The sequence below is a fragment of the Dama dama genome, chromosome 14, assembly GCF_033118175.1.
Source record: "Dama dama isolate Ldn47 chromosome 14, ASM3311817v1, whole genome shotgun sequence".
NCBI lineage: Eukaryota > Metazoa > Chordata > Mammalia > Artiodactyla > Cervidae > Dama > Dama dama.
Window position 1 is genome coordinate 73,256,929 of NC_083694.1, and position 288,358 is coordinate 73,545,286.

General features: G+C 41.7%; 1 protein-coding gene across 5 annotated transcripts; it reads left to right on the forward strand.

Moving 5' to 3' along the window:
- The first annotated feature begins 36,702 nt into the window (after positions 1 to 36,702).
- Positions 36,703 to 158,009, forward strand: PTPRC (protein tyrosine phosphatase receptor type C). 5 transcript variants are annotated; one of them, XM_061161090.1, is made up of 32 exons: positions 36,703 to 36,849; positions 36,931 to 37,046; positions 91,058 to 91,084; positions 94,336 to 94,506; positions 98,318 to 98,920; positions 99,702 to 99,773; positions 101,367 to 101,396; positions 103,520 to 103,726; positions 105,705 to 105,845; positions 106,925 to 107,068; positions 110,140 to 110,259; positions 112,359 to 112,520; positions 114,222 to 114,430; positions 119,231 to 119,291; positions 131,224 to 131,332; positions 131,940 to 131,974; positions 134,223 to 134,332; positions 134,882 to 134,972; positions 135,066 to 135,142; positions 137,356 to 137,392; positions 137,490 to 137,587; positions 138,444 to 138,569; positions 140,424 to 140,581; positions 141,136 to 141,271; positions 143,205 to 143,354; positions 146,574 to 146,664; positions 147,879 to 148,012; positions 149,712 to 149,846; positions 152,295 to 152,417; positions 152,640 to 152,818; positions 154,396 to 154,531; positions 156,879 to 158,009. In XM_061161090.1, exons 2-32 carry the CDS (start codon positions 36,974 to 36,976, stop codon positions 157,152 to 157,154), a joined length of 4,221 nt encoding a protein of 1,406 aa, XP_061017073.1. In that variant the 5' UTR covers positions 36,703 to 36,849; positions 36,931 to 36,973; the 3' UTR covers positions 157,155 to 158,009. The 5 variants fall into 5 exon arrangements, with proteins under 5 accessions (XP_061017073.1, XP_061017075.1, XP_061017074.1 ...); XM_061161092.1 differs by having other exon boundaries at positions 36,704 to 36,849; positions 98,318 to 98,446; XM_061161091.1 differs by lacking the exon at positions 94,336 to 94,506 and having other exon boundaries at positions 36,704 to 36,849.
- The last annotated feature ends 130,349 nt before the right edge of the window (positions 158,010 to 288,358 follow it).

Consider the following 288,358-nt stretch of genomic DNA (forward strand, 5'->3'; position numbering starts at 1 on the left):
TTGTTTTCTTGTTTGCTTTTTAAAAAAATTATCTGCCTGCATTTTCATATTGTAAGACTGAGCATAAAAAAGCAAAAATGTTGAAATGAAAATTACTTAGGAAGAGACATATTCTAAATCATTTCGTGTTAAGTTCTGTAAACTGTTTCTTGGGCCGAATTGAAGGTCTTGATCCTATGAAATGTTAAGCTTGGCCTCTGTGACTGCGTTCATGGTGAATTATTATGTAAGCGCCATATGTTGCTGTCACTGAGGTGGTCAGCATTAGCTATATGACACATTGTTCAAAATGTATATTTTGTATAATTCATCCCACTTTTGGCATTTTCTTACGTTTAAGTGTTTACGTTTTCTATTTGGAAGTGTGAAAGTAAATGAGGCACATTTGGGGGCCGCAGCTTCTTTTTCACCATATAAATAAAATCTTTGTGCTAATAGGAAATGTACTTGGGAGCTATCAGATTTCTACAGGTAGAAGCACATTACTCAATACAGTATTTAAAATCCTCGTACCTGTCAAATCAACGCCGGCCACATCATGTAAAATAGACAACATCACCTGTTGTGAGAACTGAAGAACCTTGTTCTTACGAACTGACTTGTTATTATAGCCTTTTAAGACACATTGTTCCAGTCAATGGATTTAGGAGCAGACTCAGTCTTGATAATCGGCTGACTGTTTTCATACACCAGATCAGCACCTCCACACCACGTGCTCTCATCCATGAAGAGACAAGGGCCGTTCCAACTGAGTCGGATTAGATGAAAAAGAGAATTCTAAACTCTTTGTTTCAGGTGGTTCCTGGAAATGGCGCTCCAGAAGTGTGATTCAACTTCTAGATCAGGTGATAGTTGTTGTAAAGTCACTACATCGTGTCCGACTCTTCGCGACCCCACGGACTGCAGCACTCCAGGCTTCCCTGTCCTTCACTGTCTCCTAGAGTTTGCTCAGATTCATGTCCACTGAGGTGGTGATGCCATCCAACCATTTCATTCTCTGCTACCCTCTTCTGCCTTCAATCTTTCCCAATATCAGGGTCTTTTCCAATGAGTCGGCTCTTCACATCAGATGGCCAAAGTGTTGGAGCTTCAGCTTCAGCGTCAGTCTTTCCAATTAATTTTCAGTGTTGATTTCCTTTAGGGTGAACTGGTTTGATCTCCTTGCAGTCCAAGGGACTCTCAAGAGTCTTCTTTAACACCACACTTCACAAGCACCAGCTCTTCGGCGCTCAGGTTTCTTTATAGTCCAACTCTCACATCCATACGTGACTACTGGTAAAACCATAGCTTTGACTAGACAGACCTTTGACGGTAAAATGATGCCTCTGCTTTTGAACATGCTGTCTAGGTTTGTCGTAGTTTTTATTCCAAGGAGGAAGTGCTTTTTAATTTCATGGCTTCAGTCACTGTCTGCAGTGATTTTGGATCCCAAGAAAATAAAATCCGTCTCTGTTAGCCCTCAGTCATGAGCTAGTGGAGGAGATCAGGCTAGGGCTCCTGTGGCCTCTGTGTATAATGAAAAGCGCTATCAACTCATCTCCTTACACATTCTCTTTAGAAAGTTTCATCCTTTGAAAATGAGCATTTGGAAGAATTATTTCAGATTTGGTGGAATTACTGCCCTTGTTTCTGTTGTTATATATCCACACACAGTTGATGTCTAGCAGATGATCACAAAACTTAAAACTCTTATAGTGGTTAGTTTAAGAAAATGTTAATATTTGAAGTTTTCAGAATCTGTTGTTTAGAACTTTCTCTCTATGTTTTGAATAAGAATTCTTACAGTTATTATTTTATAATATCATTAATTCATAGTGAATTACCTGGTATTATCAAACAGAGCACTGCTGCTTGGGAATCACTGGATGCTATTCCACGGTAACAAGAAAATAAAGACAAATAAACCCCAAATTAAAAAAAAGAGAGAGAGAGATCCTGAGGAGGTTTCAGCCTGGTTGAAGAGAGCCCCTGCTGAAACAAGTAGTGAAATTTGTTTAATCACCAAAGTTCTTTTATGAACAGAACAGCACGAAAAATCAAGCACGTGGTTTGCAGAGGCCTCGCTCATTACCCATCACACACCTCCCCACCACCCAGAGTCCCAAGAGGAACTGGCGGCTGGCCTGACTTTGGCCCCACCAGCTCCCTTGCATACCTCATGCCCAGATGCCACCCCTGCTCCAGGGGACCCAGCCCCCATCTTTATTTTGGACCACTGCCCATTTTCATCACTCATTGCAATTCAAGGTGGAAGACTGGGGTAGGCCCATGCTCTTTACCTACCAGAGCCTGAAAAATTGCAGGGTAAAGATAGCCTCCTTCTCCTGTGACCCTGGTTTTTCAGCTTCTGTGGCACGTATACTTTGTGCAGGCAAGAAAAATCTTGGAGGGAATTCCTATGAAGGACAGACGAGGTTAAGGTTCTAACCACCTTTGAACGTTGATTGGTGCAGCTGCTGTGGAGAACAGTATGGATGCTCCTCAAAAAATGAAAAAAAGAGCTACCATATGATCTAGCAATCCCACTCCTGTGCACGTATCTACATAAAATTATAATTGGAAAAGATACAAGTACCCCTATGTTCACAGCAACACAATGGTCACAGTAGCCAAGATGTGGAAGCGGCTTACCTGTCCATCAACAGATACATGGATAAAGAAGACGTGGTACATATAAACAGCAGAATATTGCTCAACCATAAAAAAGATGGAAACAATGCCACTTGCAGCAACATGGATGGACCTAGAGATGATCAACCAAGCAAAGTAAGTCAAAAAAGAAAGACAGGTACCATATGATAGCACTTACATATGGAATCTAAAAATATGACACAAATGAACTTATCTTTGACATAAAAACAGACACACAGGCATAGAGAATAGACTTGTGGTTGCCAAGAGGTGTTGGGGTCCTTTAATGGACTGGAACCTTGTGGTACGGAGTCAACGATAAGAAAGTAAAAGAAAGAAAGAGAGAGAGAGAGAGAGAGAGAGAGGAGAGACCCGGGGACCTAAGCTCTGATGGAGCAAAGGTGCTTTAATGATTTTCCTATGAGTATATATAGGCTGTGGTACAAGAAACTTCTTTCGGGAATGATAGAGATCAGAAAACCAAACGTACAGCAACCGTTACCAAGGGAACAAGGGGTAATGTTAGTCACAAGGTCAGGATGCAATCCATATCTCAAGAAAGGGGAACGAGACTAAGCAGTTTTGTCCTAAAGAGAATGTTTACTAAAGGAGACCCAAGCCTGCCTCACACAATGACCTCAGTCCCTGGGAGCAGCGTGTTGTTCCGCTTGAAGAGGGACAAAGGACTCATGAGAGACAGCACATAGGAATCCTCCCATCAAACATTCCCTGACAAAGGGGAGGGATGGATTGGAAGTTTGGAACTAGCAGATGTTGTTGTTGATGTTGTTGTTCGGTCGCTCAGTTGTATCTGACTCTTTGCGACCTCATGCAACCTTTGTACACCCCAAGCCTTCCCTGTCCTTCACCATCTCTTAGAGATTGCTCAAACCCATGTCCATTGAGTCAGTGATGCCATCCAGCCATCTCATCCTCTGCCACCCTCTTCTCCTCCTGCCCTCAGTCTTTCTCAACATCAGGGTCTTTTCCAATGAGTTGGCTCTTCACATCTGGTGGCCAAAGTATTGGAGCTTCAGTGCCAACATCAGTCCTTCCAATGAACATTCAGGACTGATTTCCTTTAGGATGGACTGGTTCGATCTCCTTGCTGTCCAAGGGACTCTCAAGAGTCTTCTCTAGCACTACAGTTCTATATTATATATAGAATAAATAAGCAACAAGGTTCTACTGGGAGTTATAGTCAATATCCTTAATAAAACATCATGAAAAAGAAAAAAAAAAAAAAACATATCCTAGTCACCTTCAGAAACCCCATGGGTTTTTCACAGTAAGTCTGCAAAGCTTAAGGCCTCCAGAGGGTGGGTGGGGGCCAAGTCACTGCTCTCCTTTCATCTCTGGGGCTCCCAAATCCATTCCTTTCTAGTCTCTGAGTCCAGATTCTGTTCACTCTTCCACCTTCAGTAAAGCCCCACCCAACACAGAGGAGGAGGCCGCGGGCTCAGGACCCTCTGGGATTCTGGCAGGTGCAGGACGTGCCTTTTCACAGGAGGCTGATGCTTGGACTGGCTGCTCTTTCTGTGTCTCTGCATCCCCCAGCCCACCTGGGGCTGTGCTCAGTGAACTTTCCTCTTATTTTGATTCAGAGTTTTTTAGAAACAAGGATGTTGGAGAAGGGTTTTCATTATCTTCTGCTGCATAGACTCACATTTTAATAGTAATATGAAAAAATGGCCCAGAAGTGGTGATTTTTGCAGTTTTGCTGGAATACTTTAAGTACACGGGAGAAAAAAATTTCACCTGCACTTTCATAATTTAAAGTCCTAAACTCCTAAAAACATTCTGTTTTCGAAAGAAAGTACGATTGTAATGATCACACTATTTTCTTTTCAGCTGGTGCTATTTAAAAATGTGAAATAAATTATGTGTAAGAAAAGCAGATGTATTGGAGAACTATTTTCTGACAGGCTTTCAGTTGGATGTCAAGAATTTAGGTCATTTGGGTAGCTGAATTTCCTATTACTTGGCAGGAATTTTTTTAAAAAATTATTTTTTCCTAAGAAAATGTGGTGGCTATTTTTGGAAAGTGCCTACTTTCTTTTGAAAACCCTGTCTTGGGAACATACATAAATTCACAATTACTCTTCCACCTTTTCCTGCTCCTGGTTTATTTCTCTGCTTTCTCTCACAGGAAGAGCTTACAGGATTTGGTGGGTCCTCTTTATCAAAAAGAATACAGAAACTTCTTACTTGTGCCAATTTTCTAAACATATATGACCATGTAAACACCTCCTGAGGTCCTTGCAAAGGGCCCATTAAACCAAAGGCCCTGAAACTCACACCCAGTAGCTTCAAGTTACCTTCACTTCTGCTTTCTTCCTTCCTTTCTTCCTTTTTTTAAGATTTTTTTTTTGATGAGGATCATTTTTAAAGTTTTTATTGAATTTGTCACAATAATGCTTCTGTTTTACGTTCTGGGTTTTTGGCCATGAAGCATGTGGGATCTATCTTCCCAACCAGGGATCGAACATGCACCCCTTACATTAGAAGGGAAAGTCTTAACCACTGGGCTCCCAAGGAAGTCCCAAGTATATTCACTTCTGCTTTCCTTCTTTCTGAACTCTGAATCACTGGACTTTAATACCTCCCTTTATTGCTTCTATGGCAATCCACTCCAGTATTCTTGCTTGGAAAAATCCCATGGACAGAGGAGCCTGGTAGGCTACAGTCCATGGAATCGCAAAGAGTCGGACATGACTGAGCCACTTCACTTCACTTTATTTCTTCTATGTGAGAGAGTGTTTACATGGAGGACACTTACCCAGCTCCAGAAAGTTACTGGGAGATAAACAAAATAATTCTCCTTCCCCCTCCTAGCACAATCCACGTCTAGACAGTGATTCAGTTGGCTGGGAGCAGACATCAGAGAAGTTTAGCTACAAAGATGAGGTACTTTATCTTGGAATATGCTTTAAAGTCTCAGGAGGATCAGTGCTAGATTCAACCCTACTATGCATTTGGCAAATATAAATAAGAACAAAATCATCTTTGAATTCAGAAACCCTCTCCGCAAAGTTCATAGAGAACAAAAGCACTTTTGTTCTTGAATAAGCCTTCATCCAGACCCATGCACCACAGGTAATCTGCTAAGAGACTGAAGAGACAAAAGAAAAAAAAGAACTCATTGATTGATATAGTCAGGTGGATACAATCCACTATATCAATATTTTCCAGACTTGAAATAAAGAATAACTAGCCTTCAAGTAAAAAAACTTGACAGTCACTCATAGTTCATCCAAACTTTACTTTGGAAACTGGCGTCACCATCGCTTATTGGCTTTATCCAGAGAAGAAACAAATGCTTAATGTTTTTATAAGGGAGTGGCTTAGACTATAAAGAATCCACCTGCAATGCAGGAGACCAGGGTTCAATCCCTGGGTTGGGAAGATCCCCTGGAGAAGGGAATGGCAACCTGCTCCAATGTTCTTGCCTAGAGAATCCCATGGACAGAGGAGCCTGATGGGCTACAGTCCATGTGGTCACAAAGAGTTGACAACTGAGAGACTTTTATTTTCAGTTTTCAATTTTGAACTTGGAGCAAGGTATCCACTGCAGTTGGATTTCTACCTTCCCATGGAAACAGAGATAGGCGTGCAGCCTCCCTTGAAGTTATATTTCAAGGAGGGCTCTCCCAAGTGCTTGGGAGCACAGTCCTGGTCACAAAGCTGACAAAAGGTTTTCTATCTTGCTTCCAAAAGGATGTGTGTACACATTTTAAAGAGAGGAGACAGTACTTAAAATTACAAATTTTCGAAGGTCAATGCTTTAAGAAAAATGAGGGGATAGTCTTTCTTCTCCTTACTTTCAACAGGGAGAATTAAACCTCTTATTTATAATTTTTTTGCTCCTATAAAGTCATGGATGAAAACCTCAGGGAAGGGATTTTTGTTACCACTGTCTTATGAACTGTCTTTGTGTGAGGACTTGTCAAGTTTGTCTTGACTGGATAAGATGTTGTTTATCTTGGATTTTTTTTTTTTAGTACAAACCCTTTACAGTACTTTTTTGATGTTGAAAACCAAGGTAATTATTATTATTTTTTGCCATTTGTGATGATCTTTCTTGATTGGTGCTATCTTGTGCCTGTAACTCTCTAGCTATGAAAAAGAGGACCCAGGAACCCAAGTGTTACTCAGGCTGACGAAGTCTGTGCTTTCTACCCTTGCTATAACCTTACTCCACTGTGTAAAGCTCTGCAAGATGTTCTTCTGCACAGAGTTCCCCGTCCACTGGAGAAAGGCATAAAACCCGTTTAATTTTAAAACTGTCGCCATTTGGCTCCCACCTTTAGAAATACAGGGCTTCCGTGTGGCTCAGATGGAAAGAATCTGCCTGCAGTGCACGAGACCTGAGTTTGATCCCTGGGTCAGAAAGATCCCCTGGAGAAGGGAATGGCTACCCACACCAGTGTTCTTGCCTGCAGAATTCCATGGACAGAGGAGCCTGGTGGGCTACAGTCCTTGGGCTTGCAAATAGTTGCATAGAACTGAGTGACTAACACTTCCGCTTTTAGAAGTACAGTGATTATGTGATTAAAAAGTGCATTGCCTATTTCCTATACTAGGCATTTTAAACCTCTCTATAACATTAAAACCTTTGATCATCATTTCCTCTTTGAATCTCTGCTCTTAGCATGGAAGGGAATGCTTAGTCCACGCTTCTTGCGTTCCACTTGAGGAAGCAATGGCCACAGAAGCGGAAAGACTCGCGCTTAGGGAGGATCTAGACTCAGCTGGTCTGATTCTCCCACTTCTCTGTCTCCTCCAGAAGCTGCTCCGCACTTTGCAGGAAGTGTGCCCCAGTCAAGCTTTCCTTTTGCTTTGCTACGTGCTCTTCTTTTCACCCAACGGCTTGTAGAATCAACCCGATATGAGAGGGAAGACCATGGATTTAAGGGTAATATAGCCTGGATTTGAATCTTTGCTCTTTTACTTCCTATCAACATATAAATATGTAACACTGATCTTAAACCATTTAAAGGATTTATGAACCCAAAATGCTGTTAGAGATGAAAAAGGTAATATAAATGAGTAAAGTTAGTGGTGGACAATAGTGGACATCAAAAATCAAAGATCTGGTCAAGGCTATGGTTTTTCCAGTGGTCATGTATGGATGTGAGAGTTGGACTGTGACGAAAGCTGAGCGCCGAAAAATTGATGCTTTTGAACTAAGGTGTTGGAGAAGACTCTTGAGAGTCCCTTGGACTGCAAGGAGATCCAACCAGTCCATCCTGAAGGAGATCAGTCCTGGGTGTTCATTGGAAGGACTGATGCTGAAACTGAAACTCCAGTACTTTGGCCACCTCATGTGAAGAGCTGACTCATTGGAAAAGACCCTGATGCTGGGAGGGATTGGGAGCAGGAGGAGAAGGGGACGACAGAGGCTGGATGGCATGACCGACTTGATGGGCGTGAGTTTGAGTAAACTCCGGGAGTTGGTGATGGACAGGGAGGCCTGGCATGCTGCGATTCAGGGGGTTGCAAACAGACTGCGTGACTGAACTGAACTGAACTGAACTGAAGCCTTCATCTCAAGAAACTAGAAATAAAGTAGCAAATCAAATCAAAGTAAGACACAAGAAAGGAGGAAATAAATATGAGCAAAGTCATCAATTAAATAAAAAACAAATATAAGTGAGAAAATCAACAAAACCTTCAAATTGGTTCTTTGAAAAGATTAGCATATATTTAGCAGAAATGATTAGGACAAAAGAGAAAAAAGATAAAATATTGACACCAGTAATTTTTAAAAATGGTATCACTACTGAACTTGTGAATATTAAAATTTGTTTCCAGTTTTATTGAGATATAATTGACATAGAGCACTGTATTAGTTTAAGGTGTACAACATAATGTTTTTATACACACACAGACACGCATATACAGACACAAACACATTTTCTTTATTCATTCACCTAGTGAGGGATACCTAGGGTTATACCTCTCAGCTATTGTAAATAAGCGAAGTAAATACTGCTTTTCAGTGGCTGCACCTGTTAGATCCTACAAACTTAAAAAAAAAATAGCAAAAGAACATTAAGAACAACTTTATATTAAGAAAGTTGTCAATTTAGACTAAATAAATGCATTTCTTGAGAATACTTATCCAAACTTCCTCGACAGGAATTAGCAAAGCTGCTTTCTTTTTTAACCTAAAAACTGATTCCATAATTAATGATTCCATTCCTTCTCCTCTCAACCTTCCAGACCCATATAGATTTCACAAGAAGCAACTCTAATCTTCTATTAACTCTCTCAAAGAATGAACAAAAAGGAAATATCTTCCATTTTATTTTAAGAGGGCAGCACAGTCCTGTTATTGAAAGTTTACACTGGCATTACAAGGAAAGTGCAAAAGAAAGCAAAAATGCTAAATAAAATATTAGCACATATAAAGAAATATAAAGAGAATAATATGCATCATGACATTACTCCAAGAATGCAAAGAAGATTTAATATTCAAAGAGCAATGTATTCTCCCATGTAATTGGGAGAGAAATAAACGGAGACAGAGAGAAAGAGAGAGACAGACAGTACTCCCGTAATTATCTCCTCAGATCCAAGAACAAAAGAAATAAATGGTGTCATAAAAAAACTCAGGGAACTGGGAAGAGAGAGCCACTTCCTTAATCTAAAAAAAGAACTTCTATTTAAAAAAACAGAACAAAACCCTGCAGCAGATACCATAGTTAATCGCATAATATTGAAGGCTTCCCCTGAGTTTGGGGTTGAGAAACTGTTTCTCAGCAGCATCATTGCTTTTCAGCCGGGTACTGGAGGGCCATCCTAGTACAAGAAGGCAGGGAAACGAATAAAGACAGAAAGCTAAGAGTGAAAGAAATACGGTCAAGTGTGTAGACGATCCAAATGAATCGACAAAGTACTAAAAATCGCAGGTGAATTTAATAACACTGAAACTACATTTGCTGGATATGAAGCCATTATGTAAAAACCAATTACATTTCTATGTATCAAGAGCAAAGAGAAAATGAAAGTAAAAACAGCGCAATTTACAGAATAGTATCAAATAACATCAAATTTTTAGAGATAAATCTCGTAAAATTTTGCAGGACACCTACAGTTAAGACAGCAGAACATTTCTGAGAAAAACTGATTATCTAAATAAATGGAGATTATATACCACATTCATGGTTCAGAAGACAAATAAGGTAAAGATATACATTTTCTCAAAATTGAAGTATACAACGTAATCTCAGTCAACATCTGAGAAAATATTTTCAGTAAACTGCCAAACTCTTTTTAAAATTTATGTGGACTGGCGAACTCTTTCACATATGATAATATACACGTAGATCTCGAGTCCAGGTTCGATGCATGAGGCAGGGTGCTCAGGGCCGGTGCACTGGGATGACCCTGAGGGATGGGGTGGGGAGGGAGGTGGGAGGGGGGTTCAGGATGGGGACACGTGTACACCCGTGGCTGATTCATGTCAATGTATGGGGAAAGCCACTACAGTATTGTAAAGTAATTAGCCTCCAACTAAAAAATAAAATAAAATAAAATTTATGTGGAAATGCAATGGACAAGCCTAGTCAAAGCAATCTCGGAGAGCAATGCTGAAGGGCTTACAGCGTTAGACATCATTTTTTGGTAAAGGCATGGTAAATAAGACAGGAGAAGGCAACGGCACCCCACTCCAGTCCTCGTGCCTGGAAAACCCCATGGACGGAGGAGCCTGCTGGGCTGCAGTCCATGGGGTGGTGAAGAGTCGGACAGGACTGAGCGACTTCACTTTCACTTTTCACTTTCATGCATTGGAGAAGGAAATGGCGACCCACTCCAGTGTTCTTGCCTGGAGAATCCCAGGGACGGCGGAGCCTGGTGGCTGCCGTCTATGGGGTCACACAGAGTCGGACACGACTGACGTGACTTAGCAGCAGCAGCTGCAGTATTGGTATAAGAATGAATTGCCCAAAGAGCTCAAAAGAGTCCAGAAAAAGTCCCAAACACTGATTGTGTAACAGTTTATGACAAAGCTGTCACTCTAGTCATGGGATCGGTTTTTTTTTTCAATAAATTTTGCTGGGTCAGTTGTATATCCATGCAGAAAAAAAATATCCTGACCCATACATCAACACCATGGACAAAGAACAACTTCAGATGGATTATAGATCTGAATGTCAGAAGTTAAATTATTAACAAATAGTCCACCAGAAAGCAGAAAAATATCTTCATGAACTTCAGAGAGGCAGCAATTTTGTAAACTGGACATGAAAATTTATAGAAGTAAAAATACGAAATGAATGTAAGGATGAGATGCATAAAAAATGAATGAAATTGGACCGCCCTGGTGGTGAAGTAGATAAGAATCCGCCTGCCAATCCAGGGGTCAAGGGTCCAGTCTCTGGTCTGGGAAGATTCTGCATACCTCGGAGGAACTAAACCCGGGCACCGCAACTGCTGGGCCCGTGTGCCTAGAGAACATGCTCTGCAGCAAGAGAGGCCACTGCAGTGAGAAGCCCGCTTGCCACAACTGGAGAAAGCCTGGGTGCAGCAATGAAGACCCAGTACGATTAAAAAAAATTTTTTTTGATGAATGGATGAAATGAAAAAATGGCAAATTGGATTACAGTAGAAAGGACAATTTTTGTTTGCAGTCGTGACTTTGTGACCCCCTGGACTGCAGCCCACCAGGCTCCTCTGTTCATGGGATGCTCCAGGCAAGGATACTGGAGTGGGTTACCACGCCTCCTCCAGGGGATCTTGCCAATCCAGGGATCAGACCCAGGTCTCCCATATTGCAGGCAGACGCTTTACCCTCTGAGCCACCAGGGAAGCCCCCCACCCAAAGGAAAATTCTTGCTCACTAAAAGACACTGTTAAGGAATAAAAATTAAGCTACATAGTAGGACAAAAGGATTTGTAATATATACATCTCACAAAGTTTTATATTGCGAACATATAAAGATTTTCTAATAATAAACTAAGAAGGGAAGGACAACTCAAAAAAGAATGGGTAAAGACTGACATGTACTTTACAAAAGAGAATTGTCAACAGATTTATGGAATGTACTCAATTTCATTCACCATCAGGGAAATACCAATTAAAAGCCGATGAGATACTCTTGTACTCATGTTGGAAGGAGGAAAATGGAAAGAAAAGGTAAAAGAGGGGAAGATGAGAATTGGGAGTAATCAGAGCACTCATACACTTCTGAGGAGAGTGTAAATTGGCATAGTCACTTTGGAAATATTTTTGACAATAACTTAAGCTGAACTTCCTACGTGGCTCAATGGTAAAGAATTCACCTGACAATTCAGGGCCCTCGGGAGACTCAAGTTCGATCCCTGGGTTGGTAAGATCCCCCGGCAGCGGAAATGGCAGCCCACTCCAGTACGCTTGCTGGGATAATCCCACGGACGGTGGAGCCTGACTGGCTCCAGTCCACGGGGTCGCAAAGAGTCAGACAAGGCTGAGTGACTGAGCACGCATGCTGGAATTAAGCCACGCAGACCATGTGACCCAGCAATTCTACTCTTTGGCTAATTCTCATAAGAAAAATGCAGCTATGTTCACCAGAAAATGTGCACCAGCATGTCACAGCAGCATTATTTGCAATAGTCGAAAACTAGAAAAAAAGCAGGATGTCTATCGATAAACAGTGGAATGGCTAAACAAAATTGATATATTTGTGAATGGAATTAGAATTCACAACCAGAATGAACAAGCTGCAGATCATCAGTACGATGTAAATGAGTCTCAAAAACACAGTGATGTGTGGTAGAAGGCACACACAAAATTAACTGTATATGATTCATGTAAAATTCAGAAACAATCAAAAATAACCTATGTGCTAGAGTCAAGGTAGTCATGACCTTGGGTTGGGGAGGTGGGGGAGAGCACAATGGTGAGAAAGTGTTGCTAATGATCTGTTTTTTGATGTAAGCACTTCATTGTGAAAATTAATTTCTTATTAATGTTGTGAAAATTTATCAAGTTAAACCGCTTGCCTTTTTCAAAAAATACATTCGTGGACACCTGATGCCTTGTTTAGAGCTGACATCCATGATTCAGTTTTATCGTGTTCAGTTCAGCTCAGTTCAGTTAAGTCGCTCAGTTGTGTCCGATTCTTTGCGACCCCATGAATCGCAGCACGCCAGGCCTCCCTGTCCATCACCAACTCCCGGAGTTTACTCAAACTCATGCCCATCGAGTCAGTGATGCCATCCAGCCATCTCATCCTCTGTCGTCCCCTTCTCCTCCTGCCCCCAATCCCTCCCAGCATCAGGGTCTTTTCCAATGAGTCAGCTCTTCGCATGAGGTGGCCAAAGTATTGGAGTTTCAGCTTCAGCGTCAGTCCTTCCAATGAACACCCAGGACTGATCTCCTTCAGGATGGACTGGTTGGATCTCCTTGCAGTCCAAGGGACTCTCAAGAGTCTTCTCCAGCACCACAGTTCAAAAGCATCAATTCTTCCGCGCTCGCGTTACTAGTATGTAAAACGTGACGCCCTAGTGTAGCACACAATCTTCTAGTTTCTCAAGAGAAATTTAAAAAGTGAGTGTGGAAGTAAATCCTTCTCATGTTTAAACGGTAACAGTTAATGCAGATTAAAACAACCACAGACACAATACGAACACCCCCTCAAAAAATAATCACCTCAAAGTTTTTAAGCTGGCTTTGAAATCCCCCTCCCAGCTGTGGAAGAGAGATGACACCTCTCTGCTCAATATTGGTATCAACAATTAAATAAAAGCTGTCCAAAAGTGCCCGGTGTGCAGCAAGTGACTGACAAACAGTGGCTCTTGATCTGTTGCTATGGTTTTATTTATTTGTTTCTGGTTGCCTGGGTCTTCGTTGTTGCTGCCGTGATTTCCCTAGTTGCAGCCAGCTGGGGGGCGCAGGCTTCCCACTGGTGGCTTCTCTTGTTTCAGCCTGTAGATGCACAGGCTTCTGCATTGCGGCTCCCGGGCACTGGAGCGCAAGCTCAGTAGTTGTGGTCCACCGGCTTGTTGCTCTGTGGCAAGTGGGATCTTCTGGGACCAGGGCTTGAACCCGTGTCTCCTGCATTGGCAGGCGGATCCTTTACCACTGAGCCTCCAGGGAAGAAGCCCCATCGTTATTGCTTTTATTATTGTTGTTTGGAATCATAACTTGTCTCTTAAAATGTATCTTATTCTTTATTTTGATGGCTATTTGACCTGAATCTCACACTTTTGCTATAATAGCATCACATCTAAGTAATACAGGGTGGGTGTTCAATGTGAATTTGTGGCTTAAATATATTTGATTGATTTGGTGGGTTAGTGATGACCTATGCATGTGTGCTCAGTTGCTTCAGGCGTGTCCAACTCTTTGCAACCCCACGGACAGTAGCACCCCAGGCTCCTCTGTCCCCGGGGTTTTCCCAGCAAGAATATTGGAGTGGGTTGCCTTGCCCTCCTCCAAGGGATCTTCCCGACCCAGGACCCAGGGATCAAACCTGCGTCTCCCGCATCTCCTGCAGAGCAGGCAGGTTATTCACCTGCTGAGTCATCGGGGAAGCCCAATAGTGACCTACATCTATGTACGTAAGAGCGTTTGACATATTATTCATAGCATGTACTATACCATGGAATATTGTATTAGTGTTAGGATTCTGGAAGTCATGGAAAATGTTGAGGCTAATTATAGATGATTTAGACCAGCCAGAGAGGATTTTCAGGCAGCTGGAGTCAAATAGTATGTTGTTAAAATAGATGTAAGATGTGTTTCCTAGGCAGATGGCAAGAGGAAGTTCACAATATTCTTCTGCCACTTGTGAACTCTGTCTGGCCTTTTCAGCATCGTCTGCGGGGCAGGAGAGGGTCGTCTCACATGTGCTGCCTCTGACCCATCCTCGGAGCCACCCTCGCCATCTTTGGTTCTCCTGCTTTCCAGCTCTGGGGCCACCCCTCCTTCTCCCGTCCTGGCTGAAAGGTGCTCCCGGTCCCTGCCCCTGCAGATGAAATCCGCAGGCACGCCCACCGAGTCAATGACGTGCCCTGCTGAGGATGTTTCTGTCCGAGTCAAGGGCATCTTATCACAGCAGAAACAATCACCACTGTATCCTCTGCTGGAGAAACAGCGATGCCCTGTTACCAAAGCCACTTTCAGATTTCAGCTGCACATTTACTTGTAATCCTCTTACCATTTACAGGAATCCTAGGGAGTTACACTGGAGCGAGGTCTAAGCATCAACCTGTGATGCTATTCAGACAAGGGGAAAGTGGTCAGGGGGAGATACGGGGAGAAAAAGACACAGGAGCCCCAGAGACAAAGAGGGATGGACAAGCCTCATTAGCTGCAAGGAGACGTGGCTTCAAAGGGGAGTTGATCTCACTGATGTGCTGATTTCAACCAGGCTACACACTGCATCTGACGCAAACAAGCACAGACAAGGGATCATTGAACGGAAACTCAGAGCTCTGCTGCTTAGACACTGGCATGGGGGAGGTCTGACAGTGTGAGGGAAACTGATGTATCCACCGGGGCCAGTGCAGCTCTAGAACCTGGCTGTGTTGACACGGTCCTTCTGCTTCCCCTTCCTCCCTTCAAGGGAGATCAGAGACAGTGTTTTCCAGATTTGAACATCATGCATTAGGACCTTAAAGACACCCAGTTCAAACCATTTGTTCTTCCAGTCACAAAATCGACACATCGGTTAAGTAATTTGTAGAAATCACTTAACTAGTTAATAGCAGGAATAAGACTAGATTATATTAATAGATCTTTGATGTTTTTCATTGAGGACTCCATCTACTACATCACTGTTAGGGAATTTTTCTGATCCTTACTTCAGAAAGGGTTTGCTCAGAAGGATGAATGAAGCAAACCAGAAAGAAGTATACTAGTAATTGTGTTGTGTTACAATTTTCTATTTTTGCATGAGCTACCCTGAGTACATCAGCGTGAACAGCAGTGATTATGTTTTAATCCACTAAAAGAAGAGGGTAAGAAAGTTATTCTTGTTCTGCTTGTTGCATGTTGCTAATTTTTAAGAATTTATTTTTTATATTAATTGGAGGATAATTACTTTACAATATTGTGAAGGCTTCTGCCATATATGTTTTTAGTTTTTGAAATATTTAAATTAACCACTTTATAAGCAGGGTCCACCTGCAGCCATAGTGAACATCCAATAAATATGGCTGAAGATGTTAAAAATTAAGAATAAATTTCATCATCGTAATAAACATGATGAGGAAAAGTATACACTATACAACAATGTATTTTGAGCTCATTCATAATTATGTATATCGATATGAAAACAAAGTGTGTGCAATCCATTTATAAGATATACCATGAGATAAGAAATCTAAAAGGCAGGTCTGTGGAAATGTACAGATCTGCCTTTATGACAATGCTTTAAGTGAGTAAAAAGAGACTCACTGAAAATGTAACAGTCAGTTTGACTTACTTTTCTTATGGTTTGGCCTGCCTACAGTACATGAATAATTCTTTCCTAAGGTACAGAGGAAAATACAGTGCTGAAGGGCGTTATTTATTTAGAATTTCTAATTCTTTGAAATACAAACCACAAACTCAAATGCTATCCTAAGTGGAAAAGAAAAAGAAATACGGGTTTAAGTACAAGGTGAAAAGAGTTCCACGCTTTTGCATGTTTCTTGAGAAAGTCAATTTCATGCCTGGGTACTATGTGTATAGAATATGTTTCTGGCTAACAAGAACAGATTAAATAGGACTAAATTAAAGACAAAATGACTACTTGTTTTCTTACGCTTTTGTGTTTAAGATGATATAACATTCATTGTAAAGAACCAAGCAAAATCAACACATACAAAGAAGAGAATAATGTCGCCTGATAATCCAGCACTCAGAGATAATCCTTGTTTGCCTCTTGGCAAATGGTCATCTCTCTATGATATGTGTGTACACACACACACACACACACACACACACACAGATCTTTACATCAGTGGAACCTTGCAAAATGTGATCTTCAGAATCGACTTTTATATTCATCAATAAATGCACCCCTTTTATAGGAAGATGGGTAAGTTCACCCATGAATGTGCACGTCTTTTAAAGTTTTTATTTTGTATTAGAGTATAGATGATTAAGAAAGCTGTGATAGTTTCAGGCGCACAGCAGAGGGACTCAGCAATACGGGCAGAGCATCCATTCTCCCTCCAAGCTCCCCTCCCACCCAGGCTTCCACAGAATATTGAATAACATTGAGCAGAGAGAGCTCCCTGTGCCCGTGAATGTGAATTTGTAGCATCCTTTTAAAACTGAGTTTCAGTTGTACATGCTTCCAGTGTAGTAGCAAAGTGAATACTACTGAGTAATATGATACTGAATGAAGATATTTTAGATGGTGAGTATCAAAGAGCTGTGACTAGATACTGTTAACTGGAAGGTAAATTTGCATGTTTGTTACATATATTCTTTTATAAGTTTGTATTATAAAAATTAAATAAAAATACTTGTACGGTGATCACCCACATACTACACCTAGACTCATCAATTTTTAACATGTGGCTGTATTTTCTTTGTCTGTCTGATATCTATCAATCTCTCAATTTAATCTCTTTGATATTTTATTTGGAAGCATTATAAAAACAACATGACACTTTGCTATTAAAGACTTCAGCCAGGGTATATAAAAATTATTAACATTCTCCCACACTCACATTTGTATCATCAGGCATCACTACCACATACCTAACACAATGACCATACAATCCTGAATATCATTTAATATTGAGAATTGACTTTTTCTAAAAGAAAGTCAATTTTCAAAAGCTAGTAGCAAAAAAATTCCCTTTTAATTACAGATGGACTCACAATTGTCTAGGAAAAAAATTCTCATTTAATTGCAAATGGACACACAACTGTGTGTAGACTGGCACAGTCTCCTTTGGATTCAGTTTGTTGTGGACGTCTGGTATCTACAACGTGTCAGTGTTTGTGAGCTTCAGCTGTTTCTACCGTTTGTGCAGAAGCCAGGCCTGTTTGTGGGATTCAGCTCTTTATTCAGAAACCCGAGATTCATGTACACCCTTTTGCACTACCCCAGAACATCAGGCAGAGCATCGCTGTATTCAAACACAGTACAATACGGACCTGGTTCCTGTGTTTCAAAAACACAAAAGTCAAAATAAACATCGAAGAAAAGCTGGCTTATTCATTCGGATCTTATTCATTTGGAACTGTGAGCATCAGGAGAATAAACCCTACAGAATGAATTGGGCTCCTTCAGCGGTCTTTAATCAGGTGACTAGGATTAGGATATATACTTTCCTTCATCATATGCTTTAGACAATAAGTCATTTTGCCACTGGCATTGACCTGTTCAATCTCCCAGCCCCCTTTTTCTTTGCGATCATCACTTTTCATGGAGGGGACACTGGGCGCCATGGTAACAGGTCAGCGGCTCGCTCCGCACTTGTATGTTTCTAGGCGTAGCAGACATTTTCAGGCCACTCGAGGAGCCCTCAAAGCATAGCTTCTTATTTAAAGGGGGAAGGATCCCTTCCAGAAGCAGGCTGTGTGTGTGTCAGCTGGGGGCAGGGATGGGTGTGAGCCCCAGGGGTGTGTCAGGGGGCTGCCGGTGGGGCCTGCCCAGCCCCGCTCCCCTCCACGCGCCACTGGAGCGCACCCCCAGGGGGGCAGGGCCAGCGGCTTGGGGTCCAGGCCCCCGGAGAGGCCGGGCTGCAGGCGGCCCTGTGGACAGGGAACCCGAGCATCTCATCTGCTCTTCATTGCAGGGCAAGTGCTCGCAGGGCCTGGAGGGGCTGCTCCAAGGAGCTCTGAGCTGTGGGTGGGCAAGGCCTCCTGCAGGGAGACCCAGGGCCACCTTCCCATTGTTCACACGCCCCCCCGGGCCTCCGCTTCTCTCTTCTACCTCAGTGGCAAGGTCACGCTCTGTGGCCCCAGTGTTCACAGCACATGCTTTGCAGCTGCACCCGGCGGAGGGGAGGGGGAGGGGGAGGGAGGAAGGGGGAGGGGAAGCAGGGGAGCATTGCAGACTGAGCTCACTTCCGCCCACATCAGAGGCAGCGCGGAGGTTGTGGGGACCTGCACTTGAGCCCTCCATTAGCTGTTTCACATCTTCTAGACCGAAATGCCACTTCCTACGCCATGTGCTGTGGGGGCCACGAGGATGCGGTGCAGAGGGACCGGCCCTGAAAGTGCTCAGTCGGTGGGGAGCCGTCCTTGCTCGCCCGGCCTTCTCAGGGACCTTCTGCGGCGAATGAACTCAGGTCCTCCATCCCTCGGGGATGTCATGGCCCTGGACCTGTTCCATGGGCTTGGAGGAAAAACAGTAAAGGAAAGACCAGGAAATAAGAGAGAGAAAAGAGAGAGACGGAGAGCATATATCAACTGAAGGCTTGTTAGGAAGGCGATGACATAAGGAACATAAAAATCAAACAATACAAAAAAGGGAAGTTACCAAATTGTACATACTGAGGGAAAATGGAAATGAGTTGGTAGCAGAGAGGAAGAAAAAAGGAAGCATGTATAAGACAAAACAGAAGCTGGGATTGAAGGCCAATGGGGAGAGGCTTTCAGTTACCCACATGTGCCCCATGGCCTGCCCGTCTGGCTGGTGCAAGCCTGGGAGTCGCCTGGGAATTTTCCATGTCACCCCCTCCTGTTGACAGTCTCTACTGCATTGAGGAAGCATCCTGAGAAGCTCTGGCTGCTGGTTCCCACCCTCAGCCTGGCGGCCTTGCCTTGGTCCAGGCTCTCATCCTGGTGACCTGAGGCTAGTCCCCCAGCCTAAGTATTGACAGATGGGTTTACCAAAAGGAAATGTTAGAAGGCTCTGAGGATCTGTCACTGCCCACGGACTGAACTCCAAACCACGGGTGTCACATCCAAGGCCTTTCGTTAGCGGAGAAGGGCCCATCTCTCCAAACCCCTCCCCTGCACACAGCGGCTCTGTGACCTGGAAACCTCTGCAGGTCTTCAAACAAGGAGTTTTGCTGAGAACTGGGGGCAGGGCGGGGGTTCCTGCCGCCGCGCCCCCGCCAGCTCCCTCTCTGCTCAGGGCACCTTCTGCTGCCAACTTAGGCACAGTTATCACTTCCTCCTTCGGGCCGCCGTCTTGTTCCCTTGCTATCATACTGCGTTTGAGTTATTTGTTATTTCGTCTGTTTTTACTACTAGACGGTGAGACCTGGTGGTGGGGACTTTGCGCCTGCCCGGTTTTGTGTTCCTGTGGCCTGTCACCGATGCCTGGAATATCCTTGATGTAATTCTGAAAGTATTGCGTAAAGAGTAAAGAAATGAACATTCCACTGCCAGAAAGGCTTTTCCCATGTTGTAGTTGCTCTACGGCACGTGAAATCTTCCCGGCTCAGGGGTCGAACCGTGTCTCCTGCATTGGCAGGCGGATTCTTTACCCCTGAGCCACCAGGGAAGCCCCTGCATAGCTTTCAATGTGATGTTTAAATGGGAACTGCTCGTTTTGATAACGGAGTTGTATCTCCAGCACCAAGAAAAGGACTTACTTTGATCAATACAATCAAAATCATTGACTCACAGGGCCCAAGGGAAAGGGGTATCTGTGAAGACTGGCTGCTGAGATGGTCTCCAAGTTTTCGAAAATATTCAACGTCACTTTTCATTGCTGTCATCCCGGTTATCTGTTACTGACTAAGCAACGATTCCCAAAATTAGGGCTTAAAATGATTTATTACTATCATATCTCATGCTCTAGGAACCAAGAACTTGGCAAGCCACAGCCAGCTGACCCATCTTGCCCTGCTAACTGGGGCCTCATCTGGGATAACACATGCGTCGAGGACTGGAGCAGCCGAGGGCTGGGTGAGCGTCTTTTCCTCTCTCCCGTGCAGCCTTGCAGCCTGTGTGTCATGAACTAAGAATGGCCATGAGCTAAGCGAGGTTTTAAAATGTATTAATGTTTTAAAAGGAATCTGAAGAAGAATAAAGCCCCATGAGGTCTGAAAGTTATATGAGATTCAAATTTGTAGCCATAAATAAAGCTTCATTCACACAGCAACACACACTTGTTTAAATGTGGTCTACTCTGTGCAACACTATATCCTGAAAAACAGTTATCACTTTGCCGTTTATGGGAAAATTTGCTGCCCTTTAGGGTGAATGGCCTCCACGTGTGGCTAACATGGGCTCAAAGCTTCAAGGGTGAGCATTCAAGAGACAGGGCGTGGAAGCTGCCATTTTCCCAAAGTGTCTCCTCTTGTTCAAATCTTGCCAAGGATAGTGTGACCTCCTTCATCTCTCTCACTTGGCCTACAGCCTTTCCCGAAAGAGGAGCTTTCTGGAAGGTAGAGGACGTTTGTTGAATTATTTTTCCCTAAGTCAGTGAACATGTGCGCATTTGCATTCCAGTTTTTACATTGATGACATCTCTTTGCCTCCATATCAAGCTTGAGGGGGAAAGAGCTCATTCCATCTTGCTTCATCTTCAGTTTGGAAATGAGGATCCAGTGGAGAAGTGGAGACTTTAGAGTTCCAATTGCTCTCGGCGTTTGGACCCCCTTCTAACAAACGAGAGCTTTGTGTTTCTGGCTTACCATGGGGCACATTCACCAGCCACCCAGTTATTCCCAGCAAGGGTGACTGGCTTCTCTTTAATGGAGAAGCCACTGATGATTACGCGAGTCCCCTCGACTCCTGCTGTGTGCCACATCACGGAGAGATGGGGTTGCGGTTTTATTACCTGGTTACCCTTTTGTGTGTTCAGAGTGGAGGATGGAGTCTCAGTGTGGTTCTGGAAAGTGCGAAGGTGACTTCCTTGGTCAGTTTTCCCAAAACACAATACTTCTCCCCAAAGAAGCAAAGGTTGAAACCCCGCAACTGTCTGTCTATCTGAGCCGACTGATTAGATATGAAAGCGAAGTCCATTGACACAAACACGGGTGGCCCCTGCAGGCCTGGTGGCAGATTCCTTCAGGTTAGGGATTCTCAAACACTTGAACTGGGTAATAAAATTGTTAGTAACAGATTAGAAAAGACATGCTTGCAGATTTTTGAAACTCATGTTTACACAGTTACAGCTTATTTTGGAAATTGGACTAAAATCTCATTTGGAAAAAGTTAGCGTTTTCATTTTTGCCCCTCTTGCCACTATTGTGGGTGTTAGTTGCTCAGTCGTGTCCACTCTTTGTGACCCCATGGACTGTAGCCCGCCAGGCTCCTCTGCATGGGATTCTCCAGGCAGAGATACTATAGTGGGTTGCCAGATCCAGGGGATCGTCCCAACCCAGGGACCAAACCCGAGTCTCCCACATTACAGGCAGATTCTTTACCATCTGAGCCACCAGGGAAACCCTTGTGACTACTAAGGTTCATTAAAAACTGCATTAAACTTTTCTCAAATGGCACAATGCTTGATTTAAGCCTCTAAATTAGAACTAAAAGCAATTTGTTATTATGTTATCACATTATCTATGGAAGCTAACATGTAACAGATAATATTATAGGTAGAAAATGATGGAGTATTGCCCTTAAGTAAAAAGTAAAAGAGTGGTTGACTGAGAGCAAGTAAGTGGGAAGCTCAAGGACAGAAACAAGTTCTCTGACCCGGGGATCAATGTCCATATCCCAGGCTGTGTTGTCCAAGGAATTCACATTTCACACACAAGACATGGGGCTAGATGCTCAACATTCATTTCATTTAGTTCATGTTCCAATTCAGTAAAGTCGTGTTTACCATTTTATACCAAGAAAGCTGTGCTAAGAAAAAGCACTATTACATGTAGATAGCAAAGTAACTTTTATACAAAGATCTCAAAACTTGGTGGCAGCTATTGCATTTTTAGGAAAGAAAGCGTACTCCAAAGTGTAAGCTGCCAATATATCATGCTGTGTCTCTAATAAAATTATATATGTTAAAGTTTCCTCACATGGGAAAAATAAACACACATCTTCCACTTACTCATTTAATCCTCTTCTTGTTCATGTATACTGCCACGCTCTCCTTCACTGACGGGAACTGGGTGCTTTCCAGAAGACAGGCACTGGACTTCCCTGGAGGGCCAGTGGCGATTCTGCACTTCCAGTGCAGGAGATGCCGGTTCGATCCCTGGATCTGGGGTCCCTCATGCCATGTGGTGAGGCCAGAAAAAAAGAATAGGTGCTGTGCCTGGCACCACTGATTCAATGGTGGGCAAGGTGAGCAGACCACCGCCCTTATGGAGTTTAGATCCAAGTGGGGAACATGGATGAAAGTCTAGGAAATAAGTGGACAAATCAAAATATCCTAATTACGGAAAGACGTTACAAAGGGAAAGACGCTGTGGCTGAAATAGAGGAGAGAATCAGAGTTGGGGTCTTCTTTAGGAAGGATGGTTTGGGAAAGCCTTTCTGATGGTCAAGCCATGATGTGAAAAGGAGTGTCGTGGCCTATGCACAGGTTGGAAAAGAAGTTCTGGACGTGGGGAAGAATGAGAAAAGAGAGTTTATTAGGGTGGGAGACACTGTTGGGACAGCAGCAGGCGCAAGGGAGAGCCGAGCCCTTTAGCAGGCTAGTAGCCAGTTCTTACAGTCTCAAGACACAGAAGAATTGATGTTTTTGAACTATGTTGGTGTTGGAGAAGACTCTTCAGAATCCCTTGGACAGCAAGGAGATCAAACCAGTCAACCCTAAAAGAAATCAGTCCTGAATATTCTTTGGAAAGACTGATGTTGAAACTGAAGCTCCAATACTTTGGCCACCTGATGCAAAGAGCTGACTCATTGGAAAAGACCCTGATGCTGGGAAAGATTGAGGGCAGGAGGAGAAGGGGACGATAGAAGATGAGATGGTTGGATGGCATCACCGACTTGACGGACATAAGTCTGAGCAAGCTCTGGAACTGGCGATGGACAGGGAGGCCTGGCGTGCTGCAGTCCGTGGGGTTGCGAAGAGTCAGATGCGACTGAGCGACTGAACTGACTGACTAACCAAGAAGACAGAAAATTCTTACTGGAAGGGTGGCGTTAGGTGATTGATTGGGATGCCATAGGGTGGGTAATAGGTGGATATTTTACCTAATATGGGGTCAGAGAACTGACCAGTTTAAATCCTGAGGCTCATGGAAACAGGGGCTTGGTCAGTTCCAGAGGTGTTTTATTTTTTTGGTCCTCTGACCTTGGTACAGGGTTCCACAAGAAAGACTTGGTGATGGGAAGTAGGCTGCAAGGAGTGTAGTTCGAGTTAAGCGCCTATGTCATGGCCAGCGTAAGGGGAGGACAAACATGGAAGTGTGGACCAAACAGTCCACGGGGTCAAGTGTGAGACCCAGGCTGGATTTACAGGACTTTGTGGGCTCTGCTAAGGGGTTTGGATTTTATTTGAATTGCAAACAGGGCCTTTAAGCAGATTGTATGCAAGGACCTATCACGGGCCTATTTACATTTTAAGAGATTCTCTTGCTGCCGTTGTGGAGGATGGGTTTGAGCAGGGCAGGAGTGGAAAGCTGAGAGCTGGGTTAGGAGCCCTTGCTGGTTCTCCAGGAGAGAACAGGTGTCGCACCGACAGGGCAATGGTGCCTGTGGGAAGAAGGACATGAGAGGGATGCACATTTTAGACCCAGGATTGAGAAAACTTACTTCTGGATTGGACTTGGCCGTTTGAGATGAGGATGGAAAGTGAGGATGAATTCTGGTACCTGGCCTGAGTAACTGGGTGGGTCACGGTGCCCTTCACTGGGGCAGGGGTGTACATGGGGCAGGAGGGTGGAATGTGGGGGGGGCGTGGAGAGTTCAGGGTCCACGTGTTTGTTGGTAGGGCCCAATCCTTTCATATTAGGCAAGAGGAAATGGATACAGAGGTAATGGGTACAGACCTGCCTCTTGAGAAACCTGTATGCAGGTCAGGAAGCAACAGTTAGAACTGGACATGGAACAACAGACTGGTTCCAAATAGGAAAAGGAGTGTGTCAAGACTGTATATTGTCACCCTGCTTATTTAACTTATATGCAGAGTACATCATGAGAAACGCTGGGCTGGAAGAAGCACAAGCTGGAATCAAGATTGCCGGGAGAAATATCAATGACCTCAGATATGCAGATGACACCACCCTTATGGCAGAAAGTGAAGAGGAACTAAAAAGCCTCTTGTTGAAAGTGAAAGAGGAGAGTGAAAAAGTTGGCTTAAAGCTCAGCATTCAGAAAACTAAGATCATGGCATCTGGTCCCATCATGGGAAATAGATGGGAAGACAGTGGAAACAGTGTCAGACTTGATTTTTTTGGGCTCCAAAATCACTGCAGATGGTGATTGCAGCCATGAAATTAAAAGACGCTTACTCCTTGGAAGGAAAGTTATGACCAACCTAGATAGCACATTAAAAAGCAGAGACATTACTTGGCCAACAAAGATCCATCTGGTGAAGGCTATCGTTTTTCCAGTGGTCATGTATGGATGTGAGAGTTGGGCTGTGAAGAAAGCTAAGTGCCGAAGAAATGATGAATTTGAACTGTGGTGTTGGAGAAGACTCTTGAGAGTCCCTTGGACTGCAAGGAGATCCAACCAGTCCATCCTAAAGGAGATCAGTCCTGGGTGTTCATTGGAAGGACTGATGCTGAAGCTGAAACTCCAATACTTTGGCCACCTCATACGAAGAGTTGACTCATTGGAAAAGACCCTGATGTTGGGAGGGATTGGGGGCAGGAGGAGAAGGGGACGACAGAGGATGACATGGCTGGATGGCATCACCGACTCGATGGGCATGAGTTTTGAGTAAACTCCAGGAATTGGTGATGGACAGGGAGGCCTGGCGTGCTGCAATTCATGGGGTTGCAAAGAGTCGGACACGACTGAGGACTGAACTGAACTGAACAGAGGTAAAGTTTGGACCTCAGGTAGAAAATACGGATGAAGACTTAAATCAGTGGAAGTCCACAGCATTTTAATTCACAGGAGTCAATCAGAGTGTCTTGGGAGAAAGTCTGGAGGAGGAACAGGACTATGATCAGCAATGTTTAGAAGGTGGATAGAAGAGATTGGACATCAAACCCGTGAAAAATTGCTTTCTATAAGTGCACTGTTTATTACTTCTGAGAGACACAAAGGTAGGTTTGATTGGAGACATTTCCTGATTCTGTGCTTTTTCCATTTGAATTGCATAGAATTATATGAACTTGCAAATAAAATTCTTTAGTGTAGAATTTTGGAAGGTTGGGTTGGGTTCAAGTGCTTACACTCAGGACTTGGGTTCAAATTTAAGTTCTGTCTCTTATAGTGTTAATAAACTATGGGAAGTTTCTTTACTAATCTGAGCCTGAAAACGTGGTGACATATAATACTACCTGCCTCCTACTGGTGCCCTGACCCTGTGAGAAAATTCATGTTAATGTGGGAACACCTTTTGATGAATATGTTACAACTGCTGCTGCTATTACTGCTACCAGTAGCGCTTGAGAAAACGTAACTCATTAAAGATGATTCTCCCCTCTTGGCTCTTTAAACATAATCTTGCTCCATAAAATTGTTCAGGCTCATGGTATTTTCCCATTTTCACTCCAGTTCATTCCCTACCGTGCTGCCTTTCTTATCGTGCTTAATTTAGAATAATTTTTTTTTTTCTGTGAAAATTTCCTACCTTTCAGAGTAAAGTGAAGGTCACTCAGTTGTGTCCAACTCTTTGGGACCCAATGGGCTGTAGCCTGCCAGGCTCCTCTGTCCATGGAACTCTAGGCAAGAATACTAGAGTGGGTTATCATTCTCTTCTTCAAGGGATCTTCCCAGCCCAGGAATCAAACCCAAGTATCCCACATTGTAGGCAGATTCTTTACCAACTGAGCCACCGGGGAAGTCCAAGAATATTGGAGTGGGTAGCCTATTCCTTCTCCAGGGGATCTTCCTGACCCAGGAGTCAACTCAGGGTCTCCTGCATCACAGGCAAATTCTTAACCAGATGAGCCACAAGGGAAGCCTCCTACATAGTAAATATACCCTCAATTCATGAAAAAAAATATCGTGTTGAGGTTACTTGACAGGTGATAAGGGGTTACAAATGCTATGCTTCTCCTATAAGACAAGTGACATTTAAAAAAAATGCATCATTGCTTTACAGTGCTGTGTTAGATTCTGCTGTACTGCAAAGTGAATCAGCTATAACTATACATATATCACCTAGTTTTTGAATTTCCTTCCTTTTTAGGACATCACAGAGCACTGGGTGGAGTTCTGTGCTATATAGTGGGTTCTCACTAGTTACCTAATAAATAGCTTTTTACAGAGGATATACCTTTGGCATGCACAAATCCCAGTGCTTGACAATCATCTGAAGAAAATAAAGGTAATTCTTAAGATCTAAGCATGTCCTGAAGATTTGAAAAGTCCTAACTTCAGCAAAAGAAAACCTGAACGCACAGACGCTTGTTCACGCGCGTGTCATGCAGCAGCTCCCGTGGCAGTTAGCTGTGACTTTGTCACTCGTCTCTGGCTCGAACTCCTGTAGTGCTTAGCTTGGGAGCGTGCCCGTTGCTCGGTCGTGTCCGACTCTTCAGGACCCCATGAGCTGCAGCCCGCCAGGCTCCTCTGTCCATGGGATTCTCCAGGAAAGAATGCTGGAGTGGGTTGCCATTCCCTTCTCCAGGGGATCTTCCTGACCCAGGGACTGAACCTGGGTCTCCTTCATTGCAGGCAGATTCTTTACCATCTGAGCCGCCAGGGAAGCCCGATCTCCTATAGGGCATGGATAACATCCTACTCACTTTTATTGGCACTGTACTCTGCACATAGTAGTAGTTTTTTTTTTTTTCCCCAACACTCTCTTGTTTCTACTTCCAAGTTCTCCTGGACACTTTTTTTCCTTATCTAAACCAAGGTATTTTTGGAAAAACTCTAGCTGTCCTCCCAAGCTTATATGTACTCCCTTTTCCATAGTATATTGTAGCCTACAGTTGGAGACTTCATTTTCCCATTGCCCTTCCCCCACCATATCTGACAACATCACAAATCATGGTCAGTGGAGTGGGTGGCAAAGTGTCACACCCAGGCCAAGGCCTCAAAGTGCTGTGTACACCGTATCCATGCTGTCTTTACCCTTCTGCCACTGAACGCCGGCAACTCCAAGGCCAGGGACGTGTGAAGCACAAGACAGAAGGGACCCAGTCCCTGAATCCCGGTGTGGGGACAATCAACTTCCAACCTGGGGACACTAGACTTGAACCATCTTGTGAGGCAAAAATAAGCTTTCACCGTGTTTGAGAAAGCCTTTATACATTTGAGGGTCTCTTTGATTCAGCAGGAAGAATTAACCCTAAATAATGGAGTGCTTATTACTGTTAAAAGGACTTCCGTCAAAACACAGTTACAGCTTCTGGAAGATGAGTTTGGTTTTACATGCTCTTTTGTTTCTTCCTGGATACGGAGCATAAAATGAACTTGTCTTGGTAAACAGGAAGAATAAGGGTGCCCTACTCAGCAAGCACAGATCTTCCTCCACTTGTGATGGGGTTACGTCCTGATAAGCTCACTGTAAGTTGAAAATTTCACAAGTCAAAATGCATTTCGTACATCAAACCTACTGAACATCGTAGCTTGCACTAGCCTGTGTCCTTTGTGCTCAGAACACTTGCATTCTAGCCTGCAGTGGGACAAGGTTATCTAACGCAAAACCTGGTTTATAGTGAGGTGCTGAGCATCTCATGTAATGGATTGAATACTGTTCTGAAAGGGAAAAGCAGAATGGTTGTGAGTGTACAGCTTGTTCACCTTCATGATCTCATGGCTTAATTGGAGCTGAGGTTCCCACAGCCCAGCCTTCGGAGAGAGTATTGTATAGTGTATTGTTGGCCCAGGAAAAGATCAAAATTCAATATCTGAAGTATGATTTCTAATGAATGCATATCATTTTTGCACCATCATAAGGTAAAAAAATGGTCACGTCAAACCATCATAAGTTGGGGACTGTCTGTACAGCAGATCTGATTCTGTGACCTTAATTCAGGTATCCTCAGGTTGGCACACTTGTTTATTTTCTGTAGCTCAAATCTAACCTGCTACCCACTTTATACCAGGAAGGGTGGAAACTCAAATCCTCAGCTCAGGGCTGCACTAAAGTCCTGAGAGTCTCAGGCCATCCAGAAACATCAGGAAAGACTTGTGTGTTTATTCATTCATTTAACAGCTAACGAGAGTTTACCTCTGCCCACGCGCTGGAGGTGCAGACCTCATGGTACATTTGGTTTGGTGGTAGGGGAAGAAATTAGTCAAACAATGGGTAACAATGTTACCCAAACAATGTGACTGTGAAGATGAAATAAACTCTGGGAGGGTAATGGTAGGTTATTCGGTCTAATCAGAGAAGTAAAGGAATGCCCCCCAAGATAGGGGTGCTTGCTCCTACCTGTAGGATTGAGAGTGTTGACAGGTGGAGAAGAGGACATTATACGTAAAACCTCTTATCTGGGTGAAACTATGGTAAACAGGACGGTGTGGGCCAATGTCTGTACCACGGGGGTGAAGGGGTGGTGAAAAATTGGGTTGTAGAAGGAGCAGAAATTTGGGTCATGCAAAGCCACTGAAGGTCCTCTTAAGCATTTTTCTTTTAACTCTGAATTCTGTGAACAATGCTGACAGGATGGAGGGCAGGTGCCTAAGATATACTTTCATTTCGAAAAGACCTCACTGATTACAGAGTGGAGAATGATTTGAGGAGTAGGAAGTGTTGTTAGAGCAGGTACAGGCAGAGCCGGGAAGAGGTCATCTTAATTGCGTCTTCATGAGGTGGTGGCCCCCTGGCTGGTGAGGTTGATGGAGAGACATGGAAGATACACTTAGGAGGTCCCATGGAGAGAAGTTAGTGATGGACTGGAGGAAGTGAGTTTCGAGAATGACACCGAGGTTTCTATTTTCACCACAGGATGGTTGGGAGTACCATAAGCCAAGGTAGGAAGCTCTAGAACATAAACGCGTTTGGGGGGGAGAACGGTTCTGAGTTTAACTCTCATCTTCTGTGTCCTGCAGATGACCCCCGACAACCCGCTCGGTCCGTTTTCTGAGCCTGTCAGGCGCCTTGCTGTACTGTCTGGCCGTCCTGCCAGAGTTGTCTTTACTCTGCTAGGATCTCTCGATGGCATCTTGGGACACAGCCCTGTTCCGATGACATGGCTGAGGGTAAAGCAGACCGAAGTCAGAGGAAGAGATCAACCAAGGCCAGCCCGCAGGGAAAGCTGGGCTGGGTCTCTTACACACCGGCTCACAAAGTCACACCGCCCACCCTTGTGTCTCTCCTTCGTCCCCAGAGAATGCTGGCTTCTCAGAAATCACGTTTGCACTAGGAAGTACTCTGCACAACTCAGTGACCTAAAGGTTTTCTCACCCTTCTAATTTTCAGAAGCGGCACCTGCAAGGCTTCGAGTTAGGTAGAGGTGCATCTACCGCAGCTTTCAGCTCATCAGTTTGCAAGAAACACGTGGGACTTGGGTATCCACAGCGCTGCCCTGGTTCCCTCTGAGCAACGTGCCCCAGAGGACACTTGGTGTGAAGCAGCCCATGGGCGTAGGTGTTCCATGAGCGTGCAGGGCTGCAGGGCTGTGGGGAGAGAGCTGGACCAGAGGGCTCGGAGTGGGAGGCGGCCTCAGGCGTCTCCACCACTAGGCCTTATTCGAGCAAATAAAATGTTTTATGAAAAACTATGTTTTCCAAATTAAAAAAAAATCATACAGGAGTTCATCACCCTCAAAACAGTGTGTGATGAGATGTGCCTGGCTATCCAGTGGTTAAGACTCTGTGCTTCTACTGCAGGGGGCACAGGTTCAGTTCCTGGTTATGAAGCTAAGATCCCTAGTGCTGGACAACTTGGCCAAAAAAAAAAAACATGTTATATCTCACATTATCAACCTAAGGACATCTTCGAAATCATGTCCAATTGAAACCAGAACAATCAAAGCTTGCATGTTAAATTTATTTATTTATTTTTTGTGTGTTAACTTTAAACAAATCAGAATGGAGAATGAATCTTTTTTGATTAATTTTTATTAGAGTATAGCTGATATACAATGTCGTGTTCATTTCAGGTACACAGCAAAGTGATTCAAGTATACATATACGTGTGTGTGTGTGCACGTGTGTGCGTGCGTGCTTAGTTATGTCCAACTGTTTGTGCCCCTGTGGATTGTAGCCTGCTAGGCTCCTCTATCCGTGGGATTTCCCAGGCAAGAATACCAGAGTGGTTGCTATTCCCTTCTCCAGCAGATCTTCTTGACCCAAGGATCAAACCCCTATCTTTTGTGTATCCTACATTGGCAGGCAGATTCTTTACCACTGCGCAACCTGGGAAGACTATACATATACAACTAGATATACATTCTTTATCAGATTCTTTTCCCCTATGCTGCTGTTGCTGCTGCTAAGTCACTTCAGTCGTGTCTGACTCTGTGCGACCCCATAGACTGCAGTCCACCAGGCTCCCCCATCCCTGGGATTCTCCAGGCAAGGACTCTGGAGTGGGTTGCCATTTCCTTCTCCAATGCATGGAAGTGAAAAGTGAAAGTGAAGTCGCTCAGTTGTGTCTGACTCTTTGAGACCCCATGGACTGCAGCCCACCAGGCTCCTCCATCCGTGGGATTTTTTCCAGGCAAGAGTACTGGAGTGGGTCTTTTCCCCTATAGGTTATTACAATATACTGAATACAGTTTCCTGTGGTATTCCTTGTTGTTTTGTTCTATAATGTGTTTTACAAGTTGGCCAAAGTGATATGCAATGGCTTTATGATGCCAAGAGCATGTTAAAGTTGAGACTTCCAGGATACTGAAGTTCTAGGAGCACATTACATCAAATGTGCACTTTCTCTCACCTTCTTGGCCCTGGTTCTATGTAATTTAGGTTCATGGGGTCCAATCCATCGCCACTCTAACACTATTTCCCTTGTGATTCTGTGTGACAAGCTTGGAACATTGGCATGTCCATATTTTTGACATTTTGAAATTTACTGTGAACTTTTTGACAGAACTTTTTTTTTTTTTTTTAATCATTGATTATTCATGTGGACTGATTTCATGCTAAATTCAGAAACGTTAACTTGAAACTTGTATTTTTGCAACATTTATAGCATCTACTGATTTATTTTTTGATATTATCCTACTGCTCCACAGGGCTGCCAAATCACTTTGTGATTAAAATATGGACTTTTAAAAAAAACTTCCATCTTGTGTTGGAGTATAGTTGATTAATAATGCTGTGTTAATTTCAAGTGATTCAGTTAATTTCATGTTAATTCAGTTAATTCAAGTTAATTTCAGTAATTTCAGGTGATTCATACAAGTATCCATTCTTTTTCAAATTCTTTTCCCCTTTAAGTATTACAGAATATTGAGTCAAATTTCTTGTGCTATACTGTAGGTATTTGCTAGTAATTTATTTTAAATACAGCATGAACTTCTAGAAATTTTTTTGTGAAAATGTAAGTAAAATGCCGATGACTATTTAACAATATTTTCAAACTGTAAGAGCTACTAGGCTATTAAGCTGATGAGGAGTTTGAGCATGGTCCAAGGCATGACCATGGAGGCCCCATGGGTGTTGGCAGGCAGGACCCCTGCTGTGTGGACACCGTATGAGGGGCCGTCAGTGACAGCTCAGAGCCAAGCGTGCAGCACCTTTTGGTTTTTTATTTTCTATCTTGTTGAAAAAGTCACGACAATGTGAAAACTGTGTGTTAGTCACTCAGTTGTGTCTGACCCTTTATGACCCCTCCAGGCTCCTCTGTCCATGGGCTCCTCCAGGCAAGAATACTGGAGTGGAGCCATTTCCTTCTCGTGGGGATCTTCCTGACCCAGGGATTGAACCCCAGTCTCCTGCTTTGCAGGCAGACTCTTTACTGTCTGAGACTCCAGAAAACTAAATCAATCGAGTGAGCATTCAGTACATGGCTTAGAGTGAACATGTTAGGTTACAGTTAAGACATATACAATAGAGTGTACAGAGTCCTCTCTTTTACACCATCATGATTTCCAACATATCTTCCTCATAGCATTTGGAAGCCAATTCATCTCCTGGAAGAGCCCAGAAAAGGAAGTCATCCATTGCCATGAGCCGGCGCAGTAAGAGATGGAGAGAGAGACAGACAGCCACACAGAAAGGGAGAAATAGCGTCCTGAAGGCTTGAAAGGAACCAACCGTGTTAAACGTGACTTGTCATCCGTCATCTGACTGAAGCAGAGCGCTCATACCCAGGCTCAGACCTTACAGAATACGGACAAAGTGGGATCCATAGACCACCTGGCCAGAGTGGAATATTCTCTGAATTTGTGAAAAGCTACAAGACTTTCTTATTGAGGCAGATTTGGAAACCTGTCAGAACTCACTGCCTGGATCATATATATGTATATGTTAATACATTACTGGTTTACTAAACAGTCTGAGCTCATTAAAATAATTGTATACCCCTCCCATGGGTCATCTTTTTCAAAGCATTTCATTGACTCTGAGACACATATATTATAAAGCACTTTGACCTGGCTGAAATCAGAATGCATCCGTCTTGCTATCTGCAGTGTCTTTAAACCACTTAAAGAAAGCATATTGAATCTTCATTTCCATCTCTTAACATGATATAGGGAAGGTACCCCAACTGCCTAGCTACAGTGGGGTAAAGAACAGGTCCATCCAGCTGAGGGAACGATTCGACCTCAGTCAGCGTAGCTCTTTCACCTCCTCTCCTTCTGTGTCCACAGACGTTGCCGGGAGGAGGTGTAGAAGGCTCTGGAGAGGTGAGGTCCTCGGGGTGTTCCCCCTCCATCCTCTGGGGCTCTCCTCGTTTGGTTGGGGCTGGAAGGAGGGACAGGATGCATGCTCTATTGTGTATGCTTTTAAGTGTAGCCTCGTGTGTTCACACCATTATCGGAATGCTTGTTTCATTAATTCAGTTTTCACAGCAACACTGAGGTAGAATTACTAGCTCCATATTAAGGAGATCAAGTCGTCACTTGAACTAGGAGTTTACCCTGTTTCTTGGCCACTAGGCAGAATCTTTTCTTTTGCACATCAGTGTTGAATCTTTTGCATCAGTTGGCAGTGACGTTTGTGGATCCATGGGCCAGGTTACCGAGAATCGCCAGGAGAGCTAGGGTTCCACTGTCTAGGAAGAGTGAAGGGGTCTTCCTAGACCTGAGCTTGTCCTCTGTCGGGGCAGGAAGGACCTCTCATGACAGCTGCTACAGATGAGCCAGTGAGGGTCAGGGGAAATTAGAGAATGGTGTTTCGGAAGCTGCCCGGAGACAAGGGTTGGCGGAGAGGCCAACGGTGCCTGACGCTGCTAAGTCCCGTGAGAGGAGGACAGGGAAGTGAGTGCGGGGATCAGATCCTGGATGTAGGTCCCATCAGCAAGAAGACTCGGGAGCAGTTCTTCACACACGCCAGCAGCTCCTGTGACTCTAAGGAGAAAGCGATAAGTGGCTTAGAACCTACGAGGTTTGGCAGGGTTTGGCTATCACCTCCTTCTGAGCCAGATCTTTCTTCCTTCTTCACGTCTGGCTTAAAAAAAATTTTTTTTAATTAATATTTAAAAATAAAACTTTTGGCACAGCATGTGGGATCTTAGTTCCCTGATGAGGTACTGAACTTGTGTCCCCGGCGATGAAAGGCAGAGTCTTAACCACTAGACCACCAGGCAAGTCACTAAGAACACTTGAATTGTATACTATTTACCTAGTGCTGTCTTTCTATATGAGGCCCTATTTCTTTATACCTTTCTAGCATCCCTTATACATTCTGCTGCCCCAAAGTCTACTGTTTCTTGTTGGCACTAAAGTCAATTTTAACACATTAAAATAAAAACATCATCTAACTCATTTGTTACTAATAAACCTCAGTGTTCCTTGGGTGGACTCTCTTCCCACTTGCCTGCAATGAAATTAAATCTCCTGATTTCTTGCTATTCCTTCAAAGTTGTGATCTGCAAAGCCCTTTTAAAAATGTCTCTTAAAGGCGTCTAATCCCCTCTCTTCAGCTTATTCAAAGTATATTGCCTTGACTTAACTCCCTTTTAAAAGATGGCACGTCACCAGTTTTTTCCTGGCTTCTAGTTTACCAAATATCCTAGTATAAGAGTGAGCTAACAGAGCACAGATATTTGCTTAAAGATATTCACAGCTAATCTCCAGATAGATTTTCATTGCAAATGTGTTTTAAGAAACAGGTTGAGGTGAGAAGAACTAAAATGCGTGACCTCTGACATAGAACAATGCCTTTCTTTAGGCCTAACTCCTAAAGGGTAGTGCTGGTGTGCCCAGACGCTTAATTTAAAAACACACTTGTAAAAAGAGACTGTATCCTTTGTATGCCATCAAGTTCTATCTTTCTGAGATTAAAAACTAGAAAATTACAAAGTAAAAAAGATTGGGGAAGGAGATGAGAAAAATGAAAAAAAAAAAAAAGAATAGTAAAGCAAATAAGGAAAGTAAGATGAAACTTGAGGTTGGGTTCAAAACGTAGCTTGCTTACTTCCCAGCTGTGAGACTTCAGACAAATCACCTAACCTCTCTGAACTTTACAGATAAGATGAAGAATTATGTATCTCTTTATCTCCAAGTTTGTTGTACAAATTGCTTTGTGTGATTAAAGGGCTAAGCGTTTTCCTGGATGTGGTAAGAGTGCAGTAGTGCTAGCTACTATAACGACCATCGTTTAAAATAATAATTAGAAGAATCTCATTAGAATGTTACTATTCAGAAATTAAGGGGTGGAATTATTTTCATCTGTACCAAGGGTGTGTGTGTTGGGTTGCGGGGGGTGGGGGGGGGGGGGGAGGTGGGTGCTGCAAATTGGGCTCTGTAGTTCCTAGCAGCCAAGGTAAGAGAAAAACAAACAAGCATGCAAACATCAAAAGGTTTATACAATTCTTTTTTTTTTTTTTCCATTTATTTTTATTAGTTGGAGGCTAATTACTTTACAATATTGTAGTGGTTTTTGCCACACATTGACATGAATCAGCCATGGATCTACATGTGTTCCCCAGCCTGAACACACTTCATAGGAATCCTGCTCCAGCGCTTCCTAGCCAGGTGATTGCAAGGGCTCTGTCTCCAAGTCCCTTCCGCCTGATCTGTAGTTCAGAGCACAATGACTTGTGTGCAGAAGGGTTTTTATTAATGCATTCCTGCAGTCACTGTGATGATGAGACCAGTTCACTTCACTGTACTGCTGACTTTTTGAAAAATGTTTGCTACTTATTGGTTTATTTGACTCTGCCGGGTCCTGGTTGAGGCACATGGGCTCTTTTGTTGCAGAGTGCAGGATGGTTTAGTTGCAGCACGTGGGGTTTAGTTCCCTGACCAGGGATTGAACACGGGTGCCCTGTGTTGGGAGCTTGGAGTCTTGGCCGCTGGACCACCAGGGCAGTCCTGTACTGCTCATATCATAGAGGCTTCCTTCTCGCATGCATTTTCCTAATTAATGGACTTACTGAGAACACCATCAAAATCACAAAGGATGTTGTGCATTTATTTGCTGTCATTTAATCAGAAAGGTTGAGACAGTATGGCTGAGGCGGGGGATAAAAGGTTAACTTTTGTGACAAACAGCTCTTGATTGAATGTCTCTTCTTTCCCTCATCAGCAACACCAAAAATATCTCAGGTCACAGAGGCAGTCCTTTATTGAAGCATGATTTGCTGCAGGAGAAGTGAGTTTCTGATTCCATTCCTGGCCCCACGAGAATATCTGTGGCAGGTTTGGGGCAAGCCTGTTAAGCTTTCTGAGAGTGCCTTGAGTAGGAAGTGGCTGCAAACTCGAACTCGTATTGCTGGGTTCTGAATGCCCTAATGGTACAAGATTCTGGCTGTCGAAAATAACCAGAGAGGTAGTTGCTTTTTCATTCATTTGGTCATTTTAAGACAAACACAGTTGTTTTTTCCATCATTAATTCAAGTAGCATATCATCTTGCCAGTCCTCATTTTTGTTATACCCGTGCTGACTGTTTTATCATTGTTTAGGTAAGAATGTTATAGATTTTTTGGGGTGGGGCATGCCATTTTCTAGTTATCATGAATACTGCACGGGAGTATTATTTGGATATGAAAAATGCATCTTTCTTGAGGGAAAATCTTTTGAGAGGCCTAGTAACTCAGTCTAGTTACTTTAATTAAGGAAGTAAAAGGCCTTGGCAGTGACTTTGAACAACTTTCTTGACTTCCTGCAAAGAGGACCCTTTGCAGCCCTTTTGGAGAAGTTAGTAAAACTGAATCTGACATCACTGCCTCACAGCAAGTGGTTTGTTCTCAGGGCAGCAGGAGGAAATCGCCCCTGTCTGATAAGACACCAGTTGAAGAGTACGCATTCACTTCTCTCCTTCTTGATTCGGCCTTACAGAGAAACATTGGTTCGGAGATAACCATTATTTTGCCTTTCAGAAGGACGCATGCTGTCTCTCGGGAGTTTGGCTGATTTCCAGATATGACCATGTATCTGTGGCTTAAACTTCTGGCATTTGGCTTTGCCTTCCTGGACACCGCAGTGTTTGTGGCAGGTAAGCACAAGGAAATTCATATTTCCTTAGTTACTTGTGTGTGTGTGTGTGTGTGTGTAAGGACATTGGTTTGAAATAGACATAAAAGCAAGTGAAGTATTGGTGACTAGAGATGAGGAAGCCCGCTGTAAAATGGTCAAGGTCATTGTCCCTGGGAGACACATGGCTCCTTGGGTGACAGAATACATTGTTTCTGTTTAAAAAGGCATACATGTTTGGCCCCAAAAATCACGATTCCGAAGGCAAACGTTGTCTATCTGTATCTTGGTTTACAAACTGTTCAAGGATATTACAACAGCAGTGCTGAAAGTCTGAAGATATCTGAATGACCAAAAAACTAAATTTTGGTCTTTTTAACAAAAACTGCATTTGTGAAAAATCATAATATGGCTTTGCTTGCACACAAACCACTCCTTCTTTTCGGACCGGGGGTTTGCTTCCTCAAATTTTGATTATGGCCAATATTCAATATTTTATTGAATACTTTATTGTATGGTACTTTAACAAATTTGGATATTGAAATAAAGACTAACTTTTTGCAAAATTTTTATCACAAAATGTATTTTAAATCAAGATTTTTGTTCCTTACAACCCTTTGAATGATTATTTCCTCTGAATAGTCTTACGGGGCCGCCGCCCTTCCTGGGTGCTGGGTAAATCTTACAGCCTTGATAAGATAAAAATACTTAAACTCCTAAGAATCTTGCAAACATTCATTCTATAGGAAAGTGTAACTGACTGGGGCTCCTGTCTCTCTTCAGCTCTCAGATCTGTGCACACTTCTGGTCCACTTAGTGGACATTTCTCGAACGGTTTCAGTTTGGGTCATGAGTGCATTTTGGTTGATATTTAGTATGACTTCTTATGGTGGAGGATCGAAAGCTTTTTTTTTTAATTATCGAAAGGATATTTGAAATGGTATTTTTGCAGATTTCTAAATAAGTTAAAAATGGGAAACATATTTTAAAAAATCTTGCTTATTGTAATTCACTTTGAAATGCCTTTTTAAAAAATTTTCCACCACTCTCCTTTTCTCTAAAAGTCAGGACAGAAGTTCTCTTCTGAACATGCTACATTGTTAATTTACATTCTGTGAAACTAAAGACAGTAGAAAGCAGTGTGTATATTTTTTTTTATTTAACTGCAAAAATAGATTAAATATTTTTTATGTAGGTATAGCATTTTGCCTTAGTACAGAAAATGTTTATTAAGTTACCATTCTTATGAAGCTGGTTATCACAATTAAAGGATTATAAGGAATAATCATTTTTATAAGGTAATATGTATATTATCGTGTCAGAGTAAATTTCCATTAAAATTCTCACTCAGAAGCTGTTGCAAAACTTTCTAAATGAGGTATTTTGTAGGCCATAGAGCAAACTACCATAAAAATTTCAACTTCACCTATTAAGGCTTTTTACTATAAGAAACATCTTTGAATTTGTATTCAAAATGAGAGCATTAAATGATCTAGAAACCTTTATTTTGCTGAATAGTTTGTACCATAGATAAATGGATAGGTATACAAAAATTTATTTTGAAAGACCAAGTTTTAACTTGAACTGCTCAGAGAAACACTGAGGGCAAACATTTTTCTAGTCTTCCTGTAACATATATTCATTTTTGGGAAAAAAAATTAGATATAATTATTTAGGTATGCAAATCTTGTTTACCATACTTTGAAGTCCCAAGATAGATTTTGTGATTCACTGCATAACTTTGGAAATTATTAATTCTTTAAATGATATATTTTCTTTTATTCGCAAGCTGTGAGCTGGAGTATATGTTTTATTTGAACGTGTTAAATTGAGTTTAATGTTTATAAGCAATATTAGACATCAAATTTATATTGTGCATTCTAAACACATAAAGAAATAGAGCTAGATGGAGAGAAACATCAATGGATAAATTGATGCACAACTTGGATATGTTATTTAATCTCTAAAATATAAATGTTGGCAAAGTTCAACTTTCCCAGAGCAGTAACAATGCTAGGTTGAGTTTTACATAAAAGTCAGTAATCACTTTGCTCTGTGCCTCTTTGCTGAGATAACAAGAAACCAACATTTTGTTTAAATTTTCTGAATAATTCGCGGGGAGAGAGATGGTTTCAAGAATGCAGGTAGAGATGAGTGGTCTCTGGCTTGAACAAAGTACGGCCAGGTTACAGCTTCATACCATCACAGCCATGAATGCAGGAGTTACGTGAGTTATGAATCATAACGGTTAAGAGTCGTTTCCTGGACATGATTTTTCATTTTTCCATCGACAGAAAATAAATAGCTCATGTTACAAATGTGTACTTTGCCCTGCACACTTGTGGGAGTTCAGTCTAATTGTGAATGGAATTGGATCAGTAATCCTATTAAGGTCTAAATACAATGTAGAGAGTTGAGGGTGTGGGGATGAAGATGTACTGATTTTTTGAAAAGTATTTTTCCCAATACACATTCGCCTGGGATCCTTGTTATTGCTAGAATTTGAAGCACGTTTGGTGAGGGAGAAGGTCAGGTGAGGTTAGGGGTCTGCTTTCCTTTTCCCCCCTTGCTCCAGGAGACTCAGCCCAGAGTCAGAGCACTCAGCACTGAGCTAGGTCTTTGCTGTGTTCTGGGTTACTTGGTGTCCTTTTACCAGTGACAGTTAACCTCTGTAAGAATATAGATGCTTCTACATGTTCATACCCACACACACACACACGAACAGGCTAGTTATACATGTGTGGGCTATATATGCAATATGTGTTAGTTACTTCATTATACATACAAACATATATGCGAGTATATATTGGTTTCTCATCTGTCTACTGGTTCTCCGTATTTGTCCACTTTTAAACATTGTGGTTCTACAGGCCTCAATCTTTGGCCAGTTTTATTCTCATTTCTAAACTCAGAGTTCCTTATCATCACTTGCTGTGTACTGATGGTCCTCATTCTCCATCTCCAGATTCACCCTTTACACGGGTGAACCTACCTCCTTTCCTAAATGAAATCTTGTTTCATCGCCTTGCGTTTTTGCAAAAGAGAAAGTCTGAAATATATATATTTAAATGGTCCCCAAGTCCTATCATTTTACTTTATAAAGATTTCCAAAATCTTTCCCCTCTTCGTCTCCATTGCCATCCTTTTAATTCATGTCTTTATCACTTTTCACATGCAGTGTTGTAACAATTTCCTCATCTGTCCATTTCTTTTCACACCCTACAGCTTTAAAAATATAAAATGAAAGAGGAAAAAACCCTCCGACATCTTCTCATCGCCTTGGTTTACATTCTAAACTAACTGCCAGGGCACCTGACTCCTCAGGGAGATAGGAGCTGGGCAGGGATACTTTTTCATTTTATGATGGACTAAAATAGAGCAAGCAGGAGGCAGTTTCAACACCCTGCTTCTCTACACTTGCTCCAGAACTTTAAGCTACTGTGTAAATCCTATTTCCCCTCTAAACTCTCTGTCGTCACTCTTGCCACAAAATATCTCCACCACGATTCTATACATTTTATCATCCTTCCTAGTATGAAAAATGAAACCGTGTTTCACATACTGTTTCAACTTGTTGTTGTTGGCATTACTATTTACCAATCAGAGCATGCTTGCTCCTGTAACTTACATGGAAGCAGGAACCATCTTTTTTGTATCATCTGTGCTTGATTTCTTCCCAGGTGCTGAGAAAGTAATGAGTGGTTTTTTTTTTTGGACATATCTGCAGATTATAATAATAGGGAAATGAGGGGAGGAGATGAGAAAAAAGTAAAGACAGAAAGAGGAGAAATATAAGGTGAAGAAACTAGTGGAAGGATGGAGGCTGTTTGATAAAATGAATAATAAAATAATTTCAGATCTAAATCTTAACAGGCGTTGCCTACTCCCCTCTGCCCCCCCCCCAATTTCCTTCTTTCATATCATTTTACTTTTTATGTAGAAAGAGCCTCTGATTTCTTAAAAATCCAGTGTTCAAGATTTTTCTTGATGCTCTTTTGGACATTCTTGTTAGAGCCATTTCATTTGATGGATCAGTTTTTTTTCAAATCCAGATGTCCTTGGGGCAAAAAGTAGGAACTAGGAAAGGAGGGACTCATGTGGCAGTCATACAAGACACCTGGGGTCTTGTCCAGCCTTTACACGCACGGCATGGGCGGCCCTTGACCTAGAGCCCTGGGGCTGTTTCCAAGGGCAGGTAGAAGACTGCTTACCCTGTCAGCTTCACCGTGGGTGCACAGAAAGCCTGAAGGAGTCTGACCATCACTTATTCCTAGACAATCTGACACTGAATTTCAGTCTGAGCTGCTTAAGAGCAGAGATTTGTAGTCAGGTTGATTAAATTTGTTACTGAAAGTCCAGCGTGAATATTGCAAGGTTTTGTTTTCAGACCCTGTGTATGTAAGGCAATGGTGCAGAGAAAGAAATTTGTCTTCAGGGCAGTTCTCTGGTCATTTTCAGTCATCTTCTAAGTTTATGGGAATTGTTAGGAGAGAAGACAATGGAAATTTAACTTAACCTCAGTTTAAACTTAATTTTAATCTTGTCTAAATAGTTTTTTTCATTATAAGACACCCAACCACATCAAAGCTGCCTATCACTAAAGAATTAATGCTATGACATTTACAAGCATAAAGATATTAGTAGTAGTCTTATAAGCAATGAGGATTTACTATATAGCATAGGGTGCTACATTCAATATCTTGTAATAACTTATAATGGAAAATTATCTGAAAAAAAAAATCACCGAATCACTTTGCTGTATGCCTGAAACTAAAACAATATTATAAATCAATTGTACTTCAATTGAAAAAAAAAAACAAGATAGTAGTCTTATGGAAGGATAAAGAAAAAAAATATGGCAGGCTATTCACTTAAAATACCATGTGATATCTCTTTCTACATAGTTCTGAAACACATGGAAGTAAATATTATAGAAATTATTAGATTTTTTGTACACAGCTAACCCAGCCAATGTTTAGATTAGACAATATTTAAGTATTTCCTAAAATCTTTAATATGCATTCCTTTAACCTTTAAATATATACATCAATATATTACTTAAATTTCAGTCTGTCAAGAGTTTGGGGAATGGCTCTTGTAAGCAAAATATTATGTGTTAAGATTTAACAACAGAAACAAGAAAAAATAAAGAAATGAAAATCTTCCTACTCTTTCAGCTGGGACAAACATAAGTAAACAGAAAGTCAGTGTTAGTGAAATACTCAAGAATCATTCATGTCCAATCACTGTATCTTCCATTGATTCATTTTTGAAAAGATAAGCAGGAAGATTATCAATGCTTTTATTAGATTCTTTACTGATGACCCAAACTGAAGCAAACTTTAACATCTTTTATGGTGCATAGTTATACAGTGTTGAAAGAGTAAACATTCATTTCCTGTTAAAAATGAGACGCATGTTAACTGAAGTGAAAAAAGTTTGCTTTACTAAAACTTCAGTTTCTCCTGTAAGTCTATTGCAGGTGTGATAAAGTTGTAACTACATGTCATGATATCTAAATGAAAATAATTGTCATTTATATATTAAAAAAATTACTTTCAAACAAAATGTGGTTGACTAGTGGAAATTCATCAACCCTCTGAAAAAGTGATCTTCTGGAGCAGAGTCTAAGGGCTGAGGGCATCTCAACGTTCTGCTCTGATGTGTTAGGAAATGAACAGCTGGCCAAGTGTACTTAGCAAAAATCCCTGATGGATAAGAAGAATCTCTGTGTTGTCAATTAAAAAAAATGTCCCGACAGTCATGAAAAGGGATTAGAGACATGTATAAGTAATGGTGTTAAGAGACATTATCGAAGGGACAGTATCAAGAGAATAAAGTGTGGTCACTGTATTTTAAATATATCTACTTAAAGAAAAAAAAAGCAATCCTTTGTTTACTGATAAAAGAGAAATAGTAAGCATCATAGGAAGTGAGTCAGGACCCATTCCAAGTTGGAGAAGACCACGGCAGGTGGAATGAGAAATACATTGGAAATCAAAGTCTATGAATTGTATCATCTGGGTCCAATCATTTTCCACTTCTGATCCACAGTTTCCTCATCTATAAACTGTCATCAGCGTGAAAAGTGATAATACTTGTCAAAATGCTTTGAAAATGATGAGATCCTCCGCAAAGTTGGAAGTTTCATTTATAATCCCAGGCACACTCAGCTCTTCCCACGGAAACATGGGTCCAAGTCACACCTCTTCCGCTGAGAGTCTGAGAAGGTGACGTTGGAGTCTGTGTGGCAGGGGAATAAACCCTTAGGAATCTTTGAATGTTTTAAATTTCGTATGCCCTGTTTTAGAGGTTTGCAAACTCCTCTGGATTCTACTTCTTAAGTGGTTTACAGATCCATTCTGTATCACCACTCTGCTCCAGATTCTTATTTCTTACTGTAACCATAGTCTGGAAACTTGCTTCTCCTCAGACCCCACTAGGGCTATCTTTGTAAAAGGCAAAGCTCACCTTTGCTCATCCCTTCTTCAGTGCCTCCAAGTGGGATAGAGAACATATTGATCCCGTGATTTTGATCTCAGGGGTGTTTTGACTCAACATTTATGAATATAAACATTTAATTAGTTAACAATTAATATAAACATTATACCAACATTTTTGAGTTTTCCTTGAAAACAGATTTCACACAAAAATCTCCCTCCATTAAGCCAATTTAATTCTGTGAGTATTTTTTATATAACTTAATTGAATCATTACCAGTTTTTCCATTTTTATTTTACTTCAACAGCATCAGTTTTCATGTAGCTTTTACAATTGTTATTAAATTCATGAATTGATTTTTATTCACATCACATTTACTGATTATAGTTTATGCCTGTGGGAATTTTTTCTTTATGGCTATTGTTTTTCTAGGTGTAATTTTTCTTGTCAAGCAATATATGTGCTTAGTTGCTCAGCTGTGTCTGACTCTTTGTGACCCCATGGACTGTGGCCCGCCAGGCTCCTCTGTCCATGGGATTCTCCAGGCAAGAATACTGGAGTGGGTTGCCATGCCCTCTCCAGGGGATATCCCTAACCCAGGGATCAAACCCAGGTCTACTGCATTGCAGGAGGATTCTCTACCAGCTGAGCCACCAGAGAAGCCCTATTATTTTTCTAAGTGTAATTTTTCTTGTCAAACAATGCAAATGTAAATTCCCCCAAAAGGGTTTAATTTTTCTTCGTAGCCAGAAACAACATTTCCTGTGTGCAGTTTTAGACACTGTTGATTTCTTTCTTTCTTTTTTTCACATTTCAAAGTCACGTAGAATGTAATTTATGTGATATAATTTTTCACTTTTGTCAAATTTTAGTTTGGGCAGTACTAGCCATCATCAGATCTATTTTGTGTTGATACTTCTATTAGTAACACCCATTTTGTGATTGAGAGCTCTTTCAGCAAGTTTCCTTTGAGATTTTGAGTTTTCATTATTTCTCAGCTAGCCAATGGAAACTTTAGAAACACATATTAGACTGTTGGACAGTCTAGCATTATTATATTTAAATTCTCGTTTGTTTGTGCCAACTTCTTTCTAGCTGGTGGGGCAAAAGATAAATAGAACAATCAATGGAAGATTAGAATAATCAATAGAAGTTTAAAATGTTCTCAAGACCCAATGGCAAGTGAAGTAAAAGAATAAAGTGTCTAATGGGCTTTCCTGGTGGCTCAGATGGTAAAGTATCTGCCTGCAACATGGGAGACCAGGGATTGATCCCTGAGTCCGGAAGATCCCCTGGAGAAGGAACTGGCAACCCACTCCAGTATTCTTGCTTGGAGAATCCCATGGACAGAGGAACCTGGCAGGCTGTAGTCCACGGGCTCACAAAGAGTTGGACATGCCTGGCAACTAACATAAATCACCCTCCTCTGTTCTCTGTGCGTTTAGGGAAAATGAAAGCAGTTGGCACAGCAGTTCTAGGGAAATCCCTCTAGATTCCTCCAGCTTTATCTGGAGCCACTTTGTGACATGTACTGTATACTCTTGTCACTTCCCCTTTCCTAAAATACAGTGTTTTCCCGCTTGCAAGCTGTTGCAACTCTCCCGCACTGTGTTTTCTTCCCACCATAATGTTTTTAAATTGGGCAAAGTATAATTGTCCTTCAAAATTCAGTTCAAAGGTCACCTCCTCCAGGCAGCCCTCCTGTACTTCCTCTGGTCTTCTTCCCCTTTCACACGTGGATAGGTCCTCTTCTGACTTGGAGGTCTGTTCTCTGGCTGTTTCTCACCACTGCTGGTGAGCTCCGGCAGGTTTTCAGCAGGTCTTTGCTTATTTCCCAGAGAGTTGAATGGTCCAACCCAACTCTGTCTTTGGAAAGTACTTAACTCATAGAATCCTTTTGTTGTTGTTGTTCCTTAAGTGAATTATTCATAGTAACACTTCTATGTGATAGAAAATTTCAAGAAATAGACAAAAGAAAAAAATTATTAAAATCCTTGCTCATATTTCTTTCTTTCTTTTTTTCCTGCTGTTTCTCTCTTTTCAGTTACATGCTGTGTATAAAATTGCATGTCCTGTTTTTTCTGCAACTCAACCATGATTATTCTAGACAACTTGAGAAATGCAGAAATCAATACATAAGGAAATAAAAATCTGTTACCAATACCCATCACCTAAACACTTTATGAGTATTTCATTTTACCAGACTAGCAAAACCTATTTATTTATTCATGCATTCATTAATCAATATTTTGTGAGTGTTTTCCCCATACTGTGAGTTGGGAATACCATATTCCATGGCTTTCCTCATGTGCTGTGTGATCTCAAACTGGCAGCGCAGCTTAGAGATAAGGTTTTAAACCTTTCACATTCTTTTTGTTTGTTTGTTTTGGTTCTACCTTGTGGCATTCGGGATCCTATTTCCTGGACTAGGGATTGAACCCAAGCCACCTGTGGTGGAAGCATGGAGTCCTAACCACTGGACCACCAAGGAAGTCCCTAAATCTTCCACATTCTTCAAAGGCTGTCTCCTTAAAGTAACAGTATACCTCGCAACCGATAATTATTTATGTTCTCAATCTTTTACAAATTATAAATTATTCCTTTAAAATCTACGTATAGTACATTATTTAAATAAAAACTCTGTTCTTGCCAGGCTACATTTAGGCCCCCATTCCAACCAGATTTTTTTCAGCAGGTTTTTGTTTATAGAAATTTTGGCATTGCCACTGAGTTGTATACATTGTTATTAGATATTTAATCAATCAAAGTGGTAGATGTATGGAGGAGCTAGTCAACAGTATCAATTTGTTTGGGTTTGTTTATGATTTAAACTGAAAATAAAATATTTACTTGGAGAGGAATTTTAAACATGCACATACACACACACACACACACACACACACCACATGAACAAATCCTCCACTGTTTTTGGTGATCTTTCACAGTAATTTTCTAAGGTCACCCCCTCAAAAGGAGTGGGAGTTGGTGGGGGTGGGGGGGTGTAAGTGTTGCGACTTCTTGTTTTAAATCTTTATTATTTTTTTAGCCATGCCACGTGGCCTGTGGGGCTCTTCTTTCCCTGACCAGGTATTGAACCTGTGCCCACTGCATTGAGAGCATGGAGTCTTCCCATTGAACCACCAGGGGAGACCAGGGTTGTGATTTCAGCCTGAGTCTATCTGATTCTAGGGTTATTTTTTTTCAGCCTTCCTAACGGTCAGCTTAAAAAGCAGGGAAATTGCCTGGTGATGGGCAAATTGCACCAAGACTGAGGGGTCGGTAGTTTCTTGGAGGTGATTTGTGTGAAATATGCATTAATCCACACCCACCTGATTTAGCCACATGAGTGAGCCATTGTACTCCGAACGACTTCCGTGTCTTTAGCGAGATCTAAGACTGTCTCTTATGAAAAGCAAAAAGACATCTTTGATTAAGTGGTCTTTACTATGAATATTGATGCCATGTTAACAATGCAAAAGTGATGTATTACCATTGTCTTGAAAAGGTGGCTAGGAAAAGCATAGCACCAGTTCTGACTTGAGCTGAGTGATAGAATGGAAATACTGGATTTTCCCCATACCTATTTTGTTTTTGATATTATATAAAGTGAAAGCTATTGAATAATTTACCGAAGTATCTAGATTTTTCTTTTTCTTTTTTTTTTGCTTTTGAAGTTTGAAGCAAGGGAAGTAACTTGACCTTTGCTAAGCGCTTTGATCATGGAAAACATATGAAGTTCTCATCTCATTCCAGGAAGTGTAGACACCGGATTATCTTTTCATAGTCATCCCAGAGGCATAGTAAATGAATCAGGTAGAGCATTCTTACAGTTTGCTACTCCAGGAATAAGTTGATGATAACTTAAAGGAAAGTAAAGGAAAAAATACATCTATTGTTTGGTTGCCATGATGAATGTGGGCTGCCAACCAGATAATTCAGGCCAAATATTGTACTCTGACTCCTCAGACTTTGGTTTCTAACCCCCTTTTGTGTTACTAAACTAAGACTTTAACTTTTCCCTAATAAACCCTGTCTTTCTGCTTTTCGGTGGTCCATGTTTTTATTTTCTTAATTTGTTTATTGATTCTTCAGGTGTGATCAAGATATATACTCACTAAAAAAGCATAAAGAAAGTGGAAGACACCAGTTCAGAGTTTTGACTGAGAGGAAGTAATGATATGAAGGAGGTAGATGAGGACAAGAGAAGTGTCAAGAAGTTGACAGAAGTAATTTAAAGAGATAATCCTAGACATTATCAATACATGCTTAAAAATGTGTGAGTTCTCAAACTCCCTCCTTGTCAGCCCTCTGCATTTCACTCTTTTACATTTCTGCCAAGTTTATAGGGGCAACACCCCCCACCCCCATTTTCCTTTCTTTTAATATTTACTTTTCTTGTTCACCAGTAAATTTCATCTTTACTAGTAACTAGCAGTTAAACTTCATCTTTGAAGGCCATTTATATTTGCCCATATACATTGCCATTGCCACCTTTTCTCCTGTTGAGTTTGAAGAACTCCTTGAATATTGCAGATAGATAAACATGTTTATTACTAGTTAAAAAAGAGATGATACTAAAGATGTTGGATTCAGGCAAGTTCTATTTTTAAAGTGCTGAAGAAATTAACCTTTGACATGTTGCCTAGACTTCATTCTGAGCTTTCCAACTATGAAACGTGAGGAAAATCACCTCTTAAATTCTCAGCTTCATTATCTGTACAATGGGAATCTTGGCTGTAGTTCTTAAATGAGACAGTTTACTCATTGGTTTAATTGTTTTTAGAGTCCCTATTATGTTCCAGGAACTATTCCAAGTGCCGACATAGAGGTAAATGCACCAGGAATAAAAATAGTGGTAAATACAACTTTCATGAAGCCTACATCTTAGCAAGAAAGATAACAGAAAACCAAATACATAATTGAGAACATTCAGATGTTGATGAGTGTTGGAAAGTGAAGCAGTGTGTTATGACAGAGACCCATCAGATGGGGGTGAATGGACCTTCAGACAGGGTGATCAAGGAAGGCTTCTTTGAGGAAGTGTCGTTAAGCTCCTTGTCAGCTGCCAAGAATATAAAGATTCATGTGAAGAGCAACTGGCAGGTGCAAAGACCCTTTGGAAAAAGCAAATGATTGATGGGTTGAAGGCCCAGAAAGGAGGTCAGAAGCTTGCAGTATGGCAGGTACAGACGGCGTGTTCAGGAGTGCTGAAGAGGGAGAGAAACAGAAGGGGCAGGCTCCCTGGACCTCTTGGGGGTTGGAAGTGTGGACTCACCCTAAGTGCAATGAGAAGAAGCCATTTGGAATTTTCATGCAGAGAATGACCTAGCCTCTCTTCCATCTTCAGAAACCCTCCTGGCTGCTGTGAGGAGAGCAGGCTGGAGGTGAGACAAGCCCGGGGACTAGTTAGCGCCAGGCGAGAGGGCAGCAGGGAGAATCTGGATGGAGTGTTGACAGTAACAGAAAGGACAGATGCACACAGGGTCTGGAGAAGCTGCGGTGTGGGAAGGAAGCAGGGCGTTGTGCAGAATGACTCATTTTTTCCCCCATGAGCAACTAAGACAGGGCACATCCCAGGAGGAGGCAGACAATCCAGGTCTATTTTGTCCATGCTTGAATTCTCATTAGACATCCATCTAGAGATGTGGAGAAATCAGCTGGAGTTAAATTGAACGTGAGGGGTCTCCCTATTTAATGGGATTGACTAATGAGATTGACATATGCACCCTATTGATACTACATATAACTAATGAGAACCTACTGTAAAACGCGGGGACTCTGTCACTGCTCTGCGGGGACCTAAATGGGGAGGAAATACAAAAAAGAGGGGGCATACATCCTGGGGCTTCCCTGGTGGCTCAGATGGTAAAGAACCAGCCTGCGATGCAGGAGGCCCAGGTTTGGTCCCTGAGTTGGGAAGAGCCCTTGGAGAAGGGAATGACTACCCACTCCAGGATTCTTGTCTGGAGAATCCATGGACAGAGGCACCTGGTGGGCTACAGTCCTTGGGGTCACAAAGAATTGGACATGACTGAGTAACTAACACACACGTGTTACTCAGTCACATAATGTGTGTGTTAGCTACTCAGTCATATAATGTGTGTGTTAGTTACTCAGTCATATAATATATATATATATATACTCTCACACACACACACACACACACACACACACATATATATCTGATTCACTTTGCTGTATCACAGAAACTAACATAATATTATAAAGCAACTATACTCCAATAAATTTTTTTTAAAGGGTGGGGGCTCATTAGGTCTCGATCAGAGCTGTAACTTTGTGATTCACTGTGTGCAGGCTAATTCAGAGCTGAGGGACTGACTCTGAGACACTTGGAAGAATGTTCAGATGGAGAAGGCTCGAGGACTCGAGTCTGAGCCCTGGTGTGCCATGTTTAGGGGGGTTGGCAGAAGGGTTTAAGAGAAGAATGTGAGAAGGGGTAGCTAGTGGGAAAATGGACAATGTTTTCCTTTGGATGTTGAAAAAAAGAAGTGATGATCGTGAAAGGCTTAACATGTTTGCTGGCACATAATGAGAATCCAGTAAATCCCATTAAAAATCCCAATTCATGTCTCCTCTTGAAAGGTTATTGGTCAGAGATTGTGAATGTACTAATTATTGTCAAATAACCCCATTTGACTTGAATATTATCACAAAAATAAGTATGAGTGAAGTTATAATAATATTTAGAAGCATCAAATATATATGCTATATCAAATATCACATATATGTGTTATATGTGATATATATATCAAATATCAAATATCTTACATATCATATGTATAGCTTGCTGGCTTAGCTATTAAAAAAGAAAGGTACAATAGTTTTTTAAATAAAAAGTACATAAAATATATTGAGAACTTAATGAATTAGGAATTTAACTCAAAAAACAATGCTTTGTTGAGTCTATTGTGGGGACCTTGCTTTGATGCTTACTGATAAAAAAAGTTTTACATACTATTTAAGGCAATACTTGGACAGGTTGCGGCAGGTTGTTGAGAGTGAATTTGTTACATTGAAGTCATTTCTTTTTTTGAAAGATACTTGATTTATATTATTGTGTTTCAGGTGTATAGTAAAGTGATCCAGCTATATATATTTTATTTTCCACTATAGATTATTATAAGATATTGCATATTATTCCCTGAGTTATACCATAAATCCTTGTTGCTTATCTATTTTATTTATAGTATGTGTATCTGTTAATCCTATACTTGAATTTATCCTTCCTCCTTCCCTTTTCCTTTTGGTAAGCATAAGTATATTTTCTATGTCTATGAGTCTATTTCTGTTTTGTACATAGATTCATTTGTATTATTTTGTTATATTCCACATGGAGGTGACATCATATAGCATTTGTCTTCCTCTGTAGGAGGCTTACTTCTAAATCAAATTTTAAATCTTTCATTTCCTTGAGAGAAGGGAAAACAATTGGTTATCCCATAGGCTTGTGCTAGGTGGAACCCAACAGCCTTGATAACTGTGCAGCATACACACTGGGATTTGTCCTTTTGAGACTATACACAAATAAGATCTTAATTTCAGGCTTAGAGGTTGTCTTAAAGGCAAACTTTTAAAGGAGCTTATTTTTGTACTCATTGGTAGTTAACTAGCAGGAAGAGTAGTGCTGACCAAATGCTACTCTCAACATTTTATAAATGTGATCTCATGTAACTTAGGTACACAACCATTATCAAGTCTGGCTGACACTTGTGTTTGCTCATTTGTTTCCCGATATTTATCATAAAAGCTACTGATTACCCTGTGCTAAGAGGGAATAGGTAAATCTGCCCTTCCCTGTTGTTCTGGTTTTTGCTACAAAGGCTGAGAAGGAAGGAGCCGAGGCCCCTCCCGTGTGCCTGGCCCTCGGCAGGATAAGCCACCTGCTCCATGCTGATATCATCTCTTTCTACATTGTCTGTATTCAGAATTCCTCAGAGTCTCAAACAAAGGCTCTGACAATCCTCGGTCTCTAGTCTAAATAGAGGACAGCAGAATTATTAGTAGTATTAAACGCAAAGAGTAGGTAATATAGATATTATCACATTTAGTTTTGTAGGATGGCATTTCACTTAAGTTGAAAGACAGGCACGTCGAATGTTTGTGATCCCAGTAATGAAATCATATCGAAAAGGCTCAGCACAGAAGATAGTTGTAGAGCCTTCTCTTCCGGCCCTGCTGTATCTTTGTCCGGGTATAAAGCATAGTTTAGGCACAACTGCTTCATCACACGTGCAAGCAAGGTTGGAGTTGGGGGACAGGGAGTGAGAGAAAGAGGGCCAATGTACTGTAAGCAGTCTCTTACTGCAGGGGAAATAGATAATTCTGCTTGTGACTTTAGCATCAGTGAATCAGAAAGCCTAGCTGCTGTAGGACCATCCACCTGTGTGTAAGGAGTAGGGAGAGAAAGCCCTGATGCCACCAAGTCATCCATTTTCAGAGATGTTAGCTCAGTGATGGAGCAAGCTTGACTTTATTTACCCATTGTTTCAAGGATAAAAGTTTGAATGAAGGGAATGACTATCCATCTAAATAAAAGAGAACTCGAAACAGCTTTCCATGTGAGCAGCTGTAAAGCTGGTTTGCTCACTGGTAACTTGAGAACAAATGGGACCCACAGGTCTACAGGTTTGAGAGAGAGAGAGGTTCTTACAGAGAGGAAGACCATTTTCAGGGTGACCTACAACACAAACTCACCAAAGCCTTTGCAATACAAGATGATCCCTGTTCTAAGAATAGAAGGCGATGCCACATTGAGGGCATCTAGAAGGTGCTCACAAAAGAACCACTGGGAATGGCCAGTGCAAGATCAAAGGCACATAGAACCTCAGCGTTCTGGACGTGGAACAAGTCAGGTGCAGTATAAGCAGAACTTCAAAGCTGAGGAAATAAGAATCACAAAAATACCTTTAGTTGTCAAATGTAAAATTTGTGCCAGTTTTGTCACATTCTATTTTTCAGGAGTGCTGTAAAACTAAAGATATTGTCTATTAACATCAATTTAATTTTACATGTTTTTCCCATCTAGCTTAGTCAATTTTCAAAATGAAAAAGTGCATTATGCTCAAGGAATCCAAATGACTTTTGTGATCCTCAACAGAACGCCTTCTCTTAAACTAAATGTCAAAATGTACTTTCTAAGTATGGGGTGGTTACAGAAAATGAACGAGAAAGCACTTCATAAAGTGTAATGAAATGAAGTCATATAAGGAATTCTTTAAGAATTTGGAAAACCATGAGGGAGTACGAAGTTCTGTTATTACTATAATCACTAGCTCTTTTTTGGTTTTTCACTTTATGAATTGGAATAAAAGTTGAAATCTTGATTTAAAAAACAAGAAATGTTCTCATATTAATCTATAAGTCAAATGGAAATATGGAATATTCAGCCACTGTCAATGTGTACTCTTATTTTGTGATCAAACTATTCTACAAACATCTGTATTTCCTAAAGACTAATGGACTGAAGGAAAGAAAAAAATCATTGCAACCCACAAAGCCTTGGTTTTGTGGATTATTTGCTCTGATATCTCTTTTATCAGTTTTTGAAAGAAAATTCTTATCATGGATCTACCTTTTTTTTCTCTTTTGCTAAAAGAGTAATCTTTCTATTTTAAACTAAAGTATTTATATAATGTTATTTCTGAAAAAAAATTCCTATGTCTTTTAATTCATTCTTTATTCCATTCCATATTGAATGTAGAAAATATTGCTACAATTCTTTTAAAACTAAAGCTTAATTCATTTAAAAATCTAATTTGGCATTCCTTGTCCATGAATTTTATCAGAAGTAACACTTCTTAAGGGTATCAGATACCATAGCCCACCTCTCTTTCTAGGCTTCCATTTTATGGGCTGAACATCTGGATTTGATGGGCAGGAAAATATTTCCTTCCGCTGACTTTTTAAATAATCCTTTCTTACAGATGCACATGCCTCATGTTTGTTAATAAAATGGACATGACTTTCATATCTACTGCTTTAACACATAGTGAATTATGGAATTTTCAATGACTTCTTTAAAACTGAATACATTTTAAATTCCTTATAAAAACAGTATTAAGAGCCACTCTAAAAAGAATTAGGACCACAGATGTTTTCCTTTAGAGTGCTAATTGATTTAAGATTCATCAAAATGTTGTTAAAACATCCAGAGGTCAACAATAATGGTAGCACATGGGTCAGATTAAAATTCTTTTTGTACAAAAAAAAAAAAAAGCTAGAGAGAGAGAAATGGTAGCTCATTTTATTCTGATTAAAAAATTAACTAGTGGGAAAATTAACAGCAGTCTGACATCTAAAAATGCCATTTGCTTTTTTTTTTAAATAAAGAAAGAGGATTTAAAATTAAGACTTAGAAGTTACATGGTAACCCTCCCCCCCAAAAAAAAAATTATGTATACAGGTTACAGGTGATAGTTTTGTTTTTCGTGAACAGAGGAGAACTATACATTTGTTTTTTAAATCCCTTGTCCTCTTTTACCCAATTGTAGCAATTAAGCTACTGAATGTTTTAGTCTTCAAAATAGAGCAGGTAACAAACAATGCTAATCCCACTTTTGCTCTAAATGCCTGAGTATGGAACTGAAAGCACTGATTAATTTTTCTTATCTATACTATCAAAGTTACTGAGAATTAAGATCAGTGAAGGTTTTGGGGGACTTTTATCTCAGGAAATACATCATGGATTTTATCTGTCAAGCAAATTCCATTAATTGGGTAGCAACATCTTGCTGAGTACGTGACTGATTTTCTTGTGTCTTCCTAGTATTTATATTGTATCTCTATGGTCAAAATAAGTTAATATGTACATAGGATATGAAAGGACCAGCAAAACTTGTTTTCCTACTAAAATCATAGACAATGAGGATGCCTTTATTCCTTTCATTTTATTTTTAGATAACATATTTGAATCTTATTGCACTCTTCACTTGGAGAAGGAAATGGCAACCCACTCTAATATTCTTGCCTGAGAAATCCCACTGGCTACAGTCTGTGGGGTCCCAAGAGTCAGACACGACTTAACGACTAAACCATGACCACCATGCTCTTCACTCTTTACTGAGAGTCAAGTATTGCTTAGGCGCTGTTTTCTTTTGTTTAAATTAGCAGCAATATTTTCTGCTTCTTTTGGGGTTAGGATTCCTAGAGATGTTTAAAAAGAAAGATGAAGGGAATTTGGAGACAATGATAATGTAAGGCATCGCTATTTATATAATTATAGAATTTTAGAGTAAAGAAATCCTTAAAAGGACATTAGAAATCATCTATTTTAGCTCATCTACTTTACGAGTGAAAAAGACTGACACTCAAAATTGTTTAAGACTTGCCCTGTGTTATATACCCTAAAATGAGGAACCCTATTCCAGAAATCCTCTTGTACACCCCAAGATTCTTAGCAATTTGCCGGACAAAATGAAGTGAGTATCAGATTAGACGTTTACGGACAAGCTTTGAACCTTGACCCTGTCACCAGTTCCTGTTGCTTTGACTCTCTCAGACTCTACTGGGTGGTGTTGGGTCAGTCACTTGATGTCCTCGGAGCTCAGTTCCCTAAAGTGAAACGAATGCATTCTGAGTGTGATTGACGTTTGGGGCTGGATAACTGGGCTGTCTCGTGTGTTGTACCACGTTCAGCAGCATCCCTGCTCTTTACAAATTAGACGTAGCCTCCCTTGCCCCCTTCTCCCCTCCACCACAGTCAAGACCACCACCCAAAAAGCCTTTAGTCGTTGCCGGTGGTCTGAGGGCAAAATCTCAGACGCTCATCACCTTCCTTGGGAACTAGTGGTTTAGCTGAAATCACTTCTTTAGGACTCCCCCAGCAGTACCATTGTGCAATTTGGGAAGGACATAACCCTTGATGCTTCCAGGAAGAACATACAAAGCATTGTTCACCAGGGAGTTTGATGCGTTGCTGTTTGCTGCTGTTTAAAGTGACCAAAGGGGACATTGATTTTTTTTTTTTTTTTAGAAACTTAAAAGAAAAAAAAAAGAGAAACTTAAAAGATCAGAAATATCCACAAATTTTAGAATTTTACTATAGCCACAAGACAGTAAATAGTAAAAAGATTTAAGAAGGCTTAACAGAACAATATGAAAATGTCTTTGTTGTAACGGCATGATTTTTTTTTTTTCCATGTAAGAATGATCTGTGTATTTACCAGTTGTCCCAAAGGTAAAACAGCAATTCAGTCCTTATTTCATAGGTTGATGGAGACTCACTTCTAATCATAGGGGTCCAGAGTGCGTATCCCTCTCTAAAACCAGCTCAACTGTGTCAGGCAGCTGTTTCTGATAAGATGTGCTAGAACCAACAATAAGCATTTCATGGTGAAAAGGGTCACAGATGTGTTTCCATCGTCTGAACAGGGAAGAAAGAGATATCTATCATCCTCAGGTTTTAAACTAAAAGATACTGTTGCTTTTCTTCCTTTCTCTTCTCCAGCCTCAATATTTCCCCCCATTGAATCCAGACACCTGCCAGTAGAATAGGAGAGGCTAATTCAGAACAGGGTGTGCTCAGGATCTGCAAAAGGGACCTCAGAAACTTGCTGGCAACTGATGCAGCTCGGCTGGGCGCCATGGTTTACGTTGCTTGTCATGCATTGCTGCGAGTTCCCCGAACAAGTGTACTGACTTAAGGTTTTATAGGAAATAAGAGTCATGGAGATGGTGGGGGGCCGGGAACCCAAGGAACATTTAGTTGCTATAAAGTCGGAGCTGAGAGCTCAAACAGGTTGGTTATGTTCTGCCAGATGGAGATAAAAATTGAGGCAGCCACATCCTGTGACTTGAGATTGTGAAAGCAGACAGAGGCAGCCTTCTAGCAGGGAGTCAGCAAAGTGCACTAGACAGGGAGATGCAGTTAGAGAGGAAAACCAATTTTGTTTCAACTAGAAGATGTGTTTCTTGGGTTTATAGAACATTTAAAATGCAGCATAGCATGGAATTAGATCATTTTATACTGGTAGGTGTAAATAGTAAATAATAGTATAAAAATACAATAGTTTACATGTATATGAATATCTAGACTAAAGACTGATTTATCTTTTTCCTAAAGTAAAGCAAAGTTTGGGATGATATTAAAAAACATGGTTATTAGAGCAGAAAAGTTACCTATGTGTTTCCTCTAATCATAGTGTCGATAATTAACTGTTTCAGAAAACTAAGTTTTTCCAAGTTTACTAATGGAGAAAAGAAGCTTTTCTGATCCTGAATACTCACCAGTATGGTGCTTTACTGTTTTTTTTTTCATTAAAGAAATCCAAATTTTGTAACTCATTTCATTTTCTGTGTTTATTGAAGTCAAACAGTGAAGACTGTATTTCTCCCCAAGCTAAGGTAGAGAATGTCAAGTATAAACGTTCCTTTTTAAATACAAGTCGATTCATTAGGGATATTTGCCTGTAATCCCATCATATCTGAATGAGGTAGACTGAGTTTTGTGGGTAAAAATCAGTTGTCATTTCAAAAAAATAAACAGTGTTTTCATTTTTGTCTATCTTGCTTCTTCCGGGTTTCTGAATGAGTCCGGAAGCAGAAGTTGCAAAGCACTGTGAGAAAGCCCTAGCTCTATTTTTTTCAATCTCCACCCGGATGGGGATGCCAGAGTCTGGGAGGAAAGTCCATTCTTGCTAAACATACTTTCAGGGCTGCATCTCCACCGCGGCGCTTGGGCACCCTCTACCCATTCAAAATTTCTGCTCATGTGCTAACACCCCTGCTCTCATCTTGAACAAGTTCTTATAGGTTTCTTGTTGCCACAGGCTTCCTCCAGGCCCCCTAAAAATTGGTACGCACTGGTAGCATCTCTTCCATAGAGACTAGTCTAATTATGTTTAGATATTGAACTGTACAGCCTGGTAACCAGCTCCATGGCCTAGCCCAGTTTTTTTTTTTTTTTTTTCCTTTTTTCACATTTTTAGGGAAGAGCTTGATGTGCCTGTAGGTTGCAGCCTTCCACATCCCCAGGGACGTCTTCTGACCTGTCTCATGGGAATGCTCTTCCCTTGACATTTAGTTTCTCTCTGAAATATTGCAGGGCTTCTCAGGGGGCGCTAGTGGTAAAGAACCCACCTGCCAATGCAGGAGACACAAGAGATGCTGGTTCGATCCCTGGGTTGGGAAGATTCCCTGGAGGAAGGCACAGCAACCCACTCCAGTGTTCCTGCCTGGAGAATCCCGTGGACAGAAGAGCCTGGAGGGCTACAGCCCACGGGGTTGCAAAGAGTCAGACACGACTGAGAGACTCAGTAGCACAGCACATCATCCTTTCTGTGAGTCCCTGCAAGGATCGACTTTTCCCCGTTTGCTTTTAGATCCTCAGGTGCAAATGCTTTTGCATTAGAGAGCAGTCTTTCAACACATCTTTGCTGGATTCACAAGAAATGAATGAATGAACCCTTAAAACTCTAAGGTTCCTTGTGAACATGGGAATATTTTAGACTGTTCTGTATAGAAACACTGATGCTGATGGCTGCTATTCTGAGAGAAGAGTGGCAAACCACTGGGTCTGAGTAGGATGGTATTCTGTTACTTCCTTATATCAGGGGGGCATAGAACAAAACAGCAAGCACCATGAGTAAATGATCTAGTGAAGGAAACATGGAACCTAAGTGCTTTACGTCCTGCAGACAGAAAGACACGGAGAGGCTGGGATGGTCCCCATGACTGGCCAGTCTCTAGTGCATGAGAAAAACATTTCCTCCACGTGAAGTGGTTTGGGTCGTAGAGCCTTTTTACTTGGTCTTTTACAGACTAAGGTAAGAGTTTTCTGTGCCTCCTCCTCCCTTTCCTGTCCCTCTCACCCCCAAAAAGCTGGTTAACACTTCAGCATTTGTGACCTGGGAATAGTAAATGAAGCACATCTGTCACACAACATGCACACACAAATGCACGTATGACAAAGTGATGAAATGGCTCTTTTGTTCTGATGCCAGTTTCTGGAAAAGCCTACTCATCTGGTCCCCCACAATGACCGTAGAGAACACGGCACAGTTGTCAGAAGCTTTTCACAATAATCAGAAGACATCTTCCCTTGGGAGTAAGTCTCCAGAAGAAACGATATTTGTTAATGAGACTTGAGAAAGTCAAGTTGAAAAAGCAACATGGTCCTACCTCATGGCAGCTGCTAGCAAGCGTCTCCCCTGGCAGGCAGCGCTCTGCCTCTGCAGTGGTGAACGAGAAAGGCCATTTTCTACCCGGGCATGGTTTTGCTGACATTTTTTTTTTTTTCCGAAGTCTTAATAGTGAGCTTAAAATTAGGGACCAAGTGATCTCAAGTAAAATAAACACATTCAGAGAAGTGAGATTCTGTTTCCCTAAGACTGGAAACCCCGCAGGGATCAGCAGAGGTGGGCGGTCCTACGGGGGTGTCCACACGAGCCCCGGATCAGGTACCACATCCTCACACTTTGGTCTCCATCTTGTGCTCTTGCCTGTGGTCACTGGACACATACAGTGTCAGCAATTACTTGCTTATTTCCTATAAGGACTCAACAGATGTACGCATGACTCTGAGCCAAGGGACAGGAGACACCGCACTGTGGGAGGCGTCTGGCCCCTCCCTCCATGGAACCTCCTGTGTGATCCCCCCTGGAGACGTGGAGGGGACCGAAGCTTATTCTCAGGCGACAGCAGGTGGGGGCTGTCTCAAGAATCGGGCAGTGCGTGTTTGATGACCAAGCCAATTTGGTCCTGAAGGTTAAGTGGAACTAGTTCTTTAGTTTGTTGTCAAAGAAGAATGCTTTGGCAGTTTCTCTTTAAAATGCATGTCATTATGCAGAAACCCTTGACCGTTGATATGTGACTATTTTAGACAGAGTCCCCAACCTGGAATTTCTATGTCAAAGACCAGGAACAGTTTAAGTCTCTCCATGCATAAGCACAAAGTGCTTTTCAGAAGGATTTTCTTGATGAGGTTCTTTCTGGGAAGGTATGCAAGTCTCTTGTGTACATTTGCCAGGGTTTACTTCCATCATTTTCAAATGTGTTAATTTTATAGGGGCAACTGGTACTCCTTAAAGTGCCTATTTTGCATTTAATTTGATACTTACTGTGGTTTTTTTTTTTTTTTCATTTGCTTATCATCTTTTGCATTTCCTCTGTGGACTGCATTCTCCTAGTTTGCACATTTATCTTTGGTGCAGCTGTGTTTAAATTTTAATATAAAACTGAGTGGAAGAGAAGAGAAACTTATATGTATATAACTCAGGGAGATAGTGAAGGACAGGGAAGTCTAATGTGCTGCAGTTCATGGGGTTGCAAAGAGTCAGACATGACTTAGCGCCTGGACAACAACAAATATGTGTAAATATTAGATACAAATGTTGATACAAGCATTAGAACCAGAGCAATGAGTCTACTGAGTCAAGACTTCCAAGTTATTGGATGTGACATAGTCTAGAGGAGGAATCATATGTGCTCTGACCAATTCTCCCCTTCAAATGACTCTTAACCATTAGTTTCTGGAATGTTCAGGGGAGACTTGTGAGGCCATTAGGAAAACCAGCCTTTATCCTCCCAGTTCAGTTCAGTTCAGTCACTCAGTCATGTCCAACTCTGCGACCCCATGGACTGCAGCATGCCAGACCTCCCTGTCCATCACCAACTCCCGAAATTTACTCAGACTCATTTCCATTGAGTCAGTGATGCCATCCAACCATCTCATCCTCTGTCGTCCCCTTCTTCTCCCGCCTTCAATCTTTCCCAGCATCAGGGTCTTTTCCAATGAGTCGGTTCTTCACATCAGGTGGCCAAACTATTGGAGTTTCAGCTTCAGCATCAGTCCTTCCAATGAACACCCAGGACTGATCTCCTTTAGGATGGACTGGTTGGATCTCCTTGCAGTCCAAGGGACTCTCAAGGGTCTTCTCCAACACCACAGTTCAAAAGCATCAATTCTTTGGTGCTCAGCTTTCTTTATAGTCCAACTCTCACATCCATACATGACTACTGGGAAAACCATAGCTTTGACTAGACGGAGGTCCTTAAGAAATGTAGGTGACTTGGGCTGTGAACCCAGAGCCTCTTCTCAGAGAACCTACCTCAGGCACAGAGGTCAGAGTGCACGTCCCTTGTCTGGGGAGAATGCTTCACTTTCTGCTTCACCCCAAACTTGCCCCCATAACCACATGCCAGTCTGCCCCCTCCTCCAGCAGCCTCATGAGAACAGCATCTCAGCTGACTCTCTTTCATTTCCTTTCTCAAGGGAATTGCACAATCTGAATTGAAACACATTTTAGAGGCCATTAATACCAACCTATCCATTTACCACATACCCTTCCTGTAGGGGGGATTTCCCTGGTGGCTCAAGTGGTAAAGAACCCACCTTCCCCTGTAAGGGATGTGGGTTCAGTCACCAGGTTGGGAAGACCCCCTGGAGAAGGAAACAGCAACCCACTCAAGTATTCTTGCCTGGAGAATCCCATGGAGGAAGGGGCCTGGCAGGCTGCAATCCATGCAGTCACAAAGAGTCGGACACAACGAAGCAACTTAACAACAACTATAAAAGGAAAGTCTACTTTGGTGGTGAACAGCTCAAATTATTTGAAATTGGTTTCAAAGCCTCTCCATTATGATTGGAACTTTGGACCTCAAGCATTTCAGTTCCAGTGTACCTTCTTGAACATTCTTCAAAGTAAAGTCCATTCTTCAGCATGATTATGAACCTTGAAGAGTTTTCTTTATGTGCGTCATATCTCTACTGACCATAATGAAAGAGAAAACTGAGATTGTATAGTGTTTATTTACTATTAATTTAATAATAAAAACAAACCCCATAGGTGTGAATATAAATAGTATTTATAATAATATTTATTTAAAATAATAAATATTTATTATTTATTTATAACCACATATTACCAAACAAGAATTTAGTAAGGCTAGTGGCAATGTTTTATATTTTTATAGATCTCTTTAATGCCTGTCTTAGAAATACTTGGATTCTCATATCTGCTTTTACTTTTTTTTTTTTTGCTGCACCACATGGCTTGTGCAATTTTAGTTCCCTGACCAGGGATTGAACCCAGGCCCTTGGCAGTGAGAGGGCTGAGCCCTAACCCCTGGACAGCCAGGGGAGTCCCTGCTTTTGCATTTTGACTGTTGTTGTATCATATGCCACGTAGCCTCTGGGAATAGCTATCTTCTACTAATGAGTGAAAAAAAAGGAAAATAAATAGGCATTGCTGTGAAAATAGGTTAGGCCTTGAAGATACCTTGACAGATTCTTGGGGACCCTGTGAGTCTCCAGAACACACTTGGAGACCTACTGACTTAAACCAACTTGGTAAATTTCTTTCACAAATTCATATTGCCATAAAATAGGATGATACCTCCTTCCATATAATAATATTTCAAGTATTTGGATGTATTTCTTATATCCTCAGCAACACTATTTTATCTTAGAAAAAAATATTCTACATTTTCTTAAATTTCTGTGCTTGGCATGCTGTATTTCATCCTCCACTCCCCACACGATTGGGTTAGCCTCTTCTGAATACTCCAGGATTTCAATTCCATTCTCAGTGCGGTATCTGGGGCTGGATCTGGCTCTTCAGACACCTAGGATCTTGACTCAACAAATATGTATGTTTCTAAGGATGACTACCGAGAAGTGACCATGTCCAACTAACAAGCTAACTTTTCACATTAAACCCTGGTGATCTCGGAGCCCACATAACTGGGTTCCCGTGACATATTTCTTCCATGCTATATTGGCTTCTAAGTAATAACATCAACAGGAATAATCATTAAAATGACTGACACTATTCAGCACTTGAAATGTGCTATGTTGAATGCAATATTCATTCGCTCACCTAATTCTTACAACAATCCTATGGTGTACATACATTTGTCGTCCCTATTTGATAGATAAAGAATGGGAGATGTTGGGAAATTGGGTAAGTTGTTTGAAGTGACATGGCTCATAGGAAGCAAAGTGAAGATGTGATCTGAAGCCTTTCGACTCTGGTTCATTTCGACTAGGAATGTTCTGGGAGCTATGTGTTTAGATAAATATATAACAATACAGTATAAGCCTGTATTACTGTAAACATAAATATCAATGCATATTTTATTTTTTTGATTTTTTAAAATTTTGACTGTGCTGGGTCTTTGTTGGAGCACCCCGGCTTCTCTAGTTGGGACACTCGGGCTTACTTGCCTCTAGGCATGTGGGATCTTAGTTCCCTGATCAGGGATCGAACCTACATTGGAAGGTGGATTCTTAACCACTGGACCATCAGGGAAGTCCCTCAGTATATATTTTAGACCGGAGCATCACAGGTAGGAGTAGTTTATTTGGTAGCAATGAAAGGAATAAAGTAGGATGATGAGAGAGAGAGAGAGAGAAGAAATGAAAAAGTATTTAGGAAGACTGAAAAAAATCTCAAGATTTGTCCTCCCCTTATGCCAGAGACTCCTGCTTTAAATCTACCCAGTGACCTTCCACACACAGACCAGGGTTACTCGCCGCTTTTCCAGGACAGCCTGACAGATGCTACAGACAGTCGGCTCCGGGACAGTGATGTTTCTGTTCTTTGAACTTGCCTGCCGGAGTTTTCATGGGAATTGTGAAAAGGATGATTTCTCCTCTAGCTCTGAGGTCTTCATTTCAAGCCCTTGTTCTTTTTTATTTTCTCTTAAGGGGCCTGATAATTGTTTGGTTTAACAGGGATTTAATTGCCAAGCGTCAATGAGGAAAACAAACGCTGGGCGTGATTTAGGGTGGAGGGTAGGGGCGAGGTGACAGCAGCAGGAGAGGTCACTCTACGGGGAGAAGGAGGCAACCTGGCGAAATAAACACGGCATTTCTTAATGTAAACTGCAGACTGTAAAACTCCACCTGCGACATTAGGGTAAAAAGGCAAATATTGAATATGTTTGTGAACAGACCAAAGGGTGATGTGGGTTTTAAACAATGCAGCTGAGGATGTGAGCATGAGTAATTTTTTTTGTTTTGTTTTCTATTATTTCAATATTATCTGATATGAAGTATTAAAAAAGAAGGGAAAGAAACTATGTATTAAAGATCAAGACACTGGGAGGCCAGATATACCACAAGTAGAGCAAATAAGATACAGTTCACTATTTTGTGGAAATTACGAACTACGTATATCTTTTATGTGTGTGTGTGCGCCCAGTCACTCAGTCGTGTCCAACTCTTTTGCTACCCCATGGGCCGTGGCCCATCCTCTGTCCATGGGATTTTTCAGACAAAAACACTGACGTGGATTGCCATTTTCAGGGGATCTTCTCCCCCCAGGGATCGAACCCACATCCCCTGCACTGGCAGGAGGTCCTTCACCACTGTGCCACCTGGGAAGCCCGTATCTTTTCGAGCAGTCTTTAAGTGATGGTCAGGCAAGCTCTCGTTCTGACTAACCCATCCATTTGTGCAGTTGTGGCAACAATGCCGCGTGTCCCAGTGTGGGGGGAGGGGCTGAACTGCCATGGTCCCCAGCCAAGGCACAGGCCGCCTGCCACAGGAGAAGGGAAGCATCTGTGTCCTACTTCCTGGGGACCACTGCAGCCTCCCGAGTCCGTGACCACGCTCCTGGGGAGCAGAGACACTCTTCCCGCACAATTACCCTGCAGGCAGGATGCCCCGGATCACGACTCTGCTATGTAATTCTGAATTCCGCAGACCTGAGCCCTGCTGGGTACACCTGCTCCCCTCGACACCTTGCTGAATTTTATTCTTTTCAGTCCATTTATGGAGCCGAGCCAAGCTGGGAGTGTTCACAATCTGAATAATAATGGTCTTGAACTTTTTATCTTTCTTTAAAAAACAGCATTCTGAAGAGTGCTTGAAGCTATACGGTTCCTTTATCTAATTAAATAAGCCCCAACCTCTTGTGAAGTGTAGAGGGGCTCAGGTGGGTTTGTGGAAATAGAAGGAAAAAAATCCTGAGTCTGGATAGATGGAGGCACTGGCAAGCTTCTGGAAGCATGGATAGAGGCTTCAGTTCTAAGGGGATCCCGTGCGCCATACCCTGATAAGGTCACTGCAGATCTGTGGCCTTCACTGCACCTAGAGCGGACCTGGCGGCCTGAAGACACACTCTCAGTTATCGGGTAGTCTTTCCATTGGTTAAGACTGGGAGCTTGAATAACTAGACTTCCTGGATTTAAATCACAGCCCCTCCATGCACTGAATTTCTTTGGGAAAGTTGCTTAACCTCCCTGTGTCTCCATTTCTTCATCTGTAAATGGTGAGATTCTGAGCATCTACCTCCCAAGTGCTAAAGAATAAACGATTAGCCTAGAGAAAGCATTCAATATACGTGAGCATATCTTAGTTAGTATTTATTATTATCATGGGCTTCCCGGGTGGCCCTAACGGTAAAGAACCTGTCTGTCAATGCAGGAGGCTCAGGAGACCTGGGTTCGTTCGACCCCTGAGTCGGCAAGATCTGCTGGAGTAGAAAGGGGCAACCCACTCCAGTACCGTTGCCTGGAGAACTGCACGGACAGAGGAGCCTGGCGGGCTACAGCGTGTGGGGCCTCAAAGGGACAGACACGACGGGAGCAACTGAACTTGCACATTGTCACGGCTGTACTGTTATTTGTGTTGTTATTTCTTTATGCCTGACGTCACCTTACCGGCCTTTGAGCAGAGTAGAACGCAAACAAAAGAGCTTTTCTCTGTTAACAACAGCAACAGGGGCTTCCCTGGCAGCCCAGTTGGATAAGACTTTGAGTTTCCAATGCAGGGGGCTCAGGTTTGATCCCTGGCCGGGGAACTAAGATCCTACACGTTGTGCAGTGTGGCCAAAAATTAAAAAAAAAAAAATTTAAAAATAGCAGCAAGCACTTTCAGTGCTTCAGAACTGTAGTTCTTTCTCCCATGTGCCCATAAGTCATCTAGGAACCAGTACATCACATAGCAAGACTGTATGGAGGAGAGGGGAGGAAGGGAAATTATACTATTTGGGGCAGCGAAGCTCTGACGTTTATACATCCATATAAGCCTGTGTATTCTCAGAAAACTGACCTGTGGATAACTGAGGTGTGAGTTTGGGTGTTCATTCTGCTTCCTTCAGCCTCTGTGGCTGGTTGTGAGAAATAAGGAACAGCCCATCTTCCCACATTTGAAAGGTTCACAAAAACGGGAAAGTATTTGCTCCAAATGGCTGATTTGAATTCTGCTGCAACTGTGAAGGGTGTTAACGGTAAAATGAACTATTTGGTTGGTGAGAAGAGATTTAAAGACGCTTTGTGTATAAGAACACCAAGTGCCCACCTGTCTTCCCGAGAAGAAGTTGCAGAGGGCGTGGTGTTTTTCAGACCCTTAGGACCATCTCCTTGGGGCCCTGACTAGAAACTGCTTCCCTGTAGAAAGCTGGGCTTTCTAGTCAACTCATAATTTTTTTTAGGAAAAACACGGAAGCCTTTATTCTGTTCTTCCTGTTTTTATTTATTTATTGGGCTGTGCCAGGTCTTTGTTGTGACATGTGGGATCTAGATCCCTGACCAGGGATCGATCCCAGACCCCTGCATTGGGAGCGAGGAGTCTTAGCCACTGGACCATCAAGGAAGTCCCCATAATTTTCCCTAGTCATGTTACTTGATAACAAGGTCAAGTTGAGGGACTCTTAATGGTATTTAATGAATGCTTTTTGGAAATTTGGAAAATTCCAGCTTCCAGATGCCAAGACCTGCTCTGATGTTTATGGCTCATGAGTGTGAAACTCTAACTGAGAAAGAAGACAAGAATCTCCTCCTTGAGGCTACTTAGGACCCCAAGAAGCACTGGGTTGCAAGTTAAGGACTAGTTTTCCCACTGGGCCTCCTCCTTTTAACTCCTATAAATTCTAACACCTGAAGCAGCGACAGGACAGCTACTTTCTTTTGACTTTGTGATACTCACATATCAACAGTAGTCAACGCTATCTTTAGCCCTTTAAGGCTGACATTCTGGGAGCCTATGAAGAAAAAGTCAGGTCTTCCAATTCAGAGAGGGCCTTGAATCTGAGTGGGTTTGGGTTTAGCACAAGGGGAGTGATTTTGGATGGTTTCCACAGCCTTTTATAACAGTTCAATAGATCATTTGGATATCCTATTTTGTAGGGGAATACATTTTGCTACTTATTATAATTTTGATGGATGTGTTTTGACATCAAAATTGCCAGAGAAATCAAGTTAGGCACCAGGGCAGTGAAGCAGGCTGGAGGCAAAGCCAGTGAAGCAGCAGAAAGGTCAGCCCCCAGAGCACCTGACATTCTCATTCTGAGTTCTTGACACATTTGTGTGTCTCCAAGAACAAACATCAGGCTTCCCTGAAAGCTCAGTTGGTAAAGAAACCTCCTGCAATGCAGGAGACCCTAGTTTGATTCTTTGGTGGGGAAGATCCACTGGAGAAGGGACAGGCTGCCCACTCCAGTATTCTTGGGCTTCCCTGGAGGCTCAGCTGGGAAAGAATCCACCTGCAATGTTGGAGACCTGGGTTTGATTCCTGTGTTGGGAAGATCCCCTGGAGAAGGGAAAGGCTACCCACTCCAGTATTCTGCCCTGGAGAATTCCATGGACTGTATAGTCCATGGGGTCGCACAGTGGGACATGACTGAGCGGCTTTCACTCCACTTCAAGAACAGACAACTCTGAACTCGGTACAGGGTCCTCTTGGTTCCCTACCATCTGACTGGTAAACACAACACAGACATTCAAGCGTGTCCCACAGGGTGCATGGCAAGAGAGACCAAATGAAGAGTCTCTTTGGCCAACTGTTGAAGTGTAGGCAGATAAATTCTGATTGGCACATTCAGGATAAAAAGAGAATATGGAGAAATTTGAGTGAATCTCTTCCTGATCCTGGAAAGACAACTCATGCATGATCCATGTTGTCATTCATGTATCATGACCTACAAAGGGAGCTCACTGTCTTTTAATGGACTCACATCTTCACATTTAAAGATGCAGGTAGAGTTGTGGACATCGACTTATAGAGGTTTGAATGGTGGAAATGGCAAACTTATGTGTCTGGAAAAGTGTGTTTTTTCACTTAGAGAAGAAGGAAAGGCAGAAAAGGGTGAGACTCCCTTGGTGATCGTAGATTTAATAGATGTAGTGCTCTCTGGATTTAATAGATTTTTTTTATAGGCCAAACACTTTTAGAAACAATTGTTGAGGTGAAGTTGCTCTATCTTAGAAGGAAAAGGCAATGATGAAAGCATTTGCTAACCATGTCTAGATGCTGAAGTAAATGTAAAACTGAAAGGTCTAATAATCTATTAACTGAGTTGAACAGGACTCAGAGGAGTCTTTAAGATCTACAGGGCCAGAGCAGAGATGGCATGAACAGATTTTATCCAGCCTTGGTCAGAAGAGACACAGAATTCATGGGCATACAATACTCCATGAGCAAAGAGACCTTCTTAAGAAAACAATATTTTCAAGGTAGACTATGAGTACTTCCATCATAAACATAGTAGATTTATTTTTAATTAATTTAATTTATTTATTTAAATAATTTTTATTTTAAATAATATTCATTTAAATAATTTAATTTGTTTAAACTACTTTTAAACATAGTAGATTTATTTCCATTTGTCTTTAAAAGTAAAATCTAACCTCCCTTGAGTGTAGATAACTAAAGGAACTTCAACAATGATCCTGCAGCTTACTGTATCAGTCAGCTTGGTATTCAGCTAGCAAAGAAAGTAAAATAGTTCAAACAAATGAAAACTATACAATTAGAGATCTAGAGGAATTTAATCCATGCCCAGCACAGAGGTATCAGAATGGCTAAAGTGACTCTCCTCTTTTCATGTGTCTGGTCTAATTCTATTAAGGTTTTATAGGCTTTTGTCCTCAGGCGGGCCACCTCGCATCTCTTAAAGGCTGCTGTACATCCATACGTTTCATCTGCATCCCAAGAAGGAAGAAAGGGAAGGGCAAAGTAGCAGGAGATTTTTTTTTTCTAGTGAGCTTTTGCTTTTTGTTTAAGAGATGGAAACCTTCCCCAGAGGCTTTGTCTACACTTATTGACCAGAAAAATCATCATGGGGGACCCACTGCAATTCGGGATAGGGAGGAGGCATGGAGAAAGAAAACATTTTCACCTTCCAGCCTCTGAGGTACACTTGGACAAGGAAGGAGAGAGTTAGGAAGAGCTTTTGAGTACTTATGGGGTCTGCCCGTTGCCAGAGCTGGTGCTCATTTCCCATGATTAAATCTGTGTTAGGCCATTTTATCTGACAAGCTTCCCAGTGTGCAAAGATCAAGGAAAAATAGTGAGCTGACCTCAGATGGGACTGATTCTATCATACAGTTAGTGGTGATGTAAGAGGCCAGCCTCTTTGGCCAAATGAGTCTGGGAAGAGAAGGTTTTGGCTTAGTTCCTTTACTGACAGGCAACCAAGAGCAGGGGACTTCATTCACCCAGGTGCTGGGTCCCTGGAGTCATTCTAGTATCTAATATCTGGTATCTAGTATCTGATATCTAATCCTTATTATCTGGAGGGCAATGTGCTCAACACTGGGCAGAACACAGAGAGGAAAAAGTCGTGACTGTTGCCTCAGAAACATGTTTCCTCTCCTTGCAGACATGCACACCCGTGTCTGCAGACCGGCAATTCACAAGGCGCCGTAGAAATATGCTGAACAGGTAACAACACATTGGATGTCTAGAGAAATATTCAAGTGGTTGATAGAATTTAAATCCTAAGATTTGGATACATCGTGGCTGTGTCACAGATGTCCTGGGCAGCACACAGCACAGAGAAAACATAGTCATAAGAATAAACAGCGGCAGGGACTTTCCTGACGGCCCGGAGGTTAAGACTTGGCCTTCCAGGGCAGGGGGTGTGGGTTTGGTCCCTGGTCAGGGAGCTCAGATCCCACAAGCCTCACGGCCGGAAAACCAAAACTTAAAACAGAAAAAAAGCAGTGTAATAACTTCAATAAAGACTTTAAAAAGTGGCCTCCATAAGAAAAAAAAAAAATCTAAACAACAACAACACAGGCAGAGTGAGGGAGTGTTAGAATATTACTCAGGGATTCGGCGTGTAGCTGACCCTGAAAGCAGAAGTCAGAGTTAAAATGTGCTCTCATACCAGTGAAATAGGGACTGTTACAGGGGTCAGGGCAGTCTCAGAAAGTGACTTCAGAGGAAGAGCAGAAATGGTGAGGATTACCACATACCTACGTGGGAGAAGAGGGTTCCACATGCTCAGGTCAGAAGATGCAGTGAAGATACAGCCTTTTATATAAGCATAGACAGAGAGCGACATGGTAGCAAAAAGTACTATCAGCTAAGGTGGGGTTTTAAAGATTGTATAGGAGTTGGGGAGGTGCAGCATACAAAGACACATTCGGAATCTGGGGTACGAACCTGCCTCCCAAGAGAGGGCTTTAATTTCTCCAAGCATCTCCCGTACTGCCACTGAGGACGGACAGTATGCAGGAGAGTGAAATAAGTGGAGCCTTTCTTGCATTTGGCAGGTAAATGCCAAGTGAGCGTAATCATTCCAGTTGCATGGTTTGGAGGAAAAACCACTGGGCGGGGTAAGGTGAGAATGGGGGGTAAGTCATGAGTCGCTTCTCTATCAAGAAAGATGGTTTGAAAGGAAGCGGGGAATACGGCGGCAGCTGACGTGTTTTCCAGGAACAAGCAAAGATTTCTTTCAGATTAGGTGAGACAGGTACGTGACCGCAAAGGTGAAGGAACAGAGAAGGCTAAGAGTGTACATTCTAGAGGAGATAAACACAGTCCCAGAGATTTCAGACTCTGAACGGCGTGGCCGGGTGCTTCAGCCTTTCAGATTGGGGACATCCATTGCTACCTGTGGAAGAACTGGAGTCCTTTGGTGAACAGATACATATTTAAGGGAGATTAAGGTTGTTTAACAGAGACCTGCCATCCACCCACATAGCAAGACCACCGAGGCAGTGATAGATTTAGCTAGAAGCTATTTGCACGTGTAGAGTAGGTGACATGGGAGAGACAGGAGGAAACACAGGCACTGTTGGCTCTCAGAAGGAACCATTTTCTGGGATCCAGCTTAATGGCAGTCATTTCAGAGGAGTGACTTTTGTGCAAATAATATGGTTGAAACGGTGCCCACAGCTAACACTGGGTCAGAATTTACAAAGAAGCAGCTCCCTGGTTGCATCGTAACCGCAAGAAATGAACCCATTTGCAGAATTCACATTGTGGTGGTCGATGTGAGTGTGTTTGAAAATGACTAACTCTCAGTGTCATTTCCTCTGCTGCCAGACTCTTGCACAGGGCCCCAGTTCTGCCTCTCTGACTGGCCGCGCTCCTCTGGTTCTCTGCCCGCATTGCCGGGGCTCACACACTCCCAGCTGCTCACCCAGCATTCCCCTGCGACGCCCTGTGTGCCGTCCCTCCCGCTTCGTCCACAAAATGAGATCTGGTTTTGTTTATTCTGCTAGGTCTGTCTGATCTTGTGGGATCTTAGTTCCCCAACCGGGGATCGAACCCACGCCCTCGGCAGTGAAAGCCCCAAGTCCTAACCACTGGATTGCCAAGGAAATCCTGCAAGATTTTTTTAAACCTTGAGAATTGTCATTCTTTACCTCCACTGGTCTTTAATATTACCTTTAACCAATTGTTAATGAACCACTGTGTTTAGCAGATGCGGATTTTGTGTGCCTGTGGGTTTATGTGTGTTTATAGTGAAAAGGACAGCATATTTGTAACTGACTTTAACTAGAGCTATTCTAGGGTTAGGGGGAAAAAAAATTAACTACTTTATTTCACTAAGAAATCATTTGATGACTTAGAAAGTATACCAGTAGGCGTCATTTGTACATGGGGTTAATTGATTTGTTTGATCAAGAGTTTTTCAAGTTATAAAGGCTGAGACGTAGATTGACTTACTTCTTCAGAGATGATACAATTAGATTTAAAAGTTAAATATTTCTTTTAAAATATTTTCCTTTGTTTCAAGTTTTCACATTATTTGCTATTTCCTTAGCACTTTTAAGGAAAGAGACAAGCCTAAAATTCCTGGTAACTGTGTTAGATATTGAAAAACACTGGAAGCCAAAATTCATGATAGCTGATTAATGTTATACAGCCCTATTAAGCATAAAAATTGTATTTAACTTCCTAAATATGAAACCTAATCAGTTTGAGGCTTAAAGATTGGTAATGTAAGGAAAAACTTGAAGAAACACACAGAAAAATGAACACAAGGTCGCTTTGGACACATTCATTACTTAAGTTTAAAAACAAAGGTTTAAAAGCTTAAAATTTTTCCTGATGGATTTAGCACATAATACATCCCAGAGATAATTACATTTTTTAAAGCTTTCTGCCATAAAGCCTCCAGAACAATTCGTAAATGTGATCATCAAAACACAATTTTGGGAGAAGTAGTTGCAATGGAAGTGTAATTAACAAATAAGAAGTCTCCTCTCTCCCCTCTGTCTCTGCAAGTCTTTCTTCTTTAGCTCTTTGGTCTCCTTCACAGACTTTGTAAAGATTTTTTCCAGCCTCACCTTTAACACCCTCACTTCCCATTCATCAGCCCGCCTACTACTTTCTCACTCCTTTCCCTCTGACACCTACTCACACTCGAACGTGACATCACCGTCCCCCACCCCATCTTCCAGTTTCTAAGAAATTAAATCCCATGGACCAAGCTTGAGCACTGATTTTACTCCACCTCTCCCAGATGTTTGGCCTTCTTCATTTTGAAACTCTTTCCTCTCCTAGTTTCCAGGAAACATGAAACCACCTTCTCCAGGCTTTCTCCCTTATCTCAGGCCTCTGGCTCCTCTTTCTCTGCTGGCTCCTTAATTGCTGCTCTTGGTATCTTTCTGGGAGCACTCACTCACTCCCATTGCCCCGTTTGTCTTCAGGAAGCTGGCAGTTCCTAGGTCTGTGTCTCCAGTTTTGCTGTCTCCTCTGTTTTAAAGACCCACGTTGTCCAACTATACACCAGACATCTAGAACCCTAGGCCAGGCATCTCAGAACAGCCTTCCCGAAACTCAACTCAAAACCTTCTTCCGTTAGCCTACTCTGCTCTTATAGTCCCCGAACCAGGGAATTCTATCAGTTTTCACTCAGTCAGTTTGGAAGGCAGAAACTTAGAACCTGTTCTGAATGTCTCCATTCCCTTTACTCAGCCTTCAGTTATAAAATATTCCCAAGTCGACAGTCTTTATATCTCTTGAAATAGTCACTGCTGTCCGCTTCGGTTGCCCTAGCTCTGATTGCAGCCCACCTGGCTTCCGACAGTAGAACCATCTGAGACCACCCAATGTCATGGGGCAGCCTGGGTGGGAGGGGAGTCTGGGGCAGAATGGATACACATATATGTGTGAGTCCCTTAGCTGTTCCCCCGCACTTATCACAACACTGTTAATCAGCTATGCGTGTGTGCATGCTGTCTCTTCAGTAGTGTCTGACTGTCCTGCGACACCATCGGGCTCATCTGTCCATGGATTTCCCCAGGCAAGCATGCTGGACTGGGCAGCCATGCCTTCCTCCAGGGGATCTTCCAACCCAGGGACCGAACCCATGTCTCATGTCTCCTGCATCGGCAGGCGGGTTGTTTACTAACTAGCCCCACCTGGGAAGCACATTAATGGGTTATACCCCAATACAAAATAGAAGTTTTATTTTTTTTTTTAAGAGAAACATCTGAGTTTGTAACCCCCACACCTCTGTTTTTCTTGCTAATGAGAACTTTTTAGAAACAGAAATTGGCTTTGTATTCTTTTATTTATTCAACTATTGATGCCTTTCCATACAATAAAGTTGAGTTAGACCTGGCCGCTTCCGGGCGTCGACACCTGCTGGGTCAGAGTAACTTGTGATGCACATTCTCCCTTTAACAGGGGTGGGATTTAGATCGATGAGACCTCAAGTGGGCTTGGGGAGACTTTGTCCTCAGGTTAAAAAGAAGCAAAGGGACGGCGAGGCGCCCTTCCTGTCTCTGGTCTGTATTTTATGAGACGGTGGCACCTAGTCATTTTGAGACCTCGAGGGCAGTGAGGTCAACACCCTGTGAATGCCGAGGTTTACGGAAGGAACCTGGGCTCTGATACCGTTGCGGACCCACTGAATTAACCCTTTGGGGGAAACAAAGAGTGTTTATTCCTTGCTGTTTATTCTGTTTGAGGGTTTCTTTTTTCCCCTCTGCTAGTTGCAGCGGGAGGTATTTTAACAGCATTTTCAGAGCATCTGGCAGGCTCCCACCCCGTGTGCCCCGCCTGAACTTCGCTCTGAACCCACACACGGGTCACCCACCTGCTGAGAGCGCCCCCGCGGGTCTGGTTGCCGAGGAGGAGAGTGTGTAGTAGGAGGTCCTTCCACCAGCGGAGCAGTTTCGCTTCCAGGTTCCAGCCCTTTCTACCTCTCCCCTTGCTTTCACTTTCTGAAATGTTCTAGGTTCTCCACTCGGGGCCTCACAGTTCTTTTTCTCTGAAAGACTCATCTTTCCTCCCTGGCCAGCTCCAGCCCGTCCTTCTCAGCTTAGATACTGCTTTATCCAGGGCATCTTCCATTATTCCCCCAGGATCGGGCTAGGCGTGGTCCGTCTGTTGCCATGGTCAGCTGTGCGTGGCCCCACTAAGGCACTTAGCGTGTTGCGGTGCGGTTACAGCCCAGTGACAAGAGAGCTGACTTTGAGCCCTGCTGCCTGCACTCAACTCCCATCTCTGCTGCTCACGAGCTGAATGGGCCTGGACAAATTATTCATGGTGCCTTATTGTGCCTTCTCCACCTCTAAAGTTGGGGTGGTAATTATACACACGCCACGCGATTGCAATGAACGAGACACATTCACACAGACACTGGAGATGGTGTATGAGAGTGCTGGGTATGTGATAAGGGCTATGTGCATGTGCCAGTGTTATTAGGACCACATATCGACGAGGCTGTTAGTCACCCGACACCAAAGACTGTGTTTCCCTGGCGTCACAGACACAGCGTCTTGTATACAAGAGGATTTGATAATATGTATTGAGTGAATTAGCAGTGAGACTTTGGATTTTATTAAACAAGAAGACCCTGTTTGGGCTGTTTCTTCTATAGGGGCAAAGCCCCAGTCTCGCGGTTTGTTATATAGAAAATGAAAGAGTTCATGTTTTTCGTTCTTCCAGTGATAGTAAGGAATACAGTCTCTTATTGAAACTTAACAAAGTATGATGAAAGACTGCAGAAGAATATGCTCTCAGAGTGAAACAGAATTTCTCCACAAATAAATCTTTTGGTTTGTGATGTCTATATAAGGTTGCCTAGTGTCTCAGACAGTAAAGAATCCTCCTGCAAAGTGGGAGACCCGGATTCGATCCCTGGGTCAGGAAGATCCCATGAAGGAGGAAATGGCAACCCACTCCACTATTCTTGCCTGGAGAATCCCAAGGACAGAGAAGCCTGGAGGGCTACAGTCCATGGGGTCGCAAAGAGTCAGACACGAGTGAGCAACCAACACTTCACTTCACTTCATATATGTGTTTACTTTGCTGATATTTTTTAAAAAGCAAACCCAAATTTAAGAAATTTACAGTTGGGAGATGTTCATAATATATTTCTCTCCAAACTTTGCTTTAATTAAATGACTTTCATGCTATGGTGAATTGTGTAAACATATAGGGGCTAAAAACCTTAAAAAATAAGTAGGGTTATTTAAAAGTTCTATCGGTAGACTCATATTCATTTGGTATACCATAAAGTAGCAATCAAAAACCACTTTGAAAAAAATTATATTTACACCTTTTCAACAGAATCCAGATTTATCTTCTTAATCCAAAGGCTTTATTTCCCCGAATTTGCTTATTCTTTACCTATAGTAGAAATGACACTGACTCTTTGACCTAAAGACCATGTCCTCTTTTTATGGGAACCTGGAGCAATTATGTCAAACTCTTCTTCTGTTAGGTGATGGATGCTGTGTCTACATCTATAAAAAGCTGTGAGTATGTTTTCTATAAAGACGTTTAAGAATGAACTCACACATAGGGTGCAGGGATTTTCTAAAGCCGTTTCATGTTAAGTAGATGATTAAGTAAGCTTTATTGTATCTTTCAATCCTGAAATTTTATGACTCCTAAAGCAGGGCACAGTATCCAATGTGGCCTTTTTCCTAGTGGCTATTTACAGCATCTGCATTGCAATTCCATGAAGACAGAGCCACAGTGGCAAACATTTAGCAGATGTGCTATGAAGGTGCCTCTGAATCTCAAAAGCAATTCTATGTAAGAGTGCAAGAAAATCTTTATGTTTCTCAGAAGCATAAAAATAAAACTTTTAAAAATAGCCTTTAATTGGGGAATCATTTTAGATTTACAGAAAAGTTGCAAAGAGAGTTCCCATCTGCTTTTCACTCAGCTTCCTCAAATTTTAACCTTTTACACAACCACAGTTCATTTGTTAAAACTGAGAAATAGACGTTGAGATTTCACCAGTTCTAATGCCGATGTCCCTCTTCTGCTGCAGTATCCAGTCCGGAGCGCCACACTAGTGGTTCACCAGGCCTCTCCAGTCTCCTCGGACCTGTGACTGTTCTTAATGCCTTCCCTTGTTTTTTGTGATCTTGAAACTTTTGACGAGTTACTGCTCAGGTGTCTTGTAGAATGGATTTGAACTGGGGTGTGTCTGATGGACCAACTGAACTGTGATGCTCTCTCTTGAACATAGACACTAATGATAAGTGCTTTTCAAGAGGATTTTATTATTAAACTAACTTCCTTTAGGGCTGAGTAACTCACAGCACTATCACTCCCAGTGTGCTCTTTGCTTCTCACAGTGATGCCGGAGCCCGGGGTCCTGTGGGGCTCACTGGGGTCCTGTGGGGCTCACTGGGGTTCTGTGACTCCCAACGGCATATGTGTCCCTCTGCAGCTAGGCTGTTACCACAGTGACTTGTCCTCGTCATCGTGGCGTTGACCTCCCCTCTGAAACTGAGGCAGCACCCCCATCACAGACACCCTCACACAAGTCTCAGTGGGCACAGATTTCCACGTGGAAACTTCCGCCGGGTCTTTGCTGTGATCTCCCTGTAGCCGGCCCTTTCCTGCTTCTCATTTGCACCCCTGGCAATGACAGCAGCTGCCTGGGGCTTGGACAGCTTACTCCGCCTCTGAGTCTTTACGGAACCCTCATCTTCACCACACCACGGCCAGACGGGTCTTATCCACCCAGTATTCAGATAAGAAGGCAAATCTTACTCTCGGGACCTAAATCCATGGGTGGAAGGCAGAGCCTCTGAGCCCCCCGCCCTCTTAGCCTGGACCACGGGGCCATGCACGTTGTGTCCAGGGTAATTCTATGATGCCGCCTAGCACCCCATGGGACGTATATTAAAGAAATAATGGTCTTGAAGATCTAGTGGCTTTGGTGTTGTCTGGGGGAGCAGCGAGGGAGGGAGGTTGTCGATATTAGTCAGGACTGATAGAGGCCCGGGATGCCCCAGGAGGGAGGACTCTGTGTAGGCTCCCCAGTGTCACACTAGCAGCTCTTGTTTACTTGCTAGGTTGTGTCCGACTCTTCGCAACCCCACAGACTGTAGCCTGCCAGGCTCCTCTGTCCATGGGATTTCCCAGGCAAGAATACTGGAGTGAGTAGCCATTCCCTTGTCCAGGGAATCTTCCTAACTCAGAGATCAAACTCGTGTCTCCTACATTGGCAGGTGTATTCTTTACCACTGAACCACCGGGGAAGTCCATCATACTAGCAGAGCAAGGGCTTAATCAACATTGACTAGTATTGTCATCTTCATAATCATTATTATTGCTGTTATTTCTACATTTAGAGGGATGCTCCAAGCCATTTCAAATATTTTCCCATTTTTCTAATTCTATTTTATATTCTCCATTTTCAAAAGATGTGGCTACATGTTCTAAGATTCACAGTGGGTCCATTGTTCTGATTTATTATAATGGTCAGAGCAGTTTTTAAGAATCCACAAGTTGAGGATATTGTATAACGTGACCCTTAACTTCTAAAAGTATACGTATGTTCTGTTTCATAGTCTTTCAGTCATTGTCTCAAAATCAATTAGAAAAAAAATATAGAGATTAAATGTAGCTTTAAATGAACTTCTTTAGCACACAGTCAATATTAATTTTGTAATTACAAATATAATATATTCACAATAACAGTGTAGACACAGAAATATGCAAATGAATGGACAATAAGGTAAGCAGTTAATAATATTTATAAATTAATATAATGATGCATACACCTCTAGATTCTCTTCCCCATGCATATACCAAAGTGACTCTATTTAATACCAAAAACTTTAATCATACCATATGATGCAAAACCACTCTACCAGAATTCCCACTTCATTTTTACAGACTGCAGTGCCCCGACTAGTTTGAATAATTCTTTAAAATAATCTATTAGCAGTTATATAGCATGTGAATTTCACTTAACTATTTCTGTAATCTGAAAGCCTGATTTCAATTATAACAAATTTTTTCCAGTCATCCTTGGAAAACTTTAAATATTTCTCAGTTCTACTCACTGTAAGATTGTAGTAACTGTAGTTTTTTGATGTGTAATTCATTTTTGTGAGAAAGTGAAAGTGAGTGAAAGTCACTCAGTCGTGTCCGACTCATTGCTACCCCATGGGCTATATACAGTCCATGGAATTCTCTAGGCAAGAATACTGGAGTGGGGAGCCTTTCCCTTCTCCAGGGGGTCTTCCCAACCCAGGGATCAAACCCAGGTCTCCAACACTGCAGGTGGATTATTTACCAGCTGGGCCACCAAGGAAGCCCAAGAATACTGGAGTGGGTAGCCTATCCCTTCTCCAGCAGATCTTCCTGACCCAGGAATAGAACCAGGGTCTCCTGCATTACAGGCAGATTCTTTACCAACTGAGCTATCAGGGACAAAATCTAAATTAAAAAAAAATGTAATTTTGTTGAGATAGGTGGAAGACTATGAAATAAGAACTTAAAATCCAAAAAAAACAACCCAGAGCTCTCTCAGTAAATGTGCTCAAATCTACCTTTATCTCATTCACATGAAGCTTTTATTCTTTAAAAAAACATGTAACATTGAAAATATCTCATTAACAGTAGGAATTTACTTAATTTTGGCCTCACTTTCCCCCTCGATAGGGCCAGCTGGAGTAGATTCTCATAAAGAGACAAATGATGTGAAAAAAATTAATCTACGAGATTCTCAGGAGATTTCCATAAGAATTATCTCAGCCCAAGTATACTTTTTGTTCTATGACATGAAATGACATACTGGGCCAGGAACCAGATTTCCTTTATTATAGATCAAGCATAAAAATGATTTTTCTATCTCTGTAAATTAGGCATAAGTTATGCAAATATATTAATGAACTGATAATTCAAACCCATGTGGTTTGTTTTTCTTGGGTCATTTTATCACTTATAAAAGGAAGGAAGGTATCTCTATCCATTTTATTTTATTACACACACACACACATGCACACATTTTTGGGTAACACCTCACAGCTTGCAGGATTCTAGTTCCCTGGCCAGGGATTGAACCCAGGCCTTATGAAGTGGTGTGCAGAGTCTTAGCCACTGGACCACCAGAGTCTCTCAGGCTTCCCTACCCTGATGCCCCCTTTATCTGACCAGTGGCTCTGTTCCTGGAGCTGAAATGGGTGGGCTAATTTCTGTTGTCAGTGCTGACTTCACTTCAAAGGATGACCAAAGCCTGTGAAAAGCACCATTCCAGAGCTCTGCCCGCCCAGAGTTCGCGCCTGCCTCAGGATTGAGGACCACACCTCACACTCAAGGGTATGCGTGCTCTGTGAGATGAAGATGGCACGTTAGTGGGAAAAGTGAGTAAAGATGTAGTTGCAGTGAGTAATAGACCCATGATGAGGCATTTTACTTAGGCCACCGCACATCCACTCTGCAGTGTTGTAATGCTGTTGTGTTTTTTAACAACTGGATTCAGTCAAACCAGTTTCAACTCAATACACCGAGGGTTGACGTGCTGCCTGGGTCCCCAAGCTGGCACCTGGACACTCGAGGACTCAGGTCCAAGGAAGTCATGTCTGGAGGTTTTAAAAGAGTGACAACCTTAGCATAGCTTGCACAAAAGCCTCCGGTATTCTTTTGACTTTGGGCAATGCCTCGGCCAGTTGGTAAGGAGGACAGTGAACTGGACATGAGGCTGACAAGAAGCCACACTTGTCTCCATCCAGCAGACTGCTATTATTAACTTTTGGTGTGCATACAATTTATTTACAGCTTTGCTATATTAGCTCTACAAAGGACAGAGATACACAGACAGAAGCTTGAGCTGTATAGTACTCTTGTAGTTCTTTAGGACAACTTAGTATTTCAATATTGCATTAGCCTCTGAAATCCTATAAATGTAAGTTAGAGGCAATAAGAAAAGTCTTTCGTGGGCTATCACTACTGTTAAACTTAAGATCTGTGTCAGTGGCTGAGGGGTTCTGGGGTAATATTCTGGCTGATGGCCAGAAGGCTGGGTCCCAAATGGCATGGTGCTGGTGTCTGAGCACCTTTGGAAAGAGAGCCCTGGGCCTCAGCACCCACCAGCCCCAGCCATTTCCACTGCTTGCCCGAGATAGAAATCACAGCTGATGGGTCATTAGGAAACCACATGTTTTTGAGGGCTGGTATCTTTATTCTCACTCATAAGCCCTTCTTTGATAACATGTCTTCAAAGCCCTCCAGGGGATGTTGTTATTCAGTTGCTAAGTCAAGTCCAATTCTTTGTGGCCCCATGGAGTACAGCCCGCCAGGCTCCTCTGTCCTCTGCTATCGCCTGGAGTGTGTGCAGACTCATGTGCATTGAGTTGGTATGTCATCCAACCATCTCATCCTCTGCCGATCCTTCTCCTTTTGCCTTCAAGCTTTCCCAGCATCAGGATCTTTTCCAATGAGTTGTTTCTTTGCATCAGGTGGCCAAAGGATTGGAGTTTCAGCAACAGTCCTTCATCCCAGGGATGGGGAGCATGCAAAAGAAATATAGAAGACATAGCACTGGATATGAAAAGCACATCCATGCTAAGGGCACATGACATATTCTGGGTGGAACTCAGAGTCTTTCCTTTCTTTCCCAGCACAAGTTGCATTAACTACACAAAAGATCTGCAAAAATTGAGAATTCAAGATGGTAAGCGCATATAGATTCTTACCCAAGTCATAATGAAAAATAAAATGAGATTTTGAGTGCCAATGGAATGAATAGCTGATTCAGGCCTGAGAGGCTCTTAAAATGATAGTTTTTAACTACCCCTGGATTTCTGACTCTTTTTTGAAAATTAGAACTACTGAGGGTCACCAAGTGAAAAAAGCAGAGTGATGGGTGGGTGCTACTGTGATGAACATTGATTTAACACCACTTGTGTGCCTGCTGTCCATTTTGTGAACCCTCCACAAATATTACTCAATCTAATCCTCCTTTGTACCTACACGTACGTGAGGTGTGGTGATTCTGTCTCTACACACAAGGAGAATGAAGCTCACAAATATTATTCAAACTGCTCAGGGTCCTAAGTGGCTGGCTAGGACTCAACACCAGGTCATCATGAATACAGTGCAAAGCTCAGGTTGCTGTGGGTATAGTTTTGCATTTTGTTCTTCATTGCAGGGCATAAATAGAGATGTGCATGAAAATTTGAAAGTTCATGAACATGACAAGAGGAACCACAATACTGTCTTATGAAATGAGAGATTACACATCCCATATCTTACAATGAGTTTCAAAATCATATTGCTCAATGTTGTGTTAACATGTGCGAACCGTATGAAGACTAAAACCAAATCTATTTACTATTTACCTTTCATAAAGAGTCACTGTGTAAAATGCGAGGGCTGACGATTCACCAGCAACTTTAAGAAACACAGTTAGAGTTAACAAATCAAATGCCCAAACGTGATAATCATGGTATCCATGAGAAAAACAGTGGTCATTATCTATTTAAGTCCCTAAGTGAGGAAGGGCTCAGGGATTACTTAGGGGCTAAGTGCACTCATTAAGCGCTTCACATTGTCTTACCTAACAGACATAGAGCCCTATGAGTAGATATTATAGATTAGCTGGAGAACTGATGTTCAGAGAGGGTATGTCACTTTTCCAAGGTCACACAGCTGGAGAGTGGAGATAGAGAGATTCAAGCTATCCTGTGTTGTTCCAAACAGCTATGACCTTAACTGGAACATCCCATGTAAAGAGATCACTAAATAGATAAGTTTATTCATGATATGTATGCCCATGAATGCCATACATCGTTTTTATTCTAAACATTGGAAGACCTTGGTAACCTGAGGGGACCAGGAAAATTGTCATGAGGTTGGATTTTGAATCAAGTCTTGGATGGTCATGACTCGGGGGCATTAAAAGAAGGAAAGATATTCCAGGTTAGGGTAAAATAAAACTGAAAGGGAAGTGGGGACGTATGCTGAAACCCTAATTGGTTGTGATAAATTGCACTTAAACTGAATTTCAAGTTAAATAAGTAATTTCATTTAAGCATACTGATAATGTCATTGGAAAGGCAATTTGGAAATAGATTGGGAAGGGCTTTCAGTAATAACAGTAAAGATTCTAGAATCTTCTACTAAGTTATTTTAATAAGAATAAAGCATATCAGTACATTGTAAAAGTGGACTCCTCGTGGCTGTATCTAAAATGCATGGGGAAGTGGGGGCGGGGCGGTCGCAGTTTAGGACCGAGTGTAAAGGTTGGTGAAATAGGACGTGGTCAGAGTCAGACTAGGGGAAAGGCTGGGGAAAGAAGCTCAGAGCCCAGGTATTAGATATTCACGGAGTATGAACCAAAGTTCAAGAGTAATGTGAAATGGGTGCTCTGAATCTTGCGGTGCCAGGGGGTGGCCTTGTATGGTTGATAAAAAATGCCGGCTCTTTGCTGTCTGCTAGAGGTGGGGCTGAGATTGTGCGCTAACTTACTCACTGTGTATTCACTTAATTCAATTTATTCAAACTGTCAGCATCCTTGTTTTCTCATTTATGAAGCAAGAGTTCTAACACCCCACAGAGATATTCCAAAGAGAGTAGGTATTCCAAAAATGTTCTTTTCTACTTAAGAGAGAGGAACATTTCCTGACACACAAAGGCCCAACAAACTGACCCAATATGAATCTTCCTGAAAACATTCAATCAAAATGATCTCATGACCTTTTCCAGAATTGGTAATTTATGGGTGTTCATATACTATTTTAATATTTTATATATCATTAACTATCTCGAGCTAAGACCTAAAGCAGTTGGAAAGACTGAAGGCAGAAAGAGAAGGGGGCAGCAGAGGATGAGATGGTTGGATGGCATCACGGATGCAAAGGACATGAGCTTGAGCATGCTCCGGGAGACACTGGAAGACGGGGAAGCCTGGCGCGCTGGAGCCCAAGGGGTCTCAAAGAGTTGGACACAACTTGGCAACTGAACAACATCAGGGCAGTTGGTAGAAATGCTCAGCATGGAAAATGGTTGCCCGCCAGAGCTGATAATTTATGGATGTTCCTATATTCTTTTAACATTTTCTACATCAGGAACTGACTGTCTTTAGCTAAGACCTAAGGCAGTTGGTAGAAACACTCGGCATGGAAAATGGTTACTAGCCGGGGCTGAAGCCGGTTGGTAATGTGGCTAAGGTACCAAAACGCACCTATACGTTATTGTGCTCTCAGGCGTGACCTTTCAGGAGACTTCAAGTGTGATATTAAGGAAGTTGCTGAACATATTTAGCTCAGAACATTTGCTTGCAAAGGGTGTGATGTGGTATGTCGTACGTAGCAGGAGAGTAACATTCGTAGGTGATGATAAAGAACTCTGCACTTGGTGAAATATCTTCACCTCGGCTCTGTTTGGTCATTTCATAATCTTAAGGTTAAAGAAGTGTGAATTCTATTTACAAATAAGCACGTCTGTCTTACTTTTCTCTTTGGAACCTGTTTTCTCTCAGCTGCATAATGTAACTAATGAATCCATTTTTCACTGCGGGCCCAAGAGAGGGTGCCTTTTTACTTTATTGAAGAGGAGCTTGGATTTAACTTTTTTTTTTTCCTCATTAAAATATGATCTGCAAACGCCTTTCCAAACGGAGTGCTTCCAAGAGGGACAAACCACCCTCCTAATTCTCAACCTTCTCTTTGAAACACCTTTTCACTGAAACAAAAACAAAGAGCTCTGAAACTCAGGGCTGCAGCAGGAGCTCATTGTCTGATCGGCCTGCTTCGCCAGCAGCTAGAGAAGTTGTGGTTTAACCCGGGGCTGGGGCCGCTGCCGCCGCTGCCATGACAACGCGCTGCACCATTTGCAAAGGCTTGCGCGCTTAACCGCACGGCTACACCTCTTCCTTTCCTATAAAGACTCAGAATCAGAAAAACAGAAGTACTCTGGAGGAGAAGAAACCACAAGAGCAGAAAAGCCACGAAGGCTGCTCTTCGCTGTGCAAACAGCCTTCTGATGAGAAGAGCGTGTTGAGAACCTCTTCTGTTTGAAAGGGGAGCTTGTCCCATTAGGCCCGGTTCCTTTAATGATTTTGAAAGTCAATCAAGTGTTTCTCTTCGGAGTTTTCAGCAAGGGGAAATGAGAAGTTAGTAGCGCGTGTTATCAGACTCAGCTTTTATTTCCCTTCCCTTCCGGGCAGCCTCGGCAGACCTAGGGATCCTGTTTGCCAGAGGGGAGACAGGTTGGTCAAGCCGACTCGCTGCAACCTAGCGTCCTTCTCTTTATTTCTTATTGTCTAATGTTTAGTTCACTAGAAGATAGTATTGGGTTGGCCAAAAAGTTCATTTGGGTTTTTCCATAACCTCTTGGCCAACCCGCTATAATTTAGATTTCACTCTTGGTTCCTTTTTTAAAAAACGTCTGTGGATGCTAAGTCATGGACCTTGACCCAGAACTGGATCAGTGGCCCCAGGAAGCCTACCCACCACCCTCTCTCCCCGACATCCCAGTTATTTTAGGAGATGTAGGTTTGATCACAGACTTTTTTGCTTGTTTGTTTAGTTTTAAAGCATGCACATAATAAGAGTAAACCATTTTCAGGAATGTTTTATTTTTCCTTCCTTGAAGATTTGGGTACAAATACTGAAGAGTAAGGGATTCCCTGGTGGTTCAGTGGTAAAGAATCTGCTTTCAATGCAGGAGACACAGGAGACATGGGTCCGATCTCTGGGTCAGGAAGGTCCCCTGGAGAAGGAAGTGGCAACCCACTCGACTGTTCTTGCCTAGGAAATCCTACAGACAGAGGAGCCCGGCGGGCCACAGTCCACAGGGGCACAAAGGTCAGACACCATGAGTACACACACAGATACACACTGAAGGACAAGGTCTCAGCTTGGTTTTTTTCATTTGTTTTTATACTAAAGATTGCATTTTTCATGTGAACCATTTTTAAAGCCTTTAACGGATTTTATAATGTGGCTTCTGTTGTACGTTTTGGTTGACTGTGAGGCATGTGGGATCTTTAACTCCCTGACCAGGGAAGGAGCCCGCAGGCCCTGGAAGGTGAGGTCATGACCACTGGACCAGCAGGGATGTCTCTCTGCTTGGTTTTAGTTCTGTTGGTTCATCACAGTTCTGATCACACCCTTCCTTGCCTTCCATGTGCCCCCATCATTTTTTTTGTTTCTAATAAGAAGCTACCTCCTTTATAGCCATCATTCAGCAATTTGTGCTTTTAAAAAATAAATTTCAATGTGTGACTTACTCTGAATCCCGCTTTGATGGTTCACACATGGTATTTTACTCACCGCGCGTCTCTTTAGAGTAACTACTGGATCGAGCATTAAATATGTTTCCCTTATGGCAGTGTGTAGTTGAATAAGCCTGGGACATTTTAGAAGCATGCTGCTGCTGCTGCTAAGTCACTCCAGGCGTGTCCAACTCTGTGCGACCCCATAGATGGCAGCCCACCAGGCTCCCCCGTCCCTGGGATTCTCCAGGCAAGAACACTGGAGTGGGTTGCCATTTCCTTCTCCAATGCAGGAAAGTGAAAGGTGAAAGTGAAGCTGCTCAGTCGTGTCCGACTCTTTGATACCCCATGGACTGCAACCTACCAGGCTCCTCTGTCCATGGGATTTTCCAGGCAGGAGTACTGGAGTGGGGTGCCATTGCCTTCTCTGTTTCAAATCCTATCTGCATTTAAAACCAAACTCCTTCTGCTAGGAGCTCTTTAGCCTTGCAGGTATTTATTTATTGAGACCTCCTCTGGTAAAAGAGGACAATGCCACCTAGTCTCTGGGGTTTCTGATGAGATGTGGCTGTGAGATCTATGTAAGACCAGGCCACGGCCCTCCACCTGTTAGTTAGCATCCTCCAGCTTTCCAGAAGAAAACACAAACATGGAGCTATTTGATCATCTTTAACAGGTATTTTCTGTTGTCCGGCTGTTTGTTTTTCCTGAAGATGTTAGCCAGTATCTCTTGACCTCCTTTCTTGTTCTTGAAATGTTGCTGTTTAGTGCCCCTTCTTCTGTTCGTGGGTACAATACTGTCTCATTTCTGAGAAGAAGAATTATAGTTTTCAGGCGTCTGTCTGCTCCTTGCGTGTTCTTGTTTCTCCCAGGTCTTTCTTCTGTTTCTTTTGGTCTCTGTCCTTCCTAAAGATTTCAGTCTGTGTTTCTTGGAAGCCCGTTGTATCTAAGAATAAGTCTTCCCAAAAGGGATGTTGAAATTCTGTGGTAATTGATGGAGCTTAGAAATCATGTTGTTGTTCAGTTGCTAAGTCATGTCTTATTCTTTCCTGACTCCATGGACTGTAGTCCGCCAGACTCCTCTGTCCAGGGGAGTAAGAATACTGGAGCGGGTTGCCATTTCCTTCTCCATGGATCTTCCCGACCCAGGGATCGAACCCAAGTCTCCTACACTGGCAGATGGATTCTTTACCACTGAGTCACCAATAAATCTCCGAGTCTTTCTAAATTGCATGAAGTCAGAAAGGCATTTCAACTCACTGAGCCTGAGTTTCCTTATCTGTCAAAAGAACTCCATGTCAATAGATATTAAAATCCTATGTTCCTTTACCAGTTGAAATATCTAAAATGATTTTCTGGTGGTAAGCAGCAACTGTTTTATACATGGGACTTTAGACACTTAAAAAATGTAAGCAATGTTTTAATACAAATTCTGCGTAAAAAAATAGAACTAGTATCAGACAGCCTTCTTCACGTCTACCACTTGCTCGGTGTGCAACTGAATAATTTACTAAGCTCCTGTAAGTGTCAGTTTCATTCCCTATAAAATAGGAAAAATAATTGCTGACTCATTGACTTGCTGGGATGCTTAAGGGCAAAAACATGTAAAGAGGCTTGCATAGTGTCTATTACACAGCTTTTTGGCAAGTTGTTGCTCTAATTATCATATTTACTGAAGGAGAGAAGGAGAGACTACTTCCTACAATTTTCTGAAATCTAGTTAATGCTTTGTCACTTGCATGAAGACTTATTCCATAGATATGTAGTAATTGGATATATTTGTTGGATTTGTTTGTTGATCATACATTTAAAGAATAAGTTAAGGTAGAAACCTTTTATATTTATTATTCTGTTTATTATTATTATCATGCCTTAGTAAGCAAGGAAAACCATACATATCTGCTTTACTTGACCTATATTTTTTTTTGTCTTGATTTGCCTTTTCCATTTTTATATTGCTTTCATGTTTATAGAGGTCAGCTGTGCATTTTTAACCTTCAAAACATGCAACCGTTCATTGGAGGCTGGATCCTGAAAATCAGCATTTATTTCATCTCTTCTGTTTCACCCCTCTGTCCTTGTACCTTTCTTAGATTTGCCAAACGAGACAGATTTAGATCCCTTTGGAAATGGCGTTCCATTCCTTTTGAGGGAGTAGGGGGTTGGGGCAGTGGTGGTGATAGGAATAGTTGGTATTTAAAGCTCAAGTATGTCTTTTGAAATGTCATTTTCACTCAATTGATTCCTAGTTTTTGCTGAAATCTCTGGTGGGGGACTTAAGGGTGTGACTTCAAGGTAACTTTGATTTGCAATCAGTTAAACATTTTGAGTTGTAAAAGAAACATATTGGGAAAGGTAAATTCAGTAACAAGACATGTGTTAGAATAACACAGCTTTGAAGATCAAGTGGCCTGTTATCTCCATTTTCATCTGTTTAATGTACCTAGTCAGTTCCATGGGTGATTCACAGCCACGGGATGGGGATGCTAGGAAATGATTTGCAGATTTTTGGTGCTCTTGTGCCACCTACTGGAATACTTCTAAATAGTCCTTTGTCTAAACGGTGAAAACTGGTTCTTACCATTTTTTTTCCCCATTTATTCTTATTAGTTGGAGGCTAATTACTTTACAATATTGTAGTGGGTTTTGTCATACATTGACATGAATCAGCCATGGAAGGGTAGAAATTGTTATTCACAGAAGAGAAAAAGTCAAATTATAATATACAGAAACACTTGATATGTAATGGTGCTCTATTTTATTATATTTATTGGATATGATGTGTGTGTGGAACCCAAGAAACCATTCAATGCAAAAAAAAAATTAAAATAGAAAAATCTTGATACCTTTTCTTGACTGTCACATCCCAGGCATGTACCCTCATAATTCCTATGGCTATTTCACACATTTCTCTTCACCCGTTTTCAAAACCTTCCCCGTATTGTTCATGTAAGTTTGACACCTATTGTAATGCTGTTTGTATTACTACAACCTCCTAATATTAAATAGCTTTCTAGGGAGCTCAGTGGTAAAGAATCTCCTGCCAATTCAGAAGATGCAAGAGATGCAGCATCTATCCCTGGGTGGGGAAGATCCCCCAGAGGAGGAAATGGCAACTCTCTCCAGTATTATTGCCTGGAGAATCCCATGGACAGTGGAGCCTGGTGGGCTACAGTCCATGAGGCCACAAAGAGTTGGACCCAACTGAATGACTGGGCACATATTATACAGTATTAAATAGGTACCTGTCATACGTAAGTTATTAAGTGCTTTAGGCAGATATTTTATTTGCTTTTCCAGGTCTGTTTGATTCCACTAACAGTAGGTGGTTGCTTCCTAGTCATACATGAACTTGGGTATAAAGAGAGCTGCCTGCCTATATCACACAACACAGGCAACCACACTAGCTTCGTTGGCCGATCAGACCCCTCAGTGACCAAACGCATTGACCAGACGGCTAAATGGTGACATAGTTAAATATCTCACACAACCCTTCTCATCAGGTCTTCTTGTTTAGTGAAAAGGATTCAGCAGAGTCCCTTTGGCTTGTAATTTTGCTAGCGTTCTGATGCATGAAATGCAACAGACACTTGCAATCACTGCTTATGTAATTTTGGAAGAATTGCCAATTATGATGGGACGTCAACAAACTATACAGACATTTGGTAGTTTAGTCTGCTTTCAATATTGACATAATTTCAACCTTCCTCTACTTTATCATGGTTTTGTTTGTTGGTTTTTTTTTTTTTTTGGCTACACCTCGGGGCTTACAGGATCTTAGTTCCCCCAAACCAGGGATTGAGCCCTCGGCAGTGAAACTGTGGAGTCCTAACCGCTGGACCACCAGGGAATTCCCATCCTCTCTTTATCTCACATGGGGAGATTACCTCCCAGAAGTATCTGTTGTGTACATTTATGAAACAGTCATCAGAGGACTTTTGAGCATGGATATGTCCTTTAGAGGGGCTTCCCTGGTGGTTCCGTGGTAAAAAATCCACTTGCAATGCAGGAGACCTGGGTTTGATCCTTGTGTCTGGAAGATTCCCTGGAGGAGGAAATGGCAACCCACTCCAATATTCTTGCCTGGAGAATCACATGGACAGAGGAGCCTGGGGGATTCCTGTCCATGTGGTCACAAATAGTCAGACACAACTGAGTGACTAACACACTTTACATACACACATGCCCTATACATATTCCTTAGATTTTTGACTAGTCTACTTCATGTAGATTGTCTTTATATGTGTTCCTACTTTGCAAATTGTAGCTAAATTCTAAAAGCTAATTGAAACATTTAAAAAATATATGTAGTCTAGCAGATATGGCTTATGGAAATGAAAGTGTCTTTTCCAGTTACATTGCTGCAGTGCCTGAATATTTTCTTAGATATTTCTATATAATGAATATTATATATATGAAAATGAAAAGTCTTTGCTTCTCAATTGTGTTAGACTTTTTGCGACTCCACAGACTATAACCCACCAGGCTCCTCTGTCCATGGGATTTTTCAGGCAAGAATACTGGAGTGGGTTGCCATTGCCTCCTTCAGGGATCTTCCCAATCCAGGGATTGAACCTGGGTCTCCTGCATTGCAGGCAGATTCTTTACCATCTGAGTCACCAGGGAAGCTCATATTATATAAATAATGTATAGTATATGTGTGTGTGTGTGTCTATCTATAAAATCAGTTCTGTTCAGTCGCTCAGTCATGCCCGACTCTTTGCAATCCCATGGACTGCAGCACACCAGGCTTCCCTGTCTATCACCATCAACCGGAGCTTGCTTAAACTCATGTCCATTGAGTCAGTGATGCCATCCAACCATCTCATCTTCTACTGCCCCCTTATCCTCCTGCCTTCAATCTTTCCCAGCATCAGGGTCTTTTCCAATGAGTCAGTTCTTCACATTAGGTGGCCAAAGTATTGGAGCTTCAGCATCCGTCCTTCCAAGGAATATTCAGGACTGATTTCCTTTAGGATGGACTGGTTTGATCCTCTAATACAAGAATGTTTTATTTTGAAGAGCAAACCAGGGAACATAATTAAAGGACCCTCCTCGCTGATACACCTCTGATGGTGTTTCTGAGGGGAGAGGGTTTTTTCAGATCTGTTTGTTCTCAGAAAATAAAATCTCGAAGCAGGAAGTAGTTTAAATACCGGCCCATCCATTATGCTACCCTCTCACAAGCTCAGCTGCCTGTCTTTTGGGGGAGAACCGACAGGATCTTTTTATTCAGTAGTTGATTACTGAGATGGTGGACGGATACATGCCTTGATCCACCGGCTGGAATCCAGTTCTCATCACGCCGGTTCGGTAGCTGACCACAATCCCTGAGCTCACGGGCTAAATGTACCAAGAAACGCTCTCCAGCACCTCCTCCACCCGCCAGCCACCCACACTGGGAGCCTGCATTAGGTTGATCCTCATGTTCTTTTCTGTATCATATTTCCTTTTGTCTGTCATCACACTGTATGGCTTTTTTTTTCCTTTTTTCTTTCTTTTCTTTTTTGTCTACCTCTCACATTGGACTAAGTTCATCGAGGGCTGAGAATTTCTTTATCTTGATCTTATTTTATCCTAGAATGCGGCATAATGTACAAAACATAGTAAGCAATCAATACTTATTGTCTCAATAAAGGAATTCGTTTGGGAAAAACTTTCCAGAAGTCCTTTAAAATTTTTTTTGCAGACTTGAAATTAATTCCAGCAGTTCTCCTTTAGCCTATTATTTTTCTTTTACCCGAGAATTCAAAAACTAATATTAATAGTGTAATTTCAACATACTTGGGCTTTATAAACATGGCATTAACAGAATAGCTATGGTTTCACCGGGAGAAAAGTACTCAAAATTGTGACTGTGTGAATGTGAATTAACATAGAGATGTTATATATGTGTATATATATATATTTACATATGTATGTGTGAAATTTGAAACTTTCTAAGAGATGTTTATTTTCCTTTTTTCAGGAAACTCTACCCGTCCTAACACTCCAGGTATTTACATTTTATTTTTCTTTTTGTTGCTACCTTTGTATATTTAATGTTGACAAAATTTTCTATGATATTCTAGTGAAATCGTTTTGTACAGACAAGCCTTATAATCATGAATGGCCCTTGACATTCTCTTGTCCTTAATATTCCTACTTGTAAGATATAAAGTTTGATAACTACCTGAACATATTATTTGTAGATGAATTATTGTGTATAAATTATAGCTTTTGTTACACCTGACAGCAAACCATATGGCAAGTTTTCAATCTCTTTTTAAATTTTATCACTGTAAAGAAATCAATTTATTTTGGTCAGATTACAGACCTTCATAGTTAGGGAACTACATGATAAATTAGAATTCTAAACATAATTTTATATATATATATATATATATACATAAATTCCTGCAACAGAAAAGTTTTGACAGTACTGAGATATTTTAAATTATCATTATCAAATTCTATTGTCACACTCGAATTGTTTTAACAAGTGTCCTAATCCTGAGGTAAATTAAATTTAAGCAATGAAGATGCTGACAATTCATATATTTCACATATCAAAGGAGAGAGAAAAAATAGGTTACATCTGGTTAAAAATAAATTACAGTGCTTAAATGTTACTGTTATTGAAAACATGTTATAGGTACCCTGATTAATCATATGGTTGACATTATGCTTTAACAAGATAGGTAATACCCCTAAGACAACCCTGGTTTAACAATTACAGAGCACAGCTCTAATGAGGCACATTTGAAATCTCCTCAGAATTGTTTGTTATTTTTAAAAAAATGATTTTAATTTGGAGGATAATTACTTTACAATATTGTGATGATTTTTTGCCATCCATCAACATGAGTCGGCCCTAGATATACACATGTCCGTTCCCTAAAGAAACTACTTTAGCCCACAGCAGTGAGGTCTTATAAATACATGAAAGTCACCGAAGCATAGCAGATTGTGATCAGTTTATTCCACCTGCTGACATACCCACCCGTTACAGAAGAGTAACTTCCTCTCAACCCCAGAAACTGGTTACTTTTGCTGGAGGGGATGGGAAGGGGGTGGAAAGGAGAGGGAACATTTAAAACAGTAGGTGACCCTCACCTTACTGAGAGAGTTTCCACGCTCTCTGCATGGACCCATCACAACAAGCCTCCACACGGTGAGACGGGGTAGCTGAAAATAGAGGCCCCCCGAGGCAAGCCGGAATATCCTCTCCCAAGTATGGGAACACGATCGGTGGGGACCAGTCTTTGTTCCTCAAAGCAGAAGGGCTCGTTGGAACCTTGCCGACACCAATGTTTAGTTTAACCTAAAAACAAGACGCAGATGGCTGGCTGAGTCTATACTGATGGGTGTGGATGACTGCTGTTGGGCAGAATCTTAAGCTCCTCCCTGCCTTCCGTCTTCTCTCCCTCCCTCGACATTTGGCAATGAGAGACCCCGAAATTTAGGTTTAGCACTTGACGTCAAAGACGGGAAGGTGCCACTTGCTTATTACTCGGTGGGATGTGTTGGCGTGTCACTGTGGATGAAAGTTTGTTGATTAAAATACTTACTTGTGACTTACCGGGTCATGAAATTTTAGGGCTTGGGGTCTTTCTTTGGCAAACAACACATGTAGCAGCTGCACGTCTCTTTCTGTAATCACAGACTAGTTCTGTGATCGTTCGTGCGCTCTGGCCCCGGGCCAATTCCATGTGACTCAGGCAGATTTCATGGATATTTAGTGAAAAACGGATTTCACATCACCTTCAACATTGGTGAATGAAGCTGCGAATTCCTCCCATCCTTGCTGTTTCTGTTTTCTTAACCCTCTACTCGGGGATCTTCCGTTTCTGTTCTCAGTTCTGTCCTTCTGGTCTCTGTCCCCCGCCCCACCCTGCCCCACCTCTCTCCTATTTCCATATTTTTGTGCTATTCTCACTTGTCTGATTCTGTTGAACTGAATGAATTGAAATGCTTGTGTGATAGAACTCAACTTTTCGTGAATTAGATATTGCATACCATGAGATTTGCTATTCATAGAAGTAAACACAGGTTAAACAGAAAATTCAGAAAAAAGTGGATCTCTATAATCCCAACAGTCAGAGATCACAGTGTTGTTTTATTTATTTCTTTTTTTAAACAATGGGCACACGTGCCCTTCCTCTGAGATGAAGAAACCTGCTTGCCGAGGAAGCGTGCACACGTGCCCAGGCCTTTGGCACACAGCGCTCGTTCGCCCTGCCCGCAGCCCCTTACACTGCACGCTCGTCTCAGCGGTGCACCATTCCACTCCACCGCCCCCTTGCCGCATTTTCTCTTTTTTCTGAAGTGAACTTTTTCTTTTTTCTTTTTCCCCCAGTCAAACTGGGGGAAATGTAACATCAGCATCTCAGATTGTTGTTTCATTTGTTATCATGAAAAAAAATTTTTTTGTAGACTTAGGTCATTCGTATATTTGTGAACTTTGTTTTCCAGTCTTTTACTCACTCTTTGCTTTGTTTGAATTTCTTTTTTCCATTTTTATTATTATTATTTTTAAACATTTTGTTTTGTATTGGAGTATGACTGGTTAGAAATGCTGGGAGAGTTTTCAGGGGACCGGAAAGGACTCAGCCACACATACACATGTATCCAGTCTCCCCCAAATTCTTCCCATCCAGCCTGCCACGTGACATTGTGCTTTGCTTGAATCTGATTGACTAAAAAAATCAGTGCATGCATCTCGAACGTTTCTCTTTCATTTTTTCATCTCCTGGTACCCTAACCCTCCTAATAAAACCCTTCTGACTTTATCTTTATCCTTTTCCTTGATTAATTTTCTATAGTCTCTTTCAATCATCTTCACATTTTGTGTTTCATCCTTCTGAGCCTGAGTGCCTCAGACAGGTGAGAAACCACCAGTGAAGTAAGAGGCGGGGAGGGAATTACTGCTTTTGATTCCACTCCCCTATTTTCACCTTTAGCCCCCATTCTATAGCTTGCTTTACATATGTCTACTTGTTCCATCTATACCTCTGCATGCATCTTTACTTGTATACATGTGTGTGCACATATGTGTGCACACACACACACCCCATATACACATATATGCCGGGGCTCCTGGCAGTGTGGTGTGTGTATGTGTTTACGTATATGCCTGTATGTTTAGGTACCCACAGTAACGGGCGGGGGAGTCGGCAGGCTCAGATGCTGTGATTTGGGGTGTGACTCACGTGTTTCTTTTCTCCTTCCCGCACCTCCTGTGACCATGACGGAACACAACCGAAGAGCCCTCTGCTCCAAGTGGCCCCTTGCCTGCCCTCACCACTGCACTCTCACCCGCAAGCATCTCTGAACGAGGCAGTGACTCCTTGGGGACCTCGCCTCCCGCGAGTCCAGACAGTCTCACCGCGAGCGCACCCCTGACCTCTTGGGAAAGTGCTAGTTCTGCTGTGACAGGTTGGCAGAGGTCTTACCTGACACAGGGTTAGAGACACTCGTCTCTCTCTCTTTTTCATTTTAAACTTATCAGAACAGTTTGCCTTTAAATTCTGTGTTCAATGTCTGTGTATGTGACTCCGCTGAAGTGTGTAGAGTGTAGAACATCTAGGTTTGGTGGCATGTGGGCGGACTGAAGCACGAAGGCTGTTGTTGGGGGGCAGGGGGGCACGGAAGCCCCCCTAGGTAATATCGGGGTGTTCACGGATGTGGGGGCGGGTCCTGAGTGTCCTCTGGCTCACATACAGCCTCATTTTCCTGGATCCTGCTCACTTAGGCTTTCTGTAGCCCTCCAAGAGTCAGAACGTCCCCTTCAGGTCTTTGTCAGTCTTACCCTTCCTGGCTTTTACCCCAAAGTAGAGCTTTCCTTGGTTCAATCCCAGGTTCTCAATATCAGAAAAATCACTGGAGACAGACCTTTGATTTTTTTTTTTAAATCACACTGAGGGTTAATAATACAGCTTTGTTCTTGGATTTCTTCCAGGGATTCTTGCATCTTTCTTTTTAAATTATTTAATCAGGGTCATGAGTCCCAACAGTAGAATTTAAGATAACTCGACCATGTTGGTAGCAAAGTGACAGAATGTGTGGGAGGTGTTTCTGCTGAGAAAAATCTCTGAGGCTCCTAGAATCCAGGGACACCAATGAGCCGCTGGTTCTCTGTTTAATGTTAGGTTTGCAAGTGTATCTGTCATGTAAACCGGCCATCCTGAGGATTGTTCCTGCCTTTTGCCTTAATAATGTGCTGGGTGCCACTTTCTGAGGCAAACTGTTTAATAGACCTGCTCTGATTAAAGAGACGAAGAAATTTATTTGTTCAGTTAGCTCATCAGCCTTAGCTTGAAACAGAAGCATGTGTAGCACCATCACAGACCTGTGGTCCACGGTACCCACAGAGTTTTGAGTACCATCCCAGTGAAGTTTATTGGTTGTGGTAAGCAGTTATATCAATTGCAGTAATTTATATTTAATCTTTATCCCATTTTCCCCTGCAACCACAGGGCAGGCATGGTGGCTGGGACTACCGAAACACGGCAAGCGTTCAAATTCCCTTTAACAAAAGGAATGTGAGGAGGAGGGAGCTGATGTCTAGTTTCGTGCTTAACTTTTTTAATGACTGAGGAACAGCTCAGCGCACAAACTTTTCTATTTCAGAGATTCCCTACTTTATCTCTCTCTCTCACACACACACAACATTACTACTTTTTATTTCCACAATTTCCCCCCAAAACCATTAAAGCCAGAGATTTACATATGAAGCAAAGCTTGGTTAAAAAAAAAAAGAGGCTTAAAAGGAAATGCATTGGACATAAGGATGAATTCTTTAAAAATACAAACTTGCTCTGGCACAATAATACTAATGGGGAAATTAGCATGGAAATCTTCATGTGCTTTCAAACAAAACACATTTTCTTTTCTGAAAGATAATCTTAGCGATTATCAAATTATTATTTTGAACTATTAAAACGGCTCCTTTGGGATAAAAATCATGACAGGCAATCCACGAGCTTTGAACAGCCACCCCATTTCACTGACTCCAGCAGCCATGGAAACTTCCAGGCAAGGGTGGGTTGCCATTTCCTTCTCCAGGGAATCTTCCCGACCCAGGGATGGAACCCAGGCATCTTGCATCTCCTGCCTTGCCAGGATTCACTACCACTGAGCCACCTTTTGTTGCTCAGACGCTAAGCTGTGTCTGACTCTTTGTGACCCCATGGAGCCACCTGAAAAGCCCTAAAAAGATCTGGAGATTTAGCAAATCCACAGATTCAAAAGTTGTGGATGGAAGGACTTTTTCTGAGATGCTTCCCATCCATGAATGAGGACAGGGGTGATTGTCACAGACACAGACTCAGACCCATCTGCTTTGTCCCATCAGGGACTTCTGTCCCAGTGGCTAAGTCCACTAATGAAAAATCTATCAGGATCAATTAACCTCATTAAAATTGTGATTGCCACTCCTACGCCATCTCTGAGATCACTCCACTGGGAAGAGTAGGGTCCCTTGAAGAGGGAAGGCCAATGTCCGGACCGGGAAGAGTGAGTGCTCTCAGGACGCCCTGAGGACTAGGGACCCTCAGGAGGGATGGAGAGAATAAGCTAGTGAGTGGAGGAGTAGAAAACGAGGTGCGGGAGGCCTGAAGTCAAGTCTGACTGATTTCAGAAGGGCCAGTCGTGTGCCAGCCAGTTTTTTGAAGGCTTAAAAAAAAAAAAAAAGTTTCTACTCTTCTCCTGGTTCTGTGGGAAGCTGCTTCTGAGGATCCGGAACTAAAGAACGGATGCTTAAGTTCTCCATTCTGTAGCGGCTTTAGTTAAATCTGGGGGTTAAGTGGCTTCTGGAGACTGAGCAGACCCAGAATCAGACCCAGAATCTGGGAAAGATGCGCGTTCAGTTCTGGCGGGCATGGATGTGCGCGATGGGAGGGAGCCTGCGTGCTCACGTCTGAGCCGTCGGGGGACGTGCACGTGCGTGTCACTGACACACCCAGCATCTAACTGCAGAAGCGGCCAGCCTCATACCCTTGAGCCAGTGAACTCAGGGGTCAGGACGGTGAAGCGACCACACAAGCTCAACCAGGAGCTAGCCCGTATTTTTTTTCTGCCAGGACAACGGGGCATCTAGTCGGCACCGGGTGAATACACGTTGCTCCCCTGTGCTGTGATTCTGGGTGAACTGTGTGTGTGTGTGTCTGGGGATGCGGGAATTGTTACACGCGGTGGGTGCTTTGAACCTTGACAATGAGACGTCTTAAGGAAATACACGGTGGGCTTTCATCAGCGACCATCCTTGATCCTACACCCATGAGCTCATCTGTGATTGGAAACCAAGGGGGCTGCTGTCGGCGCAGCGTGACATTCTTGGGCTCTGAATCAGTCCACTCTTCCTGGCAAGGGCAGCCGCCATCCTGAAGGGAACATCGTGACCTTCAGCTGGAAGAAAAACAATAGCCAGTTCCGCAAAGGTGCAGGCGAGATCCCCTGCAGCTCTGTTTTCAGAAAATCAGGAGGGAGCACCCACACCGCGGGCTTCCTCCGCCCTGAGGCTCGGGGCGGGGCTGGGCGCAGGTCCTCCGTGGGGACCTCACCGCAGCCTTCTACCCTCGGAGCTCACTCCCACCTCTGCGGCCCCTGCCCCGCCAGCAGCACCCCCTCTGCGCATTTCCAGTGTCACCCACCCCCGCCAGGAAGCGAGGCCTCCCTGGGTGGGAGGGCGGGCCCAGACTTTCTCTCCAGGTCCCAGAGACTTCATTTATTCCTGCTGCTGAGTCTTTGCTGCTGCACGCGGGCTTTGTCCAGCTGTGGAGAGCCCAGGGCTCCTCTCTAGATGGGGACTTCTCCTTGCGGTGGCTTCTCTTGTTGCAGACCAAGGTCTCTAGGGCGCGGGGCCTTCCGTAGTTGCAACTCCGGGCGCTAGAGCGCAGGCTCAGTAGTTGCGGGGCGTGGGCTTGGTTGCTCCTTGGCGCGTGGGGTGTTTGCAGAGCAGGGATGGAACCCAGTGGCTCCTGCAATGGAAGGAGTCACTACCGCTGAGCCACCAGAGCAGGCCCCCCGGTACTTTTACCATGTGCGCTGTGATGCCAAGGCCCTCAAGTCCTCTCTCCCACGTGCCGTGCTCGTTTTCATCCGGGTTTGCAGACGGGTAGGTGGTGATGCTGCAGGAGTGCTTGAGTGTTTGCTGCCCGGCCTTAGCTTGATCAGTAGGCAATGCCTCCGTGGGCCGCGTGGCCCTGGGCTTGCCAGGCAGGAATGCTGATGGCCTTTGTGATTGCAGGTGCCCCAGGAGAAGGGACCACGACCACCTTGCCTGCAGGCCCCGCTGCCCCACCAGCCACCTCCCACAGCCCTGCAGCCAGCGGCGCTGCTGCCTCACCTCCACCCATCTCCAACACGGCCACCCAGGGTAACGCCTCACCTCCACTCACCTCCAACCCGACCACCCAGGGCAACGCCTCACCTCCACTCACCTCCAACCCGACCACCCAGGATAACGCCTCACCTCCACTCACCTCCAACTCGACCACCCAGGATAACGCCTCACCTCCACTCACCTCCAACTCGACCACCCGAGATAAAGCCTCACCACCACTCACCTCCAACTCGACCACCCAGAATAACGCCTCACCTCCACTCACCTCCAACCCGACCACCCAGGATAACGCCTCACCTCCACTCACCTCCAACTCGACCACCCAGGATAACGCCTCACCACCACTCACCTCCAACTCGACCACCCAGGATAACGCCTCACCTCCACTCACCTCCAACTCGACCACCCAAGATAAAGCCTCACCTCCACTCACCTTCAACCCGACCACCCAGGATAATGCCTCACCTCCACTCACCTCCAACCCGACCACCCAGGATAACACCTCAGGTTTGACTGTGATGCCTTAGGCATGTTAGATGCTGGATGGTGAAATGGAAACTTGAGACCTGATTCAGGCAGCTCTTTTATTTCACACCCAACAGGGCTCGTGGGTTTCCTGTTTTACAAATTTTCGCACATTGATTCTAAATTAGGCAACAAAACCTTACCAGTAAGCTTCCTCTGGGCATGTTTTATTTTATTATTTATTTTATAAAAGTTAATGGCAAAGAAGAAAGATAACAAGCTTTCAGTCCCATAGGCCTGAGATCAAATCCAGCCTCTTGGACTTTCTAGTTGACTTCAGGAAAGTTGCTCCTACTTTCTGTAGTGTCTGTTTTCCACTTCTTGTTAAAAGGGGTGTAATAATACTCACTTCAGAGGATTGATATGAGGGTGGGATATGTAAAAAGCCTGGTATGCGATGAATAGTACAAAAGGGTAACCGGGATCCTCGTTAGTGTAATAATTAGAATAAAAAGAGTTGTAACAGAACGAGGAGCAATTGGAGGAAGACTGCACACGTCAGAATTATACCAAGGAAGGGTTTCTTCTCAGCGTATACAGTGTCTGATTCCAATGGTACAAACTCTTGGTTATCTTAAAGGGCCACGTGTAGATAAATATTTGACTCACTTTCTTATTTTAGAAACAAGCGAGTGTCCATTCAAATGAGGAGGAAGCCTCTAGCAAAGATTCCTTTAAGAAATGATCTTTGCTGAGGCGTTTTCCCCTCGCCCTTCGATAGGACAAGCTCATTAACTGTGACCCTCTGTTCATTTCCTTGCAGATGAGCAGACCACGGCCCCTGCACTGACCACTGCATCCATCGCTAGCACTGCAACTGCTCCCTCAACCATAGGTGACAACCTGACCCCCAGTCATGCAGTCACCCCACCACCATGCACTTGGGACACGCTCACTGATGCCACTGCGTTGGCCCCATCGACCCCGGGCTCTTTCTTCAAGATGTTCCCTTGAGTGTTCTAATCCTGGGGCGTGGAGGGGCAGTTAGTCCAAAGCACTGATCCAGGTCTGCAGTGCGAGAGCCGCGGAGATCCGGGCCGGTGTCACTGTGATGACCTATTGCCTCCTGGTCATAGCATTCCCCTCGGGTGTGAACTTGATGAAAATGCGTAGAGATGACCAGCTACACCAGGACCTTTACTAGTGGGTTTCGGTATTGGTGGTCTTCCCTGGTGACTCAGAGGGTAAAGCGTCTGCCTGCAATGCAGGAGACCTGGGTTCGATCCCTGGGTCAGGAAGATCCCCTGGAGAAGGAAATGGCAATCCACTCCGGTAGTCTTGCCTGGGAAATTCCATGGACGGAGGACCCTGGTAGGCTACAGTCCATGGGGTCACAAAGAGTCAGACACGACTGAGTGACTTCACTTCCCTTTGGGTATTGTTATGAAACAGAACAGTTCTCTCAGTGGGAGGCTCCGTGTCAAGAAGTCAGTGGCAGGGGAGCCTCAGCATTCGGGGCTGGGGGTATGGAGACAGAGGTGAGGGGGCCTCCATCCGGGAGTGAACGCCCAGGAGTTGGCGGAGTCTGCGATGGGTCAGCCAATCAGAGCCTTCCCCGGGCGCTGTTCCTGCCTCAGTTTCTCCATCATGAAGACCAGACTAGCTGGGATCTCGTAGCTTCCACAAGTCACATTTCCGTCTTGTTCGTCAGTTAAATATATACGCTCAACAAGACTTGTCTCAGTGGATGGACAGATTTTTTACCCTGAGTCTAGTATATGGGTAAAGAGCTTACAAAAGTGAAACCGGAGCATGGAGTAGCCCTTACCTATTTTCCGATATTCTTTGCAAATAAAGTGAGATCGCTCAGTCATGTCCAACTCTTTGCGACCCCATGGGCTGTAGCCCACCAGGCTCCTCCATCCATGGAATTTTCCAGGCCAGAGTACTGGAGTGGGTTGCCATTTCCTTCTCCCGGGGATCGTCCTGACCCAGTGATCGAACCTGGGTCTCCTGCATTGCAGGCAGACGCTTTACCATCTGAGCCACCAGGGAAGACATTCTTTGCAAACAGAGATGCAAACTGAACTTTCTAGGGGTTATAATTATATAAACCTCTTTTGAGATTAATCAAGGGGATAAAGACTTTAAAATTGCCTCTGGCTGCTTGAATAGTCAGCCACATCACCATTCCATAATCAGATGTGTGTCAAAAAGTCTTAATATTGTATTACCACGATTGGGCTTATTAGGTAAATTCATGAAAATGTTTTATGGGGCTAGCTCCTTGGTTTACAACCTTTGAAGTTTTGAGATCCAAACATAAGACTAGGCACCGCAGACTCTGGCTTATCTGTTAAACCTAACTCGGCAGATTCTACAGTTTATGGAGATGAGACACTGTAAACCACCCTTCCCCAAAATGACTAAGGGCAGAGATATCCTAAAAGCTGATTTTAATCATCTGCATTCTCTTTTTTTCTTTCAGCTCCTACTAATGCATCTAAGCCATCATGTGGTAAGTTTGTCTACCTAGAGGCAACATATATCACTTTAATGATTTCATTCTTTATTTCAAGTTTCTAAGACCCTTGCTCCCCCACTCCAGCAAAAGAAACTCAGTGGCTCTAATTTCTAACCAACGATTAGCTCCAGCTCTTAAGATCCAGAGTCCTTCAGGGTGAGAAGTTTGATGTCATGTTCAGACCTGGATTTGAGGACCAGGATCAATCATTACTAGCTAAACAGCTCTGGTGGAGCTACTTACCCTTACTTTGGGTGTTTAAAGTGGGGTGATAGCAAGCTTGTTTGGGGCTGGGGGAAGATTCTGTGTAATGATAAATGTGGAATGTGAGTTGCACCTTCAAGGCTGATCAAGAAGGAAAAGTCTCCTCTATCTTGCTGGGGTTCCCCTCAGAGCAGACGCTTGTAAACAGTTTGTATCTGTCCTTCTCCGGTCTTCTTCCTCCGTTCTCAGTTAAAGCAGAGTCCTTCTTCACGACCAGGGCTCCACACGCCACGTGTTTCTAAATCTCACAGCTGGAGTCCCTGCTTTCAAGTAGCTCTTCATATATTCAGTGCAAACACCAGCCTTCGTATGTTTGCTTAATAATATGATCCTTCATGTTCAGATTCCTCTTGCATTATTGCTTTTTTACTCTTTTCACTTAAGTAATACAGAAATACGTATTGTTGTATTTCTTAACCTTTTATTTTGTTTTAGAGTACAGCTGATTGTGGTAGTTTCAGGTGGATGGCAAAGGGGCTCAGCCATCCCTATACATGTATCCATTCTCTCCCAACTCTCCCCCATCCCGGCTGCCACATAACATTGAGCAGCGTTCCCTGCGCTGTATAGTAGGTCCTCGCTGGTTATCGGTTTTGAATATAGCAGTGTGTCCCTGTCCATCCCAAACTCCCTAACTATCCCTTCCCCCCATCCTTCCCCCTGTAAGTTTGTTCTCTAGAGGTTGAGCTAGGGATTGTCTTACGGAGTGAAGTAAGTTAGACAGAGAAAGGGAGATACCATATGGTATCCCTTATATTTGGAATCTGAAAAGAAGTGATACAGATGAATTTATTTACAAAATAGAAACAGACTCGCAGACTTAGAGAGCTGCCTCTAGGCTTCTGAGCACAAGTTTCTTTCTGCCTCTGTGCTCACCCAGATTCTTTCCTACACCTGGAATTCCGTGCCATCCTCACCCGCCTCCCCCTCCCCCATCACTTTTTCTATGTCTTGCTCCTATTTTAAAATGCAGACTGAGTCACATGCCCTAGAGAGCCTCTCCGGGTCCTCGAACCACAGCAGGTTCCTCTGCTTCTTTATTCCCGTGTTGTTTTGTGCATCATCTTGTTTTGGTGTTTTTCCTATCTTCTCTAGACCATTCCTGTGCCCATCTCCACGTTAGAGACCCCAAAGTGCAACATGTGTATTCCTGTTGCTTGGGACAGTGTTTTAAAATAAGTGCATCATAGTTTTTGTTGCACTAAAAAATGAGTGAATAAATCAATGTGTACTGAGAAGGTATTTTTTTTGAGTCAATGGAATCTGTTCAAATGAAGGGGAGAGTGTGAAATGACACTCGAGAAAGTGTGAGGAGGAGCTATTGTCCATTACTTTACACAAGCAAAGGAATGGGGAGGCTTCTGCTCTCTACATAATTAATGTTCTCCGTATCAGGAGAAAGAGACAATCAAGTACTGCAGTTTAGAAAGCAAGGAAAATGATAGAGCTGGAATAAGAAATTTGTCAGGTGTGTCGCTCTTTTTTGCATAATTCAACCACTTTTGAGACCCTACTAATGACAGGTTTTACACAAGGATCTGAATTTATGGTGATGATCAAAATAGATTTTGCTGTTATGGAATTTACAGTCCAGTTGGGAAGACACATGAATCCAGTCATCATCCAAATACAGACTCATGAGCTGGGGTCTTTGATGGGACAGCGATGTAAAGACAATCACGAAGGAATAACACGGAGGCACTGATGTGTTCCTTCTGCATTTTATGTTCCTGGGGATATTTTTGTTGATGTTTGGATATTTTTTAAAATATATGTTAAGGGGTTGGTGTTTAATGTAGGTTTGTTTGTTCAGAAAAATCAAAGATAATCCTGGCTGTCTTATTTTCTTTCAGAGGACAAATACAGAGGTGTGTCTGTGAAGTACATTTTTAACAAGGACAATGACACATTTACTGCAACACTGGATGTTAAGGAAGAATGTGATCCTCCTAAATGCGAAAAGCAGCACCCTGGCCTGGATGCCTGTGTAAATAAGACCATCAACATGTCACACACTTCATGTGAGCCTCCATTTGAATATCTCTTAGAGGTACCACCAGGTAAACGCCAGTTGCTTTCTATTTGTGTGTTGACAACAGCAGTGTGGTTTTGTGTGTGGCGTGTCGGGGGGCGGGGCGAGGGGAAGCTGCTGGTGGGGGCGGGGCATGTCGGGGGGGCGGGGTGAGGGGAAGCTGCTGGTGGGGGCGGGGCATGTCAGGGGGCGGGGCAAGGGGAAGCTGCTGGTGGGGGCGGGGCATGTCGGGGGGCGGGGCGAGGGGAAGCTGCTGGTGGGGGCGGGGCATGTCGGGGGGCGGAGCGAGGGGAAGCTGCTGGTGGGGGTGTGGCATGTCGGGGGGCGGGGCGAGGGGAAGCTGCTGGTGGGGGTGTGGCATGTCGGGGGGCGGGGCGAGGGGAAGCTGCTGGTGGGGGCGGGGGAGGGCATGCTGCTCTCCTGACCCAGTGAAAGTGGTGACCTCGGAGGAACCTTCTGTCTTCATCCCTTACTCACCTCCCTGCACCTCTTTTACCACGCGGTTTGTGTTGATCAGATATAATGTACTCCTCTGAGCGATTATTCACAAGCTTCTTTTCTCTCCTCTACTGAATTCAAGTCATTTAATATATATATATGGACATGGGTTTTGGGTAGACTCCGGGAGTTGGTGATGGACAGGGAGGCCTGGTGTGCTGCAATTCATGGGGTCGCAAAGAGTTGGACACGACCGAATGACTGAACTGAACTGATATATATATATATATATATTTATACATTATATATACACATTATATGTATATACATATATGCATACATTAAACGTATATACACATCAATACACATGTATATATTAATCGATATTAATAATATTACTATTGATAAGATTAATTTTGATTAATATACACAGATAATGTGTGTATTAATGTTTATATATATATGTATTAATCCTTCTAAATGCAAGTGTGCCTAGAATAAAGGTTTCCCAGGTGGCTCAGTGGTTAAAGAACCTATCCGCTGCTGTAGCAGCCGTGGGTTCAGTCCCTGGGTCAGGAAGATCCCCTGCGGGAGGGCGTGGCAACCCGCCCCAGTATCCTTGCCTGGAGAATCCCATGGATGTTGGAGCCTGGCGGGCTACTGTCCATGGGGTCGCAGAGTTGGACATGACTGAGAGCGCATGCGCATGTCTAGAATATCTTGGGGGAAAGATACAAAGTCAAAGATTTGATGTCTGTGAAAAAAAACAAAAAAGTACTTTCAAAAAAAAAAAAAAGTTTTAGTCATGTTAGTGGGATTCAGCTGGTTTTGGTGCCTCAGCGACTGCTGGGAAAGAGAAGGGACTACGGTACTATGTGTGGACTTAAGGGATGCTACCTTTACTAAATGTGTTTTCAAAACGGGACTTGGGAGCTGTGTAAGTTTGTTAAACCTCTTACGTCTTTTATTAATTCAAGATCATTGATTTACTTATTAGCATTTATGTAGGCTTAACATCTGTTTTTGAGAAAGAAAACTTATTTAACCTACTCATTTTTTAAAAAAAAAATTACTGAAATAAATGATCAAATAAAAACAGAAAGCGACAATTTTTAAAAAATGCATTACCCAGAGGGAATCCCACATGCGCTGTGTAATAACCATTCAATGAAAATAATCAAAGAGTAAATGAAAAACTGAAGATGTAAGTAAGAAAACAAAATGAAGCAAGTCTTTTAAAATGTGCAAAAGATGCAATTTTATCTAGATTTTTGCTTGAGTTCTATTCTTTTAAAGTAGTGTAAATTCTAAATGAATTAGCATCACATATATTGGTAGCGTTTCATTTAGAATTTACGCTACTTCTAAAAAATAGAACCCAAGCAAAAATCTAAAAAAAAGAATAAAGACTTAAGAAATGCAAAACTCTGAGAATTATTCAACTTTTCAAAAGTAATATAAATTCTTGCCAGATTCTATATCATGAATATAATTTGAATAACTGTAATTGAGCATACGGCACACATTATGAAATATTAATCATCCATTTTGTATCTTTATTCTCACAGATCCTAATCAGTTTGTGCTGAAAGAATGTGTGAAAAATGAAGAAGCAGATACTTCCCTTTGTTTATGTTGGCATAATGATTTTCTCAGTAGTGAAGAATTCATGTGTGATAAAACTAAAATTAAATACAAATTTAAATGTGGTAAGAACTTAACATTGATCAGAGGAGTTTTTTTCCCCTACAGTGGGAAGTTTCCCTAAATATTATCTAATGTTCCTCCTCCCTCCTTTCATCCACTCTCTTTCAATCTCTCTCCCTCTTTCTCTTGCGCGGTCCATGATACATTTGGAATCAAACACTTGTATTCTTTATACCACTCAAACCCACAAAATAGACAAATACTTCACTGGAAGAATAATTTTTGAAATAGCAGTATCATTTTATTTATAAGAATTTTCTTGGCAACAGTTACACAGGAGCATTGCTGAAGAGCTTATCAGAGAAGAGTTAAAAAAGTTAAGATACACAAACTCTTAGCATGAGTGTGAAAGCAAGCAATTCATGTGATTCCACGAGTTCCTTTTTCAGCCCTCCATCAGCAACACTCATAAAAACTGCAAGAAGACTTTTAGAAAGGAAAGTAGAAAAAGAAAAGTCAGTGCTGCCAGGGATATGAGTTGGTGTTCATGGAAGGGGGAGTACTTGAGGTAGAACTTCTTTTTAATAATTAATGATTTACCAACTTTTAATTTCTCTTCACTTGAGTTTATTGGGATGAAATCTCCCTGCCTTGGCATAAAGCCACCTGCTAGGCCGTATTTGGCAAGACAGACAGACGGAAATACACACTCTCTCTCAGAGGGTAGAGCGTGGGACTAGTCACAGACACTATGTTTCGGGGAAGACGTACGGCTCGGATGTGAGCAGGATGAGGAAAGCAAGAACAAACTATGACAGACTGACGACATGACCGTGATCTCAGATACCGACGAGATAAAGGCTGACTCAAATGCAGTCTCAACTCTGAACAGAGAGCAATGAGCTAACGCCTCATCTCTTCAGTTAAGTTAGAGACACTCTCAACTTTAGTTCTTCTTACCAGTGTTTTCTTTAAAAATGAGTGTAGCAAAATCACACTCTCTAGATCTTTTACTTATTGTGTTGACCATTTGCATAGGTTTTTAATCTCATAGATATTAACTATAGATATAAAGCCAAAGTGAAATTTAAGTGTGATATATTATATTCATATACTCATATGCAATATTTACTTTATTTAGATAACTATTCTCAAGATAATAATGGAGACAAAGTTGAAGTGAGGGGCCTTCAACCCAGAACTAATTATACTTGTAGTTCACAAGTATACTATAATCAACAGCTTCTTATTAGCCAAGAAAAAACTATTTTAACAGATTTTGGAGGTGAGTATATTGCTTGCATTTGTATGTTAAATTTCTTTTCTTTTTATAGTCTTATGATTCTTTGAGAATCATAGAAAAAGTATGGATTTGGAGAAAGGGTTTCACCAAAAGGCGTTGTGTCCATTTTAAAGTGAGAATTTAGAAATCAGTGACAGAATCCAAACCTCCATGAGCTTTTTGCAGACTGTAGGCTGCTGTGAGGCCCAGGTAGAAGCAAGACTGAGGTAAGTGAGATGCTTGTTCACACAGTTCCCATGGAGTCTCCTCGTTCCGTGGCGGCCTCCCCCTCTTGGTGCGTCCGGCCTCTTCTGGGCCACTGTCAAATCCTGCCTCTCACGGGAGTGAGGTGGGCACAGAAGCTAATAAGGCGCAGTGATAAAGCGAATTGTTGACGGCAAAATGATAGCTGTTATTCTGAGAGGCCAGCAGCATAGATGATAACAAGATTATTATAACTAGTAGCAGCTGAAAAATAAAATTCTGGACAATAACAGCATCTGGAAGATGGCAGGGAGAAGGAATCAAAAAGTGCTAAAACTTCAGTCATATTTACTGGAAGTAAAGAAATTAGTAGAAATAAAGCCTCTTGATGAAGGTGAAAGAGGAGAATGAAAAAGCTGACTTAAGACTCAACATTCAAAAAACTAAGATCGTGGCATCTGTTCCCATCACTTCATGACAAATAGATGGGGAAAAAAATGGAAACAGTGACAGACTTTATTTTCCTGGGCTCCAAAATCACTGCAGATAATGACTGCAGCCATGAAATTAAAAGATGTTTGATCCTTGGAAGAAAAGCTATAATGAAATTATAGACAGTGAATTAAACAGCAGAGACATCACTTTGCTGACAAAGGTCCATATAGTTGAAGCGATGGTTTTTCCAGTAGTCATGTACAGATGTGAGAGTTGGACCATAAAGAAGACTGAGAACCAAAGAATTGATGCTTTTGAACTCTGGTGTTGGAGAAGACTCTTGAGAGTCCTTGGATTGCAAGGAAATGAAACCGGTCAATTCTAAAGGAAATCAACCCTGAATATTCATTGGAAGGACTGATGCTGAAGCTGAAGCTCCAATACTTTGGACACCTGATGTGAAGAGCCGACTCACTGGAATAAACCCCGATGCTGGGAGAGATTGAGGGCAGGAGGAGAAGGGGACGACAGAAGATGAGATGGTTGGATGGCATCACTGACTCAAGGGATATGAGTTTGAGCAAACTCCAGGAGATGGTGAAGGACAGAGAAGCCTGGGCGTGCTGCAGTCCAAAGAGTTGGCCACAACTGAGTGACTGAACAACCAAAAGAGACTCCAGTTGACTTTAGAAATTTACTCAGAAAATATGTTAATTGTGAGACAGTTTATGAACAACCACTAAAAATATGAAAGACAGATAAATAGATGACATTGTGTATAATCAGTAGAAAAAAGTTATGGAATAAAAGATGTTCTACACGTTAAAGGAGGAAAAGGAGAAAGAAGGAGGAGTGGGAAGAGGATGAGGAGGAGAAGAAGAAAAATGGGGAGGGGGAGTGGAAGGAAGAGGAAAAGCGTGGCAGAGAGGGAGAGGGAAAAGGCTAAGTAGTAAACAGTGAGTAAAAGAGCAGAAAGGTCAAAGTATATCAAAAGTTGGACTTCCCTCATAGCTCAGTTGGTGAAGAATCTGCCTGCAGTGCAGGAGACCTGGGTTTGACTCCTGGGTTGGGAAGATCCCCTGGAGAAGGGAAAGGCAACCCACTACAGTATTCTGGGGAAATCCTGGGAAATCCCATGGCCAAAGGTGCCTGGCGGGCTGCAGTCCATGGGGGTCGCCAGAGTTGGACGCGACTTAGCAAGTAAACAAACAACCTTATCAAAAGTTAATATAAATAAAATGGTTTAAATTTATCTTTTGGAGCAAAGGCATTCAGACTTGAATAAAGTAAAGACATACTTTAGGGGAATTTGTACCTTAAGTAAGATCAAGTGATAATTTATGGGAACTTTTATCGCTTAGCTCCTATTGAATAAAATCAATGGAGAGTGCTTGGAAAAGAACCAGAAAAAAAAAAAAAAAATACAAAGATATCAGAAAGGAGAAAATAATGAAGCCTGGAGTACAGATTATTGAAAGAAGAAACAAGCAAACATATGAGGAATTTACTAATCAGTTTGAAGGCTTGGCTTTGAAAAGAATAATAAAATAGACCTCTAGCAAAACAGCCTTCCCCCATGCATTAACAAAAGGACATTAAAAATACAGTAGAAATTTCATAGATTATAAAGCATCTTGTATCCATATGAAAAGTTAGATAAAAATGAATCATTTTCTAGAACATACAAGTTATGAGCATTTGCCTAGGGGAAGAGTTAGAAAATTAGACTTAAAATTACAGTCTAATACCTCTTCACTCACTTCACACTCCCTGTCTGCTTACCTCACCTACCCTTTAAAAAAGAAAAACCAGAAAGGTAAGCTTACAGTTTCTGTCCTATCCAAACTATCCCATAGTATAGAAAACATGTAAATCTATCAACTCACTTTGATTATTGTTAGGGTTTGGAATAAGCTTAGGGTTACTGTTATGTGGATACCAAACATGCGCAAAGATGAGGCAACTGTAAGCCAGTCTCTTCTATGAACATAGGTACTGAATAGTAAATGAACTATTAACAAAGTCAATCCTCTAGTACATTACAAAGCATGTAGTTACAAAAGAAGATAAGCAGAAGTGTTATATGCTCAGTTGTGTCCGACTTTTTACAACCCCATGGGCTGTAAACTGCCAGGCGCCTCTGTCCATGAAATTCTCCAGGCAAGAATACTGGAGTGGGTTGCCATTCCCTTCTCGAGGGTATCTTCTGGACCCAGAGATTGAACCCAGGTCTGCTGCATTGAAGGCAGATTCTTTACTTTCTGAGCCAAATGATCTCTAAAGAAAATGTAATAAGAGCAGGTTTCTTTCTTATAATTTCATCTTTGATTCATAGTTAATCAAAATATGACTGTTAACAATGCATGCTAATAATATGAAAAATGGTTTCTTTATGTCTTGTTTTTTCATACTTTATATTCTTATTATCTCAACAGTACCAGGAAAACCTCAGAATTTTACTTGTCCTGCTAAAAGTGCAACTGAAGGAAACATTGCCTGGACACCACCTCAAAATTATTTTGATGGGTTCTTTCTTTGCTATTGGAGTACTCCAGGTAACTTGTAGAAGATTTAATTCCATATCAGGAAAGATAAATCTAAAATTGGAAAGCACTAGATATATGGATGGAGTGAGTGAGCCACAGAGCTGTCTACACAGCACCATGATGGGCATCCTACATGTCTTGATTTTAAGAACTGCCTCCACTCACTATGGACTCCCCAACCTCTGAGATGACTGAAGCTCAGAACATTCCCAATATTGCTTGTCCTTCTTGACCTTCTTACTTATAATCTTTACACTCTAAAGCCTAGAGAGAGAAAATCTCTGGACTATAATACTCACAGCTATCTTCCAAATATTATGTAAGTGAGCCGCACTGGTTTGAACTCATTGTTCTGGACGACAAACAAACCACTTCCATAGCTTGATGCAACTGGCGCACACACAAAATTGGGTGAATAAAAATGAACATATTCCCATTTAGTCACGGAGGGCACTTTATCAGCCAGTGGAATCTTGGAACGTGGTTCTAGTTAGCATGAAACTTCTGTAGATGTAAAGGGCAGTCCAAAAATTGTGCTATGACGAATCCAACCACTGGACTCGCCCTTCCTTTGGAGGGACTATTTAAGAGAGCAGACCTCTCCTAGACGATGTGAAGTATCTAAAATGCCTGTAGAACACAGTGGGGACTGTGGACCATCTCAGGATAGACTCAGCCCTTGGGATGGCCCGCTTGACAGTCCTTGCTCTATAGTTTAAAGCAGTTTTGAGCTGAACATCTCACAGAGTTCCATCTCTTTGTTTGGTGGGTAGGAACCAGACATGAATTTTCAGATTTCAAGAAGCAGAAAGCCACTTCTCTTCAATGTGTTATTTTATATTTTGATAACATATGACTTTTGCTGGTTGAATCATAATAATCAAACTACTAAAGCAAAGCTCCATGCACATGTCGTTTTCCAGTTAGCATGAGAGGCCTCAAATGCTATGGAGAAGAAATATTTGCCATGTATTTGAGGTTATGGTATTTTGAAAAGTTATGTTTATGAGAAAAGAAAAGTGGAAATTAAAGGAAGATAAAACAACAAGACAATCGGATAGTCTGCCTCACTGGCCACCTCTCCTGTGAACTCTCTTTGCTGGGTTTCTGTGTGAGCACATTGATTTTCTTTTCTCTTTTCTGAATCTTCTCACTTTCCCTTGCTGTATTCCTCACTTTTTTATATTCTCTCTCTACTATGGAGTTCTTTCAATGCCAGAGTATATGGAGGGAATTTATGGAACAATGTTTATTGCTCCTTTGTATTCTATACAGTTTAAAAAAGCGTTTGAATAATAGGCTTAGAAGGATGTAACACATTGGTTATTGTGGTCAGACAAGTTTTTGTTTATTTTTTGCAACAAGTACAGAGCCTTCTTATTCAGTGCTATCCAAATTTATGACTGTCCTGTTATAACACTTGAGCAGAATGGGTAGGGAGGGAAGGGCAGGTATACAACGTCAGGCTTTGTGTGCCCTCTTCTCAGAAACTTGGTTGGTAACTGGCTGAATCCAGCCTCCACCGTGGCTCATGCAGTGACTCTGCTCGAAGGGGTCTTTGGAACCAGCTCACCCGCAGTCCCGTCTCTCGCAGGCTTCAGGCTCCGCTGCTTTCCCTCACTGCCTCAATTCCTGTAGTGCTCAGAGGAGGAGGACAAGGAGACGGAGTTATCGGTGATCAAATGGATTCTGCGTCTAAAGTCCATAACAGTGGCTTGTACCAAAGTTCAAAGTTTGGAGGTTATCAGGAAAAGCTTCACTAAAGTATTGGAAAAAAGACTTTCATAATATCCACCATGGGCTGGGCTTTCTTAGAAAGAAAATAGACCATCTTCACTGATATGCTTGGACTCATTTATTAATATTGTTATGTACCAAATTAACTATGAAACCATTAGTTTGGAATATTTGAGTTTATTTAGAGTAATTAACATTCATTCAATACATTTGCCAACAGTTGTATGTACTTCTGAGCACAAACAATATTTTTATATTTCAGTCATTCAGTTTGGAGTGGGCTTGGAATGATTTAATGTACAGACCAAATTAAATATGTGGTAATTCTGACTTTTGATGACTTAATAAATGTTTCTGTTTTTCCCTCTGAGGTGAAGAAAATTGCACCAGTCTGGATAAAACCCAGCACAGAACGGATTTGCGCCATTTGACACCTTACACAAAATATGAGGTATCGTTACAGGCCCTCGTCACAGGAAGAATAGTTCGCAAGAGCGGAACTGTGACCTGTCAATTTGAGACAAATGCAACATGTGAGTTATGAACTTTAATGCCTTTTTCTCTGAACGGCGAGAAGCAAAGTCTAAACTGTGTGAACAGCAGGTTCACGCTCATTCTTCATTTGGGAAGCACATTGACTTTGCCCGTTTGTTAATATCTCGGGTTTATAATAATTTAAAAAACAGCAACTTAAAAACTCTCGTTTGAGGCTTTCTCTGTGTCCTTCAGGTATAATCACAGAATTCTAAGAATGAAGCCTGAGAACGTATGAGCTGGTACAGTGTGTAAGAGTTCAGGCAATTAAGTACCTAACCAACTTGGATAAAAATGAATTGCCTATTGTTCTTTGTTATGTAGAAATTTCGACTGCTGTCAGATGCCCGAGAATCCCACACTCACAAACCATTCACTTGCTGGCTTTTGCTTGCATGACAAAACACTTCGTAAACCATGATACTTTGTCAGCGTTCTCTTCTCATTACAATGAGCTGCCTAATGTTTTACGTACATTCTACATTCATCTACATTCATTCGACTCTTGCCACCAATGGGAGGCGCCATGGATTCCAGGTGCGAAGCTCCATCCGTCTCTGGGGTGACTGTGAACTCCATGAGGGTCGGAGCAGAAGAAACAGCCCTGTGCAAATCAGCAGTCAGGGCTCCAGAGACCCTCCCTGGGGCTAGGCTCACAGGGGACAGGTGTTCTACTCGGGGCTGGATATAAAAGGCGCCTAATGTCATTTAAGTTCATGCTTCAAAAGTCCAAGTCCTCAAACTTTACGCTTTGGTTATTTTCCTGAATTCCTATGCTATCACAGACACAAAGGTTTGCTGCTGATGAAAAATTCAGCCACGTATCCCCAGGGCCATGTAAGCGCTTCCAAAAGGAGGACCTGAGCCGTCTGTAGGTCTTCGAGGTTTCCCCAGCACCATCTCCTCCCTCCCTGCCCCTTCTCTTCTTTTCCTCTGTTTTCTACTTCTACACATTCTCTGTGACGAAACTAGACAGCGTATTAAAAAGCAGAGACATCACTTTGCCAGCAAAGGTCCACCGGTCAAAGCTATGTTTTTCCAGTTGTCGCGTACAGCTGTGAGGCTTATACCACCAAGAGGGCTGAGTGCCGAACGACCGATGCTTTCAATCTGTGGTGCTGGAGAGTCCCCTGGACTGCAAGGAGATCCAACCAGTCCGTCCTAAAGGAGATCAGTCCTGAATATTCACTGGAAGGACTGATGCTGAAGCTGAAACTCCAATAATTTGGCCACCTAATTGGAAGAGCCAACTCACTGGAAAAGGCCCTGATGCTGGGAAACATTGAGAACATGGGATGAGATGATTGGATGGCATCATCGACTCAATGACATGAGTTTGAGCAAAACTCCAGGAGACAGTGAAGGACAGGAAGTCTGGGGTGCTGCAGTCTTTGGGGTTGGACACAACTGAGTGACCAAAGAAGAAGTAGAACAGCACATTCTCTTTGGGAGAATCTCAAAAAATCTCATAGTTTCAAGTACAACTTAGGTGCTAATATTCATTAACAGATGTGTAATTTATTTTCAGATGTTTTCTTACAGCTTTTTATGTACATTATCTCCTAATTTCCCCATCCCCAAATAGGCACTTAGAATGGTTTATATTGTTCACATATATTATCCAGTAATTTAAATATGCATTTAACAAATGATTAAAGTAACCACTGTTTTTTTTTTTTTCCTCTATTTCATTTTGATAGATCCAGGCAAGGTCAAAGGTTTAAAGGCTTTACGGAAGACAGAAAATGCTATAGATGTGAGTTGTAAACCTCCTGACCAGCTTAATGGCCCCGAAGGGTTCTACCATTTGGAAGTAAGAACTGGAAACACCTTGGTTAATAGTTATTCAGGATCAGAATGCAAATTCCTGGTAGAAGATCTTCAATATTTAACAGAATATAATTTTTCGGTAAGACTACAATTTCTATAATCACCCCAGAACTGATATACATATTATAGTTAATATTCTGCAGTACTCAAATAATACTAGGACTAGTGCTCACACAAGCTTGAGAAGCTCTGATGTCTAAGGGAATCACACTTTATAAGTCTTAAAACTTTGACTCCATACTTTTCATCTGCAATACTAAATACAGGGATTTATGGCAGATATTTGGTTGGAACATTTTTGACCTTCAGCATGACTACTTGTAGTTAAATTATTGTTTCTATGTCAAGAAACACATGGCACAAATTGTTATTATTTGTTAATGATAATTATCAGTTATTACTTTATTTTTTGTTCTTCTTGGCTTTTTGTCTTTACTAATGTGATCTTTCTTTAATTACAAATATTTTTTTACAGGTACATTGAGGTTAGAAAATAGAAAAAAATGTAAGGAAGTAGCAATGTATGCAAAGAGTTTAAAAACTCACCCATAAACTCACTGTCTACTGATCATATTTTGCTTCTAAAATGGAAGGGCTCAGTCTTTTCCTCTCGCTGTAGGAGAAAGCCTCAGCTCATTCAGTCCATTCTGTCTCTTGAGTGTTTCTTCCCTCTAAGAAACACAGAGAATTTCCAAAGAAAACTGAAGGCCTGAAACACTTCTGACACTTTGGTCCCCAAATGTGTAACAGTTTTTCCCCACGTCTAGCAGCTATCTGAGACGACTGCTGGGTGCCCCATAATTTAATTCCATTTCGACACCATCTACCCAGAGAAAGTGTTGTATTCCACAGGGGAGGGGCTCAGTCCCATGAGAGCTCCAGGAAGCTCTTCGGAATGACAACTAAGAGATCCTCATCACTTCTGCTCAATTGGGCTCCACGTCGGGGGCTCCCATCACCCCTTCCTTGAGTCTGATAAATTTACTAAGGCAGCTCACATAACTCAGACCAATACTTAAAGGCTGTGGGAAAGGATTCAGGTAAATAGCCAGCTGAAGAGAGATGCGGGGGAGGTCTGGGAGGGTCCTGAGAGCAGGAGCCTCTGTCCCCGTGGAGTTGGGGGTGTGTCACTCTCTTGGTGAGAATGTGCTCCGCAGTCTGGAAGCTCTCTGAACCCTGTACTTCTGGGAGTTTCTGGAGGCTTCATCACACAGACACGATCAGTCATCAACTCCATTTTCCGCTCTTCTCCCTTCTCAAGAGAATGGGGGAGGGCTGAAAATTCCAAGACGGATTATCGCTTGGTCTTGCCAGTCCTCATGTGGGAGCCTTCTGGGAACCCACTCAGAGTTACTTCAATAGAAGAAAAGGCTATCACTCCCGGTGGCTCAGTGAGAAAGAATCTGCCTGCAATGTGGGAGACCTGGGTTCGATCCCCGGGTCTAGAAGATCCCATGGAGGAGGAAATGGCAACACACTCCAGTATTCTTGCCTAGAGAATCCCATGGACGGAGGAGCCTGGCAGGCTACACAGTCCATGGGGTCCCAAAGTGTTGGACACGGCTGAGTGACTGAGCATGCACGCAGGAAATTACGAAGGTTTTAGGAGCTCTGTGTCAGAAAATTACGAAGGTTTTAGGAGCTCTGTGTCAGGAACTGGATATATTTCTCATTGTCTCACCACTTCCATGATAAAAGCACACAGTTTGATAAACTGCATGTTTCAAAAATCACTGTATCATGAACATTTTTTCCATATTAAATATTCTGCTACTCATTTTTAGTGGTTGCACAAGGTTCTGTCTCATGGCTTTATTGCCTTCTCCTAACCATAACTGTTTTGGTCTCTGTTAAAAGCAACAGTAAGTAAACTCTCTTATTGGAAAATAACAGCATCTTTGAATATGTCTTTCATCGTCTCTCTCTGAACAAATTCCCAAAAATGAATGTATGGGGCCAAGAGGAAGTTGCATAAAATTTAAGATTTTTAAAAAATTAACTCATTGGAGTATAGTTGGTTTACAACGTTTTGTTGGTTTCTGCTGTACAGTGAAGTGAATCAGTCATACACAGACATACACCCCCTTTTGGATTCCCTTCCCGCTTAGGTCACTGCAGAGTGCTGAGTAGAGCTCTCTGCGCACAGTAGGTCCTCACTAGCTTATCTGATTGATACTCATGTCAGTAGTGTCTCTGTGTCAGTCCTCATCTCCCAAATCGTCTCACATCCTCTTTCCCCGTTGGTAACCATGTGTGTTTGCTACTTCTACGTCTCTATTTCCGCTTTGCCAATAAGTTCATCTCTACTGCTTTTCTAAGTTCAGCATATACATGTGATGTTTGTTTTTCTCTTTCTGACTTACTTCACTCTGTATGGCAATCTCGGTCCATCCATGTCGCTGCAAACGGCAGGATTTAGTTCCTTTTATGGCTGAGTAATGTTCCACTGCATACGTATCCCGCACCTTCTCTGTCCATTCCTCTGTGGGTGGATACTTAAGTTACTTCCACATCTTGGCTTCTGCAAATAGTGCTGCAGTAAACATCGCAGTTCATGCACCTTTTCAGATCATGTTTCTCTCTGGATTTATGCCTAGGAGTGGAATTGCTCTGCCATATGATAGCTCTAATTTTAGCTTTTTAAGGAACCTCCATACTATGTTGGGAAGATCCCCTGGAGAAGGAAATGGCAACCCACTCCAGTACTCTTGCCTGGAAAATTCCATGGACGGAGGAGCCTGGTAGGCTACAGTCCATGGGGTCGCAAAGAGTCGGACACGACTGAGCGACTTCACTTTCACTTTCATACTATTCTCCGTAGTGGCCGCACCAATTTACATTCCTACCCACAGTAGAGGAGGGTTTGAATGAATGCACTTTTTTTAAAATTTTCCCAAACAAATACATTACTATTACCTATCATTGTCCGTTTCACCTCATCTTTCTCCGCACCCAGGAAGCTCCAGGCACACTGGCTTTCTTTCTGTTTCTCAAAGCACTTAGGTTTCATTCTCTTTAGGAACTTAGTACTCTTCTCTCTTTCTGGAGTTTTCTTCTCCCATGTGTCAATCGTGATAACTTATTCTGGAAAAATATAACTTAACACCATATTAAAGTGCAATTTTAAAATTCAAGTTAGGAGACAGTTTAGCTTTCTTAGTATATGTGCTGCCGAAGCGAGCACGACAGTTTAGCTTTCTATTCTCTTCCTCACTCTTCAAAAGACTATTGTTTTCTTCTCTGCAGCCTTTATGTTTATTTCAGAACCCGCTGCTACATTTATACCTTCATGACAGAGTAACATTTTAGCTTTATACATCATTCTGATCTCTAGTTAATAAATTAATATAATTGTTTTTACAGTTGTTAATGTGTTATTTTCCATTATTATAGCTTTATTTTGATGTTCTGCTAGTTTGGGAACTGAAAGTGATTTTTGACTATTTCTTTCTCCTTTTTTTTTAACTAAGAAAAAGTTTTAAACCTATTGATTGTCCTTTGCTAAAATTTTCACTCTATCCCATGTCTTTTATCCCTAATTTCTCAATGACTTACATAAAATTGAATGAATGGATTTTTAAAGTAGATTGTTTTATTATTGATAATTTCCATAGAGTATGTAGTTGTAATTTGGAAGCATCTTTAATTTTTTTAAAGAAAATGTTTGTTTATTTCTAGTTCCTGCATTTTTGTATTATACTTAATTATTATTTTAAAAAGAGAACTGGCTTTTACAGTTTCTGCCCTTTGAAATTTACAGTATTTTTTACAGCTCAATGTGAGATAAATATTTATAAACATTTTGTGAGTATTGGGGAGATTGTATATCCTCCACAGGGTAAAAGCTTAGGTATATTTTCTTTACAAATCTATCACATTTATCATTCAGTTCAGTTCAGTTCAGTCGCTCAGTCGTGTCCAACTCTTTGTGACCTCATGGACTGCAGCACGCCAGGCTTCCCTGTCCATCACCAACTCCCGGAGCTTGCTCAAACTCATGTCCATTGAGTCAGTGATGCCATCCAACCATCTCATCCTCTGTCGTCCCCTTCTCCTCCCACCTTCAATCTTTCCCAGCATCAGGGTCTTTTCCAATGAGTCAGCTCTTCACATCAGATTGCAAAAGTATATTTATCATTAATCTCTTTAAATTATACTGTTCAGATCTATTTTTACCTCAATTGTTTTGTTTTTTGGACTGAAGATTCTTAATGCTTTCCTGGTCCATGTAGTTTCCCTTGTGTATCTAAACTGTTTTTGCTCTATCATGCTTAGTATTTTTACCTCCTTTTGTCTAAACTATAGATGTTGCCATGTCATCAATTTGTATCATTTTAACCCTTGTGAACTAAATATCACTTTAATATCAATAGTGTGATTCTTACATTAAATTGTTTCCACTTAATCTTAAAATTTTTTTGTACAGAGTATGTGTAACTCTACTAAGCGGTATATACCAGAATTTCCTTTTTAAAGGAATGTGAAGATATTAATATATTCATAGGGAATTTTAACTTTAAATAATGAACACTTTGGTGTGTTGAATTTTATTCCTTCACATCCACTTAGTTCTTGCTGACCATTCTATCAGCATTATTATTATTGCTAAATGGGATAAGATTTATTTATATTGTTTTCACTGGTAAATATTTAAGAAATCTGATAATAGAGTATTGCCATAGTCTTGAAGTTTCAAGTTATCCAGTTATATTATATTTTAATGCAAATTTTAAAAATAGTTATATATTTAATGCAAATTTATAAAATAGTTATATTTTAATGCAAATAAACAGCATTGTATGACAAATATGAGTATGTTATATTGTGATTCACAAATTTAATTTACAAAACCTTTTTCTCTCTCGTTTCTGAAACCCAGGTCTATTATCACAATAAGGAATATGCTGGTCTTCGAGAGAGTGTTATAGAATCAACATCTTGTAAGTCTTCTCTTGGCTATTTATTCTGTTTTCGTGGGATATGTGTTCACACTTCCAATGCTTTATTATTTTACATTCATACTCACATTTAATTATTAAATTTTCAGATTATATATTTCCATAAACATTATATTTTAAGTTGTGTGAGCAAATGTACATGCAGGTGAACATTATATTAAAATAAGGCCTTACCCTTGGGCAGGCTCGGGGCTGCCCTGTGTGTTATGGGGCCCCCTCTCCTGTCCGCACGCACCTGGCCACTCCACAGTACTCAGTGCATGTGATAGTGGAATATTTTCTCCTGCTGGCATTTATCTGAAAACCTGAAAGAAAGGCCCCGCTGTTGTCTGCAGCCGCCTGTCTTCTGACGCAGCATCTTTGAGTGTACAGTAAGCCGAGGCATCCTCAGTCATCTTATCACCGTGGGGCCTGTGTGTGCTTGCTGTTTTTGTTTTTCAAACAGATGTTTTGTGTGTGTGCTCAGCCGATCAGTGCCTCTGACTCTTGTGACCCCATGGACTGTAGCCCGCCAGGTTTCTCTGTCCATGGGATTTCCCAGGCAAGAATACTGGAGTGGGTTGCCATTTCCTCCTCCAGGGGATCTTCCTACCCGGAGATCAAACCAGTCAACCTCACCTCCCGTGACCAAAAACTAGACTCAGCCAAGGCTGAGTTTATTTATCATAAGCAGGATTTTGGTAATTCTGGACATTGCTTTTCAATCACCTGAATGTATCCAACCCGAGGTTTCCTGAAAAAGAAAATAATATCTTAAATTCAGTTTAGGAAATTCAATTCTTAAAAGTTGGTTGATTTCATAAAATAATTCATGAAGAATTTATCTACATAGACTCCTATTATGATTCTGTTTATGATGTTTCTTCCTGTTAGGAACTAGCACATTTGTTTTGTATTCTGTGTTAGATATTGTTTGTGTACTGTGTTAGACATTGTTACCTTATCTTTCTTTGAACTTACTTTTTATTGATGTATAGTTGAATGTTGATTACAATGTTGTGTTGATTACTGCTGTGCAGTGAAGCATCTCACATCCTTCTAAAAACACCCTGCTTTTATGTTCTTCTCCATTATGGTTTGCCCAGGATATTGAACATAGTTCCCAGTGCTCTACAGTACGGCCTTGTAGTTTATCCATTATAATCTATTCCGCATGTACACCAGTTTGCATCTGCTCATCCCAAACTCCCCCCAAATATGGGACGCTTCGTGCGTTTGTGTGTCGTCCTTATGCAGGAGTGGCACTAAAATTCTCTGCATTGTTTTAGTCTGCAGAAGCCAGCACTGTTACCTTTTTTTTTTTTTTCCTGTCCCTCAACTGTATGCTTGGCAGAAGCAGGTGTTACTACAAATCTATGCTGATTTACCCAACTACGCTAGGATAAACAGTCCCTGAAAGCTTCCCCAGCGGCTCAGTGGTAAAGAATCCGCCTGCCAATGCAGGAGACATGGGTTTGATCCCTGGAGAAGCAAATGGCAACCCACTCTATATTTTTGCCTGGAAAATTCTATGGGGAGAGGAGCCTGCTGGGCTACAGTCCATGGCATGACAGAGTCAGACGTGACTGAGTACACAAGCAAAAATGCTTTAATCAAAATAGAGGTGTGTGTAGGAAAAGTCACTGAAATTAAATGTCGCTGTACCAGTGAGGATAGCAGCTGGGTGTCACCGCTCCCCGCTGCTTGTCCTGCTCACCAGAACACCCAATTTTCACTATTTCTGTTTTCAGTTCTTACAGTTTCCTCCAAGTCTAAAAATAATTATCACCTCTTGCTCTTTCGAGAGTTGCTTATTGGTCTGAACCTATGCAGGAAGACCTAGCACTGTTTTAAGTTTTCTCTGCTTGTTAGCATTGTAAATTAAGTTAAATTCAGACCTCCAAGTGCAGTGTTACCAAGCATAGCTGGTTTTTATTTTTATTTTTTAAAGATTTTTTTGATGTAGACCATTTTAAAAGTCTTTCCTGGGTTTGTTACAATATTGCTTCTATTTTATATTTTGGTTGTTTTTTTTAGCTATGAGGCATGTGGGATCTTGATTCCCTGACCAGGGGTTGAACCTGTGGTCCCTGCATTGGAAGGCAAAGTCTTAACCACTGGACCACCAGGGAAGTCCCTACATAGCTGTTTCTGATGACACCTCACCAGTACTCATATGCGCGTGCACATTCACTAATGCTTTATTTTCCCAAGTCTTTCCAAAGAGAGAAGATATAAAAGCGTCTTATTTTCCAAACTTGCTCGACTAGGTTCCATAAAAAGTTTTAGTTCTTTCTGCTCAGATATTTTAAATGAAGGCTCCTGATGTGAAATGGCATATACATTCAGCCAGCTCTCTTGAACTTTATTTCCATGCACTTTTCTTTTCTAAGCTCCCACAATACCAACAGTTTCATTGGGTTTTTCTGATTATGTAAACAGTTCCTAGTGGCAGCACCTACTCTCGGGGGTCATAGATTCCACTGGACATTTCACACACCCATCTTTATGAGCCCAACTTGGCACCACTTCACTCAAAGAAACACGGAGCAGGAAGCACAATCAGAAGGGGGGTCTGGCCAAGGAATTCCTGGTAGCGTTGCCCACCGCACTCTGAGGGCCATGAACAATTCGACCCCCTGGACTCCACTGAGAAGAGTGAGGCCACGTGTGGTGGAGCGACCCAGCTTAGAAGCCCCACGTCAAGAAAGGAACTGCTACATCGTGTAACAGTTCCATGGGCACGGCTGCCAAAGGTGCCGACGGGTGAGCCCAGTGAGACGATGTGTGCTGGGTGCGTGCACTCAGGGAGGCCAAGGTCAGCCCTTCCCACCAGGACGGTGGTTCATCCTCACCCGTCCTGGCCCAGACGCCACGCAGAGCTCAGGGATTGTGTCGCCAAGTAACACAGCTGCTAGTCCGTCTTTATCAGATTTTACCATCAGTGGAGATATAGGGTTACCCCATCGTCCTTTTCTCTGTAAGGCAGAAAAAGTATTAACTCTTTCTAAACAGATTCTCCTAAGAGATAAATCATATCGTCCCCTTTTAATAGTTAACATCTACTCGAGGGTGGGGTGGCTCTTGAGTTGTGAATTTCAGAAGCACAGCTACTTGAAATGTATTTTACTCAGTTTTTCTGGCATCACACTCCAGCACCAGTATTTTGACAACGTTTGGGCCCTTTTCTTCTGAAGCTCTCTAAGGGTACAGCCCAGATGCCACTGTAAAATTTCCCTTCATCGGTTTCCCGTTTTAGAATTGCTGCATTTCAATGTCATGTATTTTTTAAATTTTACTGTTTTTTTAAATCTTGTACTGTAAGAAGGAAATATGCCAATTTTGTATGCATTAAGATATCTTTATAATGGCACTTGATCAATATTTTGCCCTGGGATGGAATCTAAGCTTAAAAATCTAGACTTTGAAAGTATTTCTGGGGACATCCCTGGTGGTCCAGTGGTTAAGTCTTCACCTTCTTGCAGGGTGTTGCAGGTTCAGTCCTTCCATAAAATTCCGCATGCTGCATCGTGTGGCGAATAAACAAATAAATAAATGCAAGCTCTACAGCAGAATTTTTTAAAGTATGTCTGTCTGTTGCACTGTGTCCCGTGTGACTCCCAGCTTCTTTATCTTTCCATCTATCCCCTTGTTTTATTTTCTCCCGGGAACGTTTCGGCTCTCCTCTTTACTCTTGGTCATCTGTGGGTCTTTTGCACTTATTTTCCTGGATGCTACTGGCCTTTGTGACCTGGAGACTAGTATCTGTGGAAATTTTCTGTGTTTCACTTTCTTTTTGCCGGCCTTTCTGAGTTCGTCTCAGTCACATTTTGGAGTCCAAAGTTGATGTATTACTTTGGCATCCATCTTTCGTGAGTGGGTTTCCTTGAGGATTTGGTTCTCATTGGCAATTTTATCCTAGTTACAGTGCCACACGGGAGAAGGTGATTAGAAGCTTGGTCATCCTTAAGGGGCTGTGTGGGCCGTGGAGATTCCCTGTGTTGTTACTGATTTATTTTCTCCAGCATCATCCATCGTTTGGGCAGCCCTTGGCCTGGCTGAGTCACTCCGTGCTTCCAGCTGTAAAAGAAATGTCTCATGCTCAGGAAATCTTCCACAGACCATGTAGAAAATAGGTTTCTCTTATTTTTACCCCTCTCTACCTTTTTTCCCTTAAATCCAAGGAAAATAAATAATTATTGTATTGGCTTATTTACCTGTCTAGCCTTTGTTTCCCCCCAGAGATAAGGAAGTTTCCCTCTGAACTGGTGCCTTTTTATGCTGTGTTTTCTGTCCTATCCCCAGAGACCGTCATGGTTGTAGGGAGCACAGCGTTTGCTCGCTCAGTGGGGGATGAGTGAGCAGTATTGATCAGTTAAGACAGTGGTGGATGCCGTGACAGATAGATCCCCAAGTGGCTGTGGCATAACTGAGCAGACATTGCTTATTTTCTTAATCATTTTTAAAAATTGGAGCATAGTTGCTTCATGGTTGGTGGGTTAGTTTCTGCTGTACAGTGAAGTGACTTAGCCGCATGCACGCGTGCATCTCCTTCCTCTTGGGCCTCCACCCCTCCACCCACCCCTCTCGGTTGTCGCAGAGTGCTGAGCTGAGCTGAGCTGAGCTGGGCTGGGCTGGGCTGGGCTGAGCTGAGCTGAGCTGGGCAGGCTTCCTGGTCCACCCCCAGCTCCCGTGTACAGCGGCTTCCCGCTGGTCGTCTCCCTGTGACAGCGCTCGGCTCTCAGTTCGTTCCCTGCTCTTTGGTGTCCGCCTGCCTGTCCTACATCTGCATCTCTACCCCTGCCCTGCAAAGAGGTTCGTCTGTACCATTTTTCTAGATTCCACATACTGGCACTGATACGCATTATTTGTTTTCTTCTTTCTGACTGACTTCACTCTGTCTGATGGGCCCTAGGTCCGTTTCTACTCCACCTGGGGATGTTTATGTTCTTGTCGAGGGCAGAGTCCTGCTCCACACACTCATTCAAAGCCCCACGTGGAGCTCCACAGGCGGCTCCTGAATTTGGGATGACAACCAACCTCCAGCCAGCACTTTGGAGAAGAGAGTGTAGGGTCTTTCACGGGGTGGAAAATACCAGACCCAGCCGTGATTGATATGCCTCCTACCCTTACATGCCTCCTACCTCCTACCTCCTACCTGGACACACTTAACAGCAAACGAGAGAAAATAGGTCTGCTCAAGAGTTAGCCAGGGCCAGCCTCGGGCAGAGGAGGGGAGCAGGGCAGGGAGGAGTTGTTCCCCCTCAGCTCCACAGACTGTCTCCAGCCAAAAGCACAAGAGATGGCTGTGTATTCGTTTTCTCTTGCCGTCTAATGGGTTAAACCAGTGGCTTCACACCACACCCATTGACTTATTAGCTCACAATTCCATAGTCAGAGTTCCAGCTCCATGTGACTGGGTCTTCTGAAACCTAGATGTCAGCCAGGATGAGTTTTTATCTGGAGAATATGCATACAAATGCTTCCAGGATCGATCCAGGTTGGCGGAATCCTATTTCTTGCTGTGGTGGGACCGCTGACCTGATTTCCTTGGGGTTCCGGGACCAGGGCTTGCAGTCAGCTCCCAGAAGCCCCTCGTGTTCTTTCCACCTGACCTGCTCCAGACAGCCTGGGGAGTCCTTCCAGTGCCTAAGGGTCGTGGTTAGGTCATGCTCACCCAGAACAGTCTCGGTATCTTCCAGCGGGAAAGTCCCCGCTGGCTCGAGGCTGGAATTCGCTCTGCACAGTTCCTTCACCGTAGTGCCTACCTTGGTGGTTGATGAGATAACCAAGACCTGGAAACCCTGGGCACTATCTGGAAATTCTCCTCACCACCTATTTCCTTCAAAGCACCCAGGCTTCTCAGCCCACCCCCACCTCAAACGGATAATTTATGTATTGCCTTAGAAACATGATTTAGGAGGGTTGAATTTGTTTCCTCACCTACAAGAGTAAGAACGCTAGGTCTCGGCCCATCTTCAGGAAGCACAGCGGCACAGCAGCGGTCGTGAACCCTGATGAAGATAAAGGTCCTCCACTCCCACCATCAGTTCAGTTCAGTCTCTCAGTCATGTCTGACTCTTTGCGACCACACGAACCGCAGCACACCAGGCCTCCCTGTCCATCACCAACTCCCAGAGCTTGCTCGAACTCACATCCAGCGAGTCGGTGATGCCATCCAACCATCTCATCCTCTTCCAACCATCTCATCCTCTGTCGTCCCCTTCTCCTCCTGCCTTCAATCTTTCCCAGCATCAGGGTCTTTTCCAATGAGTCGGTTCTTCGCATCAGGTAGCCAAAGGATTGGAGTTTCAGCTTCAGCATCAGTCCTTCCAATGAATATTCAGGACCAGTTTCCTTTAGTACTCCCACCGCGCCCAACGTCAATTCGTAATCCATCACCATAATCGCTGTTTTGCCAGTACTCAGGAATCCCTTGATCCTGGAACCAATGTCCATGACTACCAGCTTTCTTCTTTCTCTCCTGGGTCACCGTTTCCCTCCACGGCTGGGCAGGTCTCGCCGGCAGGCCGTTGTCAAAAGCAAACAAGCAGCAGCCGATATCTCTCTTCTGACCCTGCTTCCTCTTCCGCTGCCGCCCTAGTTCTTCACCCGCACACCTGCCAACAGCAACGCCCCTTTCATCCTGCTTCACTTGCGAGTCCCTCTGCCGGCTGCATCTTTTCCTCCTACTTTTTAATCCCGATTGTCTCAGGACTGAGTCTTGGGACTTCTATCCACTTTTAATTTCCGGGTTAATCGTTCAGTCTTCACAGCTTTAAGCAACAGCTGTCTGTTGGAGGCCCTCTGCCCAGTCTCAGATCCTTTCTAGCCGGCTTCCTACTTGGCACCTCCCCTTGGGTGTCCGCCTGTCCTTTCAGACTCTCAGATGCCAAACTGAGCTTCTGTTTCCCTTGAGGGCTGCTCCACACAGCCTTCGTGGTCTTCAGTGATTGTGGTGCTGTATGATTTCTTTCTCCTAACACCAGCGTGGCCAGCCTCATCTCATATTTTGCCTGGATGATGGTACTTTCAACAAGGGGGTTATAAAAATCTGTATAATGCCCAAGTCACACTTTATTACTCCTCTAATCAAAATCCTGCTGGTGGTACACATTTAACTCAAAAACCAAGGTCAGCGGGCATTCCCTGGAGGTCCAGTGGTTCACACTCTGTGCTTTCTCTGTGGAGGGTGTGGGTTCAAACCCCGACTGGGGAGCTAAGATCCTACAAGTTTATTGGTGCAGCAAAACAACAAACACACACTCCAGTGTGACCTTAGATGGTTTACAAGCCCCTTCAGTCTTACCCTTGCCCTCTGCTGCCTCCCAGCCACGTTCTCAGCTGGCACCTCCTGATGCCCATCCCTCCCCCAGCCGACTCCAGCCTCAGGGGATTCTTGCTGCTCCTTATGCTAGGTGTGTTCCTGCCTCCAGGCTCACACCTAATCACACCGGTGCCTGAACGGGCATCCCCCAGATACCTGGCCAGCTAACTCCTCACCTTCTCAGTTCAGTTCAGTTCAGTCACCCAGTCGTGTCTGACCCTTTGCAATCCCATGGACTGTGGCACGCCAGGCCTCCCTGTCCATCACCAACTCCTGGAGCTTACTCACACTCATGTCCATTGAGTTGGTGATGCCATCCAGCCATCTCATCCTCTGTCATGCCCTTCTCCTCCCGCATCAGAGTCTTTTCCAATAAGTCAGTTTTTCAAATCAGGTAGCCAAAGTATTGGAGTTTCACCTTTAACATCAGCCCTTCTAATGAATACTCAGGATGGATCTCCTTTAGGATAGACTGGTTGGATCTGCTTGCAGTCCAAGGGACTCTCAGGAGTCTCCTCCAACACCACAGTTCAAAAGCATCAGTTCTTTGGTGCTGGTGCTCAGCTTTCTTTATAGTCCAACTTTCACATCCGTACATGAATACTGGAAAAACCATAGCTTTGACTAGATGGACCTTTGGTGGCAAATTAATGTCTCTCCTTTTCAATATGCTGTCTAGGTTGGTCATAACTTTTCTTCCAAAGAGTAAGCATCTTTGAATTTCATGGCTGCAGTCATTGTCTGCAGATTTTGAAGCCCAGAACAATAAAGTGTGTCTCTGTTTCCACTGTTTCCCCATCTATTTGCCATGAGGTGATGGGACCAGATGCCATGATCTTAGTTTTCTGAATGTTGTGCTTTAAGCCAACTTTTTCACTCTCCTCTTTCACTTTCATCAAGAGGCTCTTTAGTTCCTCTTCACTTTCTGCCATAAGGGTGGTATCGTCTGCATATCTGAGGTTATTGATATTTCTCCCAGCAATCTTGATTCCAGCTTGTGCTTCATCCAGCCCAGCATTTCTCATGATGTACTCTGCACAGAAGTTAAATAAGCAGGGTGTCAACATACAGCCTTGACGTACTCCTTTCCCTATTTGGGACCAGTCTGTTGTTCCATGTCCTGTTCTAACTGTTGCTTCCTGACCTGCATACACATTTCTCAGGAGGCAGGTCAGGTGGTCTGGTATTCCCACCTCTTTCAGAATTTTCCACAGTTTGATCACAGTTTGTGATCCACACAGTCAAAGGCTTTGGCATAGTCGATAAAGCAGAAGTAGATGTTTTTCTGGAACTCTCTTGCTTTTTCAATGATTCAATGGATGTTGGCAATTTGATCTCTGGTTCCTCTGCCTTTCCTAATCCAACTTGAACATCTGTGTTTACAGTTCATGTACTGTTGAAGCCTGGTTTGGAGAATTTTGAGCATTACTTTACTAGCATGTGAGATGAGTGCAATTGGGTGGTCGTTTGAGAATTCTTTGGTATTGCCTTTCTTTGGGATTGTAATGAAAACTGACCTTTCCCAGTCCTGTGGCCACTGCTTAGTTTTCCAAATTTGCTGGCATATTGAGTGCAGCACTTTCACAACATCATCTTTCAGGATCTGAAATAGCTCTACTGGAATTCCATCACATCCACTAGCTTTGTTTGTAATGATGCTTCCTAAGGCCCACTTGACTTTGCACTCCAGAATGTCTGGCTCTAGGTGAGTGATCACCCCATTGTGATTATCTGGGTCATGAAGATCTTTTTCTATAGTTTTTCTGTGTATTCTTGCCACCTCTTCTTAATAGCTTCTGCTTCTGTTAGGTCCATACCATTTCTGTCCTTTACTGTGCCCATCTTTGCTTGAAATGTTCCCTTGGTAGCTCTAGTTTTCTTGACAAGATCTTTCCCATTCTATTGTTTTCCTCTATTTCTTTGCATTGATCACTGAGGAAGGCTTACTTATCTCTCCTTGCTATTCCTTGGAACTCTGCATTCAAATGGCTGTATCTTTATTTTTCTCCTTTGCTTTTCACTTCTCTTCTTTTTGCAGCTATTTGTAAGGCCTCCTGAGACAACCATTTTGCCTTTTTGCATTTCTTTTTCTTGGGGGTGGTCTTGATCCCTGCCTCTTGTGCAATGTCCAAACCTCCGTCCATAGTTCTTCAGGCACTCTGTCTATCAGATCTAATCCCTTGAATCTATTTGTCACTTCCACTGTATAGTCATAAGGGATTTGATTTAGGTCATACCTGAATGGTCTAGTGGTTTTCCCTACTTTCTTTAGTTTAAGCGAATTTGGCGATAAGGAGTTCATGATCTGAGCCACAGTCAGCTCCCAGACTTGTTTTTGCTACTATATAGAGCTTCTCCATCTTTGGCTGCAAAGAATATAATCAATCTGATTTCAGTGTTGACCATATGATGATGTCCATGTGTAGAGTCTTCTCTTGTGTTGTTGGAAGAGGGTGTTTGCTAAGACCAGTGCTTTCCCTTGGCAGAACTCTATGAGCCTTTGCCCTGCTTCATTCTGTACTCCAAGGCCAAATTTGCCTGTTACTCCAGGTGTTTCTTGACTTCCTCCTTTTGCATTCCAGTCCCCTATAATGAAAAGGACATCTTTTTTGGGTGTTAGTTCTAGAAGGTCTTGTAGGTCTTCATAGAACTGTTCAACTTCAGCTTCTTCAGCGTTACCGGTTGGGGCATAGACTTGGATTACCATGATATTGAATGGTTTGCCTTGGAAACGAACAGAGATCATTCTGTCATTTTTGAGATTGCATCCAAGTACTGCATTTCGGACTCTTTTGTTGACTATGGTGGCTGCTCCATTTCTTCTAAGGGATTCTTGCCCACAGAAACATATATAGTGGTCATCTGAGTTAAATTCACCCATTCCAGTCCATTTTAGTTCACTGATTCCTAAAATGTCAATGTTCACTCTTGCCATCTCCTGTTTGACCACTTCTAATTTGCCTTGATTCATGGACCTAGCATTCCAGGTTCTTATGCAATATTGCTCTTTGCAGCATCAGACTTTACTTCCATCGCCAGTCACATCCACAGCTGGGTGTTGTTTTTGCTTTGGCTCCATCTCTTCATTATTTCTGAAGTTATTTCTCCACTGATCTCCAGTAGCATATTGGTTACCTACCGACCTGGGGAGTTCTATCTTTTTGCCTTTTCATACTGTTCACGGGATTCTCAAGGCAAGAATACTGAAGTGGTATGCCATTCCCTTCTCCAGTGGACCACGTTTTGTCAGAACTCTCCACCATGACCCGTCTGTCTGGGTGGCCCTACACGGCATGGCTCATAGTTTCACTGTGTTAGACAAGGCTGTGGTCCATGTGATCAGATTGGTTAGTTTTCTGTGATTGTGGTTTTCAGTCTGCCCTCTGAGAGTCTCTGGCGGGAATGGGGTTTGATTCTAAATGTGATTTCACCCCTTCTGCCATCTTGCTGGGGCTTCTCTGCCCTTGGACGTGGGGTATCTCCTTACAGTTGCTCCAGTGCCGTGTAGCTGACGCTCCAGTCTTCATCATCTTCCAATCTATTTCACTGTTCGCTTGTTTATAGAGTATATTGTTACCTGTCTTTCCTCCCAGAATGTCAGTCCCATGAGTACAAGGATCTTTGTCTGTCTCGTTCTCTGAGACATCTTAAATACTTAAATCAGTGGCACACACTAAGACCCAAAATATTTTGGGTGAATAGTGAATAATTAATAGTGACTATGTCCCGGCACTATGCTAAATGTCTACTGTGAATCAAACTTAGCCTCAATTTACTAATTAGTGATGGAGATACAAAGATAATGAGCATTGTGGCCAAGGTCCCAGCCAGGAAGTGGTGGAGCTAGGCTGGGAACCCAAGCAGTCTGTATCCAGGACTGACGCGCTGATGTCTCCACGTTATTTCACTGGACTTTCACCATAGATGAACAGTATTACCTACTTGTTCAGGACAAGAGATATTTCCAATAAAGTCTCTTTTCTCTGCCCTTCCTCCAAGAAAGGACGTGATTTCACATTAAACCTTTGTGAAAATTCATGTCAGGATAAGTCTAATATCAAGTGTAGACTAAAATAATTTTATCCTGTGGTTAATTGATTTTATACCTCAATAAGCAGGTTTATCTCATGTGGGGCAGTGACCTTTCTGATCCCCTTAAGAAGCTAGCTAGTTTTGCACATAAAGTTAAACTATAGGAGGTTATCTATGAGAATTATAACTAGATTACCTCTTTGAGTCCTTCAAAATGGAGTGACCAAAAGAAAGATAGTTAAATCTAAATGATAGTGTCTCGTAAATGGACATTATTTAGTAGAAAGGAAGAGAATTGCTCTTCTATAGTCTATGCATTCTTAAAATATGAAATATTTTACTGGTTCTGAACCAATAAATGGGAGAGATATGGGCAAGACTTACAAAATCAGAAGCATCCTGTCTTTGCTGTCATTATAAAAAGTATATTTTTTTAAAACTACAAAAGAAATGAAAATGTTAAAATGTAGGTACTTTAGAAGTGATTCTCAAAGAATCCAGCAACATATTTGATGTAGTATGCTCTCTTCATGTGTTCTTTCTCATTTCTCATTTCTTCTCATTTCTTCTCATTAGATAATGTTAAAGCAGTCATCATATTTTTGGTGTTTCTGATTATTGTGACATCAATAGCCCTGCTCATTGTTCTCTATAAAATCTATGATCTGCATAAGAAAAGATCCAGGTAAGAGTTGATTTTAAAATGAAAAGATAATAATAATAGTTATAATAATGAAAGTCCCATTTATGAGGCCAACTTGGAACCCATTAAGTGGAATTAAGAGATGACAGTAAGAAGTCTAGGACATCACTAACCTTTGATGAAAGACTTTTCTATGGTCTTATTGGTTTATATGAAACATTATTTTTTTCTATGTTCACTAATAATGGGATAGATTGCCTTTAGTAACAACCAATGAAAAGAATGTATCTGTTCTTTTAGTGCAAAGTGGGTCATAGGTATCCAGAAGTGCCAGTGGAGAGAAGTACATGGGGAAGCATGTACATTCCTCTGGCCAGGAACAACTACCCTTTATGAAAATCAAGAAGTTCCAAATAAAAAATTGCGATCGCTTCTCTGAGACTGACTAACCACCCATGGGTGGTTCCTTCCTCCCCTACTTTCCTCCTCCTTCCCCTCCCATTCTGCCTTCTTACCCCCTTCCCTTTTCCCTTTGATCCTCCCCATCTCTACTTCCTCCTTCCCTCAAGACGTTCATTAAATATAAATTGCTTGCCAACTGAATTCTGTTTCTTAAGAGTATGCAAACTTACATTTCTTATCTTTACAGCAATTTAGATGAGCAGCAGGAGCTAGTTGAAAGGGGTAAGTGTGCACGTTTTTTCACTGGCAAATATCTGCCTTGTTTTATATAATAATTCAACATTGTAAAAATCTAACCTGGACGTCCCTTATGATAAAGTTTAAATTCATTGATGCATTTATTTAACCAGCAAGGATCTGTACCTTCTCAAAGCGTGCCTGAAACTATGGCCGTGACAGGTCAGAGACTCTGCATTTAAAATCTTAGGGTCTAGGGGAGGGAGACAGACTTGTGGACAACTGTGACAGAACTGGACGGGCGCCGTGATCATGGCGTGTGTATGGTGCTGTAGAGAGACAGAAGATAGAAGGTTGTCTATGCAGAAGGCAAGAAGCTAGGTCTTCTAAGGTGGTGGGGGACCATTAGACCAACAAAGGAGAGAGTGATGGAAGAGCAGATGGAAAGTCACACAGACACACAGACAGGGAGGTGGCAAGTGTGTTCACGTCCCTGCAAGGGTGGGATGGGGGCCGTTCCCACTAAAGACACATGGACAAACATGACAAAAGGTCACAACCTGACTTAGGAGATGAAAGCACATTTCATCTTTTCTCTCTCTCTTTTTTTTTTAAACTTTTCAATTCTCCTTAAAAATGTGGTTTTTTGATCCAGTAAAAAGGGGATGGGGTTAAGAGGTTGAAACTGTGTTTATAATAAAGAAAATGATTTGGTTTTGCATACTCAAGAAACATTTCAGAAGTCCTCTGTTTGGTTTTAACTTGTCTCAGAAGGGGTCCAGGAGCATTTATCTCAGAGTTGCCACAGATTGCCCCTTGGAGTGGTTAGAACTTATCCAAATGCTATACATCCTCAAAGGTGGCCCTAGGTCAGAATGAATGAATGCCAGGGAGCTCTAACCATCCAAAAGAACAGCTGTACATGGACAGTTTGATAGTTGTGATGGGATAGAAGATTTCCACAGTCAAAAAGCTAAATATAAGCCTAATGGACATCTTTTTTCTTCATCTAATAAATAGGGGACATTAACATGGATACTAAAAGAAATGCTGCTAGATGTACATGGATAGGAGGAGGAACATAACTTTCAACATGTGTCACAGCTTATATTCTCTTAAGATTCTGAAGCAGTGTTTGTCAGTATCCATATGCAATTATAGCTATTTACTTTAATATATCTTGTTCTTTAGTAAGTTATTCCGCAAGTGTGGTATATATTGAGTTTCATACACTGGTGGTGTGAAAAATGAACACAGTCTGTTTACAGTCAAGATTATGACATTAAGACAAGTTCTGAGTATAAGGGTAGTCATCACATTCTCTTATTTATATGTTTACAATATTTCACAATAACTTAGATAAAATTTAAAAATATACAATATAGGTAAGTATAGTAATTGTCATAAAGTGCATATAATGCAACAAAGAAATGTAACCCTAGATCTCCTTACAGTGGTGATACTTGGCCTGAAATCTGTTATTGCAGATAGACAGTGAGGAGGGACATTCTCTGCAGAGAAGACAGTGTGAATGGAGGCATGGGGGGAACCTTTGTGATGCACTTGGCGAATATTCGTGCCTAAGATGTAGAGCAAGGGTGTAGAAAACTGTGGCTGAGATGAGTCACATGATACTATAAAAAGTGCTCATATATCACGTTAACCAGTGAAACTTTAACCTGTAGACTATGGAGTACAAACAGTAGTGTGAGCTTTGGAGAAAGTGGAGTTGTATGCTCATATTTGTGGATCAGAAGATGAATTTGTGGCAGTTTCAAAAGTCAGTCAGGATGGGTACAGACTGGAGGCAGGGAGAGGGGTCGTCATGTGGATGAGGAGGGGTCCCGAGCGTGACCCTGGGCAGAAGATGTGGAAGGTACACAGTGACCTGTTGGATGTAAGGACGGAGGGAGAAATCGTGGGTCACTTGGAAGTTTGCTTGCTAGGTGACTTTGGGAGTGGTGGTCCCATTTGCTGAGATTTGAGATGCTAGAATAAAGGGGAGATGCCTTTGAACATCTTGAGTTTGGGGTCCTTCTGGGATAACTGGGTGGAAGACCTGAGAGTTAGTGGGAAAGATTAATACATAAAAGACCAGAAGAGTGCTAGAGCCCCAAATTTAGATGCCACAGGTTTACAGGTGAGTCTCTGTGTGAGCGAGATGCTCCAGGTGGACTGTGTGTGAGAAGGAAAAACACTCAGGGCTTAACCCAAGATTTGCTTCTAATGAAATGTGTATGGACGTGGGAAAGAGAAATGTGATACCAGCCATGAACCTTTAATGTGTTTAAAGATGATGAGAAGCAGCTGATGAACGTGGAGCCCATCCATGCAGATGTTTTGCTGGAGACTTACAAGCGGAAGATCGCAGATGAAGCAAGGCTCTTCCTGGCTGAGTTTCAGGTGGGTGCTCCTCTCGCCATAAGACGAGAAAGTTTACTCCATCACCAACGTGACCCATCTTAAATGTGTTGTGTAGCTGTTGGCCTTGATAGTTTATCCCACATTATGGTGCAGTGGAGTCAAAGCAGCTATTATTATCAGGTGTTTGCAGACCAGTAGAGAGATGTGTCGCCGTAAAACTAGGTAACGCTGCTTCAGTGAATGAGTACTAGTTATGAAGTCGTGTCCAGAAACACATTTGGCTGATGTGTCCTTGTGCTCCAGATAATTATCCAAGTGTGTTTTACAATGAATCTGAAAGTGGCAGAGCAATTCCTGCTGAATTTGCTCTCATGGGATTTATTCTCCAAGTAGTCCATCATTCATTTTCTTAAAGAGGGCTTTTTGCATAATTCCTAATAATGTTCATTTCAATTACCATATGCAGCTTGTTCACCAGGGTAAAGGAAATACGTACCAGCATGTCTCATTTGTTCAGAACGATAAGTGGTGAGGGGAAGTGGTTTTTCTACAATCTGCTCTGACCCGAAGGATCTTTGTGTCTTTCAGAGCATTCCACGGGTATTTAGCAAGTTTTCCATCAAGGATGCTCGAAAATCCTTTAACCAGAACAAAAACCGCTATGTTGATATCCTTCCCTGTAAGTGTTCATTGAGAATTGGATTCCCATACATTTAGGCTACTTGATTATTCATTTTATTTCACTTATTTAATATTCCTTTTCCTTGAGCAGATGACTACAACCGTGTTGAACTCTCTGACATAAATGGAGATCCAGGATCAAATTATATAAATGCCAGCTATATTGATGTGAGTAAGAAGTCATAATGGCCAGGGTTTTACAGCTTCACCATTTTGTCACTGACCATTTTCATTTTTCTTGTGTCTATACATTCTCTTCAGCTCCATCTTTGTCATGGCAAATTTTTATGTTTTTAAAGAGTTTATTGCAGTGTAGTTGGTGAACAGTGTTGTGTAAGTTTAGGTGTGCAGCAAAGTGAGTCAGCTAAACATATATGTATGTCCAGTCATGGCAAGTTTTTAGAAATATTATTTGAAATGCTTTGAAGGAAGCCCATCAATGTCACTGGTATAAACAACAACATCACTAATATTTGCAAGAACAGTTATTTATTATTTACTATCACTGCTAGGTGATATAGGATTTTTCTCTCCCAACAAAATGATAATAAGAATCAAAACACTCTGGTGCCTGTCGTGTGCTATATATCACCTAAATTATCTGTGTGTGTATTTCTCATAAGAATCCTGCCTTTGCACCTCACCACGGAGGTGAGGACTGGAAGGCACTGGGTAATTTGTTACTTTGCCCTTGTTTAGTTAGTCAATGTCTGAGGATATTGTACATGGTTAATTTACCCAAAATATTTTAAAATTGTAATTTATTATACCATTGTTAAGTAAGTAATGCATCACACAAAATTAAAAAAAATTAAGCAGTATAAAAACAGAGAAACTATTACAGAATATATAGCATGACCTTATTGGTTATCTATTTTATATATACTAATGTATATATGTTAATCCTAAACTTCAGTTTTTATCATAGATTATCTTGCCGCAGAGGAGACCTGGGTTCTATCCCTGGTCGGGAAGATCCTCTATAGAAGGCAGCGGCAACCCACTGCAGTGTTGGCTGGAGAACCCCAGGGCCAGAGGAGCCTAGCAGGCTGCAGTCTGCGGGGGCGCAAAGAGTGACTAATGCTGCTACTGCTATTCTTGAGCGTGCCGGGTTATTTTACTGTCCCTGCAGGAAATAGGAACACCTTTCTTTTTTTCAACTTTTTGTTTTGTATGGGGGTGGATACACGTCTATGTATAACTGAATCATTGTGTTGTACACCTGAAACTAACACAACACTGTCAATAAGCTATACCGCAATACAAAATAAATTAAAAAATGCAGAGACACTATAAAAACTCCCTCCCACCCAACCCGCCATGTAGGCAGTACACCCACCCATCTCAGAAGGTAACCTTCGTGTTGTTTTGGGGCTGCCCTGGTGGCTCAGTCAGTAAAGAATCCGTCTGCAATGCAGGAAACCTGCTTCAGTCCCTGGGTCGGGAAGATCCCCTGGAGGAGAGCGTGGCACCCCACTCCAGTATTCTTGCCTGGAGAATCCCATGGACGGAGGAGCCTGGCGGGCTGCAGTCTGTGGGGTTGCAAGAGTTGGACACGACTTGGCAACTAAACCACCGCCACAGTTTTCCTATTTATCCACTGAGAATTTCTTTATACACAAACCAGAAGACAGCAATATTTGTTGCCCACCGCTTATCCAAAAATGTTGCCATGATATTCACACTGTTCTGTATGATGTTTAATTTAACTAAAATATATATCTTGGATACATAAAATGTCACTCTGTGAAAGCAGAGATTGGCAGGCTTTCTCTGTAAGGGGCCAGATAGCAACTTTAGGGGTTTTACAGGGTACGCCACCTCTGTGAAAGCTCCTCAGCTCTGAAGCCCATGGCTACACATCTGTAGACAATACATAATGTGGCTGATTCTAGACCATCACTGGTATATCCTGGCACTAGATAAAAGGCAGAAGTTTGAGGCTAATCTCAGGATGAGTTATTGAAAGAAACTGAGTAAAAATCCCCGAAGTTACTCTATGGCTGGTAAGGAGGATTAAATTGCGGCAGACGGCGCTTTAAAGCTTGACAGGATATAAAATGTAGGGATGCCTGATTACTCTTATAAATTGCTGCACCATCCCAGATGGAGCTAAAACCTACGTACTTTTCAGCTTTGTTTAGGGTATATCACAAAGACACATGCAGTCATGGATATTGTTTGTAAATGTTAATATGTTTGGCACAGTTAAATGACTGATCATGAGTTAATAAACTCCCCCTTATAATTTGAAACTGCTCAGGAAAATACACACTCAAGAAATGACAGATTTGAAGCAACCTCCTTACTGCACACTTCTGCATGTAAATGAATAATTGAACATTCAGTAAATGATATTTCTTTTTGTCTGCCTTGAGCAGGGTTTCAAAGAACCCAGGAAATACATTGCAGCACAAGGTAATTTCTCTGGTAGTCTGATATTCTTTTTGAAAAATTTCTTTTTAGCACTTTTAAAAGGGTATTTCTTACAAGTTTTTATTTGTTTACCGCCTAGGTCCCAGGGATGAGACTGTGGATGATTTCTGGAGGATGATCTGGGAGCAGAAAGCCACGGTTATTGTCATGGTCACTCGTTGTGAAGAAGGGAACAAGGTAGGAACCCAGAAGGTTCTCAGGGTGAAGGTCTAGGACTCACCAGGTGGAGGCTGGATGTTAGGAAAAGAGAGGGTTGGACTGCATTTCAAAACGTCACATCTGTATGTGCTTGATGACAAAACAGACAGTTCTCTCTTTGAACATTTGATTTCAATTTTCATACCTATAGAAGGATAAAATATGTACATATATAAATATATGTCCCTGGAGAAGGAAATGGCAACCCACTCCAGTATTCTTGCCAGGAAAATTCCATGGACAGACGAATCTGGCAGGTTGCAGTCCATGTGGTCACAAAAGAGTCGGACATGACTTCACAACTGAGGATACAAATCTACGTATATAGGAGTAAAATTTAAATGTTTCTGCTTAATTGCTGGACTCCCATGGGATTCCTGTTTTGTTCCAGTATTATTTCAAGTTCAATACACTTCTATGAGCTGGTTTCACAAGTACTTGTGAATACTTGAAACACATTGACCTTCATGCTGACCTTGGGGAGATAGATGGTAATTTATGTAACATGACTTTAGGAAGCCTGAAAACCTCCGCATATCACAGCCTGAAATTAACCACATGCAACCACAGAATTTCTTGCTCACCACCAAGCACGTCCCCATTTAATATGCAGCTAAGCCTGGGAAGATCATCTGCTGGGTAGAATTAAGGAAAACCTTCTGGGCACTTCATGGGAAATGGAATACTTTTCAAGCATCCCAGTGAAATGGGACGGAAAAATGTTTTGAGACATTCAAAGAGCACATTTCTTGTTTGTTTTGTTTTACAAAGAGTGTTTAATGAACAAATTCATTTAAATGAGAAACTTAAATGCTCAATGGCTTTTTAAACATAGAACAAGTGTGCAGAGTACTGGCCGTCAATGGAAGAGGGCAGCCGGGTTTATGGAGATGTGTTTGTGGAGATCAACGAGCACAAAAGATGCCCGGATTACATCATTCAGAAGCTGACCGTTGGAAATGTGAGTTTGGTTTTGATAGAATTTTAATCTTCATACTGTTAGTATAAAATGTGACTGTGGAATAGTCAATGTGAGACATTGAAATATACCTGGAAATTTTATTTTTAATGAACTACATGGGGGAAGAGTTGGTTAAAACAATAAGCCACCAAGGTCAAGTAAGTCACAGTGAAGATAATCTTTGTCCACATCGCATCCAAAGTATTTATAATGTTGTGACCCTTGCAATGGAAAGAGCTCATTAATTGTGTTAAATGAATGACCAAATTATTGAATGAGTGATAAAAATGGTCCTTAGTCTCAGTAGGTTTATTACCATCATGGAAAGAATATTTATACAATGGCATAGAGACTACTGTAAGAAGTCTAAAGTTCTAACTGTGTAGGAGAGAGAAAATATTTAGGTCAGAAAAAAGTGGTCAGTGTGGCCTGTTAAAATGGTGATCTTCCCACTAATTATTATATGATTCTGCTCATCTGAAAAGTCTAGATTAGTCACACTTACAGAGACAGAAGGTTGGTTAGTGATTGTTTGGTACTGAGGTGGGTTGGGGCAAGAATAGAGATGACTGCTAATCTGTATGGGGTTTTTCTGTAGGGTCATGAAAATACCCTATAATTAGTGGTGATGACTTCACAACTCTACAACTATAATAAAAACTTTTACTGTTTAAAGGAATGTGAAAATATCTTAATAAAGGTATTAAAAATGGAGATCTTTATACTGAGATTCCTTAGGTTGGGAAGATCCCCTAGAGTAGGACATGGCAACCCACTTCAGTATTCTTGCCTGGAGAATCCCATGGACAGAGGAGCCTGGCGGGCTGCCATCCTTGGGGCCCCAAAGAGTCAGACACGACTGAGCGAATAATACACACATGTACACACATAGAGAAGTTTGATAGTTTGTCTCAATTCCATTTATTGAAAGTTTTCTCAGTAATCTGAATTGTATTTCCATATGATCTAGATACATTTTGTGCAAGAAAAAAAAAATACCAGTTGCCTATTTCTCCTACGGCCTTCTAAAGTCTTACAGCATCACTAACAACTAACAACTGTGACCTGGGAGGGCTGTGAAGCCAGTGGTTCATGGCAGAATATATGATGCACTGGAGCCAGGAAGGACCAGTCATAGATCGGGGTGATGTGTAGAGGCCGACACCAATCTGGTTACATTGATTAGTCTGACATTACTCTTCCTCATTAGCTCGGTTACTTCCGATCTGAAAATGACATCCAACCACGTTGACAGTTCCTCTTCATACTTGGTTAGAGATTATGAATCATGCGTCTTTTAGTGCTTGCCTTGAAATTGGGACAAGCATGAGCAGTAATCTGGAGCTGACTTTCCCAAGTTCTCTGTCTACTGTCTGAACTGATATTTCTAATATGAGAAATACAGCATTAGTCAAATATCTAATCAGACTTTCTTCCTATGATGATAGTCCTATTTGTCTGGCTACCCAAGAAGAAGTATTCCAAGCTGTTGTGAGAGTGGTTTTTACTTTATTTCTTTTCAGTCCCATCCACCAGCCCCTGGTTTTGTGTGTGCGTTCTTGTGTTTTTACTTTGTTTTGGGCTTGGCAGCATGAAAGTTCCTAGCAGTTTCAGCTACACTTGTCATACGTTACTTACCTTCCTGGTAAGTAATTGCTTACCTGTTAGTGCATGCCATCCCTGCATGATGTCTCAATTCCTAGTTGTTCTTTGGAGAGGAAAATGCAATCATGAATGAAAAAAAAAAAAAAAAACTTGCATGAGAAGTGTTTTGTACTGGCCCTCCCTTCTACCTACTTACTTTCCATAGTTAAAAAGAAAAATCATCTAAAAGAAATATTATCTCCTGACTAGAGAAAAGAAAAAGCAAATGCAAGGGCAGTGACTCACATTCAGTTCACCAGCTGGCCGGACCACGGGGTCCCCGAAGACCCTCACCTGCTCCTCAAGCTGCGCAGGAGGGTGAACGCTTTCAGCAACTTCTTCAGCGGCCCCATCGTGGTGCACTGCAGGTACGTGAAGACCTCCCCAAGGCACCAGGGCTGTTCACACCCGCGCCCATGGGTCTGTCGGGGCCACCCTCCCCTTTGGCAGCTGTTGCTTCCAGAAGGTCTATGAGAAGAAGGTTACGATGTTTCCCCTGACTAACCCTTCTGGGCTTTTTTTTTTTTTAATTATTATTATTTTTTTATTGAAGGATAATTGCTTTACAGAATTTTGCTGTTTTCTGTCAAACCTCAGCACAAATCCTGTATTCTAACACATATATATGGAATCTAGAAAAATGATACTGAAGAATTTATTTACAGGGCAGCGATGGAGAAACAGAGAGAGAGAATAGACTTATGGACGTGGGGCCAGGGGAGGAGAGGGTGAGATGTATGGGGAGAGTAACATGGAAACGTACATTACCATATGTAAACTAGACAGCCAACGGGAATTTGCTCTATGGCTCAGGAAACTCAAACAGGGGCTCTGGATCACCTAGAGGGGTGGGATGGGGAGGGAGACGGGAGGCACTTCTGGGCTTTTCTGTTCATTTTCCTCCATTCATTTGCTTTGTCAGTGCTGGTGTTGGGCGCACAGGCACCTACATCGGGATCGATGCCATGCTGGAAGGCCTGGAGGCGGAGAACAAGGTGGATGTCTATGGCTATGTCGTCAAACTCAGACGACAGAGGTGCCTGATGGTTCAGGTGGAGGTATGTTCTAGGCACGGTCCTCACTTTGAGCTTCTGACTTAAATCTTTTTTCATGGTGGGAGTAGTAACCTTAAAGGAAATCCAAATTGCTCTCAATCTCAAACAGCTTCTTTCCATTTCCTGAAAACTAAAGCACCGATCAAGTTAGAAGCATTTTGTGTTGATGGCTGAGAACACTGTGGAATAAGGATGACTATAAAGTATATGTTAAAAAATAATGAGATACCATTTACACATCCTAGGTTGGGAAACAATTAAAAATGCCAAAACTGAGTTTGTCAGCATTTCATAAAATTAAACCTAGGAAGACATAATAGTACAGTATGGTGGTTAAGAGTCTAGTTTTTGGAACTAGATTTAGAAGTTTCAAATTGTGATAGTTATTCTTAATACCATGCACTCTTCAACCAGTTTTTAAAGTTCTTGTGCTTCAGTGACGTCATCCAAATGGAGATAATGATAGTGTTTACCTTACAGAGTTAAGACACAAAAGATCATCCAAGTAAAGCACTTACACAAAGTCCCTGGAACACACACGTAGTCAGTAATTGTAATTGATGAATATTATTCTCGAGAATGTCTGCACTTGACCCAGAAATTCCATGTATATACGTATGCACCCAAGAGAAGCATTTCCAAATCGAGAAGCATTTCCAAATCTGCACAACTAGACACACATTCAAGAGTGTTCACTGAATTCAACGTTGCTAGGGTAACAAAAATGGAAAACTTCTAGATTTGTATCAGTGTGGGCGTAGGCCAGCAGAACATGGGCAGGGGGACTCTGTACACCATGTCCTGCCGCAGTTGGCGGGATTGATCGGTCTGTAGCTCTCAGTGTGGGCAGGTGCTAGATGAGAGCAGTGAGCAAATACAGTCACCAGATAAAACATACAGTACGATGTATGTAACTGTTAAGAAAGGACACGATGTTTATAAATACATGCATGTTATTGTAGAAGCCTTAAAATGGATTGTCCACCAGAAAAGAAGGAACTATTTCCTGTGGCAAAATAACATAGAATGGAAGGATACAGTCAAAGTAGAGGTGGTGTTAAAGAAGCTTGAACTTTATCAGAAATATGTCATTTATTTAAAAGCAATTCAAATATGGTAAAAGTTTAAGAATAGTTAAATCCGGGTTTGGTATTTTATGCTTTCTTGTATGTGTGTTAGTTGCTTAGTCGTGTCCAGCTCTTTGTGACCCCGTGGACTGTAGCCTGTCAGGCTCCTCTGTCCATGGGATTCTCTGGGCAAGAATACTGGAGTGGGTTGCCATTCCTTTCTCCAGGGGATCTTCCTAACTCAGTGATTGAACCTGGGTCTCCTGCATTGCAGGCAGATTCTTTACCATCTAAGCCACCAGGGAAGCCCCAGGTATACTGGAGTGGGTGACCGTTCCCTTCTTCGCAGGATCTACCCAACCTAGGGATTGAACGTGGGTCTCCCACAAAGCAGGCAGATTCTTTCATATAATCTCTATTTTAAAAGGTGCTAGAAAACTTTTAAAAAATGTGTTCTATGGAATATCAACTTGCTTTTTTTTCCTCTCAGATACAATGTGGAACTTTATAGTTTTATATCTTAGTAATTTAACTTACTAACTCAACACTAGTCCTGGAAGGAAGTAACAGATAGTGTTTTTTAACTGTTAGGAATAAAATAGAAGTTATAACCTACATTATAGATGCCTAATCTATTTGTGAAGCTGTATTTTTTTGCCTGGCAAAATAATCTGAGATGGAATTTACTCATTTCCCAGAGAACTGTGAGTGCCAACTTCCAGATTATTTAAATGTGGCAGATACCAATGTTCTCTTGCATACATTGTCTCCAGATGCACCAAATGTGGGGGATGTGTACTTTATTTAAATGTGATTCACTGGACTGTAAATGATAAATTAACTGTCTCTATCCTTCCTTGAAATGACAGGCACAGTACATCTTGATTCACCAGGCCTTGGTGGAGTACAATCAGTTTGGGGAGACAGAAGTGAGCCTGTCTGAGTTACACCCATACCTGTCTAACATGAAGAAAAGAGACCCGCCCAGTGAGCCTTCCCCACTGGAGGCTGAGTTCCAGGTAACAGCACCCACCTGAACCTCTGTCTGTTTCCCAGCTCTGACCTGTACGCGTGGCCTGGCTCTTGTATTCGGTCTTTGCCGTAACATGGAGCACTGATGAGGGAACTAAGACACAGAGAGTTTAAGAGAAATGCCTGAAAACACAAAACTATTAGGTAGGAAACCTGTTTAAATCTAGAAATCTGACGCTGCGGCCAACATGTTAACCATTCCTCGTTAACCTGGTGTAAAATAAAGTGTCAAAATAATAGTATATAGCCACAAAATTGGCCCGCCAAAGGCAGCGTAGCATCTCACCTTTAACAACTACATCTGGTTTTGGTTTGTAAAGGAAATAATTACAGGAGTTTATGATGACTTAGGAGCGGGAACTGGCTGGAGCTGGTAGACAGAAACTGAAGGATAAATACGTGTGTCCTAACCTATTTATTAGGCAATTACTCTGAAAACTAACCTAGGAAGTGGCTCACTGTGATTTCAGAGAGTTGTCCAGTCATCATAAAGCTTTTGCTAGTTTTCTCTTTCATCTGATTTTCAGTTTATCGAATCTTTCTGTGAACTACCAAACTGGTCAATTTAGAAGTTTTCACAACAAGACCAGGAACATGCTTTTAATCAGATGCAGAGTCATTTAATGTTTTGGATCAGAGTGGGGCTGGGGTGGGCTTGGGGGTGGGGCTTGAGATAGTCACCAAGTAACATGATCCGCCTGAAGACTGTCCTCTGATGGAAAAACCAGCAGACTACCAGCTTGGTCTTCAGTAAGAGGTGCTTCTTTATTCTTGCTCTTTCCACTGCATTTAATTCACTAACTCCACTGTACTCCATATTCACAGACACTGTTTGAAATACTTATACATTTAATCTAAAAATTCATAAGTAAAGTCACTAACAGAAAGGGTAGATTCTTGACTGAGCAAATATGATTGAGCTTGTGCTTCTAAGCCCAAGAATCAAAGTGATTTGTATGTGGACATGGGTGGTGAGTGTGATCCACACAGGTGGTAACCACAGCTCTGATAGAAACGGTGAAATTATTCCAGCTAGGCAGACAGGGAGACAGAAAGTAAGGGTAGAGATGGAGGTTGGCTTGTGGATTAGTGGTGAAACATTGAGGCAGTTCATGTCTAATTGCCTCATCTTTCTTAAGAGCATATGAAGTAAGATTATAGGTTGAGAGTTTGGGGGTGGGGCAGAAGTGAGTCATAAAGAAGAGTTCATGCTCAAGAAAGAGAAAATGATTTGAAATAGTTCTATCAAAGAAGGAAAGCCATCTCCCAGGTGAAGGGGTAGGGTGGCCAGAAATTACTGTTGGATCTTTTGAAATTTATGGTCATGAATTTTCCAAGAGAGTCAGTCAGTCGGTTTTTGGTTTTTGTTTCCTGCAGTAACCTTGAGGTTAGAGGCTGTGTGTAGTTGGGTTAAGCACATCTAGTATATATTAAAGTGACAAATTGAAAGTTGGGTGGTGAAGGAGCTGAGGGTGCTTGCAAGTGGATAATTTAGGGTGGGTGGTCAATAAAGAGCATATGAGCCACAGAAAGACATGCAGTACAATGACAAAGTCGTAAAAGCAGTATGTTAAAGGTTTTGATAGGATTGCAAGTTACTGAATTGGAGGTGCTAGAATAAATGGCTAGGAAGAATAGGGGTAATTTTCCATAGCAGGTATGGTGGAAATCATAACTTTTAAAGTGATGTGTATTTTGGAATGAAACCTATCTACAAAAATGGAGTGGAGACTCTGGATGGCTGAAGATTGGAGGGAAATTATAGGAGGTGAAGACATGAGTATGGTTTGAAACAAGGTGCTGTATTGAGTTTGAGAGAAGGCACCATAGTTTTTCTAAATGTGTTCGTAATGTATATGCATGCACACGTGTATGTGCACACGCGTACCTGTGTTTTTGTTGCTGTTCAGTCTCTCAGTCGTGTCCAGCTCTTTGTACCTCCAAGGACTAGCACACCAGGCTTCTCTGACCTTCACCAACTCCCAGAGCTTGCCCAAACTCTTGTCCATCGAGTCAGTGATGCCATCCAGCCATCTCATCCTCTGTCGTCCCCTTCTCCTCCTGCCTTCAATCTTTCCCAGCATCAGGGTCTTTTCCACTGAGTGTGTATATCTGAGTGTGTGTAACTGTGAATATAATGGTACTCAACTGTGCGTGTTGAGATCCCTCAGCCTAGGCTATTTATCCACTTGTTTAAGTGGATAAGATAAGATACTTGTTTAAGTTATTTATTAGGAAGAAAAGGCTGCAGGCAGGGAGCACTTCCAGTAGAAACCGACCTCTGAACGGATATCTAAAGGGCAAGTAGAAGTTAGCAGAGTGACACAAAGGGTCAAGGGTAGTCCAGGCAGAAAACGCCCCTGCGAGCCTCCTGAGAATCAAAGCACAGCCGGGCCCCTCCGAAGGTGGAGGAGGTTGGTTTGGCCGCCCTGCAGCGGGCCCAGCAGGAAGGGAGGCTGCAGGCAGCCAGGGCCGCCTCCCGAGAGGCTCCCTGCACTGTGCGGATGTTGGCTCCTTCCTGACGAGGACGGGAAGCTGCCAGAAACCGGAGAGAAGTTCTAGAAGGATTAGAGCAAGTGAGATTGAAGGTGAAGAGGCCAGTGAAGAGACTGCTGATGTCTTCAAGTGAGAAATGGAAGTGTCCTAAGCAGGAGGAGAGAAACGCAGAAGGATTTGAGAGCTTCACCCGGAGATACGGCAGCTCTTGCCAACTGATTAGCTACCAGGAGGGAGAGGGGAAGAGAGTGTGGAGGGCTTAAAGAAATGAGGTGTTGATTATGCAAAGCATGAGCCAAGTCATCTGTGCATGCTTTATCCTGGGGGAGAATTGACTTTGGGTCATTTAAAATAATTTAACATTGTTTTCGCCACATGGAGAATGGCCAATATCTGTACAGTGCTTTTAACTTATAAAAGAACAAACCATACATTTTTTACTATCTAGCACCTCTTCACTGGGAAACATATTCTGTTATATAATTGCATATGTTCAAATTCACCATGTCAAAGTACTTAAGACCTGAGTAGTTTAAAAAAAAAAAAAAAAGATCAGGGACAAACTTAAACACTGGGACCTTAGAGAACGTATGTAAATTTCACAAAACTTAATGAAATTATTTTCGTCACAGAACATCTTATGCTACAATAATAAACTGAACTAGTGACTACATTTTAAAAGGTGTTTCCTTTCTATTTCTTTCCTTCAGAGACTTCCTTCTTATAGGAGCTGGAGAACACAGCATATTGGGAACCAAGAAGAAAATAAGAGTAAAAACAGGAATTCTAACATCATTCCATGTATGCAGTTTATTTTTATCTTTTGTGTCATGGTGAAGTTCTTTGAATTTTTTTAATGTGAGACGTACACGCAAACCTTTGGGAAGCAACTTTTCAACATTTGCTTGACAGCAGAGAATAGTTACAGGTTCTTCGAATTTTAGTTGCAGCAAATACATTGAACCCCGAACACTTACAGGGGACTTGGGAGGAGAGACTGTAGCCAGTGTTTTCTTAGTTCAGAAATGGGTTTTCAGAAAGACGTAACCTCTTAGGCTGGGGAAGGGGCAAGTTCTCTTTACAGCTTGCCTCTCATCTTCAGTTTATTGCAGTTATTTACTCCAGGGTAATTGCCAAGTAGCAAAGTTACATCCTTTTGTTCCCTTTACGTTTTCTGTTTATCCCATCCTTACATCAAGGAGGTTAAAAGTAGGCAGGAAATATACTATAAACTCTTGATCATCACGTTTAACAGATCAAAACATGCATCTTTTGCTATTTAAGTATACTGATAGGACCATACCTATACAACTATAATTTTATTCAGTTGCTAAATAAATATTCATACACTAAAACTAACATGGAGAAAATATAACCCAAGATAGATAACCTAATAAATTGGATCAATGCATGGTTGATTAATTTCTGAAGAGGTCCTTATGAATACAGTTTAAAAAATGGAATTGATGGTGATATAACTAATCAGATCCTTTGATCAGGTTATTTTAAATTAAAGAAATTGAGTAACAGTGAGAAATTGTGGACTAAATACTTTTCTCGATGAAATAATTATTTATCTGAGGTACTCATTTAATTAAGTTTGGTAATTTACTGTTAATAAGATATAATTGAAACATTAGGTTTTACCTAAGGTATGTATTTTATTAACTTACAGATGTTTTTTTAAAACTTTTATCCATCAGATTGATGCAATTTCATGGAAAACTGAAGTATATGTATCAAATATGGAATAATCATATGGAACATTGTGACATAGAGTTCTGTCCTATGTTTTTTCCTGAGACTTTCTTGGGATCGATCACCTTTCTATTAGAGTTTTAAAAAATAATTTGTTAATCAATGAGAATGGAACAGAATCTCATTCCATGTAGATCAATACGCATACATAATGCAATCTGTCACTTCTAAATGACTTTCTGGTTTCCACGTGACAGTCAAGCAGAGATTTATTTATTTTTTAAATCAAATTTAAGCTTTATTTTTATTTTGCACAGATGACTTTAACAGAGTGGCCCTGAAACATGAGCTGGAAACGAGCAAGGAGAGTGAGCAAGACTCGGATGAGTCCTCGGACGAAGACAGTGACTCGGAAGAGATAAGCAGATACATCAATGCCTCCTTTGTCATGGTAAGTCCCCACCATTCCCAAACCCAACCCGAGCTCCACCTCTAAAAAATATGCGTATGTTCTTATGGCCATGCACTAAGTGGTTTTATAAAAGAAGGATGAACTTGACCATATCTGTGTATTCACTGACATGAAATTTTCCATTTTTAATACTGTATCTTAACTTATTGCAATACTTAGATGTTAAAGCCTAATGAGTTGATATAAAACAATACTATTAGTTACAATTTATGACAAATATGACTATAAAATAATTAGAAAAATAATGAAATTTTAGCAAAAGCAAATATTTAAAAATGTTTATATATACTCGGATACCCATCCAAGTTTGCGTATTTGTATAGTTAAAAACTTTTCATTCAGATTTTCTGAATATTTAAGTGAGTCTGTGTCACATACCTTTTTTTTTAGTATACTGAGAATTTAAGCAAGGAACTTTAAGTAATTCAGTAAATACTTTTTGCATATTCACTAAGCTGAGCTTATTTCTTTTCCCAATTTTCTTAAAGTACATATTCATAGAATATTAGTTATAAGATAGCAGAAGAATGCTGTCTGAGCTTAGTCACTCAGTCGTGTCTGTCTCTTTGTGACCCCATGGACTGTAGCCCACCAGGTTCCTCTGTCCATGGGGATTCCCCAGGCAAGAACACTGGAAGGGGTTGCCATACCCTCCTCCAGGGGATGTTCCCAACCCAGGGATTGAACCCAGGTTTCCCGCATTGTGGGCTGATTCTGAGCTGGTGGAAGCCCAAGAATCCTGGAATGGGTAGCTTATCCCTTCTCCAGGGGATCTTCCCAACCCAGGAATCGAACTGGAGTCTCTTGCACCGCAGGCCTGCAGATTCTTTACCAGCTGAGCTACCAGGGGTCTCTAGCAGAAAAATATATAAACATAAATTAGAGGCATGATGAAGACAATTTTGAAATGCTTATGCTTTTTAAATGATGCTGAAGCTGAAACTCCAATACTTTGGCCACCTCATGTGAAGAGTTAACTCATTGGAAAAGATCCTGATGCTGGGAGGGATTGGGGGCAGGAGGAGAAGGGGATGACAGAGGATGAGATGGCTGGATGGCATCACTGACTCAATGGGCATGAGTTTGAGTAAACTCCGGGAGTTTGTGATGGACAGGGAGGCCTGGCGTGCTGTGATTCATGGGGTCGCAGAGTTGGGCATGACTGAGCGACTGAACTGAACTGATGCTTTTTAAAAAACAATCACATTAAGCTTTACAAAGGAAAAAATGGCATTTTTGGAGGGAAAAACTTGTTAGTTTTCTAAAATAACTTGATTTTACATTAGTCTTCTAAACTTGATTTCACATTAGTAGCCAAGTATTATCATTAACTACTATCTTTTATAGAGACATCACATTGTTTTATGAACCTAAGAATCTGTCACTTTTTAAAAAAACTGTAGTTGCTTTACAATGTTGTGTTAATTTCTGCTGTGCAGCAAAGTGATTCAATTATACACACACACACACACAGACACACACACACATATATATGTACACATTCTTTATTATATTCTTTTCCATTATGGTTCATCACAGGATGGGACCTAAGAATCTTAATATATGTAACAGCACTGACGTCAAGTTAAGTGACTCTCTTTCCACATGGTTGCTTTAAGAATCCACTATTTCCTCATCAGTAGCAGTAACCAGGTCTCAATTTTTTCTTTGTTTAAAGAGTTACTGGAAACCTGAAGTGATGATTGCGGCTCAGGGACCGCTGAAAGAGACCATCGGTGACTTCTGGCAGATGGTCTTCCAAAGAAAAGTCAAGGTGATCGTTATGCTGACGGAACTGAAGAGTGGAGACCAGGTTTGTGCTTTTGAGAATCTCTTCTTTCGGGTCTTTCTGTCATAAAATCTGATCCTTCTTTCCCGGATCACTTACTGGATGGATCTCTGTATCCCAGTCGCTGTGATCCTCCTGTCACGTGGTTCCATTTGTTCATTCTCCCTGTTCTCCATCCAAGCGCTGGCCTCTAGAGTTTTCACCTGGGTTCTGACCATTTCTCCTGTTTGCCTCCCCCAGCCCCTGCCAGCTCTGCCCACTGTTCACAGATTGATTGTCTAATAATGCACAGCAACCCTGAGCCTCCCTCTGCTAAACACAGCGGACCGTGTAAGCAGGGGGCTGGTGAGAACCTACTGTATAGCACAAAGGGGAAAAAAAAAGGTACAATTTGTTTGTAGGACATGCATTAAGTAAAATTTAAAATGCATTCCAGTATGCAGTGAAAGTGTCCGACTCTTTGCAACCCTATGGACTGTAGCCTGCCAATCTCCTGTCCTTGGATTTCTCAGGCGAGAATACTGGAGTGGGTGGCCATTCCCTTTTCCAGGGGATCTTCTCGACCCAGGGATCAAACCCGGGTCTCCCACATTGCAGGCGGATTCTTTACTGTCTGAGTCACCAGGAAAGTATGCAGTAGGCACAGACAAACACTGCTTGAGGCCACTTGTACAAGGCACCTGGAATAGTCACATTCACAGAGTCGGAAAGTATATTGGTAGGTGCCAGGGGCTGGGTGGGGGTAGGAGGTGGGGAAGGGAATGAGACTTAGTGTTTAGTGGGGACAGAGTTTCAGCTTAGGAAAGTGAAAAATTGGGGAGATGGATGATGGTGAGAACTGCACAACAGATTGAACCGTGCAGGTAGATATGGTTAGGATACTACGTTTTAGATTATGTGACTTTTACCACACACACATGCACACGACAGCCACATCTTCATTCTATTTTTTGTTTTTTTTTTGCAGGATAGAGATCCACCTCTTTGGTCTGACATTTAAGACCATCCATAATCAGACCCAATATATCTTTTCATTTCTTTATGCTTTTATGTTTTCCACACTTTCCACTCTGGACAAGTAGAGTTATTGACTGAATCTTAACACAGCATTTATATTCCCCTCACTGAGCTTTAATTTTCTGACATCCCATATATCTAAATGTGCCTTCTCTTCCCATTTTGATTCTATTCTTCTAGAAAGATAAAACTCCTGAAAAACATACCTAAATCCCATCTTCTTTATATCCATGTAATAGTTACTGTCATAAAATTCTATAGTTGGAGGTGAACCTTGGACCTAATTTGATCTTCTGCCTAATGCCTGTTACATATATTTGAGCCTCTTCTTAATACCACAAGTTATCAAGATTTTCCTGGCAGTACATCTTAGTTTTTAGCACCTAACACTTTATCTGACATATGTTAAAGCTTATTTAATGAATGTTCTTATAAGTATGCTCTTAGGCTATATGTATTCTTTTTCTCTCTCTCTTTTCCCTTCTCCCCTATCCTCGTGCATAGAAAATAGTTCTTTTTTATTTTTATGTTTTTCTTTTTTTCATTTTCCATTTGTTTCTTTTCAAAAGCTTTAATTGGAGGATAATTGCTTTACAATGCTGTGTCCATTTCTGCTGTGCCCGTGAATCACCTGTGAGGACACATGTATCCTCTTCTTGAGCCTCCGTGCCCACCCGCCGTCACCCGCCTAGGTCATCACAGAGCATCGGGCTGAGCTCCCTGTTACCCAGCAGCTCCCCACTAGCTCTTTTATGTTCTTTTCTTTTCTTTTCCTTTAAGGCATGGGATTCTAGTAATCTTTTCCTTCAACTAAATTGGGAAAGCCAGGGAATGGAACAGGGCCTCGGACAGGGATGCCTATCGTGGTCAGCAGCTGTGGGTCTGTAGTTAGTGGGCATCATTTGAGGAAGGAGCAGGTGCTCCTGTGACCCATGTATTCTTCAGTCTGACCCTTTCCTCAGACAGTCAGCTGACACAGACAAAATAGAGACGAAGCTTCCAAAGGTGCAGTCTCTTTCCCCCGGGCCCCTGCAGGGACAGGGAGACCTGAGTTCTTGGAGGAGTCATGACCACACCAGCCCAGTCCATCCTTTTTGAAAAGGTGGTGGTGAGGCACGGAAAGATGGGAAAAGCGAAGCTGAGACCCAGCCTGGGGTGGCAGAGCTGCGCCCGTGGCCCGCTGGGCACCTTGGCTCTCCCTGGCTTCCTTGCACAAGCCAGCCCCGCGTATCCCTTGGACGGGTGTCCAGCATACTTCCAGTAGGTTTTAGATTTTTATGAAGAGGACTCAGTTTGCCCCACAGTTAGTCATTTCACATTTAACAGAGCCGAGTGAAGAAGAGAGAGAAAGAGGCCATAGTCAGAGCCGAGAGGAGAGCGGTGGCGCTCCGAGCGTGTTGACAAGCAGACAGGCCCTTGGGCAGCTGATGCTGAGTCACGTTCCTTCTCATCTAGGAAGCCTGTGCTCAGTACTGGGAGGAAGGGAAGCAAACCTACGGAGATGTGGAAGTTCACATGAAGGACACCAACAAATCTTCAGCGTACACCGTCCGTGCCTTTGAACTGAGACATTCCAAGGTACACGCTCAATTTCAGGAGTATGTGTCTTTGGTGTAATTGATCTGGTTGAAAAACTAAGATGCATTGCTCTATGAGAGCGAAGCAACTCTCTATATAATGTTTTCAGGATGAACTTTTTTAATGATTTAAATGAAAGTAACTGAGAGGGAAAAGTAACAATCAACTTATCGAATGGGCTGAGTTTCTCCCTTGAATTCATGTTCCCTCCCGTGGTTTTAGAGGAAAGATCCGCGAACGGTGTACCAGTACCAATTTAATAACTGGAATGGGGAAGAGCTGCCCGCAGAACCCAAAGAATTGGTCTTGATGATCCAGAATCTCAAACAAAAACTTCCCAAGAAGAATTCTGCCGAAGGGAATAAATATCACAGGAATGTGCCTCTTCTCGTCCACTGCAGGTCGGTGGGGTTTCACGGGACATGTGCTAAACCCAGCGTCCTGCTTGACCTCTTGGCTCACACCTCCTGTTAAAGGCGATTTCTCCTAATAGTTAAAAATGCACAACTGCAGTGGAAGCCTCTTAGGGAGTCAGTCACTCTCTCCCTTGTGTTCCAGCAGTGTAACTATTGTGGAAATGCAGTAGAAATAATTATATTTTAGTGCAGTAATGTTAGGTTATGAGTCCCTTAATATCAGTGGTATGCAATCCCTGACTCAGTGCCTAATGCTGAACCCAGAATGTCACCTGTCCTGAATGAATGGATGAATGGAAACATGCTTGGACAGTGGATGGATAGATGTTACATTTTATTTCTGCCTTTATAAGTGCATTGAGCCACTCTATTAGTTGTCAGTAGAATCCAGAGGACTGAATGTTTGGCCTCCAATACATATATCTTAAGTTATTTATTAACTGAAATCTCATGCTTAGCAACTTTGATTTGAAACCCATCACCTGACTCCCTAAATAGAGCCCCAAAGGCAAAGATTTTAATAATATGCATAATAATACTTGATTTTATTTAATTTATGTTATTCAGACACTTAAATTTCATCTGTGATAGGTCTCCACCTTAAATAAGAGGTTTGAAAGAAGGATGAATGATATAAACTATTTACATAAAATATTACACTAAATTAGAAATTAAAATAGTAAAGTAAGGTGAGAAATATAAATCTAGTGAAGTGCTTAAAAGAAATGAGGCTTTTTGAGAAAGCCTCATTATTATTATTAGAATTGCATACACTGCAACCAAGCCCTTAAACAAATACTACTTTTTGGCATATATTTGAGTTTTCAAAGGTAAAATTTACATGGAAAGAAAACTAAAGAAGGGAAGTTTAGTATTTAAAACTGTATGTGTTTCTTAGGGAACAGATGAATACCTACTGTACATTCCTTGGTTATTTACATCAAAAATCTTCCAATAATATTCTTTAAATTGAATTTTTATTATAATGTAACATGCCTCTCACAGTTTGATAAGTGATTTGGCTGCCCTCTCCTTAATGAATAATTTCACTAGGTATCCTTTTTCTATTGGTGCAGAATTGTTAATGTTTGTGGAAAAAAAAATAAAAAGCACTAGAGAGGCGGAAGAGAGGAGAGAAAGCAGATGGTTTAGTAATTTATAGAATATCAGGTCCAGTTTTTCTGGTTTCATCCGTTTCTAGCCATGCTTTTATCTTCCCTAAATTTCAGTATTTTCATCTATGAAGTTGGCTTTATGATATGTGTCTTAACAACTTAAGATATAAATTAAAGTGCATGGTAATCAGTAAAGTTCTAAACAGGAGAAAGTATATTTTTAAAGTGTAAGTTTTTAAACTAAAGGACTATTATATCCCCAGGTTGAAAAAGTTTGCATAAAACATGCATTTAGCAGAAGCGTCCTGCTCTTGAGAGACTGGAACAAAATAATTACAGCAAACCTGAAGCAAAGGGCGTATTCTTATCTCTGTCTTTTGATTTTTGTCCCAATATCACTTTCTCCATAAAATGTAGAATTTTTAAAATCTTTTCTTTCTTTTATAGAGATGGATCTCAGCAAACAGGACTATTTTGCGCGTTGTTCAACCTCTTGGAAAGCGCTGACACAGAAGAAGTGATAGATGTGTTTCAAGCTGTGAAGTCGCTCCGCAAAGCTCGGCCAGGAATGGTCCCCAGCTTGGTAAGTGCGCATCCGTGCCTTTAACCTGCTTTTGCCGCTTTACTTCTCTCTCCTTCCACCCCGCCCCCTCCTCTCATCCTCTCCTTTCTGTTATTTCTTTTCTATTTACTTTTCTAGTCTTCTCCTTTAAAATCGCATTTTACATGATGGGTCACATGGGATTGTTATCAGTATAAATAAGAGACCTAATGGGAGTTTGCTAGCGATGTGTGGTGGGGGTTCATGAAGAACACTTTCTTTAAAAGCTCATGAATCCCCCCAACCCCTCCACGTTCAATCTTGTACCAATTTGTGTTGTGGTGTCACAAACCGCCCGTGGCATTTAGAGACTGAAGAAAGGTATAGCATTCATTATAATTCAATCATCTGATCAGCTGAGTGGTCCTGCTGCCCACGCCAGGCTCAGCCAGCCCGGACCAGGCCCCGTCATGTGTCTGCTGCCACTGGTGTGTCCACTGGGATTTGGCTTGTCCAGAGGGACCTCGAGCACCCCTGGGCTGGCAGTTGGCTGGCATTTAGCTGTGGCAGCAGGGGTGTGTGGATCACATGTCTCTTCTGGTCCAGACATGTTCCCTTCCCATAAAGGCAGCGGAGTTCCTCGAGGCAGAGCGAGACCCTTGGGGGCCCAAGCTGGGGCCTGGCACGTGTTTTCCCCTGCATTTCGTTACCTGAACAAGTCACGAGGCCAGCTCAGGTGTAGAGGTGGGATAGACTCGCCTTTTGTCCAGAGGGCCTGCAAAGTCAGTTTCCCAAGAGGTGTGGATGCAGCCGAAAGTGGGGTCTGGCTGCTCTCCACCCAGGTGCAATAAAGAGGCTGGGCTGGGGGGAAGGAAAGCGTGCTTTATCTTGGCTGCTGGCAGGCGGGGCAGCGGGGAGGTGCACGCCTGTCCAAAGCCGACTCCCCCGCTCCGCTGACCATCAGCGGGCAAGGGCTTTTATAGGCTGAGGGTGGGGACTGCGTGCAGACACAGCACAGCCAGCCCTCACAGGCGTCTTCAGACGGGGTCACCGGTGGTCTGACCAGCATCGTCTTGATTGTTTTAAATGCAGTTAGTCTTCAGTTCCATGGTTGATTTCTTCCCATTTCTCTGAGGCCAGGTCTCAGAATTGTGGCAGCTTCTGTTGTGGCTACAGTCCGGTTATCCCGTAGTTAACTTATCCGCCTGGCGGGGGTTTCAGTATCTACACGATAGCTCACAGGATGTGGCTCAGAGTATCATCTATAGCCCTTGACGAGGAACTAAAGGTCCTTGACTATGCTTGACTGCACTGTTGTTATTTGGTCTCCTTTGACTGTTTTCCTTTGTTGCCCACTTCTCTGATTAGACTTCTTCTTTGACTAAGGGTTTTCCGCAGACCAAGGGCAAGCAGAGGACCGGGGTCGGGGGGTGGGGGGATGAGGACCACAGGGTCCTGCTCTGCTTCATGGGTACAGAGAGGCTGTTGAGTGAGCATTGTGCCAATCCACCCAAGTTGTGTCCTAAGTGTGGTGACCACAGATGATGGTCTGGGAGTCAGTCACTCATCACAGTGCAGACTTAACCACTCACTCAAACTCTGCCAGCTCTTACTTGTGCATGACCTTGACCTTGCATGTATTGATGTTAGAAGTATACCAAGTGCCTACTACGTGCTTTTGCCATTAAGAGACTCACTGTTTAGTGAGAGGAAAAGGCAGACAGATACTCAGCAATGTCATAAGTGAAATGACAGAGAAATGATTAGGTGGCATGGTGGTAAAGAGTCTGCCTGCAAGTGCAGGAGATGCAAGAGACTCGGGTTTGATCCCTGGGTCAGGAAGATCTGCTGGAGAAGGACATGGCTACCCATTTCTTCTCCATTCTTGCCTAGAAATTCCCATGGACTGATGAGCCTGGCGGGCTACAGTCCCACAAAGAGTTGGACACAATTGGGTGACTGAACACATGAGTGAAATGACAGAGATCACTAGAACATGAATGAGGGCACTGAATTTAACCCAAGGGGCTCAGACTGGCTTCCTGAAAGACTCTGGATCGTACGCTAAGTGATATGTAGGCATGAACCAAGAGAATGGGCATCCAAAATGGGTTCCTTTGCAAAAGCTTAGGAATGAGATGTCCCCATATGGCCTGAGAGGGGACCAAACACCGATTTGGCGTGGCTACAAGGTCAGTCCTTTAGAACCCTAAGGAGAGTGAGTCATTTGAAACAATCTTTTTATGAAAACACATGGGAATAGTTTTCTGTTACCCAGAGTCTTCCACAAGTAAATGATTAAGTCTTGTTTATTTTCATCTGATGTAAAAAAGAAGAAAAAAGGACATAAACCCCTTTTGTGTAATCCTTGGCTTCTTCTCTTTGCTAGGAGCAATACCAATTCCTGTATGACGTCATTGCCAGCACCTATCCCGCCCAGAATGGACAAGTAAAGAAAAGCAAGCATCCAGAAGATAAGGTTGAATTTGATAATGAGGTGGACAAAACTAAGCCGGATGCTAACTGCACAAGCCCCTCGGAGGCCCTGGAGAAGACTCCGGAAGGAGAGAAAGAGGCTGGAGGTGACAAACCCACAGAAGGTGCTGAGGGGCCTGAGCATGCTGCCAATGGTCCCGCGAGTCCGGTTGTAACTCAGAGTGCATAGGAAAGACAGACGTGGGGCGGCTCCAGACCCCGGATTCAGGTGGTTTCTACTTTTCTAGAACTAGAGAGGCAAAATAGATACACAGTGAATTCACAAAGGGCATGGACTGGTCTTTGTGGGAAGCTTTTGTTTTACAACTGTAGAAAAATATTTAAGACAGTCTTGCTGAAGCGTTCTTGTACAGTCTTATGCTTATTTTAAGTTTTATCCATCTCTGTCGGCCAGCAAGAAGCAGCTTCTTTGTAGCCTCTGTGTGTGTATGTGTGTGTGTGTGTGTGTGTGTGTGTGTGTGTGTGTGTGTAAGAGACAGACAGACACGGGGGGCGGGGGTGAGTGAGAGGAGAATGCTTTCAAGTAAATCTAAACGCTCTGAGAAACTTTGCCATTTTGTTTTTGAAGAAAAATGACAATATTTTATCCTAGGAATATTAACTTTGCTCAAAGGTTATATATTTTTTTTAAATCATAAATTGTGTGTGCTGCCAGTAAGAAGGACATGTACATTTCTAGAGTGACCTCAAGATGGCCTCCTTGTCCTGCTGAAATACGTCTTATGATTTCCTATTTTGCTGCCAGAAATAGACATAAAAATAGAATGTGTGTACTACAGGGAAGTTAACTAAATTAACATTTGGAAATCTTATATTCCATATGTTAGCATTTAGTCCAATATTTCAGGCTTATTTAATCTAATTTAAAATTTCAAGAAAGCCTATCTTGTTATCTTCATATGGTGTTTACAATTCTGTAGCACAGATTATTCTCTGTATAATATGTGAAATTCATTGCCTGATACTTTTGACCCAAAACTATATGTTTGCTACAATTGAGCTTCAATAAACATCTTTATATAAATGTAATGTGTATTCAATCCTTAGGACAAAAGTGGGGTCATTAGAATGTATTTGTGCTAAATATTTACGTATGAAGCCTAACATACCTATTTTTATGGAATAAGACATTGATAGGAGGTAGATAATATTGCATATGCAGTTTGTTCTTGTCTTTCACTGAAATGCATTTACTTTCTCAAATATTTAGACTACTTTTTACCATGAATTGATAACAGCAACCACAATAAAATTAAACTACTATCTTTTCTTGTATATAATGTATTGTGTGTCACACATTCATCTATGAACTATCTAAGCATGTATTAAAATATAGGCTTTTTGCAATTAACATTTGTGTAACAACTTTATAGATCTCATTTTATAAAAAGATCTATAGTCTATAGTCTTAATAATTGTTTGGAATCTGAAAAAAATTCCAGAAGAGGTAACAAAGAAAACACTTTTTATTGAATTCTGCATCAGTTTGTTACATTGGCCACAAACTGCCTCTAAGTTGGCTTGGTTTGCTATATCTTCACTCTCTTGACTAAGTTTAGTGTCTCAACTGTGCATTTTCAATTGCTTTCCTTTCAACTCACATTTGTCTTATGTTCAGCCTTCTAATTCTTTTATTACTATACACACAAAATTAGCAATAAATCTTTACCTTATTTTATAGTACTGTGCCATTAACTTATGAGAAGTGAATTTTAGAATGAAGCAAGTTTCTAATTTACATTGTTTGGTTACTAATGAAAAAAGAGGTTTTAGGAGTCAGCAGCTATGAGCTCCAGAAAGAAAGAAAACTGACCTTCACTTCTTTCATTCAAACTCTGTGTCTCAGTTTCTCTAACAGAAAGTTGATCAGTTGCCATTTACACTAGAGTATAGTTAAATTTTAGAGGTTTTTTTTTTTAGAGATTTCAGCTGCAAGTGACATCTTCAAAATGTGAACGTTGTGTGTTTAAATGCGTATTTTCCACTTGAGTCTATCCTTTTGGGAAAACACAAAATAAATACTTAGATAATACAGCAATAGTAATTTCTATTATCAATAGTTTAACAGAAGCAAACCAGAAACATGTTTTTCTTGGGCACACGAGAAGTTGCGGTAAAAGATGAGCTGGTAGAGTGGTCAGACAGAAGCTTCATTACTCCTAAGACGTTAACATTTCACTATGAAAAATGAATCTTTGCAGAAAAGAAATATACATTTTAAGCAAAGATAAAACTGTGTGAAATATTAGCTGAATGTCTTTGCAATGATACTTTTTTAAATGTAAGCTTTTAGCTTTTACTCAAAACTGTGATACTTAACAGGGCTTCACCAGTGGCTCAGACAGTAAAGAATCTGCCTGCCTCGTGGGAGACCTAGATAGCTTTTAGAACTCTAATACTTACCCAGTGATACTTTCATATCTATTTTTGTTCTTGCTAAAACATTGCATATGAAGCTTGTTATTTCTTATGACTAATTAGAACTGATCTTTTTAATTTAGTTTTTAATTTACTCTGGAGATTTGTTATAAAATGTTCTCATAGCACTCTATTGGGTCCAAGAAAGTGGGTGGTAATTGCCCTGGCTAATTGCAACAAATCTCTTGATATAAAGACCTTCAAAATGCACAACTTCAAAGGAAAAGACTATCTGTTAAAATGAGTAGAAAAGGCTATGCTTTCATTCTCTTATACAAATTTTACAGTTGGAAGGGTCTAAGGGTTCTTCAAAAGATATGTTCAAACTTGTGATTTTTTTCATTTCCTATTTCAGGTGAAAATATTTATTCTGCTAAAGGTCCATTTTCTATAGGCCTTCTTTTGTGAAGTGTTGGTTGCTCAGTCGTGCCTGACTTTTTGTGACCTCATGGACTATAGCCCGCCGGGCTCCTTCTTCATGGAATTCCCTAGACAAGAATACTGGAGTGGGTAGCCATTCCCTTCTCCCGAGGATCTTCTCAACCCAGGGGCAAACCCAGGTCTTTTGCTTTGCAGGTGGATTCTTTACCATCTGAGCCAACAGGGAAGACCCTTCTTTTGCAAACCGCTTTACATTTTCTTGGATCAACACTAATCTAATCAAGGGGGTATACATCCTGTATCATTTCTTAATAAGTAGAAATATTACTACTGTAATAACATTTATTGAGGTATAATTCATGCCAAGCATTTTATTTATTTTATCTGCATTTGTTTCTCTAGATAAATTTTATGCAGCACATGCTCGTAATACCTCCATTTTATAGATGAAGAGTTGAGCCTTAGAGAAGTTAGGTGCCTGGCCTGTTATAACACCTTTGGCAACTGATAGACACAGGGTTTAACCAGCTCTTCCTGGCATCAGAGTCTGTGTTCTTCCCTTCTGCCTTCCCAGGTATTAACTTTGTTCATGTGTTTTGAAAAAGCAGTGGAAAAAGCAGTCTAAACTTATTTGCTGTCTTTATCCCATGATTAAAACAAAGACAAAAACAAAATCATGGGAAATATATGGCTCTCTCAACAACGCTGTACAATGTAGTAAGCTTAGCTGAACTCATAACATTGAAATTATTATCCAAAAACAAACACACTCTTAAACATCCCTGGGAAAGGATTGTCCTCATAATGCATATAAACAAAGATCACCTCATCACCAGAGTGAGTGCCAGGAAAGAAAAGCCACCAATAAATCGCAAATGTCATTGTTCCATTTTCTCTCAGTTTGGTAATCAGAACAAGTTCTTACTGTTTAGATCACATTTCAGTATGTTTGTCAGACGACCCATCAATCAGTATTTGAAGCACGTTAACAGAGCACCATAAAATGCAAACCACATTTATGGAGATTATGACTCATTCCCCGTCTCTGGTGAGCGAGTCCAAGGGAGCTTGGTTCTTCTGACCTGTTGTTGTTCAGTCACTACGTTGTGTCCCTCTCTTTGTGACCCCATGGACTGCAGCACATCAGGTGTCTCTGTCCTTCACTATCTCCCAGAGTTTGCTTAAATTCATATCCATTGAGTTGGTGATGCCATCCAACCATCTCATCCTCTGCCACTCCCTTCTCCTCCTGCCCTAATCTTTTCCAGCATTAGGGTTTTTTCCAAAGACCGTTTGATCCATCAGGGAAGCCCTGCCAATGACCTAAACTTAGGTTTGACTTAAACTGTCCCCAAACTTAGGATGCCAGGGATCTGGAAGTAGGCTTCCTCTGTAAAAGAACACAGGAATTTCCCTCTAGAAAAACCAGGGCTTTCTTGATTCATATGTTCCTTTTAACCATAGTATAATTGGGACCTCTGGGATGTGATATTTAATTTCCCTTGAAAGGAGAACTTGTTGGACTCGATAGAACTTCTTAGGTATAATAAACCCCACCAAGAGAGGCTGATGACCTGTCAAAGAATAAAATATCCTCTTGAATTTTTATGGATTGCATGATGTTACCACACTCACTCTGTAAGATGGGGAGAAGGTTAGACAGTATGGAGGGAAAGAGTCTGTGCCCTGCCAATATTTTGAATGAAAGATGGGATGGAGTTGAGTTGCCCACAGAACTTGCCCCCACTGGTTAACATGGGCTCATGGAAGGGGTTTCCTCAAGATGTGCTTAGATGACTGCAGACTGAGAATTTTTCCTGGCAATTCACAATTTAGATTTTTCATTAGTTCAGACTAAATCATCCCTCATGAATTATGTTGCATGACTTTTGTCACATGTTACAAGTTGTAACAGAAAGCGGAGAATTGAATTAGTATGTTTATAAGAGATTGACACGTAATAAATCCCTTTATAAGGGGGTTTCCATTTATATTTAATCATTATAAAGACAGGGATAGAAAACAGGATATGCAGAAGATTTAAAGCTAAAAGTTGGGTATTTGTCATAAATTGGGGGTAGTGGTGGGATGAATTGGGAGATTGGGATTGATGTATAAAATAGATAACTAATACAAATGAAATAGATAACTAAGGAGCACTTACTGTATAGGACAAGGGACTGTATTCCATGCTCTGTGGTAGGAAGGAAATATAAAAAAGAGGGAGTATATGTATATGCGTAGCTGATTTACTTTCTATGCAGTAGAAACTAACACAACATTGCAAAACAACTAAAGTCCAATAGAAAGTTATACAAAAATAAACGTTTAAAAAAAAAAAAACCTTACTCAACAGCCATCTAGTATCTGCTTTGAGTTACTTTGGATTGACTCAGCAGATAACCTCCCATTGTTTCTCATGCATTGTAGTGGGTCTACAATGTAGACAATTGTAAAATTGTAGACAATAGCGAAGAACAGTTAGCTAGCTATATAAGGCAATGCTCTGCGGAACATCTTAGCAATGGTTATTTTTACAACATTTTTTAAAACATGTGTTTTTCTCCCTCCTACACTATTATGTCCCTGAGGATGCACTCTGATTAGGTTACAGATCTTTAATAACTCATTAGATCTTTGTCCTAGAATCTTCATCATGATGTTCTTCCACACTATTTTGAAATGTCTAATAATCCTAAAGAACTCGATGTCCCTCTTGGAGACTCAAGTACACAACCACCACACGTGACCACAGTTAGTTCCACATCCAGGAAATACTTTGTCTCGGCAGCCAGAGTCATGTGAGTTATGAGAGAAAGTACGTATCGATGATATAAAAGCAGTACACTTTCATCTGGATTTTTCAGTGTGTGTGCAAGCATGTGGGTTTCCCTTAATATAGTCTAACATTTCTCATCTGAGCTCACAGTTGGCTTTAGTTTTATAAAATGACTTCTTAAATGAAACAAGTTATTTCTGTAAATAAAACAGGCTTTGGCAGTATTCTCTTTGTTTAGAGTAGCATTAAATCATGGAAGTCAAATTTCTCTTTGATGAGAGTCAGTGGTAAATAAACTCTATTTGTTCTCCCAAGAAGTAGCAAAATATTTATTCACAATTTAAATACAGGAAGTTAAAAAAGGTCAAAATCAGTGACAAGTTTAGTCAAATTACTAAAATCCACTGCTTCTTTCTACAGATTTTTATAGTGTATTTTAATCCAATGCCCTGTAGTCATTCAGAGAACATGCAAATTTCAGAAATAAAATCGACTCTAAATTTATACAATGTTAAAGGAAGAGATTAATCTTATTTAGCATTGCAAGATGACATACTTTGTAAATAATTCATTATTTAACATCATTCTACATTTACATATTTTTCATGTGGAGATTTACATATAAGATATCTTTCTAGGAATATTATCTGAGATTTGTGTTTTATGTAGCAGCTAAAATTATTACAAGTGCAAGACATGTTTTGATATGAATTTTTACAAGAGAAAAAAAAAAAATGAACTGGGAGCAGTCTGGAATTTCCATGGAGAGCTCAGGTCCTCCTCCTCCCTCTGCACTCACTTCACATGTTTGTCTGAAGCATCACCAGTTCCTGCCACCACCTTGGCAACAGACCTCCTACCCTCAGTTCCGTTCAGTTCAGTTCAGTCGCTCAGTCATGTCTGACTCTTTGCCACCCCATGGACTGCAGCACACCAGGCTTCCCTGTCCATCACCAACTCCCGGAGCTTACTCAGACTCATGTCCATCAAGTCAATGATGCCATCCAACCATCTCATCCTCTGTCATCCCCTTCTCCTCCTGCCTTCAATCTTTCCCAGCATCAAGGTTTTTTCCAAGGAATCTGTTCTTCACATCAGATGGCCAAAGTATTGGAGTTTCAGCTTCAGCATCAGTCCTTCCAATGAATATTTAGGACTGATCTCTTTTAGGATGGACTGGTTTGATCTCCTTGCAGTCCAAGGGACTCTCAAGAGTCTTCTCCAACACCACAGTTCAAAAGCATCAATTCTTTGGTGCTCAGCTTTCTTTATAGTCCAACTCTCACATCCACACATGACTCCTGGAAAAACCATAGCTTTGACTAGATGGACCTTTGTCAGCAAAGTAATGTCCCTTCTTTATAATATGCTGTCTAGGTTGGTCATAGCTTTTCTTCCAAGGAGCAAGCATCTTTTAATTTCAGACCTCTTACCCTACTGAAGGCAATGGCAACCCACTCCAGTACTCTTGCCTGGAAAATCCCATGGATGGAGGAGCCTGGTAGGCTGCAGTCCATGGGGTCGCTAAGAGTCAGACACGACTGAGTGACTTCACTTCAATCACGCTACTGACAATTAACTCTGAATTGGTCCAATTTCTCCTATCTCTGTTCCCACTTCCATTCTTACAACTTCTCAGCTTAGAACTACTATTACTTTTAAAAGTTTATCACCAACAGTGTAAGAGGGGTCCCCTTTTCTCCACCCTCTTCAGTATTTATTATGTGTAGACTTTCTGATGAAGGCCGTTCTGATGGGTACGAGGTGGTACTTCCTTGTGGCTTGATTTACATTTCTCCAATGATTAGAGATGTAAGTTGGTACAGCCACTATAGAGAGCAGCTTGGCGCTTTCTTAAAAAGTTAAAAACAGAGTTCCCATACGATCCTGCAATATCACTCCTGGCCACTTGTCTAGAGAAAACCATATTTCAAAAAGATACACACACACCAGTGTTCATTGCAACATTATTTACAATAGCCAAGACGTGGAAGCAACACCCTAAATGACCATCGACAGAGGAGTGGATAAGGAAGATGCAATACAGGGCTTCCCTGGTGGCTCGGAGTAAAGACTCTGGCTGGCAATGCAGGAGACGTGGGTTCAATCCCTGACCGGGATCTCACATGCCATGGAGCAATGAAGCCTGTTCGCCACAACTGCTGAGACTGTGCTCCAGAGCCCAGGAGCCACAACAACGTCCATTGCCCCGGAGCCCGTGCTCTATAACGAGAGGAGCCACTGCAACGAGAAGCCAGCCCACCACGGCTGGAGAGCAGCCCCCAGTTGCCACAACTAGAGAAAAGCTCGTGCGGCAATGAAGACCCAGCACAGCCAAAAATAAAGATAAAATCTGAAAAAAGAAGAGATGTGGTACCTAAACACAGACAGTGGAAGACTACTCAGCCATGTAAAGAGAATGAAATAAAGATTATCATACTAAGTGAAGTAAGTCAAACAAAGACAAATACCTATGACATCATTTAAATGTGGAACCTAAAAAAATAATACAAAGGTACTTATATACAAAACAGAAAATAGACCGACAAACACAGAAAACAAACCTATGGTTACAAAAGGGGAAGCATGGGGGGTAAATTAGAAGTTTGTGATTAATGTGGTGGTGGTGGAGTCACTCAGTCGTGTCCAACTCTTTGCAACCCCATGGACTGTAGCCCACCAGGCTCCACCGTCCATGGGATCTTCCAGGCAAGAGTACTGGAGTGGGCTGCCATTTCCTTCTCCAGGGGATCTTCCTGACCCAGGGACTGAACCCGGGTCTCCCGCATTGTAGATAGACACTTTACCGTCTGAGCCACCAGGGAAGTCCTTAATATATATACACTAATACATTTCCAATAGGTAACCAATAGGACCTACTGTGTAGTACAAGGAGCTATACTCAAAATCTTGTAATAACTTACAATGGAAAGGAATCTGAAATATACTTTCCATTATAAGTTATTCAGTGAGATATATCTCGACATGATTTATTGAAAATACTGTCTTTTCCCCATTGTATATTCTTAGTACACTTGTCATAGATTATTGTTCAGTTACTAAGTTGTGTCTGACTCTTTGTGACCCCATGGACTACAGCATGTGAGGCTCCTCTGTCCTTCACCATCTCCTGGAGTTTACTCAAACTCATGTCCATTGAGTCAGTGATGCCATCCAACCATCTCATCCTCTGTCGTCCCCTTCTCCTCCCGCCCTCAATATTTCCCAGCATCAGGGTCCTTTCCAATGAGTCAGCTGTTCTCATCAAGTGGCCAAAGTATTGGAGCTTTAGCTTCAGCATCAGTCCTTCCAATGAAGATTCAGGATTGCCATAGATTAATTGATTGTTTATGAGGAGACTTATTTTGGGACTCTCTGCACTTCCAACTTTTATATTTAGATTTTACTTTTCCATGATTTTTTTCATGAACTGTGTCTTTGGATTTCTCTTCCATACATATGGTTTCTTTGGGGGACATTTTCTCAAATTTATACATCTGTTAGATTCCTTCTGATTTTTAAAGGCATTTCTCTTTCATTTCCAGAATTAGTTGTTGCTTCTGGGAAGTCTAATGCTACTTGGTTTCTGATACCTGTTTTTGGAGGTTTCTTGTTTTCCTTCCTGAGATATTTTAGGATCTATTGTTCACCATAAGGCGCCATGGTGTGGGCAGGTTTTGTTTTGTTTGTTTTCTTTTTAATGTTACTCTTTTAGTCACTTGTGAGGCCTCTTCATATGGAAACTAATATTTTCCAGTTTGGGGAAATTTCCCTAAGTCATGTCTCTGATGATTTCGTTCCTCTTTTAATTCTCAGTCTCTAGATCTCTTTCTCTTTTCCTCCCCCATCTCATTTTCTTCTTTATATGTGTGTGTGGGAAGGTAAAGATACATTTGTTTTTATATTGAACTTCCTAATTCTCAAATTTTCTTTTGTTTATTTCACTTAAAGTAAAACATTATTTTTTGCTCTCCTCTCTGAGTCTTCAACTTCATTTTCTACCTTACATTGATTATTCCCTCTAAAATATAATTTTATTAATAAGATCTTTTATTACTTGATTAATTAATTTATTCTCAGGCTCTCCATTTGCAATCATCTCATGTTGATACTTTATGATAGGAAACATTCTCTGAGCATATTAATTACCATTTTGTCCTATCCCTTATATCATCTGTTTTTAGTCTACAATTCCTTTGCTCAACTATAGACTTTTGTCCTTTCTTGGAGACCTAGTAAGTTCTTATCACAGACTGGTAAACTTCTATGCCTTTAAGACACATCCCAAATATCACTAAATCTCTAAGTATCTTCTTACTAGTTCAGCTAGACTTCATCACCCCTTCATCTTACTCTCGTTCCACAGTTTTTAGAACTCTACTGTAGTTTTTGTCGATGTCATATTCCATGACTATCATCTGAGTGTCTCAGGAAACTCAGCTGCTCAAAATCAAGAACTATGTCAGAATCTGTTTGTATATCCTTTCTGTACCAACTTCTTGTAGCAGGAACATTGGAGGGTCACTAAGCGTGTTTTACACTGTCAGTCATCTTTCAGTTTTCTTCTGCACAGACATACTATTATTACTCTTTGCTTTACCACACTTTACAAATACTGCATTGTTTACAAACTGAAGGTTAGTGGCAAACCTGGGTTGTCAGGTGATGGCTTTTTTTAAAATTAATAAAGTATTTTTAATTAAGAAATTTACACTTCTAAAGATATAATCATTTGCACACTTAGTAGGCTACAGTACAGTATAAACAAGCTTTTATATGCACTGGAAAACCAAAAAAAAAAAAAAAAAACTGACTCCCTTCATTAAGATATTCACTTTATGGCCGTGGTCTGACCTGAAATCATGATATCTCCAAGGTCTGCAAAATAAATTTATATTGTGCTGCACATGCTAAGTTGCTTCCCTTGCGTCCACCTCTTTGTGGCCCCAAGGACTGCGGGCCACCAGGTTACACGGACCGTGGGACTCTGCAGGAGAGAATACTGGCGAGAGTTGCCGTTTCCTCCTCCCGGGGTCGTCCCGACCCCGGGGTCAGACCCACGTCTCTTCCGCTTCCGGCCCTGGCAGGTGGGTTCTTTACCACTAGCGCCCCCTGGGAAGCCGCCACGAGTAAAATATTGACTTGATGATGATGATAAAACAGATGATCCTCAACTTCATCACCGTGTTTCTCATCCAAGTCACCCACCTTGAAGAACAAACGCCGTTCTCCCCGGCATCGGGCACTCGCCGCCCGGGCAACAGCCGCCGCCCTCTTTGTGGGGCCCTTCGCGTCTGCGTCTTGATGTCGTCAGGACTCGCCTTGACAGAGCTCATGCCCAGAGAGCTTGTCGCTTGTCTTTCCAGCGCCTGATACGCGGTGGGCTCTGTGCTGTGCTGTGACTAGTTCTGCAGTGGTGTCTGACTCCCTGTGACCCCGTGGACTGCAGCCCGCCAGGCTGCTCCGTCCATGGCATTCTCCAGGCCAGAACACTGGAGTGGGTTGCCATGCCCTTCTCCGGGGGATCTTCCCGACCCAGGAATTGAACCAGGGTCTCCTGCATTGCAGGCAGGTTCTTCACCAGCTGAGCTACCAGGGAAGCCCATGGTAGGCTCTGGGGACATCCTAATGAAAGTGCTATTAACTGGAAGGAAGCAAATTTGTGGGTGCCGCTGTGGTCAGCCACAAACCCCTGCAGAGAGTGGAGCTAACTGCTTATGCCACACTGAGCCTGCAGCCTGGGGAGGTCTTCCTGCCATCATCAGGAAGGGGACGTTTCCCTGGGGTGTATTCAGAGAGGAACTCGTAGGAGGGACAGCAGGAATCTCAACAATACTCAGGTCAGCATCACCCTCGGAGGCTCTTGGGTAGACATTGAAGTCTTGGAGAGAAACGTTTGGGTCTAAGATCTGTCTCCCTGGCTTTCTTACTTCACCTAAAATTAACTTCACACTCTACCTGTCATGTTTTAAGATAAGAAATGGGGTTGTTTCGAAGCAGCTAATGAAAAACAATGCCCCAGAAGAATTAATGGGAGGGGTGTTTTTCTCATCAAACTTGTGCAAAAATGAACATGTGATTAAATTTCTTTTGGGTGCATGTTCAGCAATTCCACTTTATCTGACTAAACAGCTACTATCATTGTAGTACAATATAGAAGCCAAATAATTCAATGCATCATGAATTTTACAGGGTCTCTGTGATTTTATTACTGAATAGGCATTTAAAACATGGGTGACTGTTTTTACGAGAAACCATGTATTTAATAAATGAAGCATTAATGCATGTGAAATAGTTCATTTTTATACAAATGCAAATAACCTTCCAAATAAGTAAAATTTACCAATGAAAAGCATTTTTTTTGGGTATTATTACAGAAGTGAAGCATTTACCTTTCTTTCCATTATGTGTAGCTCTTTAGCACTGGGCTTATTACAGAGGGCTAAGTAAATATTCCGTCCCAGTTTCAGTAAAATAGTCATAGTTCAATGATCAAAATAGTCATATTTCAACAGTAATTCTTAATGGATGACTGACTCAAAGGGTATCATTAATTTGTTAATTTATAAATAAAACTGGTATTTATATGTTTAAAAATCATACCATCATTAAAGAAAATGTGAAGACTACCAAAGACATACAGCTGTGGGTTCATAATAAAGGAAATGTGGAAATTCTTAATATTTTTATACAGTCACTTGATAAAAATTGTCTTCAAAAACTATAAAAGATATTAAGATTTAAAGTTCTTAGACTTAAACAGTTCTGACATCAATCAGCTGTAACCTTAAGTGTCAGAGGAAACATGTCCCTATATACCCCCCTGGAAAGGGCAGCTGCCCTTCTAGCCCTTGCTTTGTAAGAACTAGAAAATGTTTTGATAAAGCTTATTTAAAATAGAAAACCAACAAGGACCTACAACATATCACAGGGAACTTCGCTCAATACTTTGTAATAACCTAAATGGAAAAATAATTAAAAAAAAAACAGATCACATATGTGTATAACTGAACCACTTCACTGTATCCTGAAACATTGTTAATCAACTACGCTCCAATATGAAATAAAAATTAAGATTTAAAAACCCAAATATCAACAGGCAAAACTTTTGCCAGGTCGGGACTTCCCTGGTCATCAAGTGGTTGGGATTTCTCCTTCCAATTCAGGAAGTGTAGGTTCGATCCCTGGTTAGGGATCAAAGATCTCACATGCCTCACAGGCAAAAACCCAAAACATCACAAAGAAGCAAAATTGTAACAAATTCAATAAAGACTTTAAAAATGGTCCACATTTTAAAAAAAATACTTAAAAAACAAAAAAAGCTTTTGTCAACCAGATAAACATGAAAAAACAGACATCATGTAATGCTCAGAAAAATAAATAAATAAAAACCCTTATAAACAAATGCAATATATATGAATTCAGTGGGATTTCTATGCTACGGTGAGAAAACCAGGCAAATAAGGCATGCAACTACTCTATACGTTTTTTTTTTGTCACTCTATGAGGAATGGCTATGGTTTTTCCAGTGGTCGTGTATGGATGTGACAGTTGGACTATAGAGAAAGCTAAGCACCAAAGAATTGATGCTTTTGAACTGTGGTGTTGGAGAAGACTCTTGAGAGTCTCTTGGACTGCAAGGAGATCCAAACAGTCCATCCTAAAGGAGATCAGTCCTGGGTGTTCATTGGAAGGACTGATGTTGAAGCTGAAACTCCAGTACTATGGCCACCTGATGCAAAGAGTTGACTGATTGGAAAAGACCCTGATGCTGGGAAAGATTGAAGGCAGGAGGAGAAGGGGACGACAGAGGACAACATGGCTGGATGGCATCACCAACTCACTGGACATGAGTTTGAGTAAACTCCGGGAGTTGGTGATGGACAGGGAGGCCTGGCGTGCTGCAGCCCATGGGGTTGCAGAGAGTCGGAAACGACTAAGTGACTGAACTGAACTAAGAGGAATGTTAATATATTAGTGAAACAAAATATCAAAATATTCAGTGTTTAAATTTGGACTTTCTCAGACTTTTTTTTTTAAATCATTAACTTTTTTTAAGCTCCAACTTTTTTTGATGAAGACTAAATTACTAACTTTAAAAATAATTTTAAAAATTAACTCTACAGAAATAATTAATTCTCTGAGTAAAAGGAAAAAAAAAGTCTGTGGAGACTCCATTTTCAATTCAGGATACTTTTTTAACGAAAATTATATATTTCTTTTCCGAGTGAGTGGTGAATAAAAACAAATTTAATAAAATATATGCTTTATTTTTACTGATTTGTGCTCATATTTTCTTAGTAGCTAATGCTGGATGGTAAATCTCATGGGGATGATTTGTCTTTTGGATAATTTTTTCACACTGGGGTGTTTTTGTGTGGATGTGCTTGAATGCTTTTCCTCGCCTTCTTGTGCCAAGTAGAATGACCACCAGGTTGTGCTAAAACCTTTGCAATGGTCTTACTCTGCTTGAGGCTGGGGCAGAGAAGGGTGGACAGCTTCTAAATGCTCTAACTTTATACGGGCTTCCCTGGTGGCTTGGATGGTAAAGAATCTGCCTGCAATTCGGCCTCTGGGGTCCGGAAGATCCCCTGGAGAAGGGACTGGTAACCCACTCCAGTAGGCGTGCCTGGAGAATCCCAGGGACAGAGCAGCCTGGTGGGCTACAGGCCATGGGGTTGCCAAGAGTCAGACACGACTGAGTGATTGACACACCTCTGTTATGTCAGGAAGCGCAACGGTGAGTTCAGACAGGCCCGTTCTCCAGGCTCCCACCAGCATGCTGGCACTGCGTCGGTAGGCTCACTCACTCTTGGGAATGGTACTGATGGGTCAGTCATCATATTCTTTCTGTGGAGAAGGGTATTTTTCTAGACTGTGTTCCGAACAATCTTTCCAAAGTGGTCCAGCTGGACATCTCCCCTCATCCCTTTCAGAAACCCACTCGTCTCTGACTTCAGACAGCAGGAACCCCTGGAGAAGGAGTTCGCTCTGGGGCCAGAGCTTCCAGAAGCAGATCCCAAGCCTCTAATCTTTGCAGCGTCTTCCTCTATCTAACCCACACCGACCGACCCCAGTGCCTCCTGGGCAGAAAACATAAGGGAGGTTCAGGTTGGTCACTGTTTTCTTTGCTCCAAATCGGAGCAATGTTGTGAAGGCCTGTTTCTGAATCTCACTGACAGAAACACTCACACGGAAGCCCTTCTGTGCAACGCGTTTGGGCTCCTTGGAAAACAGAGGAAGGTCTTTTCTGCAGACTTCAGTGACTCCTTCGTAAGACCATTATAGGGTGGTAAATTAAATGCAAGTAAGTTTAGGTACCTCAGTATACCCGTTGGTCACCTTTGGAAACAAAAGAATTTGTAATTGAGCCGAAGTAAATAACATAATCTGCAGGTCCTAGGTGACCCTAGTGTTAAAGAACTCTCCTGCCAATTCAGGAGACACAGGAGACAGGAGTTCAGTCTCTGGGTCAGGAAGATCCCCTGGAGGAGGAAATGGCAACCCACTCCAGTATTCTTGCCTAGATAATCCCAGGGACAGAGAAGCCTGATGGGCTGCAGTCCATGGGATCACGAAGATCGCATGCGCACGCACGCTCACACACACACACACATAACATGTGATGGTAAGCAAGCAACATACTTAATAAAGATAATTTAGAAAGTACAGTTTCTATTTTTATTTTTTTTTAATTGGGGTAAAGTTGCTTTACAATGTTGGCTTCTGATGTACAAAAATGTCATCGGCTGTGTGTTCGCATGTCCCTTCCCTCTTGGGCGCCCCTCCCACCTCTCCCACCCATTCCTCCAGATTATCAGAGAACGCTGAGCGGAGCTCCCTGCTCTGCATCGGCTTCCCACTATTTCACACATACAAGTGAAAGTGTGAGTCACTCAGCCGTGTCCAGCTCTTTGTGACCCTGTGGACAGTAGCCTGCCAGGCTCCTCTGTCCATGGGATTTCCCAGGCAAGAATACTGGAGTGGGCTGCCATTCCCTTCAGGGGTCTTCCTGACCCAGGGATCGAGCTGGGTCTCCCTCATTGTAGGCAGATTCTTTACCGTCTGAGCCGCCAGGGAAGCCCATTTTGTGCAGGGTAATGTATATATCACTGCTACTCTCCTGGCTTGTCCCACCCTTTCCTTCCCCACTTGTATCCGTAAGTCCACCTGCTTCTCTATTTCTACTCAGAAAATTGGTTCATCTGTACCATTTTCCTAGGTTACACATTTGTCTTGTTTTCAGAAAAACATGCATGCATAAATCTGTTTATTTTAATCATAAAAAGTTTGAAACTGTATGGAAGCTCTTAGAAGAGTATTTCCTTCCCGGGAATGGTTTCTGTCTCCATCCCAGTTGTGGTCTTGATTTTGTACATTCTTTCCCTTGGGACCGAGCTTATCTCTGCAGGTCTGATCATCTTTGGAGGTTATGCCTCTAAAAACGCTGGCCTCGAGATCTTCCCAGAACTGCTCAAGAGCTGGAGTCTGCAAACTCACATACCTTCAGAGGTTAGGAAAATAACAAGAAGGAATGGAAAAGCTTGATAAAATATTAAGGGTGGCAGCTTCAAAAACATGGAAAATGCATACCCCTAAAAGCACTCACATTCAATTATTTTTAAAACGTGGCTCTGGCCTGAGTAAACACGCCAGCAGCCTGAGCTTGACGCCACCCCGTGCTAAGTTTACCAGCCCTGTTTCCATCCCAGAGAACTGCTGCGACCCATCTGCTAGGGTGCTCTTCACTTCATGTTCTTCTGTTTCTTCACGTTTACATACTGCAATTCCACCGCTGCAGAGGAAGAGGAGGAGGAAGACCAGGAGGAGGAGAGGAGGAAGGGGTCTTTGTTCTACTCAGGAAAACAACGGCTTCTTTCCCCCTGCTACACTTTACACCTGAAACATCACCCTGCTCTCTGCTGGGCTCAGTCCCTCTGCACAGCAGTTTTCAGGGCTTTTTATTTAATTCTGACCTGTGTTCGCATCCATTGCTTCCACTCCACAGTCACCAGCCTTGAAGGGTGATTATCTCAGAAGATCTCGAAGCATCCCCTGAAGGCAAAGCTCCCCAACGAGGTGAGCGGGACACCCAGGCATACCTTGACCTTGACTCCCACGGTCCTCACAGGGTCCTGAAGCCGCACAACCTTGAAGCTGGTTGCCCGTGGACGGGGCGACCTCCCATGTGGCCTAGTGTCTTTGGTTTACTAGTTGTCCCAGTTACCTTCTCACGCTTTCATTCACTCTGGACTCAAGAGATCAACACCCCGGGAAGCATGGCCTGAGCAGGGACAAGGTCCTGAGTCACGGGGTCACTTATCATGTGGGTCGAGGGTCTGTGGTCTGCAGAGCATCTTCACAGCATCCAACCTTCTGTCCTAGTGACCTGTGCTGACTTCAGACTCACTGCTGCGTAATGTGGCCTCCAATCTATAGATCTCAAGGAGGCAGGCCTTGTGTTTCTGAGCATCTGGCCTCTTCCTCCTTGTTCTGAGTAAACTGCTCATATGACCCTCAAACCTGGTGGGAGGAGGTTGCCACCAGGAGGGCCATGCTCCTGAGAGGGAGCCCGTTGTCCCAAATGGTCTCTTTTCTTCTCTGGCTAGCATCCTCCCTGATGACCTTGCTTTTTGTGTGTGCCAAGTCACTTCAGTCACGTCCGACTCTTTAGGACTCCATGGACTGTAGCCCACCAGGTTCCTCTGTCCGTGGGATTCTCTAGGCAAGAATACTGGAGTGGGTTGCCATGCCCTCCTCCAGGGGATCTTCCTGACCCAGGGATGGAACTTGTGTCTCTTACATCTCCTGCACTGGCAGGGGGGTTCTTTACTGCTAGCGTCACCTGGGATGGATGTCCTTTTACACAGGTGCGTTTTCCCTTTTTAAAACTGCTGCTGTTCTAGGAGAAGGGAGTTCTTTTAATCAAATGTGAAGTGCTGTAAGTTTTCTAAAAGAACTAAAAGATGTTCTTTTCATGACTGCCACTTGGCACCTACTGTTTTCCTAACTTGAATTTTGGACCGTACACTGTTTCTGCATTTGTAACCCTTAATTTAGAGTTGCATTTGCCCACCTGAATCTTCCCTGCTATCCACTCAGATAACTGTCCACTGCTTTTGTATTGATTACATACATTAACATTTCACGGTTTACACCTCCAACTGTCTTTCATACTTGGTTCTTGCTTTAAGTTTTTGCTCTTGCCTTGTCTTCCTGAGGCATCTCGTTTTGGCCTATGTGACACTCTCTTACAGAACAGTCTCTTACTACTTCCCAGTTTCCCAGGAAGTCTCAACATCTGCCTTGGACTTGACTCAGGTACTTCCAGAAATTTATTCCCGGAGTATCTCAATAAGCGCCTACAGAGGAAGTCTGCTTGGTCTCCAGTGTGAATTCTCTCCTGAGAAACTGCATTGTGTCTAAAGGTAAAGTGTCAAACCCAGCTTCCTTCTACTTCCAGCCAACTCTCTCCCCACCTCAAGTGTTAGGAACCAGGAGTAGCTTGATGCCTGCATACCCTTTTGTCTCTGCAGGGGGTTTTGCAGGGCTGAGAAGCATCTCCCTGCTTACTGAGAGTCATTTATATTAATACCCGGATTCCCAGGTGGTGCAAGTGATAGAGAACATGCCTACCAATGCAGGAGGCACAAGAGATGTGGGTTCCATACCTGGGTTGGGAAGATCCCCTGGAGGAGGAAATGGCAACCTACTCCGGTGTTTGTTCTTGGACAATTCCATGGACAGGGAGCCTGATGGGGCCACAAAGAGTCCAACACGCCTGAGCCCATTTATGTTAATGTACCCTGTGGTAGGGAATCAGGCAAGAGGCATGAAATTCATTGTCATGTTAAATATAAGAGGATTCTACCTTATTATATGTATATATTTTAAGAGAAGGCCAAAAGATTCAGTTTCCTTCCAAAAGTATTGTATAGAAAAAAAGATGGAGGCAAAGTGTCTTACATGTTTCATTATAGATTTTTTATTAATAACTCTATTGACTTTTTCCTCTTACGTGTTCAAGTCTTCTCTCTCTGTACTACTGCTGGGCATAGCCGTTGATTCCTAGGGAAATTGTTGACTTTACCTCTCACCTTTGGTTAAAAAATAAATAAATGAAGTATTGCTTAAGTCCTTAGATAGATTTTTCTTTTATCGTAAGTAACGCATTGACTTGCTTTTTCCCCAAAAGAAACCCTACAAAGAGAATCAGAAGAGGCGAAAAGAAGCCCATTGTTTTCTTCTGCTTTCAGAACTCAAACTAATTAATTAGACCAAATCAAGCTCTACATATTAATCTAGCAACTGAAATATACTGCGTGCAGCAGAGGCTTAGACATCTGCCCTGCACAAAGTTTATTTAAGGTTCTTTGGCAGCAAATCGCGCTGGAAGAGGCAGCTTCTTGGATGCTGTCTACTTGCAATTTGACACCTAATGGTTTTCCTCTTGGCTGAGAAACTCCATAAACAGAAGTGAGCTAGAGGCCACGTGACTCCGGCAGCTCCGCTCCCTGGGAAGGAAGGCAGGCAGGGCGGTGGACGGAGGCTGCTCTTGGCTGCTGCCCTAAGATGCATCTAGCAAGGAAAACATCCTCTCTGTGAAGCCTGGGGCCATGTCCTTAAGAGCCCGGGCATCGGCCTGACCTCTGAGGGCAGGGCGAGCCTGCCACTCCATCCTGGGTGAGGAGGCTGCTTTCAGACAGTCCTTTTTGTGCAAAGGCGGGATGCAGGGCTAGAGCAAGCCTTTAGAGCAGAATGTCTGAGCTTTGTTCCATCAACATGGCTCTTAGCTTCCATTTTTTTCATCTCTAAAATTGAAATAATATTTTTAAATGACCATTTATTTAAGGCAATAACTCAAGCACTGTGCTAAGTCTATTGTGCTCACTCACTTCAGTCATGTCAGATTCTTTGTGAGCCCACAGACTGTAGCCCCCCCAGGCTCCTCTGTCCATGGGATTCTTCAGGCAAGAATACTGGAGTGGGTTGCCATTGCCTTCTCCAGGGATCTTCCTGACCCAGGGATCGAAAAATCTGCACCTCTTATATCTCCTGCTAAACATACTGGGTTTTCTCGTTTAGTTCTAGATGAAAGGCAAACTAGTTAGAGTTTGATGCTGGGTCCGTGTTCTGACCTCTCTCAGCCCCAGTTTTCTCATCTGTAACCCAGAAATCATGAGAGTTCTTACCTCCCGAAGGTCATTGGGAAGATTACTCAAGATGATGTGCAAAAAAAAAAAAAAAAATTGCTAGAGTGATTGACACATCATCAGAACTCAGTGGAAGATGACTATTAACAATTTTCAAATGGTAGCTATTATCCTCTTTACAGATGTGGAAACGGGTACCAGTAACAGTTGCTAGCTAGCAGAGCTGCAATTCACGCTGCGATCCATTGACTTCCAAACCTTAGCTCAAACCTCCCGGCTAGGAAACATTGCTGTTGCCTGAACTGGCTCATCCCCTTTGCCTCACCGCATGCCCCCTGCCTTCTCTGTCCTTCCCCCCGAGGTCTGTGAATCATCCTACCACTCAGCTCTGTTCTCCTAGTTCCCAGACCGATCCTGACTTGAGGGAGGAAGTTCCAAACCAGACTCAGCCTCTCCATCCTTTGAGGCTAAAGACTGAGTCACTCTTCCTGTTACTGTGAATTCAGGACAAAGCGTCCCCGTGCTAACCACAAAGTCCTGTCTACTCGCTCCCCCCGCGGTGGTCTCACAACGGAGGGGACGGCCTTGCGGTGCGGACCGAGGTTTGCGTCCCACTCCCTGTCTGGTTTCTCCACCTTCCCTGTCCAGCCCTGCCCCCTCCAAAGCTCACAAAACCAGGCTCAGCTTGCTGTTGACCTGAGAACACAGTGATCGCCGCTTTAAACACAACCCCTCTAATATACATTATAGTCTCCAAGGTAGCTATTTGTATTTCAAATTTAAATTGAGGAAATAAACTTAGAATGTTTACATAGGGTATCCAGGGTCACACAATCATTAGCATCTATAAAAACCACATTTTTTTGCATTTTTTTTTCTTTCCTGATATATCTAACTCACCTAGAACAAGGTTTCTCCCCTCAGTGCTATTCTAGCTGTGTTCTCAAGTGAAGTGGGAAGAGAGAAAGAGAGTGTCATTGCCTTTTTTTTTTTTTTGACTCTGTGTGTCTCTTCGTTTATTTTTAAAAATGTGTATTGGAGTATAGCAGCTTTATAATGTTGTGCTAGCCTCTACTGTGCAGAAACACGAATCGGCTGTACACACACGTGCGCCCCCTCTTTCCTGGACCTCCTTCCCGTCCAGCTCCCCGCAGAGCACTGAGCGGGGCCCCTAAGCTTCTCGGGAGGTTCTCACCGGGCACCTATTTCATGAACAGTGCTGCTGCTCTCGTTCAGCCGTGTCTGACCCTTCGAGACCCTGTGGACTGCAGCACCCCCGGCCTCCCTGTCTCTCACCCTCTCCCAAAGTTTGCCCAAGTTCTGGTCCATTGCATCAGTAACGCCATCCAGTCATCTCACCCTCTGATGCCCTCTTCTGCCCTCAATTTTTCCCCGCATCAGGGACTTTTCCAATGAGTCAGCTGTTCGCATCAGATGACCAAAATACAGGAGTTTCAGTTTCAGCATCAGTCCTTCCGACGAATATATCAATAGTGTATCTGTATCAATTCCAATTTCCCAAGTCATCCCCCGCTTTCCCCTTGGCATTCGTGTGTTTGCTGTCTACCTCTGTGTCTCTGTTTCTTCTCTGTAAATAAGATCTATACCAGTTTTTTTTTTTCAGATTCCACATACATGCATTGATACACACTGTTCTTTTTTCTCTTTCTGACTTCAATCTGTGTGACAGTCTCTAGGTGTGTCTACATCTCTGCAAATGACCCAGTAGCATTCCTTTTAATGGCATAACAGAAGTAGCACCCATTGCCAGGCAACATCTCATTGCCTCTTCTCTCATCCCATTGGCCAGAACTCAGCTATACAGCCATGTCTAGCTTCAAGGAAGCCTGGGATGCGTGGTCTGTCTTTTGTGTCCACATAAAAATCAGGGCTTGTGATGGTTCATTTTATGCATTAACTTGACCAGGCTAAGGGGCACCCAGACAGCTGGCAACACATAATGTCTGGGAGTGTCTATGAGGGTGTTTCTACAAGAGGGCCTTTGACTGGGGAGACTGAAGCTTCCCTCCCGCGAGAGCTCTTCTCTCACCAACATGGATGGCATCCCCCGATGCATGGAGGCCCACATAGAACAAAAAGTGAAGGAAGGGTGACTTCTTCCCTCCTCTTGAGATGGGAGGTCTGCCTTTTCCTGCCCTCAGATATCAGAACTCCTTGACCCAGACCAAGTTACTCTAGCAGCCTTCCTGGGTTGCCAGCCTGCAGACTGTGGGGTGTCCTGGGCTCCATAACCCTGTGAAGCAGTTCCTCCAATAAATCTCATCTTAAGTCTCTCTATGTATCCGGTTGGTTCCATTTCTCTGGAGTAATACAGTAACCCTGACTAATACAGGAATCCTATTGTTGTAGAAAAACCAAAATAGACATTGGGAACCACTAGCAATTTCCACCACAGCACTTTAGAGTTTTGTCATGAGTCTCAAGGGCCTTGTAAATGGGAGAGTGTTTGGTAAACCCTAAAGGGGAAGAAAAACCGACGCTGGGCTAAGCCTGACTGCAGACTTCTTCTAAAAAAAACTCTTACGCCACAAATCCTACAATTCTTACCAACTCATAAAAGTCAGGAAGATGGTGCAACCCCCACCTCAAGTTTCCCCATGACGGGGGCTCGAGGTAGGGTTGGGGTTGTGTTTGGGGTTTGGGTTAAGATTAGGGTGAGGGCTATCATTGGATTAGGTTTAGACACAGGGTTAGGGTTAGGATAGAGACAGGGTTCAGTTTAGGGGCTGGAGACAGAGTTAGCTTGGTTTCAGTGGGGAGTCGGGCTGAGGCCTGAGTGCAGGTACAGTGATGACAAAGATTCAGAACATCCGAGGCTTTACCACCAGCTGGATGGCAGGTCATTTGATTTTCACACGTGTCATCTTTTCTAGAATGGGCTCAGAATGCCCCTCAAGTCCTCACGTGTCCCACCAAACAAGTGAGTCTGCCAATGGCCCAACTGACATCAAAGCACCATGGATACTGGGAACTGGGACTGTCTCATGTTGCCGCATCTGCCTGTCTGCTCTTGACTTTTCTTATCTCCAAAAGAAGGAGAGAGGACTCCAGGATCTCCAGCATTCCATGGAAGCATCATCTCCCTGTAAGTCTGGGATTCCACAGTCTCTGCAGAAGACGGTTGGGGGTGGGGGCAGTGCCAGGGGCCCCCTCTGGGGTTCTGAATGGTCCCCCGTGACGCCCCCGCAGTCACCGCCTGGCCAGTGCTCGGTTCAGCCGAGGTCCGGGCGTGGCAGGCCCGCCCCGCTGCCCTGACCGAGGTATACCGAGGGAGACGCGGGTGCTGTTTACACAGGCCCGGAGCTGGGGCCTGCCTCGCCCTGGCCCGAGCCTCTCACTGCTCTGCGAACTGGAATTCCCCAAATTTTCCCCCAAATTAAAAGAACTAACAAACTGTATTGCAAAAACAAACAGAGTTTGTTTTTCTTTTAACAAATAAAAACTAATTTATGCTCAAGCTTTGTTGCCTTGAATCAACCCAACCGCACAATTTCGCTGCCAACAACTTTTCTGTATTAACTTCTCAAGTTCGTCAAGCTTAGCCCTTGCTGGAAAAAGTATAGGGTTTGCAAGCCACTAATTGGCCTAAAATACTCCTCTATTTTATATAAACACACAGCATAGTATCAAAAATAGGTTGCATTCATTAGCCTAAAAATCCAGCTTCCCACGTGGAAGGTTTTTTTTTAATACCCCTCAAGATTTAGGTCTGCATCTGGAGTTAAAGGGAAACTTGTTTTTTAAACATGTACTCTGTAATTTCACATTAAAAAAAAAAAAGATGGCTTTGATTTCTATTTTTGCCTATTAATGTATTTTATAAGCAGTGAAGCTGAAAACGAAAATTTTCCCTCAGCTCTTTGGGGCTGATATTATTAGGAGAGTAAATCTGAAACTATGCAAAAAACAAAGTAATAACGAGACAACAACAATGACAATAAGAAAAGAGACATAGATGGGATCCTGCGGATTCTGCCACAGATGGGTGATTATATCCCGTCACCGTCTGCAAACCCTGCTCTGCAATCCTCTGTGAGTCTCCCCTCCACGCCTCGCCAGCCTCCGCAGAAAACTCTTCCCTCTCCTTCAGGAAGAGCAAGACGCACGCGTGTGTCCCCTTGGCCAGCTTCTCCTGAGCCCAGGGGGCCTGTGTGTCTTCCCCCTCCGGGCCTCCTTCGTCCTTTGCATCTGCTGTTTCTCCCTCTTTTGTTACAGGAGACCCCGTCTGTGCCCAACTGCGTTCTCGGTTCCACAGCCTCACACTCCCTCCTCAATTAGCAGCCTCTGCCTCAAATTCTTTTTTTTTAAATTTTATTTATTTATTTTTGGCTGTACTGGGTCTCCGTCACTGCACCCAGACTTTCTCCTTGTGGTGGGCAAGGGCGACCCTCTGGTCGTGGTGCACGGGCTTCTCATTTCTGCGGCTTCTCTCATTACGGAGCAGGGGCCCTAGGGCATGCGGGCTTTAGTAGTTGCGGCACTCAGACTCTGTGGTTGTGGCTCATGGACTCTAGAGCACAAGCTCCATAGTTACGACCCGTGGGCTTAGCTCCCCACGGCATGTGGGATCTTCCCAGACCAAGGATTGAACCCATGTCCCCTGCATTGGTAGCTGGATTCTTCACCATTGAGCCACCAGGAAAATCCTGCTTCAAATTCTTCTGTTGATCATTCTGATCTACAAATACATTTCCCCCATTCTAAAAGCAATGATTTATTTTGCCATTCCCCCAGCTGGTCCCATCATAGCTGCCTCTGCATTAACTTCGAATTCTCAAGAGTCATGTACATCATCTTTCGCATTACCTCAGTCCATGCTCAGGTTTCAAATCTTTGACATCTAATGTTTGTTCTCAAACAGATACCTAGTCTTTTCAAATTTAGTGATAAACTCTGCCTCATCAAATTTAGCGATTCCTTCTAGTCCTCAGGAGACTTGACTTCTGTAGTAGGTGATGCTATGGACACTGATCATCTCAGTCGTCCACTAAGCTGGGACTACAGATGTGGTCAGCCCACTGCCCCTTCCTCAATACCCTGCCCTGGCATCGACCTTTGGATCTAGAAGGAAGCAAGTTTCCCCAAAAGGTTCTGTTCTGTTGGGTCTGTTTCTAATTGTAGGATAATGACTCCATTTTTGACCACATGCAGTGATAGAGTGAATTTCTCGTTAGCTTCCCATACCATATAGTTTTACTCAGCACTGTATATTTTGGTGAACAGAAGGTCTTACTTTTTTATTTATTTGCTTATTTACTTATCTTTTAACTTTTAACTTTTATATTGGAGTTCAGTCGATGAACAAGGTTGTGATAGTTTCAGATGCGCCTCACACACAAAGAAATGTATGCGTGTTTCCTTTGTGGATGGTGCTACTCATGTCTTGTTTATACAGTTAGATATTAGACCAAAAAGGATGGCATCAGTGGCTCCTTTGAGGGACCAAACTCACATTTAAATTCACTCCTGGAAACTCCCATCGAGTCCCCATAAACGGAATGGATAGTCGCCCAGGGTCCTGGGATCAAGGCTTCCATATTGTCTTTGATCCCTTCTCGGGGCCTGTGATCACACAGACTGATTGATTCTATTTTTTCAGGGGGCCTGGCAGGTGTCCATTATTTTGATACCTGAGGCCAAAGCCCTGGTGGAAGCCCTTCCTACCTTTTGACCAGATTATTTTAATGCAACCTCAGGGTCTCCCGGACTCCAACGCTCTCATCTTTGGTTTATCCAACGCCCTGCTGTCAAATTACTTTCTTGTAATACATCTCTGACAGCAGCAGCATCTTTCTGGAACCCTCTCATGCGTCAAAAGGAAAGGTCAGTCTCCCTTGCTGGCCTGAGACCCCCTTCCCTCAGCCCTATCACCTGCAGGCCACCCTGTGCAGTAGCTGAGCTGCTGAACTCCCGATGTGCTCACTGCTGTCTGCTTTTTATGTTCCTGGAGCCTATTTTAGTGGGAAGGCCTTGACCCTGGAGATGGCACTGGAACAGCTTGCTGCCCTGTTAAGTCTCAACTCAAATGCTATTCACTCTAAGAATCACTTCTGCTTCCTTGTCTTCCTCCTCCTTTTGGGTTTATCCCTCTTGGAAGGATTTCTTTTTCAACTTACATCTCACTCAAGTTTTTATCTCCCATCTCAGTTATTTGAGAGGCAAGTTTCTTTGGGAGGCAAGTGAGTTCTTTATTTCTAGAATAAAATAATGGAACAATAAGAATAAATTAATGGAATAAAGAGTGGAAAGAACTCTAGGGGGGAAAGATAGGGGGAAATAAGATGTGGGGAGGAGACGAGATGAGAGGACTGTCTTGAGGAGAAAGGGGAGAAGGACCACAGCAACGGAGGGATCGGCAGAGACACCAGGACGGAGAACCTCTGATACCACCATTAACCTCGGGTTAACCTCTGATAACCTTCTCATATCCCAAGACGTAAATATACTCAGTTTGACAGAGTGTAGTAGCACACCCAGAACAGACCAACAGAACCTGTGGGCGTGCAGGGAACACAATTCAAGGTGGTCCTGGCAATGCAGACCAGGGGGGAAAGACTGAAGAGGCAGCAGATTAGCAATAAGGGGAAAAGAATGAAATCCCATTTCCATCTCAAGTCACACACACATGCTAATTCCCCTTAGTTTAGGGATTTAAAAACTAAAGGAAAAAACTTAAATGTTTAAGCAAACAGAACGATGATTTTTGTATGAATGAGGAGGATTCTTTCAACCAGATACAAATAGCACCATCCATAAAGGAAAAAAAATCACACATTTCATTACTTTAAAAGTAAGAATGCCTGTCACTGAAATATACTGTGTTAAGAGTGAAAAGACAAGTCACAAACTTGGAGTGTATACCTGTAACATATATGAACAATGTAGAATTAATATGAAAATACACACGCATCAAACACACCCATATTCATACATTCTATAAAAAATAATTAAAAAGTTGAACAGGTTGTCTTCAGTAGTGAATAGAAAATAAATGGCTATAAACATGGAAAAAGATATTTAGCCTCTTTGTTGATAAGGAAAACAAAAAGGGTCTGAATGAAATGATGTGGACAAGAAGACCTCTGATGCACTCTTGGGGTGCACCTTGCTGAGCCCGCTTTGACAAACTCGGGTGTGTGCTCAGCCTCTTCAGTCGTGTCCGACTCTGCAACCCCATGGACTGTGGCCCGCCAGGCTCCTCTGTCCATGGGATTTCTCAGGCAATAATACTGGAGTGGGCTGCCATTTCCTCCCCTAGGGGATCCTCCAAACCCAGGTATTGAACCTGCCGGTCCTGTGGTTCCTGCATTGGCAGGCGGTTTCTTTTCCACTAGTGCCACCTGGGAAGCCTGAATAAAAATTAGTCAATCACAAATGAAAAAAAAAAAATCAACGCTGTGATAAAAAAAATAGTGAAGCATGCCATGAGAACTTGACCTAGGATTTGATCTAGCGAAGGACGCCCAAGGAGGCTTTCTGAAAAGGTGATGAAAGGATGCGCTGAAGGATACAGAGGAATTAGCTACTAAAAAGGGAGGAAAACAGCGCAGTCCCTCTGTAGGCGGAATCAGGTGTCATACGGGAGAGTCAGAGGAGCCCAGCGTGGCTGAATTGAGGCTGCAGGAATTGGTAGAAAATGAATGAGACGCTGGTTGACAACTCATTAGTGAGCTTGTTAGACTGTCAGTCTTGACACATTTCGACGTGCTTCTTCCCTCATGTGCTTATGAACGAGGGTCAGGTGAACAATCCTGGGAGCAGAGCATCCCTGTTTATGCAACGGTAGGTGTGCGTCTCCATTCTCTCCCTCTCTTCCATCCACACACCTGGAGGCAAAGGGCTCTGGCTTTCCAGGTAGCACCCCTAAAGCAGCATGGAGCCCTAAAGCCCTGCTTGGATGAAGCACCCCCACCCATCTGGATTAGAAGATCCGTCAGTCCCTTGCTGACTCACCCTCTTGCTCCACCCCGTTCTCTCGCTTTGGAGAACTTGCCTCGTCAGGGATTCCTTTGCTCTGACGTATCCTTGGCTCTGGCTCTTGCTCCCAGCATCTCCCCCATCTAGGATCCCAAGGACAGCAAATGGCCTGACAGATGGTCATCTGACAGTCGTCAGGACAGTGTGTGACGGTGCTGTCTGGGTTTCAAGCTCAGCCCCCATCGCCAGCCTCACTTGGTCACTTTCAGACAGCAGCTCACCTCTCTAGGTCTGAGTCCTCTCATTTGTAAAATATCAATAATAAGCAAACTTGGTTTTATGTGTGGTATCAGGATTGAGGTAATACATATATAAAGCCCACAGCACAGGATCTGGCACATTGTAAGCTTTCAATGTCCCACATGCCTGCTAAGTCGCTCAGTCGTGTCTGACTCTTGTCACCCCATAGACGGTAGCCCGCCAGGCTCCTCAGTCCATGGAATTCTCCAGGCGAGAGTACTGGAGTGGGTTGTCTCCTCCAGGGGATCTTCCTGACCCAGGGATGGAACCTGAGTCTCTTATGTTTCCTGCATTGGCAGGTGGGTTCTTTACCACTAGCACCAACCGGGAAGCCCAAGCTTCTAATAAATGTTAGCTATTAATCTTATTTTCCTTATTAGACACTGAAGAAGGACTAGAACACTAGTAATAGGAACTAAAACAAAAACAAACAAACAACAAAAAACTTGCCCTCATGGCTAAAGAGATTATTCATTTTCTTATTCAATCAAGATTTTTCTCTTTCTTTGACATGCAAGATTTCCACCCTTTCTGGATCCATTTAATCTGAATTGGAATGTCACCTCCATGTGTTAGCAGCCTCCTGGTTATCTGCAGAGAATTTCCCATTCGGTTTTCCTTATTGTATGTAACTGAGTTACCTTCTTGCACTGAATCTTCAGAAGGCCTGCCCTGGCTAATTATCAAGCCTGGGATGGCCTTTCTATTTGCATGGCTCTGCCTCTGTATTTTTTGCCCCTCACATCCCTACAGCTTGCACTTTCACTGGAATAGATTTTATGTTAAAAATCAGTTCAGTTCAGTTCAGTCACTCAGTCGTGTCCGACCCCATGGACTGCAGCACACCAGGCTTCCCTGTCCATCACCAACTCCCAGAGCTTGCTCAAACCCATGTCCATTGAGTCGGTGATGCCATCCAACCATCTCATCCTCTGTCGTCCCCTTCTCCTGCCCTCAATCTTTCCCAGCATCAGGGTCTTTTCAAATGAGTCAGTTCTTCATACCAGGAGGCCAAAGTATTGGAGTTTCAGTTTCAGCATTAATCCTTCCAATGAATATTCAGGACTGATTTCCTTTAGGATGGACTGGTTGGATTTCCTTGCTATCCAAGGGACTCTCAAGAGTCTCCTCCAACACCACAGTCCAAAAGCATCAATTCTTCAGCAGTCAGCTTTCTTTATGGTCCAACTCTCACATCCATACATGACTACTGGAAAAACCATAGCTTTGACTAGACACACATTTGGTGGCTAAGTAATGTCTCTGCTTTTTAATATGCTGTCTAGGTTGGTCATAGCTTTTCTTCCAAGAGCAAGCGTCTTTTAATCTCATGGCTGAAGTCACCATCTGCAGTGATTTTGAAGCCCCTCAAAATAAAGTCTCTTACATATTAATATTATCCTGCCTATTTTCATGGCGGAATCATACCCACTTGAAGCAGAGACACAAAGATGTGACGACACTGTTTGTAGCTCTATGAAACCCCGCTTTCTCTCCTGGTAGCTCAAGGTGTTTGTTTTCATGTTTGCAAAGTGGAGTAAAACCCGATAGGAACAGTGGATTGGAAGCCCTTTTTCTGCCATGGATGGCGTGGGGCCTGGAGGGCGGCTACCTTCAGGAAAGGAGCCACGTTGGGACTGTGCTTAGAATTTTCTCAGCAAGGGCGGGAAGCGCCTTCTAGACTAAAGGTCTCCGGGATGCCCGCCCCGCTCGGTTGCCGTGGCCTCCCTCTGGTTGCCTGGGGGATGTGGTCAAGGCCCACACACATCTGGCCCTGCTCCATCTAAGGAAACTTGACTGACCTCATGATATCCACTGGTGAGACGAAAGTAAGCCATGTAACATTTCAAGCTCATCGCAAAGGAAACCACTCTCACAAAAGTTTATAGGGGTTAACGGGCCCTCCCCATTCCGACAGCCCTCACTGTTCTGTCTCAGAGATAACCATAGCAACCCTACCCCCCCTGGCTGGGCCTGTCTCCCTCTGTAAGCACAGAGGACAGAGTAACCCCCATCAACCCTAGCTCCCTCTTCTGGAGATCTCACTTAGCAACATCCTGGGAGACAGAAAACCATACAGTAGAAGTCATTTTTGGTCTCTATTGAGTTCTTCTATCTCATGCTTTTGTTATACCTTTTATCCCAAACAACACACATCTGAATGTGTTATTATGATCCCTTGTATGGGAGAGGGCTTCAAGTGAAGTGATCTTCAAATACAACCAATGCAGTGTATTCAGATAGACACACTCAGTATGTAAACGGAGCGAACCACTTTGGACACCTGGGTTATGAGGAAACGTTTCAAACGTGTATCCCAGGTCCAGACCACGCATCTCATCTCTGCTGGGTTTCCTGAAGGGATCCGTCCTTTTTCAATGTGTTCTGCAGAGCCCTCTGAGAATACCCTTCCCCACACATGGCCTTCTGCGGACAAAGGAGTGGGTAGGAGAAAGCCAGGGAGAAACCAGGGCTCTAGCAACGACAAAAGTGAGTCTGTAAAGACAGATGGAAATTGAAAGCTGGAATCCTCTGCATACCATGTGAAGGAATTTAGATTCCGGCTACCCACTCCAGTGTTTTTGCCTGGAGAATCCTTTGGACACAGGGGCCTGGCTCCTCTACAGAGGACTGTAGTCCAAGGGGTCTCAAAGTGTCAACACGACTGAGCGACTGACACTTCTGAGCCTTGCTCACTGCTAAGCAGAATGTTTTCTGAAGGCAGCATAAAGCTCTACAGATCACGGTTTCCTGGTACCCAATCGGATCAGTATCAGGAGTCTCAGTCCTCTTCCATAGGAATCAGACTGATTTGCACTCATCTTGTACCTTTGGATAAAACCTTTTCCAGCTAAGCCTTTATTCGATCACTTTTCAAACCGTTTACTGTCCCAGCTTCCAGGTTGTTGTTCAGCCTCTCAGTGTGTCTAGTTCTTTGCGACCCCACGGACTGCAGCACGCCAGGCTTCCCTGTCCTTCACAGACCAGGTATGCGATTTTAAAAATAATTATAATAGATGATAATGTAAGATAAATACTGTGAACATTACTAGGAAAGCCAAAGCGTAATACTATGAAAAAGCATATCTCCAAGAAATATATATTCAAGAAAGTATTATGTATTTATTTTATAATAATCTCTTTTTAGGGCTTCCCTCATAGCTCAGCTGGTAAAGAATCCGCCTGCAATGCAGGAGACCCTGGTTCAATTACTGGGTCAGTAAGATCCGCTGGAGAAGGGATAGGCTACCCACTCCAGTATTCTTGGGCTTCCCTTATGGCTCAGCTGGTAAAGAATCCACCTGCAATGCAGGAGACCTGGGTTCGATCCCTGGGTTGGGAAGATCCCCTGGAGAAGGGAAAGGCTACCCACTTCAGTATTCTGGCCTGGAGAATTCCATGGACTCAGTCCATGGGGTTGCAAAGAGTCAGACACAACTGAGTGACTTTTAGTCCACTTCAATCTCTTTTAAGGATTAGAACAGAATATTTTCAAGACTAGTCTCCAAACTTACCTTTCTCATTTAAAATCACCATCCACTCTGTTCACCAACTTGGGGGTTTTGGTTCATCTGCTATCCCAGGGCTTCTGTGACTTTGGGATGAATACAGATCATTCAGTTGACTTTTTCTAACACCAAATTCTGGCTCCTCCCTCCCCCCTGCCCTTCCTCATTCCGAGAGATTCTGATTGAGGAAGTTCAGGAAGGGTGTTGACTCTCCAAGTATACTGACGCAGCCAGACCACAGACCAAACTTTGAGTAACCCTGCGGGACCCTACCTCCTACAAACCATCTCCCCTTCCAGTTTGCGATGAGTGCCAGGGAGTCTGCCCCAAATTTATCTCTAAAACCTGTTCTCTCCTTTTTCTTTTTTTCCTTTTACACTTGGCCTGTTCATAGCTTCCATTATCTCTTATTGACTTGGTAAGTGGCCTGTCTCCTTCAAACCCATTCTTCAGACAACTGTCAGAGTGGCTTTAAAAACCAATCCACCAACCAGCCAGCCAACCAACCCACAGAAACATGGTATATCTGTGATTTTCCCGTTTCAAAGTACTTAGCATATTCAGTTTTAAGTGTCTCCCTTCTTTAACGAGGGCATCCCAGGTGGCGCTAGTGGTAAAGAACCTGCCTGCCAATGCAGGAGAGTTCGATCCCTGGGTGGGGAAGATCCCCTGGAGAAGGAAACATCAATCCACTCCAGTATTCTTGCCTGGAGAATCCCATGGGCAAAGGAGCCTGGCGGGCTACAGTCTATAGGGTTGCAGAGTCGGACATGACTGAAGGGACTTGGCACCGCACTTCTTTAATTAGCTCATTTTTCCTTAATGATGTTTTGTGAGTGAGTGGTGCTCATCTCTGGCTGGACTCTGAGTGGGGACTGGGATCCTGGGCCTTGGTGACCTCCCTCCCCGTGGAGGACCCTGATGGATCTCCTGTTGAATCCTATGCTTCCAGAGGTTTGCAAGTGATTTCGTTGGATGGAGGCTCAGTGTTTATTGAAGGAAAGTCACAGGTCTGAGAATTTGGCATTGATGACTCATCTTCCTCCCGTTTAGGTATTCCATTTCCTGTCTTGACTCTTCCTTTCTGTGAGTATGAGTCCCTCATGGAGCCATCTGGCTGCTCACAGTGAACTCCCAGGCCACCAGGCCTGTCCTTTCCTGGCCTTAGGATGCCCTGGATACACACTGCCAAGCCAGGCACCAGGATCATGCTGGGAAAGCTCACCCGGGCTTTCATTCCGGGACTCCCAACACCCCAAGACCAAGACAGTCACTGTCTCTCAAGTCTCCATTTGCTTCCCAGTCACAACTACCTTCTATCTGTGCTAGGACTGAGCTCTCGGAAAGCAAGTCCATGTCCTTACCGTATGTTTGTACATCATTTTTCATATAGAATGTGGGCACATATGTCTGAAATAAACATCTGCTGTGTCCTAGAATGGGTTAGGATGGTTGCATGTTCATGCGCAGTCACTCACTCCTGTCTCTCTCTCTGCGACCCCACGGACCGTGACCCACCAGGCTCCTCTGTCCATGGGTTTCCCAGGCAAGAATATTGGAGTGGGTTGCCATTTCCTACCCCAGGGGATCTCCCCGAGCCAGAGATAGAACCCAGGTCTCCTGCATTGGCAGGCAGATTCTTTACCACTGAGCCACTTAGGAAGTGCCGTTAGGGTGACAAAGCGAAAGTCGCTCAGTCATGTCCGACTCTATGTGACCCCAATACAGTCCATGGACCTCTCCAGGCCAGGATACTGGAGTCAGGATGCTTAGCCATCATAAATCTTGTATGATATAATTTATGATCATTATGAGAAATAATTTCCTACTACAACAAAGAAATTAAGTACCATGCATAGTTACACCTGTAGTTATTCTAGGTCTTTTATTTATTATAAATAAGACAAAAGATAAATTTACTGTATTGGTCATTTAAGATCATTTGATCATCCAATCCTTCTGACTGGAAATCTATGCCTTCAAAGAGAACTCAGTTGAAATTTATTTTACCCGTGATATGTGAGGCATTATCTCCACCACAGTCTCAACAAATAAGACTCTGGAGGAAACACTCCCATTCTATATATTTCTTGAGTGTGATAGAGTTATTTTGCCAGAGACACATATATGTGTAATTCTCTTTCAATCTCATTGGACACCACTGATTCCTCCGTGATCACCACTAGCAGAAAATGGTTGAGGAATTAAGAAATATTCTGTGCCGGAAGTGAGTATATTTTCCCCCTTAATTTGGAACAACATGCCCTACTTCAGTGCAAGAATTTTAGCATATTGCCATTATGTCCTAGCTTGAGAAGGTAAATGGCAGAGACCTAATATGTTGTCTCCAAGAAACCTGGGAGTTAATTCAAAACAGGAGTAACCTCTTTCCCAATGTATGTAGAACTGCTGCCATGCTGAAGCCCTCGCTCACACGTGGGTTAATTTCCAACATCAGGAGTAGGAGTTGCACACACCTGCAAAGAAACAGGCTCCCCGATTTGAAGGACCCACTCTGCTCACTATGCCTTGTGATTAAAATGTGCCACACTTTAGTGTTTTCCTGCCTGGTTGTGAATGTAAAGCCTTTTTTTTGAAATTACTTTAATACACTTCATATCACATTAAATGTATCATTTTAAACACATGGCACGACCTGCACTGTTTTCTTCAGGCTTCCAAACATGTGGGAGCATTTATGCTGTTCACAGCAAGGCTCTTTGCTCAGGAAGAGTGTTTATGATACTTGGTCAAGTTTTGTCTCTTTAAATTTTGCATTGGTTGCCAGCACCAAGCTGGTGCACTCGAAGCTATAACTTTCCATCCACTGATCCAAAAGCATTCTTTCTCCCTTTTGAAAATCATGGCTGATTAAAACTCTAATGCAAGAGCTGTTAGTGATCATGTGATTGATATGTTTTAAAAGACAGATGTTGAGTATTAAAAGCAGAACCCTGTAGATTCCTCTGCAGTCAATGAATATTTTTGAAAGGCTGCTACTTTCTTTTCGCTGCTTTTCCACCCGGATTATTCTTAATTTTTTTTTTTCTGTCCTTATCTTGTCCTTTTTTTTTATTGGTTGAGTAGAAAAAATTTTAATAAAATAGGTTATTTAGAAATATATGCAATGCCCTCCACGTTTGAGAGCAAGTATTGGAGTAAAAAATCTATCTTTCATGGAAAAGATTTTGTAAACTCATCAGAAATCATGAAAATATCTTTTAGGTTCTGACTAAGAACACAGATACAGTGAAATTCAGGAACCACACAGTTCCCTTTAGTCGGGGAATTTCTGGATGATATAGGGGGCCCTATACCCTGATGCTGGGAAAGATTGAGGGCAGGAGGAGAAGGAGACGACAGAGGATGAGATGGTTGGATGGCATCACCGACTCAGTGGACATGGGTTTGGGTGGACTGTGGGAGCTGGTGATGGACAGGGAGGCCTGGTGTGCTGTGGTTGGTTCATGGGGTCGTGAAGAATTGGACACGACTGAGCAACTGAACTGAACTGAACTGAAATGAATAACCGAACATGCACTCATTGGAATACGTGTTTCTAAATACAGTTCTCATTGTTATGGTTTTCTTAATGTGTTCGTTCACAAATTAACTCTCAAGTTCAAAAAATTTTAAAAGGACATAACAAAAAATAGATATCTGTGTATGTATAACTGAATCATTTTGCTTTACCCCTGAAATTAACACAACATTGTAAGTCAACTCCTATAAAAAATAAAGTAAAAGTAAACTAAACGCACAAATGCATTCTCTTAACTCTGAGCATTTCAAACCCCGTGCTCTCCAGGTTTGACACATCCCTTTGGCAGCGCTATCCTGTGGAGTCTATCCTGAAGTTTTGGGGCCTGAATTTATGACAAGAGGGTGAATTTATACCACAATGCTGATGGTGTCCCAGAAGGCCGTTCACCTGGTACATACCCTGGAAGGAAGAAACTGCTCTGAGGAAGAGAAGCAAGGTTCCCCGCAGAGAACCACAGCATTTCAGAACTGCAAAGAGCGCTGAAGTCACTTCAGAAAGAGAGTATTTAAAACCCTTGACAGTGAATGTAAAAGCTTCGGAACGAGAGGTGATTCAACACAAGCCTCGGGGCCCATAGACGGACTCTAGGCCAGTGTGTTCACTGCGGTGATGGAACCTTTTCAATTATTCCAGTTTGGGTGGTCTTATAGGATCCTGCACACTCTAAGACCTTACCCGGCAAGAACGGAAAATCCATTAGCTAAGCCCAAATAAAATCACCACGAAAGTTATAGGACCCAGTCTTGTGATAAATACCATGTATTCATATAGTAACTTTCACCCCTGAATTGTCTGGGGAAAGCCACAATATTATTTCCACTTCAGTACAGAGAAAGAAACAGTAATTTATCAAAGTGCCTGAATAACTTAAGTTTTCTGTGAATAAAAAAAATATGTATGTTACTAAAAGGCAAGTTATCAAACAAAAGATGAACAGTTTTCTACAAAATATGACAGATCCTTTGTCTTCCTCAGCATTTGATACTTTTCTCTTTTGATTGGAAATAAGTACTGAGGCTTGAATTCAAATATATTGCACATTAAAAAGCAAGGTATCAATTTATCTCAAACCTTAACAAACAGCTTCTTAAAGGAGCAGCAGGGGTGGACCTGTTCAGCCCAGGGGAGGAAGCTCAGTGCATCCAGCTTTCTTCTTGTCCGCATTCCCGAGCTGTGCGTCACTTGCATGGTTTTCACGTCTCCACTCACATCATCACTCTTGTGCTCAGCATCAAAATCAGTTTTCATTCAGTCTGCATGAATTTAGAGCAGTTTTCAAAAACTCCCACAACCTTTTCAAGTCCACTGACTTTGTTTTGACATGTGCAATATTTGGTCTGGGACTAATAACTCAATGGTGCTTTTAAGTTATACGCAGAAGTAATCATCAATAACACCCTTTTCACCCACAAACGCTGATGGAGCAGGACACGGCACCAGGCACATAAGAATGTGCTCAGAGAGACCTATACCCAGGGCCCAAAGTTTGCAAGAAACCATTTCCAACCTGACCAATGAGTAGATTTTATTTTAAGCATTGGTTAATTTATATCAATTTCCTGGCACTTTCTAATGATGGTGTGGACCCCTTAAAGAATATTAGCTGGGAAATCAAATGCATAAGAATATCATTTATATTTGAAGATCATACTAAAGTGCACAAACATCTGATTTTTCTGAAATTTTAAGTGCACGTGTGCTCAGTTGAGTCTGACTCTTTACTCCCCCACAGGCTGTAGCCCACCTGGCTCCTCTGTCCATGGGATTTCCCAGGCAAGAATACTGGAGTGGGTTGTAATTTCCTCCTTCAGGGGATCTTCCCAAGCCAGGGACTGAACCTGGGTCTCCTGTGTCCCCTGCATTGGCAGGCAGATTCTTCCACTGTGCCACCTGGGAAACTTCGTTAAATACAGTACTAAGCTGTGACACCTTGACAACAGCTAACACACTGTGTTATTATTCCTACTGGTGGGCTTGTTTGATTTTGCAAAAAATTAATACACAGAAAACCCCACTAGTCCAGAATGGGGAGGGCTCACTCCTTAGGACCACAGTAGCCCAACAGGAAGACAGACTCCTCTTACTTCCTGTGAGGACTCAGCCAGCGAAAAGCTCCTGCCTCTTGGTTTCCGTAGCCCTCACCACTTCCCGTCTCCTCCGTAAAAGGGGTCTCCTTCCCTCACCACGGGGGACTTGTACATGGCCTGACCCATTTACAGGCCCCACGTTGCAGTTCTCTGCTGTCCCAAACACATCCATCTTTGCTGGAGAAATATCTGGTAGTCTATTGACTTTATGTCAACAATTTCAGTCCAGGAAGATTCCAAAATACCTCACCTCTGTATTGTAGCTGACAATGTTTTCAATCACCAGCAAACAAGCCATAGAAATCTCTTTCTAAGAAACAACTTCATTTACATGTGAATAGGTTTATTTCAATGATTAAAAATAAAGTCTTACAACTACTATTGAAATCTCTGGTGGCTCAGACACAGCAAAGAATCTGCCTGGAATGCAGGAGATGAGGTTCAATCCCTAGTTGGGGAAAATCCCCTGAAGGAGGAAATGGCTACCCACTCAAGTATTCTTGCCTGGGGAGCATTCCATGGGCAGAGGAGCCTGGCGCGCTAGAGTCCATGTGGTTTGCAAAGAGTGGAACTCCACTGAGTGATTGAGCATGCATGCGTATTGCACCTGCATTGTCAAGGTCCGACTGAGGCATGGATTTCCACAGTGAAAGACGTGAGTTTAATTTCAGTCATGGTATCACTAATTCCAGGAAACTGTTGCTTCTGAATTTCTTCACAGGCAGATTGCTTCAGGAATGGTCACTGATTGATTTTAAGATTACAAAATTAAGCCTCAGGTATTTTCGTTTGTGGTTTAAATTTTAGGGCTGAATTCTAAAGAAATGCACAATAACTTCTGGAAGAAAGGCTTACTGCAGGACCAACCAAGGAGAACAGGCAGTTCAGGCTCAAAAGACCCAAAAGCCAATTTTTTGTGATTTAATGTACATATACGGACTTCCCAGATAGCACTAGTGGTAGGTAATGAACCTGCCTACCAATGCAGGAGATGTAAAGACATTCGAGTTTGATCCCAGGGTCGGGAAGATCCCCTGGAGGTGGGCCTGGCACCTACTCCAGGATTCTTGCCTGCAGAATCCCATGGACAAAGGAGCCTGGCGGGCTACCGTCCATGGGATTGAAAATAGTCAGACACAGCTGAAGTGACTTAGCATGCACACATGTACATATATACTAGAAACCCTATAATCTGCAAATCTCAGTAAAGAACACCAAATTACAAAAGTCTGACAAATTTAAGGAAATGTAATAAGTAGACAAACTAATTTTTACTAATAATCGAAATTTAGTATTCATTTGATTTCAATGTGGTTTTAGTTTTGTTATTTTTTCTTGAAATATATCATGCTTCAAATACTATTATTTTCATTAAATAAAAAATCTTATATTTTCATTAAATCAAAAGTTAATAAACTCCAACTTTTTTCATGTTTCATTCCACATGATGGCAAAATTCATTTGATTTGTTTGCCGGAATGAAACTTGTATAAAGAGAGTTTTTTGCCTTCTTCAAATTCTCCAACAGCAGATGCATGTGAGCCTCCCATAAAATATAGCTCTTTTAAAATTTAAATTCATGCAGCTACTTTGCTGGAAGCCAGTGAATTCTGGGCAGGGTCTAAGAAATCTGGATATTATTACTTAAAGCAAAATTAATCTTAATTTTTCCACTTGTGAAATGTTAAAAGTCCCTGCGTTGAAGATGTTTACAGAGAATAATGCAATTGTAATCTGTGAGCCATGCTTCCAACTCTTTCAAAGGAAAGCACTAGTCCCTGTTTTCCTTTAATGTTTTTCCACATCAAGAGAATATATACCAAACAGCTCTATACACGGTTGAACTTACCTGCTTCATAAAAGCCCGTCAACGGCTGTAAGAATTTTAATCAGTTCAAAAATGTCAACATGCTTGTGTTTCTTTAAAGTTGGCACAGTGTTAAAACATAGCCATACATTTCTTATTTCAGAAGTTTAGATTGGTTAAAGAGGCTTGGTTTTTTACAGTCTAGAACAACTATAAAGAAACCAGGTATGGGTTATATTCACAAAGCCAACAATGCTCGATCTGCTCACTTAAAATTGCTGGCTGTTGCCAGGCTGCCTTTCTAACGGCTGCATTAATTCCCAGTTTTGGAGCAGTGCCCTCAGGCTAATCATGTTCAAGCTGGAATACAGTAAGGTGGCTCAAAAAAAAAAAAAAAAAAAAGAAAAAGATGGCTCAGAGAGACTCTTGGCATTCTTGACTGCAGATGGTGACTGCAGCCATGAAATTTTAATTTAAGACGTTTGCTCCTTGGAAGAAAAGCTATGACAAACCTAGGCAGTCTATTAAAAAGCAGAGACATTACTTTGCCGACAAAGGTCTATATAGTCAAAGCTATGGTTTTTCCAGTAGTCATGTATGGATATCAGAGTTGGACCGTAAAGAAAGCTAAATGCCAAAGAATTGATGTTTTTGAACAGTGGTGTTGGGGAAGACTTTTGAGAGTCCCTTGGACTGCAAGGAGATCCAACCAGTCAATCTTAAAGGAAATCAGTTCTGAATATTCATTGGAAGGACCGATGCTGAGGATGAAGCGCCAATATTTTGGCCACCTGATGGGAAGAGCCAACACATTGGAAAAGACCCTGATGCTGGGAAAGATTGAGGGCAGGAGGAGAAGCGGGTGACAGAGATGAAATGGTTCTATAGCATCACTGACTCAATGGACATGAATCTGAGCAAATTCTGGGAGATAGTGAAGGGCAGAGAAGCCTGGCATGTTACAGCCCATGACTTAGTGACTGAACAACAACAAAATATGTTGATTGATTGATTGATCCCATTATTTTCTTAATTGAAGTGTGGTTTATTGATAATATTGTGTTAGTTTCCGGTACAGCATAGTGATTTGAGTGCTTTTTTTTTTTTATTGCAGATTATATTCTGTTACAGACTATTATAAGACATTGAGTATAATTCCCTGTGCTATACAGTAAATTCTTGTTGCTCATCTACTCTATATATAGTCATTTGTATCTATTAACCCCATACCCCTAATGTGTCCCTCCCCCTCCCCTCACCTTCTCCCCTTTGGTAATCGTAAAGTTGTTCTCTTTATCTGAGTCTGTTTTGTACATACACTCATTTGCTTCATTTTTCAGACTCCATGTTAACCTGATATCATATAGTATTTTATCTTTCTCTAACTCACTTCACTAAGCATTATATTCTCTAGTTTCACCCATGTTGCTGCAAATGGCAATATTTTATCCTTTTGTAATGACTTAAGTATATTCCATTGCATATCTATCTATATCTACTGTCTATCTATCTAGCTATCTATTAATACCACATCTTCTTAAAGGTCAGTTGTTGATGGGCACTTGGGTTCCTTTCATGTCTTAGCTATTATAAATAGTGCTGCATATATATTAATGTTTTACATTAATTACACAAATTATATATTTACACAAATTACACATAATTACACAAATACTTAGCATGCATGCATATATTTTATATATCATGTTTAAAAACACAACCATGGTGTTGTGGGCTTACCATGGTGCCCTGATGGAGCTGAGTGAATACTTTCATAACATCTGGTGTCTCCACGTTGCTCTCTGCCTTGCTCACCATCCTGCACTGTGAGTCCTCCCTTGAGTGTGTACAAACCAGCTCTCAGCCAAGCTCCCTGTTTTCAGATATCTAGATCCACAAATTCCAGTTGTCTCATCAGCCCTACACTGAACTCAGCCTCTGTCAGCTGAATGGATTGCTGTTCTCCGCTGAGCCTCCACCTCTTTGCACTGGTCTATGGAAAATCCTGGGGCTTACTTTATGTGTTTTCTGCACTCAAGCAATCATACCCTCTGCTTTCTGTTGTCTAGTCCCTTCATATTTTATTCTGTTTTAAGATCATTTTCTGTGGCAAAAGTGAAAGAGCAGTTTCATCCAGTACTGGTGTTCCATCGGGAACGGAGAAGACGCCCATTTGCTGTTGAATGTTATGGCTGATAACATGGGTCGCTACAATTTAGGGTTACTGGAAAATCTTAACAGGTATTTATCTAAAGAAGCTACCTTCCCCCTCCCCCCACTGTTTTGCTTTTTGGTCAGAACCTTATTCTTATTTCTTTTAAAAATGAGAGCCAAGTTGACACTACCACATCTTGCCAAGTGACAAAGAGCTGTGTGTGTGCATGCCTTTTCTTAGTTCCATTTCATTCAATTGATCTTTTCTTATTTATTTGAAATGATAACTGAGTATGGCCTTTGAGCATAAAAATAGCAAGGACAAAGCACACAAATAAATGCAAATTCAAGAAAATAAAGAGGTCTGACTCTTCAAAAACAAAATTACATAACCTCTACACAACCAGTGGAAGCAGAATACAGAGCTGCAATAAAATACTTCAAAGAGAATTCTGGTTTCTTTTTGAATTAACCTTCAGTCTGACATGCTTATAATGCCTGCAAAAGGCAACAGATGGTATGAGAATGGTAAATTACATCAAAAGATGCTTTCCAACCTGGGTACTATATTTATTAAGTTATTTAGTCACAAGTTCAGTTTAAAAATAAACTCAGCTCGGCAGGTGTAGCCTAAGGATAGATTCAGAAAGTTGCAGGTCTATTTCAGATTTTAGAAAAGTGGATCCCACATTAGGACTGATGAAACTGAAGCAACCGTCCATGAAATGTAGCTTTTTAAGCAACGAGTTGTTTCCACCCAAGGATAACAGTAGCCTTTGGATAAGGAAATAAGACGGCTACCAAGTTGCCTTCAGTAGCACATACAGCTTCATCTGCTTCCCAGAATTAAAGATGGATTGAGTGAATTCATCCCTACTTGTATTTCAAGGAATCTTGATGAATATAAGGACTTAATCTAGGGTCACGGAACCCATCTACCAACCTTGGGGGCTCATCATTTGGAGTCATATCTTTTTGCCTTTTCATACTTTCTTGGGGTGCTTGAAGCAAGGATACTGAAGTGGTTTGCCATTCCCGTCTCCAGTGGACCACATTAGTAAACGCCATGGTTTTTCCATTAGTCATGTATGGATGTAAGAGTTGAACCATAAAGAAGGCTGAGTGTCAAAGAGTTGATGCTTTTGAACTGTAGTGCTGGAGAAGACTCTTGATAGTTCTTTGGACTGCAAGGAGATCAAACCAGTCCATCCTAAAGGAAATCAACCCTGAATACTCATTGGAAGGACTGATGCTGAAGCTGAAGCTCCAAAACATTGGCCAGCTGATACAAAGAGCCAACTCATTGGAAAAGACCCTGATGCTGGGAAAGATTGAGGGAAGGAGGAGAAGGGGACGACAGAGGAGGAGATGGTTAGATGGCATCACCGACTCAATGGACATGAACTTGAGCAAACTCCAGGAGACAGTAAAGGACAGGCAAGACTGGCATGGTGCAGCCCATGGGTTAGCAAAGAGTCAAACACAACTTAGAGACTGAACTACAACATGGACTACGAAACTCATCGGCTCGCAGTGTAATAAGTATATTCTTCTGTACTCAATGCCTGTGTGTGTGCTCGGTCATTCAGTCATGTCTGATTCTTTGTGAATACATGGACTTTAGCCTGCCAGGCACCTTTGTCCATGGAAATTCCCAGGCAAGAATACTTGAGTGGTGTGCCATCTCCTTCTCCAAGGGCTCTCCCCCACCCAGGGATCTAACCTGGGTCTTCTGCAGCTCCTGTACTGGCAGATGGGTTCTTTACCATTGAGTCACCTTAGTGTGATTAGACGCAGGAAATTACTAAGTTAACTAACTACAGAGAGATGCTATAACCAATGGTTATACGAAACAGAAATCTTCCAGAAAGTATCTTAGGTGATCATGTAGTCAAGGATCTTAGGTTCCTAGGGGACTCTTACATATCTCCTTCTTCAAGGAAATGCTTCTTCCTAGCTAGATGGTCTTCAGTGTATGAATATCTCCATTGAGAGGGAAGTTATTGCTACCTAACAATCCACTGAAGTTTTTAGAAATTTAGGAACAGCTCCTTATGGTCGTCTACATGGTTTAGGAGAAAAAACATAGAATATAGAAATGACTGAATTTAGTTTAAACTTTGTTGCTTCCTACTTTTCTCAGCTGTCAAATGAATTAAGCTATGTGTGTCTATTAAAATTATTTGTCATATTTTTGAGAAGATGAGAAAGTCTTATGACTTCCTCAAATGTAGAGGATAAATGCTATTGTTATTTTCAGAAAAAGTGAAGAAACTAAAGTTCAGAGAGATTAGCAGAATTGCTCAGTGTCTCCCAGGTAGAGAGGCTGGGATTGTACGATATTCAAATCCATCCTTCACACCCTCCCCTCCTCTTGGTTGCTATTTAGAAAGTGCTTGGAAAGTTCATGGAGGAAGTTCCCCACTTGGAGCAAGCCCTATTGTTATTTCTTCTTTGAAAGCAGTTGGCTTTTGTTCTACTCAGACCCCTTCACACATGGCTTACAGTTAGGGCAAAGTGGGACAAACAGGACATGTCAGCATTTCCTCTTTAAGACCAAGGTCCTCATTAAGGGAAGTTCACGCCCCTAATTGTATCACAGCATAGCGGTTAGTCTCAGTGCTCTGAGTTCAAGTCCAAGGTCTCCTACTCACTGAGGACGGCAACTTTGGAAAGTTACTTAAGCTCCCCCCCCCCCTTTTTTCCTGATTTTAAATGGGGATGGTTTAATTTAATTCTCCATTTACAGTGTGGTTCTATAGTCTGGGTGATTGGAAACAATTGGAACAGAGTAAGGATTTCATAAATGCTGGTAATCGTTTCCATTTCCCTGCACCATGCACAAAAAAGCATGAGAGTTCCAGAAAAACATCTACTTCTGCTTTATCGACTATGCCAAAGCCTTTGACTGTGTGGATCACAATAAAATGGAAAATTCTGAAAGGGATGGGAACACCAGACCACTTGACCTGCCTCTTGAGAAACCTGTATGCAGGTCAGGAAGCAACAGTTAGAACTGGACATGGAAAAACAGACGTTCCGAATAGGAAAAGGAGTACGTCAAGGCTGTATATTGTCACCCTGCTTATTTAACTTCTATGTGGAGTACATCATGAGAAACGCTGGACTGGAAGAAGCACAAACTGGAATCAAGATTTCCTCGAGAAATATCAATAACCTCAGATATGCAAATGACACCACCCTTATGGCAGAAAGTGAAGAGGAACTAAAAAGCCTCTTGATGAAAGTGAAAGAGGAGAGTGAAAAAGTTGGCTTAAAACTCAACATTCATAAAACTAAGATCATGGCATCTGGCCCATCACTTCATGGCAAACAGATGGGGAAACAGTGGAAACAGAAACACAGTTTAATTTTTGGGGGCTCCAAAATCACTGCAGATGGTGATTTCAGCCATGAAATTAAAAGACACTTGCTCCTTGGAAGAAAAGCTATGACCAACCTAGACAGCATATTAAAAAGCAGAGACATTATTTTGCCAACAAAGGCCCATCTAGTCAAAGCTATGGTTTTTCCCGTGGTCATGTATGGATGTGAGAGTTGGACTGTAAAGAAAGCTGGGCGCCGAAGAATTGATGCTTTTGAACTGTGGTGTTGGAGAAGACTCCTGAGAGTCCCCTGGACTGCAAGGAGATCCAACCAGTCCGTCCTAAAGGAAATCAGTCTTGAATATTCATTGGAAGGACTGATGTTGAAGCTGAACTCCAGTCCTTTGGCCACCTGATGGGAAGAACTGACTCATTAGAAAAGACCGTGTTGATGGGAAAGTTTGAAGGCAGACGGAGAAGGGGGAGACAGGTTTGAGTAAACTCTGGGAGTTGGTGATGGACAGGGAGGCCTGGCGTGCTACAGTCCCTAGGGTTGCAGAGTTGGACACGACTGAGTGACTGAACTGAACTGAGCTGAACTGATGCACAAAACGGGGAAGGCTATTGTGAGGTGCTGTCGAAATTGTAAAACAGGAAGAAGACCTGCTGATAGGTGTTCTTCTTTATAATGAATGGTTCTTCTTGCTTCTGTGTGACATTATATGATAACAGTGCCCATTTGCCTGGTGCCAAGAAGGCTCAAGGCAATGAAGTTGCAACTTGTGAAAAGACAGTTTTGTCCCCAAACCCCTGTAGAACCAAGCCCCGATGGTTAGTGTATACTGTTTCCTGACTTCTGAGACTTAAATAAGCAGAGCTAAGAAACTTTCAGACGCAGTGTAATTAATACATTAAACACACTTACATACACTGACAGATTCACGACCTTCGTGAATAATAATTTTCCTTAGAAGATGTGTTTTCCAACTGATACTGAAGACCCCAACGATGTCATCCTACACATGACCGTGGTGATTTCAGCACATAGTCATTCATTAGCCACATTCATTTTTAATATATTATATTTTCATGTTCCTCCAGAAAGACAAATGATTTCTGATCACAGCCTGGAACACATGTCTCTAATTTAAACAGCTCTTGCTGTGCCATTTTATTTTTTCTTTTTTACATAAAGATACATGAGTTGTGGAGTAGCTTAGATACTCTGAGATTAAACTGATGAGATCAGGCAAGCCTGACTGCTTTGTTTTCTAGAAGTCAAAATGACTGCAAATTTACAGGATGTAAGTAGTTCAGTTAGACATTGAGGCACCACTGGGGAGATGGATGTGTATTAAGTTCATGGATTAATGGAGAGGCAGTGTGTACAGCATCGCTCCAAGCGCTGAAACTTCCAGCTGTGTGATTTGGACACCACAGTTGTGGTTGCTGGGACAGGCTGTCGGCCGACACAGACAGAGCCAGCTCTGGGGCAGTTAATAAAAACCCTGCTAATGACTTTGGGTTTTGTTTGCTTGTTGATGGTTTTCTGTATATTAAATTAAAAGTTCATCAGTGCTTTCAGACTAAGATTGGCATCATGGAGAAAAATGATTTAAATGTGATTTGAAAGTGAAAAGTGAGGTTTTGAATTAATTGTGGAGAAAGATGGTGATAATGTTATGGCCAGCATTAGCTTTTCCTCTCATTCTTAGATTACTGGTTGTAATAATCCTTTTTTTTTTTTTAAGGTTTCAGAGAGTTAGCCTTAAAAAACAAAACAAAACACTCAAGACACAGGATAAATTACTTTTCTAGCCACTCTTTTCTTCCTTTCTCTTTTCTTCCCTTGTTGTTTTGTCGCTAAGTCGGGTCTAACTCTATGCGACCCCGTGGACTGCAGTACGCCAGGCTTCCCTGTCCATCACCAATTCCCGGAGCTTGCTGAAACTCATGTCCATTGAGTCAGTGATGCCATCCAACCATCTCATCCTCTGTCGTCCCCTTCTTCTCCCCCCGCCTTCAATCTTTCCCAGCATCAGGGTCTTTTCCAAAAAGTGTCAGCTCTTTTCATCTAGGTGGCCAAAGTATTGGAGTTTCAGCTTCAGCATCAGTCTTTCTGATGAATATTCAGGGCTGATTTCCTTTAGCAGTCCAAGTGAAACTCTCAAGAGTCCTCTCCAGCACCACAGTTCAAAAGCATCAATTCTTTGGTACTCAGACTTCTTTATAGTCCATTTCTCATTTCCATACATGACTACTGGGAAAACCATAGCTCTGACTATATGCACATTTGTTGGCAAAGTAATGTCTCTTCTTTTTAATGTGCTGTCTAGGTTTGTCATAGCTTTAACTTTTCTTTTACTTTTCCTCCTCTTTCTCTACTTGGCCTTTGATTTTTTCATCTTTATTCCCATTCCTTGTTTTGCCAAATATTTGCCACCCATTCCCCCTGTTTGCAGGATAAAGGTACTCAGTCTCTTTGCAATCCTACAGACTATATAGCCCACCAGGGCTCCTCTGTCCATGGAATTCTGCAGGCAAGAATATTGGAGTGGGTAGCCATTCCCTTCTCCAGGGGATCTTCCCAACCCAGGGACTGAACCTGGGTCTCCTGTGTCTGTTGAATTACAGGTGAATTCTTTACCCGCTGAGCCATCAGGGAAGCCTAGAATAAATAGCATTTTGATGGAAATAAAAAATATGAACCAGATGACTAAAGGGCTTCCCAGGTGGCTCAAGGGTGAAGAATCTGCCTGCCAATGCAGGAGATGCAGGAGATGAAGGTTTGATCCCTGTGTCAGGAAGATAGTAAAGAGGTTTGGTTCTACGTGTAACCCTAACATGAGAGACATCCCCAAGTTAATACAGTGAAGTCATCACCTGCTAGAATCTCAAAATGTGACTGTATTGGAGATAGAGTCTTTTAAGAGGTGATTATGTTTAAAATGAGGGGTATTTTAGGGCAGACCCCCTCCAGTATGACTGGTGTCCTTATAAGAGGAGATGAGGACACAGACACACACAGAAGAAAGATCTTGTGAAGACAGGAGGAGGTGGTGGCCACCCACAGGCCCAGGAGACAGCCTCAGAAGAAGCCAGCGCTGCAGACACCTTGGTCTCAGATGTTTAGCCTCCAGATTGTGAGGAAATAGATTTCTGTTGTTTAAGCCACCGAGTCTTGTCTACTCTGCTAAGCAGCCCTACCAAACTAATACAGCTGGTTGAATCACATCTCCATTCCTTCACAAGATTCAGGACTGCAAGGATAAAAGAATATCATTTTGCTATTTGTTAGTCAACAAACAGTTACCAAGATACATCTCATCACAATGACCAAGACAGGAAGCCAGAGGTTTCTACCCTCATGGAACTTACCAAAATATCACATGCAAAAGTGCTTGGTAAAGAAAATTGTTAAATGCATTTATCAGATTATTGGAAATTTTTCTATTTTCAAAAGCAGTAATGGAAAGACTTGCGTTCACAGGGGAGTCAAATTCCAAAGCTCAAGATTTTTCATGTGTATCCGTCTCCATGGTAATAGTTAACATGGACTGAACAGGTTTTACTCTGTCCCAGGCACTATTTCAAGTGCTTTCTTAGCAACAGTTTATTTTCATAATGACCCGCATAGGTAGGTGTTTGTCTTTTCCTCATTATACAAATAGGAAAGCTGGGGCACAGGAATTTAAATAACTGGCCCAAGATCACACAGCTGAAAATAGAAGCAAGTGACAAATCAGTATGTGGAAGTTGAAAGCAAAATCACGACAGAGTAAAGTCAGCACGTAATAGACTGGTTGGAAGGAACGGTTGGGAAGGTTTGACAGGGAGGAGTCCTGCAATGAGTCAGTCTCTGATCTTGGCCTCACGGTCGGCCTACATCAAACACCAAAAGCATGGTAAATGAAAAGAAGATGAGTAAATTAGAAAGAGGGGGAGATATATTCTTGTCTGCTGATTATTTTCAAAATATATCTGCAGAAGGGTTGATGCATACAGAGGGTGAGAAAACAGGCAGCAAAGAAAAAACGGGGCTATAATCATATAATCAACAGAAAGTTTGGTCAGTGAGGCGGGCACGCCCTCCAGCCTCCCTGCCCCCCTCCCCCCCGCCCCCCTGCCAGGAAATCTCGTTAATTGGGCTTTTTTAATGTCAGGTGGCTGAAAGGAGAGAGGAAAAACTGTTTAATGTAGCCTCTAATCCTGCCTTGTCTAGAAAACTACTCTATAGAGATGGTTCATTTCTGATCAGCTCCAATGTTTACTTGGCCAATTAAAGGGCATTATAATTTATATGGATTAAATATATTTAGACTTTGTATCTATAAATAAGAGAATACTAAAGAGCCCTGTTAAGATTGCCTTCTGGAGTGCATGTGTAAAGTCTCTTCCTGCTTAGAAAGCAAAACAAAGCAATAATAAACATTGAAAGACAATTATTGGTTGGTTTTTTAACATGTAGCAAAGCTCATTCTCCTTTAGACCAATTTTTTTCTTGTTATACAACTAAATAATGTAAGTCTTGGAAAGTTATAAAGCTATAGTGCCCTAAATTGTTGTAATCTCTTAGTCATTATAGGTGTGATACCAGTGGTGGTCTTAAATGTTGGGATACTTAAATGCGGAAAACCACTATGATATACACGCAAAACAAATGATACATTTTCCCATCTGCAGAAGTGTTAGCCTTCCTATGGCAGCTGGTTTGTTATTGCTTTGCAACAAGCCAAGTTCATGCACATTTATAAAACTTACAAAAGCCATGAAACTCTGAGTTTTAAAAGCTGTGGCCGTAATGCAAACAGGAAAAAAATAGGTAAGAGTGGACGGAATGAGGAGCGGGCATGGCAGTGGGGTTAAAGAGTTAAGGACAATCCCGTGAGCGGGATGTGCTCATTCTCCACTCTGATCGGTGTATAACTAAGCCAGTGTTTGGCAGCTAGCTGTACTAGGCCAGGAAATCCTGTCTTCTCTGTGTAGAGAAAGTCAACTGGTAATAGTGGTTGCATATCTTTTATCTAGTAGGTTAGCAGTCAAGTATCCTTACTTTCCTGTAATATCGCTACATTCTGTTCAGTTTTCACAAAAATGTGCCTGTAGTTAATTGCACTTTTGTCCCTAGTTGCTTGCTTCTCCCCTCGTAGGACAGACATCCTTCTTTCTCCCCTGAATGCAGGCTCAGCTGTGTACTCTGCTTGGGTCAGTAAGACGGGAGTGGAAGGGAAATGTAATGCTGCTCAGTGGCAATTTTAAAGGCCCTCATATGGTTTCATCATCGTTGGTTGCTTTTGACTTAAGGATGGCACATCCTGGGACTTCCGTGGGGGTCCAATGGTGAAGAATCTGCCTTGTAATGCAGGGGAGGTGGGTTTGATTCCTGGTTGGGGAACTGAGATCCTACGTGTCACAGAGCAACTAAGCCCACAAGCCTGCACCCTGCAACAGGAGTCCATGAGCTGCAATAGAAGATCCCATGTGCTGTAACTAAGACCTGATGCAGCCAAAAATAAATATTTAAAATAAGCAAAGAAACAAAAAGTTGAAAGCCATTAAGAAAAAAAGAAAAAAAGAATGGCACATCCTTGGGACGTTGGGAGAGGCTGTTCCTTAAGCCTGGGCCCAGGAATAAAGGAAATTAGAAGCAGGGCCAGAACCAATCTGTGGTGGAGGTATAATTTAAATGTAAAACAGCTTTTGCTGGTGGTGGTGTATGATACGGATAATTGTGGCCACTTATTACTGCAGCTTCCCTGGTGGCTCAGATGGTAAAGAATCCTCCTACAATGCAGGAGATCCAGCTTCAATTCCTGGGTGGGGAAGATTCCCTGGAGAAGGGAATGGCAACCCACTCCAGTCTTCTTTCCTGGAGAATCCCATGGACAGAGGAGCCTGGTGGGCCATAGTCCATGGGGTCGCAAAGAGTTGGACATGACTGAACGACTAACACACACACATTACTTCAACACAATCTAGCTTAAGCTGGTTGGTATGGAATCTAAATGAAGTTTTTTATTTGGCCAAAACACAGCGGTGATACTAGAATGAATCACAGGCTCTGAAGTCCAGTGTCTGCTCTGTGTCTCCTTGATGCCTTCTCCCTGTTCCTCTGTTTCTTTCTGCGAGCAGCTCAGAAGTGATGACCACTGTGTTGCTATTTTAAAATCACTGCGCTTATCTAAATTAAATAGGGGTCCCTGCACATACAAGATAAATCATGAACACATGATTACAGGTAATCTAATCCAATGGTCTCATTGCACGTAGGCCTGTAATTTGAAGTCCAGAGACACAGGTTGGCTCGTCCAAGTTCACGCAGCGCAGGAGTGACAGAGTGAACCACGGAGCTAATCTCAAGGCTTCTGGAGAGCAGTTTCCATGAGGAGCCCCAGACTCCCCAAGGAATTTCAAGATGCTACAATGAGCTCTGACACAATATTTTTCTCTTCTAAGCATTTGGAAAATGACTCATATATATAACAGACACAGCAGGAAAACAGGCATGAAGCAGTCAGGATCAAAATTATAACTTCTCAGTCTGTTTCTAAGAACTGAGAGGAGACACAGGAGAGGCAGGAATGCAGGCAATATTGGCCGCTTACTCTTGTTGGATCGAACAGTAGGGCTTCATCAAAACAAACCAAGTGGCGCTCATGAACATATGAATCTCCCTACATAGTTATTTTTCTACCACAAAAGAAAAAGAGGCAACACAAATGCACAGTGAAAGGTCACTTTCTGGTTTCATTGCAGTTGGGAAAACTAAGCCCCTCTCCCTTTGGTTGTTACAATAAATGTGTTGGCGCCATTGTTTTCCAATGCCTCTCCCTTGTTCATCATAAAACAGCATGCTGTTCTGTGCTTGGTCACTCAGTCGCGTCCGACTCTTTGCGACCCCACGGACTGCAGCCTGCCATGTAGGCACCTCTGTCCCTGGGGATTCCCCAGGCAAGAATGCTGGAGTGGGTTGCCATGCCTTTCTTCAGGGGGTCTTCCCAACTCAGGAATCAAACCCAGGTCTCCCACTTGCAGGCAGATGCTTCACCATCTGAACCACCATGGAGAGGCCCTTAAATTTCATTTCTTCTTCCAGAAAATCAGAACATGAGATCAAAAACCTCCCAACAAACACAAGTCCAGAACTCTACCAAAATTTTAAAAAACAATTAATACCAAATCCTTCTCAAATTCTTCCAAAAAACAGAAGGTGGGGGTGGGCTCTTCCAAACACATTTTACCTGATTTACGCTACCCTGATACCAAACCAGACAAAGATGCCATAAAAAGAAAATTATAGGCTAACACTGCTGATGCACAAAGAGGTTAAAATTCTCAACAAAATATTGGCAAGCCAAATTGAATAATACGTTCAAAGCAGTACATATCATGGTCAACTGGGATTTATTCCATGGCTGCGAGGATGATTTGACATTCACAAGTTAATCGGTGTGATACACCACATTTACAAAATGAAGAGTGAAATTTATATGATCATCACAATAGCTGCACAAAAAATGTTTGGCAAAACGCCACACCCATTAATGACAGAAACTCTCTAGAAAGGGGGTGCCTAGGGAAATTATATCTGCTAGTGTCACATTCAATGAAAGCTTTTACTCTAGGATCAGCAACAAGACAAGGATGTCCACTCATACCACTTTTTTTCAACATAGTTTTGGAAGTCCTAGTACAGCAATTAAGCAAGAGGAAAAGATAAAATCATCCAAATTTGAAAGAAAGAAGCAAAACTGTCATTATTTGCAGATGACATGCTACCGTATATAGAAAACCCAAAGACTCTGTCAAAAAACTGTTAGAACTAATAAACAAATACACTAAAGTTAGAGGATACAAAGTCAATACACAAAATCTGTTGCATTATATACATTTAATAATGAACTATTAGAAAGAAACTGAGGAAAAAGAATTATTCACAGTTGTATCAAAAGAAGAAGGACCAAGGAGATCAAAAGACCTGTACATTGAAAACTACAAGACTGTCTATTGAAGACATTAATGAAAGACATTGAAGAATACACAAAATGTAAAAATAGTCCATGCTCATAGATTGGAAGGAATAATATTGTTAAAATGTCCACATTATGCAAAGCAATCTACCTAGTCGATGCAATTCCTATCAAGGTTCCAGTGGTATTTTTCACAGAAAGAGAATAAAAAACCTTAAAGTTTGTATGGAAGCACAAAAGCCCCTGAATAGTCAAAACAAGAACAAAGAATAACACTAGAAGTCTTAAACTCGACGATTTCAGACTATACTACAAAGCTCCAGGAATCAAAGCATTATGATACTGGCATAAAAAACAGACTCAGAGATAATGGAAATGGAAAAAAAAATAGAGAACCCAGAAACAAACTCAAATATATATGTCAATTAATTTATCACAAAGGAGCCAGTAATATACAATGGGGAAATAATAGCCTGTTCAATAAATTGTTTTGGGAAAATTAGACAGTCACATTCAAAAGGAAAAAAAAAACAAACCTGAGCCACTATCTTACACCATACATAAAAGTTAGTTAAAATGAGTTAAAAACTTGAATATAAAACTTGGGACCGTAGAACTCCTAGAAGAAAACCTATGCAGTGATCTCCTTGGCATATGTCTCAGCAATGATTTTTTAAATCTTACATCAAAAGAAAAAATAAAAAAGTGAGATTATCCAAAGGAAATGAAAACTCTAATTCAAAAGGATATATGCACTGCTGTGTTCATTGCAGCTTTATTCCCAGTAGCCAAGCTATGGAAACACTTTAAGCATCCATCAACGGATGAATGGATAAAGGTACGGAATGGATATAGATAATGGATAAAGATACAGAAAGGATAAAGATAAGGCAATATCATTCACCCTTAAGAAGAATGAAATCTTGTCATTTGTGAAAATACAGATAGATAAACCTCGAGGGAACATGAAATAAGTCAGGGAAGGACAAGTACGATATGGTCTCTCTTACATGTGGAAACTAAAAAATAACAGAAAAAAATGAAAAGAACAGAAAGATTAGATGTGGTAGGCAAGAAAGGGTCCACACCTGACCCCTATTTTTTTGGCTTCAGAAGCTGGGCATTAGTGGTGCTGTTTATTGAGATCCATGGAGATTGAAAGCAGAGATGCCTCGGAATGTGAAGTGGGAAATCCAGAGTTTCAGATGTGGGCGTGTTAAGGTAAGCTCTGCTCTAGACGGAGGGGCCTGGGTGGGCTGCAGTCCATGGGGTCGCTAAGAGTCGGGCATGACTGAGCGACTTCACTTACACTTTTCACTTTCATGCATTGGAGAAGGAAATGGCAACCCACTCCAGTGTTCTTGCCTGGAGAATCCCAGGGACGGGGGAGCCTGGTGGGCTGCCATCTCTGGGGTCGCACAAGGTCGGACACGACTGAAGTGACTTCGCAGCAGCAGCAGACGTAAGACTGGGTGAAGGAGGCAGTTGGATAAATGAGACTGACGCTCAGAGAAGGGGTTTGGGCTCGAGTTAAAATATACTTTATGAGAATCACCATGACAGGTTTATGGAGCCCATGGCCGGGTCTTTCAAACGCTGTCAGTGAAAGGAGCTTCTCTGGCTCATCCCAGGTCCCATTGCCTTCTTTCTCAAGGTCCCAAGGAGGTAAAAATAAGAATTAATGTCTTTTTCAGAGGCTGCCTCAGTCACCAACCTTCTGATTCTCCATGAGGACCTTGGCTCACGCTCTCTCTGTCCTTGATCTGTGCCTTGTGAGGATACACGTTCAAATTTTACAAGGAATGCAGGCTGGGTTTTATTACCCAAATGAAAAATCCATTTTATTGAAGTCCAGTATAAGATGAGGTAAGGCAGGCAAAACTATTTCAAAGCTAGCAATAGCTAAAACTCAACATACTTTAATATTTTGGAATGTTATATAGCGCACGCTTTTCCTTTGTGAAGTATGATTCCAGTTGTGCCATCTCCCGTACCCCAGACTGTTAAAGGCCCCGCTGCCTTTGATAATAGACACACCCTCTGGTATTCTGGGGTCTCTCCAGGAAGGCCTATCTGATTTTTATACATCTCTGCTTTCTCAGGTTAGAATCCTTGTGTTTTTCTCTCACAAGCCTGGTACTTTCTCTTCCTATAACGCCTATATTTGCAATTTCCATCTCTGAAAGAACTAAATAATCTACTCTTTTCTCTCTCTCTCTCTTTTTTTAAATACTCACTTGTGTGACACAGTTACATCACTCCAATTCCTCATCTAGACTCTGGAAATAACCTCCTCACCACACCACATCTTGTCCCCTTACAATACACCCCAATGCAGAAACTTGCTGTTGTTTAGTCGCTCAGTCTTGTCTGACTCTTTGTGGCCCCATGGACTGCAGCACTCCAAGCCTCCCTGTCCATCACCAACTCCCGGAGCTTGCTCAAACTCATGTCCATTGAGTCAGTGAAGCCGTCCAACCATCTCGTCCTCTGTCGTCCCCTTCTCCTCCTCCGCACTTACAGCTTCCATCCTGTCAGCCTTCTGATAAACCACTGGTTGTCCCCTAGAAATGGTGGCAAACTCCTACATGTGGTCTCTAAGTACCCCTCTCTCAGCTCACAATTTTGTCTTCCTGTTTGTCCTAAGCTCCAGTTGTACTGGACAACTTTCAGATCTTGAAATAGGCTCCTCCACTCCATGGCTTCCAAATGTCGTTTTCTTTGACTGGAATGTTTCTTCCATCGATTTCCCCATATTCATCCTACTTGTCTCAAGTTCCTCCACGTATCTCTGGCCAAATGGTTCACCCAACAGAACCTCGTGCTTTCCCATAGCATTTATTACACACTCAGAAGCATGTGTTTAATTGTGCAGAAAGGGAGGTACGCATCCTTTGCATGATGTGTCTCCAGCAGATCGCAAAATGCCTGCAATGTAATAGCCACTTGAAAGTGTATTTGGTGTGTTCTTACGGTCTGGAATTGTCACCATCTTCTTCAGGTTTCATTGTAAAGATATCTTTGAAAGAAGGTTTTATAAAAAGATAATTAGATGAGGTGTGGTGTGGATGGGAAGGAAAATTAGAGAACTGGGGGATTTGTAGTCATGAGAGGCTAGAGAAAGAACCTAACAAAGTCCAGTGAAAGATGTACTCAGGGTAAGTAACCTCAAAGAAAGAGGAGGAAATGCAAAAAGGGGGTATTGACTCAGCAAGTGGGAGTGAGGGAATCTAAAGAAAGAAAACCCTTGACAGACAGAATTAATTGACCTGAGTGGCTCTTGCTTACTCTGAGAAATCTGAGAAATATTCAGAAGTCAGTCTACAAAGAGATGCAGTGTTTCAGACCACTCAGTGGAGCGTCCAGGGACTTATGTGTCTGCTCTTTCCCCATATCCCAGGCTGGAAAGAGAGTCAGAGAAGCCCAGCCTGCTCTACAGTTCACCAGGCATAAAATGCCTGACGGCTCTCTCGGGAGCTCCATGTCGACAAGGAAACAACCCAGCTTGTCAGATACCATCATCTCTCCCTGGGTCAGCACCGCCGCTCTCCAGCCCCATGCTATTCCCTGGGGTACTGGACATCCAGACCAGGGATCTGAGTCCCCACTGTGTTTTAACTTGGCGATCTCACCTCTTTCAGTAGAGTAGACATCTCTGTAGTGCGTTGGAAGACAGAAAATCCTGCTATCTGAAATCTGTACACAGAAAATTCCTATTAGCTGCCAAAATCTATCTCAGCTATAGAATATTATCTTGTGTGTGAGAACAAAGTGGACACAAGTGGGAATGTATTTATTATATACATGTTATGTAACACATTCATATTTAAAGTACCTAGCACTATTTATGCCCAATGCTAATGATGCACTTTGGACTAGATTTTGATTCTACTTTTAACTCATTACTGGATATTTAAAACAATCTTGAAAAAGAACAAAAAGAGAGGACTAACACTTCCGATTAAAGAGTTTAGGATGGACACGTGCACACGGCTATATTTTAAATGATGACCAACAAGGACCTACCATATAGCACAGGGAACTCTGTTCAATGTTACATGGCAGCCTGGAAGGAGGGGGGTTTGGGGGAGAGTGGATACATGTAGTGGCTTCCCCAGTGTCTCAGTGGTAAAGAATCCACCTGCAATGCAGGAGCCACAGGAGATGCGGGTTTGATCCCTGGGTCAGGAAGGTCCCCTAGAGAAGGGAATGACAACCCACTCCAGTATTCTTGCCTGGAGAATTCCATGTACAGAAGAGCCTGGTAGGCTGCAGTCCAAGGGGTCACGAAGAGTTGGACACAATTGAATGATAACACTTATCTATCTACTCTATCTATACATCTCTCTCCCCATCTATCTTCTGTCATCTTTCTATCTCTATCTATAATACATCAATCTAGCCTATGTCTATTTTTATCATTTGTCCATCATTTGTTATCTATCTTTCATATATCCACATCATATACCAACTGGGGACTTCCCCTGGTAGCTTAGACGGTAAACAATCTGTCTGCAGTGAGGGAGACTGAGGTTCGATCCCTGGGTTGGGAAGATCCCCTGGAGAAGGGAATGGTAACCCACTCCAGTATTCTTGCCTGGAGAATTCCATGCGCAGAGGAGCCTGGTGGACTATGCAGTCCTAGGGGTCGCAAAGAGTTGGACATGGTTGGGCAACTAACAAGCACACATGCACACACACTGATTTAGCTCAATGCCTTCTCCAGCTGTTCCTTTCATGAGCACCACACGGAAATCTATTCTGTGTCAAATCCAAGCACATCTCTCCCCTTTTCAGGGTGGGGTATCCTCTGAGCAGAAGACTGAGCCCAGCTGGGTCCTGCTGCCTGAGGGAACATGTTTGTTGGGCTGAACACTCTAAGAGGACTATAGAAAGTAGGGCAACCAGCTGATTAATACTCCTAAAACATTTGAAACTAATCCAAAGACCAAAAAGATGGTCTCCACATGTTTTCAATTTCAATTTTCTCTTCTGTCTAATCATTTTAATATCATTATCCCGAGGTCAAAATCATCGTAATTAGCCTTAATTCATTTTATTATCGTTCTGGCATTATGCCTAAGCAAAATGGATAAAATGGTGATTTCTTTCAGTAAATAGCATATGCTGAGAGGATTAACTTTATTAATGGTTCACAGAGTCCTGTAGTACAAAAATATATATTTTTCAGCTACAACAAACACTGTTTCCACTGGTACCTCATTTATATCTGATAGGCATGTCATACCAAGTAAATTGCTGCTCTACCCTCCCATTAAGAGTGAAAAGAAAGGTTAATCGGTTAAATAGACACGGTTAGAGTGCTTGGATAATATGTTGCATTTGATAAGTAATTTTCAAAATGCTGAAAAAAGATTCACCCAGATTGTCACAAACGCGCTGACTCTTGGGGTGAGTTCGAGAGCGAAGTTGAGCACGTGCATGCTCTGTGCCAAAGCATTCCGGGAAATCAGCAAAATGTTTCAAATAAGGATTTGGGCCTCAGATGAAGAACAAACAGGGGGTAAGATATTTGGACCTTTTTTTGAACAAAGAATGCATACAAAGCCTGTGTTAAGGTCCTGTGTTCTTATGAATTTTTTCAAAAAAATAAAATCTGTTGGAGATGTAAGCTCTCCTATATGATGAAAATAAATGACTTCCTGGTACTAGGTATTGGGGCATACATAACACAGAGCGCTTTCCTGGAGAAGCTTGGAGTGGCGGCTCTTGGTATCTAATCAGCTTCCGAGGTGGCTCAGTGGTAAAGAATTCGATTGCCAATGTAGAAGATGCCAGATATGTGGGCTTAATCCCTGGGTCTGGAAGATCTCCTGGAGGAGGAAATGGCAGCCCACTCCAGTATTCTTGCCTGGAGAATCCCATGGACAGAGGAGCCTGGCGGGCTACAGTCCATGGGGTCACAAGAGTCGGACAAGACTGCTTGACTGAGAAGAAATGAATGAATCAGCACTTAAAATCTTGTCAGAATGATGCCTTAGTGTCTAATTTTTTCTTTCCTACCCAGGAATCAAACCCGTGTCTCCTGCGTTGCAGGCAGATTCTTTACCAGCTGAGCCACAAGGGAAGCGCATATAATTTATAAATCACATTATTTAGAGAAAACCCCATTTTTTTATTCATTTTTGCTTTTTTAAAAATTGAAGTACAATCGATTTACAATGTTTTATCGGTTTCAGGTGTATAGCAAAGTGATGTATCTGTCTATCTATCTGTCTATCTATACATACATTCTGATTCTTTTCCCTTATGTCGGGAACTCAAGGATCTAATGTCTGATGTAATAATAGAAATAAAGTGCACAATAAATGCAATACACTTGAATCATCCCCAAATCATCCCCCATCCCCAAGTCTGTGGAAAAATTATTTTCCATAAAATTGGTTCCTGGTGCCAAAAAGGTTGGTGGACCACTGCCTTATAGTTTATTTAAAAATGTTGAGTATAGTTCCCTGTATTATACAGGAGGTCTTTGTTGGTTATTTATTTTGTATATACTAATCCCAAGCTCCTAATTTATCTTTTCCCAATATTTATCGGGCTTCCTTGGCAATGCAGCTGGTAAAGAATTTGCCTGCAATGCAGGAGACCCGGTTTGACTCTTGGGTTGTGAAGATCCACTGGAGAAGAGATAGGCTACCCGTTCCAGCATTCTTGAGCTTCCCTGGTGGCTCAGATGGTGAAGAATCTGCCAACAATGTGGGAGACCTGGTTTGATCCCTGGGTTGAGAAGGGAACAGCTACCCACTCCAGTACTCTGGCCTGGAGAATCCCATGGACAGAGGAGCCTGGCAGGCTATAGTCCATGGGGTCACAAAGAGTAGGACGTGGCTGAGTGACTTGCTTTCGATTTTCACAATGTTCATTAATGCTAGTGTAAAAATGGGCTCCCCAGGTGGTGCGGTGGTAAAGAATCCATCTACCAGTGCAGGAGACTCAGGAGACTGGTGTTCTATCCCTGGATCAAGGAGATCCCCTGGATGAGGAAACGGCAGCCCACTCCAGTATTCTTGTCTGGAAAATTCCAGCGATGTAGAAGCATGCTGGGCTACTGCCTATGGGGTCGGAAAGAGTCAGACACGACTCAGCAACTGAGCACAAAAATAGAGCTAATCTCCCATGCAAATAAAAAAGCTAAAGCTTTAAGATAAACAGAAAGTTAAAGCTTTGCCTGCTGATGGTCATGAATTCAAATCACAGATAGATAGTATGGTTTTCCAGAACCATAGTAGTGAAAGGTGCTTGTTAGCCTGTGTTTGCAGAGTGAGGTCTCCAGATTGAGTATTTTACTGTGGGTCTTCTGTGGCAGGTGGAGGGGTGAAGGAGCCCTTGGCCTGCAGTTGTTTCTCTGATCCTGCCCGGCCTTCTCAGTTACTATAGATGGAAATCAGAACTAGAAGCAAATTATCCTTTGATGCCTGACCATCATCTCATTGTTTAGCTGCTAAGTCTTGTCTGACTCTCTTGCGACCCCATGGACAGTAGCCCACCAGGCTCCTCTGTCTGTGGGATTAACCAGGTGAGAAAACTGGAGTGGGTTGCCATTTCCTTCTCTAGGGGATCTTCCCAGCCCAGGGATTGAATCCACATCTCCTGCAATGGCAGGCAGATCCTTTATCACTGAGCCACGGGGGAAGCCCCTTTGCTCTATACCTTCCCCATCAAGGTGTTCCTGCACAGGATGCCTGTGTTATACTCACCTACTAGCTGCTGTATTCCTTAACTTTTACCTGAACTTTTCAATCTAGCTCTGCTTCTTGCGATGACTAGTTTTCAAGTCTTCTTGTGATGACTATTTTTCAAACATTCCCCATGTTTCCCTTTTGTTCAAACTCCTTAAGAAGGTAGATGAGTTTATTCGGGGCTCTAGGCAACTGTGTTGGAGAAGGCAATGGCACCCCACTCCAGTACTCTTGCCTGGAAAATCCCATGGACGGAGGAGCCTGCTAGGCTGCAGTCCACGGGGTCGCGAAGAGTCGGACACGACTGAGCGACTTCACTTTCAATTTTCACTTTCATGTATTGGAGAAGGAAATGGCAGCCCACTCCAGTGTTCTTGCCTGGAGAATCGCAGGGATGGGGGAGCCTGGTGGCTGCCGTCTATGGGGTCGCACAGAGTCGGACACAACTGAAGCGACTTAGCAGCAGTAGCAGCAGGCACCTGTATCCCCTCACCTCCCTGCCTGCATGCATCTGGGCCTCACACGCCTCTTCATTTCATCCAGGTTCACTGATGGTTCTCCTTCCAGCCTTCGTGCTTTAAGCGTTATCTATTATTCCATAAGCACACATCCTCCCTGATCTTTCTACTGAATTAAAAATTCACGATCAAATCAAATATAAACCTGATGTTAGTTTCCTATTGTTTTGTAACAAATTTCTCCCAAATCAGTATTCTAAAACACTACAATGTATTGCTTTAAAATTCTGAAGGTCAGAAGGCCACAATACCTCTTACTGGGTTAAAATCAAGGTGTCAACAGGCTACACTTCTGGAGGCTCCAAGGGAACAATCCGTTTCCTTGACTTTCCCAGCTTCTGGAGACCTTCCTTGGCTCTGGGAATGGATGGATTCCTTTCATGCTTTTAATCGTTTTTTTTTTTCAACGGAAGGATAACTGTCTTACAATATTGTGTTGGCCTCTGTGAATCAGCCACAGGTGTCGAGTTGTGCTAGTCTGTGCTGCATAGCAAAGTGAGTCAGCCATGTGTATCCATCCACCCGCCTTGTTCTGGGTTTCCTTCCCCTTCAGGAGACTTCCGTGCATGGAGTGGAGTCCCTGCACCCTGCAGCAGGCCCTCATTATGCATCTATTTTACAGACAGTATCGTTAGTATACACGTGTCAATCCCAACCTCCCAGTGCCCCGCGTTTTCCTCTTGGCATCCACATGTTCTCTATGTCTGCGTTTCTGCTCCTGCTTTGCAAATAAGATCATCTATGCCACTTTTCTAGATTCCACATACATTCATTATATACGATATGTTTTCCTCTTTCTGACTTATTCCACTCTGTATGAGGGTCTCTAGGTCCAAATGACCCAACTGCATTCTTTGTTTTATGGCTGAGTAAGAGTCTATTGTGTATATGTACTAGATCTTCTTTATCACATTCCTCTGTCGATGGGCATCTAGGCTACTTACATGTCCTGGCTATTGTAAATAGGGCTGCAATGAAGTCTTTTTGAACTATGGTTTTTTTTTTCTGGGTTTATTTCTGGTAGTGGGATTTCTGGGTCACCTGGTAGTGTTTTAAAAGTGAGTCCATCCTTTCTTGCTGTGTGTTCTTGTCCTCATAGGGATAATCTTCACTGGGATTGGGCAAAGATGGGGAAAATCCAGTTTTCCAATAAACAGACCATCATCACCTTTTATCTTTCCTCACACTGTTCAGAGGAGACACAAGATTTCAAGAAAGGAGGAGCTACAGCCTCTATCCTTCCTTCTACCAAAACGTCATGTTTAAACTCACTTTCTGCTTTTGTAAATAATGATGGTAAAGTTTCCTTTCCAACATCGCTGGGTTGCAGTAAATATGTCATGTTAAAACATATCAAGAAATTGAAAAGTGCTGTATAAATGATAAGACATTATTGACTTCTCAGAATTGTTTGCAAAGTGCCTCTTAGAAATAAACAGATCATTTTACATGAACTTACCAGTAACTGTTTTATTGGGAGAGACAGAGAGTGAGGAGTGACTCTCTCTCCTAGGTGATGTAAGCTGCTGTGGGAAAGTAGTACATTGCCCAGCGCCAATCATGCACCTTGTGTTATAATAATAATTGGAAGAAAAGCTTTATAATCTAATTTATAGTCGCAAGGTTTTAAAGAAGTGTTAATGACAAGCAAAATAACTCTCGATGAGGATTCAGTTATTCATTATACCGGCTTATGGTGTAAATGCTGTGACACGCTCCATATTACACGTGTAATATGAGGAAATTGAGACACAGAGATGTTCAGAAACTTGAAGAACGTCTGGCTCTGGAGCTTGATCTATTGATTAGCAAGTGTGATAGAGTTAAGTTTCCTTTCACGACATCAGAAATCAAGGTTTAGCGTTAATCGTTGGTTGAGGAAACACATAAATATGTCCTGTGTTTCTTCGAAGTTTTCTGAATCAGAACTCACAATAATAGGTTCACTCAAATCTCTGGTCTATTTAACTGGCTAGGGATCTGATTTAACTGAGTTCCCAAAGTGTCTTGAATGTCATGGTCTTTACACTTCAGAGACCACAAGAACTGCTAAAATAGATATTTATGGGCTAATAGGCTTTGAGATCTGTGGAAATAATCTATATGTCTATTCTGTTCTCAAGAACCCAGGATAGAATCCATTTGTTACCAAATGCCTGACCTTCAGACTCAGCTTCCTTATCCATCAAATAGATACAGCATAGTGCCTGATAAATGGAAAACTCTTAATGGGTGTTGGATAAGTGGTAGCAAACTTCTCTATGGAAATAAGGAAATTCTTATAATGTATGTTGTCAAAATGATTGGGTTGGAATTGTTTCTTTTTAACCAATGAAGTAGAAAAGTAACTGCAAATACAGAACAGGAGGCTGCTTATAGAATAAAACTCTCTTTTCAAAATAAATCCCAACACAGCAAGTATACGTCAGCCATTAACACTCTAACCAAACATGCAATACAAAGTAATGTAATCAAATCCTCTCCAGGCATACATTGTTCATGAGTGTTTATGAATTGATTCTGAAAGGAATTCCCAGTCTGAGTAAGAATCTCGACATGTCACTCAACATTTACACATCTGACTAGATACAAGGAAGCTATTTTAAATACTCTGGAATATAATCATGTAATAGACATCAGGTACCAGCTTAGCAGATTATGTCAAGTGTAGGAAGGATATACAGCATTCTCAAAATGCAATAAACAAATTACACTAAGTTATAGCTATCCTCAGATAGTACTGATTTTTCTGTCAGGGGACTTTTCGGTTGAAAACTTTTCGGTTGACCCAAGTATTGGGTCTCTAAACATTAAAACACACACACACACACACACACACACACATTCTTATGCACATCCAAACTAAAAATAGAAGCTCTGCAATCAGGAAATAATTTTACATTCAGGTATGCAAGGATGAGGGGCTTCCCTGGTGGCTCAGTGATAAAGAATCCGCCTGCAATTCAGGAGACACAGGCTTGATTCCTGGGTTGGGAAGCTCCCCTGGAGGAGGGCATGGCAACCCACTCCAGTATTCTTGCCTGGAGAATCCCATGGCCAGAGGAACCTGGTGGGCTACAGTCCATAGGTTTTCAAGGAGTCGGACACAACTGAAGTGACTTAGCATGCACACACCTGCAAGGATGAAGTAGGAGTCTACCCTGAACTTTTTATTGTTCATGCAAATGGAATTGTCATAATGAAAAATGAGTTCTGATAGTGAACCCGAGTGAATCTACTGTACAGATTAGGGATCTGGGCAAAGGTTAAGGCAGGTGAAGCTTCTCATCAAGACTTCTCTATTTTTTGTTTATAGTGCTTCTTCATTTTGTAGCACTTGTCTCTAGGTACATAAAGTTTCTAGTTAGATGGATCTAGGCACTTACATAACCTCTTTAAGTGTTTATTCAGTAGCCTGGAAATGATGATTAGTACCAGCTGCCTCTGAAGGTTGTGAGACGTCTTACAGAATGTGTCTCAGTTACCTGGGTCGGTGTAGACATTCAAAAAATAGTACTTCCTATCAGTCATGCTATCACCTGAATTGCCAGGACTTACAAGCTGGTCCTATTTTCATGACACTGGATTTTACTGAAGGACACAGATGTGCACTTGAATGTGCACATGCACACACACACACACATGAATATACACATAAGTGCACAGAAACACATATATGTCACCTAAAATGGGGTCTGGCTTCTTGTGGCTCAAAAACCAATAGTCAAGACACAGGTTGGTAGAAAGAGAAGTTTGCTTTATTTCAGAGGCTGGCAACCAGAGGAGAAAGTGAACTTATGTCCAAATGCCGACTCCCCACAGTGGGGGGGTGTGTGTGAACGCTCAGTTGATTAGTCATGTCCAACTCCTTGCAACCCCGTGAACTGTAGCCTGCCAGGCTCCTCTGTCCATGGCATTTTTTTTAGGCAAATATGCTGGAGCGGGTTGCCATTTCCTCCTCCAGGGCATCTTCCCAACCCAGGGATCAAACCCGTGTCTCCTGACTAGGCAGGCAGATTCTTTAACACCACTCCACCTAGGAAGACCCCCGTGTTGCCATGGTAAGAACTGTTAAATGCGGGGTTTCCAGGGTGCATGGGGGCGGGGGGAGGGAGAGGGCTACAAACAGCGCAGCCAGGTCTGACAGCCATACTGAGATTGGTCATCGGTGTCTGACCAGCATTAGCTGGACTGTTTTAGGTACAGTCAGTCTTCAGTTCCGGGTCAGCTTGTTCCCACTTCTTCGAGGCCAGTTTTCAGAATCGCGGCTCCGGTGTGGTCACCACGTGGCTAACTTCTCCAGCTGGTGGGAGTTTCAGTATCTATGAGGCAGCTCACAGGATACGGCTCAGAAAATTACCTGTAGCCCTTAAGAAGGAACTACAGGTCCTTGGCTTTGTTTAATGACTAAGCTATTATTACTTGGTCTTATTTGACTATTTTCTTTGCTCCTGCATGTTCTCACTTTCTGACTGAATTTATTCTTTGACTAAAATTTTTCTACAAAGGCAGGCTGAGGACCCGATGGGGTGGGAGTCTGAGCTGGGAAGTCCCTATAGGGTCCTGCTCTTTCTTACGTACACACGTTAGGCAGTGGGCTTTATCAGACATTGCAGAACCATGGGGCGAAGGGCATGGAAACCCATCTGGACCCTCTGGTGTGGTTAAGACTTCATGCCTCCAAAGTCAAGGAACTAAGATCCTACATGCTGTGTGCTGCAGCCAAAAAAACAAAAAGACACAATACAAGGTTTAATGATCTCCACCACCCAAACTCATATTCCTTTAGAAATGAAGTCTTTTATTTTTTGCACTCAAAAAAACATACATTTATCATCCCACTGTCTAACTCAATGAAGCTATGAGCCATGCTGTGTAGGGCCACCCAAGACGGACAGATCATGGTGGAGAGTTCTGACAAAACGTGGTTCACTGGAGAAGGGAACGGCAAAACACTTCAGTATTCTTGCCTTGAGAACCCGATGAACAGTGTCTGAAAAGGCAAAAAGATATGACACTAAAAGATGAACTCCCCAGGTTGGTAGGTGCCCAATATGCTACTGGAGAAATAACTCCAGAAAGAATGAAGAGGCTAAGTCAAAGCAAAAAAAGCTCTGGGAGTTGGCGATGGACAGGGAAGCCTGGTATACTGTAGTCCATGGGGTCACAAAGAGTTGGACACGACTGAGCAACCGAACTAAACTGAACTGAATTTATGAAGGTCAGGAAACAGCTAAGTTTTTTTTTTTAATCATTCTTTATTGAGGTATGGTAAAAGTCACATAATATAAAATACACTATTTTAACCATTTTTGTCTGTACAGTTCAGCAGCACTAAATACATTCACATTGTTGTATAACTCTCACCATTGTCCATCTCCTGAATTTTTCACTTTCCTAAACTTGAACTCTGTCCCCTTTAAACACTAGCTCCCCATCGCCCCTTCCCCTCTCCACCCCAGCTCCTGACTTCTACCAATGTACTTTCTGACTATGAATTTGAATAGTCTAGGTACCTTGTGTAAGTGGAATCAAACAGTATTTGTCTGCACCTAAAGTTGCAGGATACAAAATTAATGCACAGAAATCTCATGCATTCCTATACATAATGAAAGATCAGAGAGAAAAAGTAAAGAAACAATCCCATTCACCATTGCAACAAAAAGAATACAATACTAGGAATAAACCCAACTAAGGAGGCAAAAAACCTGGACTCAGGAAACTGTAAGGTACTGATGAAAGAAATCAAAGACAACACAAACAGATGGAGAGATGTACCATGTTCTTGGATTGGATGAATGAATATTGTGAAAATGACTATACTACTCAAAGCAATCTACAGATTCAATGCAGTCCCTATCGAAAGGAAGCTGCTTAGCTTGATGGTGATGACGTGGAGCCTTATGAGTTGGCCGTCAAGATGTCAGCCGGAGCTGCACTCATTCGGGTCTGGAAGAGTCTCTTGCACAGCCACTCTCACGGCTGCTGACCAGACAGGTCACTCCCTCACTATATGGGTTCTTCCCACAGGCTGCACAAGCGCCTGAGGCTTACTTTCAGACTGGCCCCAAACCTATTTTTAATTTTGTGTATGAATCAAATAAAAAATCACCTAGAACCACTCTCATGCTACAGAGATTGTCCTAACCTCAGGACAGCCTGGTGTGTCCGTCATTGATGGAAAGTTCCAGTTGCCATTGATTGGTAGTCCTTTTGTAGCACTCTATTTATAAAAAAAAAAAAAAAAATTCCGAATCCTCTTCTGGGCTCATCCAAAATTAAGTGTTGGGTTTAATTATCAGGCTCCCCAACAGTTGCTACAGGCAGAAAGACAGCTCAGAGACTGTCTGCAAAGAGATTCTCTCTTCTATCTTAGATTATCAACTTTGGACATTTGAGAGTTGACCCCACTTGTGTAACTCAGAGCCACCGGAAAGCTGAAGGGGGTCCCCTAATGTAAAGCAAGTCCTACACATTCTAGCCATTTTTACGGTGAGCCAGGAGTGATAATTCAACTGAATAATATTCCTCCAGAGTCTTAGGCATTGTATCAGTTCAGTTCAACTCAGTTCAGTCGCTCAGTCGTGTCTGACTCTTTGAGACCCCATGAATCGCAGCACGCCAGGCCTCCCTGTCCATCACCAACTCCTGGAGTTTACTCAAACTCATGTCCATCGAGTCGGTGGTGCCATCCAGCCATCTCATCTTCTGTCGTCCCCTTCTCCTCCTGCCCCCAATCCCTCCCAGCATCAGGGTCTTTTCCAATGAGTCAGCTCTTTGCATGAGGTGGCCAAAGTACTGGAGTTTCAGCTTCATCATCAATAAAAACCTTCCAATGAACACCCAGGACTGATCTCCTTTAGGATGGACTGGCTGGATCTCCTTGCAGTCCAAGGGACTCTCAAGAGTCTTCTCCAACACCATAGTTCAAAAGCATCAATTTTTTGGCGCTCAGCTTTCTTCACAGTCCAACTCTCACATCCATACATGACCACTGAAAAAAACATAGCCTTGACCAGATGGACCTTTGTTGGCAAAGTAATGTCTCTGCTTTTTAATATGCTATCTAGGTTGGTCATAACTTTCCTTCCAAGGAGTAAGCGTCTTTTAATTTCATGGCTGCAATCACCATCTGCAGTGATTTTGGAGCCCCCCAAAATAAAGTCTGACACTGTTTCCACTGTCTCCCCATCTATTTCCCATGAGGTGATGGGACCAGATGCCATGATCTTAGTTTTCTGAATGTTGAGCTTTAAGCCAACTTTTTCACTCTCCTCTTTCGCTTTCTTCAAGATGCTTTTTAGTTCCTCTTCACTTTCTGCCATAAGGGTGGTATCATCTGCATATCTTAGGTTATTGATATTTCTCCCGGCAATCTTGAATCCAGTTTGTGCTTCTTCCAGCCCAGCGTTTAGAACTGCTTAATTGTAAAACAGAAAAATCATTTTATGAGGTTCAGTGTCATGTTTGCATAAGAGCCAGTGTATTCAGTAGCAATAAGCAGGTATCGTACTTTCTACTGTAGAGGAAACTGTCCAGTTTAAGCCCCTTTTCTCACTTCTTCAGTGTGAAGAAGATTATCAATCTAGACAGCATGTTAAAAAGCAGAGACATTACTTTGCCAACAAAGGTCTGTCTAGTCAAAGCTATGGTTTTTCCAGTGGTCGTGAATGGATGTGACAGTTAGACTATAAAGAAAGCTGAGTGCTGAAGAACTGATGTTTTTGAACTGTGGTGCTGGAGAAGACTCTTGAGAGTCCCTTGGACTGCAAGGAGATCCAACCAGTCCATCCTAAAGGAGATCAGTCCTGAATATTCATTGGAAGGACTGATGTTGAAGCTGGAACTCCAATACTTTGGCCACCTGATGTGAAGAACTGACTTCATGGAAAAGACCCTGATGCTGGGAAACACTGAAGGCAGGAGGAGAAGGGGACGACAGAGGATGAGATGGCTGGATGGCATCACCAACTCGATGGAGATGAGTTTGAGTAAACTCCGGGAGCTGGTGATGGACAGGGAGGGCTGGTGTGCTGCGATTCATGGGGTCGCAAGGAGTCAGACACGACTGAGCAACTGAACTGAACTGAACTGGGCTTAGATTTATGCCTTTGCAGTGCAGCTCAGATCAGAAGCTGCCTCTAGGAAGGACTGCTTCCTCTCACCCCTTCAATCACCCTCTTCTGTGTACCATTTCTACATGAAACCTGTGAGCTCAAACCCCTCCTCCCACATTCCATGTATCTTTGTGAAGACTTGCTGTTGTATTATAATAGGCAGGTCCCTTCAGGAGCATCAGACCAGGACACCCATCCACTAGGACCATAACAGCAGAGACTTCCTGAAAAGTTACAAAATTTCACAATCACCCTGAAAATTGTGTGAAACTGTGACAAAAGATGGTGGAACAACAGGTGGATAGTTCTTGGAACTGCTCAAACAGTAAATAAAAACATTTAACAATACCAGAAACTTATATAACATTGTTAGCCAACTATACCCTAATATAATTTTTTTTTTTATAAAATCTCAAAACCTTCCAAAACAAAATACCTGAAAGGAAGGGACAGAAACCTTTTTAAAATAACTGCTACAAAGCTGTAAACTGCAAACACATTCAGTTGGAAGTCTTTTCACGCTGAAGAAGTGAGGAAAAGGGCTTAAACTGGACAGTTTCCTCTACAATAGAAAGTCCGATACCTGCTTATTGCTACTGAATACACTGGCTCTTATGCAAACATGACATTGAACGTCATGAAATGATTTTTCTGTTTCACAATTAAGCAGGTCTATACAATGCCTAAGATTCTGGAGGAACATTATTCAGTTGAATTATCACTCCTGGCTCACGGTAAAAATGGCTAGAATGTGTAGAACTTGCTTTACGTTAGGGGACCCCCTTCAGCTTTCCGGTGGCTCTGAGTTATATCAGTGGGGTCAACTCTCAAATGTCCAAAGTCAATAATCAGTGTGTGAATTATACAGACTCTGGTTGTGGTTTTTTCCCCTTCATCTCATCCCTGTCTCTTCGTTTTTTTGTTATTTTTTTTCTGCTTGCCAGCTGGACTGTGTTTCAGTGTCTCTAAGAGAGAATAGGAAGTGGGGTAAAAAATAAATAAATAAATAAAATACAACAAACAGCCATTTCTTTTAAAGCCTGGATTATATCAGTGTCTAGACAATTTTGACATTTCAAAGGGCGTCAGGTATTCAGGATTTTTCTGACCATCCCCATCTTCTTGGTCCCCAAACCGACCCAGTTGTCATGAATTAAGAGTTTCCTGGAGAACTGGCTGAAGGCATCAGAAAAGCTAGATAGCATCAGCAACTCAACGGACATGAGTTTGAGCAAACTCTGGGAGACAGTGAAGGACGGGGAAGCCTGGCGTGCTGCAGTCCATGGGGTCACAAAGAATGGAACTCAACTGAGTGACTGAACAACAATAAAAACAGGAAAGCTAGCATTATCTAAAGCGCGTGGACTGGAGACCCTTCCTCCCATGTGTAACATGTCCCACACTTTCTCACGTCAACCGCATTCCTTACTCTGCGAAGGGAGACACAGCATTACTGAGCTCCAGAGGGAAGCAAGGGGGCAAGAGATCGAGCCTAGGTTTGCAGGAATTACAACGGCACTCGCTGCTTCCCTCCCTCCAGGGCAGCACCTCCCAGCAGCAAATCTGAGGCCGGTGGTCTCCATTCACATGACATTGGGTTGGTTTATGGATCTCTCAAACCCTGAAGCCCTGGCTTAGCCTCAGAATCAAAGTTTATTTTCCCCATCCTTAGGATGGTTCTTCATACACTATTTAAATATATGTTGGTGAGGATCCACCAGAAAACAACCTTGGTAGCGAGAGCTTCTGTTCTCCAGATAATTCCTTTCCTTTCATGGGCTCATCAGACAATGTGCAGAAGAGATTGTGGAAGACGTGGTGTCCTCCAGCTTGAGTTTAAGGGATGTGCCTGGGCCTCTCATAAAAGTAGGTCTTTGGTTGAGTTATAATTCACTAGTTTCACCAACTGTAGCATATTAAAAACCCTAGTTTACCTATTGGGAATAAAGCTGCCATGAACAATTTTGTATAAGGGTTTTTTTTTTTGAAAACATACATTATCATTTCTCTTGGGTAAAAATACGTAGGAGTGGAATGACTGGGTCATAGGTAGGTTTATTTTTAAGTAGATAAAAACTTGAAGTGAAAGTCGTGCAGAAAAGGTGTTTTTAAGTTTTTTTTTTTAGGTTATGATATGGTTATGAAAAACTTGAAATCATAACTTAAGAACACCTTCTTGACATCAGTGTTATTTTCACTTCTCTTTCCCCAGGAAGAGAGCATTAAAACAACATCCTTCTCTTGGTCCTCTGCCCTTTCCTCTCTTCCAAGGTGAGACAATCACAGCATACTTTACATGCTGGGAGCTTGGGATGGACATGTACACACTGCAATATTAAAACAGATAACCAACAAGGACCTATTGTACAGCACGGGGACCTCCGCTCAATACTCAGTGGTAACCTACATCAAGAAAGAATTTGAAAAACAACAGACTTCTATAGATGCATAACCGAATCATTTTGCTGTACACTTGAAACTAACACAGCATGGTTAATCAATTATACTCCAGTACAAAATAAAAATTTTACAAAAATGACCAAGTAGATTTAATAAAGAATTTAAATTCAAAAATAAAAGAGTCAAATTCAAAAGCAGAGAGTAGACTGGTGGTTATCAGGGGCCTGGAGGGAGGGGAAATGGAGACTTGCTACTGACGTGTACGGATTTTCAGTTGTACGTGGTACGGGTGTCTCAGGATTGACGCGAAGGGATATTGACAGACACAAGATGCTATCTGCTCTCTACGACAGAGGGCTCCTTCCTCACCTTATCACATCTTTCTTTCTTCCTAAATATTTATTTATTTGGCTGTGCTGGGCCTTTATTTCAGCAAGAGGGATCTAGCTCCCCAACCAGGGATCGAACCTGGGCTCCCTGTGCTGGCAGCGAGGAGTCTCAGCCACTGGACCACCAGGTAGATCCCATCACCATGGCTTTCTACCCAAGACACTTCCCAGCCCCTGGTGCAAACCAGCTCTTGCCGAGGAGCCTGTCCACCATTCACCAACATGTCTGAAACGCTATGAAGAATGTAGGCTCTGCCGGTTCTGGAACCACCGACACAAAGGAGCTTGCAGATTGCCCTCTGCCCGGTGTACACAGACATAGCGTCTTCTAATCCCAGCGTGGAAGTGCTTTTCCAGTTTTATTGGTCAGATTTGCAATGCCCTCTTTCACTTCTGGTTTATATGGTTGAGGTCAGAGTGTTAAGTTTTATGGGTTAAAAATAAAAGCCTCACTGTTCCTTCTTGTTTTGCTTGTCATAAAGAGTACAGTACCAGAGTGGCAGGACTTAATGAATCAAGTCTTCAGACTGACCCCCAGGCCGCACCTGCTGGCAGCTGGAAGTGGCCTTGCTATAAACCTCCTCCCCCTTGGTCGCCCGTGTTCACACAGGGGCCTTGTGAACTCACTATCCTCTAAACCCATGATAAACGTCCTTGTTTAAAAATGAGGTGTTTCGGGTCAAAATCTTCTTTACCACGTATTGATTCCTTCCATGCTATCAGTGCTAAATATCTGTAACAATAAGAAAGTGATGGGGAGTTGCTTTTTTTTTTTTCCCTGTGAGTCTTTTTATGGTCGCTCCAAGCATGTTCATCTTTGACATAGTCTGTCCATATTACATTAATACCTAAAATAAACTTGGGAATTTGATTCCTGCTTGAAAGTCTTGCATATGCCATGGAGAGCAGCCATGTTTCCAGCTGGGAAACCAAAGTTCTGTAGTTATGACTGGTCATAGTCTTCCAAGCAACTCAAGGAAAGGGTGATTATGATAATTCCTATGATTGGACAAGCATTGGCGATTGCAAGGACTGAGGAATTGAAAAGCTGGCTTGACTTTAAGAAAGTCTCCTTTAAGCTGCAAAGTGTGAAATTATTTTCTTTGTTAGCTTTGTTAGCTCCCTAATGAAATACTGGTAAGAAATGTGTGACAGTTACTTTTTAAAAATCTTCAAAATAAAATGTGGGGATATTTCTAGAGACACTCTTTTAAATAAGTTTGGATAAAGATAGCTTGCAAGACAGCTAAGGAGATGTTCTACATATCCTCAGGCAGAAAAATTACAGTACAGCGAATCTTGCTTTGATAAAATTCTACGAAAAACTTCTTACAATAATAAAAAATGTTATTGTCATGCAAACAAGCATGGAATTTGATAAACACAAATGCCTCTCATTAAGTTTTCTTGTTGCTACCCAGTCATTTTCAGGATTCATATAGAACGTTACATAGGAAATTCTATCCACATGCTTGTGAATGGATTTGGTAATACAATAACCTCAGAACTTACTCCGAGCAAATTGCTTAAGAATAGTAACGTTTGATTGGTGTTTTCTCCATGTCAGACACTGTGGTAGGTGCTGTGGGACAAAACCACTTCAAAATATGTATTTATTTATTCATTCATTGTTCAGTTAGTCAACCAAAACTTGATTCATCTTCCCCTCTGTACTCAGCACTGCTTTGGGTAATTGTGTGTGCTTAGTCTCCCGGTCGTGTCTGACTCTTGCAACTTCATGAACTGTAGCCCTTCAGGCTCCTCTGTCCATGGGATTCTTCAGGCAAGAATACTGGAGTGGGCTGAAATGCCCTCCTCCAGGGGATCTTCCTGACTCAGGGATCGAACCCAGGTCTCTTAGGTCGCCTGCATCAGGAAGTGGGTTTTTTTTTTTTTTTTTTTTTACCACAAGAGCCAGCTGGGAAGCCCTCTGGGTAGTCAATACCTTACTGAAGAAGCGAACCTCTCTGCAGTCAAGGAGCTTACATTCCACTGCGGAAGACAGAAAACAGGCCAGCTGATTCACTTCACTGTACGGCAGAAACTAACATAACATTGTAAATCAACTGTACTCTAATAAAATTAACCTTTAAAAAGGCTGGGGCACTGGTCAGGGCCACCCTCTTGATGTGTAAATTGCTGCGATGGTCTCTTACCTCATCTCCCTGTCTCCCTTTGGCCACCTACCAGAGAGAGATCGGGACTGACATATATATGCCGCTATACCCAGGATGGGTAAACAACGAGAACCTACTGTCAGCACAGGGGATGTGACTCAGCGTTCCGTAATGACCGATACAGGAAAATAAACTGGAAAAGAGAGAGATGCATATGATTCACTTTTCTTTACTGAGTAAACTAGCATAACATTGAAAATCAACTATACTCCATTAAAAAAAAAAAAATTTAAAGAGAAAGTATGGTGGTCACAAATTTAATTGAATACCCCAAAGAGTATTATTTATCTCAACTTGTGGCTCAAAATGTTTAACATTTTGACTAACTTTCACAGAACTAGCAAGTGGTAGAAACTGGACCTAAAACCAACTCTTTTGACCTCAAGTCTGGGTTGTTTACTCCAAACACTGAAGGCCTAGACAAGAAGCGATTGTTGTCGTAACTGTAATTAAGGCTCCAAACATGAAGACAAGAGAGTGGTGTTTTCTTGTCTGCAACAAGAAATGTTGACGAAGTTTAACCCAGAGAAACAAGAGTAATCCACTGATTTTTGAATGATTCATGGATGATTACTTGATATGAACACATTTGTGATCTTATCATATTTTAAAATGGTTTCTTGGTAGTGGTTTACTGATAATCTCTTTCCATTTAATTAAGACATTTTTAAGAGTGTATTTTAAGGAGACTAAAAGAAGGCAAAACACACAGAAGAAAACAGAAGAGGCACAAAGCTGTCGGAGCCACTTTCCATGGTTATGGTACCTTAGTTGTGCGTAGCTTTGTGGGAAGTGGGTGCTCAGCCGAAATATGTGTCTAAAAACAGAAAGGGCCTGGGGAAGGCTTTTATCCAGAAGTTATGTAACCGTCTTAGGGAACTGCAAAAGAACCAAGGGAAGGAGATCTGGATTTTCAGGCTTCTATCATTTCTTCTATATTTTAATCAAGAAGCATCCCTCATATCTGTTTTATACACATGGCTTCCAGATAAGGTTTTATTTGACTAAACAGTCTCACAAACAATTGAGCAAAAAAACAGAAAACTGAGAACCCAAGATGTCTGTTGGGCTTCCCAGGTGGTGCTAGTGGTAAAGAACTCACCTGCCAATGCAGGAGACAAAAGAGGTCTGGGTTCTATCCCTGGGTTGGAAAAATCCCCTGGAGGAGGGCATGGCAACCCTCTCCAGTATTCTTGCCTGGGAAATACCATGGACAGAGGAGCCTGGCGGGCTATAGCCCATGGAGTTGCAAAGAGTCGCACACGACTAAAGTGACTTAGCACGCAGGCAAGAGGTCTCTGAATGGCACAGGATCATAGCTACCAAGGCTTGAGCTGCTCAGATCTTAATTTCAGTGCAGTTCAGTCGCTCAGTCATGTCTGACTCTTAGCGACCCCATGAACCACAGCACACAAGGCCTCCCTGTCCATCACCAACTCCTGGAGTCCACCCAAACCCATGTCCATTAAGTCGGTGATGCCATCCAACCATCTCATCCTCTGTTGTCCCCTTCTCTTCCTGCCCTCAATCTTTCCCAGCATCAGGATCTTAATTTAACAACCCCAAATCTAATGTATGGGTGTCTATTTCTCCACACAATATTCTTATTCCATGAAGGAGGAGTAAGGGAGATCCACACTTTTTGTTTTCTTTCAAAAGATATATACAAAATTCTCATGCCAAATCGGCTAAATAACAGCCATGTCCAGATTTAAGTTCAAAGTAGTTACTGAGTAAACTCAGGGGAGAAATTATATCCAAATTATACAAAGCTGACCTCTGCACTGGGCAGTCTAATAAGGCATCACCCCCACAGCAGGACAAAACTGTCAAAATTCCATCCCGAAAACCACATGTGAAGCTTTGGACATAAACCAATTCTGCAGTCACAAGGGCTGCCGCAGTGATGCTATCCTGGGCTTAAATGTGCCCACTGGTGCCTCTCAGATTCTTGAACTTCCTCCCCTCCATTTTTCTTTCTCCATTGCTTCTAGAAGCTCACAGCTTCGGAGTGTCTAAACTTCTCCCTAGGAGTAATAGCTAGCATGAATACTTTTCAAGTCTTAGTATATACTCAGCACCGCTCTGTGTTGTATATAATTATTTTACTTCACCACAACTCCATGAGGCTTTTAAGACCATTTGTAGCTTAGAAGTCAAGGAAGCTGTAGCAGAGTGTGAAGGAACTTGCCCAAATTCACTAGCATTCAAGCCCGATGCCTTAACTCAAAAGCCTGACATTAAACCGCCAGGTGTGTGAGGGAACACGAGCGGCCCGTTCCTTCAGAGCCTCACCATATGCCTCATGTTTCCTGAGTTAATTTCCAAGGTGAATGGTTTCATTTTTTCATAAGACTGTATACTTTATTTTGCATTTTTCCTAAGCATTGCATCATGAAAATAGGCATACCAAATCTCTCCCTGTGTAACTCAAGCCATCAGGGCTTTCCTTGACTATTCAGCTAATTTAAGACTCTAATTTGAGGGAAGTTATTAAAGTTCGTGACGGGATAACTTGTAATTCTCCTACTTTGCATTCATTCTCTCTGTGCGAGCTCAGTCGCTCAGTTGTGTCCCACTCTTTGCGACCCCATGGGCAGTAGCCTACCAGGCTTCTCTCTCCATGGGATTTCTCAGGCAAGAACACTGGAGTGGGCTACCATTTCTCCTCCGGGGGATCTTCCCGACCTAGGGGTTGAATCCGCATCTCCTGCTTCCCCTACATGAACAGGCGGATTCTTCACCACTGCGCCCACATTTGAAAGAAGCTTCCCTGAACCGAACACTAAATAGCTGTGGGAAATTTGGGCTTCGTGATAGGGTTGAGAATGAACGCAGTTTTGACTTTGCTGATCTCAAATTATACCACCTGGACAAACTTCTCTGCTATCTGTGAAGGTGGGAACATACTGAAAGCACTCAACTTTTTAAACCACTCAACTTACATCCCCTGAGAGGGGCTCCACGACCTTGTAACCTCGCTGTTTCCTGTGCCTGGCTGCTCTTCTACTCTGAGTTCTAACACCACACCCTCCCCTTCATTCTTCTGAAGAATAACCCTTCCTACGCTTTTTTATAGAGATTGTTTTTTAAATGGGGAATGTTTTTTAAGACTTTATTTAATTTGTTACAACAGTGTTTCTGTCTTACGTTTTGGTATTTTGACTGTGAGGCACGTGGGTTCTATACCTGGTCGAGGCATTTTGACTGTTAGCTCCCTGACCAGGTATAGAACCCACGTCCCCTTCATCGGACGGTGAAGACTGAACCACTGGACCTCCAGGGAAGGCCCTTCTTCCTACACTCTCTACTACAGGATTTCCTTTAGAACAGTCATGGGTTTACAGAACTCTGCCTCCTTAGCCGATCAGACGGTGATCGTCAATTGATCAACATTGCCTGATGGAACCAGAATCCTGTTCTGAGATTTGGGAAAGTGAGTCTATGATGAGTCCCTCTCGCTTTCCTCCACAGCTGGGAAGCCATGAGTTTTGATAGCTGTGAGGTCATAACACCTACTGCGTAGAGAATTTGAGTCTTAAAATACAAAACAAATCTGAAAAGAGAATCTAAACTGAAGGAACTAGTAGATTCGGGCAGCTTTCAAATGCTTGAGGCCAGCTGTGCCCGTTGTTGTTATTTTTAGTCGCTCAGTCGTGCCTGACTCTTTGTGAGCCCATGGACTGCAGCACACCAGGCTCCTCTGTCCTCCCACATCTCCCTGAGCTTGCTCAAACTCATGTGCATTGAATCAGTGATGCTAGCCATCTCATCCTCTGTCGCCCCGTTCTCTGCCCTCAATCTTCCCTGCATCAGGGTCTTTCCCAGTGAGTCAGTTCTTCGCATCAGGGGGCCAAAGTAATGGAGCGTTAGTCTCCACAGTTCCTTTGCCATCCTGCAGGCTGGAAGCAGGATGTCCTGGACCAGTTCCCCGCTGGACCCTTAGATATCTCCCTGAGCTTCGTACGAGGAAAGGCTGTGGGCAGAAGCCAAAGGAATTTTCTTTAAAATAAAAACAACCCTCTGGAACCTCGAGTTATGAGTGTGGGAGGGTGGCAAAGAGGAGCAGCCACCCCACTGGCTCCTGAGAACCATATGGCTTCTGTGTAGCACCAATTTGTCACGTCAGACTTGTGCATACTTGGCAATGATGGTATTGAAAAAGACACCAGAACTTCCACTGTGGATAGTGACCTCAGGGGGCAGAGAACATGTCATTATCAATGGAATCACGTGAAGTACCTCAGAGGCTCCCAGAAACCAGTTTGTGAAGTTCTGGAATAAAGAGGAATTGGGTAGCTGGATAAGTTGTTCTATTTAATATGAAAACTGCCTTACAAACATGAATTATCAAAACTGTTACACACCAGCTTCCATTGAGAATCAGTAAAATACAGCCTATACTAGTGCCATTTTATTCTATAATATTTTAAAAATATTTTTTTCTTAAAATTACATCAGTTATAGTTCAAAAAGATTGTATTGTAGAATGGTGTTTGTAAACAAAATAATAATCTTCAGTTTCACTCAGAAATCACTTTTTGTCTTATTTATATTCTTAACAATATATTTATCAATATTTATACTGCTTTATCCACTTTGGCGTAGTTTACTGACTTCTCGCTATGATTCTCCCACCTCTTCTACACACTTTCAGTATATGGCTCTTCTATTGGTAATGTTTTAGCTTTAAATAATTTATTGAAACTACTGCTTCTTCTCCCATCATTATCGGCAGTTTATTACCAATCTCCATGTCTTCAAATGAGGATACAAAATCCTCTAAATTTCTACTCTCAGCCTCTTTTATTCTTCTTATCTTCTGGAAGATTTGTTGCCACTTTCATATCAAGAATGGTATTTATAACATATGATTTTTGTATGGAAGCCCAAATCAATCTTACATGCATTGTCCAAAAGTGAAAATAATTCTGCATTATTTTGAATATATTCATGTTATTTGTATTGAAAGCCAGCAGTGTAATAGGCTGCAAGGATCCAGTGTCCCTCTTCCCTGCTCCACTGTGTTTTCTATGGGAAACAGTCATATGGGTTCTCCTTTCCTATGTTCCAAATTCTAATAAATTCTGGTTCCAAACTGGGAAAGGAGTACGTCAAGGCTGTATATTGTCCCCTGCTTATTTAACTTATATGCAGAGTACATCATGAGAAACGCTGGGCTGGATGAACCCCAAGCTGGAATCCAGATTGCCAGGAGAAATATCAATAACCTCAGATACGCAGATGACACCACACTTATGATAGAAAGTGAAGAGGAACTGAAGAGCCTTTTGATGAAAGGCGGAGAGGAGAGTGAGAAGGTTAGCTTAAAACTCAACATTCAGAAGCCAAAGATCATGGCATCTGCTCTCATCACTTCATGGCAAATAGATGGGGAAACAATGGAAACAGTGATGGACTTTACTTTTTTGGGTTCCAAAAATCACTGCAGATGGTGACTGCAGCTATGAAATTAAAAGACACTTGCTCCTTGGAAGGAAAGCTATGACCAACCTAGACAGCATATTAAAAAGCAGAGACATTACTTTGCCAACAAAGGTCCGTCTAGTCAAGGCTCTGGTTTTTCCAGTGGTCATGTATGGATGTGAGAGTTGGGCTATAAAGAAAGCTGAGTGCTGAAGAACTGATGCTTTTGAACTGTGGTGTTGGAGAAGACTCTTGAGAGTTCCTTGGACTGCAAGGAGATCAAACCAGTCCATCCTAAAGGAGATCAGTCCTGTGTGTTCATTGGAAGGACTGATGCTGAAGCTGAAGCTCCATTACTTTGGCCACCTGATGGGAAGAAGTGACTCACTAGAAAAGACTCTAATGCTGGGGAAGATAGAAGACGGGAGGAGAAGGGGACAACAGAGGATGAGATGGTTGAATGGCATCATTGACTCAATGGACATAAATTTAAGCCAGCTCTGGGAATTGGTGAAGACAGGGAGACCTGTGGTGCTGCAGTCCTGGGGTCACAAAGAGCTGGACATGACTGAGCGACTGAACTGAACTTCTTATATTCTGCCAGTTGTTCAAAATAATGTGTGTGTGTGTGTGTGTATGCTAGTCACTCAGTTGTGTCTAATACTTTGCAACCCCTTGGACTGTAACCCACCAGGCTCTTCTGTCTGTGGAATTTTCCAGACAAGAATACTGGAGTCGGTAGCCATTCCCTTCTCCAGGGGATCTTACCAACCCAGTGATCAAACCTGGGTCTCTTGCATTGCAGGCAGATTCTTAACTGACTGAGATCTTGAGACATTTGTTAATTTTTTGTTCTTGTCATTGTTGTTGTTGTTGTTAACATAAGGACACAGAAAGGTTGAGGATGACTTTTATTTGATGTTGGGTGGAATTAGTTTGAGGTCAAGTGGTTTCCTTTGCCTTGATTCAGATAATTTGGGCTATGATTTTCCAGGAATGTATTGTATGAAAAATTGGGAGGCTTTCACATAAAAAAAGTGATTTTTTGTTTGGGTTTAGTTCTAAAAGCACCTTTGCAAGGTACTTGACACAGAGATGCTTCTGTTGTCTCCATTTATGGATTTATGCTTGATTCTCTGAATTAGACAGGAAGAAATGCTCCATGGAGGCTTTATATTTGGAGAAAATGCAGTTCATTGGTATCATTTTATCAGAGCATTACCACTGAAGGATGAAAGAAAGTCGCTCTGAGTCCTCCACACTGCAGCCTTGGCAGTCTGAGTCAGCGTTCCAGGGGAGTCATGGTACCCAGAAGAGGCAGAGCCTGGCAGCCGGATTGCTGTCATCCAATGAGATTGCTCTGTCAGCAGGAGGAAGCAGTCCCTGCTGAGTGTGACAGCAAGCAACCAAAGCAGAGTGCTGCAATACCCAGTGGACTAGGTTTTCATGGAAATAAGTTCATATTCTCTACACGCCCACCATTTATTCTTGTTTTATAGTACTCAAATATCATCAGTGAGCTACCAAGAGTTCTTTCTTCTATTATTATGTAATTACATCAAAAATTTGAAGACTGTCATTTTTATTTAATAAGTACTACCAAAGTTTTTACCAAAAATTGCTAAAATTAACAAAGCAGAGAAGATAAAGATACTTTAATACTTTGATTTCATCTATTGTATGAAATTTATCAAAGCAAAATACCTCCTAATTTTATAATAGAGTTGGATTTATAAAGACTTCACATCTCTATCCATTTCTTCTTTTATCAACCTCTGAACCATTAAAAGTAGAAAGAAAAATCTAATTTTTCTATTATATCTATCTGTACACTGACTCCTGTAAAACATAACATATTAAGAAAAGATTTAGTAAGGAAAGTGAAAAAGCCTAAGATAGTGAAGTGTAGTGGTGAATCTGGAGATTAAAAAAAAAATAGAATAAGTGACATAAGAAGGGCAAACTGCTTATTTATCCATCAAGTTTTCTGCATTAGTCACCTATTGCTAATCACCCCAACCCTTAGCAGCTTGAAGGAAGGAAGACTTACTACCTCATGCTGGGGTCGGGAATCTGAGGTGCCTTGGTTGGGTCACTCTTGACTCAGCCTCTCCATAGGCTGCAGTCAAGGCGTTGGTCCAGCTTCAGTCATATCCAGATCAAACTACAATGGGATCCACCTGCCAATTCACTCGAGCAGCTGTGGCTTCTTCCCCTCGTTGCGGACAACTTTCCACCAAGATTGTTTCATGACAGGAGAGGTGGTTCACCCCACAGAGAGTGACCCGGGAGAAAGCAGAAGAGAGTCGTCAAAGGAGAAGACGCATCTGCTGGTGACCTAGTCATGGAAATGCCTCCCTCACCCCCACCCCCAACATTCCACTGGTTAGAATGAAGTCTATGGGTCCAGCCCACGCTCAGGAACTGGCGACTACACCAGAGTGTAAATACCTGCCAATGAGGATCACTGGGGCTCATTTCAGAGGCTGCCAAACACAGCCTCTAAGATGGAAACTTGGAATCAAGCCTTGAGTGTTATGTTCGTCAATTATCCAGCAGTTTGCCTCTTGGATGCCCTAATTATTTCCCCTCACACAATCACTCTTTTTCATTGTAACAAATCACCCACATTTATTGGAAACTTCTGTTTCGAATTCCTTCATCTCTCTCTGGACAATGATAATTGCTTCCTCAATGGTGTGCTGCTCTGGGCTTAGTCACTCAGCAGTGTCTGACTCTTTGTGACCCCATGAACTATAGACTGCCAGGCTCCTCTGTTCGTGGGGATTCTCCAGGCAAGAATATGGGAGTGCATTGCCATGCCCACCTCTAGGGGATTTTCCTAACCTAGGGATCCAACCCAGGTCTCCCGTATTGCAGGCGGATTCTTTACCAGCTGAGCCACTGGGGAAGCCCAAGCATCTATTAAAGCTTCAGGTCAGTTAGCAAAGCTTCACACAGTCAGTTCAGTCGCTCAGTCGTGTCCGACCCTTTGTGACCCCATGGACTGCAGCACGCCAGGCCTCCCTGTCCATCACCAACTCCCAGAGTTTACTCAAACTCATGTCCATTGAGTCGGTGATGCCATCCAACCATCTCAACCTCTGTTATCCCCTTCTCCTCCTGCCTTCAATCTTTCCCAGCATCAGGGTCTTTTCCAAGGAATCAGTTCTTTGCATCAGGTTGCCAAAGTATTGGGGTTTCAGCTTCAGCATCAGTCCTTCCAATGAATATTCAGGACTGATCTCCTTTAAGATGGACTGGTTGGATCTCCTTGCAGTCCAAGGAATTCTCAAGAGTCTTGTCCAACACCACAGTTCAAAAGCATCCATTCTTTGGTGCTCAGCTTTCTTTGTAGTCCAACTCTCACATCCATACCTGACTACTGGAAAAACCATAGCTTTGGCTGGATGGACCTTTATTGGCAAAGCAATGTCTCTGCTTTTTAATGTGCTATCTAGGTTGGTCATAACTTTCCTTCCAAGGAGCAAGTGTCTTAATTTCATGGCTGCAGTCACCATCTGCAGTGATTTTGGAGCCCCAAAAAGTAAAGTCTCTCACTGTTTCCATTGTTTCTCCATCTACTTGCCATGAAGTGATGTGCCCGGATACCATGATATTTGGTTTTTGAATGTTGAGTTTTAAGCCAGGTTTCCTAGTCTCCTCTTTCACTTTCATCAAGAGGCTCTTTAGTTCCTCTTCACTTTTTGCCATAAGGGTGGTGTCATCTGCGTATCTGAGGTTATTGATATTTCTCCCGGCAATCTTGATTCCAGCTTGTGCTTGTGGTTCACACAGTAACCAGAGTGATTTTTTTCTCTTTAATTCAATGAGATCATCTACTGCTCTTGAAACCCCACCCCTGCCTTTTGTTTTAAAACCCTTTGGGGGATTTCTATTTTGCTTCAGACAGTAGTAAAATTATTGTTTCGTTGGCGCAGAACTGCTTTATGAAGTTGTGTCAGTTCCTGCTGTACAACATGCCTGAGCTATAAGTAGACACGTTATATCCCTTCCCCTCCTGCATCCACACGTCCTTTCTCTATGTCTCTGTCTCTACTCCTGCCCTGCAAATCGGTTCATCTGTACCATTTTTCTAGATTGCATATGTATGCATTAATATACGATACTTTTCTCTTTCTGACTTACTTCACTGTACATGACAGACCCTAGGTCCATCCACATCATTACAAATGATCCAGTCTCATTCATTTTTACGGCTGAGTAATATTCCATTGTGTATTACGGGCTGGCCGGAGGCCGCCTTCTCAACCTCAAGTCACAGCAGTTTGCAGGCTGTTTCATCACGCCATGGTACCGTCCGTCAGTTCCTGTAATAGCCTCTCTGATGCCACACTGGTGTCCACATGCGTTATTTTCATGGCGTGGAGTGCTTTGTCTCTTTTCCTTGACTCCATATCCTCAGCTCCTTGACCTTCCGCATCTGCAAATGGAAATTTTCTACTAGAGCAGAACTTGCCTGTACGATATCAAAACTAAATTTCATGACAACTAGCTCTACCCATTGGAGAAGGTTCTGGTGATGGGAAAGATGAAAGGCAGGAGGAGAAGGGGGGAACAGAGGATGAGATGGAGTTTGAGTCAGCTCCGGGAGACGGTGAAGGACAGGGAAATCAGGCATGCTGCAGTCCATGGGGGTCACAGCCGGACACAACTGAGCGACTGAACAACAAGTTCTAGCCAGATGAAACCAGCAGAAGACCATGAACTTGCAGTGTCCTTGGTATAGCAAACCCTTCCTGGACCTAGCTGAAAACACTTCACTGCTCAATAATTAACTATGAGGTTTGTTTTACCCAACCACTGGCAGAACTGGAATTCAATTATCAACATCCCCAGAGAGCTAGATTTCAACCCTGACTTATCACATGACCACGAATACTCTTTTCTGTCATTAGGACCCCATAACGTTCTCCCATCTGTCAATGACCTAGTGAGGCGCTCCATTGGTTTTCATTCCTTTCTTTTGCAAGCTAGGAAGACTCAACCTTGATCTTTTTTTGTAAGTTCTGGTGGTCTACCTTTTATTCTCTAGCCCTTTACTGTAGAACCCTCTAAATAGTAAACTTTGTGCTGTACATCTTTCTCTGCCACTCAACCTTAAGGTATCACCCACTGTTCAACAAAATGCCGGGAAAAAATAGGCTCCAAGCACATGTCTATTGAATCAGTTCTGTTCAGTTCAGTTCAGTTGGTCAGTCGTGTCTGATTCTTTGCGACCCCATGAACCGCAGCACACCAGGCCTCCCAGTCCATCACCAACTCCCGGAGTCCACTCAAACCCATGTCCATTGTGTCGGTGATGCCATCCAACCATCTCATCCTCTGGGGTCCCCTTCTCCTCCTGCCCTCAATCTTTCCCAGCATCAGGGTCTTTTCAAATGAGTCAGCTCTTCACATCAGAAGAGTACAAAACCTTGCATTTTATGCCCTTGCATTCTAAACCAAGAAACTACATATCATTGGCCGTATTCCTTCATCATGGATTTAGGTCTTAATTTTCAGGCATCAGCTGTTATTTTTTTTTTTTTTTAATTTTAATCAAGCTTCATCTATCCTACTGCCGTGTCCGTTTGTGTTTACCAGTTGCAAAAGGCATGTAATGATCTGGAGGAGGTGATCTCTCCTCCCCTCCCTTCTGACATGCCCAGTAATGTGCTCGGCCAGCTGTGCAGTGCTGTCCTGTATACAGAAATTCTTTTCTGAAAAGCACAGGTGATCAGGTTACACCCTGAAGCCTGAGATCTGATTACTCTTATTATAGTAGCCTGAAAAGTTACACATGTCATTAGGAGTCCTTAAATTACTCTCCTTGGCTCTCTAAAAGGAGCTCTGGTATTTGACTCAGCGATCTCGCATGGCTGTAAATTCCACATTTTGAACATGCGTTTTCATGGGGCTGCTTATTCTTTGACAGATTCTGTGTGTTAGCACTCTGAAAATGACTCTCAGTAATGAAAGTAGAAGCTGAACCCAAGGACTCTAATGGGAATTCATGGAAATTCAAGTCTTGGAATTAAGTGTGTGAGTGCTGGCATGACCAAATTGTCTTCTCCACTCCTTGCACTACCCTCTTCTTTTTTGCTGTGTTCAAGCAATTTAATTCTGCATCTAATTTTAATCTGTAAACCATATCCCCTCCTGCAGTTGTAAAGCATGTGTTAGCACTTAACCAGCAGGAGGGGGTTGCCTAAGGTAAGAGGATTGATAGCATAGAACAGGCATCTTAAAAATGGCTTTGTGTGATTTGGCGCCACTAGCTCGGGCTTTATGTGCCCGAGTCCAAGCTGTCTGTCTAGGGCTTAGAGAGAGTCAGGCAGGGAACCTAGAAAAATTTGCATGGGGAGGGGTGTTTTAAAGGACTTTGTAGGTACTCACAGAGGGAGCAGAAAGAATGAGTGAATTTGTCTCAGGAGGATGGGGGACTGATTTGGAAAATGTGATTAAGACCTCTTAAAATTATATTGAATTGTGATGGCGTCGTGGAAGGTGAAAGAAAAGATTTTTTAAAAATACAAATTTGGCTGCTAGACAAATGCTAGCTCTCCTTACTAGCTATAATTTATAGTCTTAGAAATTACGAAAAATCTGTTTATACATAAGAGTTATTCTTACCTTAAGGCCAAGGGGAAAGTTGGATTTTCAAGTCAGCATCTAGGATAAACATAATGTACAACTCAAACAACTCTCAGAAATCCTTGAAAACACTTGTAAACTCCCAACCATGCATTTCATTTGTGGTCAAAGGTGGGGGAAAAATTAAAACCATTCCTTCAAATTTTCCATCATTTTTTTCTTACTTGCAATACATTTTCAGGTTTGTGTCTATTGTTTAAAAGAAAGACTACCACCTGGTGAATTTCTGAGAATAAATACTCTATTTAATCAACTCTAAGATGCATCTGTTTTGTATTTTAACATCTCTTAAATTGAGAAGTGTCTTCTCATTGATGGCATTTCAAAATCATAATGATCAGAGTTCTTTTTTTTTCCTTCCATCCTTCTATTTCTTTCTTATTTGTCTTACTACTTACAATGATGATTTGTTTTGCCATTATTGCTCTGATTGGAAGAAATATTGTGGTTAAATTCATATATTATATATATATAAGTGAATGTTAGGAATCCACTCTAGAGGCTAGAAGTAAATGCCACTGCTGCACATTTAGTTTCCTGAAAAAACTACCTTCTAACCAAGACTCAACTTGGATTCAACAGCATCATGTCATCTGAGTGTCAGCTTGCTGTGAAGCTATGTTTATGACTCATTTACTTAATGTTGTTGAACTCTTATCACGTCTTTGACACAGCTCTTGGTGCCAGCCTGGAGCAGCAACCAAAACAAGTAATTTTCTCTGATGAACAAGAAAAACCAGGTCTCACATCACTTAAATTATAGACTATCCTTCCAAATGTGGAGTCTGGGAGGATACACCTTGTTCTTAGACCATGTCTTTATATTTCACTTAAGTTCCAGGGAAACTTAATTTGGATTGAACTATTGTTTTGAAAGAAATATAGTATTTTTTTCTTTTCTTAAAGTTGTTCATTAATGGATTCTTAAAACTTGAGTATAAACTAGATGGTAGAGTTGAGAGCCATCACTCAACCAGTCATGACAGCAGGCATGTGACTTACTGTCTTGTCCCCACATTCAAAATTATATTTCCTTCCTAAGATGGTTCCTGTGAGGATTAAAGGAGACAGTATACCTAGATCATTGTATCAGTTCAATAAAGTAAACAACAATCCCATTTAACTTTATTTCTTTTTGCCGTTGGCCAAAAGTTAAGCATAATCTGTGGTGTGATTTCTTGAACTAAGGCCTCGAGTCTTTCAGGATAATCAAGAGCTATATGTTAAAACAGCTTAAAACAAATCAAAGAAAAACAAAGCCAAAGAAAAAGAAAGAAAAGGAAAAAAATATAATTCATAGAAAAACATAACCAAGATTCCAGCACTAAGAGTTAAATGAAAAGAATAGTTTTACATAAAGAGATTTTATCCTACATAGGATAGAATCTACTGCTACTACTGCGTATTACGTGTCAGATATTGAGCAAAAGTAATTATGCAAATTATTTCATTTCTCCTAAAAAGTTATCAGATAAGAAATATTATACCAATTATATGGTTAAGAAAATTAGACTTAGGAAGGTTAATAAGTTTTACCATAACTTTTCCTTTAGTAAGTTGGGGTTTAATCCTCAGTCTGAGTTTTACTTAATTACAAGCAGGCTCTCCACTCATGAAAACATCTTGTTTGTTGTTCTTTTTTCTCATATTCCTGTTATAATCCATTGTCCCATTGCCCATTGTCAGACTTATAGTTTGCTGCCATCATTATATTTTTAAAATAAATGTTGCTTTAAATATCTTCATAGAGAATCCTAGAGTGAGATTGATTGATTCAAAGTTTACAAACACTTAAAAATCCTTAATAAATAAAATTTTTCTTCCATAAGGTTCACGTCCATTCATATTCTCACAAGCACTGTATAGTTCTGAAGACAAAGAATAGATACTGGTCTTAACTAACAAATAAACTAGGGTTAATTTCACGGCATCAGTCATCTGGTAGACATGTAAAAGTCATCAAAAAGTAGAGCAAAGACAGCTGGTTGGACTTGGAGCTTTGTGGGCAAAAGCTGCTCCATCCATTTTTCATGGAATTGCTGTTCTTCACTAACCACCCGCCACTTCTCACCTACTGACAGATAAGTAGAGTAAAATGAAATCTACCCCATATCTTCATGACATTATAGTTTTCATACAAACTTACTACCTCCTGATAATTTAAAGGATTTTAGCTCAAGTTCCCAAGGAAAGAATATGAAAGTCTCTTCCAGGTTTATGGATTTGTTCCTCTTGGGACAAGCATGTGCCCTTGGTCCAATCAGCCATCATTGGGGAGATTAAATGTCCAAAAAAGACAGATTAAGCATAAAAGTGAGTGTTAGCAAAAACCAAAGATAATCATACATTTTACAGTATGAGGACATTCCTTTCCACGTTAGTGGCTTCTGGGTTCTTCTCTTCATCCATTAACTTTACTAAAGACGATGGCATCTCATTGTTTTACACTTGAGTTTTCCCAAGTGAAACAGAATTCTACATCATGGATGTGAACTTTACCTCTCCCACCTGCATCTCTTCTGTGACTTCTCTGTTCAGACACATTATTCATTTCTTTCTTGAGGTGTTACAATTTCTCCTTATTAAACTTTCTGTATTGACCCTGATGCTGGGAAAGATTGAGGGCGGGAGGACAAGGGGGTGACAGAGGATGAGACGGTTGGATGGCATCACCGACTCAGTGGACACAAATTTGGGTGGACTCCGGGAGTTTGCAGTGGACGGGGAGGCCTGGTATGCTGCAGTCCACGGGGTCACAAAGAGTCAGACACGACTGAGAGACTGAACTGAACTGAATATATATTTTAAGGTTTTACATATTAATCAGATTAATAATTTGTTTTATCGGTCATATTCTTTGTCATTAGTCAATCTGCCTTCTTATTGTATTTTTTGACATGCTAAAAGTTAAGTTCAAGTAGTCAAATCTTCCTATTATTTTATTTTCTTTTATCTTTCTTCTTTTATTGTGTTTAATATTTTAAAAGTTCTTCATCTTTTCAAGATTAATAAATCGTCCACCTCATTTACTTTAGAAAAAATTTTAAATTGCAATCAGTTCCTTAATATACTGAAATAAAACTTGAGAGATTCTGTGAAGTTTCAGGTGAAATTTCATTTTTTCCCACATAGCATATTCACATTTCCCACTAGAACAATACATCTATTAAACATATTAGGGCATTTTATTCAGAGTACATGAATGCGTTCCATAACAAGATTAAATTTTTAAAAAGATTTTTTAAAAATATTATGGGCAAAATATATTGGCCAGATGGCTGATTGTAGACAGAAAGTTAGTTAGATGACCATTGGAATAGTCCAAGTAAGAAATACAAGTTTCTGAATGATATAGGAGAAGTACATAGAAAAAAAATGGGATCTTAGGAGGATAGCAATAAGTGGAGATCTTTAGGACTTTGTGGTTATATGTGCAGGAAAGAACAGAAAACAAAAGTCAGAACAATGGGATGATGTCCAGATTTCTGGCTTTGGTTGCCCAGGAGATAAAGGTTGCTATCCTTTGGGGGAAAGATGATAAATTTGTTACAGGCATGTATGGACAATGGTTTATGGGACGAGCAGAAGGCGGGTCTGCAGATGTGGGATATCTCATCTGGAGACAAGGACTGAGTACCAGCAACATCTCAGCAGAGGTAGACACCGTACAGGGCCTGAGATCCCTTCAGAGATGGTGAAGCCTGGGAAGAGAAGTCACTCTGAACACCAGAGATGTGTCTCACAAACAAATGAGTTGTGCTAGGTAAGGTGGATGAAGCTCGGCCTCTAAACAATAGGACGTCACTGTTACAAAGACGGAAAGCAATTCCAGTGAGGATAGGCTCACGATGTCAATGGAGACTGGAGATCAAAAAAAGAACAAACATCAGTGGTGACAGACAACAAGGGGTGTTCAAGTGGGATGATGACAGTAAATGTGGTTTGTATTTGGTGCTAGGGAGCTCCTGGGGATTTGATCAAGAACAGCTTCCACAGGACAAAGTTATGTGTGTGTGAGAGAAGGGAATGTTAGAAGCAGCCATCTCACAGATAGTCAAGGTGAAACAGGCAGCCCTCACATACAGACAGCTCTGTGGCTCCTGCATCCTATTTCTGAAGCCCCAGCTTGAAGCAGAGGAAAGAAACATGATGATTATTTCAAGGATGCAGCAAGTACAGAGATCTTTCCGAATTTTCTTTTATTTCTGTTGGAAAAGAGAGAAAACTGACTTTGGTTACCTGTTAAATGAAAACAGTGAGTTTGAGTAAACTCTGGGAGTTGGTGATGGACAGGGAGGCCTGGCGTGCTGCAGTCCATGGGGTGGCAGAGTCGGACGTGACTGAGCGACTGAACTGAGCTGAGCTGAAATGAAAAGAACGGATATGGTGACAAAGGAGAGGGATGTTGTGGAGGGAGACCTGTCCTGACAAGGAGGAGGCAGGAAGGGAACCACAGGGAGAGAGCCACGCCTTCAGAGGCCACGAGCGAAGCAATGGAAGGACAGCCAGAGAGACTAAAGCTTCTCCACAGAGACCAGAGCTCAGTCCACCTGCTGCAAACCAGAGAGAGGAAAGGAGCAGCTGAGGAGCAAGGAGAAGGCTCGGGATGCTTCCTGGGGAGGGGCCGGGAGGGTGCAAGGTCAGAGTTGAGGCACCAAGAAATCTGGAAGCCCATGAACATGTCCAAACACAAAATTGTCCACAATGATCGTGTGTTGTTGTTGTTGTTGTTTTCCAGCAACACTGCAGCAGAATAGACAGTTGTCTGGGGGACAAAATAATGAGAAGCTAGCATAGTAGGACGTGCACTAGCGGACCCTCACGGCTCAGTGCGGACGTGCTGAAGTATGTGATGGTCATGATGAGCTATAGAGCAGGGGCTCGAGAATGGGCTGCTGCAGTGGGAGTTAGAGGTAAATGGAATTGGAAAAGGTGAGAAATGCAAAGAACAGTATATTTAACAGACTTTAAGAAGTAAACATTGACGCCTTCCAGATACTCCAAACGTAGATGCTCCGTATGTACTTATATTGCTACTCTATAACTAATAATAGGGTGATTATTATCATCAAAAATGATAAGTTTAAAACTGCTGTAATCAAATTCAAAGACATTTGGACCATATAAAAACATTGCACCAAACTAGTTAAGAAAAGCAAACCATAATGTAACAGGAGGCAATTCATAAGCTGTGGTCATAAGTCTAATGATAGATAAGGTTCCTGGAAGGGAAAACAAAAAATGTGGGTAAAATTTCCTCTTCAAGTTGGATTTAATTATGGAAATCAATCTGCTCTATGACTCTCAGAAGTGTCCTGAGAGTTCTATAGTTATTTATATATATTTTCTTCCCTCTTTAGCAAATGCGGTGACAAGAGGAAGTACTATTTTAGTCAGAGCAGCAGATACAATTACTTGATGATTACGTTAGCGGTAAAGAGCCTGCCTGCCAATGCCGGAGACATAGGAACACAGGTTCGATCCCTGGGTGGGGAAGATCCCCTGGAGGAGGAAATGGCAGCCTACTCCAGCATTCTTGCCTGGAGAATCCCATGGACAGAGGTGCCTGGTGGGCTACAGTCCACGGACTGTGGACCTCGGACACGGCTGAAGAGATTTGGCACATATGTTCCAATTTGACCAGGAAATCTAACAAAAGATGCAGAGAACAGATATTTTTAAGTATTATTGTTGTTTTAAGGGCATGGGTACCAAAGGCAAAGATGCCGATAAACTTCATGCTTTCTTTTTCACCCCTCTATGAAGATGGGCAAACTTACGAGCAAAATAGCTTAACTCTCTTAAAAAGTGCTCTATGCATAACATACAGACTTGTAGAAAAGTGCTGTTTAACTCGTGCCTTTTCCATTGAAATCTGATCATATGGACTCTGACGATTGGAAAATTGACATAAAGAACGTTATTACTACTTTCCGTCACATCTTTCAAGGGTGGAATGCTCTTCATCATGATTGCAAAATGCGGGGCCACAGTTGCATTCATTGTTCAGTGAGCTTGTCCACACAGTTCAACCCACCGACAGCAATGAATGTTGATTGTGACCTTTTCAAGAAAGAAACTCTGCCCAAGGAAGAGAAGGTCCTGGTGTGTGCTGCTTTGGTTTCCTATCTTCAGCAATTTCTGAAGCCACGGGTGGAGATGGTGGTTGGCCATAGGGTACAATCAACGGTCGATGGTTTTGATTTTTAATTCCAAACTCACCGACAGCGTTGAATGTTCACTGAAGCAACCTCGAACCTCAGAATTCCGCTGACTTTACAATATCTGCGAGGACCTGGAAGGGGTGGGAGGCAGAAACAACAGAGATGCTGTAGTCATACATTCTATGCATTTTAAGCCATTTCTGAAGAAAAAGAAAGAAGAAGCGTGATTCCTCCAGCCCAGAGTTTGGCAGACCTCCACGTCACATTGTGTGAGAGAGAAGGATCTGTTTCATTGAGCTAAAAAAAAAAAAAAAAAAAAAAAGGCCTCTCTTGGCTTAGTTCCAGGGATGAATTTATCTCACTGTTAATGACACAGAGAATTTGTTATTCAAAGTAGCTTGAGGTATCAAATCAAAACAATATCTCATAATTTAAATATGGTTATGCTTATGGTAGGTAAACATGATGTATTTGGATTACATAAGTTAAATAGAATTTTCTTACATTACCTAAAATCATATTAATGTTAATCAATGTTATCCTTTTATATTTAATAGATTTACATTTTTCTAAAAGAGGGTTTTAAAATTAGCATCATTTCAAAACTACTGAACAAAAAATAAATGAAACCAACTCAATACATTTCTCTTAGCTTATGGTACAAAGATTTCATTGATACAGTGAAAGGTACAATCTAGTTGTGCTACAAAGCTGTTCATTTCCAAGGTTTTGGACATGAAAATCCTAACCCTTTATTTGTTTGTTTATTTGTTTCTGCTCTTTTCATATTCCCCTCCTCCAAGAGGGCTTTGTGACTTATACTTTAAATTACTGTGAACTCCAGCGAATATATTTCTAGGCCCACTTTCAATAATTTTGTCATCGATCTTTTTTAAAAAAGTCATTTTGCATGTATCAAAATCACGGCAGAATTTCACTATTTCATACACTCAAGCTGGCACCCAGCATGGTTACAATTATCCATGGGTGACCCAAACCACAACCATTTGTGCTCCTACTTTGAAGGTGATCACAGTCTATTCCATTAAGACCATCGTTCTTGGAATCTAAGTGGAATAGTCCCTCTCAACTTGTATACGATCCAATATCTTACTCAGTTAAAATATTTTAAAGCTACCGGTTGTTTCATACCTTCCAGACTATTTTTTTTTTCAGGGGAGAGAGTTTAGTGATCTCTTGGGCGTTCATACTGAGGTGACACGTAACCTTATAGAACAGTACGTTCTCCCTACAGGATAAACTCCTTAGGAGGGTGTGCATGCTCAGCAGGTATTGGAGATGGAAAGACTACTGTCATGGGGCTGGGTGTGCACTTGTTTGCATGATCAATTACAAATGAAATTGTATCCCTCGCGCTCTGTTGCCTGCACATGCGATATTAGTGTCAGGTCAATATGCAACCATTTTCAATCACGCCTATTCATCTCTGGGTACATCTGCTAACATTTGTATAATAGGGATGCTCTGAATAAAAAAAAGGCTCTAAACTGTGTATTTTGCATGAACATAAAACACGCATTGGCCTACTAATAAGCAAAGCTCTAGGGCAGTTGGAATTAATTGCAACACATAACCTTGTTTTTCTTCATTTTCCAGCAGACTTTCCTAGAAGTCCTTAGCAGAATATAATTAACTTAAGATTCTTAAATATAAAAATGACTCACTTATAACAAAAAGAAATTCGACTAAATTTCATTTACACATAAAATAGCAGTAGTAAATTCAGTAATTAATTCTTTCTTCTTCCTTGGACTAAATGGAATACGTGATTGGTTATACTTTGTTGAAGATGGTGCCTCCTCTCAGAGCAGTTTACCTTTCCACCACTGGAAAATAGGATCTTGTTCTTGCTTGCAGGCACCCTAGTATCGGAAAGAAAAGAAATTTTTAGAGGCCTATATTCTCCCACGTTTTTGTTCTGTACTTTGCTTTACTTGCTGATTGAACTTAATTTTTCACTGCTTCAAGCATGGCTTTCAATTACTAGTATCTTCTAATCCTATGTTTCCCATGTCTTTATTTTTCACGACTTAATCTTGGCTGTAAAATATTTATCTTTAAAGCACTGAGATTTGACAGTACCAAGGTTTTACATTTTCTGCAAGAAAGCATAGAATGTCACTTTGGGGGAACACAGTGTCACAATTCCAGAATTCTAAGCAGATGGCAGCAATCTGAATTTTTGCATAGTTTTCCTTGAATGAAAAAGAGCCACAAGACATAGGCCATTTATGGACAAATTTCTTCCTCTACACTTTCCCATCATCTTGGAGGGTCGTGTAGGGGGAATAAGAACAATTTGTATCAAAGCCAGATTTATTTTAGCTTTTATTTCTCCATCCCTAAGCTTGTGAAAACATTAAGTATTTCAGTTTTCCTTAAGGTTAGTAGGTCATAAATAAACCAAAGCCATTTCTTTGCTTTGAGCGAGAAGGTCACAGGATACAAGAAATATCACTTTTAAACACAGCCAACCCTAACATGAACTGACAGAGGAACATGGGGAGGCAGTGTGATGAGCCTCGGTAAAAGGCCACGGGGATTTGGAATGCTTGAGTTGTCTGCTTTAGGAATAGATTATATATCTTGTCTGATGACCTGTGCTTAATTTAAGTGACTGCCTCCGCCAGTCCTTCCAGAGGGCAAGTGTGTGAAATAGAGCATCCCAATGTCACCCTGTGGTCCTTCCCCCCGCCTGCCGCCTTGACCTACATTGGGCACCAGGCTCTGAGCTGGACCAGCGACATGGAAGCGGACTCTCCTGCCGCACAAGTCTTCTCCTCCATGCTACTTCATCTCGACACTTTAGGGGCAGCTCCTGTTCATGAATATTTATGGCTTAATCAGCTTCATTTTCTGTTCGTGGAAATGAATCTTTTCAAAATAGAAAGAGCGAGAAATGTTGCCTTAGAAAAACAGCCACTGCTGCCTCACGCTCTCTGAAACCTGCAATACCTGGGATGCCCCTTAACTGGGGCCCCGACCCCTTCCGTAGGTCCGTTTCTGTCCTCTCAGAGGTTTTCTCTCTCTCTTTCAGATGTGAGATCTCCTGAAGTGCTTCAGCACTGGCACTTTCGCCTTACCAATTACACAGCCTATTACGGGTGCTCATTCTGGGTAATTATCATTGTAATTATTGGGGCTTCTGGCTTCTTCAATAGAGTGAGTGGAAGCTTCAAAGCGTCAGCGCCTGAGTCAGTGCAGAGAGAGCCAAGCTGAATACTTGGACATGGTCCTTCGCTGGGGAGGCAGAGAAAGCAGGCAAGTCACGCCAGAGCTTGGCTCCGACTAGACCAGCTTTTACTGTTGAAGCACTGACACCCCGGAGGGGCCTATAATTTTGTTTTCCAACAGCCTCGTAATTACCGATAACCCTTCCTCCTGCTGACGGCAAAGGGCCTGAAACGTTCCTGGTTTTTCTCCCCCCATAAACTATGGAAATGATCCCATACTACTCACTTTGTAAAATGTCCTTATGAATTTTTTTTGGAGAAGAGATCCATTTCTAGCACAAACTTTGTACTATTTGGCAAAGTTACCAGTAATGAGAAAAAAATGATTGATGCTTAATGTGTATATGAATCGAATTTTTACATATGAAACCCATATTGTCTGTATCAGGGGTCCCCAACCTCAGATCGAATGCCTAATGGTCTGAAGTGGAGCCGATGTAATAATAGAAATAAAGTGCACAGCAAATGTAACGCACTTGAATCATCCCAAAACCATTTCCCCCAACTCCTGGTCCATGGAAAAATTGTATTCCATGAAACTGGTGCCAAAACATTGGGGACCACTGGTATATCTGTCCCAAAATATACCCTAAGTCACTGAGAAATATTTTTCCACAGGCAAATCAGTCCAATGGACACTTATGGAGCCTTTATCATTTTAAAAGAAATTTGTATTCTCTGGAAAGATTTCTGATGTCTGTTTTTGGTAGTATTCACAGATACATTTATGGGTTGCCTGTTTAAAAACCATACGCTACCTCAAATATTTACAGAGTTTTAATCTAGTAGAGAAGGTTAAGGAAGAACCAGCATAACCCCCAAATGAATGTCACTTTTAATAAAAACGTAGAATTATTGATATATTCTGTGCTTATCTTGCTTTCCTTATATTAACCATTTATTATCACAGGTTGGATTAAAAATGTTTTTTATGCAAACTATGTGTATATGTCTGAAGGTTTTCTCTGCATGTGAATTTCAGCGATTTAAAAGATGTACCTCACTGGGAAACACAGCGCAATAACTAGAAAGTAAGAGTTGGGCCTTTGTTCTGGGATCTGCCACTCACCATCACGGTTACTCAAAATCACTGTCACATTCACTAGTTCACTTTATTGCTAAACAATCCTTTATAATAGATAATTTTGCAAGGGCAGGTGTGACGCTCATTATTTAAGGGATAGAGATTTAAACATGTCTCCTAAGATTTTAATGCTTCACAAACTGCTGCTTTCCCACTTCTAAGACTGAAAAAAGAGAAATGCTAGATTTTTTTTTTCTAAGTAGCCTCCAAATATCTCATTCTTTAAAGACCAGCACAGTAACATTCCCAGTAAGGTCGGCTCTCTGTTGTGCGGCGTTCTTACCTGGCAGGTGGTACAGACTGGCTCTCCCAGGACAGGTGGATCTCAAAAGGCTGGGGGTTGACTTAAAAGTTATCCTTCATCTCAAACACTCCTGCATCATTAACCTAATGCATCTTTATCTTCATCGTCAATTAACACAGTCAAGATGGCTTTTCCTGATCACCTTTCAAAATAGTTTCTTGTCCTTGAGCTGCTGTCAGAAATCATTTTCAATCAAGTAAGTATGTCATGGGCGTTACACATAATTAGACCTGTGTTTCAGTATTATTGTATACTTAAACAGTGATCAAATCTTCATTCTTCTTTTTGATGTTTCAAAGTTTGTCTGCTGGGAAAAATGTGCCAGTGTTTCTTTGCTCTGAAATTTAGACTTCTTCCTGAAGCAAAGAAAGGAAAGAAGATATATACAATACCACATTTCCCCAAAAATCTTTAGCTAATTTGTAGTTATACTGAGCTATCAAAACTATTCCTTTATGAACAATTAATCATTTAAAGAACCAACGAACAAGTACATTTTAAAAATGAGAATAAAACCTTTTTGATAGGAAAAGACACAAGGATGGTGTTGAGTTTGGCATGAACAGAATACAGTGAAAAGATTTAAATCATGGTTGAAACTAAGTTTTTTGTTTTCTTTTCCATAATGATGAAGCATTATGTCAATAGTATAGCCATCATGACTTCGGCAAACGGTGCCAATGCCATGTTCAGCAGTGTTTATTTTTACCAAAGAAATATAATGCTTGTGTTCTAAGACTTTGCAGGAGTGGCTGACGCATCCTTCAGTTTGGAAAGGAGACATACATTGACCATTATTCAAAATAATTAAAAAATTAACCCCTAGAGAACACTACCATGATAGTAACTCAACTTGTCTTATCCTAGTTTATTGTTAATCCCATAAATTAATCTTAGAAAATTAAGAGCAATATTGTTCCACAGAAAATAAGTATTTTGCTAGAAAACCATCTAGTTTTTGAAAAGAGGTAGACCTCTTGCTTATATATGTTTAAAATTTGTCAGTGGAAGAGATTAGATATGCATAATCCAAAATAATACATGCTAGTTTTTTTTTCATTTAAAACAATCAAATACTACTTTACATTATATTGTTACATTATAAATTGAGTGATTACAACCAGATATTTAGAATATGGATAAAACCTTTCAAACCATCCAAGCTTCATTCAAAATATAGTCTACAACCTTGACTCTCCCAAGCTTTTTGACTTCATTCCTCATGAACTGTGTTATTAGAATGCCTTACTATTTTTGGAAGATATTGTGAATGTATTTCTGGCTTCATAAAATATACAAGCATCTGTTCTGTTCTTTCATTCAACAGGATACCAAATGTTTTTTACATCAACCTGTGTGAAACAATGTATATAATACAATTTTATTTCCCATGAGTTTTTAGTAAGCACTAACTCTGTAGTAAAAAACAAAACAACAAAAAACTTTGAATGGTTAAGAAGGTAAAAGGGAAATGAAAATAGTAAACAAAAATGATCCATGGGAATTATAAAACAGAATTTATGATGTAAAGTAGTGTATAATAGTTTTCTAGGGGTCATTTCACAGAGAAATTTTAAAATAGATGAGGTCAGCAGAACTTGATAACTTTTAAGTACAAGCTGTATCTCTATTAAAAGATTACTTCTTGTGGTTTTAATAGTATATAAAATACTATATTCAGAAAATATGGCAGTTTATAAAGGTTTTTCATATGAAGTTCCAGTATGTATTACACAGCTTTTGGGTTACTGCATCAAAATCACTTTTTTTTTGAGGGGGGAGGGTAGCAAGTACTGCCCTCTGGATTGTCAGGCAGTTCTCCAAAATCACTTTTATATGAATTTATCCTTAAAGAAAAATCTAAAGGAAACTTGGATGTGCAAGAACCTTTCCTAATAATGACCAGCAGGTTTTCTCTATAGGTGACTTGTGGGCCAAGAAAGGATTCTAACCAAAAGTCAAGTCCATTAAAGTTAACTATCACAGCACTCAATAAATGTTATGAAAATGAAATACTTTAGCAGTTGCTCCTCAAATAGATGCCGTATGATACATTTGGATTAATTGTCCAAAGAATTATTTTGAATGCTGATGAATGACCTCTTCTAGATATGATATTCTAAGGTTTTATATTTTTATTCTTTTTTATTTTCATCAAAGAGAATAAATGTATAGGCCTTAATATTTCCTCCATTCTACATTTTAAGAGAACAAATAGGCAAAAACCCAATATTTAGTTAACAATCCACAGTACTTTTTAAAGAAATATTAATAGATCAGCTTGTTCCTTGAACAATAGGACCATATGGCAACTCGTTTCATTGAAATCATAATTGAGGAGAGAAAAGACAAAAGACTTCATTCAGATATTACTTTATGTTTGTGCTATTCTAAGAATGTTCCTTATTAAATATGTAGCAATAATCCAGATATTGTAACAATTTTAAACTACTCATTATATTCTTTATAACTGTTTCTCCTCCAAAACAGTTACACCAAAATTATTTTATATTAAATGTTTCCAGAGACAGAGACAGAGACAAAAGAGAGAAAGAAGAAAGAAAAAAGTTTCCTTTCATCCAAATTTTAAAATCTTCATTGTTGAATTGCTTCCCTTTCATATTAACATATCTTACAAAAATAAATCAAATGACTTAAATATTCAAAAAGGATCATATGATAAATTAAAATCTATGTGAGATGGAGTTAAAGCATCTTTAATGATAGTAGGTAATAGTAGAAAATTATGATTTAAGTAATCTTTATGAAATCACTATTTACAACCCTGTAAGGACACCTAAACACTACTAATCAATCCAGGGAGAAAATACCTAGCTTCTGGCAAAGATATGTGATAAGTTTATCATATTTTTCAGAGTTATTCCTTTTGGACCTAATTAACAAGCAGCCTCTCTCCTGTATTACTCATAAATGGTTATTAGAGATTAATGCAGAAGGAAACTGACAAAGTGACACATTTGTAGAACTATTTTCAACAACTGTTGTTTACTATTCATGATAGAGTGGCTCTAGAGTTAACAGTTTTTAATCAGTGAGGGTATTAACCCAATAATCTCAGATCAAAGTCAATGTTGGGGCTTTTTTTACATCCTCTCTGAAACTCCAATTAAACACAACACTCTTCCCGATTTCCTGTCTTAAAACTCGTTTTTAGTGTTGCCTGGAGGCTGGTGAGCAGCTGCAACATTCCAACCGTGAAGCTGATGCTTTTTCATGATGAGAGAAGTACACAAATGCAAATACTGTTACCTTTCTTCTGGAAAAGGATCTACAAATGAAGATTTGGGGATGGGGGAAGCTTAGCTATCAATGGATTTCAGGCATAAGAGTATAGATATGCCCATAAGTACTGTAAAGCTTTATGGAAAAGATGACATTGTACAAATAAACTCATCATATAGCCACAGGATAGCCAAAGCTATGGTCTTTCCAGTGGTCATGCAGGGATGTGAGAGTTGTACCACTAAGAAGGCGGAAAAAAAGAAAAAAAGCGAAAGTGAAAGTCATTTAGCTGTGTCCGACTCTTTGCAACCGCATGGACTACATGGTCCATGGAATTCTCCAGGCCAGAATACTGGAGTGGGCAGCCCTTCCCTTCTTCAGGAGATCTTCTCTACCCAAGGATGGGACCCAGGTCTCCTGCATTGCAGGCAGATCCTTTACTGTCTGAGATGTCAGGGAAGCCCAAGAACACTGCAGTGGGGAGCCTATCCCTTCTCCAGGGGATCTGGCTGACCGAGGAATTGAACCGGGGTCTCATGAATTGTTGGTGGATTCCACCAGGCAAGAAGGCTGAGTGCTGAAGAATTGATGCTTTGGAACTGTGGTGCTGGAGAAGACTCTTGAGAGCCACTTGGACTGCAAGGAGGTCAAACCAGCCAATCCTAAAGAAAATCAACCCTGAATATTCATTGGAAGGACTGATGCTGAAGCTCCAATATTTTGGCAACTTGATGCGAAGAGTTGACTCACTGGAAAAAAAAAAAACAAAAACCTGATATTGGGAAAGATTGAAGGCAGGAGGAGAAGGGAGCGGCAGAGGATGAGATGGTTGGATGGCATCACTGACTCAAAGGACATAAGTTTGAGCAAGCTCCAGGAGATAGTGAAGGACAGGGAAGCCTGTGCTGCAGTTCATAGGGTCACAAAGAGTCAGATATTACTGAACAACAACAACATAGCCATAGGATGGGGACAGATAGTTATTCTCTAAAAGCATTAAATGTTATGCTCCATTGACAGAGAGACTCAGAAACACAGACTAATTGGGAATGAGTTATCAGTGATTGAATTCTACTTCCTACTCCAACCCCTTTCCATCACTGTATGTACACAATGAATAAGTTTCTATTTTAGTACTTTTTGTTACCAAATTATTAGCTAAGGAGTTTTAAAATCAAAATTGCACAAGAAGACAAGATAAATGATTCTGTATATATATTCTGAGATTTCAAGGCCATTTGATATTTCCCACTGAACTTTCAAATGAGAGAAGAAGGAAGTGTCATACGTTAAGGACAAGTACACCAAGAGATGTGGAATTCTAGTCTCTATATTGAATCTTTCTTGATGTGACATGACCTTCAAAAATAAAAAATAGATACACCAGCCATTGTGTGAAGGTACATTGCATATGCCTCTCCTCCTTTGGCTGTGCTGCCACTAGGCAGTGAGACTCTTGATGTCCGGGACTGTTTCTCAAACATCCGTGGATCTTGGGGACCTGACATAATTCCTTGAATACAGTAAGCACACAATATGTGCGCGTGTCTTCCTTAATTCTCAGGCACAGGTCTATAGCCAGCTGCCCACCAGACACCGTCTACACCCCCGCCACCCTGCATTTACCTGGTTTGACGTAAAACAGGGTGAAGGGAGCAGCTAACTTCCCTGTGGGGGCCCCATGCGTCAGAATGTTCTAGAATCTAAAGTCAGAGTCACAGAAGCCAAACATCCTCCCAAATTCTAACACGGAAACCTTCGAACAGGTTTTGACTCATCACAGATCTTGGCCACCAGAATCAGTGATACCAAGCAATGCCAAGGGGCAACTTTTAGACAAATAATTCTTGCTTGTTCTTTATTTAAAGTGTTTCACTAAATTAGGAATTTTTACTTTTGCATGCAACAGACCATATACTTTCTCCTGATCATGTACCAAAAACATGCATTTAAGTGACTAAGCAACAACATAGTCATGAATATGTTTCTAGCCATTAAATGAAATTTTTTGAGTGACTTAACACTTCTTCCAATAATATTCTTATTTTTAAAAACATTTCTGTTATCTTTATTTTCCAGACGAGGGTATTATGGAAAGAATAATAATACGGGGCCCATTCTTTAGCTGCTTCAAGCTTAATTTAGTGAAAAACTGTACGGGGAGAGCAGAAAAGGAGGTGATGTCCTCCGGTTAGACAAAAGTGCGCCTTGGAAATGAGTTTTTCTTCTTCTGTTCTTGTCAAAATATACCTTTGGCAGTGAGTTTTGTGCCCCCACCCCCCCCCCCCCCCCGGAATCTAAATATTGTAACCACATATTGTTCTTCCAGTGAGGAAAGATCTGGTAAAAATAAAAATAAGATACTCTGATTCTGTCCACCACAATGACCTTTAGAGGTATTTCATTAAGTACAGGTGAAAATTTGCCTGGATCTTTTCATTCCAGTCCTTGTGAAGCAATCAACTGTTACAAACACCAAACTTTGTAACATTAAGGATGTTTCAACTCTTTTGAAAATTGAATCACTAAAGGAAAGTTGTCATCTTTCAGTATCTTTAAAAAGTAGGGTTAGAAAGTAAGTGAGGTTGGATTTAGACAATTCCAAAAAGTGGTCAGGAGAAGATTCTCTGGGTTATAGTTTCATCTTCTAAGACGATTAATTCTGAAGCCCCAGTGGAATTTGGATTACATATTAGGATTTGTTTTTCCAAAAATCAGTCACATTAACAAAACTGACACTTATAAAAAGTCTCAGCAAATGGAAAATTTGTTCCACAAAAGAAACACAAAGGCTTACTTACTAATGGTTAAGATGCTATCAATTACCAAGCTCACAAGCGAAAATGTTTTAGCCTTCTTAGATGTTTCTTCTTTATTAACATCATGTTAGTTAGAAGATATTTTCCCCAAAAGATGATGTTAGAAAGAGCTTTAAAAATACCATAAGAAAGTTTATTTGAGTCTTTTTTCCCCCAGTGTTTCTTTTGCTTTTTTAGATTCAGTTCCTATCCATGTCCAAAAGGTCGATAATCACACCACTGTCACATTATTACTCTTACTGTATTTTTCAGCAAAGCTTTCTCACTGAGATGCCTGTTTATACTGTGGTCATTATATTACGTCTAAAGTTGCATTTTTAAATTTTTCTTTGGATTTCTGCTTATTGCTCACAAGAAGAAATTCTGAAAAGAAGATAATAAATTGTATTACATAGTTACCTAAAAGGCTAAAGCATTCCTCAAATAGCTTCAAACATGTTGACTAATTTAAGCAATTCAATTAGTTTTTCCTCACACCTCATCCTTTATATCACAGGAAAGGCATACTTTACATAAGGATATTTACAGAGAAATATCTGTTATTTGGAAAGAAATCTATAAAAATATAGTATGCTTCAGTCTACTTTCAGCTTTTATTTTATGGTTACAAAAAGAAAAATAATTTTGGTAATAACTTGTCAAAAAAATCCTCTCAATTCTTCTTGCTATTTTAGGGTAGCAAAAATGGTTTACTAAATGGTGTTTTTGACCTAAATGATCACTTAAAAATAGTTTCTTTCACGTTTTCAATTTGATACTCTGTCCAGTTATGTTAAGATCACCTGAAAGACACAAAATATTGCTAACTCATACCAACTTCAAAGAAATTGTAAAAGTTCAATTCTGTGTCCCCAAATTATATGACTGTAATTCTAATTAACAAAATTAACTCCACAAAAGACCTTTCAATGAGAACTTTTAAGTTACCACAGTTTCCTCATACCAAACTGAAAACATTTGAGGGCGCTGCAGAGAAATATTATCATTTCCTTGGGATAAAAAGTTGGTATAAAAAAGCTAAAAATGTCCCTTGGAGGCAAAAGACATGAAAAAGCAAGTTTCCTTTCTGTTAAGGGAAATAGCTTGTGGCATACGGCAGAAAGAATGGCAAAGGGCTCAATTTTCCTGCTGCCGTTAAATATAACTTTTTACTTTAGCTAAAACCAGTCTTATATTGAAAGTACAATTTTTGCAAACCTCTGTGGTTACTAAATATACATTATTGAAGTGGACAGTAAAATTTTAAAATTAGCTGTACATCCATTATCACGAATCTGGAATACTTTGGGAGAAATAGTGGAATAAAAATATACACAGTATACTGAGAAATTCAAAACAGATGTCTCCTAAAATTCAGTATATTTACATACTTGTAAATAGTATCTCTTTCCAAAACATGACATTTCTCCTTTAGGACAGTTTGTGTGTGTCCACGGGATGATGGGGGTGGGAGAAGAAGAATAAATTTAATCCAAACTTCTACACTTGATGATACTGCCTAAGATTGAGCTCTTATAGCTATTCCAAGAGCAACAGAATGTTTCTATTTGAAGAAACATCCGAGTGACTAAAGATTGGTGATTTGCTTTAAGTCGACTTATTTTCATGCTTTTGCACATGTCTTGGGGAATATTTGTTCAACACTCCCCCCTTGGTTTTTTTTTTTTTTTTAAAGATGTCAGAGAGTGATACATAAAAATAACAGCCAGGGCTGTTTTCAAATATCTTTCAGCAGGAAGACGACTGAATGTAGAGGCCGCATCCATCTTCTGATTCTATGACTCCCTAGCTTGCTTTGCAGTTCTCAGCAGAGTATCGTCAGGTAGTCCTTATAAAGCCTTGGAAATATATGAAAGGTCTTTAGGAATCTGAAGTTAAAATTCCAAACAGGATCAACCCATCTTTCCTGCCTTAGATTTAGAAGCAAACATGAACACCAAATGACTTCTATTGCTAATTTAGCAACTGCACATCAAAGCCCCAAATATAAATCAAGAAAATATTTTTCCATCTAAAACTACCTATGCTTAAAATTTTTTCTTAGTAGAAAACACAATAAAGAAAGGAAAGAAAGGATGGATAAGGGAGGGCAGAAGGGAGGGAGGGATGGAGGAAGGAAAAAGAAAAGATTTCTAAATGGGCATAGTATTATTCTACCAGCAGTATTACCTTAAAAAAAAAAAAAAAAAGGAAAACAAACCAAAAAAAAAAAAAAAGAAAGAAAGAAAGAAAGAAACTTCATTGTTTCATCTTTGTTTTTCTTTGTGAAATTTAATATTATGAAAGCCTATGGGTTCATTACAGAGAATATCAATGTGAGGAGTTGATACCAAATAGAATACATATTATACAATAAGTAAAGAGAGAGCTCTGCACTACTTCTTTGAATATAGATTATTGGCTAAAAATGAGCATAAATTGGGATCATTTTCAATGTAGCTAAAAACACTCATATAAACTCTTAAATGGGCTTTCCTGGTGGCTCAGATGGTAAAGAATCCACCTCCTGTGTGGGAGATTGGATTTGATGCCTGGATTGGGAAGATCCATTGAAGGGGAAATGGTAACCCACTCCTGTATTCTTGCCAGGAGAATTCCATGGATGGAGGAGCCTGGCAGAAAGAGCAGCTAACACTTTCCTTTTTCACACTCTCTCATGAGAAATCTTAAGGAATAACCCTAAAATTACCGATGATTTCATGAAGTGATGCTGAAGATGATTGAAGCTCATTCTGTTTCTTTTATTATAAAGACTATTCTAAGATTTCATTTCCTATCAAAACAGATGAGTCAAACTTTCAACTCTTCGGACTTTTTCTTCACGTAGTTTAATCACATCATGTCATCAAGTAAAAGAGGAAATGACTGCTTAGAAAAGTTAAGTAACTTTGCCTGAAATCCAATTAAGGTACAGAGCCAGAGCCAGGAGTCAATCCCCAGTCCCAACTGGGGACCGTGTCCAGTCATCGCTTCCGCCTCACAGGTGCTCCGAGAAACTGATGAGCTCCATGTGCATCTCTTCCACCTCTCAGGACGGTAATTATTGCTCAACTCCTCACTCTATTTTTGATCCGTTTTATGAGTTTATTTTTTATTTTGTTTCAGCCAAAAGGTAGCACCTAGAGTTCCATAATCTTTGATTATAACATCATTCATCTTCCATTCGAATTGTTTTTAACCTCCTTTATTTTGATTATAACATCATTCATCTTCCATTCGAATTGTTTTTAATCTCTTTTATTTTTTGTTTTTTGAAAAATGCATTTAAGAACCTTGAACATCCCTGTTCCTTCCAATCAGTGCCATCACAGTGCTGCCATGGGGACAGCCAACTGCTCATCTGCCCTCCCCGCCCCCAACCCCAGGCTGTCTCCCCAAAGCCACTGGCAGATACATCTGATCTCAAAATGTCATCAAACATCAACCTCCATTCATTTTGCTTTTGAAGGGCAAGGAGGCTTAATGAATTTTTTTTTTTCTTTGCCATTTTTCCCTGGGAGAGGAGAGGAATGCTTTCTGTTTTGCAATAAATAAAAAACTTTTAATCTAACTCTTAAATCCCTGAATACTTTTTCTTCTTCCTTCCTCTGCTCCCCTCCCACCACCCTTTTCTCCTTCCCTCTTCCTTCTTTTCCCCTCCTCCTCCTCCTTCTTCTCCAAAAATAGCTACATTATTTTTCACTATTAGAAAGGAAAAGGGTGAAACGCAATTTGGAAATAGAACAAAGCATTACCTGCAGGATTATCCATTTGACCTTAAAACTGTATTTTTTCAATTTATCTTACCATATTGAATTGATATTCAAAAAGTTAAAAGCTCATGTTCTATCTGATCCATGTGAGAGATACCCAACAATACACTGGGAGAGATGTTTACCAACATTTGTCATTAATATAGATGTTTAGGTTATCGGGTAGCTACTACACAACTTCAAATTTAGCTATTTATGGTTTTTCCCTCTTGCCTTTTACCTCCAAACTAATCTGTGTACATCAGTGTATAGATCACCGGATCCTTAAAATACAAAACTCTTCTAAATGTCTTGAGAAATGAAGGATGAGGATGGGGAAGTCCATAAAAATGAGAAAAAAACAAATTTTTGAAGTCTTATCTAACCAAGCCCAAAGCTCATTGCAACAGTCTACAGCTCTTTAGAGCAGCAGATGCCAATGTCTCAAGCATGTGGGAAGGGTTTTGTGGAGACAATTTTTATAAGGACTGGGGTGGGGGGTGGTTTGGGGCTGATTCAAGTACATTACACTTATCGTATACTTTATTTCTGTTGTTATTATCAGCTCCACCTTAGACCATCTCAGAGTTTGGGAACCTGATGCCCTACGGAATCTGTGCCTCCTCAACAGCAGAAGGATCCTTGGTCCCCGCCCTCGCCCGTGAAGAGTCTTGGCCCATCGAGGGCCCACAACTGCCAGAAGAATCCGTCAGCAAGATGATGCACTGTTTTCATTTTCTTTTTTTTTTCTCTCTATGATCCTTGCTAAGAAGACTGAGGGAGTGGATTTCCCAGAAATACATTAAGTACTAGCAGACAAGAAAGTTGGTTTGTTTATTTTAATACTTAATTCATTGAAAGCAATTTTCTTGCATCATTTTATGAAGTAAAAGGAAGATTCTTAGAAGGGGTCAGATAGAATCCTTTTTTTTTTTTTTATTCTAAAGGAGCAATAACCAAATTAAAAATCGTTTTCCATTCATTTGAATTGAAGACAACTCAGAGCCAGTTGCAAGGGGGCGGCGGCTGAGCCTTCCTGCTGGCAAGGAGGGAGCTGGCCAGGGTCCCTGAACACTGTCCTTCACTTCAGGCTCCTGTGAGGGAGAAGCCTCAGCACTCTGGGACTTGGCTTAGAAATAGCAGATGAAACCTATGCCTGATGGGGCAGGGGTCATGTCTTTGTTCCCTTTGCTTTCCTTCTAATTGAAATACAGTTGATTTACAATATTGTGTTAGTTTCAGGTTTATAGCACAGTGGCTCAGATCGTTAGAAAACATTACAGACTCAATGGAGATGAATTTGAGCAAACTCTGGGAGATGGTGTGCTGCCATAGATATATATGTATTGTAAATACAATCTTGTATGTAACAGTTCAGTTCAGTTCAGTTGCTCGGTCATGTCCGACTCTTTGTGGCCCCATGAACCACAGCACGCCAGGCCTCCCTGTCCATCACCAACTCCCAGAGTTTACCCAAACTCATGTCCACTGAGTTGGTGATGCCATCCAACCATCTCAATCCTCTGTCGTCCCCTTCTCCTTCTGCCTACAATCTTTCCCAGCATCAGGGTCTTTTCAAATGAGTCAGCTCTTCGCATCAGGTGTCCAAAGTATTGGAGTTTCAGCTTCAGCATTAGTCCTTCCAATGAACACCCAGGACTGGACTCCTTTAGGGTGGACTGGTTGGATCTCCTTGCAGTCCAAGGGACTCTCAAGAGTCTCCTCCAACACCACAGTTCAAAAGCATCAATTCTTTGGTGCTCAGCTTTTTTTATAGTCCAATTTTCACATCCATACATGACCACTGGAAAAACCATAGCCTTGACTAACTAGATGGACCTTTGTTGACAGAATAATGTCTCTGCTTTTTAATATGCTGTCTAGGTTGGTCATAACTTTCCTTCCAAGGAGTAAGCATCTTTTAATTTCATGGCTACAATCACCATCTGCAGTGATTTTGAAGCCCAGAAAAATAAAGTCAGCCACTGTTTCCCCATCTATTTGCCATGAAGTGACAGGACTGGATGCCATGATCTTAGCTTTCCGAATGTTGAGCTTTAAGCCAACTTTTTCACTCCCCTCTTTCACTTTCATCAAGAGGCTCTTTAGCTCTTCTTCACTTTCTGCCATAAGGGTGGTGTCATCTGCATATCTGAGATTATTGATATTTCTCCCAGCAATCTTGATTCCAGCTTGTGCTTCTTCCAGCCCAGCGTTTCTCATGATGTACTCTGCATATAAGTTAAATAAGCAGGGTGACAATATACAGCCTTGACGTACTCCTTTCCCTATTTGGAACCAGTCTGTTGTTCCATGTCCAGTTCTAACTGTTGCTTCCTGACCTGCATACAGATTTCTCAAGAGGCAGGTCAGGTGGTCTGGTATTCCCACCTCTTTCAGAATTTTCCAGTTTATTGTGATTTACACAGTCAAAGGCTCTGGCACAGTCAACATATGTGTATTATATATGTTCTTTTTCAGATTCTTTTCCACTGTAGGTTATTACAAGATATTGGATATCATTCTCTTCTTCTAGGGAATATTCCAAGGACCTCTTAGCTCTCTTCCAGAGCTCCGGTGACAGCTTTCAGGGGTAGGGCAAGTCCCAGGACAAGTCCTCTGCCCTAGAGCAGTGTGGGGTCCCAAGTGAGGCGTTGCTCTCAAGGAGGACCCAGCACACACACCAGGGACAGAAGGTCCATCCCCAGGGAAGCCTGGGGACAGCTGAACGTGATAAAGAGCCCTTGTCTGCAGCTCCTGGCTGTCTGCTGAGGGTGTGAACACAGACTGGAAAAATGCAGCCCCACGGAAGTACAGGGGCCTAAATTATAACACAGCAATTACTTAGGGCAGCCCCAACTCCAAGTTCTGGGATAATGAACATGTTTTCAGGACAAAGAAGCTAAATTCATAATGTATAGTTGGCACTGTGCCCATCATCATGCCTTTTGGACAAGTAAAATAATTAGAAACCTACATATTTGACCAACTCTATGTGAATTTTTTGACCAATTTTTGTAACTCTTTTTGGAATTAAATATAGCACATGCTTTAAAAAAATTTTTTTAAGACTCTTTTTAATGTGGACCATTTTTAAAGTCTTTATTGAATTTGTGACAGTTTTGCTTCTGCTTTATGTTTTGGATTTTTGGTTGTGAGGCATGTGGGGTCTTAGCTTCCCAACTAGGGATCAAACCCACAGCCCCTGCATTGGAAGGTGAAGTCCTAACCACTGGACCACCAGGGACGGTGCTAGCACATGCTTTTTAAAGTTGACAAATAAAATCTGTATCTTGTAATAACCTATGATGGAAAAAGCAAAAGAAAAAAGAAATATATATATATATATATATATATATATATATATATATATATATGGCTTCCTCCGTGGCTCAGCAGTAGAAGAATCTACCTGCCAAGCAGGAGACTTGGGTTTGATGGCCTGGCAGGCTATGAGTCCATGGGGTTGCAAAAGAGTCAGATACGACTTAGCAGCTACACAACCATCACCACTCATTGTCAAATCCACATGCTCATCAGGGTTTACATGAGTGATCACTTTGCCCCCTACCTCTCTTCTCCTAGCTTAATTCTGGGAAGGGTCTAAGCTTTTGTCCCTCTATAAAAAGAAAGCTCCAGGAAGAAGGAACAGCCTCGTTATGGGTGGAGGAAGGAGAGGGCCCTTTTGTTGATAAATCAGTTTATCAGCTCAGTCCATGGGGTTGCAAAGAGTCGGACATGACTGAGCAACTGAACTGAACTGAGTTTATCAGCTGATTGTCCCCTAGCGCTAGAATGCATGGCCAGGAAAGCAGGACTTTTATCTGTCTGGTTCACGGATAAATTCTCAGAACCTAGAACCAACAGCTCCCACTAAGCATGTCTGAGTGAATTAAACACGTTTATGCAGTTTACAAATGAAGAAGCTGAGACACAGCGGTTACAGAACCGCCCAGAGGAGCCCCAGGCGCACACAGATGGTGAAGCGCACTTTGAGCGGCGGTGAAAACCTCAGCTGCAGTCTGCGTCCTCCCCGCTGCTGTCTTCTGCTCCTCTGGGAGCCACCAGGTCTCTCTGAAGGGAAGAACACAAGGTGCGTAGACCGAAGACTGAACTGGGAATCAGAAAAGGTGACGAAAAGAAGGAAAGAGAGGAACTCTCCTGGATTATCTGTTTTAGTCACAATTTTAAATTTAGATTCAGAAAGCCTAACACACATTGCCCAAGTTTTATTCAAAGATTATCTCAATTGAAGACTGATGCGATCATTGTTTGGCAAGGAATGGGCGGTTGATCTTGGCTATTTTATACCATTGTGTGATTTGGGGCGATATTTCTCTCCACGCCTCAGTTTATTTTGCTGCAAATAGAAAAGGTTGGGCTGGATCATCCGGACATCCCTTCCCACTTTAAGGGTCTCTTTTCTCTAAACATTAAGTCCCTGAAAATAGGCTCAAAAGTTTCGAAAAACTCTTGTCCATTAAAGAGATAAACAATCCAATTTAAAAATGGGCAGAAGAACTGATCAGCTAGCTATTTTTCCAAAGAGGAAATGCCGATGGCTAACAGGCCCATGAAAAGGTGCTCAGCTCCACCACTCATCAGGGAAATGCAAATTGAAAACACAATGAGATATCATACCACACCTATCAGAACGACTATCACCAAAATAACACAAAAAACATATCTGGGCAAAGATGTGGAGAAAAGGGAACCCTCATACACCGTCTGTGGGAAGGTACATTTGTGAAGCCACTATGGAAAACAGTATGAAGTTTCTCAAAGAACTACCATGTAACCCAGCTATTATGTTCCCGGGTAAGTATCCCCAAACCCCACTAATTTATAAAAACATATGAGTTTCGGTGTTCTTAGAAGCATTATTTACAATAGCCAAGTCAGGGGAACAACCTAAGTGTCCATCAGCAGATGAATGGATAAAAAAGATGCAGTACACATATACAGCCATAAAAAAGAATAAAATTTTGTCATTTGCAACAACATGGATGAGAGCATAATGGATGAGCAGCATGGATGGAGAGCAGAATGCTAGGTGAAATAAGTCAGACAGAGAAAGAGAAATAGTGTATGATATAATTTATATGTGGAATCTAAAAAATACAAAAAAACAGTGAATATAAAAAAAGACAAGCAGACTCACAAATGCAGAGAACAAGTGAGGGGTTACCAGTGGGGAAGAGGAGAGGAACAATACAGGTGGTAGGGGATTATACAAGCTATTAGGTGAATAAGCTACAAGTATATATTATAGAACATGAGGAATATAACCAATATTTTTATAATAACTATAAACAGAATATAACCTTTAAAAGTTTGGAATCACTATGTTGTACACTTGCAAGTTATCTAATGTTGTATATCAACTACATTTCATATAAAAATAAATAAGTAAAATAAAAACAAATACATAAAGAGATGAGTAGAATTTATCCATAAAAAGAAATGGACAGAGGAGTTCCAGGGAGAAAGGTGTTTTTAATAAATTTTATTTTTACTTTTTAATTTTATATTGGAGTTCAGTCAATTAATAATGTGGTAATTCCAGGTACGCAGCAAGGTGATTCAGTTCAACACATACAGGTATCTATTCTTTTTCAAATTCTTCTCTCTTTTAGGTTAGTACATGTCAATTCGGGCTTCCCAGGTGGCTCAGTGGTAAAGAATTCACCTACAATGCAGGAGATGGGGGTTTGATCCCTGGGTTGGGAAGATCCCCTGGAGAAGGGCATGGCAACCCACTCCGGTATCCTTGCTGGGAAATTCCATGAACAGAAGAACTTGGCATGCTTCAGTCCATGGGGCCACAAAAGAGTTGGACACAACTTAGCGACTGAACAACAACATGTCAATCCCAAACTCCCAATCCATCCCTCTCCCCCGAGAAAGGATGTTTAAGAGAAGGACAAAAGTCCACAGGGTTGTTCTACGTATTTCAAGTTAGAAACAGCTTCAGCAACAATCGATCTCTTGTCCTGAGATGCTTTCTATAAGATAAGGTGAGAAAGAGACAGAGCTGTAAAGATTGGTTAGAAGAATTATACAGATGCTAAGAAGCAACACTGGAGGACCGTCCTCTCCCCCTTCCACTTTCTGTCCTGTGCCGGAACTTGTAGACGGGAGGCATGTGGTCCACACGCGCGGGCAGCTCAGCCACAGGTGGGAGACAGTGCCAACACTCGCAGAGCCTCATTCTCCGAGTCACTTGACAGTGTACACAGTCTGACTTAAGAGAGCAATTTTAACATGAAATTCTAGAATGTTCAAATTCTAGAAAGACAACGCTCATGGTTAAAAAGAATTGCACATGTGTGTGGAATCTAAAGTACCACACACGGACTTCCTTGGTGGTCCAGTGGGTTTGGACCAGGGGTTGTGAGTTCAGTCTCTGAGGAGCTGGGATCCTGTATGCCTCAGGGCCAAATAACCAACAAACAAAAAGTCCATAAAACCCAATATCTGTACCAAATTCAATCAAGACTTTAAAAATGGGCCACATTAAAAAAAAACTTAAAGGAATAAGATAAATAAATAAAAATAAATACAACACTAAAGAACCTCTCTATGAAACAGAATCAGACTCTGACTTAGGGAACAGACTTGTTGCCAAGGCAGAGGGGGTGTGGGGGGAAGGATGGACTCGGAGTTTGGGGCTGGCAGAGGCGATACCTATTACACATGGAACGGACGGGCAACAAGGGCCTCCCGAACAGCACAGGGAACTCTATGCAGTGTCCTGGGATAAACCATGACGAGAAGAATATAAAATAGAACATGCGTTACTTGTATAACTGAGTCACTCTGTTGCACAGCAGAAATTAACACAACATTGCAATCAACTATACTTTAGTTTAAAAAAAAGTGTTTTTAAAAAGAGTTGCAGAGTTCTTTGAGTGGTTGGTTCAGTGGTAAAGACGTTAAGGAACAGTAAAAGCTGCCTACTGAGTGCCCTTCCCCACCCCACCCCCCAACACCTCTTATTTTCCCCTGCCTGCCTCTCCCCTCCGCCCCCTCATTCCTTGTCAGGCTTTGCTGCAGCCATCTGTGTGAAAAGCTCAGAGAGCTTCTTTACAGACCAAAATTTGCCAGTTTTTACACAGTATTGCATTTCTTGAAGACTTACATGTGGGGTCACCCACATGTGCCCTTCATTTTTAACTGAGACTGTGTTTCCTCCCCCACAGACTTGTGTATAATTCACGCAGTCTGTAACACATTAATATGTCTGCAATACAATTAAAAAAATTAGAGTTTCTAGTAATAGCTTGTAAAATGCACTAAGAAAATTGAGCAGAAATCCATTTCTGAACAGATAAGTCAAAAAGAAAAGAAAAGGCTCTGGGTTTGGACCATATTTGAAATGGACCGTTTTTATTTACTTAACAGTTCATCCTCCAGAAACCAGTATGAACTCATACTTTCGAATCTAAATACGTAACTCATACGAGACCCATACATTTGACTTAGGCCTAACAGAGTCACCTCTGCAATGCGGAACGGAGAGAGTAGCATGGGAACATATACGCTACAGCCTGCAAAATAGATAGCCAGTGTGAACTTGCTTCTTGATACAGGGAACTCATCCGGGGGCTCTGTGACACCTTAGAGGGGTGGGATGGGGTGGGAGGTTGAAGAGGGAGGGGACATGTGTATACCTGTGACTGATTCATTTTACTGTATGGTAGAAACCAACACAATATTGTAAAGCAATTATCCTTCGATTAAAGATAAATACATTTAATACATAATTTTTAAATGCTAACTTAAAAAAAGAAGAAGAATGACAAAATTCTGGGAACTACTGCAACATCTACCAGTAAGTCGAATTTTAAAAAATCAAATTTGTTGTATTAGTCATTGCTTCAAAGAGACAAAGCGATTATTGCATTGATGGTTTTGATGTGTGTGTGCATGTCACACATATCAATATTTAGGTAATATACATGTCTATATACTTTAAAAATAGTACCATTGCCTTGCTATAAGTAGTGAGTTGTTTTCAGAAGTTAATTAATTTTGCATATAAGCTTTATCTTCCCCTTCCCATTAGATCCTCTTATTTCCTGTACTTCTCATATTTAAAATTAAAAAAAAAATTTTTTTTTGGCCTCACAGTCCATTGGAGCTTAGTTCTCTGACCAGGGATCGAACCCATGTCCCCTGCAGTGGAAGTGCCAAGTCCTAACCACTGGACCATAGGGAAGTCCCTATATCCCCTTATTTCCTCAGCAATGACACTCATATTGCTGCTGGGCTCTGCTCAGTCAAGTCTGACTCTCTGTGACCCCATGGACCCCACCAGGCTCCTCTGTCCATGGGAGTCTCCAGGCAAGAACACTGGAGTGGATTGCCATTCTTTATCCAGAGGATCTTCCTGACCCAGGGACTGAATCCATGTCTCCGGTGTCTCCTGCATTGGCAGATGGATTTTTCTTTTTTTTTTTTTTTAACCACTGTGCCACCTGGGAAGCCCAATGACACTCACAGAACTCCCTTACTTTCCCCTATTGTTCTTCCCCCTGCCTTCACAACTATCATTCATATATTTTTTAAATTAAAGCCTTCTTTTACTCACCTGCCCTTATATATTTTTTAGAATATATGCCTTACCTTCAAACTGATGAAAGTTTTTAAGAACATCCTGGGTCTTACTTTGTGTATCTTTGAACAATGACTATTTGGAAATGCCTGGAAGAGCATTGTTATAAAGGAAGGGCCACTTCACAAACTTGAAAACAGGCTCTGGAGAAATATCTTCTAAGAATCAGAATGCACCCCTTCCAAACATAAATGATTATATCTGCAGTAAATGGCAGATATTTTTTGGCAAAGTGGATACCTGAGAGAGAACTATTTCAACTTTGTAAGGGAAAAATATCTATGTGATTAATTAATCCATCTCAGCAAAAACAAATTTTATTAATTTAAAAGGGGAAAGTGAAAACAAATAACCATTCTTCCTTGGAAATGAAATTATGTTATCCTAATATGTCAGGATGCCTAGATTTTTAAACTGTGTACATATTAAAATGATAAACATAGGTATGTTTCTATTTTTCTCTAGTGAGTTCTATTTTGCATGCATCTGAAAATATTTAGATAATATTATCACCTTTCTTTTACCAATAAAATATTTTTCACTTCCTTCATTTTAGGTTTAAGTAATGATTAAGCTCTGTTCTGTATTATGCTAACAAAACTGAAATGTGGAGTGAGTGAAATCAGTTGCACAAAAGTAAGTTTACTTAGTAATTCATACTCCAGGAGAGAGGGACCATGTGGGTGTGGATGAGAGCCTGCTTGAGCACAGGCTTTACTGGGGGTTAGAATAGAGGGGTCTCCAAATATACTGTCCACAAGAGACCCACTTCAGTCCTACAGACACATGCAGACTGAAAGTGAGGCATTATGTGCAAAAGGAAATCAAAAGAAACCCAGAGTAATAATAATCATATCAGACAAAATAGACTTTAAAATAAAGAGTGTGATAAACGTCCCGGAAGAACACTACATAATGATCAAGGGATCAATCCAAGAAGAGGATATGACAATTGTGAACATTTATGCATCCAACGCAGGAGCGCCTCAGAAATGAGGCAAATGCTAACAGCCACAGGAGGGGAAATCGACAGTTAACACAGTAATGGCGGGCTCTTTAACATCCTACTTACACTAATGGACAGATCATCCAGACAGAAAATTAATAAGGAAACACAAGAACCTTAAATGACACATTAGACTAGATGGACTTAATTGGTATTTACAGGACATTCCATTCAAAAGTATACAGGGCTCTCTAGGTGGAAATGAATTCCCACAGCGGGAGAGGTGATAATAAATACACTTGTAATAAGAGGATATGATTTTCCATTTTCTTTTTTAGCATGAACCTAGGAAGGTATGGATTTTTTCAAAGCAACTCATTTTTTAAAAGCTATGTATTTTAGCGTTTTCTGTGCTTTTCTCCCCTTTCTTTTTGGAAAGACATTACACTAAAAGGGGTGAAGATATTTTGCTGAAGTGACTAGACGGTGAAAGTTTTAGAACTAAAAGTTCGATTAATCACATGTGTACCTGTTCTTCTGCATATGAGTGCCAGGAATCGGCAGCCCAGTTCTTTGACATAAACCAGGTTAATCCAAAGGATAATGAGCAGGTACCTTTAGGGGATTTTCCCCTGTGTGTTGATGCACAAGTGACATTTTTCTGCACTAAAATTTTCAAAGTTGGCTAAATTACTAGTATGTCTAGTGATAAGCACTGCATTTTTCTGTGGATAGATGATTAGCATGTTGGAATCCACTAAGAAGCCCCATTATTGGGAGCTACTTATACAGATCAGCAGAGGTGGTGACCCCTCCGGGATTCAGATCTAAAGCACTCATGCAATCTTACCTTATCAGGTCAGGACGAGCAGAAGCTGTATCTAAGCTTAAAAATATCTTTAATACTACAAAAGCATATGTGTGCTCTAAGCTCATACTTAAGGAAACCTCATGCAATAAATTGTCCTAAGTGTAAAAGCATTAAGGTCCAGGTGATGGAGATGTGAATTCAAACTCAACAAATCTAAAACACGAGACTCGTTCTCTTGATAAAAGAAGCATAGTATGGGATAAGCTTCATACTTCACTTATTTGTGAAAACATACATTCTATGTAGAGAGTTCAGACTTTATCTTTGGGGGAAATACACAGTATATTAACTTCCACAAAAACCAATGACATCCATGGGCTGTTAGGTTCAAAAGGACCCAGGAGACCTGAGTTTTTGCTCTAGGATCTATCAGCTATGAAATCTTAATCAATGACTTAACATCTCAAAGCTCTTTTCCGCCAGAGAAAATGGACAGCTGCCAACTCCCCAGTAGATCTCAGGGTGTTTGGGTAAGGATTCGGTTAGCTGAGGGAGGGCAGGATCCGTTACGGTTAAAAGGACTTTGGTACCAGGGAGACTCGAGTTTGATTTTTGACTTGGCTGATTTTTTTAAAAACAACTTTTTATTTTATATTTGAGCATATTACCAAGTACACTGAACTGAACTGGTAGCCAGTTAACCATGTTGTGATGGTTTCAGGTGCAAGGTAAGGCAACTCAGCCATATATATGCATATATCCATTTCCCCCCAAACTCCCCTCCCATCCAGGATGCCAGGTAACATTGAGCAGAGCTCCTTGCTCTCTTTGCTACTTTTTAATTGAAGGACCTTGAACACTTAACCTCTCAAAATTTCAGTTGCATCTTCTGTAAAACGGGTATGAAAGGGTTGAGCCGGACTGACCGGTTATCTGTCTATCTACCTACCTGTGTGTGTGTCTGTGTTCAGTTGCTCGGTCATGTTCTACTCTGTGTGACCCCACAGACCGTAGCTCACCAGGATCCTCTGTCTGTGCAGTTTTCCAGGCAAGAACACTGGGTTGGGTGTCCATTCCCTTCTTCTGGGGATCTTCCCAACACAGGGATTCAACCCATGTCCCTTGTGTCTCCTGCCTTGACAATCAGATTCTGTATCATTTGCACCACCTGGGAAGCCCATCTACCTTCCCATTACTGATTTATTTATCAAGCAATCATCACATTGTGAGTTCTGGTAAATATTAATAAGGTAAAATGTTGTGAAGATTAGTATTCCACACAAGGGTGCCCTATTATTAATAGAAGTAGTTTGAGAAAGATTGCCTTTTTAAAATGGGCCCTTCAAAGTATCAGCTTTACACCCACAGTTAAAATACTCAAGCAATTTCATAACATTGAAGTTGGAGTATAAAACTTGGATATTATATCAACATCTAATTTTTATTCCTAGAAGAAATGAATACATTCAAATAACAGAAAAATATTGTAAAATTTAAATGTATAAAAGCTGATTTCCTCTACCCTTATTTTATCTAAAGATGTATCCTTACAGTTTTCATTTAACACCTAGAGGAGTAGTTGCTAAGGGTACTGATTCATAGTTCTTAAAAATCTTCACACCTAAAGAGAACTGAAAGCAGGACTCCAGTAGATACTGGTATGTGAGTGAGTGAAGATGCTCAGTCGTGTCTGACTCTTTGCGACCCCATGGACTGTAGCCTACCAGGTTCCTCCATCCATGGAATTTTCCAGGCAAGAATACTGGAGTGGGTTGCCATTTCCTTCGCCAGGAGATCTTCCTGACCCAGGGACTGAACCCAGGTCTCCCGCATTGCAGGCAGACGCTTTACCGTCTGAGCCAGCAGGGAAGCTACTGGTGATACTGGTATACTCATGTGCAAAGCAGCATCATTGACAATGATCAAATGGTGGACACAGCCTACTATCCATCAACAGAGTAACGAAATGTGGTTCTGTGCACACAACGAAATACCATCTGGGTTTAAAGACAGAAAATTCTGCCACATCATGAATGAACCTTGACGACACTATTCTAAGGCAAATAAGCCAGTCACAAAAGGACAAATACTGCAATTCTACCCAAGTGCCTGGCTGTGTGCATGCTAAGTCACTTCAGTTGTGTCTGACTCTTTGCGACCCCATGGACTGTGGCCCACCAGGCTCCTCTGTCCATGGGATTCTCCAGGCAAGAATCTTTGAGTTGGTTGCCATTTCCTTCTCCAAGGGATCTTCCTGACCCAGGGATCAAACCTGCATATCTTAGGTCTCCTGCAGTGGCAGGCAGATTCTTTATCACTGAGCCACCTGGGAAATTTACAGGGACAGAAAGTAGAAGGGTGGCTGCCAGCCACTGGGATGGGGGATGGGAGGGAGAATGGGAGCTTTTGTTTACTGAGTATAGAGTTTCAGTTTAGGAAGATGAAGAAGTTTTCTGAAGATGGAAGGTGGGGATAATTGCATAACAATGTGAATGTATTTGAAGCCACTGAACTATACACTTAAAAATGCTTAATTTCATTTATGTGCATTTTACACCATAAAACAGCTTGCTATCTAATAATTTCCTGCATGCTTTTCTGCCTCCTTATATCTAAAACTGTAATTGCAATGTACATTCAATATCTCCAAAAAATAATTTGAATGGCTTGAACAGGTCATGGAAGGGGAGGAAAATAGGTCCTCTTTGCCTTGGATGAGTCCTTTAATTTCAATCCTTCTTTCCTAAGTTTCAAATAAATATGTTTAATCCACATTAAGATAACCAAAAGGGTTTCTGGCTTTGCTTCCTTTTCTAGCTAATGGATTTGGATAAAATGATTAATTGATTGTTTCAGCAAACCAGGAATTTCACAGAGCCACCCAAATAGTTACTTATCAATGAAACTGATGCATAGCTACAAATAGTCCTTGTGCAAATACTGCAAGTATCACTTTTGGGTCTTTTAAAGAAAGCACTATCTAGCCCAAAATAACATTCTTTATATAAGGGCTTTAGGTTTTACTTTTCATATACGCATCCTCAATCCACGCACAAACCAGGACACTCAGAAACTCCTATTCTAGCACATACCTCAGAGCTTTGCTTGCCCATGTGTGCCAAAAGACAAATACGAGGACATTTACAGCCACAGCATACATAACTGCCGAGGAAGTAACAGCTCAAAGTCAAAGAAGTTGACAGGTTCCTGCCTATACCTGCACTTCTGTAAACATGTAGCATCTCACTTTTATATCTGCAGGAATATTCTACGTGCTGATTTTATTGCTGTCATTACATAAACATTCCATTAAAGCACACATTCAAATTAAAGTTTGTCTCTCCGGTGACATTTGAAACGCATTATCTAGACCGTGTGTTACAAAAGAATTCAGACCACGGCCCCTTTCAGTTACATGTGATGTGTGTTAGTTGCTCTGTCTTGTCTGACTCTTTGCCACCCCAGGGACTGTAGCCCACCAGGCTCCTCTGCCCATGGAATTCTCCAGGCAAGAATACTGAAGCGGGTTGCAATTCCATTCTCTAGGGGCATCTTACTGACCCAGGGATCAAGCCCAGGCCTCCTGCATTGCAGGCAGATTCTTTATTGAGCCACCAGGGAAACCCTCTGTCCACTATTATATATGAGAGTCACTCTCTTATATATCAGTTTAAAGTGATACAAAACACGTTGCTTTGAGAAAAAAAAATTTAGCTATGAACACACATTCTTGATTTTCATTTAATAAGTGTCTATAGTATATTCTACACAAGAAAGGTGATAATCCTAAAAACAAAAATGGGGAGAGGGATATTGCAGATAAAAAGGAAGAAAAATTAGATAAATTAATTAAATTATAATAACGTAAACCAAAGTATGTTTCTTGTCCTGCTTGATTAGGTCAACTCATAAACCCAGTTTAAAAGACAATTTGCTCAACTTTTCCAGTAAAGGAGAAAAATGAGGACAAGTACAGTATGGAAGGGTTTTTAAATAAGACGTACTGACAGATTATAATATGGTGTCTCATCCGATGACGTGGTGTTTTGACTGCATGGCTACTGAAGGGCTATAATTTAAATGCCATTAAAGACACATAAGCTCTAGCGTGGAGACAGGAATACTGTAAAATTTTTTGGTCTGCAGTCACAATGCAGATAAAATTGTCCCTTTGATCTTGCAGTGCCAAAGTCTGTTGTCCAGAAGGGAAATGTCTTTGTGTTTCTGTCTTAAGCTAAGACAGATTTCGCTTTCCATCTAAGTCATTTTGTTAACGCCACATAAAAAATGAAGTGTATTTGATCAGCAGAGCTTAGTCTTCTTCCATTGTTATTTTAGGTTACTGTATGATTATGTACTACTCACAACAATCTGCCCAGAATACCCTCATCTGGGTTTAAAGTGACAAAAGCCTGACCTCAAATGTCTTCACGGGGCAGTTCAGTAGCATTTGTGTCTGCGGAACTAAGAACCCAGTAATTTTCTTCTTCTACACACTTTTCTTCTTAAAGAAAAAGGACACATTTTGTTTATTAGACTCAGAAGCACGTAAACACACACATCTGACCTTTGTGAGCAATGTTAGCAGCTAATAATCTGTAAAAAAATCTATGCTCCGAACATCTGCAAAGCATGGCGAATTCTTTCCTGAGCAAGTCTCTAAATTATTTAAAATCTTGTGAAATGTTAACAATTTTTTTGGCTTTAAATTGTAACTTTATATACTACATTTTAAGGGGAATATATGGTGTGGAAAAATTTTCATAATAGATTAATTATGCTTTATTCTTTGGAAAACCATGCAAAAGGAGTTAAATCACTGTGATTTTCACCTAGTCCTGATGGTTCATTGTGTAAGACCTGTCTCCAATTATATCAAAAACCTATATTGTTTTGGTACCATGGTACATCCATGATACTCCCCAGAATCTAGTGAACTCTAAGTCTTAAGCATTTATATTTTGACTCTTCTATATTAAAAAATGTGGAATAATCTTTTTAAAAATACATATACTTAGTTGAAAATTCAGTATTTTGCAAGATTGAATCTAATATTACAAACCCAATTTGTATCTATCTCTTTCTATTCCCATTATACTTAAGAAAGAATTAGTTCAAGTTTCTCTTCTAGGTGAAATTCTGGGAATGATTGAAAGAAGTATGTTTATTGGCCAAAAATAACATTTTTTACCCTGTCAAATGTATGGCTGTGAGGTGGGACAATATTGATAATAAACTACCAGAGTCAGGTCTGGAGAGCTTGAAGGCAAAATATCTTCTGCATAAACAGTGTTTCTCTGAATTTTTTCTGCCTCGATACATACTATTATATCATGGCATAAGTAAATTCTGAAGTCCATTTTCTAATGAACAATTCTTTGGGAAATTAAAAGTTATTTAAAAAGTGTACAAAAAATGTTAAAAAGCTTAATCGACACTGGCACAAATTCTGTTCAGAGTAAAACAACTCTAATACACTGGGCACTTTGCAAAACATCCAATCAACAAGCAAACAAACAAAATCAAAATCCAGACCTGTAACTGAACTCCTGCTTAAAAGCTGTTTTCCTCAGTGTTTGAGAAAGTGGTTTGACTTCAACAGAGACTGGGGCGGGGGGGGGGGGGGGGGGGGGGGGGGGGGTGGGGGGGGTGGGGGGGGGTGGGGCAGTGTCTTTTGCTGCCTGTCCAAACATGGGGGCTAGTGAAGAGGTCTCCATGGAAAAGTCTTTCCTAGCATGTACTGCTACCCACCATGGTATGTTATGAGTAGACTCAGGAGTGTGACCCACCCCCATGCCAAGTGCACACATCCTTCTGTGCGTCTCCCCCATCAGACCTGGACCGAGGGATGAAGTCCCCACTTGCTGAATGCTGGCCCAAACCAAGATTCCCTGTCCATAAAAAGTGCATTGCTGGCATTTTACCTGAATCTCTGCATAACATAAATGCCATGTGAGAATGCCATCAATAAAAATAATTTTGGTTTTATTGATTCTGAACATAATTCATCTATCTGTGAAGGTGCAGGAACAACACAAAATTGATACAGAATGTCCTATTACTCAGTGTCTGCTGATGAAAAGTGAATTCTAGTGAAGATAGTAAGAAAGGCAAGTGGCACGGATGGCGACAAAAAACAGTCCTAGAGAATACATTGGATATTTTGCATCTGATTCTAAATTTTTTTTAAAATATTCATATCAACATCTTTCTAGAAACCATAATTGTTAATGGTTACAAGTATTAGCCCCAGGCAGACTGCAAAGCAAGATTTTCTAAAGTTGTAAAGGTAAACAAGTCATTTACTATGCAAACAAATATTGTTTTTATGGTTATTTAAACACTCACTCTACATTGGAGTATTGAAATCCTAGGAGAAGCACAGATCTTCTGATCATCACAGGAATAGCTGGATAAAATGGACAAAGTGCTTAAGCATATGTAGGATTAAGAGCAGAGGGAAAATACAGCAAACACAGTGCGAAATCATTTCTAACCAGAAGGGGAACCAGAGATTACAGTCACTAGAATAGAAGTCATAAATAATTATTTAGAATCAACCCTTAAATTATGAGAGAGAGAGGATTAATTTCATCATTGAGTATAAAATTCCACAAGAAATAACTAAACAAAGAGAAATACTAAATTAAGTTGGAGATGAAGGCCAATATTTCCCAATTTCAGTGGGAAATACTGCTATGTTTTGGAGGAAATGTAAGAAAGAGAAAAAAAATTATAAAATGTGTAAACTAAATGCAAATCATCTGTCATCCTATTTTTGCAGAGGTCTGCTCTGAATCAGAGCAGTCTTCAATCAGGTCTGCAGCAAAACAGTTCAGTTTCAAGGAGATCCCTGGTAATAATTTTGGTTAATGAGGTAATTGTAGGGTGTTACTAAAATCCATTTCATTCTCAACTTGCTGAATAAAAAGCACTAATGCTCTTACAATGAAAGTAATAATTATTTGTGGCTATTTCAACGATAAATCCACAGTAAATCCATCCAGTAGCTATTTTCTTCAATTCTTTTTAAAAGATGAAAGCATTCTGAATGAACAGTGTATAGATTTTATCAGTTCAAAACTTCATTCCAGACATTTCATGAAGCCAAAATACAGCCGAGCTTGCCCAGCGCTGAATAATTTTGCACTTCCTTCGGAGCTCTCTAGCAAATCGATGCGGCTCTGAAAAGTCTCTGTTAATGCGGACATTATGTGAGGCTATCCAGAGCACGATTGCCACAGCACTGTGAGACTCGAGGCCGGGGCTCACGTTAATTCATTTTCTTCCAACGGTTTGAGTACGACTTGAGAAAATGGTGGCAGAGTGAAGACTTGAGAAAATGGCGGCAGAGTGAGGACTTGAGAAAATGGCGGCAGAGTGAGGACTTGAGAAAATGGCGGCAGAGTGAGGTCCTCCGATGAACAGACCACGGTGAGTACTGTGTGAACAGAGCCTCCAGTAAGTCTCTTAGAAAGCACTCTGCACGTCGCATGCTGCATTTGGCACCGGCTCACCGTGCGTAGTGATGGCCAGGAAGAGGAAGACAACATCTGAAACCTGTAAGTGGTTCAGGTTGCGACAAGTTACCCTTCTGTGTACGGTTCCAAAGTGAGGTTGGTACAAAAGAGTGTGCCCCCCAAGACCCAAGCTTCTTGAGCTCCCAGAAAAATCTCAAAACAATGAGGGCTCTTTGGAATGCGTGGTTAACTTCCTGCTGTAGGCCAGGAATGCAGCTGCTCCGGTAGCAGTGGGCCTCCAGACGTCAAGGCTGTATGGAGAGTGAGGTAATTGCAGGAAGGAAGGGATACAATTTTGTTATCACAGATTACCATCCCCATTGAAAACCATGGCTACGGCATTAATGTCAGTGCTTCAGAGGCACACAGCGTGAATGGGAGGTCTCCGCGTTCAAGTGTGGAGGTTTGTACCATTGCTGCTGTGCAAAACGATGGGTCAGAATGATCAAATGTGTGGGAGCCAGAGAGACGGAGCCCCCTCAAAGAGACAAAGAGAGGCCCCCCCCACCAAAGCTATAGGCTACCAGGCCTTATCAGTGAAAGTAGGTCTCATAAGACCAAGAACCAAATAACAAGGTCTAAATTTAATATAAGTGTTCTGGAACTATGGCTTGCCCATTGCATTAAGAAAAACAAATGTTTAGACAAAGACTAATTAATCAACAACTCCATTGAGGGCTATCTTTGGTCGTTAGTGACTGAATAGGGGGAAATGGGTGGTGATTTTCCAGTGTTCATCCAAGAATAATCTCTTTCTCAGTTTCTCCTGCTGTGTTATCAATAGACCATAAATTATCCAAAGCTCTACAGATTTTAAAAAAATATTTGTTGGAGTATGGTTGCTATACAATGTTGTGTTAGTTTCAGGCGTACAGTAAAGTGAATCTGTCATAAATATATATATGCATATTTTTTAGATTCTTTTCCCATACAGCCCCTTGCAGAGTATTGAGTAGAGTTCCCTGTGCTATACAGTAGGTCGTTATTAGTCATCTGTTTCACATATTGTACTGTATATATGTCAATCTCAACATAAACTTTTATTTCAAAGCTAGAATTAAGATGCTATATTTCTATCTGAGAATTTTAAACTACCTCCTTTCGGCATATTCCACTGGCAAAAGCAGTCTATATTTGTTCCCAGATTATTAAAATTAATTAAAAAGTCAGTTTAACAATTTCTTGCCTTTTCTTTCTAAGGATCTCAATTACTTATATGCTGAATGTAGAAAATTTTTTAATTTCTTTTTTGACTCATGGACTATTTTTATAGTCTTTATTGAATTTGTTCAATATTGCTTCTGTTTTATGTTTTGTTTTTTTGGCTGCCAGGCATGTGGGGTCTTAGGATCGGATCCACAGCCCCTGCATTGGAAGGCAAAGTCTTAACACTGGACTGTCAGGGAGGTCCCACAGAACATTTTTTTAAATGTTGTTTGTAAGTGAGCAGAACAGTTGGTGCTTTGTTTCACCTACGAACATGGCAGCATCAAGGATGGGGTCTGCAAAGTGCTTGATCCTGGATTCATTCTACCAGCCATGAAGATGAAGTCCTTCTCATCACCCCTCACGTCAAACACTCTGTCCTACTAAAACACCCAGGTGTTCGTGGCTCCTGTAGGCAATAGCATATTACTACTGGCTTACACTGAGCTAAGAGCAGTCAAATCACCTTTGCAATTCTTAAGCCAGGCCTTCCCACCCGGTAGAATTCTGGAGTTCAGACAAGACTATAAGCCTGTCTTGTTGACCCTGCCCTATTGCTTCTGACTAAGGCACAGTTGATGGCATGATTCCAGGAGAACCTTGAAAATATTTTTTGAATCCTGAATAATTTATTCAAAATATTATATTCCCTGGAGCTTAATAACATCCTAAAAATCATAAGATCTTACCAAGTGCAGTGCATTTAAGGTACAAAACATATAAGAACAAGAGCTAATGTGTACATTGCAATGGGGAAGACTTTGAGGGGAGCCAATGATAAATTCTTTTCTGACAAGTGGAAAAGCAATAATTAAGGAAAAATATGAACAAAATGCTGACACCTAAGTGTTTTCTGGTGTAGGAAAATAAACTTTTACATTGTAGTAAGCATTTAAAAAAAGTTTTTAGTTCATTTAAATCCCTGTTTGAGAGTAGGGCAAATGTTTTGTTTTTAAGGTTTCCTGTCTTTCAGTGGCACATGAAGACTCTTATTAAAAATGTTCACTCTCATAAGTCATTCTTTCCAGTGACAAAGATGATTTGGTCTATTTCTAAAGCTGCTAAGTCACTTCAGTCGTGTCCGACTCTGTGCGACCCCATAGACAGCAGCCCACCAGGCTCCGCCATCCCTGGGATTCTCCAGGCAAGAACACTGGAGTGGGTTGTCATTTCCTTCTCCAATGCATGAAAGTGAAAAGTGAAAGTGAAGTCGCTCAGTCGTGTCCGACTGTTAGCGACCCCACAGACTGCAGCCCACCAGGCTCCTCCATTCATGGGATTTTCCAGGCAAGAGTACTGGAGTGGGGTGCCATTGCCTTCTCCACTGTTGCCTATGAGTAAACCCAAATTTATACAACTCCTTTATGTCTTTATATTTATAGCCTTTGCCATTTCCAATAAAAGTTACCAAGTCAGACTGGGAAGCTCCATCTGAGGCTGAATCCATCTCCAGGGCAGGGGATGTCTCTGGTCCTGGCTTACCTGACAATTTGTGAGAAAGGCAGGTTCTCAGGCCCTGCTGACTAACCAGAGACCAGGCATAAAGCCCAGCAATTGTTATTTCAACAAGCCTTTCAACTCATCCCATGCAATGAAATTCTGAGAAACTTTGACCTAGGATATCTGTGGTAATCAAAATGCTTCTTCTGTCACTAAACAGCAAGCAACAGTCACACAGTATGCAAGTAAAAGAAATGGCCGTTTCTTTTACATTTCAACATATTTGCTATAAAAGCGTTTTGTTACTTTTCAGAATTCCCTCATGTTGATAATTATCTCATATCCACACACCCCCCCCCCCCACCTTGTTTGCATGTTATTTATTACCAGGGAGCACCTTCATTGTCATTAAAAACATGCACATACAGAAATAAACATTGTCACTCTGGGCTCTTAGATTCCTTTTAAAAAAAAATTTTTTTTGAGATTCCTAGATTTTGTGTGCTGCAGAAACACTTGCATTACAGAGCTCTTCTTCACTTGATACATACCAGTTCTTTATGCAGAGTTTCTACGACAGTATTGTGAAGAGCCAACCTAACTCATTTTGCAGTGAGATAGGAGAAGAAATGAAACATGTTTAGACAAGTGGTACTCCACCAGCGACCATGTCTGCAGATACCCATGTGGTGGGGAGGGAGCTACCCCATCTGGTGAACAGAGGCCAAGGGTGCTGACAAAAGCCCTGCAATGCATAGGAAATCTCCCACACGCATAATTATCTGGTGCAAAGTATCAATAGCACTTCTGTTGAGAAGTTTTGGCCGAGAGAAAAATGAAGTCATATTTCATCACACTGAGTTAGTGATAGTCACTATAATTTTGAATTGTGGTGCTTGAGAAGACTCTTAAGAGTCCCTTAGACTGCAAGGAGATCAAACCAGTCAATCTGAAAATAAATCAACCCTGGATATTCATTGGAAAGACTGATGCTGAAGCTGAAGCTCCAATACTTTGGCCACTTGATGCAAAGAGCTGACTCATTGGCAAAGACCCTGATGCTGGGAAATATTGAAGGCAGAAGAGGGCAGCAGAGGGTGAGATGGTTGGATGGCATCATCGAGTCAATGGACATGAGTTTGAGAAAACTCTGGGAGATAGTAAAGGACAGGGAAGCCTGGCGTGCTGCAGTCCATGGGGTAGCAAAGGGTCAGACACAATTTAGCAACTGAACAACAACTACAATTTCCATGTTACCCACTTGGGAAGCCAAAGTCTTTCACCACAACTGTACAACCTGGAACCCTTTCTTATACTCAAAATCTCCAATTCCACACCAATCCTCAAGCCCTGAGGAGAGCTTTCCTTCTCAGCAGAGAAAGTACAGCTAATTATTACAGACCAGCACTGAATCCCCTTTTAGGAGCTCACATTTTTTTGCACTGGCATTTTGAATTCCTGGCATGTTGCCTTGTGTGAATGTTCAGCTCTGTTAGTCCACTTCTTCTTTCCAAAAACATGTTATTTACTTGAAAGAAGACTTCATCTTGAAGAAAAAAACCCACCATTTACTTCACTATCTATAAGTTTATTGCTCCTAACAAGATTCTTTTTACATTTCATCTTTTTCTCAATTTTCCTTATGATTGAACTCTATCAATCAGGTTGATAAAATATTAAAGCATAGCCCAGTTGCTAAACAAAACATATTTTCCATTAGCAAACATCTTTCGATGGTCCTTTCAGCAATTCCTACAACAGTTCTGAAAGTGTTTTCCCAAAGACATGTGATGACTTTTCCCTTTGTTAGCCAAAGGATGTTTCTAGGCTTCTGTGGCTAGAGATGTCATTCAAAATTTAGTAGACTTGTGCGACTTGAAATTTAACAGTGGGCAGATGTTACTATGCATATATAATTTATCTGCGAGTACAAAGCACAGACTGGGAGCACTGTATTTCTGTGTAATCTGATTAGAATTTTCATGGAGCTACATCATTGGACACTGTCTCTAGAAAGTAGGCAGGTGACTCAGAGCTGCACCCCACCATTCCCGAGGATTATAGGAGAGGCAATCTGAGGTAAAGCCTAATTAACTCTGCAGTGTTTGATCCTGGAAATCTTTATGACAAGCACAGTTCCCACCCATCTGCAAACTCCGATGTTAGCCATGAACTCCTTCTTCATAGCATTAAGAAAGGAAACACCAAACCCCATTGCTACAGAATGGCACACAGGATGGTACGCAGGAAAGGTAGCCATGCACATCCTTGCATGCGCTGATTTCGCTCACTCTTTTCCTTAAATCCACATTCTGTTACATTTCCCTGCTCTCTGATATATAAATTACAGGGCTTCCTGGGTGTTTCTAGAGGTAAAGAACCTGCCTGCCAATGCAGGTTAGATGTAAGAGATGCGGGTTCAATCCCTGGGTCGCGAAGATGCCCTGGAGGAGGAAAATGGCATTCCATTTCCATGCTCCAGTGTTCTTGCTTGAAAAATTCCATGGACAGTGGAGTCTGGCAGACTACCATCCATAGGGTCACAAAGAGTCAGACGCAACTGAAGCAACTCAGCACCCACACATGTAAATTATGACAATAATAGAGACAACTCAGGTCTTTATGCTGTCTCACCGAATTTGGAGTCCCTGAAACACACATCAAGATTTAACATGAAATCAATCCCCAAACTGCTGTTTAAATCTTTTTTAAAAATTTTAAAATTTTATTTCACTTAGATGTGTCAACAAAGTTTGGAGACAAAAATTTATGCCCTGAATAAGCAGCCAGAGTTTAATTACAGAAACTGGTAACCTCCTGATTTTTACTATTTCATCAAAAGGCCCACTTTTAATGGAGGGGGTGGCTGTCTTTTAAATATTTTCATCAAAATGTACTGTACTTTAAACTAAAAAGTTAACCAGCTTCTATCTATCTATCTATCTATCTATAAGACTTGCATGTTTAACCTTAAGACAGTGGGTCAGGCTTTTTGGAGGTCAGATCTTCTACTTGTTTAATTTATAAAAATACTAATTTGCAGTAACATCGATATACCCATTTCCATGTGACATTTTCAAACATTAATCTGAGTAAATATTTCTTTTCTGAGTCGTCTGATATCCTAGAAAAATTAGAAAGTCAGTTTAGGGGTATAATTAAAAATGCAAAAACTTTGTTTCTCAAACATATTTTGGGGTGTGCATAATATTTTTTTAAATAAGAAGTCTACTATGTTCTCAAGAGCAAATGCTATTTTCTCTGGAATACCACCGACCGCCTTGAATAATGGGATCTCGCTGTTTATCTGCAGTGGATTCCTTCCGCTCTCCCTCTCCTGCCAGTTCTTATGAGAATACTCAGAAGTGGAAGGTAGGGATTTTTCTTTTTCATTTTTTAGGAGCACAAGGTTAGTGATGGAAAAGAACTTCAGTATTCCCAACATCCTTGGAACAACTTACCTTCTTCCCTTCCAGGAGATCCTTTTTGTTCTGATCGCAACTATGGAACTACGAGTAACACTCAGTTGGGATACACAAAAGTCAAAAAGGGTGTTGTACTTATACACAAAATGAATATTCATTCATGTGTGTAATTTGTACATGGTTTACATACTTTATACAATGATTAAAGGATGTTTTGTTCTGTGATTAATATCCCCAGGCAACTTCAATATATATTATCGCCTATTGAGTGATAGTGATATTTTATTGCAGATGTGTTTTCACGATGATATGTCTTCTCAAACATTTTTTAACCAGTCTTTGGAAAAATATTTTTCTTTTTCTAAAAATATGCAGAACTACAATTAAACCAATGGCACTTATACATAAGCAGAACGACTTTCTGGGCTTCATTTTCTTCGTTTCAATCTGAGAGCTGTGTTACAAAATTTCTATGATTTCTACCAACTCTATGGCTCTACTAATTCCAATGAAAATATAAAGAGAAGGCCAGATCATGAATTGAAACACCCAGGATCACAGTGACTATTATATAACCTAGACAGATGCCTATATCTCACTATTTTATGAGTGATCCTGTTACTATTATAATTTATTCTTCAGATCATGCCATCTACAAGTTGGATTGCCTGACATCCATATGTGCATACATGTTCTTGAAAACCATTCTGGGGGAGGGATTCTTTCTGGAAATCTATGGCCACAGCATATTCAAAAGTGAACAAGGTCAAGTGAGGACGCCTCTGAGATGCAGTGTCTTCTTTTTTTTTTTTTTTAAGTCTGTTCTTTGTTGCCTGGGAGGCCCCAGCATGGAGCAGTGGTCAGAGGCCAAGCAACTAGTGTGTTAAAAAAAAAAAAAAAAGGTAGAAACGCTAAAAACTGTGAGGAAGGAAAATAATACATGGAATTGTCAAAGGCAGGGAGGGAATCTAAGGGAATGGGGAATGGAAAGCAGAGACAGACAGGGACCTCAAGAGCAATCCCCACCTCGCAGCGCGTCTACACCACTGAGTCAG

Coding starts and splice junctions, on each gene's coding strand:
- PTPRC (XM_061161090.1), top strand. CDS start 36,974: ATGACCATGTATCTGTGGCTTAAACTTCTGGCATTTGGCTTTGCCTTC. Junction 114,431..119,230: donor TAACAGAATATAATTTTTCG/GTAAGACTACAA, acceptor TCTGAAACCCAG/GTCTATTATCACAATAAGGA. Junction 152,819..154,395: donor CCTCTTCTCGTCCACTGCAG/GTCGGTGGGGTT, acceptor TTTCTTTTATAG/AGATGGATCTCAGCAAACAG.